Genomic DNA, 288,358 nt, shown 5'->3' on the forward strand with positions numbered 1-288,358 from the left:
CCGCTCCACGGAATGTGGGATCCTCCCGGACCAGGGCACGAACCCGTGTCCCCTGCATTGGCAGGTGGACTCTCAACCACTGTGCCACCAGGGAAGCCCCAAAATTAATTCTAAATAGACTATATGAAGAAAGTATATTGTAATCCATAGGTAACTGTTCAGGGGGAAAAAGAAGTACAGTTAAAAAGCCAATAGGGAAATTTAAATGGAATTCTAAGAAATTAAATTAGCCAAAAGAAGGCAGGAAAACAAGACCAGTGGAGTAAAATCAGATGCAACAAACAGAAAACAAATAGCAATATGGGAGGCCTAAATCGAACCATATCAATAGTTAGAATAAATATAAATGGAGTGGCTTCCCTGGTGGCGCAGTGGTTAAGAATCCACCTGCCAATGCAAGCGACATGGTTTCGAGCCCTGGTATGGGAAGATCCCATATTCTGAGGAGCAACTAAGTCTGTGTGCCACAACTACTGAGCCTGCGTGCTGCAACTACTGAAGCCCGTGCGTCTAGAGCCCATGCTCTGCAACAAGAGAAGCCACCGCAATGAGAAGCCCATGCATCGCAATGAAGAGTAGCCCCCACTCGCCACAACTAGAGAAAGGCCACACGCAGCAACAAAGACCCAACACAGCCAAAAATAAATAAATAAAATAAATTAATTTAAAAAATTATATAAATGGAGCAAACATTCTACTTGATGTCAGAGATTGTTACAGTAGATTTTAAGAAAGCAAAACTCAACTATTTGCTGTCTACAAGAGACACACCTTAAGTATCTGTCTTTTGTTTATAACATTTGAAGGTATAATTTACTTTCTTACATGGGCAGGAGAATAATAAACCCTAGAGATTCCTTGCTCTGCAGCAAAATCCTGACAACCAGCAGAACTGGCCATAGTTAAAAATTAAGACAAAAGTGTGCTTTGCTTGTAGCATCTGTCCATCCCTGTTTGAATGCTCGCCCAATCCCCACCCAACCAAAAGCCCACTTCCTGTGTTTTGCCTTCTAACTTAAAGCAGGCTGTGCTCTGTGCTTCTGCTGGGTGTAGCTTTGTTCCATTCCAGTATCTCCAAGTCCAGGTGTCTGTGAATTACTTAATTTGATCAAATAATTCAAGCTAATGTGTTATTCACTAAAAATATATTACTGTTCCATGGCATGGCTATAACAAGGGCAGCCAGTGTCTTAATCATAATAACTAATATTTATTTAGTAATTAAAGAAGGACTATGCTCAGTGCTAAGCACCTCACGGGTGCCATCCCATTTAGTCCTCCCCAAGAACTTTATGAGGCAGACGTTGTAACTGTTAACATTTCCCAATCAGGAAAAATAAGGTGTGTCCCCCCTGCCACATACGCACCGAGTTACATGTTTACAGTTAAAGTGTTAAAAACAGGATTTAAACTCATTGTATCCAATTCTAATATCCAGTCCCTTAAATCTAAGGAATAGTGCTGGCATAATGACAGGCATGAGAAAAGAGACATGGGGGCAAAGTAGCCTTTTCGTCTTTCAGAACTGCTTAAGTAGCCCCCGCCCCTATCTACATATTGACCATGTAACCAGCATCTTTGTGGGGGAAGTGAAAAGGCACTTTGAATGCCGATGATGCAGGTCTTTCAGGTAAGTTATCTCATTTATGCTTTGTCACCTGGAAAGGCGGGCTCTTCTTACCCCGGTATGGCAGATGAGAAAATATAAATGTTTTAAAAGTTATAAAATAAGGTGTACTGATCCTTGGTTTCAGTCATGAGAGTAACAGATTAAAAAAAAAACCATATATATCAGTTGTGAGTTCATTACTACAAACCTCTGTTTGCTTTGATCACTTCTTACAGAAAGCTTGTATTCAGATATCATTAGTCTAATGAAAATAATAAGAACAAATGTGATTCAAAAACACTTTCTGAGGGTAGGAAAATCTTCTTCTAACATAGTGGAGACTTGGCCTCTGACAAGCTTGATGGCTATCCTCACAAATGTTGGGACACCCAGAGGCACTACACAGTGCTCTGAATATATATTACTTGCCTTACAGCCTCTCTGTCCATGAAGAAACCATTATGACCCTGATACGACAGTGCAATAAGAGCAGTACCACAAAGTCTCGAGAAGTAGTATCTGTTTGGTTGCTTTTAAAATTTTTGTTTGTTTGTTTCTGGATAGCCACTAATCAAAAAGATAGATGAACTGCACTGTCATCCATTGTTTTCCTCTGAAGCTGTTGAAAGCCCTAATGGCCAGAGCTTAGCTAATACCTATTCTTTGAAAGTATTAAGCTATCAGCGCCTCCACTATCACTGCCACCTGCCTAAATATAACAAGGACATTAATGAGGATAGCTAGGTGTCCTGGGGAAAGAAGAGAACTTGAATAGAGAGGTAGGACATGGTGACAAAATTCCTTGTGCTGATTTGCACAGGACTCTGCCGCTTACTAGTTTTTTGACCTTTGACAAATTGGTTTACAAGCCAGAGTACTCCTCTGAGAGTGTCAGTGTCCTCCTCTTGTGCTTGCTCTGAGGATGAGAGGGGAGAGCTGGTGGCACTGTTTGAGAAGAAAAACTTGCCCCCTATCCTCTTGCTTCAGTGCCTGGGGCCCTGCAAATTAAACTGGCAAAAGACATATCAATAGGAGAAAAAAGGTTTATTTCTATGTGTGTGCATACAGGAACCAACAAAAGACGTAGCTAGCTCCCCAAATGGTTAAAGTTAGAGGCTTTAGACCTAACTTAGAAGGGGAAAGGGAGGGGACCTCTATGAGAAGAACAAAAAAGCCTCATTAAGAAAGACAAATGGGGCTTCCCTGGTGGTGCAGTTGTTGAGAGTCCGCCTGCTGATGCAGGGGACACAGGTTCATGCCCCGGTCCGGGAAGATCCCACATGCCGTGGAGCGGCTGGGCCCGTGAGCCATGGCCGCTGAGCCTGCACATCCGGAGCCTGTGCTCCGCAACGGGAGAGGCCACAACAGTGAGAGGCCCACGTACCGCAAAAAATAAATAAATAAATAAATAAAAATAAATAAATAAAAGAAAGACAAATGGGTTTTAAGGAGAACAAAAGCAAAGATAAGAACATTTTTGATAATGTTTGTTTAAGCAGGTGTGAGTGGTCTTTTCTTCTTCATGGCTGTGAAACTTCCCAAGGAAGGGATTTACAGTATGTTTATCTTGGTCTCTCTCCTGGGAGTAGACCCGCCTCCAAGAGGGGATTTATGACAGCCTCATTTCTCAGCAGCTCCTGCTTAGTCAGATAAAGGAAGTTCTTAGAAAGCTTCTTTCTGCATCTGTTGAATCTCAAATATCTTCAGCTTAAAATCCGGAGGATGGTGTGGAGCTGGGTTAAGGGGACGTAGGTCAGCAGAGCTGGTTACAGGGAACTGAGGAAGAAGAGTCTCTGTTATAGACTCTATTGTGCCTCCCCAAATTCATATGTTGAAGCCCTAACCTCTAATGAAACTGTACTTGGATATATGGCCTTTAAAGGGGTAATTAAGATTAATAACATAATAAAAGTGTGGCCCTAATTCAATAGGACTGCTGTCCTTAGGAGAAGAGGCAGAGACGCCAAGGAAACATATACACAAAGGAGAGGCTGTATGAGGACATAGCTAGAAAATGACCATCTGTAAGCCAAGGAATGAGGCCTCAGGAGAGACCAAACCTGCTGACACCTTGATCTTGGACTTCGAGCCCAGTTTGTGGTATTTGCTATGGCAGCCCACGCTGACTAATAAACCTTCTTTAGACTCGTTTACTGATGTAGAAGACAGAATAAACTCCTACCTACTTGAAAAGTGTATAAGGAACAAGGCACAAGAACCCCAAGACCTGAAGAGGATGGGCTAAATCACGGCTTTCCAGTTACACTCTGACAGAGTGGGAACCCTTTTTACCTGGCTGAGAGGTAAATGCGAGACACTATAACTTTGAGGGCTAAAAGAGGTAAAGAGCAATGGTGTTGGCCTTCAAATCTTAGAATTTTATGGCCAATTCTCATCCTAGACATACTCATAGCCAAGCAGAGATGTAGGGCTCAGTGGGGAAGGCACTATTATTCAAACGTTCCCTGGGTTTGTCTGGGGGACCTTGATGGAGGAAGGGAATTTCAAAGGATCTGAGGGGCAGGGTAAGGCAAACGGGTGGCTTAGTAGAGAAGGCTGGCTGAGAGGCATGGAGTTCTTCCAGAAGCGTCAATGACCGGTTGACCAAGGCAGGTTTCCAGCTCAGTCCAGGGCAGCACAGGCTCATTGGCTTTGAATTAGGGTCCAGGTGGACTGTGGCATCTATCTTTTATTTTGTTTTAATAATTTAAAAAAAATTCTGTAACTGTTTTAGACTTACAGAAAAATCGAGAGCGTAGGACAGAAAGTTCCCATATACCCTACTCCCAGTTTCTCCTATTACTCACATCCTACATTAGTATGGTATATTTGTTACAACCAATGAACCTGCACTGACATGTTATTGTTAATTAAAGTCTACACTTTATTTGGATTCCCTTAATTTTAACCTAATGTTCATTTTCTGTTGCAGGATCCAGCCAGGATCCCACACTACATTTAGCTGTCATGTCTCCTTAGGCTCCTCTTGGTTGTGACAGTTTCTCAGACTTATTTTTGATGATCTTGACAGTTTTAAGAAGTATTGGTTAGGTATTTACTAGAATGTCCCGCAATTGGGATTTGTCTGATATTTTTTATCATGATTAGAATGTGGTTATGGGTTTTGTGAGGAAGACCATGGAGGGAAGATGCCATTTTCATCATATCATATCAAGAATGCATACTATCAACATGGCTTATCGCTGTTGATGTTAATCTTGATCACTTGGCTGTGGTGGTGTTTGTCAGGTTTCTCCACTGTAAAATTAGTCTTTCTATTCCCCTTTCCATACTGTACTTTTTGGAAGGAAGTTACTACATGCAGCCAACACTTAAGTAGTGGAGAGTAATGTTCTCCCTCCTTGAGGGCAGAGTATGGACATAAATTATTTGAAATTCTTTTGCTTGGGTGGTATGTCTCTTCTCTCCTTATTTATTTATTTATACCAGTGAGTATTCATGGATATTGAGGTATAATCCTATACCCCTTTCTTCCTTCCTTCCTTCCTTCCTTCCTCTCTCTCTCTTTCTTTCTTTCTACCCAGATTTGGCTATTGGCAACATCCTTCAGGCTTATCTTGTATATTTCCTATGCTATCCCAGTCCTAGAATCAGCCATTTCAACAGGGACCACTTTTACTGAAGAATGGTATTAGAAACCAAGATCTGGGCACTAAGTGTGCTCATTGCTACTGGGATGTCATTGCTTCTAAGTAACTCAGCTGAGAAAGCAAGGAGATATATGTGTGTATACTAACCCATGTACATAAACTTTTCTAAATATTTCTGTATGTAACCATCTGTATCTATACTAAGCTAAATATGAGTTTATACTGATGTCTCCAACTCTATTCCCTTATCACATACATCTTTCTAGCACCTCCCCTGGCTTATCTGTATTCTACCACTCCAAGAGTGAGAAACTGGCAGCCACCATCTGCCATCCATTTACTTAGTTTTTCATTGGCTTAAAAAAAATTCAAAATGTTAGTATCGTTACTGGCATTATTCCCTTTGATGCTGTAGTTGTCCCAGATTTGGCCAGTGGGATTCCTTTCAAGCTGTGTCCTTTCACTGATGGAGATCCACCAGTCTTTGAGCAACTCATTGTTTGCTGGCACAAGAAGATATTCTGGACTCTCCTTGTATTTTCTCTGTCTCAGATATAGAACCAGCCATGTCTTTAAGGAGTCCTAATCTACCCCGGCTTTTACTGAGCTATAATTCACATACAATTCACCCATTCAAAATGTACAATTCATTGGTTTTTAGTATATTCTCAGAGTTGTGCTACCATCACCACTATTTTAGAACATATTCATCACCCCCAAAAGAAGCCACATACATATTCTTTAGCTATCATCCCCCAATGTCCCCATCCCTAGACAATGATGGCATGTATCTTCAGAGTCTGGTGTGTATGTCTGTTTGTGTGTACGAGTGCATATGCCACTGACAATTATGGGGTTGGCAGGCGGAAGAGGCAATATCTGGGAAATCATGATCACACAGGATCTAATGCAGAGCGTGAAGTTTCCAAATGAGAGGATAAGAAGGGATTGGCCAAATTCCCCACAGATGGGAGTTGGGGTAGGGATGGGTAGGGTAAAGCCCTGATGATTATTTGGGAAAAGTAGATAATACAAGGTAATAATTAAGAACTCAGTTTCTGGAGTCAAGTGTTTGAGTCTCAGCTGTGTAACATATAACTGTGTAACTCTCAGTAATTTAAACCCTCAGTTTCCATGTCTATGCAACACCTACTCTCTGTCTCATAGGTCTCAGGAACTCACAGGCACACATGGTTGTACTTGGCACCTATAAATGTGACCTACATAATCTTGGTGGGGGATAGAGTGTGGTGTCTGGTCAAGGAGACCTCTTCAGGGCAGAATGAAAGAGGGTGTCCTCTGCCATACTTTTTCTCTGGGGACAATGTCCTTGGGAGAGGTTCACCAAAAACCTCCAAGAGTCTGGGGATTAAAAAGAGATCCAAAGAAATTCAGGGGGCTGTTGTTTTAATTTTTATTTTGGGACTAAGCATGAGTAAAACTTTGTATCCTTCTTGAAATGTACCCTGTCCATTCTCTGTACCTTAAATTAAAGTTACAAGTATTTAAAACGCCTATTTAATACTTAAAAAGCTTTATAGAAAATTACACAGACAACTATCTTACCATGAATACAATTATATGTATATATTTCTTACCATGAATGCAATTATATGTATATATTTCTATCATTTTCTGATCATTGTCAATGTGCACAATTTCTCATATTTTTATATCATAGAACACGTAGATTACAATTGTTCCCATGAGTCACTGTATACGTAGATCCTCATAGATTTAACATGACTGTAACTGTATACACAATTTCATACACTTGTCTTTTATATTATCGTTCAATTCTGAAACATATAATTAGCAATTGCTCCTAGATAGCTTATGTGGAAAGACAGTGTTCAGTTTGTAGTTCCGGCTCTTTCTTGTGAAACCTATCATACTTTAGGGCTGTGAATCTTTATCTTAGGATTCATGAAAGTTTTGGTTTAAAAGTGAAAAATGAAAAGACTCTGTAGCAGGGACTTCCCTGGTGGCTCAGGGTTTGATCCCCGCCTGCCAGCGTTCGATCCCTGGTCCGGGAAGATCCCACATGCCGTGGAGCAACTAAGCCTGTGTGCCACAACTATTGAGCCTGCGCTCTAGAGCCTGCAAGCCACAATTGCTGAGCCTATGCACCGCAACTACTGAAGCCCGCGTGCCTAGAGCCCCTGCTCCGAAACAAGAGAGGCCACCGCAATGAGAAACCCGCACACCACAATGAAGAGTAGCCCTCGCTTGCCACAACTAGAGAAAGCCCACACACAGCAACGATTACCCAATGCAGCCAAAAAACAAAATTAAAGAAAAAAGACTCTGTAGAAGATTGTGCTCCAGAATATCTGTAATGCCCCTCTTTTATAGTAATAGAATTGTAGTTGGGTATATGGCTGCCTAGCACAAGGTTATATTTTTGGGCCCCCTTTGCTGTGGAGACTGTGTGGTTGCAGGAGGTGAGTAGAAGGAACAGGTGCCTTGATAGAATTGGGTGCTCCCTTCATCTTTTCTGTCTTGCTGGTGGCAGGGAGCAGCTACTCTAGACCCAGAGCCGGAAGTGAAGTCCCATGTCGAAGGTGGCAGAGCCATTTTACCATGTCTGGACGGTTAACATTCTCTCTTATTTAAGCCATCATATTCATGGGTGGTCCAGCCTATACTCTGATATACCACTTTCTCGTTGATTGTTTCAGGTAAGACAGTTTTAAAATATACCCTCATTTTGAAAAAGCCCAGAAGTTTTGCTTTGTTCCTCACATAGTGTTTGCTAAGCTATTTTTGTCTCTCCACTTGTGGTTGGTCACATGTTGGTAAGTGTTTCATTTTACTGGTGACACCTATGCCCTCCTATGTGTTCTGTGCACAGAGCTGTGTTCTAGGAGGAATGGCTCCTGCCACTGGGGGTTGGCTGTATTCCGGGAGCTCAGTGTTGGTCATCCTGTATTGCACACGTTTAATATTACATAGAAGTAAGCATTAGAAAAATGTCAGGATGTGGCAGAATAAAAAGACTGTTAGCTGAGAGCTAGCTGGAGGCAAGATCCCAAATCCTGTAAAGGAATGGTAGCAATTATAGTAGTAATAGAATTCCGCAAACACCAGCCCTACCTTCCTCTCCTAACTGATACTCATTGTTCCCAGATCACATCTTTTACTGGAAAGTAGAAGGAACCAAAGGAAATTAAATTTTATTGGACACCTTAAGATTTATTGAGAGGTTGTGCAAAACAGTGATTAAGAACATGGGGACTGAGGTCAGATATATCAGGGTTCAAATTCCAGCTTCATGACTTATTAGCTGTAGGGTTTGGTAAGTAGCTTAATCTCAGTGTACTCATCTGCAAAACTGAGAGAGCAATACCAACTTTGAAGTTTTCTGGACATTAAATAACATATCTAAAGTCTGGAATGGATTAAAAAGGAAGTTGATAAATGGTCGTTAACATTATCTATTCTGTTCCCATCTCTTGATGTCAAGTGCTTTACATACTTATGCCATCAACCCTATAAAATGGGCATAACGTATTAAAAAACAAAATTTAACTGAGTAAATTTGAAGATCTAATTGGCTTTATGAAATCTAGCAAACCAAGAGCTACTTGGAGAGGTTACACAACAAAGAAGGCTTTTATAGTAAGGAGGGTGGGACAAGGAAAAGAAGTTATTAGCAAAGAAAAAATAAAATTTCATTGCAGTAAAGTAAAAGTTCAGGTGACACTGGCTCCTCATTGGCTGAGCTATGGTGTTTTCTATTGGCTGGGCTTGTTGCTGGGCAAGAAGGAAGTTTTCCTTCCTCCCCTGTGGTAGTAAGGTAGTTGTACTTCCTGTTTGGGAGCGCAGGTTACTTCCTGGGGTAAGTAACTGACCAGCTTCCTGTTGGGGTAATTGTCCTCTTCATGCTTGGGGTAATTGACAATGAATCGTAGGATGTGAGAGTTCCCTCCATAGGCCTTCCAGACTCCTATTTTAGTTGCAGTTTCCTTTTATTAATTTTCACACATACTTATGCTGTCAACCCTATAAAATGGGCATAATCCTTCCCATTCTATAGATGAAGAAATTGAAGTTAAAGAATTTCTGAGGTGAAATAGATATCATACTAGCTATTTTGCAGATGAAGACATGGAAGCATGGAGTGTTTAAATAACTCATGGATGTCTCAAAGCAAAGCAATTGTGGAAAGACGATCCAAAGCCATGTCCGACCTGACACTTGGCAATTCTCTATTAGTTGTCACCCCCGACAGGCTGTCACAGTCATGGTGATATTTGTTATTTGCACTAACTTTCAAGAATCAATTTTCTTCACAGATGGGCATATCCACATGACTCCTTTCAATAAAGACCAGAGTCACAACACTTAGGGAAGAAGCAAGTGTCCCTAAGTGGTGTTTTCTCAACTGGCTCTGTGCTCATCAAAACCATAGGCCATCCTTCTTACTCCGATTTCTAATATAACATAAACAATCTATGATTAGCTTTCTGCAGTTGTCCTAATCAATCACAGGTATTTTCTGAGGTTATATTATTTCAAATAGTACTGTGTCAAGTGTTCTGTAACTCCTTTATTTGAATTTACAATCTCTTGATGAACCAACATAAAGATACCAAAACAATTAGCAACTAATACAAGGGAACAGTAATTAAATATTTAATTAAATAGCTATTGATTAAATAATAAAAATATTAAATTAATATTTAATAAATATTTAAACAGTAAATAAATATTGCAATTATTGCAGTAGTTGAACTGTAAATAGAATTCTGAGTTTCTTAGCAGAAAAAGTGAACATGATTATAAGAAAAGGGGAAAGATACAAGAGGAAGCAAAGTTTTTCCTTTTCTTCAACTTCAAGAGATTTCACAAGTGGCACTTTACAGAAGATAGAATAAAAGATGCCCTCAACAACGTTCTCACAGGAGACACAGAAATGGAACCCAACTGGCTTTTTCTTTTCATTTTGGATAAAGCTGAGGGTCTAACATTGGAGGAAGTTTTGCTTAATACTCAAAAATGTAATCAGTGCACAACAGCAGAAATTTGTGTGGCAGTGGGAATATTCTCGTAGCAGCATGTTTTTCAAACAATATTCCCAAACACGCCTTTTCTCCGTTGAGATTTGATAAAAGCTAGGTAGGAGAAAATTGTATACAGTGTGCTTTGATGGCCACCTACACTCTGATGGCCACCTACACTCTAAGTTGATATTCTGCGTTTCTGGTTGAGGGAAGGGCCTCTATGCTCTAAATCCCACCTCAGCATAAGGTTTGGCTGAGCCTCTTTGTTAAGATGGTGGCTCCTGATTAGGACTAGACTCCGGGACGGGCCGTGCCACCTGCTTGCGTTGGTGGGCTGAGGACCCTTGTTTTTATTGGTTGTTCTCACTACCTTCCTGAACTCTGTATGGTAAGCCTCATGTATGTTTATAGGCATGTTTAACCGATAACCCTTGGCGCTTATATATATGAGTAAACTGGAGTCCCACGCAGAGCTGCTACCCTGTCAGCCAAACCTGAGACCAAACATTTTAGTTCACCTTTGCTGCTAACTCATGACCCCAGGGCATGGCCCAGGGAGTGTAGGGAGGCGACTCTCTCTGGGGAGTTCTTATAGAATATGTTCCCCCTAAAATATTCCACAGCCTTGGAGAATTACTTTCTCCCTGCCTTTGCTGTACAAGCGATTACACCTCCTGTCAGGCAAGGGAGTCCTGAGAAAGTGGAACCTGGAACGCTCAGTCATCGGTGTTGGGCGGGGCGAGGATTCGGGGCGGAGCCTGGCGCGAGAGGGAGGCTCTAGGGGCGTGGCCGGGCCTAGCGAGCTGGGGGCGGGGCCTGGGCAGGCCCTGCGGCGTGCGGGGGCCTGGCCTGCGCGCGGCGGGGGCGGGGCAGCAGCCGCAGGCTCACGCCGTAAACAGTCAACATGGCGGCGGCGGCGGCAGCGGCGCCCGGGGCCTTGGGCACCTTGCAGGCCGGCCGCGCTCGCTTGGTGGCCGCTTGCTGTGCGCGGCTTGGCCCTGGGTGGAGGCTGTCCGGCTCCTGGACGGTCCCGCGGGTCGACCCGGCGACCTGGGCTCGGGGCTGGACACCCGCGGCCGGGGGGGCGGCCTGGCGGAGGGTCTACAGCTCTGAGGTGAAGAAGGAGGACGAGCTGCGGGTGCGGTATCTGGAGGAGGAGAACCGAGGTGAGGGGCGCGACGCGGGCGGCCGCCGGTCCTAGGAAGGGGTTGCAAGGTCGAGTGTCCGGGCTGACGTCAGTGTCCGCCGAGAGGCTTGGGGGCCCTTCCCCTCCCCCACCCAAGCATTGCAGCTATGTAGTGCTCTCCTTGCCTAAAGGTGTCCTACGGAGCAGCTTACCTGTAAAAGTGGCCCTACTCGGCGCCGAAGACAGAAATGCGGCTTACGTTCTCATCTCTAGACGAGCCAAGGTCATTAAACCGGCTGTGTGATAGTTGCTTCCAGATTTTGTTCTTGCTCTGTGATTCCTTTCTGTCAACTCAGCTGTCAGGCGGAGAGTTTTGGAAGCTGCCTTGACAATGCACCTTATTACTCTGAGTCTTCTTCAGTTTAAAGCGGTGCATCTGGAACAATTTTTCCCCTTGCCCATTTTATCTTAGAAGGTTAGTTTTGTGGACTATTTCAGTTCAGTTAGACAATTTTGAGCATTTTCTTGGTCTTCCAATTCCCTTGCTAAGCCGTGGGAGACACAATTGTGGATGATGTTGATCTTGCCCTTGAGCTACCTCCTTGGGAGGAGATAGATGCATTAGCAGTACAATACAGTGGGAGGAAGGGTTGTGATAGAGGATGTGTGCCAGTCGGTGGGATTGCTGTTAAAGCTCAATTCCTTTCACTTGCCTTGTTGGGAGAAGTTAAATGGATCATGAAAGGTGGAAATAGCAGTTTGCCAGAAGAGTAGTCATTGAATTTTGACATGCAGTTATTGAGCACCTATAATCGGTTAAGCAGAAGTGCAAAACGAGTTAAGTCATGATTGCTGTCTTTAAGCAGCACCCAGTCTAGCGAGGAAGATAGTGGTGATTAAAAGGTTATGCTAACTTTAAAGGCTTGGCGAGAGCAAAGGGCTGTAGTACCCCCAAGGTTCATAAGATAGCTATATCTGGGGAGATTGGAAGACTCCAGAAGGGGATTCTGAGGGTTAAGTTAGGGTTTTGCCAGATGAAAGGGGTCCAAGGCATTCTTTGCAATGGAATGTGACATTAGTGAGGGTTCCTAGGCAAACTTCTCTGTGCTTCAATTTTCTTCTGTGTAAAAATAATACCAACTTTGTATGCCTACTGCGGAGATCAGACGAGAGGGTAATATAAATTGCTCACTGAGTATCGATCTAGCTCATAGGGGGTCTTCTGGAGTATGATGAGTTATTTCTTTTATTTGTTTATTATTTCATACAGACAAGAGCATGGTGAAAGGCATGGCATGGGAACACGTGTGGTGTTTTGGGGAAATGGCATAAGGCAAGTGTGGTTGTAGTGGCATGACAGGCAGAATATTGAGAAATTCAGCTGGAAAGTAGATTGGCAGGGGAGTGATTAGAGCCATGAACGCTACCATCTTTTGGGTAAGCTTAGTCTTGCCAGCATTTCAGTTACATTAGGTGAACCAGCAGTACATTAGATACAAACGCATTGTAGGTACAGCTAGTAAGGTGCACCATATTCTGTATTTTTTTGACCTAAATGAAGGCACATTGAAAGTAAATTTTTAGAAAATGTCTGGAAAGTCCTTCAGTTAGGTTTCAAATGGGTCAAGGAAAAGAAATCAGAATATAAGTCAATTTGATAAATTCAGAATGTTTTGTCCCTTGAAATGTAAAAATCAGCTATTAGGGAATATGGGTTCTTAAGAAAATTGACCCACTTCCTTTCAGGATTGGCAAGGTGACAACTCAGTTTTGTTTAACATTATATATGCTTTGCTTTGCTTTGCTTTACTGTCAAACCAGCAATAAGCAGTGCAAAGAAAAACATGAGTTCAAGGCTGGTGCAGGTGAAGGAATCTCCCTGGTGCCTTTGCTTATTAGAGGCGAGTCCAAAATTTGGTGCTCTTAGCAGCCTGCAGGGAATATGACAACTCCACTGGGTCAGAGGAGCCCCAGACTGCCCTCTGCCCTGTAGGCCTCTTTAGGCTGGTGGAGGTGGGTAAATGCAGAATACATCAGTACTCATAGGTTGCTTGGGTTCCAGATTTGTAATTTGTTGTGGAAGCACAGTTAGACAACCAACTTTCTTTAGTCGTTATTTCTTGCATTGTTGTCCAGCCTACTCAGAGTTTCAGAGCAGCAGTCCCGGTCATGGTTTACAGAGGTCTCTCCTGGTTTCCTGCAGTGGCTGCCTTTATAGGTCAACTGGTCTCCAGTCATTCTCCTTCCCAGTTTGTTCTTTGCACTGGTGCTGGGGTTATTTTTTCAAGGCCAAGCGAGAATTACATCTCTGTTCAGTTAAAAACCTCTAGTGGTCTCTAATGCCTACAAGCCCTCCCAGCCGCAGGCCTTTACAGACCATCCATCTCCCTTCTGCTGCACCTAAGCTTTACCTTTTCTTGCTCTTATGTGTCTGTGCTTTTGCACCCACCTTCTGGAATGACCTCTCCCTTCTCCCTACCAACCTTCTCCCAGTCTTGCAGGCTTCTACTCATAATTGTGACCCATTTTAAAGATCATTTTTGTGAACCTTATACCAACTTCTGGTAGAAATAGAGCAAACAAGCAAATGCATAATTCAAGTTATTGTTAATGCCTGCTCCTACCTCACCATTCACATCTGGCTTATCATCAGGTCTTCCCAAGTGCCTTTGTAGTCTTTCCATTTTTATCCATGTTCTTCTTTACCAACACTGCTCTTGTCCAAGCCTCTATCATGTCTCAGGTGGCCTGTTGCAGGGGTCAGCTAGCTCATCTTCCTACTACATGCTTTTTTTTTTTTTTTTTTTTTTTAAACAGGTTGATTCCTTTCACATTTTCCTCATGTTTTAAAGAATACATTCTTTAATTCCATATATTTTATGGCATGTGAATTCTATCTCAATAAAGCTATATATTTAGATAGATGTATATATTTTAACATTTTATTGAGATTAATTCACATATAAAATTAAAAATGTACAAATCACCACAATCCAATTTTAGAACATTTTTATCAATCTAGAAAGAAACCCTGTTCTCCTTGGCAGTGTCTCCCCATTCTCAATACTCCCTCTCCCCCCAGACTAAGACCCATTTATCATCTACTCTCTGTCTCAATAGATTTTTCTACTTTGGACATTTCACATAAAGAAATCATATGTGGTTATTTATGGCTTCTTTCACTTAGCATTTGGTTTTCAAGGTTCTGTTATGTTGTGGCATGTATCAGTACTTCATTTGTTTTTTATGACTGAGTAGTATTCCATTGTTTGGATTTTTTTTGTCTGTTCATTATTGATGTACATTTGGATCATTTCCACTTTCTGGATCTTGTGAACAATGCTGCTTAGAACATTCATGTATAACTTTTTATGGACATCCTTTTTTATTTCCACTTAGGAGTGCAATTGCTGGATCATATGGTAATTGTACTTCTATGATTAACATTTTGAGGAACTGCCAAAGTTTTCCAAAGTGGCTGCAGCATTTTACATTCCCACCAGCAAAGTATAAGGGCTCTTAATTTCTTCACATCATGAACAGTACTTGTTTGGTTTTTGATTATAGCCATCGGGTGTGTTGGGAAGTGATATCTCATTGTGGCTTTGATTTGGACTTCCCTAATAGTTAAAGATGTTGAGTATCTTTTCATGTGCTTATTGGCCATGTGTATTTCTTCTTAAGAGAAATGTCTTCTCAAATGCTTTTTAATTGGGTTGTTTGTCTTTTTGTTGTTGAATTGCAAGTGTTCTTTATATATTCTGGATGCAAGTCTCTAATCAGATACATGACTTGAATATATTTTCTCCTATGGATTCTTTTTATTCTTGTTAATTTCGAAGACCCTAGGTTTTTAATTGTGATGTAGTACAATTTATTTGTTTCTTTTGTTGCTGAGCTTTTGGATCATATCTAAGAAACTGTTGCCTAACCCAGGATCACAACGATTTATAACTGTTTTCTTCCAACAGTTTTATGGTTTTAGCTCTTCACGTTTGTGTTTGTGATCGATTGTGAGTTAGTTTTTGTGTATGGTGTGAGGTAAGAGGTCACCTTCATTCTTTTGCTTTGGATATCCAGTGTACCAGTGCTATTGATGAGACTTATTGTTCACCACAGAATTGTGTTGGCACCCTTGCTGAAAATTAATTGACTGTAAACACAGAGTTTGTTTCTGTACTTTCAGTTGTATTCCATTTATCTACATGTCTATCTTTATGTCAGTACCATTTCTGAACAATTTATACCAGAATTTCTAAAGAATTCTCAGTTTTTTCAAGGAAGTCAAGTCAACTGGTATTTTGATAGGAATTGCACTGAATAGGTAGATCAATTTGGGGAATATTGCCTTTTTAACGATGTAAAATTTAACATTCTATGAACATGGAATATCTTTTCATTCAGCAGTATTTTGTAGTCTTCATTGTATAGGTCTTACACTATTTTTGTTAAATTTATTTCTAGCTAGTTCATTCTTTTTGGATACTATTGTAAATGGAATTGTTTTCTTAGTTTTGTTTTCAGATTGTTCATTGCTAGCGTACAGTAATACAATTGTTTTTGTATGTTGATCTTGTATCATGCAACTTTCCTGAACTTGATGATTTTTTCTCATAGGTTTTTAGTGGGTTTCTTAATATTTTCTATATACAGGATCCATGTCATCTGCACACAGAAGAAATTTTACTTATTCTTTTCCAATCTGGATGCCTTTTATTTCTTTCTCTTCTGTGATCTCCCCCGTTGGACCCTCTGTTACAGTGTAGACTAAAAGTATCAAGAACAGACATCCTAGTCTTTTTCCTGATCTGAGGGGAAGGCATTCAGTCTTTCACCATTAAGTGTGATGTTAGCTATGGGTTTTTTGGTAGATGTCCTTTATCAGGTTGAAGAAGCCTCTGTTTATTCATAGTTCAAGTGTTCTTATCTGGTTGAATTTTGTCAAATTCTTTTTCTTCATCTATTGAGATGATTGTATGACTTTTCATGTTGAGCCTATTGATATGATGTATTACATTAATTGATTTTCAAATATTGAACCAGTCTTTCACACCTGGAATAAATCCCACTTGATTTTGGGGTGTAATTATTTTTATACATTGCTGGATTTAATTTGCTAACGTTTTGTTGAGGATTTTTGCATTTATGTTTATGAGAAATAGTGGTCTTTAGCTTTCCGTTCCTGTGATGTCTTTGTCTGATTTTGGTATACAGGTAATGCTGACTTCATAAAATGAGCTAGGAAGTGCCCCGTCTGCTTCTGTTTTCTGGAAGAGATTGTAGAGAAATTGCATCATTTTTTTCTTGGAATGTTGTGGTAGAATTCACTGGTGAAACCTTCTGCATCTGATGCTTTCTGATTTAGAAGCTTATTAATTACTGATTCAGTTTCTTTAATATCAATAGATTTAGCCTATTCACCTTATCTATTTCTTGTCCTGTTAGCTTGTGCCTTTCAAGGAATTGGTTTATTTCATGTAAGTTAGCAAATTTGTTGGCATATAGTCGTTCATAATATTTCTTTATTATGCTTGTGGTATCAGTGGGATTCAGTAGTGATGAATTTCTGATGTTAGTAATTGATATTCTCTTTCATTTCTAATATTAGTAATTTGTTTTCTCTCTTGTTTTTCATGGCTAGACTGGCTAGAGGCTTATTAATTTACTGATCTTTTTAATAAAGAACTAACTTTTGATTTGATTGATTTTTCTTTACTGATTTTCTACTTTCAATTTCATTGATTTCTGCTGATTTTTACTTTTCTTCCCACTTATTTTAATTTAATTTGTTGTTTGTTTTCTAGTTTCTGAAGGTGGAAGCTTAGATTTCCAATTGTAGACGTTTCTTAATATGTGCATTTAATGCTGTAAGTTTTCCCCAAGCACTGCTTTTGCTGCATCACATGTATTTTGATAAGTTGTATTTTCAATTTTATATAGTTAGAAGTATTTTAAATTTATCTTGAGATTTCTTCATTTACTTATATTTTACTTAAGTACCTTATTTAATCTTTAAGTATTTTGAGGTTTTCCAGCTGTTTTTCTGTTATTGATTTCTAGGTTTATTTCCATTGTCATCTAGGAGCATACTTCAGTATGATTTCTTTTTTTTTTTTTTTTTTTAATTTATTTACTTTTGGCTGCGTGAGGTCTTCCTTGCTGCGTGCGTGCTTTCTCTAGTTGCGGATAGCGAGGGCTACTCTTCTTTGCGGTGCGTGGGCTTCTCATTGCATTGGCTTCTCTTGTTGTGGAGCACGGGCTCTAGGCACACGGGCATCCATAGTTGTGGCTCACAGGCTCTAGAGCACAGGCTCAGTAGTTGTGGCACATGGGCTTCGTTGCTCCTCGGCATGTGGGAACTTGCCGGCCCAGGGCTTGAACCCTTGTCCCCTGCATTGGCAGGTGGATTCTTAACCATTGCGCCACCAGGGAAGCCCTGATTTCTATTTTAAATTTGTTAAGGTGTGTTTTTGGCCCAGAATGTGGTCTGTCATGGTGAATATCAGTATGACCTTGAGAAGAATGAATAGTCTGCTATTGTTGGATGCAGTGTTCTATATTCAGGTAGATCTAATATTCAGTTAGATTTAGTTGATTTTTTTGCTCGTGTTCAGTTCAGCTATACCCTTAATTGATTTTCTGTCTGATGGATCTATAAGTGATAGAGGTGAGTTGAAATTTGCAACTATGCTAGTGGATTTATTTCTCCTTGTAATTCTGTCAGTTTTTAAATCATGCAATTTGATGCTCTATTGTTAGGTGGATACTCATGGGTTATTATGTTGCAGAAGTGACCCCTCCAGCATTATGTAATGCCCCTTTTTCTCCCTGAGACTATTCCTTGTTCTGAGATCTGCTGTCTCTGAAATTAATGTAGCTACTCCAGGTCTTATTAGTGTTAGCATGGTTTATCTTTCTTCATCTCTTCCTTTTTAATCAGTCTGTGTCTTTATGTTTAAAGTGGATTTTTTGTACGCAACATATAGTTGGGTCTTGTTTTTAATCCACTCTGACAGTATCTGTCTTTTAATTAGTGTATTTTAGACCATTCATACTTAAAGTGATTATTTAAATAGTTGGATTATTATGTATTTGTAACTGTTATCGGTTACCCTGTTGTTTGCAATATATATTTATAATGAATCCACGCCTGCTTTTTAATAACACTATACTGTTTCATGGTGGTAATGGTATAAATGCATATTCCTATTTCTTTCCTCCCATTCCTTATAACATTACTGTCATTTATTACCCTTTTCTGTAAGCTACAGTCACCCCATACATGGTTGGCATTATTGTTTTGAATAAGTTGTTATCATTTAGATCAATTAGTTATGAGTCAAAAAGAATCTTGAAATTTTCTTAGTAGTTTGTTGTTAGAAGTAGTTGGGCTTAATAATTCTGAATATGTTTCCTTTTAATGATAGGATAGAGTAAATGAAAAAAATGTTGTTCTTGGGAAACAGACTTTTCACTGTGATAGGAGAGAGAAAGTACAAATATGGGATGGGGGAAGGTGAGGAAGAAACCTGTTACCTTGGATTTGAATTAGAGTTATCAGGACAAACTTACAAAAACCATAAGTATATTGTATACGTACGTGTTTATATTTATTTCCTATTCTGATCATTGAAACAGTCTAAAAGGAATGATACCACAGTAGCAGTGAACATATCTAATGTCCAGATTTTGGTTTCTAAAGACTGTTCCCCCACTGAAAGAAGGCAGAGCTCTTTGGAGAAATGTCTGATTTCAGGTCTGGAGCAGGGAAAGTGAAAGGTGAGCCTGGAATATCTTTGTGAGTCAAAAAGCAAGGAAGTGTTCAAATACTAAAAGGAACATGTCAGAAGGACATAGAAACATGTTAAATACTAAAAGGAACATGTCAGGATATAAGCTTACAAGGGCTTTGAACATTAAAAAATACAGTGATAATGGATTATAGCACCTTGAATAAAGAATCCATGAAGCCATGGTGATTACTCAAGATGGTGGGGTAAGGAAGAAGATGTTTTTATAGAAGAATGGTAAGAATGATAGAAAATCACCACTTTTGAAACCATCAATGTAAAAATAAAGGAATTATCATGGTAGTGTGAGATACAGACCCTTTATCTTTTTCCAAATGGGTATCCAGTTGTCCCAACACCACTTATTCATCTTTACCCCACTGATTTGAAGGGCCATTTTTATCATGAGCTAAATTTCCATCTGGTCTTTCTGTTCTGTTTTATGGTCTCTGTAGATGTTGCACTTCTACATTATTTTATGATTAAAGCTGTGTTGTGTTTTAGTGTATGGTAGGGCTAGGTATTCCCTCCTTCACCTTTGCTCTTTCTTTCTTTCTTTTTTTTTTTTCTTGGCTCTTCCTGCATGGTTATTTTTCCACATGAGTTTTGGAATCTCCATGTATAGTTTCAGAAAAAGGCTTGTTGGTATTTTTATTGACATTGTGTTGGATTTAAAATTAGGGAAATATTTATGATACTGCTTTCTTTTCTACCTAAAAACACGGTATGTGTTTCCATTTTTGCAATTCTATTTTGTTTTTTTTTTAAGGGGAGTTTTAGAAGTGCCCACCAGTAGGGTTTGCACATTTATGTTAAGTGTACCCCAGGTCATCCTGCCTCCTGTTTGGTTGTTCATAAAAATGAGATGATTTCTTTCAATATATCTTCTGTGTGCTTGCCTTTCTTCCTCCCTCCCCCCGCCTCCTCCTCCCTCCCTCTCTCTCCTTCCTTCTATATGAAGGCTATTTTATCTGGATATTTAATTTCATGTCTTCTAAATAATGCTCTTTTGTTGCAGTAGTTTTTTATTTGATTGTTTTGGGTTTTCTAGGTTTACAGTCATCATCTGTTAATGATTTTCCACGTTGTTTCTAAAATTTGGGTATTATAAAAATTGCGTATCTCCTTTTGTTCATGTGAAAGAGTTCTGGGTTAGTTCATTATGTTTTTGTAAGTTCTTACTACTTTTGTAGTGTTTTAAGGAGACTGAATTATATATGGTTTATCAAAAGTATTCTGTCAGTGGTTTTCAGTTCTTTGTGTATTACAAGTGATTTGTTAGTAAAAATAGTTAAATTATTGAGGTCTATAAAATTCTAAAGTAACAATATATGCTCATGGTAAAATAAAAAAACAAACAAACAAAAAACACTATGGAAGGGTGTCATCTGTTCACTTTCAAACCGTTTCATCAAAAGTAAAGACTTTAAACTTATATTTTGAGTCTTTGCTGTGAATGATAATTTTATTCACTTTCTGGTTTGTGTTACCTTTATAATTATTTTTATAGACAGTATCTGGATTTTTTTGGTGTAAGTTCAGAAAATGTTTGCTGTTCTATATCCTTCATCTTCTAACCATACAATTTCTGTCATTTGTAACTTTATATCATCAAAGTTTATGATAGTTACATTTTGTTCTCTTACAGTTGTCCATTGCTGTATCTATAGATTGAATATAAACAGGGTTTATAATATTATTGGCAATAGTTATGTTGGTACTGCTTTCAGTATATCTCTAGAAGCAGTCTGCTTTCCATCTCCACTCCACAGCCTGAAGCCTGTGTGCTGTCATCTCTCATCTGGATCTCTGCAGTAGCCTCTTGTTTGGTATCCCCCAGTATACTTTTTTTTTTTTTCTTTTTTGTAACCGTAGGTGAAATTCACATAATAACAAAGTTTACCATTTTAATTTTTCAAAGTGTACATTCAGTAGTTTTTAGGTTATTCACCATGTTGTACAGCCATCATCACTGTCTTAATTCCAGAACACTTTTATTACTTTCAAAACAAACCCATGCTCTTTAGTCAGTTTCTCCATATTCCCCCTCCCCCCAGTTTCCAGAAACCACTAATTTCCTTTCTGTCTTTACAGGTTTGCCTATACTAGGTATTTCTTAGAAGTAGAATCATACGATATGTGGCTTTTTGTGTCTGGGTTCTTTCAGCCTAATGTTTTCAGAGTTCGTCTGTGTTATAGCATGTATCAGCACTTCATTCCTTTTTATGGCTGAATAATATTCCATTGACTGGATATAGCACATTTTGTATTTTTACTTTTTAGATATTATGAGTAATGCAGCTAAATACTTGTGTACGATTATTTGTTTGAACATAGGTTTTCATTCTTTTGGATAGGTATCTAGGAGTAGAATCATTGGGTCATATGGTAATTTTATGTTTAGTGTTTGGAGGAACCACCAAACTGTATGAGAATATGAGAGTATGGTTGAGAGTTCCTATGTCTCCACATCGTTGTCAATGCTTATTTGTTTCCTTTTTTAAATTACAGCCATCTTATTGGGTATGAAGTGATACCTAATTGTGGTTTTGATTTGCATTTCTCTAATAACAAATTATGTTGAGCCTCGTTTCATTTATATATCTTCTTTGGAGAAATAACTATTCAACTCCTTCGCCTGTTTTTCAGTTGAGTTGTCTTTTTGTTGCGAATAGTAAGAATTCTGTATATAATCTGAATATAAACCCCATATCAGATGTATGGTTTGCAAATATTTTCTGTGGCTTGTTTTTTCACTTCCTTGGTAATTTTGATGAAGTCTGGTTTATCTGTTTTTTCTTTTGTTGCTTGTGCTTTTGTTGTCATATTTAGGACACTGTTGCCTAATCCAGGATCATGAAGATTTATACCTTTGCTTCCTTCTAAGAGTATTATAGTTTTAGCTCTTAGATCCATTTTGAGATAATTTTTGTATGTGGTGTGAGGAAAGGGTACAACTCCATTCCTTTGTGGGTGAGTATCTAGTTGTCCCACCACTATTTGTTGAAAAGTCTTGCACCATTGAATGAATGGTCTTGGTATTCTTGTCAAAAACCAATTGATCATAAATTTTTATTTACTTAGGTCTTTTAAAATTTCTTTCAATGGTGTTTTATAGTTTTCAGTGTACAGTCTTGAACTTTCTTGATTAAGTTTATTCCTAAGTATTGTATTTTTTTGATGTTATTACAAATTGAATTGTTTTCCTAATCTCATTTTTGGAGTGTTTATTGATAGTGTATAGAAATTTAACTGATTTTTATATATTGATGTTGTGTCATGCAACTTTATTGAGTTCATTTATTAGCTCTAATAGTTTTTGGTGGATTCATTGGGATTTTCTGTGTATAAGATCATGTTATTTGTGAATGGAAATTGTTTTACTTCTTTTTTTTCCCTATCTGGATGCCTTTTATTTCTTTTTCTTGCCTAATTACCCTGGCTAGAATTTCCAGTACAACATTGAATAGAAGTGGTGAAAACAGACATCATTATCTAGTTATTTATCCTAAGGAGAAGACTTTCAGTCTTTTAACATTAAGTATGATGTTAGTTGTGGGTTTTCTATAAATGCCCTTTATTAGGTTGAGGAAGTTTCCTTCTGTTACTAGTTTGTTGAGGTTTTTAAATTATTATTTTAAAAAAATCATTTAAAGCATGTTGGATTTTGTCCAGTGTTTCTTCTGCATCAGTTGAGATGATCATGTAGCTTTCAAATGTTTTCTTTTATTCTGTTCCTGTGGTGTGTAACTTTGATTGATTTTTGTGCTGAACCACCCTTGCATTCCTGGGATAAGTCCCTCTTGGTCATGGCTGCTAGATTTGGCTTGCTAGTATTTTGTTGAGGATTTTTACATTTGTATTCATAAGGGAAATTGGTCTAGTATATTCTAGTATATTCTTGCTTCTAATCTGTTTTCTGCACTGTGGCCTGAGTGATCTTTTAAAAATGCAAGTTTGAATGTAGAAATAAATTTCCCCAACTTGAAAAAAAGCTATTAGAAGTGCATAGCAAACATTATACTAAATGGTGAAATACTTAGAAACATTTTCATTAAAGGCATTGATAAAATAAGGGAACTTATTATTTTTGCTAATATTATGTTGGACTTGAAGTCCTAGCTAAAGTAAAACAGCAAGAGAAGGAAATGAGAAATTAACATTGGAGCAGAACATGTAACTGCCAGTATTTCCAGATAATGATTGCTTGTTGTCTTAGAAAATTGAAGAGAACCACTTGTTAAGTCTATTAATATTTCATAAATTTGCCAGAAAAATTTCATATAAAATAGCACTAAGCTTTCCACATACTCTCAATATGTGATTAGAAAATATAACTGATATAGAAATAAAAACATTCACAAGGGGCAACAGATAGCCTTTGAAGATGTGCAAGATGAAGTCTCTTAAGTCTTTATTGAGGAAAAAACCAAGACCTGAAATTTGCAGCATTGCACCATGTTATAAAGGGAAAGAGTTAATACTTTAAATATGTCAGTTTCCTAAATATTAAACAACAAATATCCTAACAGTGTATTTTAAATTTCATTGAAAAGAGTTGTGTTTAAGAATATTTAAGACATTTTGAAAAATAATAGCTGGTAGACGTGGTGCTTACTGTACATTAGATAACAAAACATACAATATTGTTATAATAATTAAAGTAGCAGAACATTAGGAGTGGACCAGGAAATTGACAGTAAAACAGAGAGTCCAGAGAGTGATTTTTATAGTTATTTAGTATACAGTTGTTTGATTTTTGAAATCAGAAAGAAAATAGGGTACTATTTTATGAATGGTGCTAGCCAAAAATGTTTATGCATTTCAGAGAAAATAAGACACCTGCAGAGTTGAGAACAGCAGAAATGAAAGTAATCAATGTTAGGAGAAAGTATTAGAGAATTGTTTCAAAACATTAGGGTAGAGAGATCCTTTATTTTGTTTTAACTGGTTTAGTTTTACTTTTTCTTAATTACATATACAGTTAGTATTGTGACCAATATTAACATGGTTTGTTTTGAGAACTAGCAGTGCCTTCCTCCACCCCATTTCCTATACTCCAGAAGCAGTTATTTAAAACCCTTTGGCTGATTCTTTGGGGTATATGTTATATCATATGTTATTTCATTTGAAATAACATACATGTGTTTCTACTTCTGGAATTTTCAAATTTAGGTATTACCTATCTATTGACTTTTTGCAGTGGAGGATAAGGGTTTGGCTCCCTTTCACACTCCACCACAAATGTTTACCTTCTCTTTTGCCCTCATCCTCAGTCCATGGTTCTCTGGTAATTTCACTCTATTTCTAGGTCTAAGTGAATGTTGCCATGTTTTTTTTTTATTTAATTTTTTTAAGAAAATAGCTTTATTGAGATATAATTCATATCCTTAAAATTCTCCTATTAAAATGTAAAGTTTAATGGCTTTTACTATATTTACAGAGTTGTGCATCTATCACCACAATCAATTATTGAACATTTTCATTGCCCCAAAAAGAAACTTCACACTTTTTAGCTGTCGCTGCTCAACCCCTCCATCTCTACCAGTCCTAGGCAACCACTAATCGACCTTTTTTGTCCCTTCTGATTTGTCTCCTCTCAACATTTCATATAAATGGAATTATAAGGTATGTGCTCCCTTGTGACTGGCTTCTTTCACTCAGCATGTTTTCAGGGTTCATCCATGTTGTATGTGTATTGATACTTCGTTGTTTTTTTGAGGCCAAATATTACACTGCGTGGATATACTACATTTTGTTTATCCATTCATCAGCTGAGGGATATTTGGGTTGTAGCCACGTTTTGAATATTTTGGATAATGCTGCTGTGATCATTTTGGTGCATTTGTGTGGATGTGTGTTTCCATTGTAAACCCTTTTCAAGGAAGATACTAAGCCCGAAAGTTGCAAAGGCAATAATATGCTATATAAAAAGTTAAAACGATGGTGCAAAAAAATACCATAAACAAGTTGAATTTTAAAAAGTGAATGATAGGGAAAAGATCTGTTTTATAAATAATGAATTAATGTCTGTAATCTAAAAATTTATGAATTGAAATGCAAAAGACAACTCTGATAACATAGGCAAACAATAGAACAGTTAATTCAGAAAACAAATGACAAATGATTATTAAACTTCGTTAACTCAACTTTGGTTCATAAAATTAGGTGAAACTTGATACATAATGATGTTATATTCCCATATATTGTCAGAGATTTATAATATTCAGTGTTGAGCGTAGACCAGTGATTCTCAATAACATGTTCAATGAGGTCCCCTTACTGACCTGAGATGAAATGTATAGATAATGTAAGCAGCTCACACACATAATTAAAAAAATCTTTAATAAAACAAAAGGTAATTTATGGCAAAATCACTTATTTCAATATATAATATTCCTGCTGTGATCATTAAAATATAAATAAGTTAGGATTTAAGAGAAGTAAGAAGACTAGAAGCCATTCTACAAAGTAAGTAGCAGAAAATAAAAAACAGTTGGCATAAGGGGATATTAGAATAAAACCTAGTATTGGGTTAGTAATAACAGACCAAACTTATTTGTATATGATAAGAGACTGAGACAATAGCCTGAATTGAAGAAAGGATAACATGCCAAGGTAAATTTTCAACTGAGCGGAAGTGGTATTCTCACAAATGAGCCGTGCCTTATTTATTTATTTATTTTGGGTCAAAATAATTCTCTACTGGGATGTGGGAGAGGGTGGTGACAGAGTAAATTGTGAGATTCAGTTCTCATTGACACCAAGTCAAACGGAAGTTCTCTCTTACCAGTAATATACTTGAAAATGCAGTGAATGTAATTAGCTTAACATAACTTTTTTTTTCTTTGTTTGATGGGTACCATGTGAAACAGAATTTATTAGAATTCCTCTAATTTTAGGTCAAAAACCTTGTACTCGAAAAGAGTGTATGTATCTGTGTGTAAAGTTATGAGTTTTGTGTATTCCAGTGTAATAGATCCTATGCTAGTGTATCTTATGCATCTTGTCTAACAAAGTCTGGTGGTTCCATACAAAGTGGTACACAGAATTGCCACAGAAAGTTCTAAATGGCCTGAAGGAGCTGAGTTCCAGTGTCCTAACTTCTGTATTTCTTTATAAATAAGTTAATGTGTATAATGTAAGACTAATTTGTTGGTACAGTTGTGTCTTAGTACAATGTAGAGGTAGTTTAAAAATATATTAGAAGTGATCTTAATTTCAGATTGATTTTGTATATTTTTTGAGAATTAGTAATAATATAAATATTAAAATATGTGGGCAAGGAAGTGTCCTTGTGCAGGTAATACACATAATTGGAGCTCTATTAAGATGTGCTACTGTGAATAAATAGGTACTGGTGATTTGGCTGGACAGTATCTGTATTTTTGAGAGTTATCTGTTAAAATTTAAGAATACACATTCTGTTGGACCTAGAAATTCCCCTTCTTGATACCTGAGAGATATTTATTGTACAGAAAAGAAATCTTCAAGAATGTTGATTGCAGCATTGCAGTATTTTAGGAAAATGCTCATGAAAAGGAAACTAAATAATGGAGATTCATTTCACAGAATATTATGAATTAAAAGGAACGTCTTGATGTAGAAAGATCTTTAAGGCCAAATTAAATAAATAAAGGAAATATGTATGAACCTATTTACGTAGAACAGCACCAACAGAAAATACTCTGTGGTCCCATTTATGTAAAATAGCAACGATAAGCAAAACTATAGTCACAACTCTATTTCTGTATGTAAATATATTTTGTGGAAGGTTACAGGTCAGCAGATAGCTATGGCTACCTCTGGGGAGGAGAATGGAATGGGTCCAGGGAAGGAGGACTTTCACTTGGGGTGTATCACTTCAATTTTGTATGAGTAAAATGTATTCATATATAATATATATATATTTTAAGTCCCAGCTGAGTCATTTTGTTCAACTTTCAGTTTTGTGAGCTCTGTAGAGCAGGGTTGATGCTGTAATATGAACTTGTTGAAGATACACCAAGAATTTTATGATATTTTGTCAAAAGACAGGAAAAGTCTGAAACAGGAATTTAATAACCTTAATAACCTAGCAAACTTGTTTTGGCTAGGTTATGTGATGAGGATGCATGATAATTGAGTTATTGAGAAGCTATTAATTGTCAAATAAAGTGGGGCAGTTACAAAACGAAAACAATGGGCCCTGCAGAATAAAGTAAGGTTTTATTCCATTTTGGGGTATCAGTAGCTTACTGATACATTTGGTGGGACTGTTGTTAGGCACTGGATGATTCGTTTTAAATTACAGAGCTGATTTCCAACTGTTTGAGGTAGAAGTGCTCAAAACATCAGGCCTCAAACATGGGACCAAAACCACTGGAATTAACTATGGTAGAAGCATTTTGATGGCACTTTACAATTTAGTAATAATGTCAACAGTATCCTATCTAGCATCTATTCATTATGGTAACACTTTAATTATTGCATCAAAATGTTTGCAGAAGGGACAATAATAATTAAATGCTGATGTTGAAAGCTTTACATATGTCTTACCATATGATCCTCACAACTGTCCCACAGAGTTTGGAACTATTAGTATCTTCACTTAAAAGGGTAAGAAACTGAGGGTCAGAGAGGTTAAGTAACTGTCCAGTGTCACATAGCTAGTGGCAGACTGGGATTTCAGTCCCAGCAGTCCGACCTCAGAGCCTGCATTCTTAGTCGGTCCCCTTAGAGTTGATAACCAGCTTGGGTGTCTCAAAGGCACTTCAGATTCACTTTAATTCAAAACTGAACTCATGAACCTTATCCCCCGGCACCCTCACCTCGGTGTTTTTTATGGTTCTCTGTCTCATTGAATGTCATCTTCTTTTCATCCAATTGCTGAAGCCTAAACTTTATTAGACACTCCTAATACCTCCTTGCAATGCATTCAGTCCTCAATCCAGTCAGTCATTAACTCGTTTTACATTTACCTCTTGAATACCTCTTGAGTCCTTTCACTTCCTTCTACTTCTAACTCAACTAACCTCAGCCAAACCTATTATCTGTTGAGTGGACTGCAGCTTGTGCCTGGAAGTGTCTAGCCCTGTACACTTCGGCATGGTCTCCAAATATAGAAACGAATCTTCCCCACTGGCTGTATATGTGTGTTTACAATACTTAAAACTCTCTCAACGGTTACTACTTATTTTTTAACGGGGCCTGTAATGACAATATCTGGCTGGTGCTGACCTCTCCTCTCATTGGGTACTCTTTTCCTCCTTCTGGCGTGACTATTTTGTGATTTCTCCTATGTTGTTCCTGCCTGTAATCCAGCACCCTCCTTTCCCCCAATACTCATCTTCCCAATCTCAACTCAGATAGCACTGTCTTGGATAAGCTTTCCCTGTCTATCCCTGTTTGCCCCCAGACCATATCAGTTCTGGTTACAACTTACTGTAGCACCGTTCAGAGCATGCAAAGCATTTTGAATTGTATATTTCTATGATTTTTTTTTTATTGATGTTTGTCTTTCCTTTTTAGACTATAGTTCCTTGAGGGCTGAGCGCCATAATGTGTACTCAGTACATTTGAATGAATTAATATCTAGTCTTAACCACTTGGGTTTCTTCTGAGGAAACTAAAGCATGAACAGTGTAGCACAGTCTCATTTTTCCTTCAAGTGTGGAGTTAGATTGCTATTTATTAGCTGAAGGTAGTTATTTAACCTCCTCAACTCCCAATTACTTTATCTGTTCCACAAGGATAAAAACAGTACCTACCTCTTAGGTTGCTTTGGGGATTATGTAAGTCAATAAATGTAAAGCGCTGGGAACAGTGTTCAGCACATAATAAAGGACTCAACTAGTGGTAGCTGTTGTCAGTAGTATTGGGACCTACCCAAGGTCATTCAGCTGTTTAATGCAGAGCCTGCCCTAGCAACCAGTTCTCCTTCATGATTTTCTCCTTACTGAGATCATTGGGAATTCTTGTAAATTTATTCTGCTGTGAGCCTAAGGTCGTTGAAAAATGGGTTTGAGCAGTTTCTTGCATAGAGAAGGCATGTGCACATTTTGTTGTCTTTGGTTTAACCCAATTACAAATAAGGATTACCCCTTTCCCTCTCCCCCTCAACCCCCCTCCCTCCCCACCTCAACACCCCCCCCCCCCACCGGCCTCCCCCCCCCCCACACCTCGCCCAACCTGGTGGAAGGCATTTTTGTTATACAAGGACAATTTGAGTTTCCTTGGGGAGCAAGAAGGTCGGGTACAGGTTTTAGAGGACTTTCAATATCAAATTAAGGTCTTTGAACTCGGGTATTTTGCAAATAGGAAATAAAGGATTTTAAACAGGGGGTGAATTCTATGCATGGAATTGGTTTTAGAAAATTGATCCGACTATAGCAACTGGAATGGGAGGCTGGATTTAGATGATGCTCTCTGATAAGCTTAGGGAAGTTAGGAGGGAGAGCTGGGCTTTGTAGGAGAAAGAATGAACTTCCTATAGATTCAGGTTGAATTGCTTGTTGGAGTTCTAAGTGGAGGTGGCTTCAGGTTAAGTACATGGGACAGAGCCAGGAGAGAAACCTAGGAAGAAAATACTGAAAGCTATGTAGTATGATAAAAAGAGTATTAACACCTGGTGTACTAGCAAAAAAGCTGATCCCACAATGCTTGCCTGTGAGAAGGAATTGTTAGCTATTGTGTACTTCTGTATATATTGAAGATGAAAAACTGTATTTTAAATAGTATTCTGTAACTTAGAATTTTCACCAGTAAGCGTGGCCTTCAACTATTTAGTCTGATTTAATGATGTAAAATTTAGTAAAATGTGGCAGATTACCTTGGTGGTGTTGAAGGAGAGAGGAGTTGAAGGGAACATGCTGTTATAAAGTTCTTCTCTAAAAGGCTGTAGAAAAGTGGTGAATATTAGGCATCAGATTGATTTTATAAATATATATACCACTTCTTCAAAATTATGCTTGAAAAGGAAGGTAAACATGAAAATTAGGGTAAAGCTCTTGAAGTGAACCTCAAGGTGGTGGTAGATTCCTAAGTCCCAAGTCAACTAGCTGTGTATACGGGAGTCTGTACCCTGAATACATCACTAACTCAAATGACTTTTTCTTTTTTTCCCCTTAACTAGGAATTGTGGTGCTTGGAATAAACAGAGCTTATGCCAAAAATTCATTGAGTACAAATCTTATAAAAATGGTGAGTGTAAAGATTAAACTATTTGCTTCTAATATTAAAATACAGTGTTGAGTTGATATCAATCTAAAAATGATTTTTCCCCCTTTTCCTTCTTACCCTCCCTGTTTCTGTTTAGCTTTCAAAAGCTGTGGATGCTTTAAAATCTGATAAGAAAGTACGGACCATAATAGTCAGAAGTGAAGTCCCAGGGATATTCTGTGCTGGTATGTAAATAGATTAAAATTTTAAAATGAGTCTAATTTTTCCTTAGTAGTAGCCTATTTTCCATTATAAAGTGTTCCGTGGTTTGAATTCCATTACCAACAATTCCTTTTTGTTTTTTTTACTGTTTTACAAGAAAAAAAATGCTTTGTCAGTATTAGAAAGAAACCTTTGCTGCGTGTGGAAAAGTTGTTTTGGAAGTTGAAAAATAATTTGAGCCATTAAAATATATGTTTGTAGTACATGAATAATATTTATGAAAGATGAGCTGTGCAGGAAAAATCACGTCTCCTACTCACAAGTGTGCTCTGTATTAAAAAATGCTTTAATTGACTGGCAGTAGCTACCCCAGTATGGAATGTTAAATATAGACATATGCTTTTGTGTTTGTAGTAGTGCCCACTCAAGTATGTGTCCACGAATTGTACTTTTAAATTGGTATCTACAGCAGCGAAATGTTTTTTTTGCTTGTACTGTGTTACCAAAAGCCAAAGATTAAGTTGTCTTGCATTTTCCATATTTGTAAATATTTCTAAGTCATGAGATTGAATGAATCTGTTTCAGTTAGTCAAAAATATAGATGATTAAATGATAAAAGATAAAAAATGCTGACAATATACCGCATCATTACAATTTACTAATAAGTAAATGAAGGCAGACGTTGACTGAGGCGTAAAAAATTTTTTTTTCAGTAAAAATATAAATGGGATAATCCATTTGAGATAATCAGACATTTGAGGGAACAACATACAGTATTTTATTCATTCAACAAGTATTTTTTGAGCATTTAGAGTATACCCAGAGCAATGCTGGGACTTGGAGGAGTATTTCTAGACAGAATGTTTTTAGAGGTGTCTTAGTTGAGGCTGATGTTCTTCAGTTTCATTGTTAAAGGTCCTCAGATTTTCCAAGCTTCCAACTCCATAGCTTCCACCTTAAAATATTGAAAAATTTTATGGTATTTAGGAACATTCAGTGTAAATGAGTATATATAATGATATAATGTACCATAGTAAAAGGATTAGTTTTAACTTCTTTGGCAGTCAGAGTAGGATTATTATGCTCAGCTGCCTGGGTGATGACAATTTGCAGTACAGTCTTCTGCTTTTACATCTGTCCAACTCGAGTAACACTATCCTCCTTGTAGGATTGTTGAAGGCTTGATGTGACAATGTACATAAAACACAGTGCAGTAGTCAATAAATTATAGCGGTTAATAGTTTTTATAAGGGCTTTACATATATTTAAACATTTTTTCTTAAACAGTATGAAAAACTTACACTGAGAGAATTAGAATTCTTGTATCTGTGACCTTAGGATCAGGTGACTGGGTGACTGAGTCTAACTTCGTGACCGATGGCTCTGAGGTCACTGCACTCAGGTCCTCTGAGGGCTGGTGAGGGGCTTATTGGGAAGACATTGAGCAGTTTGGGGGCTTTTAAGGAAGGCCCAATTATGTGAATGTTTGAGGAGTGATAGTGATAGTGGCAGAACGACGCTTCAGAAAGAAGAGTTGATTATAACTAGCATTACTGTCTTTCTGTTGGTAATGGGTTTTGTAATTATAACACTATAATGACTGGTAGAATTCTTTTTGTTTTACCTATTCCTTTGCTGCCCATTGGTTTTGTGTCTCCACATTACCCATGTTCTTTGGAAAAGGCTTTAATGCTTTAGCACAGTTTACAACTATCTTTTATAGGTTGCCTTTTTGGGGACATACTAGGTAATATAGCAGATGCTTTATCAGATTAACAAGTTAGCCTTGAATACTTTTTTCCAAGGGCTTATCAGATCTATTTTCTTTGTTGTGTGCTTTTGCATGATCAGGATAATTTTTCCTATGTTTTAACATACGATTTTTTACCGTATTTTGTCCAAAATAAAAGTGTGAATTATAGAAAAATTGGGACAAATCATTTTAGTAACTTAGAGTATATAAATAAAATCATTCTTTCAAATTTCTCTGAAAGGTTTTCTTACATATATTTGAAACAGGCAGTTTAGTATGTCTGTCTTTATTAATATGTACACATTAAGTGTATTGTATGTTTAGATACACAGAATCTCTTTACACACTTAAAATGAATATTTAAACTTATTATAGCCTATAAAAATAGTAGTATAAAATTCTAATTTTTTTTCTTTTGACATTTGTTTTCTTTTATCAACATAGATGTCAGTTTCTTTTTTTATACAGCAGGTTCTTATTAGTCATCAATTTTATACACATCAGTATATACATGTCAATCCCAATCATCCAATTCGTCACCCCCCACCGCCCCCGCTGCTTTCCCCCCTTGGTGTCCGTATGTTTGTTCTCTACATCTGTGTCTCAACTTCTGACCTGCAAACTGGTTCATCTGTACCATTTTTCTAGGTTCCACATATATGCGTTAATATACGATATTTGTTTCTCTCTTTCTGACTTACTTCACTCTGTATGAGAGTCTCTAGATCGATCCACATCTCTACAGATGACCCAATTTCGTTCCTTTTTATGGCTGAGTAATATTCCATTGTATATATGTACCACATCTTCTTTATCCATTCGTCTGTTGATGGGCATTTAGGTTGCTTCCATGACCTGGCTATTGTAAATAGTGCTGCAATGAACATTGGGGTGCATGTGTCTTTTTGAACTGTGATTTTCTCTGGGTATATGCCCAATAGTGGGATTGCTGGGTTATGAATACCAGTGATTTTTAATCTTTTGGGGTATGAGGTCTCCTTTTTAAGTTCTTAAAATTCCATGCACTTACACATTGTAGTGGTCCTACATTGCTTGAGAAGATGTGTAATGTCAAAATGCCACTCTGGTTACAGTAATGTATTTAAATGAATTTTCTTTTACTAACCACAGTGATAATCTAGATACAGAAAAATTTGTATCATAGTTATCATGGCTGCAGATGAAGTTTTCTATACATAGGTGCTTTCAGATACCATGCCATACCCTAGGCATGACTCCAGGTTGGGAATCGATGTTACGTTTTCTTTCTCGTGGGTTCGAACATTGCTTCTGGGTTTATAGCTTACCTATACTTCTCTTAGAATGCTGAGAAATATCATTTTGATAGTCAAAGCTCATTGTGAAGCACTGGCTACATAGATTATATTAGAGATTGGCCTGAATGTGTGCTGTCTCCCCTGCATGCTCTAGAAATTATTTTTTTATTCATTTAAAAATTTTATCTTGTTTTTTACATACACACAAACACATACACACACAAAGAAAAGCTGAAATAATTTTGCTATTTCAAATTACTTTGGAGTCAAAATTTTAATATATTACCTATAATGAAATTATGAAAAAGACCTTTTGACTAGGCTATTGCATTGTAAGTAAACATTTAATCCTCGTCATCTGTTTATTTTTGTTCTTTCAGTGTTCTAACACTAAGTAGCAAAGTAGATATGTATTGTTTTTATCATGAAAATTTTATGAGGAATTTCTGAGATGGAGGATTTTTTTCTCTTGAAATTCCTGAAATAGAGTATAAACAATTCTTGGTAATTGATTCCTGTGTGTAGAACTCTAAATTGAGTCACTGAATTATACTAGTGTGGGTTTTTTAAAAAAGTAAAGGTACTTTTGCTTCTGCTTTTGAGTTCTAGTAAATTATGTTCTGACTAAAAACTTCTCACTAAAATTGTCAATGTGCTTTATTGAATGTTGTGTTGTTCAAATGGATGTAGATGTCATGACATGGTTAGATATATGGAGGCCTCTGAGTAACAAAGTTATCTAGTCAGTATTGTTTCAGAATCTTAGGTTAAGTTACACTTGTGTATTTGAATGTTAGTCCCTTAGAGAGTTTGCTAAGTAAACTGAAAGGATAGATAATCCACAAATTTGTATTAGTTTAGCATAGGGTTCTTTTCTTGGAAATTAAAAAAAAACTGTGTTACAGAGGTATGAATTACTTGCAGTAAAATGTACCAGTTTTAGTACATATGTAATTGATTAGTTTTGACATGTTTAAACCATGACGACAGTTGTGATATAGAACATGTTTATCCCTTAAAAAGCTTTCTTTTTTCTTTTTAAATTGAAGTATAATTGACCTATAATACTATGTTAGGTCCAGGTGCACAACATGGTGATTCATTCTATCTATATACAAAATGATCACTATGATAAGTCTAGTTACCATCTGTCACCATACAGTTATTAAATATTACTGACTGTATTCTCCATGGTATACATTTCATCCCTGTGACTCATTTATTTTGTAACTGGAAGTTTATACCTCTTAATCTCCCTCACCTATTTCATTCATCTCCCTACCCTCGGCCCCTTTGGCAACCACTTGTTTGTTCTCTATCTATGACTCTGTTTTTGTTTGGTTATGTTTATTTGTTTTATAGATTCTACATATAAGTGAAATCATGCAGTATTTGTCTTTCTTTATCTAACTTATTTCACTTAGCATAATGCCCTCTAGGTCTAGCCATGTTCTTGCAAATGGCAGGATTTCATTCTTTTTCATGGCTGAGTAATACTCTGCTGAACATATAGGTATATGTATCACATTTTCTTTATCCATTCATTTATCAGTGGACACTTAGGTTGCTTCCATATCTTGGCTGTTGTAAATAATACTGCAATGAACATATGGGTGCATATATCTTTTTGAATTAGTATTTTTGATTTCTTTGGAGGGATACCAAGGAGTGAAATTGCTGGATGGTATGATAGTTCTGTTTTTAGTTTTTTGAGGAACGTCCGTACTGTTTTTCATAGTGGTTGCATGAATTTATATTCTCACCAACAGTGCACAAGGGTTCCCTTTTCTCCACATTCTCACCAACACTTGTTATTTGTTTTCTTGTTTTTTTTAAAAATAATAGCCATTCTGACAGGTGTGAGGTAATATCTCACTGTGGTTTTGATTTATGTTTCCTTAATCATTAATGATTTCATGCATCTGTTGGCCATCTGTATATCTTTTTGGAAAAATGTCTATTCAGGTTATCTGCCCATTTTTTAATCAGGGTGTTTGTGTTCTTGATGCTGAGTTGTATGAATTCTTTGTATATTTTGGATATTAACCCATTATCAGATATATCCTTTGCAAATATATTTTCCCATTCAGTAGGTGCTCTTTTCGTTTTGTTGATTGTTTCCTTCACTGTGCAAAAGCTTTTTAGTTTGATGTAGTATCATTTGTTTATATTTGCTTTTGTTTCCTTTACCTGAGGAGACATATCCAAAAAAATATTGCTAAGACCAATGTCAAAGAGCATACCACCTATGTTTTCTTCTAGTTTTATGGTTTCAGGTCTTATATTTAAGTCTTTAATTCATTTTGTGTTTATTTTTACATGTGGTGTGAGAATGTAGTCCAGTTTGATACTTTTGCATTAGCAAAGTTATCCAGTTTTCCTAACACCATTTATTCCTACATCTTGTGTCCTTTCCTCCTTTGTTGTAGATTAATTGCTAATAAAAGTGTGGGTTCATTTCTGGGCTCTCTCTTCTGTTCCATTAACCTGTGTATGTGTTTTTGTGCAGGTACCATATTGTTTTGATTACTGTAGCTTTGTAATATAGTTTGAAATCAGAGCATATGATACCTCTAGCTCTGTTCTTCTTTCTCAAGGTTGTTTTGGCTATTTGGGGTCTTTTGTGTTTCCATACAAATTTTAGAATTATTTGTTCTAGTTCAAATGCCATGGGGATTTTGATAGGGATTGCACTGTATCTGTAGATTGCCTTCGGTAGTATGGTCATTTTAACAATATTCTTCAAATCCATTAGCACAGTATATCTTTCCATTTGTTGGTGTTGTCTTCAACTTCTTACAGTTTTCCGAGTATAGGTCTTTTACCTCCTTGTTTAGATTTATTCCTAGATATTTTTGATGCAGTTGTACATGGGATTGTTTTCTTAACTTCTCTTTCTGATAGTTTGTTGTTAGTTTATAGAAAGGTAACAGATTTCAGTATATTCATTTTGTACCCTGCAACTTTATTGAATTCACTGATGAGTTCTAATAGTTTTTTGGTGGTGTCTTTAGGACTTTCTATATATAGTATCATGTCATCTACAAACAGTGACAGTAAATTTCTTTACATCTATTCTCCTCAGTTCACTGAACAGCTTTATGATCTATCTTGAACTGTTTATCAGATAGTTTGCTTATCTCCACTTTTCTTAATTCTTCTGGCATTTTAATTTGTTTCTTTGAAACGTATTCCTTTGTTGCCTCATTTTTCTTAGTTCTCTATTTTTATTTCTGTGTATTAGGTAGGTTGGTTACATTTCCTGATCCTGGATAAGTAGCATTATGTAGGCAATGTCCTATGGGGTCCAGCAGCACACTCCCCTCTGGTCACCAGAGCTGTATGTTCTAGGGATGTTCCCTATGTGGCAGGGCTAACTACTGTGCTGGTAGGTGGTGCTGGCCTCTGGCCTGGTTGGCTGCCAGGCTCTGCCTCATGGGTGGGGTTGGGTTCTGGGGCAGCTGGTTTCAGGGCCAGGTTGTCCTAGGGCTTGTACCAGCCTGCTGGTAAGTGGTGCTGTAAAAAATCTTTCTTATGCCCATTTGTAGTCAGTCTTTTCCCTTATTCTGACCCCCTTAAAACACTGATCTCGTTGCTCTTACCATAGTTTTTCCTCTTCTAGCATGTCCCACATATGGAATCATTCTATAGATGGCCTTTTGTATCTGGCTTCCTTCACTTAGCATAATGCTTTGAGATTCACCCATGATATATATTTCAGTAGTTTCACTTTATTGCTGAGTATGATTTTTATTATATTGCTGAGTATTCATTTTATATGCTGAGTAGTCCATTGCATAGATATACCACAATTTGTTTACCTGTTCAGCAGTTAATGGTCATCTGGATTTTTCCAATATTTTGGCTTTTATAAATACCGCTTCCATGAACAGTGACATATAAGTCATTTTGTGAACATGTTTTCATTTCTCTTGGATAAATACTTAAGAGTGGAATTATTGGGTTTTATAATAACTGTACCTTTTATTTTGTAAGAAACTCCTACTGTTTCCTAGCCATTTTGCATTCCTGCCAGCAATGTATGAGCCTTCCAGGTGTTCCACATCCTTGTCAACACTTGATATTGTCAGTTTTTAATTTTAAACAACCTAATGGGTATGTAGTTATATTCAATATATAATTGTGGTTTTAGATATCATTTCTCTAATGAGTAATGATTTTGAGCATCTTTTCTGGTGCTTTTTTGTCACCTGTATATCTTTTTTGGAGAGTGTTTATTCAGATCTTTTGCCCATGTTTTAATAGAAATAAAAGTTGAATTGGTTATAGAGTTTCTAATATATTCTTAATACAAGACCTTTTGCAGATACATGTTTTTTAAGTATTTTTTTTTTTGCTCTTTGGCTTGTCTTTTTCTTAACAGTTTGTTTTGAAGAACAAAAGTTTTTCAGTTGAAGTGCAATTTACTCAATTTGTTTTCTTTTATGGTTTGTTTCTCTTTTGTGACCTAAGAAATCTTGTCCTACTCCAAAGTCACAAAGACTTTCTCACACTATGTTTTCTTTCAGAATGTTTTTAGTATTTACATTTTATATTTAAATCTATGATGCATTCTTAGTTAATTTTTGTTGCAAGGTGTGGATTTAGGTAATGCGGTATAATAAAATATGTATTTGATTTTTGCCTTGGGTGTCTGGCACAGAGCTCCTAAAATCCTGGGAATTTCTCTGGCATAATAGGAGTATCTTTTTCAAGTGAATGAGATGGTTCAAAGCAGGAGCCTTAGATAACTTTAAGATGGGGCTGGTTGACAGAAAAATCAATCATGGGATTAGAGGGTTAGAACTTTCAGCCCCAGTCCTCCAACTTTGAGAAAGTAGAGGGGCCAAAGATTGAGTTCAGTTACCACTGTCCAATGATTTAATCAATTGTGCCTATAGAGTGAAAACTCCATAGAAACCTATAAACAATGGGGTTTGGGGGAATTACCAAGTTGGTGAATGCATGGAAGTGTTGGGAGGGTGAAACCTTTGTGTCCCTCCTCCCCCGTACCTTGCGCCATATATCTCTTCCATTTGGCTGTTCCTGAGTTGTATTTTAATAATAAAGTGGTAAATGTAAGTAAAGTGATTTCTTAAATTTTGTGAGTTATTCTAATGAATTATTGAATCTGATGAGGGGTTTGTGGGGAACTCTTGAATTTATAGCTGGTTGGTCAGAAGTATGGGTGATCTCTGGGACTTATAACTGGCATCTAAAGTGAAAGAAGTCTTATGGGACTGAGCCTTTAACCTGTAGGGTCTATGCTAATTTAGGGCGTTAGCATCGGAATTGAATTGAATTGTTGGACATCCAGTTGGTGTCAGAGAATTAGTGAATTGGTGTAGGGGACTCCTCCCCCCCCGCCCCCCCAGCATTTAGTGTCAGGAATAGGATTTGCTAGACTGACTCATAGACCTCAGGGAAGTGCTTTATTTACTATTACTGGTTTATTATAAAGGCTACACCTCAGGAACAGCCAAAATGGTAGAATTCATAGGGCAAGATTGGGCTGGAGGGGGTTAAGGAGCTTCCATGCCCTCTTGGACATGACACCCTCCCAAACATGTGTTCAATAGTCTGGAAGCTTCTTGAACCCAATTGTTAATGGGTTTTATGTAGGTTTCATTACATAGCCACAGTTGATTAAATCATTGGCCATAAGTGATTGAACTCAATCTCTGGTTCCTCTACCCTCCCCAGAGACTGAGGGGTAGGGATAAAAGTTCCAACCTCTAATCATGGCTTGGTCCTTCTGGTGACCAGCCTCCATCCTAAAACTATTAAGGGGCCCTCTAGCAGTTATCTCATTAACATAAGCTCAGGTATGGTTGAGAGGGGCTCAGTATGAATAAAAATAGAAAATAGTTCTATAACTCAGGAAATTCCAAGGGTTTTAAGAGCTCTGTGCCAGGATCCCATGACAAAGACCAAATATATTTTTATTATATATTATAAAGTATATCCAATTCTTTCAGCACCATTTATTGAAGACTAACTTTTCATCCATTGAATTATCTTAGGACCTTTCTAAAAAAATCAGTTGACCATATATGTTTGAATTATACCCAGGCTCTCTATGCTCTTCACTGTCTCAATTACTGTGTACAGTCTTGAACATGCTTGGCTAAATTTATTCCTAAATATTGCATATTTTTGATGATACTGTAAAGTGACATTTCTTAATTTAGACTCCTGATTTTTATTGCTAGGCTGTGGAAATACAGTTGTTTTTTATATGTTGACTGTATCCTGCAACCATCTTAAACTCACTTTTTAGTTCTAGGAATTTTTTTTGTAGATTCCTTGGGATTTTCTATGTAGATATTCAAGTCATCTGCAAATAAAAAGACAGTTTTACTTCTTCCTTTCCATTATGTTGGCCTTTTTTTTTATTCTTACTACATCAGTTAGGACCTTTATTACAGTGTTTAATAAAAGTGGTGAGAATGTTAAGGGGAAGGCATTTAGTCTTTCACCACTAAGTATAATTTAGCTGTAGTTTTTTCACTTACGTACTTTACTAGGGTGAAAAAGTTTCTATTCCCAATTTTGTGAGGGTTTTTTTGTTTGTTTTCTAAATCATGAATGGGTGTTGAATTTTATCAAATCTTTTTTTGTTTTGCTTTTATTAAGATGATCATATAGTTTTTCAGTCTTTTAATATGGTGAATTGATTGATCTTCAAATATGAAACAACCTTGTATTCCTGGAATGCACCCTTCTTGATCATGATATATTATTGCTTTTATATATTGCCAGATTTGGTTTGCCAAAATTTTGTTGAGGAATTTTGCAACTTTGCTCATAAGGGAAATTTGTTTGTAACTTTCTTTTCTTGCAATGTTTGTGTCTGTTTTTGGTGTCAAGGTATTGCTGGTCTCATAAAATGAATTGGAAAATGTTGCAATTTTGTTTCTTCTATTTTGCTGGAAGAACTTGTGTAGAATTGATATTATTTCTTTGGTAAAAAGCACCAACAAAACCGTCTGGTCTAGGAGTTTTCTTTGTGGGAAGATTTTTAACTATGAATTTAATTTCTTTAGTAGATATAGGACTATTCAAGTGATCCATTTCTTTTTTAAGTTTTGATAAATTATGTCTTTTAAGGAAATCATCTGTTTTATCCAAGTTTCCAAATTTATTGGCATGAAGTTGTTCATAATATTCACTTATTATCCTTTTAACGTCTGTTGAATCTAAATATAGTGATGGTTCCTTTTTCATTTTTGATATTGATAATTCATGTCTTTTTTCTTAAAAGTTCTGTCAGAACATTTATTATTTTTCTTGATCCTTTCAAAGAACTGGCTTTGGTTTCATTGATTTTTTTTTCTTTTCTGTTTCCTATTTCATTAATTTCTTTATTATTTTCTTTCCTCTATTTTCTTTGGGTTAAATTTACTTCTCATTTTATAGCTTTTTAAGGTGGAATCTTAGATCATTGATTTTAGTTCTTTCCTAATACAAACTTTTAGTAGTATAATTTTAATTTCTTCATTTCAGCATGCCAGAGATGCCATTAAAAATGACTCAGAGTACTCATGGCCTTTTTGTGGAACTAATAATTATTGGTTGTTGCTAATTCATTTCTGACCTTATTTCCATTTAAAAAAATACTACCGAAATAATCTTTTATGTTCTGTAGATATTATTTTCTTTTTAAAAAACAGGAAGTATATGTTAGTAATAACCTGCTGACTCATCTCTCTGCTTCCATTCTTGCCTCACTATATGTAGTACATTCCCCACAGTGCAGCCCAAGTAATCTAAAAAATAATCACTTCATTCCCCTACTTCAAATAATTCTCAGAAATAAAGTGTGAATCACTTCATTCCCCTACTTCAAATAATTCTCAGAAATAAAGTGTGATGGGCTGAATAGTGACTCCCAAAGACGTCCATGTCCTAATCCCTGAAACCTGTGTATGTGTGATCTTACAATGCAAAAGGGACATCACAGATATGAATAAATATAAGATCTTGAAATGAAGAGGTTATCCTGGATTATGTAGTGGGGCCAATATAAAGACAAGGTTCTGTTTAAGAGAGAGGCAGGAGGATTAGAATTTGAGAAGAGAAATGAGGATGGGAAGAAGTTTGCAGGGAAGAGGCCCTGAGCCAAGGAATGTGGACAGCTTCTGGAAGCAGGGAAAGGCAAGGAAACTCATTCTCTGGAGCCTCAGGAATACAACCCTGCCAACCCATTTTAGACTTCTGACCTAGAACTGTAGGATAATTCCACTAAGGTTGTAGTTATTTGCAGGGAAACTGATAGCAAATGTATAAGGTCTTGCTGCTCTGGCTGCCTCACCTTCTCCTGCTCCATCTCTCACCTTTCTTGCCCTTGTCCATCCCACTTGGTCCTGCAGCCCTTGTTCTCTGTGAGACAACGCTCATTCTCCTCTCAGGCTACTCAGTGTTCCCTTTGCTTGGTCTCTGCTCAAATGTCATCTCCTTAGAGAGTTGTTACCTTGCCATTTTAACCAAAACAGGCCTCCTTACTTCTCACCCTCTGTTACATTTTCCTATTTTAGCCTTGTCTTTGTACTTCTTAGTTCCTGAATTTATTTTTTACTTGTTTATTATCAATCTGCTTCTTCTGCAGATAAGCTCATTCCCTGGAATTGGGGCAGGTGCCCATTATCAGAAGAGTGCCTAGTCCATTGACAGATAGTTCATGGGATGAAGAACTGAAAAATTTTGGTTGTTGAGAAAGTAACGTTGGCAAAGATTAAATAAAACAAGCTTATTTTTGGATCCAGTACATATACACGTGGCTTATAGGATGAAGAGACAGCTGGCCTTGGCTGTTCTCCCTTAGCCCTCTCTCCAGGCCTGCCCAGTTAGGTCATGCAGCCTTTGGTGGGGAGGGGGCATTGGAAGGTACTGAAGGCCACAAGAGGTCCACAGTGTAGAAGGCCCCTCTTCTACAGGGGAGGGGCCAGGGGAGTATAAAATTAGCCCATGACTCTGGGTCAGGTTAGGTAGAGCACCAGCAGCTAGAAAGGCAGAGCTGGAAATATTAGAAAGAAAACTGAATTTGTATCAGTCTGCTTCTGGCAATTGATATTTAGCACAGTTTGCTTTCTGAGAGGGTCCCTTGGGAGCCAGAGTTAGTCTAGACTAGGGTTAGGGAAACTTTTTCGTAAAAGGCCAGATATTTTAGGCTTTGTGGACCTCTTACAGTCTTTGTCATACTTTATTTAAAAAAAATCAAAAAAAATTTTTTACAGTGCTTTAGAAAAAAGTAGAGTGTTTTTAGCTTGAGAGCTAAGCAACAACTGGGTGCAGAGTGGTCTGCAGGCTGTACTATTCTTACCCCTGGTCCAGACTTGATTCCTTTTTCTCCTCTGCTTGGCTGAGTCCATTTCCTGAGACCTGGCCCCTCACCTGTAGCTGGAGAAGCTAGGCTGAGTTCCGCTGAGCTCCACAGGAAGATGTTAAGCTGCCTGACCTGTGGAAGCTGTGTTGTGTCTCTTAACATACTTTAAGAAAAAGTGCCTTTTTCTCTTGCGCAATTGATGAATGATCCTGCAGACAACTCTGCAAGTCACAGTTGTACAAATATTTTGTTCACTGATATCATCATTTGGAAGAATGCTAGATTTGAAGGCCACTACCAGTTAGGATTATTTTGAGGTTTAAGGTTCCTGGAAACCTCCTGATTAGAATTTCCATTGAATAACTTAGGACTTTGGAGGGCAAAATAAGGTTTGAGAGATGGAGGTAGTCAGTATTTTCATATTCTCTAGAATAAAAATAAAGCCAACATGATTAACACATTAAGTAACAATATAATTTATTCATTTTAGTATCTGTAATAGTATTATAGACTTGTTATCTCTTCCTAACTGTAAACCTCTGGTCATTCTCCTTTTGAATTCTATGAAATACTTCTGTAAATTGGTTTTGTTTTTCTACAGATAGGACAGCCCTTACTGGGTGTCTTTCTTAAAGTGCTGCTTTGTTCTAGCAAGCAGTTATTCTCCTGGAGGATCTGCTTGACCCTTTTGAGGCTTGTTTTAAAAGTTTCTGATGTCTTTACTAAATGCCTGGGGTGTTCTGTACATTTTCTTGCTTCTTGCTGGTCATACGTGAACATCAGGAGTTGTTCAGACCACAGCTCCCTGTTGATGTTCTTTCTTTGATAATTACCTATGAAATGATAATTGCCTCAGTTTAAAGCTTAAGGGAACCCCATGCAGATTATTAGAGCTCTCTCTGTGAGAGGCTCTCTCCTCTCTGGTTCCCTGTCCTGCAAATTCCAGCCACCCAGCCTCCCCTGCCCTCTCATGTCAGTGTATCAGCAAGACCAGTGTTGTTCTGTTTAGATCTCCCTGCCTTGCACCCCAGCCTGTAAAGTGCCTTCAGAAAGAAAGCTGGAACAGTCAGTGGGCTCCCAGATCAGTCTGTCACTACCTGTTGATCAACATCTGAAAGATATTTCATATATATTGAATGAAGAAGGGCTAGTAGTCCAGTACCACTCACTCCCCATAGTCAGAGATGGAAGTCTCCAGTTCCTTAAATGGGGAATGGTATTTAAGAACCAACATCTGGGCACTAAACATGCTCATTGTTCCTTGAGTGTCTTCTTCTTGGCCCTTTTACTGGGCAGAGCTAAGAAATATGTAGATAAATAAATTAGATTTTATATATATATATATATATATATATATACACACACACACACACATACTTATGTCAAGGTCTGTATTTATACATTGAAAGCCATGAGTTCATACTGATAACTCCATTTCCAGTTCACCACAGGATTCATTCTCATTCTCTCCTATTCTGTATATGTATTATATACAGTATATTTACTCAATTGCTCAGTCCTGTTGTAATGCAGAAAATAGTTTCAAAATTGCTGATCCATACCACTGTGATAAACACACTTTCTAACTAGAGTTTGATAGAGTATTTATGTCTTTAGACTGAGGGTATAGAGTAAAAATACTGTGTTAAAAAGTTATTTACATTATTTCCCCTTCAGTTAATTACGTTTGATTCATATGAAGTAAAATTAGATTTCCTCACTCTTGTTTGAGTATGTGAAGTATCAATACAATTTCAAAAGTCGAAACTATTCATGGAAGTGTCACTACTCACTTCCTCCCTCTAATCCCTTCCGATTCCCACCCTTGAGGGTGTTAATGAATCTCATTAGTTTCTAGTTTATCCATCATATGTTTCTTTTGCAAAATTAAGGATGTACTTGTTTACCTGTTTCCATTCTTGCACAAGTAGGATTCTGTACGTACTCTTTTGCACTTTACTTTTTTTCAGTTAACAATATATCCTAGAAATCATTCCATATTAGTTCGTAGAAGTGTCATGATAGCTAGAAGTGGGTTAATGAGGCTTTCTGAAGATGGAGATACTCTCCCAGTTTGCTTGCTGATGAAACTGATACTGATCCTGTTGAGAGGGAGAAATGACATGACTTTAGAAGAGAAGCCATCAAGGACTTCCCTGGTCATCCAGTGGTTAAGACGCCGTGCTTCCATTGTAGGGGGCGCGGGTTCCATCCCTGGTGGGGGAGCTAAGATCCCACATGCCATGCGGTGCAGCTTAAAAAAAAAAAAAAGAAAAAGAAAAAAGAAGTCTTCAAGCAAGCCAGGGGTCCTGGGATGCTGGGCATAATGGAGGTTTTGGGTTTTGGTTGGTGAAAGGACACTTCACTGTGGGGAAGAATGAAGCTCTGTTTATTAGAGCCTTGAATTCTGATAAAATCCTTTTCTTTAAATGGGGAGTTGCTATAAATTACTTTGAGGAAAATTTGCTATATAGATTTTAAAAAACTAAATTTTTTTAGAGCAGTTTTGGGTTCACAGCAAAATTGAGGGGAAAGTACAGAGATTTCCAATATACCCCCTGCCTCCACTTACGAATAGCCTCTCTCATTAGCAACATCCTCCACCTGAGTGGTACATTTGTTACAATTGATTAACCTACATGGTTACAAGTGAGTAACTTTACACAAGGGTTCACTCTTGGTGTTGTGCATTCTGTGGGCTTAGACAGATGTAAAATGAAATGTATCCACCATTATGGTATCATACTTAGTATTTTCACTGCCCTGAAAGTCCTCTGTGCTCTGCCTGTTCATCCCCTTCACCCTCACAACCGCTGATCTCTTTACTGTCTTCATGCTTTTACCTTTCCCAGAGTGTCCTATAGCTGTTATCATACAGTATGCAGCTTTTTCAGATTGTCTTCTTTCACTTAGTACTATTCATTGACATTTTCTTCATGTCGTCTCATGCCTTGATAGCTCATTTCTTTTTATTGCTGAATAATATTCCACTGTATAGATGTATCACAATTTGTTTATCCATTTACCTACTGAAGGACACCTGGGTTGCTTCCAAGTGTTGGTGATTGTGAATAAAGCTACTGTACACAACTGTGTGCAGATTTTTAAGTGGACATAGTTTTCAATTCCTTTGGGTAACTGCCAAGGAGCATGATTGCTGGATCGTATGGTAAGATTCCGTTTAGTTTTATAAGAATTTACCAAACTGTCTTCCAAAGTGGCTGTACCATTTTGCCTTCCTACTGGCAATGAAAGAGAATTTCCATTGCTCTACATCCTTGCCAACATTTGGTGTTGTCAGTGTTCCAGATTTTGGCTATTCTAACGAGTGTGTAGTGGTATCTCTGTTGTTTTAATTTGCATTTCTGTGATGACATATATGTGGAGCATCTTGTCATAGGCTTATTTACCATGTACATATCTTCTTTGGTGAGGTGTCAAGGTTTTGGGCTCAGTTTTTAAATGAATTGTTTTTTCTTATTGTTGAGTTTTAAGAGTTCTTTGTATATTTTAGGTAATATTCCTTTGTCGGATGTGTGTTTTGCAAACAGTTTGTCCCAGTCTGTTGCTTGTCTTCTCATTCTCTTGACTTTGTGTTTTGCATAGCATAAATTTTTCGTTTTAATGAAGTCCAGCTTATCCATTATTTCTTTCAAGGATTGTGCCTTTGATGTCACATCTGTACATTGAATTTATAGATCAAATTGGGGAGAACCGACATCTTAACCATACTGAGTTGTCCTATCCATGAACATGGAATATCTCTCCGCTTATTTAGTTCTTCTTTGATTTTTTTCCATAAGTTTTGTAGTTTTCCTTGTGTGGATCTTGTACATATTTTGTTAGATTTATATCTAAGTGTTTCATTTTTTGAGATGCTGATGTAAGCATTTTTAATTTCAAATTTCACCTGTTTATTGTTGATATATAGAAAAGCAGTTGATTTTTATAATTTAGCCTGAATTCTGCAACCTTGGTATAATTGCTTATTAGTTCCAGGAATTTTTTTGTTGATTATTTTGGATTTTCTATGTAGTAGACAATCATATCATCTGAACAATGACAGTTTTATGTCTTCCTTCCCAGTCTGTATTACCTTTTATTTCCTTTTCCTGCCTTATTGCATTAATAAGGACTTCCAGTATGACATTGAAAAGGAGTGCCTTTTACCTGATCGTAGTGCAGAAACTTCTAGTGTCTCATCCTTAATTATGATGTTAGCTGTAGGTGTTTAATAAATATTCTTTATCAAGTTGAGGAAGTTCCCTTATATTCCTAGTTTATTGAGATTGGGTATCATGAATGGGTATTAAATTTTGTCAGATGCTTTTCTTGCATTTATTAATATGATCATGTAATTTTTTTTTAAGCCTGCTGATGTGATGGATTCTTTTAATTGATTTTTGAGTGCTGAGCAGCCTAGTATACCTGGGATAAATCCCACTTCGTTGTGTTGTTTAATTCTTTTTATACACTGTTGGTTTCAGTTTGCTAATACTTTGTTGAGGATGTTTGCATCTGTGTTCATGAGAGATACGGGTTTGTAGTTTTCTTGTAATGTCCTTCTGGTTTTGGTATTAAGGTGTTGCTGGTCTCATAGAATGAGTTAGGAAGTATTCCTTATGCTTCTGTACTCTGAAAAAGATTGTAGAAAATTGGAATACAGTTAACCCTTGAACAACACGGTTTTGAACTGTACAGATCCACTTATACACAGATATTTTTCAGTAGTAAATAGTAAAGCCCTATGTGGTCTGTGGTTGGTTGAATCCATGGATGCATAGGAACTGTGGGTCCAGAGGGCTGACTATAAATTATACACAGATGAACCTCTGTGTTGTTCAAGGGTCAACTGTAATTTCTTCCTAAAATTTTTGGTAGAAATTTACCACTGAACCCTTGTGGACCTGGTGCTTTCTGTTTTGGAAGGTTATTTATTGATTCAATTTTTTAAATAGACATAGTTACATTCAGATTATCTGTTTCTTCTTGTGTGAGTTTGGGCAGTTTGCATCTTTAAAGGAATTGGTTCATTTCATATAGCTTATCAAATTTGTGGGCATAGAATTGTTCATAGTATTTTTTTTTGTTATTCTTTTAACATCTGTTAAATCATTTGTGTCCTCTTTCCTTTTTCCTTCATAAGTATGGCTAGAAGCTTATTTATTATATTGATCTTAAGGAACCAGCTTTTTTCTTGTTGTTGATTTTCTCTGTTGTTTTTTGTTTTCAATTTCCTAATTTCTGTTTTATTATTATTTCTTTCTTCTGCTTACTTTGGATTTGACTTGCACTTTTTCTAGTGTATTGATTTTAGATATTCTTTCATAACATATGCATTCAGTGGTGTATAAAATTTCCTCTAAGCACTGCTTTTTCTGTATACCACAGATTTCGATAAATTGTGTTTTCATTTTCATTTACTTCAAAATATTTTAAAATTTCTCTTAAGATTTCTTTTATTTATTTATTCATTTATTTTTATTGAATGAAATTTTTTAAAAATTCTATAGTGCTTGAGATTTCTTCTTTGACTCGTATTATTTAGAAGAGTGTTGTTTAATCTCTGAGTGTTTTGGGATTTTCCAGTTATTTTTCTGTTCTTGATTTGTTGTTGAATTCTCTTGTGGACTGAGAGTAGACATTGTATGATTACTTTTCTTTAAAATTTGTTAAGGTGTGCTTTATGGCCCCAAATGGGGCCTATCTTGGTGAATGTTCCATGTGAGCTTCAGAAGAATGTGTATCCTGCTGTTGTTGGATGAAGTAGGCTATAAATGTCAGTTATATCCAGTTGATTGATGGTGTTGTTGAGTTCAATTACATTTGTACTGGTTTTCTGCTTACTGGATCTGTCCATTTCTGATAGAGATATATTGAAATTTTAATTATGATAATGGATTCTTCTGTTTTTCCTTTCAGTTCTATCAGTTTTTGCCTCACGTAGTTTGATACTTGGTTGTTATATGTGTTAAGGATTGGTATGTGTTCTTGGAGATTTGACCCCTTTATCATTACATAATGTCCTTCTTTATTGCTGATAGCTTTCTTGGCTTTGAAGTATGTGTGTCTGAAATTAATATAACTATTGCTTTCTTTCGATTAGTGTTAGCATGGTATGTTTTTCTCTATCCATTTACTTTTAATTTATATGTGTGTTTATATTTAAAGTGGATTTCTTGTAGTCATATGTAGTTCAGTGTTTTTTTTTATCAGCTCTGACAACCTCTGTCTTTTTATTGCTGCATTTAGACATTGATATTGAGTGATCATTGATATAGCTGAATTAATATCTACCATATTAGTTACTGTTTTCTATTTGTTGCCCTTGTTCTTTGTTCCTTTTTATTTCTTCTCTTTTTTGCCTTTTGTGGTTTTCAGAAGGCATTGAGCATTTTATGTAACTCCATTTTCTCTCATTTCTTAGCATGTCAGTTATATTTCCTTTTTTTACTTTTTTTATTGTTGCTCTAGAGTTTGCAATATACATTTATGGTTAATCTAAGTCCACTTTCAAATAATACTGCTTTATGGGTAGTATGATACATTATAATAACAAAATAATCCTAATTCTTCCCTTCCATCCTTTGTAGTAGCTATTGTTTCTCTTGTATACGTTTATACACATATAGGCACACATACACATATATATGTAAGATATATCCATAGGCAAACATAATCAAATACTATTATTATTTTGAACACATTGTTACCTGTTAGGTCAATTAAGAATAAGAAAAGTAAAAGTTTTTATTTTACCTTCACTTATTCTTCTTTGATGCACTTTCTTTATGTAGTTACAAGTTTCTGACTATATAATTTTCCTTCCCTCTAAAGAACGTTTTTAAAAAATATTTCTTGCAAGGCAGGTCTGTTGGCAACACATTTCCTCAGTTTTTTTTTTATCTGATAAAGTTTTTTAAATAAATGTATTTATTTTATTTGTGGCTGCATTGGGTCTTTGTTGCTGTGCGTGGGCTTTCTATAGTTGCAGCAAGTGGGGGCTACTCTTCGTTGTGGTGCGTGGGCTTCTCATTGCAGTGGCTTCTTTTGTTGTGGAGCACTGGCTCTAGGCATGCGGGCTCAGTAGTTGTGGCTCACGGGCTTTAGAGAGGCACAGGCTTAGTACTTGTGGCGCACAGGCTTAGTTGCTCCACGGCATGTGGGATCTTCCTGGACCAGGGCTTGAACCTGTGTCTCCTGCATTGGCAGGCAGATTCTTAACCACTGCACCACCAGGGAAGCCCCTCCGATTAAGTTGTTATTTCTCCTTCGCTTTTGAAGGATAATTTCACAGGTACAGGATTGTAGGTTTGGTATTCTTGTTCTCTCAACACTTTAAATATTTCACTCCACTCCTTGCTTGCATGGTTTCTGAGGAGATGCCAGATGTAATTCTTATCTTTGTTCTTTTATAGGTAAGATGTATTTTTCCTCTGGCTTCTTTCAGAATTTATGTTTGACTTTTGGTAGTTTGAAAATATGCCTAGGTAGTTTTTTTTAATTTGTTGTTTGCTTGGTTTTTGCATTGGTGTTCTTGGTGTTCTCTGCCTGGTTTTCGCTGAGCTTTCTGGATCTGTGGTTTGGTGTCTGACATAAATCTGGGGAAATTCTCAGTCATTATTGTTCCAGATGTTTCTTATGTTTCTTTTTCCCTTTTTTCTCCTTTTGGTATTCCCATTATGCACATATTGTACCTTTTGTAGTTGTCCCTCAGTCCTTTGATGTTGGTGTTTTTGTTTTTGTTTTTTGTTTTTCAGTCTTTGTTCCCTTTTTCAGCTTTGGAATCTACTGTGACATCCTCAAGCTCAGAGATTGCTTCCTCAGCTCTGTCCTGTCTACTGAGAAGATCATCAAAGCCAGTGTTCATTTCTTTTGAAAAGTTTTTAATCTCTAGCATCTCTTTTTTGTTTCTTTCTTAGGGTTTCCATCTCTGCTTGCATTGCCCATCTGTTCTTGCATGCTGTCTGCTTTATTCATTATAGCCCTTAACAATTTGTTTCAAATTCCAACATGTCTGCTACGTCTGGTTCTGATGCTTGGTCTGTCTCTTTAAATTGTGTTTTTGTGGTTTGGTATGCCTTTTAATATTTTCTTGATAGCCTGACATGATATATTGGGTAAAGGCTGTGAATAGGCCTTTAGTAATGCGGTAAGGTGCTGGGGGGAGGGGAAGTGTTCTACTGTGCTATGATTAGTTCTCAGGCTTTTAGTGAGCTATGCCTCTGAACTGTGAACTTCACAAGTGTTTCTCAGGGCTTTTTTGCCCTCCTAGGTGGGACTGGATGACTAGAGTGGGCTGGAGTTTGGTATTTCCCTTCCTCCAGGTCAGTTAGGCTTTGGTTTATCAGTTTTCTCTGAAGGCAGGCCTTGTTAAGAATAGAGTGCTCTGGTATTTCAAAATGGTTCCTTTGCCCCTTCCTCTGTCAGAAGGAGGAGGGGATTTTTCTCCAGTATTTATTTTGAGAAGCTGGTTAGGCTCTTGGAGGTAAATCTCAGAAAACTGTGGGGTACCCTTAGAGTTTTTAACCCTCAGAGTTGTTCCTACTGAGCCTCCAGCAGTTCATCAGTTACAGTTCAGGTTTTCTGACCCTGGCACTGGTTTCCACTGCTCCTGAGTCTCTGCTCTGGTAGGTTGCGATTCTCTGTATCTGTCTGTTTGTTTCTTCAGTCTTGGGAGGAGTGGTTTGTCCTGTGTCCTCCTCACCTCTCTTTCAGATCCTAGAAGAGTTGTTGATTCAGTGTATTCAGCTTTTTACTTGTTGTTAGGACAGAGTGACAACTTCCAAGCTCCTTGTATGTGGAACCAGAAACTGTTAAGTCCCTGTAACTTTTTATAGATGGAAATTTTATGTTTAATTGGATAAAAGGTGGTTTCAGATCCAGGGTGAAGAAATCTAAGTTAAAAGTACTTGAGAATTGAGTGTTGCTATTAAAGTTTTAGAAGCTATGAAGGTAATAATAACAAGAAGATTATGTTCCTGAAACTTATTTGGTTCTCTCCCACACTAAACCTTGGCTAGAAATTCCCTGTAATAATTAGGGCTAACCAATGCCCTCATCAATCAATCCCATTCCTTGAGAACAGATGTAGAGTGAATCTGACCCATTGGTTATCATTTGTAATATATCATCTAGTAGATAATAAGCATCAGATGGGAATCTCTCAGCTTCAGGTTACAGAAAAATTGATTCAAGTTGACTTCAAGTACAAGGTAGTTAGGATTGCTCTAATTCAGTGATTCTGGGCTGTTATGAAATTCCTTTGGCTTCACTGTCTTCTATATGCCACCTTCATCCAGCTTGGTAGCCTGAAGCTTCAGTCGTTCAGGGCCTCCTGTCCATGTATGACCATGTTGAAATGAAGAGAAGAGAACCCTTTTGCCCAAATCCAAGCTGGAACCCTCACATTGATCTTGATGTGACTTCTCAGGGGAAGAAACTATGCCAATTTGCTATGGGAATGGATTTAACTTCTTTCAAAGTACATGGAATGTGGGAGGGGGCGGTAGAGGCAGACAACAGAACAAAAATAAGGCCACCTTTAGGAAGTGGGAGGAGGGTGGTAGATGCTAAGTAGACAGCCAGTATTCATGAGTTTTAAAATTCCTACTATAGGGCTTCCCTGGTGGCGCAGTGGTTGAGAGTCCGCCTGCCGATGCAGGGGACATGGGTTCGTGCCCTGGTCCGGGAAGATCCCACATGCTGCGGAGCGGCTAGGCCCGTGAGCCATGGCCGCTGAGCCTGTGCATCCGGAGCCTGTGCTCCGCAACGGGAGAGACCACAACAGTGAGAGGCCCCTGTACCGAAAAAAAAAAATTCCTACTATAACTGTCTTCATTAGGGTCCAACTATAAAGAAAACACATGGATTTCTTTCATTTATTCGTTTATTTATTCATCAGATTTCTTGGAGGAGAGCCTGTCATGGGCTAGGTACTATTCTAGGATCTGGGAATACAGCAGTAAGTAAGACAGAAATCACCTGCTCTTGTGGAGCCTCCATAGGCATGGGGGTAGGGGAGGCAGTGAAAAAAAAATTAACGTAAATGTGTACTGTGTCAGATGAATGCTCTGAATACAAATAAAACTGGGCAAGAAGAATGAGTTCTTGTGGCTGGCATGGGGGATTGCTGTTCCATATATGGTGAAGAGGGAAGACCTCTCTGAGAAGGAGATAAATAAGTAGAGTCCTGGAAGAAGTGAACTAGTCCTGAAGAAGTTCACTGGAAGAAGTGAACTTCCCTTGTGGATACCTGGGGAAGAGTGTTTTAGGCAGAGAGGTAAGCAAGAAAGGAGCCTGCTCTAGTAAATCTGTGTCTTTATTCCCGTCTTACCCCTAGGTTCTTCATGACTTCTTTTTTTTCCCTTAGATTCCATATATATGTGTTAGCATACGGTATTTGTTTTTCTCCTTCTGACTTACTTCACTCTGTATGACAGACTCTAGGTCTATCCACCTCACTACAATAGATAGCTAGTGGGAAGCAGCCGCATAGCACAGGGAGATCAGCTAGGTGGTTTGTGACCACCTAGAGGGGTAGGATAGGGAGGGTGGGAGGGAGGGAGACACAAGAGGGAAGAGATATGGGAACATATGTATATGTATAACTGATTCACTTTGTTATAAAGCAGAAACTAACACACCATTGTAAAGCAATTATACTCCAATAAAGATGTTAAAAAAATAAAAATAAATAAATAAATAAAATAAAATAAAAAAAGAATGGAGCCTGGAGGCATCATCACTTTGCAAGATAATGGGAGAGCAAGAAGGTTAGTATCTCTGGAGCCCAGTGGACAGATGAGTTCTAGGAGGTGATGTCACAGAAGTAGTAGTAGTCCAAGTGACATAGAATTTTCACTTCTACTTTGAGTGAAAAGAGAATCTGGGGTGTTTTAAGCTAAGGAGTGACCTGAAAAGACTTACATTTTAAAAGGCTTGCTCTGGCTGTGTGTTGAGAATAGACTGTTCCAGAACTTCTGTCTTTGATCCCCTGCAGTTAAGATCATACTTGGACCAGTGTAGTAGTGGAGGTGGTGAAAAATTGTTGGATTCTACATGTATTTTGAAGGTGGAGACATGGATTTACTGATGAAAAGGAAGGGGTATGAGGGAGAAGAATCAAGGTTGATTCTGTTTTGATCAGAACATTGGAAGGATGGGGTTAGCATTAACTGAGGAGTGGAAGAATGCAAGAGGAGCATATTCTGGGGAGGAAATTTAATAGTTGGGGCAGGGGAGGGTTTATTGTGTTTATAAGATGCATATTAGATGTTCAACTGGATATGTCTAATAGGCAGCTGAATTTAGGAGTCTGTAGTTAGTTCAGGGTAGAGGTCTGGGCTTGAGGTAAAAATTTTGACATCATTCGTATACAGGTGGTATTTAAACTTCTGAGTAAATGAAATAAGAACAAGTAAAACAGTCAATCCAGAAGATGGTTAAAAAATAGGGAGGGAGATGGAGAGAGAAAAAAAGAACTAATGGGCTAAATATCCTAAAATGCAATTGTAGAAATAAATTCAAATTTATTACCTATCATAGTGAATGTAAGTGTACTAAATTCTTGAATTAGAAGACAAGCAATGGCTGGCTTAAGAAAAGTTATCACTAAGCTGCTTATAAGAAACACCTAAAGCATAAGGACATTGAAAGTTGAAGAGTAGAAAAAGATATACCAGTCTAATACTGACTAAAACAAAGCTGGTATAACTATATTGATATCAAATGAAATAGACTTTAAAACAAATTTTTATTAGCCAGTAATTATTAGAGTTAAAGAAGGTCACTACATAATCATAAAAGATTCAATTTCCCTTGTAGATAATGATGATTCTCAGCTTTTTTTGCTGTTAGAAACAGCCTCAGAATATACAGTGCAAAAATTGATATCACCCTAAGGAAAAATGGACAAATCCACCACCATAATGGGAATTTTTAGCACTTTTCTTAGTTGATGATAGATTAAACAAGGAAAAAGTAAGTCTATAGGAGATTTGAATACGTCACTTAGTAAACTTAAACCTTATATCGTCAGAGTCCCCTAGACCCAGATTTAATTTACTAGTTTCTTTTTTGAACAATTTTGCTTGTATGGATTGATGTTTTATGACTTTCATTCTTCCTTAGAGATCTTCTGAAGAACAGAAAATTTACTTTAAAAAAGAAAATTAAAACTTCTTTTCTCTTGCAGTTACTGTATGGGTTCATTGGAACTTTTTATGAATCTAAGGTGCTGTGGGTTCTTATCTCATATCACTGTATCTTTATATTGTTAATTTCATCATCCTAGGAATAATTTTTATCATTACTTTTTAATTATTCCCAACTATGCTAAGAAAAACTAAAACAAGAAACTGGAAGAAAGATGGAATTGTCTAGAAACATGTTGTAGAGGTCAAATCATTGCTATTGCATTATCTTTTTTTTTTATTGCATTGCCTCAAGAGTTGCACATATTTTAAGAAAATATAACTGAAGTCTGGAGGTACCATGTTTGTAGTCATTCTTTTAGTTATCACAACACAGTTGAGAATTTAGAATTTTTCATTTTCCACACATAATGGTACAAGAGTAGAAAAGTTGACAGAGGAATACATTTCACAGTTATTAGATGGGTAAAATAATGGTCAAAAGAGACAGCAGACTGTAGGCCCTAATCATGATGATGAACTTGATCTTATGAGTGAAATCTTAGACTGTGAGTCATTCACATGACAATATCCTAGATGAATTTTCTTGAACTCAAGAATTGATGAGTGAGCAGTATATTTCTGTGGTTTCTATAAAGGAAGTATGGAATTTGCATCCAGTTAATCATTAGGTAGGAAGGACTTCACCATGCAATATTTTGTGTATTTTGTGACAAGAAGTTGACTATTCAGTTTTTCCAAAAAGATATGTGACATATTCTTGCATTTCATTTGATGATGTACATGAGCATTTACTTGATACAGCTTGTAATTGAAGAGTGTTGAAGGCAGGTGTGTATACAGAGGTGACAGGAAGGGACTATATGGTATAGAAAAGAAAACAAATCATTGATCATTCTGATGGATGTTTATAAATCTAAAAATGAATATTTACAATCAGGGAACAATGAATATGGCTGTCCTCAACAAGTTTATGAGCCATCCAGATTTTCAGAAGCCCAGCATTTCTACAATGCAAGTTGAAGAAGAAGAAGAAGTAATGATCATTTAGTAGAGCTATATTTGAAATCTGGAATCAGATTTTAAAAAACTATATGTCCCAGGTTCAATGTGTGTCAGTTGATGACCAGTTTCATTCAAATGATATAACCCTTTTCATATGTGTTCGTGTGTATGTGTGTGTGATAGATGTAAGTATGTGAGTGTATATATGCATACACTATGCATTTGTAGGTATGTTATATGTATAATACACATATGTGCACATACCAGGAAAATATAAAAATATATGGATTTTATGTATTTAAATTTTGACTAAAATTTCCAACTAATTTGATTTTTTATCGTCCTTTTATTTTTCTGTAAATTATTTATAAAATGACCTAAATATTAAATAAAATATTAATACAAAGAGTCTATCAGCCCAGCTGATAACGGGTTTTGATTATTTTTCCTGGCCTACTGAGGGGTAATGTCATGTACCTGTGTGGATCATTGCCCTCAGCAGTTGATGACTGTGCATCTCTTTTAAGCACACATGGAATATTCATGAAAATTAACCATCTGCTTGGCTGTAAAACCTGCACAGATTTCAAAGGCTGAATTCTGTGACTACAGGCAGTTAAGATACAAGTCATTTACAAAAGGTAATTAGAAAAAGTCCCCTACAGTGGGGAATTTAAAATAACTTCTAAATAAGTTACAGCTCAACAAAGGAATCTTAATGGAAATTAGAACATATTCAGAATTAAATTCTAACAAAATACTTTAAAAGTTGTGTAATATAGTTTAGATTGTACTTTAAGAAAGAATAAATGCTCAAGATGAATAAACTAAGACTCCAATTTTTAAAAATGACAAAAGTGACTACAGAATAAACCCAGATAGGGTAGAAGGAAAGAACTGAAGATGAACATAAACTTATGACTTGGAAAAATACACAGTAAGTAATAGGATAATAAAGTCCAAAGTTGGTCCTTCAAAAGTCAAATAGCCAAATTTCTGACAAGATTTATCAAGGGTGAGGGAATAACTAAACAATATTCAGATTGAAGAAGGATCTCATAGGTATAGACTTCACAGAGATTAATCTGGTAAGATAATATTAAGAATAACTGATGTCAGTGAATTTGAAATTTTAAGTGGAATAGGTAAATTATTAGAAAATAAAACCTAACCAAAACTGACTTAAGAAATAGAAAACCTGACTGGTCCCGTAACAGTGAAAACACTTGGTCTCCATGACTGCAGAGGAACATTCTATCCAGACATTTCATGGAACAGATAATTCCAGTCTTACATATATTCTTTGATAAATTAAAAAAAGAAAGACCCTTTCTCAGCTGCTTTTCTGAGGCTAGAATAACCCTGATACAACCACCATACAAGAGCAGTACAGTAGAGAACAGACACATCTTCTGGTTTTAGATAGACACCTCCCCAGGACACAGGGAGCATCTGTTCCATCTGGTGCTTTTTGGAGGTTAAGATGTAGATTGAGCCACCTGGAAATCCTTGCTTATCTTGACCTGAGGTTTTGGTTGGATGGAGGAGATGAAAGCCTATTTGGAGCGGGAACAAAAAAGACCAGGGTGCTTTGGATTGATAATACATGTACATAAACTGGAACAACTCTGAAATGATGACTTTGTTCACTGCACAGTAATGTTATACAAAATTGAGACATTTCATCTTTTACTACTAAGAAAAATGCAGCTTAAAGCTACCATTTCTCACCCGTTAGATGAGCAGAACTTACTAAGTGTGGCAATACCAGGCACTGGTATTGGAGCAATGCACTGCTGGTGATAATGTATGGAGGTGGAATTACTTTGGAAAAACAATTTGGTATTAACTTTTAAAGATCATTTGCAGTTCACACGACCCAGCACCTGTACTCCGAGGGAAATGACTTAAAGCAGTTATCCCCCAGACTGAGGTTGGGTTCTCCTCTAGGCATTCAGGAGATACAGATTGTTTAAAAGGGACCTTGCTGATAACTTATATGTACTTTTTTGTAGAACTTTTCAGGCTGATCTGCAGGTTAAGTTACTCTTTACCATCTTCTCTTTCATAGTTGCTCTTCTCGCACTTTACAGTAGTCAATCCTGATTTTGCCTTTTTTTGCTTCCTTGATCCAGGGAGGAAGAAAGCTCTGAATTGCTATAAAAGGGGTATTTTAAAATACTAATGTTGAGAATTTCAACTAGGATCCTATTCTTATTCTGGCAGTTTCCAATTCATTGCTTTCAGCATAATTTAAGGACAGTAAAGTTTTTATGGAATTGTTAAATGCTTCTTGATTACTATGTGATTTTTCAAGAGCTGGCTCTAAAGGAGTTGAAAGAATTGGGTGATATTGCTGAAGTATTCTAGCAATAAATGATTTTCATGCATAGATATATGAAATAATGGAAAGAGGGGAGGTCGTCTTATCTATCTCATTGAGATACATTTCCCAAAAAGTTTACTTTTAATATCTAGTTGTTATCAGATTTGTAATATATTTATGCTTCAATCAATTTTATGCTAATAATGCTTATAATTAAAAGTCAGTCCAAGGAAAACTTATAAACTTAGTGCTTCATGGTTACAGGGAATTTAATAAAAATTAATTCAGTTTATACAATATATATGTTTTGTTGCAAAGAAATGTGACAGTGGTCAAAAGAAGAATTTTAAGCATAAAAGCTGATTGCATCAGAAAAAAAATCGCAGCAAAGTGTTGTAGAAATACAACACTTTATAAAGTTGTTCATAAAGAAAATAAATGACGTAGTATTTCTTATCGTTAAGCAAGGATTTGTTTCTTGTTTTAGACATGAATGATTTTGAGAGTCAAGTCACTGTGGTATGTAGATTCCACTGGATGCATTGACAATGGTATATATCAGTTGTATTTTAAGGTGCCAGTGTTTTATAGTGCACTGCAATCCTTGCAACTATTTAAATTATGAAAAATTGTAGGCGTCAATATAAAACTGTTCAAGGGAGTGCATCATTTTTCAAAATTCTTTTCAGCTGTAATGGGAACAAAAAATGTTGAAGACCACTGACTTGGAGCATTAACTTTCAAGGGGGATGGTAACACTCATTGGGGAAGATATTAGAATTTAGGGGGGCATTTTTGCTTGTCACAATGACTGAGGGGCTTTACTGTCATTTGGTTATTGGGGGCCAAGGAAGCTAGGTATCCTGCAATGTACAACAAAGAATATTTTCATTGTTTTACATAACTTTTCTACTCACTGGACTAGTCTGCGACAAAGATAAGTAGGTAGAAATTTACTACATAGTAATCCTAAAGCATATTCAAAAGAAGGAATTTATTAAAAAAAGTCCAAGGATTTTAGGAGAGGACCATTTTAGTGGGCAATATTTAAATGAACTATATTCTCTCAGAATTGTTAAATAATATATTAACTCCATGCATTGTCTACTTAGGGTATTATGTTTCTGATGACTACATATTTAGTTGAAAAGAGTTTGCGGTAGATACTGCAAAAGCAATACAAATAATAAAAAATATGTAACTTAGAACCAAATATTACATTATCAGGAATATATGGACTACAGAGATCTTACTGAATTTTATTATACTTTCTCAGTAAGACCAGTGTGATCATACTATTTAATATTGTAACGTGGTTCACAACTTTACTTCCCTCTGCACTCTAGATTCACATTTTCCTGTTATTTTTACTCCCAAACATTTATCACTTTTTATCTTGGTTATTTATTATAATTATTTTTTAGTATCTTTTTGTCCTCCTTGTTTAGAGACATAGTGTAAGAGGAGAGGGTGGAAGACAGAAAGAGCAGCCCTTTTGAGGAGTTTGGCTTTAAAAAAAAAAGAGGAGAGAAATTGGTGGTAGCTGGAGCAGGTAATGTGTATGGAGTCAGGATTTTTTTTTTTTTTTTTCGGTACACGGGCCTCTCACTGTTGTGGCCTCTCCCGCTGTGGAGCACAGGGTCCGGACGCACAGGCCCAGCGGCCATGGCCCACGGGCCCAGCCGCTCCGCGACATGTGGGATCTCCCCGGACCGGGGCACAAACCCGTGTCCCCTGCATCTGCAAGCGGACTCTCAACCACTGCGCCACCAGGGAAGCTCGGATTTTTTTTGGTCATTTTTTTTCATTTGTTTTTTAGGCAGGAAAGTTGGATTTATTGGTGGGCGTGAGTAAGGAAGGGAAAGCACCATGGCTTTCATGAGTTCAGGGTCTGCCATTTGTCCAGGGGGCCCACGATTAGGGTTGTATTTGACCCGTAGTCATCCAGGATGATCCACTTTTCTGCCACCATGTCTTCAGATTCATCCACTTCTTGGAGATGTGGATCTTCTGGGGCCCAGAAACTTGAACTTGGCCCTGCATGGGGCCTTAATCACTTGCTCCTTGTTCTGCAGTTTGGTGCAGATGGACGTGATGACTTGGCCAGTGTGGACTCTGGCCACTGCGTGCTGGCGCTTTCCAAAGGCACCCTGTATACCTGTCTGGGGCCTAGATTGGGCACAGCATGATGTCAGACATGAATGTCCACTGGTAAGGGCTGTATCGAAGGTCCTTTAGGGCAACCCATACAAGCAACAGGCTGCATGCACTACCAAGGAAGCTGTCTTTTTTATTTTTTTAGTGCCTTAGTTATGTTTTTTTTTTTTTTAACATCTTTATTGGAGTATAATTGCTTTGTGTGTGTGTGGCTACTTTTTGCAGCCACTGTACACCAGGCCTCCACAGAGAAAAGAAAGAGGCCTGATTAGCTGCAGAAGGAATTTTTTTTAACGTAAATTTTTAAATTGAATTATAACGTACATAGGGAAAATTGCACAAACTGTAAGTAATAAATTTCTGCAAAATGAACTCACCTGTGCAATCACCACCCAAATTAAGAAATGAACACTACCATTACCAGCACACCATAATTCATCCCTTATGCTTCTTCCTATCATTAACCACATCTCTCACCCAAAAGATAGTGGAGGTTTTTCTGATTTTTATTACCAAATACTAATTTTGCCTGTTTTCAAACTTTATGTAACTGGAATTATCCAGCATATATCTTTTAAGGTTGACTTCTTCTCAACACGTTTGTGGGATTCACTATGTACTGTTCATCTAGGAATAGAATATTCGTATTTGTGGGAATATTTCACAATTTATTCATTTTGCTGTTGATGAATGTTTGGGGTGTTGCTGGTTTCAGCTATTCTGAATAATGCTTCTGTGAATATGCTTATACGTGTCCTTTAGTGTACATATCATGTGTTTCTGTTGGGTGTGTATGCTTGGGGTGGTGATTTTTTTTTACCAGTTTTACTCCCAGCAGCATTAACTCAGAGTTCTCATTGCTCTATGCCTTCACCAACACTTTAGCACTGTACTGCTTATAAAACTATCTGTGTTTGTAATCGGTGTTTCCTCTATGATTAGTCATGTTGTATTCCTTTTCATCTCTTTATTAGCCAATGTTATATACTCTTTCGTGAATTATCTGTACGAATCTTTTGCCTATATTTTATAGTTGGGTTATTTATATTTTTCTTCCTGATTTATAGTTCTTTACACGCACAGGACACATGTATTTAAGATACCATTTCCCACTCTTTTACTTGCATATTCACTTGCTTAATGATGTCCTTTGATGAACAGAAGTTTTTAATTTTAAAGAACTCTAGTGTTTTCCCTTTAAAAGTGTTGGAAAAACCTTTTAAAAATCTTTGTCTATACCAAAATCTTGAAGATATCTTTGGATATTTTCATTTAGAAGTTATTTGTTTTACCTTTCAAATTTAGGCTGTAATGCACCATTAACTGATGTGTTTGTGTATATGATATGAAGGGTCAAGAATTGTTTTCCCCCATATGAACCTTCAGTGGTCCCAGCCCCATTTATTGGAATGTTCCAGCAGTGCCATCTTTGTCATAAATCAAGCAGATCTTTTCTGGACTTGCTATTCTGTTCTATTGCTCTGTTTCTCTATCTTTGAGCCAGTGTCCCATTTTCTTACTTACTGTAGCTTTATAATACATCTTATTTTAATATAAATTCTCCAGCTTTTTCTTCTTCAAGATTATCTTGACTATTATTGGGCTTTTGCATATCCACTTTGTCAATTTCTAAAAAACACTGGGATTTTGATTGGGACCACATCGAATCTATTAATTCGTAGAGAATTTACATCTTTTAGTATGGAATCTTCTAACACATGAAATGATATATTCCTCCATTTATTTAGGACTTCTTTAATTTAGATTTTGTAGGTTTTTGTGTCAAGATTTTATACATCTTTTATTAGACTTATTCCTTGGCTCTTTGATTTTTGAATGTTAATATAAATGGTATCTTTTTAAAATTTCACAAATTTCTTTTGGTAGTACATAGAAAGTTGATTTTTTTTATATTGAACCTGTATCCAGCAACCTTACTAAATTCATTTATTTTTATGATTTGTAAATTCTTTTGGATATTCTTCATGTATAATTAAGTCATTTGCTAATGATGGCAGTTTTATTTTTTTCCTTCTTTTCCTTATAATTAAAAAATTTTTCTTATTATACAGACTAGTACATCTCTTCCCATCTGTAGAAGTGATAAAGAATACCTTGTCTCATTCTTAATCTCTGAGAGGAAGTAATTGACCATTAAAGGTGGTGTTAGCTATAAGTATTTTGTAATTACTCTTTATAAGATCAAAAAGATTCTTTTCTTTGCTATGAATTTTTAATTAATAATGAGTGTTAATTAGAGAGGACACCAAAAGTACAAGTAATAATAGAGAAAAATTGATAAATTGGACTTCATTAAAATTAAACTTCGAAAAACCATCAAGAATCATCAAAAGATAAGCCACAGATAGGGAGAAAATATTGTGAATCATATTTCTGAAAAGGACTTGTATCCAAGATATAACTCTTACAACCCAGTAAGAATAAAATAAATTATCCATCCAAAAAATGAGCAAAAGATTTGAATAGACATTTCACTCAAGAAACTGTATGAATGGCTAATAAACACCTTGAAAAGATGCTAACCTCATTAGTCATTAGGGAAATGCAAATTTAAAACCATAATAAATACCACTTCATGCCCACTAAAATGGCTATGATAAAAGTACAGACTAGTGTTGGTGACCTTGTAGGACAACAGAGACCCTTAGGCATTGCTGATAGGAATGTAAAGTGGTGCAGCCACTATGGAAAACAGTGGCAGGTTTTTTTTCTTCTTTCCTTTTTTAAGTTAAATAGAAATTTACAATATAGCCCAGCAATTCCACTCTATCCAAGACAAGTGAAAAAATTTCTCTACACAAAGACTTGTATGCAGACGTTCATGGTAGTATTTTTCATAATAGCCAAAAAAGTAGAAACAACCCAAATGTCCATCAACCAATGATGAATGGATAAACAAAATGTCTGTCCCTATAATGAAATACTATTTGGTAATAAAAAGATAAAAAGTACTGATTCATCTTTAGATCGTGGATGAACCTGAAAAGCACTACACTATGTGAAAGAAAGAAACAGAAGACCATATATTATATGAGTTTACTTATATGAAATGTTCAGAAAAGGCAAAGTTATAGGAAAATATCAGATTAGTTTGGGGCTAGAGGTGAGAACAGGGAGTGACTGCATATGGGTGTGAGGGATCTTTTTTGTGATAATGGAAATGTTCTAAAACTGGGTTGTGGTGATGGTTGTACAGCTCTGTAAATTTACTTTAAAAATATTGAATTGTGTATTTTAAATGACTGAATTTTATTTTATGTAAATTATACCTCAGTGAAGATGTTAAAGAATGAGTGTTGAATTTTATCAACTACTTTTCTGACCCTACTGAAAATTTATATCATTTTTACCTTTCTCAGTTACATAAATTAAAAAATTTAATATTAACAATTTAAGTCCAGTCGTAAATCTTGGACTGAGTATAAATTGGTCTTGATATATTTTATTTATGTTACTACTAGGTATGATACACTGATACTTTGTTTAGGATTTTTTGAGACTTTATTTATGAGAAAAATTGGCCTGCCATGTTTTTTTCTTACCATTTTCTGTTCAAGTTTTTGTTTTGCTGTTCTCCATGTCAGCATTTTTAAGATTGATGGTAAATGTTTTTCATTATATGTTTGGAAGAATTTACTATTGGAGCCATATGGGCATGCAGTTTTCTTTGTAGGAAAGTTTTTAATTACATATTCAATTTCTTTAATATGTATTTGTGTTTTCAGATTTTCTGTTTCTTTGTCAGTTTTAATAAGTTGTGTTTTCCTAGGAATTTGTTCATTTCCTGTCGTTTTTCAAATCCATTGGGCCAAAGTTTTTAATAATATTGTTTTATTGTCTGTAAAATCCTTAGTATTACCCTTCTTTTCATTCTCGATTGGGACTTGTGCCTTCTCTGATTATCTGTGATGAGTCTTGCTAGAAGGTCTATCATTTATTTTAGTGTTTTTCAAAGAACCAACTATTTTGATTTTTCTCTCACACATTTGTTTTCTATTTAAAAGGTTTTTTTGCTCCAGTTTCTACTTTGGGATTAATTTTTTATTTCTTGATAGGAATATTTGAAAGGATATTTGACTGCTTGCTTTATCAGTTACTGTGAAAGGTCTGTTAAAATCCACTGTGGTTGTAGACGTGGCAGTTTTTCATTTTAGTTCTGTTAGTTTTTGCTTTATGTATTTTGGGTCTGTCTTTTTTATGTATGCCAATTTAGAATTCTTATGGCTTTTTTAATGGATCATCATATTTATTATTATAAAATAACCCTCTAGCTTGAGTGATGTTTCTTGCCTTACTTCTCTTTTGTCAGAGATGAAGATAACTTTACAAGTTTTCTTTTGCTTAGTGTTTGCAAGTTTTTTACCCTTTTAGCCAGTCTGTGCCCTTATATTTGAAGACATATCACTTGTAAGGAGTATAAAATAAGATTTAAAACTCTGCTCTCATAATCTGCTTGAAGAATTCCCTGTAGTGTTTCTTTTCACCTGGGTCTGCTGGTGACAAATTGTTCTTTGTGGGTGTGTGTGTCTGTGAGTGGGTGTGCAAAATGTCTTTATTTCACCATCATTTTTGAAGGATAGGTTTGATTTGTTTGGAATTCTAGATTGGCAGTTATTTTCTTTTTTCACTTTAAAGATACTCCTTTTCTGTCTCATACCATTGTGTGGATAAAGCTGCATCCCATAACGAGACACATCTTCTACACTTCTCTGCTGGGACTGGTGTGCAGTTAATGGGCCACACGTGTTAAGAGCAAACCGTGATTCCCTTTAGGTCCTGGCATGGCTTCCAGCAGCCTAGTCTCTTTAACCTGAGTGTGGTTTTCAAAGCCTGCTGTGTGGTCACAGGGGCAGAATGTTGGTAAAAGCCCCCCATCGGAGCTCTAGTTAGTGTGTTAGAGGGTACCCTAATGGTGCCCTGAGGCTGGAGGACGTGGTGGATCCCATGATGCAGTTACAGGGGCTTCTTCAGGACCACCTCATCCAGAGTCCCTATCTGTCCCATCAGCTTTCACTTCCTCATTGCTTTGGCTCCTCTTTCGTCTATTCCCTTCCCCCACACCACACTACATTTAGCTACTTTTATTAACCAATATGTATTAGCTAACATGCACTAGGCAACATTTTATATTCTCAATTTAAAATTATATTCTTAATGTTAAATGACAGTGAGTTGAACCATTATGTCTTTAACAAATACATCCTACTAGTTTAGAATTCTTTTGACACTACTAACATTTTTCTTCCATGCTAAATTTTAATTCTTCATGGAAAAAATTATGAAGACATATATCGGACATCCAAAAATCATGACTACCTACCATATTGAGTACCCACCACTTAACTTAAGCAACACAGTATTACAAATAAGATTAAATTTCTCTGTGTCTATTGCCAATCACATCTCTCTCCCTCCCCCACAGAGGTCACCACCAATTGAATTTGGAATTTATCATTTCCATGTATGTTTTATATCCCTACATAGCATTCTTCTTTTAAAAACTTATTTAAATGGTTATTATCCTGTTTATCTTTCAGTAATTATATATAATGATAAATATATATTGTATTTATTTATATAATTATAAATCCTTCAACATCGTTAGATTTATCCATATTTATACTCTAATTCCTTCATTTTCATGCTGCACATATAACATTTTGTTATATAAATATGTCCCCGTTTTATTATTAATCCTTAGGATATTTAGTTTTTTTCCATTTTTTTTGCTATTTTTATACATGTGGCATTGAATGTTGTATGTATTTCCTTGGGCATATATTTGAGAGATTTTCTAGGGTATATATACCTAAGAACTGATGGGTTGTAGGATATGTATTTTGTCAACTGCAGTTCTCACTTCCACAGGAAGTCTATGGGCTCAGAATCAGCTGCTGCTTGATGTTACGTCTAGTCATGATCAATTTATAATGGGCTAATAAGAAAATAAGTAGCTGAGTATGTACTATCTATGCTGTAATTTTACTTTGTTTTTTATTTGTTTGTTTATTTTAATGGGGACATACCTTTTCTCAGTGAGTTTAATTTTATTAAAAAGAATGTCTTTGTTGAGCCACAGAGTAAACAATCCCTTAAGGAATTCCTTACGTTTATTTTTATCTGTTCCAAAGTTATGGTTCTGTGATAAACTCATAATTATGAAATTGTCAATTTGCATATACTTTAAGACCAGTGATTCTCAAATGTGATCTGGAGTCACGAAGGTGGGCATCCATGAAGTCACAGTGATTTTCATAGCAGGAAGATGTGATTTGCCCTTTTCACTGGGTTGGCATTTGCACTGATGGGACAGAAGCAGTGGTGGATAGAACTGACAGCATCTTTTCAAGAACCAAGAAAGTGGCATCCGTCTGTAATCATTTATGTTAACAGGAATGGGTTTATTTGTATTATTCAATGAATAAATAAATATTTTAAAAATTTTGTTGTTTTATTTTCTAATAGAATAACTATTGGTAGATATATATAATCTTAACAATGCCTCCTTCTCTAAGAGTATAAAGGGGTTCTGAGACCATGAAGTTTGAGAAGCATTATTAAGCACATGGTAGATACATGAACAAACAAATATTATATTCAATCTGGTGCTGGTCTTTGGGAAGGAAAACTTAGATACTGTAATTCCTTTGATAGATAAATCTAGTCTGTCTTCAAGTTATATATGAATCTTAAGTAAACGTTCAGTTTGTTGCCTTAAAATTTTGTTTATAACTAGATTACATTTGTAAATAAAATACTTCGCAGGTGCTGACCTTAAGGAAAGAGTCAAAATGAGTTCCAGTGAAGTTGGTCCTTTTGTCTCCAAAATAAGAGCAGTGATTAATGAAATCGGTAAGCACAATTAAATTTTCCTTTTAGCATGCTGAAGGTGACCTTAAGTGTCAGATTTTAAAAGTTGCACACTGTCTTTATGTATACGCTTTGGCTAAAATATTTAATCATGACCTATAGCTGGTTGTAAAACAGCATGTAATATATTTAATTTGAAAAGTTGTGAAAAATGTTTTTATAATTAAAGATGCCTCCTATTTATGATGACATGGCATATAGAGGTAATTATTAGAAAACAAAGAATAATTTGATATAAGCCTTTGACATAAGTATTTATATTTCTTAAATAATTGCATACACAGACATATTTATAGATAGGGAATTTTTTTGTTTTTTACATAAATGGGATCATACTATCTCCTTAGAATTATAAATTTCTGTGTAATGTTTCTATTTCAGTACATATCAATTTATTATTAATACTTTTTAATACATTACTACATAGTAATCCATAGCATAGTCTTATCCAAAATTTTAAACTATTTCTTCATTAATGAACACTTAGGATGTTTTTGTTGTTTTGTTTTTGTGTTTTTTTTGCTATTTTTGTTATTTATAATAAAGCAGTGATTATCTTTGTACAAAGTCTTTTAGAACATTAATATGTATATTTATAAGATAGATTCCTAAACATGGTATTGCAGTTCTAAGTATCATGTGTTCATTTTAATAAATCCTACCAGATTATTTTGCAAAAAGATGGTAATAATTTATATTCCCATCAATCACATGACAGTACCTGTTTCCTTATAGTCTTGTAGCATTTCATGTTGCTGTTTTTTAAGTTTGCCAGAGTTAAAGAAAAAAATAATCTTAGCATTTTAATTTTCACTTTCTCAGATGCTAGTATATCTTTTCAGATTAGACTTGCCTTTCCCCTCCTGTAAATTGCCTTTTCACATTTTTTATCCTCTTTTCTATAGCATTATTTAATAATTATTTACCTAAAGCCAATTTTATATTAATCTTTTGTTAACTGTATTACAGGTATTGCCTCTTAATGTTCCACCCTAATTCAATTCTAGAAGCTTTAATATCTAGAGGGTACTAAGTCCCCGTCATTACTATTTTTCTTTTTTCCTTGAAGATTTTCGTTGCTAATTCTCACACATCAATTCTTCCAAATGAGTTTAGAATTATTAATTTTAAAGTGAAGAAGAAAAATACTCTCATGAGACTGCGATTGGAATTTCTATAAATCTTGTTTATAAAGAATTGACATTTTTATGATACTGAATATTTCCATCCATGATATGCATGGCTCTCATTTTGGGGGGGTGGTCATTCATGTTTTAATGTTCGTCAAGAAAGTTTTCTTCACATTGGCTTTGTCTTGTATCTTTTTCCCCCCTCAGATTTATCCCTAGCTGTTTTATAGCATTTATTCCTTTGAATGGGATCTTTTCACCGTGCTTCTGTTGAAGTCTGGTTATTGTTGTAGGTCTGTAGGAAATTTGGTAAATTTTATGTGCTTGTACTTGTATAAGTCATTGTTTTTTCTCAATTAATTTTCTTGTGTTTTCCAGAAAGCAAAAAAAGTTCATTATATATAAAAATGCAATTTTTATCTCTTCTTTTTCCAGCATTTTAATCTTAACATATTTTTCATATATTCTCACATTGGCTAAGGTTTTTGGTACAATATTCAGCTGTTGAAGAGATCATGTTCATCCTTAGCTTTATTTGAGTTTAATGAATGCTTTTAATATTTTGCCAGTAAATATCAAGTTCAGGGAGTTTTCTTCTATTTCAACTTGTTTAGGAGTTTGCTACTCTTTTCTAATCGAGAATAAGGGTTAAAGTTTGTCAACTGCCTTTTTGTTATGTGTCAGGATGGTAGATATTAAAATTTGTCTCAGATTTTATTATACTGAATTGTATTAATAGTCTTACTGATGCTGCACTGGCCTTGTATTACTAGAATAAACACTACCTGGTCATGGGGTTCGTGGTTTTTAATATATACTGTTGGATTTAATTTTATATACTTTGATATAAACGAGATGGGAATCTTCTAGTTTTGTTTTTTGTGTTACCCTTTCTGGTTTGGTATCATGTTTATACAGCCTTCATAGAATGAAGTGAAAAGTTTTTCACCTTTTTCTGTACTATACAGGGAAATCATCTGTTATTTGGAAGATTAGAATTTGACCACGTGGCATCTTTTGGGGTCTTGTGTGGTTTTGTTATTGTTGTTTCCTTTTTTGTTTAGGGCTAAGTTTTTTAAAAATATATGTGTTTTGATTTCTAGAATGTTTCTTGTCACCTTCAAGACTTTTGTTTATCCTCTGCCAGTGTTATTGAAGGCTCTCCTCTGCTTCTCTCTCCAGCTTCAACCACATGGTGAGATAGATGTCTTCTGAGGCAGAGCATGGGTTTGGTTTCCATGTTGGTCAGAGAACTTGATCTTGGAAGTAAAAGTTGATGCTGTCTGTAACTCTATATATATGCTGGGATGAATGGCTAAGACTGGTTCAGTTATAAACATTACGTTGATGTTTGTTCCCAGCCTCTTTCTATTTTATTGAATCTGAAATTGGAATTTTTCTGACTCTTTTTAAATGAAGAACTACTTCCTTTGTAGTGGATTTTTCTTTTCACTGGTTGAAGCTGTACTATTTCTGTTCTGGATCCTGATCCAGTACTCTTTTTCCTATTCCATGAGTTCCCCAATATTAAGTAATGATACTTTTCACTACAGCATTACAATGGACATAAAAGTTTTAAGATGTCTTTGGTGGTGACTTAGTGAGATTTTGAAGGGCAGGTAAAAACTGTCTTGATCAAATCTGTTCCTTTAGTACATTAACCAGGGGCTAGGAAACTTTTTCTTAAAGGAACAGATAGCAGATATTTTAGGCTTTGCAGGGGTATTATGGTCTCTGTTGCAGTAACTCAACTTTTCTTTTTTTTAAAGACTTTATTTTTCAGGAGCAGTTTTAGGTTCACATCAAAATTGAGGGGTGGGTAAAGAGATTTCTCATATATCCCCTGCCACCACAATATGCATAGTCCCCTCCCCCATTATTAATATCTCACACCAGAGTGGCACATTGGTTACAATTGATGAACGTATGTTGACACATTATAATTACCCAAGTCCATAGTTTATGTTAGGGTTCACTCTTGGTGTTTTACATTCCATGGGTTTGAACAAATGTAAAATGACATGTACCCATCATTATAGTGTTGTGCAGAGTGTTTTCACTGCCCTAAAAATCCTCTGTGCTTGGCCTATCCATGCCTTCTGCCCTCTCTGGCAACCATGTTTTACTGTCTCCATATTTTTCCATCATATAGTTGGAATCATGTAATATGTAGCTTTTTCAGATTGGCTTCTTTCACTTAGTAACATGCATTAAAGTTTTCTCCATGTCGTTTCATGCCTTGATAGCTCATTTCTTTTTATTGCTGAATAATAGTCCACTGTGTAGATGTATCACACTTTCTCCATTTACCTACTGAAGGACACCTTGGTTGCTTCCAGGTGTTGGCGACTATGAATAAAGCTGCTATATACATCTGTGTGCAGATTTTTGAGTGGACGTGTTTTCAACTCCTTTGGGTAACTACCAAGGAGCACGCTTGCTGGATCATGTGGTAAGAGTCTGTTTAGTTTTATAGGAATTTGCCAAACTGTCTTCCTAAGTGGCTGTACCATTTTGCCTTCCTACTGGCAGTAAATGAGTTTCTGTTGCTCTACATCCTTGCCAGCATTTGGTGTTGTCAGTGTTCCAGATTTTGGCTATTCTAATAGGTGTGTAGTGGTAGATCTTAGTTGATTTAATTTGCATTTCCGTGATGACATATGATGTGGAGTGTCTTTTCATAGGCTTATTTACCATCTGTATATATTCTTTGGTGAGGTGTTTATTAAGGTCTTTGGTTCAGTTTTTAATTGGATTGTTTTCTTATTGTTGAGTTTTAAGAGTTCTTTGTATATTTTAGATAATATTCCTTATTCAGGTGTGTCTTTTGCAAATACTTTTTCCTAATCTGTTGCTTGTCTTCTCATTCTCTTGATGTTATCTTTCATAGTGCAGAAGTTTTTTATTTTATTAGGGTCAAACTTATCCATTATTTCTTTCATGGATTGTGCCTTTGGTGTTGTATTTAAAGAGTCACTGTCATACCCAAGGTTTCTAGGTTTTCTCCTATGTTATCTTATAGGGGTTTGATGGTTTTGTGCTTTACAGTTAGATCTGTGATCCATTTTAAGTTAATTGTTGTGGGGTGTAGGTCTGTGTCTAGATTCATGTTTTTGCCTCTGGATGTCCAGTTGTTTCAGCACCATTTGTTGAAAAGACTATCAGTGTTCCATTATATTACCTTTATTCCTTTGTCAAAGATCAGTTGATGGTATTTTTGCGATCTGTTTCTGGGCTCTGTGTTCTGTTCCTTTATTTATTTGTCTATTCTTTTGCCAGTAACCGTACTGTCTTCAATTACTGTAGCTTTATAGTGACTCTTGACATTGGTTGCTGTCAGTCCTCCAGTTTTGTTCTCTTTCAATATTGTGTTGGTTATTCTGGCTCTTTTGCCTCTCCATATAAATTTTAGAATCAGTTTGTGAATATCCACAAAATAACTTGCTGTGCTTTTGATTGAGAATTGCATTGCATAGATTAAATTGGGAAGAATCTACATCTTGACAATACTGAGTTTTCCTATCCATGAACACAGAATATCTTCTCTCTATTTAGTCCTTCCTTGATTTCAAGCATTAGTTTAATTTCCTCATATAGATCTTGTACATATTTTGTTAGATTTATATCTTAAGTATTTCATTATTTGGGGTCTTAGTGTAAGTGATATTGTGTCTTTAATTTCAAATTCCACTTGTTCGTTGTTGGTATATAAAAGAATGATTGACTTTTGTATATTTACCCTGTGTCCTGCAACCTTGGTATAATTGCTTATTTGTTCCAGGAATGTTTTCGTTAATTCTTTCAGGTTTCTGCACATCATGCATGAAAATATCTTTTGCAAACAAAGCCAGTTTAATGTCTTCCTTCCCAGTCTGTATTACCTTTTATTTCCTTTTCTTGTGTAATTGCATTAGTAAGGACTTCTAGTATGATGTTGTAAAGGACTAGTGACAGGAGACATCCTTGTCTTGTACCAGCTACTCAACTTTGACATACAGTGCTCAAGCAGCCACAATATGTAAACAAATGTGTGTTTTTCTGTTACAATAAAATTTCATGCACAGTGAAATTTGAATTCCATGTAATTTTTATAGGTTATGAAATAGTATTTTAAATAGATTTTTTTTTCTACCTATTTAAAGATAGAAAAACCATATTAGCTCACAGGTTGTGCTGAAGCAGACACACGGCCTGATTTCTTTCCTTTCTCCATCTCAGCTGCCCTTTCTCTCTCTCTGTCCCTCCCTCACTGCCATCCATCTATCCATCCATCTCAGATGTCTTCTATCTTTTTTATTTTTTCTAGTTTTTAGAATTAATTCTAGTCTTCCACTTTTTAAATTTATATATTTAAAAAAATCTTTCAGTTCTAATTTGGATACATTGCTTCACGCTTGGCTCAGGGCTTTTCATTGGTTTTTGCTTTTCAGAGATGAAAGGTTTTAAGGCCTATGTATCCTTTGATAGGGGTCCTAAGATATTCTTCATGGAAATGGAGCATAAAGCTTACAGAGGAGTTGGAGGGTGAGAAAAACAAAACAAAACAAAAACCAGAAGAAAGTTCATCAGATCCATAAAAAATATAAAAAGAAGCATAACCTTAGGACAAATTAAATCATAAGATGTTGAAATAAGTAAAGTAATTACCATTAATGTCAGTTGATTAAACTTGCTGTTGACAGACATAGATGTTTAGATCTGATTAAAAAATGTAAGTAGGCTGTGTATTGTTAATAATAGCCACATCTGGTATAGTTCTTTTTTTTTTTTTTTTTCTTTTTGCGGTATGCGGGCCTCTCACTGTTGTGGCCTCTCCCGTTGCGGAGCACAGGCTCTGGATGCGCAGGCCCAGCGGCCATGGCTCACGGGCCCAGCCGCTCCGCGGCATATGGGATCCTCCCAGACCGGGGCACGAACCCGTATCCCCTGCATCGGCAGGCGGACTCTTAACCACTGCGCCACCAGGGAGGCCCGGTATAGTTCTTTTTATACCAGGAGATGACTAACCAAAGGAAAGAGGTATGTAGATATATACTTTGAGATAAAAGGATTATTAGTAAGATAGTCACCGCATATGATAAAAGTTTAAATTTTTTAGGAAATGTCATACTGAACTTGTATGCACCTGAAAACAAAGATCTCAAAATGTACAAATAAAGCCATATTGGATGTATTTAGGAGAAATTGTCAAATCCTCTGTCATTGTGGATAATTGCAACCTATCTCTCCCAACTTATCAATGAGGTCAAAAGACAAAGATTAAAAATAAAGATTTGAACAACCTGAGTATCAAGTTTGGTTTAATATACTCTTAACCCCAAATTAGAGAGTATGTATACTTCTCATGAACATGTGAAACGTTTATAAAAAGGTATCATGTGCTGGATCCTAAAATCTTCATTAAATTTCATAATGCAGTCTACAGCAACATGGATGGACCTAGGTATTATCATATTAAGTGAAGTAAGTCAGAAAGAGAAAGACAAATATCATATGATATCACTTATATGTGGAATCTAAAATATGATGCAAGTGAACTTACTTACAAAACAGACTCACAGACATGGAAGAGAAACTTATGGTTACCAAAGGGGAAGGGAGTGGGAGGTATAAATTAAGAGGTTGGGATTAGCAGATACAAACTATTGTTTGTAAAATAGATAAACAACAAGGCCCTACTATATAGCACAGGGAGCTATATTCAATACCCTGTAATAAACCATAATGGATAAGAATATGAAAAAGAGTATATATATATATTTACAATGTTGTGTTAGTTTCTGGTGTACAGCCATCCTACACTGGGAAGACAAGCCCCCAGAATGTTTGGCTTTGAAGGCCAGCAGTGCTTGCTTTTGGGAGAGCCAGAGGGCTGTGGGAAATAGAGACTCCACTCTTAAAGGGTACACACACAATCTTGCATCCTCCAGGACCTAAGGCAGATGCAGTAGTTGGAGAAGAGTGTGATTCAGACGCAACTGCTGATCTTGGAGAGCCTCCTGGAGAGGCAGGAGGCAACTGCAGCTCACTCTGGGGACACAGACGCTGGTGGCAGACATTTCTGGGAACTCATTCTACCCTTAGGACACTGATGCTGGCAAGCACCATTTTGGAATTCTCCCTTTAGCTTATTAGCTCCAGGACCTGGCCCCACCCACCAGCCTTTCACAACCAGTACTGGGATGCCTCAGGCAAAGCAACTAGCTGGGCTGGACACAGCCCCGCCCACCAGCCTGCCAGCTGCCTTAAGTCTCCCTGAGCCCACAGCCATCCTGGGACCTGGCCCTGTCCACCAGAGGGCCCAGGACCAAGCCCTGCACAGTAGTAAACTGGCACTAGTTCCCCCACCTGAGGGCCCTGCAGCTAGAGACCCTAGGACTTGGCTGTACACACCAGTTGGCCAGCACTAACCCTAGACCAATATCACCAGCCAGTGGGCAGGCACCAGCCCCAGGTCACCTTGAGCCCCATCCCTGCACACCAGCAAGTTGACACACCAACTCCAGGACCCTGCAGCCAGAGACTCTGGGATCTGGCTTTGCCCACCAGTGGGCCAGCACTAGCCCCAGACCGACTTCACCAACTCGCTTGCAGGACCTGCTCTGGTGCATCCCACCCCCCATCCCACCCTAGGCCCTGGTACTGGTCCTGCCCACTAACAAGCCAACACCAGCTCCAAGACACCTTGGACCCCTCAGCAGGCCTCCCTAGGATCCAGCCCCACTCACCAACAGAACGACACCATCTTTGGGACACCCTGGGCCCTGTAGCCAGGTGTGTCGAGAGCTGGCGCCACCCACCAGCAGATCAACATTAGATCCAGGAACCCAAGCCCTGTAACCACCCACCCTGAAACCTGGCTCTGCCCACCAGTGAGCCAACACTAGCCTCGGAACCCCTTGGGGATCCACAGCCAGCTGCCTTGCGACCCAGCCCTACCCAGCAGCAGCCGACAGACTCTGCATAAGGCAGGACCTGGCAACCAACTGAACTGGGGGTCAGCCACGCCTGCCAGACCATTCATAGTGGTCAGCTTGCTATAACAGAAGGGCCCGTGCAGTCTCCATAACGGGCACCCCTGGAGCATACAGCTCTGGTGACCAGATAGGAGTGTGCTGCTGGAACAGATAAGCCATCTCCTAGTAAAGGACAGTTCTCCAAGGTCAGGAAATGTAACCAAACTACCAAATATTGATACATAGCAAAGAAATCGGGAGAAGATTGGATGAACAGAGTGGAAAGGTAGAAGTTTTTAACAAAGAGTTAAAAATATAAAATGACTAAACAGAGGTTAAGAATGCAATAACTGAAAGAAAAAATACACTAGAAGGAATCAACAGTAGATTAGATGATACAGAGGAACAAATTATCTAGAAGATGGAGTAGTGGAAATCAATGAAGCTGAAGAAAAAGAAAAAAAAAAGAAATGAGGACAGTTTAAGAGACTTGTAGGACAGCATTAAGCATACTAACATTTGCATTATAGGGGTCCCAGAAGGAGAAGAGAGAAAGTGGAAGAGAACATATTTGAAGACATAACAGCTGAAAACCTCCCTAACCTGGGAAGGGAAACAGACATCCCCAGGCCCAGGAAGCACAGAGAGCCCCAAACAGCATCAACCCAAAAAGGACCACACCAAGATACAATTCATTGTATAATTAAAATGGCAAAAACTAAAGCTAAAGAGAGAATATTAAAAGCAGCAAGGAAGAGTAACAAGTTACCTAAAAGGGAGCTTCCATAAGATTTTCAGCTGACTTCAGCAGAAACCCTGCAGGGCAGAAAGTAGTGGCATGATATACTTAAAGTGATGCAAGGGAAAAACCTACAACCTAAAATACCCACAAGGCTTTCATTCAGATTTGATGTAGAGGTCAAAACTTTTACAGACGAGAAAAGCTTTTAGCACTACCAAACCAACTTCACAAGAAACGTTAAAGGGATTTCTGTAAGCAAAAAAGAAAAGGCCATTTTTTTTTAACATCTTTATTGGAGTATAATTGATTACAAGGATGTGTTAGTTTCTGCTGTATAACAAAGTGAATCAGCTATATGTATACATATATCCCCATATCTCCTCCCTCTTGCGTCTCCCTCCCACCCTCCCTATCCCACCCCTCTAGGTGGACACAAAGCACTGAGCTGATCTCCCTGTGCTATGTGGCTGCTTCCCACTAGCTATCTAGTTTTTATCATGACAGATGATGGAATAAAAACAACCATCTAGAGAAATAGCAGTATTTTTGAGAAGGGGAAAAATTGTAACCTGGAATGCTTTTTACTGCAAGAATACACATTTCAGGCATGATAAAATTTTAATATGATAATGTCAACAGGTAAAAGAATGTTAGAGAATCAAGATAATTAAGTTATAAGAATGTCATCTGATCTGTATTTCAGAATTCCAAGACCCTTTGCTCAGCTCTCTGCAGCCACCGTCCAAAGGGCAGTTGTTCAACTATCTGTCAGGGCTCATCCTGAAAAGACACTGGGAAAAATGAAAACATGAGGAGAGGGTTTTGGGTAGTACTTTTTTTTTTGTTTTTAGATAGATTAGTAAGGGAAAGGGGTTGCTGATTTAGCATTGTTGGGGATTCTAATAAAATCCCCTCGATCCTGGAGACCACATTAGCTGGTTTTGGAATTTACCTACAAGAAAGCAAATTTACTTTTCTAAAATAGACCTGACCAGCAGGCCTGTATATTCACTGATCCATGAACATTGTCACTCCAGGGAGCCTCCTTAGCTCCTTGTTAAATTTCCATATATGACTCGCTGTCTTCCTCTAAAGCCAGCTCTGACCATCCCTCCTTGAATCTTGGTCAGTTGGACGTTCTGCTTACTTGTCCAAAGGGTAATAAACACACCTCAAAATAAATTTAAAAAAAGGAAAAGGTCACAACTAGAAATATGAAAATTATGAAAGAAAAAAATATCATTGGTAAAGGCAACTGTATAGTAAAGGTAGTAAATCAACCAAATACAAAACTAGTAGGAAAGTTAACAAATGAAAGTAGTAAAATTACGTATATCCACAATAAGTAGTAAAGGGATACATAAAACAAAAAGATGTAAAATATGATGTCAAAACAGTAAATATTGGGGTGGATGGAAATGCAGTGTTGTTAAAATGCATTTGAACTTAAGAGGGGAGCAGCTTAAAATAAATTACTTAATATATAATGGTATACATAAACCTCGTGGTAACCACAAACCAAAAATTTGTAATAGATACACACACACAAAACAAGAAAGGAATCCAAGCATAACACTAAAGATAATCATCAAATCACAAGGGAAGAGAGCAAGAAAAAGAACAAAAAACAACTACAAAAACAACCCAAACACAATTTAAAAAATGGCAGCAATTACTTACCCATCAATAATCACTTTACATGTAAGTCAAAAGATATAGATAAACAAAATTGATAAACCTTTAGCCAGACTCATCAAGAAAAAGAGAGAGGGGCCAAATCAATAAAGTCAGAAATGAAAAAGGTGAATTTATAACTGACACCACAGAGATACAAAGGATCATAATAGATTACTATGAACAATTTTTCACCAATAAAATGGACAACCTAGAAGAAATGGAAGAATTCCTATAAATGTACAATCTCCCAACATTGAACCAGGAAGAAATAGAAAATATCAACAGACTAGTTACCAGTAATGATATTGAATCCATAATAAAAAGACTCCCAACAAACTGTAGTCTAGGACTAGACAACTTCACAGGTAAATTCTACCAAACATTTAGAAAAGTGCTAGCACCTACTCTTTGTGAACTATTCCAAAATATTTGCAAAGGAAGGAATGCTTCTGAACTCATTCTACGAAGCCAGCATCACCCTGATACCAAAACCAGACAAAGATATCACATTAAAGTCATACGTTTTTCTCAATAGATTGATAAAAAGAATGAGAGATGTCAAATCTATCACAGATAAAGCTAAAGGTAAACTAGGAATAGAAGGGAGTTTTCTTAGCCTGGTATTTCTTAGTAAAATGTGAAAGTGGTCTCCTAAAATCAGGAAAAAGACAGGAGGCCCGGGCTTCCCTGGTGGCGCAGTGGTTGAGAGTCCGCCTGCCGATGCAGGGGACACGGGTTCGTGCCCCGGTCTGGGAAGATCCCACGTACTGCGGAGCGGCTGGGCCCATGAGCCATGGCTGCTGAGCCTGCGGGTCCGGAGCCTGTGCTCCGCAACGGGAGAGGCCACAACAGTGAGAGGCCCACGTACTGCAAAAAAAAAAAAAAAAAAAAAAAGACAGGAGGCCTGCAATCACCACCTCTATTCAACATTGTTCTGAAAATCCTGGCATTTGTGGAAAGGCAGGAAATAGAAATAAAATAATGACTGAAAAAGAAGAAATGTAACACTGTCTTTCTCAAGTGATTGTCTCTATTGAAAATCTAAAAGGATCCACAAATTATTAGAAATAACGAGTGTTGCAAGATGGCTGAATATAAGATCCATATTAAAAAATAATCAATTGCCTTTTTGCCAACAGCAACAGACAAAAGATATCAGTCAGAAAGAGATATTATTGACAGTAGGAACAAAAATGAATCTAGAAACATATGCAGGCTGTATGGAAAAATTATGAAACATTATTGTAAGACATTAAAAAAATTAAATAGAGACATTGTCTTCTTGAATAGGAAGATTCAGTATCTAAAAGATGATTCTCACAAATGATTCAATGTACAGATTTAACTTAAAAGTACATTAATTTTGTGAGGAACTTGATGAGCATAAAGAGGCCCCAAAATAGCCAAACTTTTCTAAAGAAGAAAATGAGGGTCCTTGCCTTATTAGTACTCAAGACTTATTTTAAAGATATGGAAGTTAAGGGCCTCCCTGGTGGCGCAGTGGTTGAGAGTCCGCCTGCCGATGCAGGGGATACGGGTTCGTGCCCCGGTCTGGGAGGATCCCATATGCCGCGGAGCGGCTGGGCCCGTGAGCCATGGCCGCTGAGCCTGCGCGTCCGGAGACTGCGCGTCCGGAGCCTGTGCTCCGCAACGGGGGAGGCCACAACAGTGAGAGGCCCGCATACCGCAAAAAAAAAAAAAAAAAAAAAAAAAAAAAAAAAAAAAGATATGGAAGTTAAGATGGTATATTACTGGCTTTGGGATAGATAAATTGACCAATGGGGTGGAATATAGAACCCAAAACAGACCCATAGAAGTAGGGGAACTGATAAGGAGAGAGAAGGCATTGAGATCACTGGGGGATGGCAAAGATTTGACTACATTTATGAGGTAAAACAAACTTATATGATCTTGATGGAGTGAAAAATTTCTTAAACACAAAATACAAAACAAAAGGAAAGGTTGATAAGTTCTATGAAATTAAGAACATCCGTTCATTAAAAGACACTGTGAAGAAAGGAGAAAGAAAAGCCACAAACTGGGAGAAAAGATTTGAAACACATAGCTGCCAAAGGATTCATATATATATATACATGCAGACATGGATCAACACATGCATACATACATGCAGCCGGGAAATCAATAAGACAGAAAAATGTTTCACACAAGAGGAAAGGGAAATAGGAAGTAAACATATGGAAAGATGATCAACCTCATATGCAATCACAGAAATGGAAATTAATACCACAGTGGGATGCTATTTTGTATTTACCAGATTAACCAAAAATTCTTACGCCTGACATTACCAAAGTTAGCGGGGAAGTGGATCACCAGGAAGTTTTATACATTTTCAATGGGAGTATAAATTGGTGTAAGTGGTTAGGAAAAGTTTGTTGGTGTTATCTTACAAAGTTGAGCATCCACATCCCAAAAGAGTCAATAGTTCACATTTTTATGGGGTATTTACCTAGAAGGGTGACTTTAAGACTGTTTTTACTAGACAGTAGCAAATATACTTACAGTTTGGTCCAGTAAACACATAGGGGTGGGTGGGTATCAAAGATTCATGGAATAATTACCTTTCTTTGTGCATTGCAGTTTGATACTATCCTATTTTATTTTTAAAACTTCCTGATTTTGGTCTTCTAATGAGTGGTTTGCTACTTAGAGTTTGAAACAGCACTATGCTATAGGCATTTTGCATGTGTCCAGGGAGACTACTTATACCAGGATATAAGAAAAATACTGTTTACAGTAGCAATATTGTTCATATTAAAAAGCTAAAAACAAACAAATATCAATGACAGGAGAATGGATAGATGTTTTAGTATATTTGTACAGTTGGACATGGGCAGCCTTGCAAATAAATAACTTACACATGTAGCAGCAAACATAGATCTTTGAAAAATGTTGAGTTAAAACAACATATAATGTTTTGTAAAACTAAAAGCAATGCAAAACAGTATATAGTTTAGAGATGTGTAAATGCAATGAAATCACATACATATACATGCACACACAGAGGAAAAATATGAGAATGATAAACACAGACTTCGGTGATTAACTTTGGGTTTGAGAAGGCAGGTGGAAGAATAGGTGAAGAACACCTGGGCAGATAAGGTATTAGTTCTGACCTGTTTCTTACTTTGGTGATTTTAAGGAAGTTTGTTATTATTATGCTTCATTATATATACATGCTACATATATTCTTTATATTTGTCAAATTAGATCCATGTTTTTAGTAGCTTCATATATCTTGAGTTCTGCAAACCTTTCTTATGTTATTTCTTGAATAATTTTCTGCATTTTTTCTTATATTCTTTTTTCTTATTTATTTTCAAGAGAAGCCAGAATTCTAGATTTTTAGAAAATATCTCCTAGTTTTAAGGTTTTTCTTGAGAAGAAACCCTTTGAATGTCAAACAAAATTGGTTTATGGACCAGATTTGCACATAGGCCTCCAGCTTTCTTCTTGGTCCTTATGCTATAGTTCTCCTAGAGAAGGGCTTCCTGGGGCTATTTTTTCCATGGGAGGAAATGGTTTGTCTGGTGGATGTTAGTGGATGCTGGTGGAGGAGGATCCTGCATTGTACTCTTGGGGCTGTTCTATATGTACATGTGCTGGCGCCTGTTCATATGGACTCAAGGATTGTTAAATTTTCAGGAATTTTATGAGCTGGTTTTCAACAACCATACGTATATTGAAATTGGTCATTGTAGCAGTATCAGTAATAGTACAAATCAGAACATATCCTACCTGTTTGATACCACTTTCCCCTTTTGTTTCATTATATTGTCATTTTCCACATTTAGAGTATCTTTCTCTGTGGTCTGAAGAGTGAATGGACTTTATTCTTGGTCATAGTGACTATTAGGCTGTGCTTGTTTTTAATAAAAGAGAGTCTGTAAGGAACTTAGAGGTACTAGACTCATTTGAAAGCTATTTTATTAAAATAGAGGTCAGAAAGAAGTTCTGTGTTTTGAGTCACTAAATTCCTTACTTTACTTTTCCTAGCTTCTTAGAAAGCATCTTCTTAAAAAGTAACTCCAAAATCCTAGAACAAAATTTAGGTCTTTTGCTCTTTTCAAAGGAAAAAAAAAAACAAACAAAACTCTTATGGCTCTGTTTTGAGATGTTTTATTCTAAAGAAATTCTCATTGTTAGATGTCCTCACTGCCCCCCTTCAGGTATGGGATGTGTAGGTTGAAAGCAGTTAACTGACTATTTTAAAGTATTAGGCATCAGCAAGTCAGCATGGTTGAACAAACATGAGATGATCCCAATCTAATAACGGCTGTTGTTCCTGAACTTACCATCCCTCCTCCAGGTGCATGATGTGGGTACCTCACTACTGGGACCTCCATTGTGCAAATTAGCAGTGTAGAATATGCTGTTCTAGAGCAGAGGTGTTTATCTACTTATGACTAGTCGTTCTGTTAATAAGATGGTGTTTCATGAAGAGCTGGAAAACATTTTTAGAATTCTTTGTGAAGTAGAAACTCTGAGGGGGCAGGCCCAGTTCTCACAAGTTGAGACCTCAAGGGGTTGCTATCTAATAAAAAAGAAATGTTTAAAATAGGTTTTCACCAGAATTTTAAATTGTAGAATCTAGTGTGATGTGGATGATATTTTTGTAAATAATCTTCCACAGTGATTCTTTAAAATGCCAGGCATTTCTGGCTTCCTTTTCCTTTTTTTTCTGATGAAATAAAATTGCAAAAGCTTTAATTTAGCCATGTAAATGCAGAGCTGAATTTGCATTGAAATACAGGTAATTATGTTAAATGGCTGGATCACAAAATTCATCTATCTAACAAACATCTTTTTTCTTAAGATTTTGTTATACTGTAATGTTTTATAAAAGGAAATAATTTAATTTTGAAAGTTTTCAAATTCTCTGATTAGCTTTTCTTCATGTGATTGAAAAATCTCCTGTTCTTATGCATTTTTCTATCAGAAAAAACTGTCTCTCTGGGTCAAATTTTTGTACAACAGAAGAGAAAAATTTTGTATGAAAAATCGTATGTAAATTTTATGGGATAAACCTCATCTCAAGTAGTGCTTCTCATTTATCTTACTTTTGTTGGCATGATTTTGAATTTTAGAATTGAAAGGCTCAAAGCAATACAAAACAAGTCACTCGTAATTAAAAAATAAAGAAGAACCCACCACGATATAGTGGAAACACACTTCTGTCAGACTTTTATCTTTGCTGCCTTTCTGCAGGGGTTTGTTATTGGAATCAAACTCTGCCTGTCCCAGCCTAGCTAGCTTTGTACAAGAGAGTATTCTTTAATGTTTTGGTAACTACATGATCTATCTTTCTTTCTGTCATCTTTATCTTAAGCTAGAGGTTACATTCTATTTCATAATATAAAGTTTTTCTTATGTAAGAATATCAGCTCAGCGTAACATTTTCTCAGAGACATTGCCATAGATGTTTATTTTGTTGTAGAAAAGTTAAATTTTGTACATTCCCAAAATCTAGTGAGTTTCTATGAATTGTTTTGATATATGTTTATTAAGGCATACCATTTGTAAATCTCTTGATGTGGAGGCAGAAAATGTGGATTCTAGTCCTCTCTCTACTGTATGGTACTTTTCCTTTTCCTATCTCCTCTCTCTTGTGAGAACATAGTGGGTTTTTTCCTCCACCTGTACCTAGTATCTAGCATAGTAACTGGCACGGTAGATCCCCAGTTGAAAGAGTAAATTGACGGGGATCCCATTGGTGTAGACAGGTGACCCAAACGGTACTGCTTTCCTCTCATCTTCAGATTGGATTCTCTGCTGGAATACCTTTCTGTCTGCCTGTACCTAAAATTCAAGGAATTATGCCTGTACTGGCCTGAGTTTGATTCTGTCTCTTCCATCCCAGTTCATGTTGTTTCTGGGATGTGACTGAGGATGATAGAAGGAACATGGATGGAGCCGTTTGATTAGTTATTGTGATTCGTAAATTAGGATAGCTGCCCCTTTGCTGGTTTGGAGTTGGAGGTGTAGCTTAGGAGTTGAAGTCTGAAATGTGAATTTAGTTGATGCTTAGTAGACATCCAAGTGCAGATGTCAAGGAGGCAACAAGATAGGAGTTTGGAGTTTAGGCAGGTAGTCCAGGCTTGAGTTGTAAATTTTGGAGTCATCAGAATGTTGGTGCTATGTGAAGACTTGATAATGGGTGATGCACCTAGAAAGTTACTGTAGAGAGGAAAGAAGTCTGCCAAACCTGAGACATTATAATGTGTCAGGTCTGGGATGAAAAAAGAAGAACCATAAAGGAGACTGAGAAGGATCAGCCAGGGTAGGGAGGTAGGAAGAAAACAGTATTCTGAAAACCCAACGGAAGAAAGTCTTTCATGAAGACTGATTGATCAAAAGCTGCTGATAGGTCAGGTAAGGTGAATGCTAAAGAATTCACTTGGATTTTGCAACATGGTCGTTACTGGTGACTTTAACCATGTACCCTTTTGGAAACAAGTGTTGAGCCTACTATGGGCAGCGGCTTATTTGGCTGGCAAACGATGAAAAAGCTCCATCGCTTAGCAAAGCTCCCAAAGCAATTTTGGGAGGCACCCTAATTTGACTTGCTGGGCTTTTTGGTTGTAAATCCGTTTAGAAAAAACTAGTTATCTGAAACTTTTCCTGGTTATGGAAAATACTTCCCATAATTTGATTTCTTGTAAGTAAACTACAAATGAGAGTATTTGGAAAAGTTTTCCTCAAAAAAACACACACAAAAAATACATATATATATATATATATAAATATATACCTTTCTGTGAAGCATAACGTCTGATTTATCATGGCTTAATATTAGTCTCTGATGCTAATTTATCATGTTTAATAATAATCTCTGGTGTAAATTCAGAGTTTTTGAATATGAATAAAGTATGAATAATTTTTTGCCAAAGTTTAAAGTGTTGTATTTGTCACTTCATGCATTTAGTCATTATATTCTTTTTAATTACATAAAATGTTAAACTAAGAAATGTGCTTGTAAAGCTATAAATCTACCTAAAACTCTTTCTAGTATCCCATTTTAGGATTTAGAGATTCTTTTTTAAAGCAGATGGATCTTTTAAAAAGAATATTTATTTATTTATTTGTGTCAGGTCTTAGTTGCAGCAGGTGGGCTCCTCAGCTGCGGCACGTGAACTCTTAGTTGCGGCATGCATGTGGGATGCAGCTCCCTGGCCAGGAATCGAACCCCGGCCCCATGCATTGGGAGTGCGGAGTCTTAGCTACTGCACCACCAGGGAATTCCCAAGATTTAGAGATTCTTGAGTAATGAATACAAAAGAGCTTTCATAAATTCTAGGTATATCCATTTTAAGCTTTCCATTTGATTTAGAGGCATCTGATACTTATTCATGAAAAATCCAGAGGGTTTCTTTTATTTTTTTTTTCCTGCAGTTTAAGTTTTCACCATTATAGAACTCAAAGCTTTTTCAGATTTCTTTTTTGTTTTACTTTATCTGAAATAAAGCTGATTCTGAAAATACTTAATTGTTACCACAGTGACTGTTATAATCCAGTTTGAGAGATTATGCACTTGTTATATTTTCTTTGCTATTGCCTAAATGATTATTTGATTTTTATTTTAGATGTAGTGTGTTAAGAATTGATTAGTCAAGAACATTTTCAAAGTTTGCAGAATTGTTTGTTGGTCAGCGGGTTGAGCTGTTTAAAAATCAGTAATTAATTTAGTTAGATTGGATGCAATCCAGTTTATATTTTACTCTTCCCCCACCATTTGATGTTATTACAAATTAGAAATTGGAAGTACTGAATTATAGTATGTGAAAGATTGATTAATGAAATACTCTAGTTAGCTACCTTTATTAGTTTTCCAAGTAGTAACTTACAGATCTCAATTTTAGTTTCCTTTATCCTCTTGCCAAGAATGATGGAAAACTGACACAGGTATCTAGGAATCAGTTGTTTTCCCTTATGAGTTGTTAACATCCCCTATTTATGGATCTGTAATCTAGAATAGAGTAGTTACACATCACAGTTTGCAACTGATGGTTTTTCTTCTCTTTTTAGAATTTTATTGCCTTTGCTGACTTTCATTGGGTGTTAATTACATTATGACTGTAATTTTGTGAAAATTATAATGTTTTCCTAACTATAGCAGGAGTAATGGGCTTATCAACCAAGCTCTAAAATATTACCCTAGAATATTCTAGAATTTGACAAGCCCCCCAAAAAAATCATTAAAAAATTTTTTTTTGTCTTTTTCATGGTTGTTAGCTTTTAATTCCACAGGCAATATCTGAGTATGTGTTTAATGTAAAAATTTAAAAGCCTTTTCAGCAGCTTTCCCTCATTCCCTTTCTCTCCACATAAGTAATTACTGCTAATATGCTAATTTAATATGTATATTTTGGGGCCTTTTCCTGGCTTTTACTTGAATATATGTTTACATACATTGATATATAGATTATGTACAAACATATATGTATATATGAAAAGAACCACATAAACAGGTTTTTAAATTTTATTTTTGGAAATTTTTAGTTTTCTAGGAATTTATCCATTTCATTTAGATTTTCAAATGCATTGGTTTAAAGTCATCCATAATATTCTTTAATCTGTTATATATCAGAAGAACCAACAATAATGTCCCCTTTTCATTCCTGATATTGGTAATTCATGTCTTCTCTTTTTCTTTGATCAGTCTCCAGACGCTTTTCAGTTTCATTATACATTAAAAAAAATCTGTATTGGGCTTTGTTCTTTATTGTTTCTGTTTTATTAATCCCAATTCTGGTTTTTATTAATTCCTTTATTTTTTATTCAGGTTTAATTTGCTGCTTTATTTTAGTTTATTTATGTTTTTAATTGAAGTATAGTTGATTTACAATGTTGTGTTAGTTTTTGGTGTACAGCTAAGTGATTCAGTCTTATATTAATATATACACATATGTGTGTGTGTTTGTGTGTGTGTGTGTGTGTGTGTGTGTGTATTCTTATTCCTATGGACATAGAAGACAAACTTATGGTTACCAAAGGGGAAAGGGGGTGGGGGAGGGATAAATAGGGAGTTTGGGATTAGTAGATATAAACCACTGCTTTATTTTAAACTCATTCAGGTGGATCTTTATTTCACTTATCTTCTGCCAGTTAGACATATATTAGACCTTCTTACTATATCCTTTATCTCTGTATTTTCCATCTGTTTGTTTTTCCTTACCTCTCTGTGAATAGTTTCTTGTCACCCATCTACCAGCTCACTAGTTTTCTTGTAAGCTGCACCTGATTTGTCATAAACATTGAGTTATTTTATTTCATTTTGTTTTCGTTCTCTAAAAAATCTGTTTTGTCACTTTTTATAGTTTACAGTTTCCTGCTTGGCTTTATGTCTTTGACAATCAGTGTTTGATGATTTTGGATCTCAATTTTACATGGATCTTTTTCTTCTTAATTGTTTTTTTCTACTGGTTCTTACTGTATCTTGTTTCCTTGGTTATTCTTTGGCTGTGTGGTAGACACTGTATGTGAAAAAGTATTTCTGGGAATAGTTTAGAATCTAGTTTTCTCCAATGTGGATTTTTATCACTGCAATTTAAAAAATGACTTCCTATTATTGTTTGCTATGGATATACCATAATGTATATAATTATTCCTTTATTGATGGGCTTATAGGTAGTTTTTAGTTTTTTACTATTATAAACAACAATGCAGAAAATATCATACGTATTACTAGGGAATCTGAGGGAGCCTTAATAAATAGAAATCATCCTTCTCTCTGAGGTTTGGAATAAATTGAAAAATAAAAAGTAGAAAAAAAGGCAAAATGTTATCTTTATTACTGATATGATCTTTATTACTTTATTACTGTTCAGTTGAAGGTTGTGGCTTTAGATATCTTGATGAGATTTGCTCATTTGGATCTCCAGCGTTAGACCAGCTTACCCCAGTCAGAGCTACACTGAAGCTCTGGCCACCTCCCACAGCAGTTGGCCCAGATGCAGCGTCGTATAACTCACAGGGCACTTTTCATGTAGGCATGGAGGAGAACCTGTGTTCTTGGAGGCCAGGTGCATTTCCAAAAGAAGGAAGAAGGAGGGAATAGTTGAGCCAGGAATATGCCCATGTATTCATTTTTGAATTAGCCATTTAGATAAAAAATAATTTGTTAGGGAAGAAGAAACTTGGGGGCAAAAGTTATAGGAGAGTAGAACCCACCTCTGTAATGCTGTATATATTTAGTATGTCAAGGAAGAAGAGAACATCTATATGACCATGTACACTGGACACTTTCCAGTTGGGAAAGTGAGTGGCTTTGTTAGAAAGTACCTCTGGAGGCAGGTGGCTGGAGCCTGCACTCCTGCTAAACTGATCCTCACACGTTGAGCCAACTCTCAGCTAGGTTACTAAAATGGGGAAGAAAATGTGCCTCCAGGCCACCCATATGTGTTTGTCTATAATTAGCTAGTAGTTTTGTTGTTATTTTCTAGTTTACTTATTGCATATTGGTCAGAGAATGGCTGTGACATTTGTACTGTTTTGAATTTATTGTGCTTTTGCTTTGTGGATGCTGTGTTAGTTGGTGTATAGGTATTTTATCACTGCTAGATCCTTATTGTGGATTTTTGCTTTATTAAGCCTTAATAAGTACCTTTTTTGTTTGTTTGTTTATTTAATGTTTACCCCAGTGTTGCCCTTATTTATTAAGGTTATGAGGTATTTTCTTTGTATTTGACTGTGTATTTGACATCTTTCATATTTTTAAAATATTATTTTCTGTTTTGTTTTAGATGTTTCTCTGTTGTTCTGCGTGTTAGCTGGGTTTCGTTTTGTGATCCAGTTGGAGTTGTTTTCTTACTTGATGGTTATAGCTTCTTAACTGTATTGATATGTTTGGTGTTAGGTCTGTCATTATGGTTTCCTATGCCTTCTGATTTTACATTTAAAAAAATAATCTTAAGTATGCTGTGTGTTTTCATGGTTCTGTTTATAGGTTTATTCTAATAATGGGAAAGGGTTCTATTTTTGTGTCACCTGGTTATCTTTATTATTAGAACTTTATGTAGTGTACTTGGTCCTCTGTTCCTTTAGAAAGTTCTCTTCTTACTATGAGCGGTGATGGAATTGGCATATTTCCAGTTTTAAATTCTTTCCTCCCACCTTTCTCTTATCCCATCATATTTTCTTACTGTTTTCTTTATAATTCTAAATTGAATCATATCTGTATTACTTGATTTATCAATTTTAAATTATATCTCTCTTGTTTATAAAAGGTCAGGGAACTAGTGTACTTTCTTTTGTTTCTCTTGTTTTTAAAAGATCAGGGAACTAGTATACTTTCTTTTGTTTATCATTTTTATATTAATCAAGTCATATACTTTTTAAAAACAGGTTTATTGAAGTATAATTGACATACAGTAAATTGCAACTTTGAAGTGTACAGTATGGTAACTGCAACCTGTGAAAACATAACCATAATCAAGATGGTAAACATATCCATCACCCCCAGAAGTTTCCTTATGGCCCTTGGTAATCCTTTTCTTCTTCCCCTCCCTGCCTTGCACCTGTCCCCAGAAAACTACTGAACTGCTTCGTAACACTAGAGACTAGTTTCCACTTTTGAGAATGTTTTATAAATGGAACACAGTATGCATTAATTTTGTATGTTGTCTTTTAGTCAGCATACTTTTTTTTGAGATTCAACCATGTTTATCATGGATCAGTAGTTGGTTCATTTTTATTGTTGAGTATTGTTTCCTTGTATGGATGTACCACATGCTGACATTTGGGTTGTGTCCAGTTTGGGGCAGTTACACATAAAGCTGCTAAAAATATTTGTATGTAAATCTTGACCATCTTTCCCTTTACTACTGTTACTCAAAGAATTAAGGCCCTTACTGCTTCTTTCTGTCAGTTTTGTGGATTGATGAGATTGTCAGGTTCTCTGGGGATTAGAGGAGGTATCCAGAGTTTTGCATGGGAATCTTCTTTTAAATGCAAATCCTGGTTTTAGTAGGTCTGGGTGAGACCTGGAATTCTACATTTTTAACAAGCTTCCATGCGATGCTAATGCTGCTGGTCCAAAACCCCACTTTGTAAAGCAAGGATATAGACCCTGAGAGTTAATGAAGCAAGGCAGTGAGGCTGTTTTTTCCTACAGGTCAAAAAGTAAACTACTTCTAGTGTTATACTTTTATTAGCAACAAAATAACTACATTTGCCCTGTCAAGCAGCATTTGAAGTGCCAGGGGCTCTATTCCATCTGAAGTAGCAGTTGACAGTGGAAGTCATTGCTCAGTTACACTTATTATAATCTCCCAGACAAGGCTGTTGAGTGGGAGCATGTGGGGATTTAACCTCAGCAGCATCCCCTCTCTGCATTTCCCCTAGGGGGGCTTTATTTGATTTGGAATTTTGGTAGGAAGGGGATGCTCAGGTGTTGGCTGTTCCTACTTTAATAACCTATATAGTCATATACTGGGGACAGTCTGGGTTGGGGGTTCCCAGGGAAAACTCGAGTCAGAGCTCTGTTATAGTCAACTGACTGGTGCCTTGCATCTATCTGGCTCCTGAGGTTTCCCCAGTTGGATCCACTGAACTGTGGTATTGCTCTAGGTTTCCAAGAGTTAGAAGAGCACAGAACCAGTGTGCTTGTCAGAGTTTCTTAGGAGTCTCAGCATTTCCCTTTCCTCAGGTACATGGTTGCACGTCCTTTGGAAAGGATGGCTAACACTGCTGAGTCCTTCCTCAGGGACTCTGGGTCTGGGCTGTAAGAACTGGTGATAGGCAATAATGGGTACAGGGGAGAGCCTGGAGCCAGACCACCTGTGCTCCAGTTGTGGCTATCCTAGGCAACTAACAGCAACTCCTCAACCCAGTAATAGTTCTGATGTCATAAGGCTGGTAGGAGGTTTAAATAATATTTCTGAGGTGCTTAGGAGAGTGGCCAGACATAGTAAGCACTTTCTACTATTTTGCTAGATCCATAGGTAGCTACGTAGAAAGATAGGAAGGCATGTGCATAAGTGGTAGGCTTAGAAAAATCAAGGAGCTTTTCTCAGATTGCACAGTGGTCACTTTTCTGAGTCCTGGGAAGGGTGGCTCCCATTTGTGGGCCTCCAGCCCCTGGTGTGATGAGGTGAGTGTGTTTGTTGGCGTCTAGTCAGGCCTGTTCCTTTCTCAGCGGCCCTGGCTGGACCTCCGGAGAGCCAACGTGCAGCCAGCATGCAGGCTTTGGGCAGGAGTGGTTTTATTTTGTTTTTTTGTGGTTCCTTTGAAACTTGATGGCAACTTAACCTGAAGATAAAGTTTTAGCTGAAATTAGGGATAATTTGGAATTTATTATAACTTTCAGTTAACCTTGATTTTATTTCTATTCTCCTTGAACGATTTCAATAAAGGCAGACTTCTGGTATTACTAGATGGGCATTTGTTTTGAAATATTTAATTCTGTGATTTCTATAAGAACACTATTCTTCAAGCAAAACCAAATTTAAAACTCATGACTGACACTAGCAGTCCCTTAATAATCGCATTGTTTATGTTTTTCTAGAAACATCTGAAAACCTACATTATGTACTGTATTTATCTCAGAGCTGAAAGGAGCCCCTCACTTGTCTTTCCCCCACGTTCGTGGCCTCTGACTCCAGTTATGCTCGCAGAGGGTGTCCTGCAGACTCTGGAGTAGACAGGGCCTGCCTTGTAGCTCATTTATTTTCTCTTAAAATAGCAACACTTTAATTGTTTGCTTTAATTATATTTTTAGGAGAATTCAAAGGATGATTATCTTCTTTGTCATACCTGGCTCATTTCCTGGTGCTAAGCTCAAAATAGTATCTAATCCTGTTGGTTGCATAATACATTGAGTCATCATTTCTTCCTATTGCTGTTGGGAATAGCCACTGCTCGTGGCGGTTCCCATTTCATTCAGTCGCACTCTGATACAACTGCCAATTTGATATTTCTTGGTTCTTTGAAACTGATAATCTGCCTTTCAGATGTTTGTTTTATTGAGTTTTCTCTAAGATTATTTAAGTGCTCCCAAGTAGAAGAAATACTATGTATAAAAACAAGCATATTAGGTAACTATGAAACTAGCATGTATTTTGAGGTCACTTATATTTTCCTGAAAAAAGTTTACAAGAAAAACATCTTTCAGGGAAAAATTAGGATTATATAGAACTTCAGGATTTATAATATTGTAAAATGATTGAAATTTAATTACTTACTGAATGCTAATTCAGTTCTATTTAAATAATTCTTTTAGTAGGAAAAATTTTATAGTCAGCTTTACAGAATGCTAATTTATGTTAATATTCAAAAGTACCAAGTAGTTTACCTATTTAATGATTTGAGAGTATTCATACCCTATTTTCCGTGTTCTTTGTAATATAAGGACCCCACATTTCTTGTCATTTTTATTATATATTTTTATATAAGTTGCAATGTTAAAAGCTTTTATCTCCTTGAGAAAATATCTTAAGTTCTTAACTGTCACATTTAAAAATAATTTTCTTTACTTCCAGAAAGTAAAGCATATAGCAGAAAAGTATTATATTTTCTAACTTCAGAATTAAGAAAAACTTGAGCACGAGATGATTCATTTTAGCCCCTTCCCACCAGTGCCCTCATCTCCCAGGTCAGCATGTTTGCATTTGTTTATTTCTTCTCCTTTCCTACCACTGCATTATATAAACCCCATCCTCATACTTCAAGTCATGTAGAACCTGAAACCTGTCTGTTGAACATGCCCCTTCCCCCATCATTTTATTTTATCAAAGTAATGTTTGTTATAGACTTCTCACAATGAAGGGAAAGGGTATATATTCATTAATCAATTTCATCTGTGTTTTAACTTTTTTTCTTTTAGTGACATTTTATACTTCTGAAAAAATGGTGCTTTTTAACTTTCTATTGGCTAAGTGTGATTTTTAAGTGTAATATTTATTTGAGAATATTAACTAATAAAAATGTAGAGCAAAGCTTTATGTCTTTTTGAGGCAATCGTTGCCTTTGTGTTGCAGTATTAAGAACATTACAGATGACCAGGAATTTTTCCTGTGTTCTTTCCATTATGCTTTAGAGATTATGAAGTGATAGAGTATTTCTTTCGTAATTTACAGTCATTTTATTGCTTTTACCCTTCTATTTAGTCTACATTTTCAATGCACAGTTTGATGTAAAGAAAAATTCCTTTCCATATATATATCACATCAATTTGTTCCTATTTTTAGGGAAAAAAAAAACCCTAAGGAATATGAAATAACTCCTATTTACCATGAGTTGAAATTTTCAGAAACTGGAACTTGGTGGTACACATATTTCAGGCTTGGGTTTGATTTTGGAAGCCCTTTAAACTCATTTTTGTTCATTTGTTTTCTGACACGTCAGCTTCCAGCAGATATTTAGTGAGTGCTGAAGACACTCACTGTTGACCAGCATTTTCACACAGCAAGGAGAGAATACCCCACTCTCTTCCTGTTGCTCTCTCCATCTTAGGAACTCTGCAGTTTTTCTTTTCTGTAGCTCCATAGGGCTGCATATATTCATGTTGTTCCGTTAAAGTATTAAATGAAAGAAGTTAATAACAAGAAGAAGAGTAGAGAGAATACCAGAATTAGTGGAGTTAGAAGAGGCAATGAAAAATCTTGCGGTTTGTTCCAGAGTGGTCAGAAGGATGTTATTGACCAGCATTGATGTGATGTTAATCTTTACTTCTAAATGGACAGTAAGGTGGTGTGAATGCTCTTCTGGAAAAGTGTGTACAGAGTGCCATGGAAGCGTAAAGCAAGGGGCTTTTGAGCATTGCCTTGAAAGATAATTAGGGACTAGCTAGGCGTTCCAGGCAGAGCGCAGCTTGTACGCAGGTTTGGATGCGAATGACTTCTGAAGGTGCTTTAAGTAATTTGGGGCTGGAACACAGAGTAGGTGTGCGAGGTTGGAGAAGGGGCTGGGCAGGTGGGCAGACTTAGTTCATCAGGTGCCTCCTGTGCCATGCTAAAATTTTCACAGTCTTTACCCTGAATGTGGAATAAATCATTGTACTGTTTTAAGTAGGGGAAGAGCATGACCCTGTTTGCACTTTAGAAAGATTATCCTGCAAGAAATATGGAAGATGCATTGGAAGGGGCACACTGCAGGTGAAGGAGGTCAATTAGAGATCTCTTGCTGGTGCGAAATGAGGGGGGCCCAGAACTTTGGCTGTATAAAAGGGAGGGAGATTTGCCAAATTGTGACCTGTTAGACGGGACTTAGAAAACAATTAGATGTGAGATCATTGGAAAAGAGGACATCTGGGATGACTTCTGGGTGTCTGTCTTGAGTAACTTGGTGAATGGAGATGCTTGGTGAATGTGAGATAGAATCTAGAAGAAGGATTGACAGGAAGTTGATTTGATCATGACAAAGTATTTAAGTAGAGATGTCCAACAGGCAGGTAACTGTAGAGATACAGTTTAGAGAGAAGTTTGGGTTTGAAGTGGTGATTTGTATATCATTGGTATACAGATGGTAAAAGTTAAGGATAGGAAAAAGACGTCACCGGTAAGCGGAGCAAGAATGGTCTCGGTGAGATGAGTGGGACTAGAGCTGTGAGGTGGAGATGAGTGGGAGTGGTGAAACGTGTTTACTCTGTTCCCTCTAGACGCTTGTCTTAGATGGAGGTGAGCCAAGGCCATAGTGAGGCCTAGGGAAAGATTTTGATGGGAGAGACTTGAGAATGGGGAGATAGCAGATTCAAGGAGTCTAGAAATATGATAATTTCTATAGCTAGCTTTGTAGAAAGGAAGGAGGATTGGGAGCTGTGTAACAGTAATTCCATTGTACTTGTAGTGGCTTGAGGTGACCTTGGAAGCCAGTCGGATTAATTTGCCATTATATTACTTTATTAATTTTTCTTTTTTGTCAGATAAAATAACTAGATTTTATTTTTTCATTAAACTCATTTCCTGACTGTAAACACTGACATAGCTGTCTATTCATTTTTTTACCAGGTGTGCTGTAAAGCACATTGTGTGGAGCACCTTTGAATTTGTCCTGTTCTTTCAAGCTTCCACCTCCCCCAAAATGCTCAGAAAGGTGCAAATAGTGAAATATGCCCTGTTCCCAAGCCCCATTCATCCCTGCTCTATCAGGTGGTCCTTTTGCCTCAAGTGGCAGCATCTATGTGTGCTCTATCCCAGCCATTTCAGCTTTGCTCTTAGAATAAATTTGATAAATTTCTTCATGTGTGAAGAAAACTCAGTGTACTTCAACAAATTTGAATAAAGCTCTCTATCTGAGGAATTTCACATATTAGAATACCTTTGGAAGAGAGACTTCTAGGGATGGTATTTTTAAATTTTATTTTTATTTATTCATTTTTATTTTATATATTTATTTAAATTGATATATAATTGGCATATAACTTGTGTAAGTTTAAGGTGAATGTGTTGATTTGATGTATTTACATATTGTAATATGATTACCACTAGCATTAGCTAACACCTCCATCATGTCACACAATTATTATTTCTTGTTTGTGGTGAGAACAAATTAGGAGATGGTACCTTTTTAATATCCACATTTTATTCATATGTTAAGGCTGTTCAGCCTAACTTCACATTCCCATAGTCAAAATAAAATTTATAGAAAGGATTCTGCTTCACAGAATAATTAACAAGTTAGTTTTTGAACTACTTATAAAAAATGAAATCTGTATATTTACAAAAGTTTCATTAAAATAATAGTGTTTCTGGACTAAAGAAAATCTGGCTTTGAGTTTTGTGATTGGCTCACCCCTTCCCAGTCATGCTTTTGGGCAGGTTCTCAGTGTCTCTTCCATCTGAAGTGTGTGGTATTTGATAGAGCCTGATCACTTTCTAGCTACTGTTCATCATACTCATTGCCAAATGGTAGAACTAGCGGGTTGGCGCCCAGCAACCACTTGGACTGCTTCTGTCTTGTTTGAGTAGATGTATTACTTCTTTGAATGAGGCTCTATCATTCTGAGCACCAAGGTAACCTATAAAAGGGTCACTAATTTTTCATTATACCTAAGTCATTTGAACTTGAGATTTGTGTGAACCAGAACATCTCATAAAAGACTTCAGGCTTGAAGATTACAGAATCAGAACTGTGATTCTTTTAATTCAACAGAAAATATTTATGAATGTATTTCAATAATATGGTAAGATTTAAAGATATTACTGCATATGTATGTGATGAAACCCCGTACGATCATTACATTTTCTAGAATAATGAAGAATGAAATGCTTATTTAGTTAAAAGTAAGAGGGATACAAAAGTCTGTAGACAATATTCCGTTTAAAATTATATTCACAGAAAAAAATGTAAAATAAATTGCATAGTAAGGTAACACTCTTACTGAAGAAGCATAAAATCTTTCTTTCTATTTCAGCTAATCTTCCAGTGCCAACCATTGCAGCAATAGATGGACTCGCTTTAGGTGGTGGGCTTGAACTGGCTTTAGCATGTGATATAAGAGTAGCAGGTGAGAATTAATCCTATATAAAAACATAACTTTTTTAAAATGAGGTTTGTGCTTACTCTTCAGATCATTCCAAATATTTTATTTTTTTCCTGTTGTTGAATAGAACATGTAGAAAAAAATCACCTGTTGGGCTTAATGAAGTATTTAAAATTCCCAGTTAAGAAAACAGTCTTTTATAGTATCTTGTTCAGTCTTAGCAGGAGGAAAGGAGAACAGGAATTGGGTCAGACAGACTGAATTTGGATCTTAGGTCCTGCCCTTTTTAGATCAGTTTCCTCCTCTGAAATGGGGGAAATGACGGTTACTGTTATGAAGGTTAAATGAGTTTGTGTACAGCGTATGCCTAGTCTAAGCACATAATTATTGTTAGCTATAGTAGTAATAGCTTAATCTCTTTGAGGCTCACTTTCTTCCTGCATGGTTTTCTGAAGACTGGATGAAGTGTTTATGAAAATAATGAAGGAAACAATTAGTGCTAACCATGTGCTGAGTATTGACTTGGTGTTCAGCTAATACTTGACACATATTAGCTCACTTAATCTGCCTAGCAACCCTGTGAGATAGGTACATATTGTGGTGCTTGAGGAACCTAGTGCAGAGACAGGTGAAGAAACAAGACCCAGATCAGTGATGAGCTGGATTTGAACCCGGGCAGTCTGGCGTCACAGCTCTCACTTCTGTTATCCTGCCAGCGTACTGCATGCTGCCAGTGCTGTCCTCAACACTATCTTCTGTATGGTCACAGTGCTGTCTGTATATCCTTGTCCCTTATAGGGGTGACATACAGGGGCTCTGGGATCAAGGACTGGGTGAGGTAGGCAGCAAATATTTGTCACGGTTCTTCCCCTGGTTCCCACTGTCTCTTCTGACGGAGCTGCCTGTTAAATGTAGAGTCAATATAATTATATTTTTACTAATTTTATGGTAACTGGCTCTTGGAATTTGCATTTGCTAATCCATGTGTACTTTTGCCCCTTTTCACTTTATTTTAGATCTTTGTTTTCTTGACTGAGATTTTCGGGTTTTAAATTGAAAAGCCAAGTTACACGCAATCCATTTCTGAAAGAATGCAAGTTCTGGGAATCAGGATATGAGAAGTAGTCCAAGTACATTTGGATATGCAAATAAGGAAATAATTAAGATGTTTTAAAGTAGCCGTGAAAACAAACATGGAAAGAGGAACCCTGTCCAGCTGTCAACAGCAAAGCCATTTGTCAAAAGTAACTAGAGATTTGGTCTTGAAAAGTTGCCATATCTGATATGATATATTAAGCTGTTTGATCTGGAGGACTGTTCAGGCAGCTAAAGAATTCATACTTGTCAGACACAGCCTCTCTCCTCATCCTGAATAATTAATGAGATCTAAGCCTTCAAACATGACTTGGCGGTATCAGGTCAAATTATGTAGTCACAACCCCGGTCTTTCTGCATCAAAAATTAATTCTCTGCCAAGCAGTTTTTAACAGAAAATGTTGTGTGAATCTCTTAATATATATCATTTAGAATGTTTACTTATTTCCATAACTAAATGCCTTCTGAAGTGATTTTTAAAAAGATTTGTAACACAAATTTAATTAGTAAACAGAATATTTGTAGCTTATTTTCCTAACTTTTTCAGGTCATCATATTTGAATTTGATGATGTGGATGTTACTTAATTTTCTTCTTTCCTTTTTAGCTTCTTCTGCAAAAATGGGCCTGGTTGAAACAAAGTTGGCAATTATTCCTGGTGGAGGTATGAATTGTTCACGCCCATCTTGATTTGTTCCTCAAAACAGAGCATAAGGCAAAAAGATGTTAGTTGAAAAGGCAACATTTTGGGTAAAGAGACTAATGCTGTGTTGTTTGCTTCTGTAGTAGAGTCCTTATTCAAAATGCATTCTTTAGCTTCCGTAGGTGTGAAGATTGCAGACGTGTTGCCTGTTGCTCTCTTTTTGTGCTGTGTCCTGTGCTTTTCTGTTAGATTTCTGAACTTCAAAATTATTGCATCAGTCACATTATTCTTGAAGGATAACACTGATATTTTGAAACTTCTATGTGAGTATGTAAACGTGTGCGCCCTCAGAGAGCTTTATACACACAGTCAGACCCCAGTGGAGGAGGGGGCAGGGTTTCCCAGGCGTCATGCCAGCTTACTTGTGTTTCTCTGCAGCTGGACAAAGGTTAGGGTTGGTGGGTAGCCTGAACTTGGAGCTGAGGAGGTGTTGTTTCTTCTGTTACTACAAAAAAGGTGAGCAGCTTCTGTTGGAAGACTCATTTAAGAAAGTACTTTTCCACCACTGATAATGAAATCTGCATCACCAGATAAATCTGAAATTTTTGTTCTTTCGTCTGATGCAGAGAATTTGGAGACATTCCCATTCTGTGAAGTCGTTCTTTCAAAAAGTTGACTTCACCTGAGGATGTGCACATTGGTAACTTATTAGTTTATGAATGAAATAACAGTAATAATGTAAAAATTAAAGGCAGTGTTCGAACACTTCCTTTGTACCTAAGTTAAAATTATATGTTTAACCTTATCATTATAAGAATATTTATCCTGGTTAAGGCGTATAGGTAGAGATTAAAGCATAATTCAGTGAAACTGAAGACTACCCAGATCAATATATAAGACTCACTGAGGTTTCTACTTTGGTAATCCGCAAAAATAATATTCTTGTAGGTAAAAGCATTTACTATCTACCTGTTTTACCATGCCAATCTTTTTCACAGTGACTCATGAAAACGCTAAAAGCATTTATAAGAAAATAGACCCAATTGAAAAGAATTATCAGATAAAAATATGTGAAATAATACAAGGTTTAGAAAAAGGATGATATGACATGTTTCTGAAATTCTTTTAAAGAAGTAAGCATTTATTCAGAATTAGGATATGACTGAGCCTAGAAAGATAGTGACTGTAGTTGAATGGTGGGCCCCCCAAGAGATATGTCAATCTGGAACCTATGAATGTGACCTTATTTGGAAAAGGGGTCTTTGCAGATGTAATTACCTTAAGGATCTTGAGATGAGATCATCCTGGATAATCTGAATGAACCTCAGATTCAATGACAAGTATCTTTATAAGAAGAGGAGAAGATTCATAAAAGAGAAAAAACAAAGAGAAGAAGGTCTTGTGAAGACAGAGACAGCAGAGATTGGAGAGATGTATTTGCAAGTCAAGGAAGAAAAAGGATTGCTGGCAGCCATCAGAAGCTAGGGGATTCTTCCTCAGAGCCTCCAGGAGGAACCAACCCTGCCATGATCTTAATTTTGGACTTCTGGCCTCCAGAACTATGAGAGAATAAATTTCTGTTGTTGTAAGCCACCAAGTTTGGTAATTTTGTTACAGCAGCCCTAGGAAACTAATACAGTGGTTTTTAATGTTTAAGTATTTTTTTTGGAAAGGGAATTAGTAGGTGGCAGAGATAGGGGATGGAAGGAAAATGAACTTGATAATTTGAATATTTACCAAGTCCCGGATATGAAATGTTTTGTATTAAAACCACCAGAAGATAATACTGTTGTGTGAGAGTATAGCTGGGTTTGATTAGATGCAAAAAGCTTAATTGATTATACTAAGAAATGAGGGTGGTAGCTTTAGCTCCTTCCATCTTTCCTTGGGAGCTGCCTGTGTCATATTAGGTCTAGAAATTAGCATTTTCTTCCCAGTGTACTTAAGTTCTCTGGGGTCCTTAACAAATTTATTTGTAATAAAACTCAGAATGCTTTAACATTTTCCATTTGTTTATAAAGGATAGTTTTCTGTCTTTTTGTTTTCTTCCCTTTTTTTCTAAGTGAGTCTGAAGGAATATTAGTTGCTCCTTTAATATAATGAAGCTTTCAAGTTTATAGCTCATAGTGCATGTAATTATGTAGTACTGAATTTTTTATTGAAAATGAATCTAATTTTGTGTAAAGCCACATACTCACATTTAGATAATAAGGGGTGCATGCACAATTTTTGCTTCAGTCTTATATTAGCATTACGGCTATTAAAGTACCCCAAGTAAAGCCTGTTATTTTTTTTGTTTGTTTTTTGTTTTTTTTAATAATAGCAGAAAAGTTTGTTTTAAGTAAGGATTTTTTTTTAAGTATATCTAAAGGAGCTATTTCTGAAAATTTTATGGAGAAAATCCTCTTCTGTCCTATGCATAGAAGAATTTTTTTAATCCACAGATATTTTCTCCAATTTCAATTCTCTCCTCCCCTTTTTCTTAGATCAGGGGTCCCCAGCCCCTGGGCCATGAACTGTCACTGGTCCATGGCCTGTTAGGAACCAGGCCATACAGCAGAAGGTGAACGGTGGGCAACCGAGCAAAGCTTCATCTGTATTTACAGCCACTCCCCATTGCTCGCATACCGCCTCAGCGACGGCATTAGATTCTCATAGGAGCGCAAACCCTTCTGTGAACTGTGCACGTGAGGAATCTAGGTTGTGCGCTCCTTATGAGAATCTAATGCCTGATGATCTGAGGTGGAGCTGAGGTGGTGATGCTAGCGCTGGGGAGCGGCTGGAAATACAGATTATCATTAGCGGAGAGGTTTGACTGCACAGAGACTATAATAAATCAGTTGCTTGCAGACTCATATCAAAACCCTATCAATGAGTGGCAAGTGACAATTAAGCTGCATCTGGTAGCAGGCTTTATAGTGGCAAGTGAGTTGATGTACTTCAGCTGTATCTGGTGGCAGGCTTGAAGTCGAATCCGATACTTATTTTAGTCTGTGTGTGGCCCGCCCATTATTTTATTTACCACTTTCGTCTGCACCTCTTTCCCACACTGCACACTTGTCTCAGTCACACGTAAGCCCACAAGCTAACCCTAGCCAAAATGAGTAAAAAAACAAATGTCACTGGAGAGCTTCTTTGAAAAGGGGGAGATACCTAATGAGACAGCAGAAGACTCTAAGACCGCCAACAAGAAGAAAGCTGCGTTTAAAAGAAAATACCGAGAGTCCTACTTAAATTACGGGTTCACTGCAACAGGTGACTCACATTCTCCAAGCCCGCTTTGTATAATATGTGGTGACTGCCTAGCCAGCAAAGCCATGAAACCTTCAAAACTGCTTCGCCACATGGAGACCAAGCACCCTGCATCACAAGACAAGCCTTTGGAATTTTTCAAAAGAAAAAAAAATGTGAACACGAAGGACAGAAGCAATTATTGAAGGCCACCACTTCATCAAATGTGTCTGCTCTGAGAGCACCATTCTTAGTGGCTAACCACATTGCTAAAGCTAAGAAGCCCTTTACTATTGGTGAAGAGTAGACCCTGCCTGCTGCTAAGGACATTTGTCGTGAACTTTTAGGAGAGGCTGCATTTCAAAAGGTGGCACATGTTCCTCCTCTTTTGGCTAGCACCGTAACTAGACGAATTGATGAAATAGCAGAGGATATTGAGGCACAATAGTTAGGGGGGATTAATGAGTCACCGTGGTATGCAATCCGGGTTGTCAAGTCTACTGATGTTGACAACAAGGCAACAATGCTTGTTTTCTTTCTTTTTTTTTTTTCTTGCGGTACGCGGGCCTCTCACTGTTGTGGCCTCTCCTGTTGTGGAGCACAGGCTCCGGACGCGCAGGCTCAGCGGCCACGACTCATGGGCCCAGCCGCTCCGCGGCATGTGGGATCTTCCTGGACCGGGGCATGAACCCATGTCCCCTGCATCGGCAGGCGGACTCTCAACCACTGCGCCACCAGGGAAGCCCAACAGTGCTTGTTTTTATGTGACATATTTTTCAGGAGGATGTGCATGAGGATATGTTATGTGCACTCTGAATTGGTCATTTTGTGTTGGCATATGCACGGACGGAGTGGCTGCCATGACTGGACGGCTTTCTGGTTTTACTGCTCGGGTCAAAGAGGTCACTTCTGAATGTAAGTCTACGCACGGTGTCATCCATAGAGAAATGCTGGCTAGCCAAAAAATGTCACCTGAAGTTAACAATGTTTTGCAGGATGAGATTAAAATTATCAGCCACATTAAAGTACGTGCCCTTAACTCACGTCTGTTCATGCAGCTCTGTGAGGAGATGGACGCAGAGCACACACGTCCTCTCTTATACACAGAAGTGAGATGGCTTTCTGAAGGTATATCACTGGCCAGAGTTTCTGAGTTACGAGAGCCGCTCCAGAGATTTCTTTTAGAAAAACAGTCACCACTGGCAGCACATTTCAGTGACACAGAATGGGTCGCAAAACTTGCTTACTTGTGTGACATATTCAGCCTGCTCAACAAACTCAATCTGTCACTTCAGGGGAGAATGACAACTGTGTTCAAGTCGGCAGATAAAGTGGCTGCACTCAAAGCCAAACTGGAATTTTGGGGGCAATGAGTGCACATTGGGATTTTTGACATGTTTCATACATTAGCAGAGATTTTGAAAGAGACTGAGCCAGGGCCTTCTTTCTCCCAGCTGGTGCGTGATCACCTATCTCACCTTTCAGAAGAGTTTGAGCATTACTTCCCAACCACAGAAGACCCCCGAACTGGGAAGGAATAGATCCGCGAACTATTTGTGAATAAGCCAGGTGAATTGACTTTGTGTGTGCTAGAAGAGGATCAACTGCTTGAGGTCACAAATGAGGGTGGCCTCAAAAGTATTTTTGAGGGCTTCCCTGGTGGTGCAGTGGTTGAGAGTCCGCCTGCTGATGCAGGGGACACGGGTTCGTGCCCCGGTCCGGGAAGATCCCACATGCCACGGAGCGGCTGGGCCCGTGAGCCATGGCCGCTGAGCCTGCACGTCTGGAGCCTGTGCTCCGCAATGGGAGAGGCCACAGCAGTAAGAGGCCCGCGTACCACAAAAAAAAAAAAAAAAAAAAAAAAAAAAGTATTTTTGAGACAACTTCAAATCTCCGTACTTTCTGGATTAAAGTCAAGGTGGAATACCCTGAGATTGCCACAGAAACACTGAAAACCCTGCTTCCATTTCCAACAACCTATCTTTGTGAAGCAGGGTTTTCTGCAGTGACAGCAACCAAAAAGAGATTACGGAGTAGATTGGGCATAAGCAACACACTTTGGGTGTCCCTGTCTCCCATCACCCCCAGATGGGACCATCCAGTGGCAGGAAAACAGGCTCAGGGCTCCCACTGATTCTGCATTATGGTGAGTTGTATAATTACTTCATTATATATTACAATGTAATAATAATAAAAATAAAGTGCACAATAGATGTAATGTGCTTGGATCATCCTGAAATCATCCCCCCCACTCCCGGTCCATGGAAAAATTGTCTTCCATGAAACCAGTCCCTGGCGCCAGAAAGATTGGGGGCTGCTGTCTTAGATGATCCTCATATGAAAATACTGCTTATTTTTTTCTTAAAACTGTTTTTAAATTGGTGAATTTTCTGTCTAAAATGATCTCTGAGGTGTCCTCTTTTTTTTTTTTTGACTGTAAACATTGCTGTTAAGTGTTATAAAGAGCTTACTATAATAGACGTAGTAGAATACACTGAATTTTTTTCTCCCTTCTTGGTGGTGCCTAACTTGCTTCCTGTTGTAGATGCTCATTGAGCAGCCAGGTGCTCATGACCCTCATCAGTGAGCCTTTCCTCACTGTCAGTGGTCCCAGCCTTTCATCTGTTTCAGACAAGGGTGGTTGCGAATAGAAGATGGGTAGAATGTAAGTGGGGAGAATTCAAATACAGGGAGAGTATTGTGGGAAAAAATAATGCTTTGCTTTCCTTTTTAATACTAGGTATGAAATAAATATTTTCGGGGAAAGTGTGTGAACTCCATCCAGTCTAGAAGACATATGTCTATAAGACTAACAAAGAATGCTCTTCTAAGTTATTACAGGCTCATGGTTCCGTATGTTAATCCAAGTGAAACTGTCTCCCCATTTGGATTTACTGTATGTTTGATCAGCCACAAGAGTTAACCTGATGCTCTTAGTTGTCATATTATCACTTCTGCACTTTTGTGATAACAGTTTACTGGGAAACTGTAATCAAAACCTGGCATTTAGTTTTCTTTCTTTCTTTTTCTTTTTTTTTTTTACTTGAACTTGAGTCTGAATAACAATGTGATTATTTTTAAGGTATATTTTGTAAATTTTCTTAAAATAAAACAAGTTAAATTATAAAGCGATTGTTTTGCAGATGTAGTAATAGTCCTAATGAGCGTATTAATGGACAATTACTATAATGCAAGTTTTAGATTAGTGTTCTAAATTTCAGTTTTTTACTTGATCATTAAAATTACATTGTTAATGAATAGTAAGATGGGAAGGAAGGTGGAAACATACTAAAGCCAAATTGAACTTCTTTAAGTTGTATTATATCAGATATAATAAAAATGGGATGTAATTGACTGTCATATACTTAAACCAGTACTTTTATTTGTAATATATATATATTTAAGTATAGACAGATACTATAAAATATAAAATACCATGATTTAATGATTTAAAGCCAGTTTAAAAATCCTTAATATTGTTACCCTAGGATCTTCCTGTAATACTCTTAAATTATATTAAGGATATTTATACACTAAATAGCCCTACTCTGTTCTTTATTATTTTCACCTTTAAGAAAGCAGCTAAACTTCCTATCTTCTTCCCAACTGAGAGAATGCTCCAGTACTAGAAAATACAATTCTCTTTTGGAAATAGCTCCCCAAACAATACCACCCTTTAACACATTTATAAGAACACAATAAAACAAGTTCAGAGGATTAGAATTCTGTTATTTGACAGTTTAGGAAATTTCTGTAAGTTTGCACAGAAAATGGTGGCAGATTCTTTTATTCCTAGCCTCTGTTTCTTACATCTTCTACTAGAGGATTTGGGGTATATGTCAAGAAACCTTATTATATTTAAGAAAACTGTTAAGGCTTCTTGCTTGGGTATACATCACTGTGGACAAGATGTCTAGTATTTCCATTGCTCTGTGGTTCTCTTTCATTCTCTCTAGCTTTTTATTTCGGAAATATTCAAACTTTAGGAAATGTGAAAGGCAGTAAAAGGAAACTCTTTATAACCTTTGCCAAGATCTGTCCCCGCCCATTCCCCTCTCCTTCCACTCTCCACCTCCCTCTCTCATATGTACATCCATTGTGTTCTTGCTGAACCATTTCAAAATAGCAAGGTGAACCTTTAAATATTTCAGTATGCTTTTCCTAAGAATAAGAAAGGACTCATATAACCACAACACTGTTATAACACCTAACATATTAACATTATTATTAATATTCAGATTACCTCAGGTTCAAAATGTTGTTTGTAGTGGTCTGTTTTGCTTTTCCAATTCAGGATTCATTTAAATGTCACACATTGCAATTTTGTTTGTTCTTTTAATCTCAGTAAGTTTTCCATCTCTTTTTTTTTTTAACACTGATCTTTTTTAAAAGAAGTCAAGCAAATTATTGAAGTTTGCGCATTCTGGATTTGACTGAGTTATTCCCTCACATTTAGGTTTATGATAAAAAAATTTTGCTAAGAATACTAAATGGGCCATGCTCTATATTTTCTTTTCTTTTCATTTGATGGCACTTAAAGTTAGGTTGTCCCATTTTGGGTGACAATAACTTTGATCAGTTGGTTAAGGTGGTGACTAACTGTGGGTATACTTCTAGTATTTTCTTCTTGGAAAGTTTTCAGGAAAAGAATCTTTAATAATTATCATTGGTATTGACTGTTTCCCAAATTAAAAAAGAAAGGAAGAAAGAAAAATGAGTTTTTTATGGAAAAAAAAAAGGAAGGAAGGAAACGAGAGCACTCAGTTTTCACAGGACCAGAATGAGAGTCCTCAGTCTTGTCTTTTTCTCCTCCCCAGGGTGAGGGGTTTGGGACATCACTGCATGTCTCACTGTAGTCTGTGTTTAGCAATAAGGCAGTCTCTTGGCATGGTATCCAGGAACTCTATTTTAAGGTGCGTCTATGAAGTAATGACAGATTTTTAAATCCAGCGTGTGCGTTGTCCTGAACACAGTAGTCATTTTGGAAAGTTTTGTTTATAACTTTTGTTGAAATCTTCTTAGAACATACATCAGAATCTGAGCTTATTCTTTTTTTTTTTTTTTTTGCGGTATGCGGACCTCTCAGTGTCTGTCCGGAGCACAGGCTCCAGATGCTCAGGCTCAGCGACCATGTCTTACGGGCCCAGCCGCTCCGTGGCATGTGGGATCCTCCCAGACCAGGGCACAAACCCGTGTCCCCTGCATTGGCAGGCAGACTCTCAAACACTGTGCCACCAGGGAAGCCCCTGAGCTTATTCTTTTGACTGTCTTCAGCAGTGACTCATCTTGATCCTGTGAGGGTGAACTTGATTTTCATAAATAGCAAGAGACCTTCGGTGCCAAATCTGATTAATAAGGTCATACTATTTCCGGAAGAAGAAAAGTATAACAATAAAAATAAGACTGCTTTTCTTAAGAGGCTTATGTAATGTCAAACATTTACCAGTGTTGTGAGCAATGGATAGCACTGCTGGATTTAATGGACTGATTCCTAAGTGACCTCTAAAGACCAGCACTCGTTTTGCTCTGTGAAATCTAGTACATTTACGAACACACCTCATACAGTCTCATGCAGTCTCATTTCTTTGTACTTTTAAAATGTATTCAGTGACCACTTTACTTTTTTCTAATTAGGGGGTTTGGGAAGTTATTTGTCGACAGGACATATTGTTAGTTGTTGTAGAGGAAACAGATAGATATATCAATAGATGTAGATACAGGTATAGATATAGATGACTCAGCAGTGTTCCTTTAAAATGCCCATCTAAAATCTGGTAGGAGAGATTAAACGTGTACAAGTATCATAACTGCTCTATTATAAAGTTGTTGGACTCAAACACGAATAAAGCAGTTGAAACTGGGAATTGTGAGTTTGAGAAAATAATGTGGATTCTGTCAGCTATAAGCCTCAGTTTATAAGACATGCAACGTGGGTCCCCAGCACTTCTCTAACCTTCTCTCCTATTGCTGCCCCCTTTGCTCACACGCTGGGTTCCAGGTATATTTATTCGCTTAATTTGAAAATACTTGTTGACCCATGCACTCGTGTAGACACTGGGTATATAGTCATAAACAAACATGGAAAGATCACTGGGGACTCTGGGAATGGCCAAACACATGACATGATGTCTGACACTAGACAGATGTGATTGATAGCAGTTTCTTAGTCACATGTACTCACAGCTCAGGAGAAGCCACCACATGGCACACAGGACCACATGGAGGTTGTGCTCGGGAACAGTGAAAAAACAGTGTGTGGGAGGCAGGCTTTGTAGTGATGAGAGGGTGGTGTGCCCCCTCGTTCCTTAGGGAGGATGTGATTGGTTTTGTTTGAGTAATTTCACAATCTGGCAGGAACCTGGAACCCTGTCCCCAGGAATAAGTAGGAACCATGCCTAGTCTTCCTGATGAGAGGTAGGTTGTTTGTCTAGGGGACTTAATTCATTGGAGCAGAGTTGGGAGGAGAACTTGTAGTCAGGCCATTTGTAGTTCACCTGATATCCCTAGGTGTCAGGCAGCACATGATATTGGGACTTCAAAATTTTAGGCCTTACCCACATGAACAAATGGAAATATAGAAAGTTTCAGAATAGAGACGACAGAAGAAAGAGTGAATGAACTTTGTGATTAATGAATAGGAGTTACTCAATCTAAGTAACAGAGAAACAAACAAACAAAAAACCTGAATAAATGAACCTCAGGGACCTATAGGACAATACTGAAATGTTTAACATTTGTGTCACAAGAGTCTCAGAAGGAAAGGAGAAAGAGTGTGGTTCAGAAAAAAAATATTTGAAGAAATAATGGCTGAAGATTTCACAAATTTGGTGAAAGACATAAACTAAGGATTTAAGAAACTGAGTGAACCCAAACAAGATAAGCCCAGAGAAATCCAGGACCAGACACGTCATAATCAAAATGCTTAAAACTAAAGACCAAATACTACTACTAATAATAATGATATTTAAAGTCAAAGGAAAATAACATTATTTATAGGAAAACAATGATTTGAGTGATTAGATTCCTTATCAGAAACAGTGGATTCCAGAAATAAGTGGAATGGTATTTCTATATTGCTAAAAGGAAAGAACTGTCAACCCATAATTCTGTATCAAGATGAAGTGTCTTTTAGGAATGAAGGTGAAATAAGGATATTCTCAGATTAAGGAAAACTAAGAGAATTTATGGCCTGCAGACCCAGTGTGGTATTGGGGAAAAGATAGACACTTTGGTCTGTGGAACACAACAGAATCCAGAAATAGACCGGTGCAAATATGGCTGGTTGATAATTGATAATTCACACAAGCAATTCAGTGGAGAAAGTGTGGTGGTGGAAAAGTTGGATATCCATATGCAAAAGAAAAGAGAAAAAAAACCCACTTCAACCTAAATCTCACGATTTGTACAAAATGAACTCAAAATCATAAATTTAAATGTAAAATATAAAACGGTACAAATCTTTGAAGCTTCATGAAGCCACAGACTGTCTCTCTCATTCCCACAGTTTGAGACCACAGGTCCGGTAGTCATCCATCGAGTATTACTAAATGTGTAAATTATAGTTGCCCCTTGGTATCAAGGGGGATTGGTTCCAGAACCCCCTGTGGATACCAAAATCCATGGATGCTCAAAATGGCATAGTACACCTTATAAAATGGTGTAGTATTTGCATATAACCTATGCACATCCTTCCATATATTTTAAATTGTCTCTAGGTTACTTATAATACCTAATACAATGTAAATGCTGAGTAGATAGTTATAAATACAATGTAAGGGCTATGTAAAGACAGTTGGCCCTTGAATAACATGGATTTGAACTGCACGGGTCCACTTATATGCAGATATTTTTCAATAAATATACAGTTGGCCCTCTGTATTCGTGGGTTTTGCATCCATGGATTCAACAACTATGTATGGAAATTTCTTCCCGAAGTAGGTTGAATCCGAGGATGTGAAACCCACAGATACAGAGGGCCAACTGTATTCATTGTACTATGCCATTTTATATAAGGAACTTGAACATCTGCAGATTTTGGTGTATGTGAGAGCTCCTGGAACCAATACCTGCTGCATACCAAGGGATGACTGTAGTTGGCAGCATGAGGCAAATTCAAGTCTTGCTCTTTGGAACTTTCTGGAATTTGTTTTTTCTGAATACTTTTGGTTGGAGAAGGTTGGATGAATCCGTGGATTTGGAGGGCCCGTTGTACTGCTCCTGGAGGAGATAGAATGAAATTAACTTCAAAGATGGGTTACACAAAGTAATTAGAGATTAACTATTACAGGAATATTTTGTTTACTTGTACTGCATGCTTTTCTTCATTAAAATTCACCTTATTGCTTTATATATCCAAATTGTATAAGTAATGGGATTGAATTAATCAGCGATTTTGACTGACCTCAGATTGATGTCTATTGTTCTCATTTTTGTTTTCTTTTTTCTTTTTTTTTTAATAACTAGTAACTTGGTATTTTAAGAAACCGGATTATTCATTTTGTGAGCAGCATGTTACTTTCCTGTTGTCTAGCTGTACTCAAGATAGCCTTATTTGCATGCTACAGAATCTGCTCAGGGTCTTAATGGGGGTTCCCTTGTATGTAGCAAGTTGTTTTTCTTTTGCTGCTTTTGAGATTCTCTGAAGAGACTCCTAAAAAGGTCTTCGTAACTTTTGCCACTTTAATTATAATGTGTCTTAGTGTGAGTCTTTCTTGGTTTATCTTTATCAGAATTCTCTGGGCTTCCTGGATCTTGATGTCTTTTTTATCCTCTAGGTTAGGGACATTTTTAGCCATTATTTTTTCAAACAAGTTTTCTGCCCTTTCTTCATTCTCTTCTTCTTCTGGGACCCCTATAATGGTAATATCGGTACACTTAATGTTGTCCCCTAAGTCTCTTAAGCTTCACTCTTTTCCATTCTTTTTTTTTGTTGTTGCTTTGATTGGTTGAGTTCCATCCACTGTCTTGTCTCTGAGTTCCCTGATTCTTTTTTCTACTTCATCTAGCCTGTTGTTGAACCCGTCTATTGTATTTTTCAGTCCAGTTATTGTATTCTTTAATTTTGTCACTTTTGTTTGCACTGTCTTAAATGTTCTGTCTCTTTGTGGGGATTCCTTTTTGTTCATGCATTCTTTTCCTGTCCTCAGTGAGCATTCTTAGGACTGTTATTATGAACTTTTTTTCATATAAATCCCTTGTCTTTGTTTTGTTAAGGTCTTTTTCTGAGGTTTTATCTTGGCCTTTTTTGGGGAATATATTCCTATGTTTCTTTATTTTCCCTGATTCTCCGTGTTAGTTTGTATGTATTAGATAAAACAGCTAACTCTCCCAGTCTTGGAGACGAACCTTACTGTTCAGCCCTGCCCTAGCTCTTTATTGTCTGTCAAAGCTTTGGTTTTGTGCAAGTACCCTGCTTTATTCTAAGTGGCTGTCAGTAGTTGAGGGTGTGCCAGGACCTGTCTGTGTCTCAGAGGGGAGGACCTCAGCATCTGGATTCAGGCTGATTGGAAGCCAGACCCTTAGACAGCAGCTTTTAAGGTATGCAAACATATTTCTTTCAGGGGAAGACTGGGAGATGGGCATTTCTGTGTTTGTTCCCTCTACACTGACCCTTCGGTGATAGCCAGTTAAGAAATGTTTCTTTGTTTGCTGTTGTACTTTTCAACCATTAACACAAGATCAGCTGGTCAGCACACCCAGGCTATCAAGGGGTGTGTCCTCTAGGCAGCAGCTACAAAAGCTGGGGTGATGGATCTGTGCACAAGGTTCTTTCTCAGAGACCACAGCTACCTGGGGCAGGGCAGATGGAGTGTGGGAAGGTATGCAGCTTCCTTGTCTCTAGAGAAGATTGTAGTAGGCCCTTTGATGTGTGTTTAATTAGAAGCTGCCCCTTGGGGCCCAGCTATGAAGGTAAGCTAATTGGCTTCTTTCGCAAAAATACTAGGCCTTTTATTCAGCTACCTCTCCATTGTGCCATGGGGTGTATAGCTGGTTAAAAACTCTTTCTCCATTTGTTATAGTCTCGTGGGACCCATGAATATAAGCTTCATTGGCCTTCAGAGCCTAGTGATCAAGGGGTGTCTCCTGGGCAGCAAAAATCAGGGTGCCAGATTTGTGTATACAAACTCATTTTTAGGAGATTCTGGTGACTTGGAGTGAGACAGAGGGAGAGTGCAAAGATGGCGCCCAGTGGTCTCAGCTGTCTTTGGATAGTATTTCAGTAGGCTTCTAGATGTGTATTGAATTAGATGCTTTTTCCTTAAATCGTCCTCCTTCACAGAAAGACTGGGCACTTTTCAGGCAGCTGCTTCTCTGCTGGCTTTGGCAGGGGGTAGCTGGGTGACTCTGTGTGAGCTCAGAACTGTTTCTCAGTTTTCTGTAGCTGTCACTCTCGTTGATATGAGCCTGTTGACGTTCAAAGCTAGATATTTTGGTGTTTAATTTCTCAGGTGCAGGGCGGGCTTAAAAGTTGGTGTGCCTGATGTGGGATTCTAACACTTTGCTCCTCAGGGAGAAGCTTGGATTTTTGAGTTCCTTCCGGATTGTGTGTCACCGCACTGGGGGTGGGGTTAATGGTGAGATTGTGCCTCAGCCTCTTCTACCTGTTTCAATGTGGGTTTTTTCCTAATTTGCCCAATGTGGAGGAATTAATTGCTCAGGTAGTTTTGGGGTTTCTGAGGGCATTGTTCCTTATTTAGCTGTAGATTTGGTGTGTCTATGGGAAGGGGTGGTTTCAGTATCCTCCTATGTGGTCATCTTGAGCTAGAACTCAGTTGCATTATTTTGGTCGAACGACTGAAAGCATAATCAGGAAAGTTCTATACACCCAGAATGATTGTTGTTATTTTTCCATTCACTGAAATCTCCCCAAACTACTTCCAGGATCTATTACCCACAAAGATGAAATCAAACTTAAGAGTACCAGTCCTAAAAGGCATTTTGGCATGGGTATTTGAAAGGACCACCTTTCCTTTGAAACAGATTCACCAATGTTTATAGTTATTTGTTACTCGGAGATGTGCACCATCTGTCATGATTGTGGTTGAACTGAAAAACCTCCTGTTAACATTCAGATGTCTTATCTTTGTAAAATTGACTGTTACTAAATAAGCTTTTTGCATGTAGGCTTACACTGCCAAACTAGGATGTGTTTTTACAATCACGTCTCACTTTGCGCTTTTTTTTCATTTTACCGTGGCACTTTGTGAATATACCCTTTTGACCCTTTTGATCACTATTTTTGGCAACCTTTAGTGGTATCCCTTTTGTTGATCCTATTACGTGTAGCCAATTGCCAGCAGCCAGGTTTGTTCTTTTTCTACTCTTTCTTCCCCTTCTACCTTCTTCTGTCTCTTTCCTGATATCTCACCATTAGAAAATCACCTACTCCTTCCACCATGCCTCCTCCAGTGGAGAAATCTTGAACTACCCCATCCCCAGAGCCCATGTCCCTTTGGGGAAGTCTTCTGTGAGAGGTGGTATAACCTCAGTCAATAAGAAAGTAATGGTATTACTTTAAAATTTAACTCCTAGAGCATTTGAACACAAAAGTAATATTGCTATTTTTTTAAAAGGAAAACATATAATCACTAATAATGTATGATTAGAAATAAAAGTAATAATGGGAAGCAGTTTGGGGCAGTTTCAAAGTTGAATTAATCTTTTAGCAGTTGACAGATTTCTTAAAAGCAATTGCTTATGTTGTCTCATGTCACATAATTTTGATGAAAACAATAGGGAAATATTAGTCCCAGTAAGTAATTATTATTAATGGTTTGTTGCCTGTCATTTCAGACTTTTAAATGTGCATCTACCAATGTATTAATACAGATCTGCATAGATTTTTTCCCCTAAAAGTATGATCATATTATACATTTTGTTCTGTGACTTGCTATTTTTGATTTAATGATATATTTTAGATAATTGCTCCTTCCTGTCTTATTTATAACTAGTACAGAGAAACTTCTGGTGTTTCACTATAAAGCATTCTCCTGGCTTTAACTGAGATATATGTATCCATAATCCTATGAAGGAAATATCTTGACATATTGATAGTATTGAATTTTTTGATACTTGAATTATTTAGATAGATTTTCTATTATAGAGAGATTCTAGTTTTCTTAGAATGAACTACTCTTGTAATGGTATATTATTCTTTCATGCTTAATGATTCTTCTGGATTCTATATACCTATATTGAAATGGTACTGTTTGCATCCATTTTTATAGAAGAGATTAGTTTGAAGTTTTGTTTCATATGTTATCTTGTGAGATATTGGTAGCAGTTAAATATTAGCATCTTAAAAATGATTTGGAAGCCTTATTAATTTTCTGCTTTCTGGGATACTTGAAATAATACTGGAATTAAATAATACCCTTGAAATTTTGTATTAATTTTACTTTTGTGTCCTGATATATTTTGAGATTTTAAAATTCCCTTTTAATAATTGACAATTCTTGGGAAATATAGTTACCTAGATTTTCAGATATACTGACAGACTTGTATATCATGTGTTCCTATAATTCTTTTAATTTTCTTTCATATTTGGGTATTTGCCCTTATTAATTCCTTAATTTGTATTTTTGTTCTCTTTTTCATGATTTGTTTTTCCACAGAAAGAACCAGCTTTTAGGTTTATGGGTTTTTTTCCCCCCCCTTTTACTGTTTTTTTCTTTTCTGATTTATGACTTCCTGCTTTTGTGATAATTCTACCTTTTCCTTGTCTCAGTGCTTTCATTGCTCTTTTTAACTTAAAAATTTAGTTGATTTATCTTCATTTTTAGTGATGAAAAAGTTTGTATTTTAAAGTTAATTTTAGCTGTTTAACATTCATTTTCATATAGCACTTATATTATTTTCTAGATTTGTATTTTATTCTTATTAAATATTAACCTAAGAGTAGGGTTTTTGTTTGCTTGTGTGTTTTTTATTTTAGTTTCCAATTTATTTTTGGTGTTTTCTATTAACAATTTCTAGTTTCATTATAACATATTCAGATAATGTTTTCTGTAGTACTACTTTTAGGAAGTGCTTGCAGTTTCATTTTGTATATAACAATTGCATTGGCCAGTATTTGTAAATATATTCCATGGCCTTTGAAAAGAAAGTCTCCTTTTTGATTGTAGGGTTAGACATAGTTTTATGTAATATCTTTATTAATTACATTTTTTTCTAGTTTTTCTGTATTTTGTCTGTCAGATTGGAGAGAGGTATGTTAATGTATCCACTGCTATTGTATTTCTGTCAGTTTCTTGTTTTTTTCTCAGATTTTCTTGAACACTTGACCCTTGAACTCCTCAGGGGTTAGGGGTGCCAACCCCCCATGCAGTGAGAAATCTGCGTATAACTTTATAGTTGGCCCTCCATATCCACAGTTCTGTATCCAGAGATTCAACCAACCACGGATCGTGTAATACTGTATTACACATTTATTGAAAAAAAATCCTCATGTAAGTGGACCCATACAATTCAAACCTGTGTTATTCAAGGGTCAACTGTATTATATATATTTCAGTTCCATGTTTTTTGGTGCCTAAAGAGGTCATGTGTATCTTCATTATGGTCTATACCACTTCTTCAGTATGACATACCCCTATTGTCCCATTAAATGTTTTTATATTGAATTCTGCTTTACCTGGTTGTGATACTGTGAACCCCTAACTCATTCTTTATTTCAGGAAGAAAATCCCATAGTAAATAGGTTTCATAGGCCCAGTGTCTTTCAGACTTGTTTCATGCCCAGCTCTTCTTAAAGTAATTGTTCTTCATTTTTGCCAGTGTATATTGTGCCAAATTTTGTTTCTATGGTACTGTGCATAAGTTCAGTATTTCTTTATATTTTTAAATACATATAATACAAAGATACTTCTTTTAAAAAAAGTTCTGTGTTTTATTACTTGCATTTTCCTTTGGGTGTGGCATTAGCAAAGTCCGCCAATTATCTTTATGGAGTTTCTCAAAAATAATCTTAGCCTACTGGTGTGGTATGATTGCCTATATTAGGCAATTATTAGATGTTGAAACAATTTCTTACTTAATTTTTCTGATCCTTAACTTTTTCTAAGCTTTGAAAATAGTGATAACATTATGAGAGCTAACATTAACTTATGGGGGTACGTAAAGGAAATTCATATTTGATATTGTCTCTGGCTATTATTTTTGCCCTTGCATGAAAAGATTATTTAAAACTTTTAAAAAGCATGAAGCTGTGCTTTAAGGAAGCTATTTTGGTTCTAGTCTCAAAGGACAGATTGCTATTCCTTTCCCACCCTAATGAAACTAGGTCACTGGCTTTTGGCACATCTCCATGATGTGATACTTATTTGATGTTGAAGTGCACTGTCTAGAAATAGTGATGCAATGTCAGCAAGGGCACTTTTCATTTCATGAACATAATTTCCAGTGCCCTGGAATTAATTTATTTCTTGACCTGTTTATAGTTACACTTGGTCATGAGCATTTCAGAGGCAGAGGAAGTATCTGGAAATGGTCATAGTCACCCTGTTAGGTGATAAATTATGGGGTTTCTGTTCAGCTTGAAGGTTTGGCTTGTTGAAGTAGTTGATATCTTATGAAAAACAAGGAGCTATTTATTAAACAAACTTTTCCCTGATGCCATGGTAGGATTTACTGGCTCCAGGGGTTGAGAAAACTCATCTAATATATGTATTTTTGAAGTCTGTTTTACTTTGACCAACTTTAAACACAATTGGGGAAGTTCCCTGTTCCATTCACTGGACAGGAGCAAGTACTTGAAAAATAAGGGGTAACCATAGGACTCCTCTAAAATTACTTATCTGTAGGTTCTAAAATTTAAAATGAGCTACTTTGAAGTCAGTTATGTATCAGTTCAGTGTTTGAGAAAGAGATTGAGGAAAACCTCACTGAGTGTGGACTCCGGAGTGGGTTTATGGCTTGCTTCTCTGTGCTTTCACCTCCTAATGCATAAAGTGTGATAATAGTCATGAGTATTTTATAACGGCATTGTGGGGATGAAAGCAGTAAATGGACATGCATTAAAAGTGTTCTGGTAGATAATGAGCATGCAATACATTCATTTTCATCAGTATCCTTTTAATGTGTTTGTGTTTATAAATGTCCTTTTTTCTCTTGCTACCCCTGCCCCTTCCTTGCCGGATATATTGTCACTCTGTTCCGTGTGGTTAGGGAGGGGTACCTGCTTCACTTTAATTCTGCCAAGAGGGCAAGTCTTGGGAACAGCATCATTTGACCTGCTCAGGAAATGTATTCCAGTAGGATTTTCTATATAGCCTAGCTTAATTGAGCAGGAGCTTTTCCAAACTGTAGAGTTAAAGGGTAAAGCTTGGTAAGGAAGTTTGCAGATTTAGGGTATTTTCTGCGCTTCAGTTTCATTATTTGTTTAGTAGATGTTTTTCTTCTCTGCATTATTTAAAGTCCACTTTCATCTTATTGTTAATTTACATAGATTTATTTAATATGAGTTTAAGTTCTTTATTTTTCAGAAACATGAAGAGTTGCCAATCTGATATTTACTTCAGTCTCCCTTCGTTTTCATACACTTTGCAATTATAAAAGTTTTGTTAATTTTTTATTCATAAATTTCACAACTTTGAGAATTCAGTGAAAAATAAGTTATAAAATCTGAAAGGATTTGAATGTTTTTATATAACCTGTATACAATCACATCATTAGGTATTGAAATAAGAACTTTATAATATCCTGTCCTCTTCCAGTTTGTAATTTTTAAAAGATAAACTGAGGCATATTAAAATTTTAAGAGTCTATTTGAGCAGAAATCTATTTGAATTGGGCAGCACCAAGCCAGAAGTGGTTAGGAGTGGTCCACCAACAGGAGGTTAGGGAGAGACTTTTATAGAGAAAAAGTGGAAGCAAAGGAAGGAAATTATTGATTGGCTATATAGCTGAAAGCCTAGTTGGCTTTTTGTGATTAGTTGTTCTTAGTCTTTTGATTTTGTAACTTTGAGGCACTTACAGGCTTAGATTTTGGTTTGCTTACATAGGCTACCAAGGCATTTACAGCCACCTAGTCTAATGGACTCCTTGTTTACTTAATTTAACAAATTATATCTCTTTGCTGGTTTGATTATGTACTCCATGCATCTTCAGCACCGACTGCTACCAGGGAGGGAACTGGTCGATTTTGTTGACTTGTGTCAGCAACAGCTATCTAGCTCAGTGTTTGTGGAATGATAGGTGCTTAGTAAATATTCCTTGAATGAAATAAATTGGTTTTCTTTGAATGTTTTATTTCTAGGCAGTATACCCAGAAATTATGTTTATATGTTTTTTGGATGCGTTTCTGCTGGTTAACAGTGTGTTTAGTACATTTGTTTTTGGCTTCTGTTGCTTTCCTTATTGTAGTTTGTTTTTAACTAGGCGTGTTTCAGTGCACTTTGGGGACAAATTCTTCAGATTCCAGGGAGCTTGTAAAAACTGTTTCCCTGCTCTGAATAGCAGACCATGAGAGGGGCTTCAAATGCCTATCATTTGAGCCTAAGGAGGCTGAAGAAGAAAGGAACGGATTGTCTTTCTAAAACTCAAGCATACCTGGCCAGCCCTTTCACACCTTTGAGAAGAGAGAAAAGAAAGTAGATTAAGATTCAGGAGTTTTTTAAAATGTTGTGGCTGCACAAAATAAAGCTGCAGAAAAAAACCAGAGTGTTAGTCAAAGAGCTAAGACCCTTTTAAAATGCAAACAACTGAATTTTCATGAGTCAGTGGTTGCTCTGTAACTAGAGCAGTCAGCCCCTCCCAATCCCTGTTATTTGGGTCACTGTGCAATTATTTTTTGCTGATTTGCCTCATGAACGTACACACATGCATGTTATTTTTGATGCCTTGAAAAACATTTCAGTTGAGTTATAGGGATGTAGAGGATTTAAAATACTTGAGTTTGGTGCCTTTATTTTGTGCACTTTTAAGTAAGTGTAACATTTCTAATGCCAGTTGATATTGCAGAAATCTAAATTGTTCAAATACGTGAAGCTTAGCATATTTGTTTTAAACTATTGCCACACACAGTGTTAATGAACAGCCACCTCACTCAAATGTTCCCACCAGTATAGTAGAGTCCTTTTTAACGCAGATACTAGGAGATACATGCATTCCAGAGAAGAACTTTCTCCTTTGGTATTTATACCAAATGAAGTTTGTTTTACACCACTATTTTAATGTACCTTTTTATCTGTTTTTTTTTGGCCTTCCCAGCGTACGAACCCTTCTTTCGAAGTCTGTGGGTCCCTGCTAGCAGAGGTTTCTGCCGAGGAGTTTGAAGTTGAAACTTGACCTTCAGAGGTAGGGGCAGTGAGGTTTCCTTTTGGCAGTGGTGGGGGCTTTGTCCAAGTCCTGGGAGACAGTGTCCTTACTAGTTGCAAGCCACTCTGGTGTGGGCTGGGGCTGCCATCCTGGCTAACGGTGACTCTTGGTTCTGTTTATTAAACATAGTTCTTTAGCATTCTTAGTAATTCTTGGAGTGGTCCAGAAAGCTTTCAGTAAATTTCTATTGTGTGCAAATCAGCCAAAGTTCATTTACATTGCCACCAGCTAAGAAGTCTGACTGATACAGTTTACCCTTATTCTGTCCATCTACCTCCACATCAGTGAGGTATAGTTGATGGTCAAATGCAAGTGTTAATGTACTCAGAATTTTGTTCTCTTTTTTCTTCTTCAGAATATATTCTATGCCTAGTATGTCTGACTTGATTTTTCCAGTAAGTATTCTTTTTGGTTTATAGGTCTGTGAGATGTATTCATTTATTTATCTTTTTAGTATTTTATTGAGTGCTTATTATGTCCCAGGTGTTTGTAGTGGCTGAAAAAATATAGCAGTAAGTAAAAGAGACCAAACCCCTGCCTTCGTGGAGTTTACATTTGAGGAGACTGTTGAATAAATAAAATATGTAGTTATGTAGATGGTGATAAATGTGATGACAAAATTAAGCAAGAGAGGAGAGAAGGAGCTCTGAACCAAAAGGCCATTACAATGAGATGTCCTGGTTGGTCTTACCAACAGAGGTAGGGAGAGTGCTGGCACCCCAGCTCCATTTCTGGTGGAACAATTTGGAGGCCCAGGAAAGAGCAAGGCTCACTCAGAGCACTCATAGCTTCTGGACCACTTTGATTCTTCAGATGTGCTGGTTGGTCCAGGACAGTTATGGCAGATGCACAGATAGCAGATAGGCAGAATTTTTAAAAGAGCAGCCTAAATTCATTTCAGCAAGTGTATGCGTAATGAGATTAAATATATATATGCAGTTTTTTGTAGAATATTGTTTTAAAAGTACATTCAGATATGAGTTAGCATTTGAAATACTTTACTATAAAAATTTAAGCACCTGTTCTATTAAATCTAGACCATATGCTCATCATCCTAGTGTCTTTTTAGCTGTCCTACCACACACAAAGAATGTGTAGGAGCACGGGGTTTTAGAATAGCATAACCTCCAGAGGAGCTCCTATAGTTTTTCCTTGGTGAACATACAAAAATATTTCACACTGATGCTTATATGCTAGTACAATATATGTTGAAAAGTCTGGGCATTGTAGGAAATGAGAAGCATGGTGAAGATGTATTTCATTATGAAAGGACTAATATATTTTATTATGCAGAAAAGCTATAAATATATAATTTGTTGAAGTGATTATCATAGGAAAAATTCTACTGAATGTCAGGTCTTTTTCCCCACCTATACTTTCACTAAATGCCTTACGATTGAATATTTATTTTTGTCAGTGTGAAGATTAAAGAAAAGCTAAGCAGAAGCAATCTTAATATCTTGTTGATTACATTCCGGAAAGAAGAAGAAATGGCAGAACATTAAGCCTAAATGCCATTTGCTATAATTACCCTGTGTGAAATATAACTGGTAGCTGTCAAGCTTTGATTGAAACTTACTGAAGGTTAGCACCAGCTGCATGCATTAATTGTCTCTGAGCAAATGCACATAACACAGCCACCATTTGGAAGCATCCTTTTCGGTATTTAATTTGTTGTAAAGTATTTCATGATTGAGTTTGGATGAATGCTGCTGTAACTTCCGATTTATTTTTTGCATCATTTCCAACAAACAAACAAACAGAAGTCCTTTCAGTTAAATTCTTAGTACTCTATGAAGTGGTGTTTCCAAATTTCATAATACTGGGTATTTAGAGAAGGGGAACTTATAAATATTATTATTTTAAAGAAGTGTTTTGAAACATTTTTCTAATAAAGATTTATGTATCTACCCTTTTTGAACTATTAATATTTAACTTTTTCTAGGTATATGAAATCCAATTTATACATTAATTTTTTTTTTTTTTTTTTTTTTTTGCGGTACGCGGGCCTCTCACTGTCGTGGCCTCTCCCGTTGCGGAGCACAGGCTCCGGACACGCAGGCTCAGCGGCCATGGCTCATGGGCCTAGCCGCTCCGCGGCATGTGGAATTTTCCCGGACCGGGGCACAAACCCGTGTCCCCTGCATCGGCAGGCGGACTCTCAACCACTGCGCCACCACGGAAGCCCAATACATTAATATTTTTTTACTAAGGTAGTTTGATCATCATGTTAGAATGTTTACTTTTACTTTCTTTTTTAGCCTTTTTAGTTGGAAGGTAGCAACCTTCAATTGAGTTTTCTATAAATACTAACATTTAATCTTCATAAAGTTTAGATTTTTTGAAAAGTGTTGAGGCACCCCTATTTTCTATATCAAAGTGATGAATAGTTTGTGCATTTATTTGGCAATTGCAAGTATATTTTCCTGGTGAATAGCTACAGTGTTTGATTTGCCAGGTACCATATATGGCACCAGATAGGCCTCACTAGGGTCTGTCACAGGTTGATTCTTTATTTACATTGATCATAATCTGAATTGAACAAAAATTCTATGTAGAGCCCAAACAGAAAGTGTTTATTCCTTTATTGCCCTATAGGGAACATTTAGTGTGAGTCCTCCAAGAGCCATAACCATGTGAATATGGCTTAAATTCATCAAATATCACTGAAAAATATTTCAGTATTGCTAGACTGTTGATGATCTGAAGTAGACTGTTGTTGCTTTTTGGCTGCCTAGCATCCATTCTCCTTTGTGAAAACACTCCAGTTTCCATGAGGAGATCACTGGGCCTGTTCCACTAGGGAGGGAGCCAGAGACCCCCCCTCCTCTCCCTTGGGCAGGGAACCTTGAGCTCCTGCAGCGTGGGTTCTCTCCCACAGGACCCTCCAGGGGGAGGTGGAGCTCCCGCAGCATGACTCTGACTGTGGCATTGCCAGTTGGTCTTGACTGGTGTCTACCTGTTATCTTTCAGAGCCTCCCTTGAGAGCCTTCCGGAAATCCCCTTTTCCTTATGCTAATCAGAGTCAATTTTAGTTCCTATCACCTTCACCAGAATTTTAATCGGCTAAAGAAGCATATCCTTTTCAACTCTAAAGTGATATTTTAATTTTAGTAAACGTGTCCTGTTCTCTCATATTATTCAGTTGGTGGCAGTTTCAGACTCCATTGCTCAGAGACAGTCCTAACACTTGCCCTGTAGACCCTGCCAGGTGGTCACTTTTTGTCTCTTTTTAGTTAGTGTGTGAAGACATGGTTTGCACAGGTCTGGATAGCAGGCTATAAAGGTATTTGGCAGTATTTTTCTGTTTGCTGAATTGTATTTAAAATTGTAGGAATGTTACCCAGTGCCCTAGTGTTCAAAGCCAGTTAGTTACTGGATGGTGTATGTCATAAAAGGGCAGCCGGAATAAAATGTTTCCTCAACTGATTTTTATATAATGTAGGTTTTTAAAAAAGATAAGCGAAAAAAGTACTTCATTTTCTCTCTTGTAATTTTAAAGCTACAGTTTCAGGGTTAGAAGATGGCTAAACTTGAAGCATTACATTTTCAAATTCACTCATATAGAATAAAATATACTTTTATCATTGAAGACATTTGTTTTCTACAAAAATTAAAATATTGCTGGATGAATTATGTATTGAAACGAAATTGAACTTTTTTCAGTCACTGTGAACTAGTGAAACGGAAGATTTGAGCATTTATATTTAGATCTGTCACTACATGGTTTTTGTATTAGATCACTCTCTGACTCTGTCACATCCTTTCTCATTCGGCCTTCTGGGCAGTCAGGCATTTCTGTAGCTAATCCATCTCTTAGGAGGGAAGTTTCTCAGCATTTGGAAAGCGTTAATTATCTGAATCATATCACCTTAATAGGATAAACCTGGTGAAAGGGTAGTCAGACCAGCATCTTGTTTTGTACTCTTGTTTATTAAATATATGCTTCTCTTCTCTTCTCTATGCTTAGATGTGTTATGCACAATAGCTTTGAATATAGACTCATCACAACTGAGTATGTATGGATTTACCTCAAAAGACCTAGATTTAGCAATGCATATGCTAGAAAGGTATCCCAGCTTTCAAAAGAAAACCGAAATAGTTGCAACTGGTATATTAGCATAAAAATAGAAGCTTGGGGTTTTAAAAAATATGTATAGTCATTTTTTTCTCAGTGTAAGTGTACAGTTCTTTGCATATTCATAGGTTTTGCACACACTTTACATTTTGTCCCCTTCCTGACACAAGAGTGAATTATGTTGGAATGACTTTAACGCAGAGGATGTTCTTTTTGTAGAAATGTTACATGGGATGAGGAGGCCCATGGTGTAGTGTTAAAGCCTAATTTAATCCAAAGTTTGGATGAAGTACTTTGTGCTTTCAAGTATAAAAGAAAACAGTGTTTCGTGAGTAAACTTTCAATGGTAATGTTGTCAAGAGGAGGTTGACTCCATAGACTTTTAGTTTTCATTTTACCTTCCTGGAGGGCATCCTCAGAGTCATCTGGAGTTGATGTTTGGTGACCAGAGCTTTCGTAGCTAAAGCTGACAGTTAGTGGGACAGACTTGTGAGTCCAGGAATAGGGGTTTGGGCAGGAATGTGATATTTGTGGGTGGAGGGCCAGAACCAGCCAAACCACACTATTGTCTGTCTTCTGAGAACTAGTATGGAAAAGGTGGTAGTAGCCTTAGGGGAGGAAAGCATTTATAGAGCAGGGAAAGGAGACTAGGAAGGGGGATGTGATTTCTTTTATCACTCCTGTATCTTGCCTGCCTGGAGTACCCACTGCACCAGAGAAGGGGTGACCAAATATCACCCATGTGAGACTCGGGCCCCCTTGAACCACTGAGAGCAGGAATGGGACATGGCAGTTGAAGGTGCTGATCATTTCAGTTGAAGCCACAACCAAGGGAGGAGGGTGTGTGCTCCTAGCATTAGCTTCACATACGCTTTCCACTTGAGGACTGTGTGGGGCAAGTAGATGAGGGCCAGAGGAATAAAAAATGCAGGCAACTGAAAATATACATCTGAAAACCTCGGATTATTCTACTTGGCTATTACAGCCATTAAACAAGAACCAGACACGACGAAAAGGGAGCAGGTGAACAGTCAAGGGAAAGAGAGGCTATGTTATACATTATGAAGGTTTGGAGTTAAAGGAGACTGGGTTAAGTCATTTACTAATTGTGTGGCAGGTTATTAATTATGGCAAGTTACTTAGATCTCTGAACTTTTCTTTCTTTGTGAATGAGACTGATGATAAATCTCTATTACAAAAGTGCTGTAAGGTTTATTATATTTGTTACCTTTTTACCTTTGCTTTGTACACTGCGAAGTGCCATGCAAATGCTAGTTGTTCCATGGAGTTTTACATTTGGAAGCTGGGGTACCTTTCTAGCACATGCATTGCTAAATCTGGGTCTTAGTGATACAGCAGTGGGTTGGGGGGGCACTTCCTTTTCTGCTATCTGGACTGATACTAAAGAGACCTGCGTCGTGATGCTGGAGAGCTGGTTTTACTCCTGACTAGCTTTGTGCTTCTAAAACTTCCCACCAAAGTGGACCTAAAAGGGAACACATGCACTCAGGGCTCCTAAACAGTCTGTCACATGCTCATAGTTTCTCTAAAATCTCATTTTATTTTACAGTTTTATGTAAAGTTTGCAGTTTAGCCTATACAATATATGAAACTAGATATACCTTTTAAGTTACCTATGAATAAGATGTTAAGAAGAGGGAGGGGGTCCTTCCTGTTCTATTAATTGGTGGGCAAGATGGGGTTGCCCCAGCCTGTGACTTGCGTGTCCCCAGACATAGCACACATACCCAGCTCTTGGGTTCCTCTTACTTGTTAAAGAAGAGGATTGGGACTTCCCTGGTGGTGCAATGGTTAAGAATACTCCTGCCAGTGCAGGGGACACGGGTTCAAGCCCTGGTCCGGGAAGATCCCACATGCTGCGGAGCAACTAAGCCCGTGCGCCACAACTACTGAGCCTGCGCTCTAGAGCCCACATGCCACAACTACTGAAGCCCGCGTGCCTAGAGCCCATGCTCCGCAACAAGAGAAGCCACCGCAATGAGAAGCCCGCGCACCGCAACAAAGAGTAGCCCCCACTTGCCGCAACTAGAGAAAGTCCGCGTGCATCAACGAAGACCCAACACAGCCAAAAATAAATAAGTAAATAAATTTATTTAAAAAAAGAAGAAAAAGAAGAGGATTGACTCTGTGGGGCCTATGTCCCCTTCTAGGCAATTGTTCTGTGAAATCCCATGTAGCAGATATTGTAAGGAACTCTTGCCCTGATTACAAGATCAAATTATATGACAAACTCATTCTTCAAAATGGTTTTTAGATATTGTGTAATTCTTATCCATATAGGCCAGTCACAGAGAACTTTGCTCAACAGAACTTATTATTATAGAAGCTGCAAATGATCAAATTTTGCTTGCTTAAAATATCCTTGAAAGTTAGTCATCAGTGCATGGCATTTCATTATGCTGGTCTCTCTACTTTTGTATGTGAGTGTAACTTTCCACATAAGCTTAAAAATGTTTAAGCCTTCTGGTCAAGAAGGTAGACTAGGCACTGAGCACTATCATTTGCCATCTGCCCGTTTTAAGGCATCATCAAAATGAAAGCACAGACTGTAAAAGAGAAAAAAACGTTTAATCATTAACCAATAAATAGCAAAGCAAAGAGAGAGGGGTCATCAACAAGCAAGAGATTTTAACAACTTTTTTTTAATGTAGGAGATGAGACAGATTGAAAAACTCTAACCTAGATGTACTATAGGGGTGCCTCCAAAGAAGTGGAAGGCAGTCTTTCTAAGGGAATCCCAGAGGGGCTGAGAGTCAGCAGCTGTTTCAGAGGTTGTAACTTAGATATGAGATTTCCAGAAACAGCATACAATTGAAGGGCTGTTTGTTAAATTGTAGTACAGATCAGTCCCCTGCCCCACTCTCCCAATGCACAGTGCACACGCTCACATTCACACGCACGTGCACACACACACTTAAAACAGCTGGCATGTACTATTAGGCAAAAGAGGCAAAAACTGATTCTGCTTCAGATATGAAACTAAATTCAGAAAACTAAGACTTCTGATAAGGATCTTACCACAGTAAAGCTCTTCGTATTTGGGGGCGTTTTCTGCTCAGCAGTCAGGTTCTTTTCTGTTCACATCAAGTAAAGCCTGCCTATCCTGGTTAAGCATAGAGTTAGAATTTCCAATTAGCGAAGAAGCCTTTCTAAAGGAAAAAATAGACCAACTGACAGAGAAGAGGAGAGCAGTTCCCATCTTCCTGTATTTCTATCTTAAGTGAACAGACAACCAAGGGGTCATTGGGTTTATGAGGAAAACTTGAAAGGAAAAAAAATGGAGCCTTAAGGAAGCAGCTAATACAGAAGCAATGATATTACAAGAAAGGGCTATTAGGTTTATGTATTTATTTTTTAAAAGGATTGCTAAAATGAAAATCTAAGAAAATAAAGTTGAAGTAATCTTCCAAAATGTAGAGCAAAGACCAAAAAAATGTAAGAAGAGATGCATGGGAAATTAATCTTTGAAGTTTGACATTTGGCTTAATAGAAGTAAGAAAAAAGGAAAAAGAGGGGAGGAAATTATCAAAAAAGGAAGGGAAGATAATCCCAGAGGCAGAAAAGACACGTCTTTAAATTAAAAGGACCCATTGAGAGCCAGCACAATTAATGAAAACAAGTCACCCATGGGTATATGTTTGTGAAGTTTCAGTGCTTCAAGGATTAAGAGAGGATTGTAAAAATTTTCAGAGAGGAAGAAAAACAGATTGTCCAAGTATGAAGAAGTGTCAAAATCACATCAACAATGTTTTATCAGTTTCAACACTGGATGCTGTAAGTATTGCCAACAAAATCCAAAGGCAAACACACTTTTAACCCCAAATTCTGTACCTGACAAACTACCATTCAGTTGTAACAGCAGAATAAAGACATTTTCAGATGTACAAGGACTAGAAAAATTAGCTTCCCAAGTACCCTTATTAAGAAATAACTTGACCTTCAGGAAATAGAGGAATCAACCTAATTGGGCAACAAAGCAAATCCACAAATAATGGCAATAAAATAGGTCCAGACAACAACCATTACAAATTAGAGGAGTATAAGACCCATGAGGGAAAGCAAGGCTTGATAGCTTGGGGATAACCTCTGTCACTGCCCCCCTCCTCCTGCCCCCACCAAATCAACCCTCCCAGAAAGAAAACAATTAGAAACCCCAGGTAAAGCTCCTCTTGTGGCCTAAATATGGGAGGAAAGGCCATGCTTTTAAGCAATCAGTGAGAAAAATGGGTCTATTTAATTTTAAAACTAGAATTTTTTAAATTTCTTGGCGTGGTCAGGAGATCATGACATTGGATTTATAAAGAATGAAGTGTAATTTTAGCTGACCTCTTGGCCTGACATTAAATAATATTTATACATCATAATGTAGATGCTGGTTGTTGATTTTCAACTTTTAGAACCAGTCTATGGTAAAGAAGGTTTGGTTACTGTTTACTTCAAGATATGAATGTACAGTCTTGATTTTGTTAAAGAAAAAGTATAGCTGACCCAAGGTGAGTTGTGGAAGGGCAGAGAAAAGTGTATTGTACATAATGAATTAACCTCTATCCTCTGCATTTAAGAGCAGTGTACTGTCATTGGGACATTTAAAAACACTCATTCATGTCACTTCCTGTGAGCTTTGTTCTCTCACAAAACCCTACTTGAGAAAGGCTACCACCCACTTAAAAATTTTTTTTAATGTTAATAAACTAGTACTGAAGATAGAATGGAATACTAAAATGCTCAATCTTGAAGATAAAAGAACAGGTAATAAAGGTCAGATGAGAAAAATAGAAAGCAAATATCAAGGTGGTAAATTTAAACCTAACCATATTGATACTTACATTAAATGTAAAATTGTCTTTATATTTTCATTAAAAACAGCTTGATTAAAAAAGTAAGATTCAATTATATGCTGTTTATAAGAACCATGCTTTAACTATAAAGATACAGATAGGTTAAAACTAAAAGAATGGAAGAAGATATATGCTAACAATAGATAAGAAAGCTGGAATAGCTATATTAATAGTTTGCAGAGTAAAAAATCTTACTAGTGACAAAGAGGGACATTTTATAATAACAGAACTTCAAAATAATTGAAGCGGAAATCCTCAAAACAGAAAGGAGAGTAAAGAAACCCACTATTTTTTTGCTGGAGATTCCATAATTAATGAAGCAAATGGAAAGAAAATCAGTGAGTATATAGAAAACTTGGACTGTGCTATGAAACAGCTTGGCCTAATTGATCTTTTCAGAGTATTCCACCCAACAATTATAAAATTCACATCCTTTTTTAAAGTTGTACATGGAATATTCATCAAAACAGACAAAAAGGTGGACCATAAAATAAATTTTAAAGGATTGAAATAATACAGGCTATGTTTTCTGACCTCAACAGAGTTAAATTAGAAATCAGTAACTGAAAAATATGAGAAAAGCCTCTAGATGCTTGGAAATTAAAAGAATATGAAGTAAATCCATGGGTCAAAGAAGAAATCACAAGAGAAAATCAGAAAATATTTTGAACTTAAAGAAAATGAAAACAACATTAAATTTTGTGAGATGTAACTAAAGCAATGCTTAGAGAGAAAATACAGTTTTAAAAGCTTATATTAGCATAGGGGTAAGACAGGAATAAAGACACAGACCTACTAGAGAATGGACTTGAGGATATGGGGAGGGGGAAGGGTAAGCTGTGACAAAGTGAAAGAACGGCATGGACATATATACACTACTAAATATAAAATAGATAGCTAGTGGGAAGCAGCCGCATAGCACAGGGAGATCTGCTTGGTGCTTTGTGACCGCCTGGAGGGGTGGGATAGGGAGGGTGGGAGGGAGACGCAAAAGGGAGGGGATATGGGAACATATGTATATGTATAACTGATTAAATTTGTTATAAAGCAAAAAAAAAAAATAAATAAAAGCTTATATTAGAAAGCAAAAAGAAAGATCTAGAATCAGTGAACTGAACTTCTACTTCTAATAAAGATAGGAAATTAGTGAAAAAGACTTTGTACAAACAACAGAGAAAAATCAGTAAAACCAAAAGCCAGTAACACTGCTAGCTAATCTGATAATCAAGAAACAAAGAAACAACAAAAGGAAGACACAAATTACCAATATCAGGATTAAAAGATAGGTCATCCCTACAAATCCTACAGATATTAAAGGATTATAAGAGAAAGTTATAAACAACTTTATACCAGGAAACACACCAAAACTAACACTAGAAGAAATAGAAAATCTGAATACCTCTACTTTTTTTTTTTTTTTTAAGAAATTGAATTTGTAATGAAAATTTTTTCCAGAAAGAAAACTCTGGGCACGATGGCTTCACTGGTGAAATCTATTGACCATTTGTGCAAGAATGATTACCAATCCTACCTAAGTTCTTTCAGAAAATAGAGAAGGAGAGAACAGGTCCCAACTCATTTTATGAGGCCCTCATTACTTTCCTGCCAGACCAACAAATGTATTGAAAGGAATCTATAGACAAGTATCCCTCATGAAAACAGACATAAAATTCTTTTTTTTTCTTAATTAATTTCTATTGGAGTATAGTTGCTTTACAATGTTGTGTTAGTTTCTGCTGTACGGCAAAATGAAACAGCTATACGTATATATGTATCCCCTCTTTTTTAGATTTCCTTCCCACTTAGGTCACCACAGAGCACTGAGTAGAGTTCCCTGTGCTATACAGTAGGTTCTCATTAGTTATCTATTTTATACAGAGTAGTGTATATATGTCAATCCCAATCTCCCAATTCATTCTACTCCCCCCTTCCCCTTGGTATCCCTACGTTTGTTCTCTATGTGTCTCTATTTCTATTTTGCAAATACGTTCATCTGTATCATTTTTCTAGATTGCACATATAAACGATATTACACGATACTTGTTTTTCTGACTTACTTCACTCTGTGTGACAGTCTCTAGATCCATCCACGTCTCTACAAATGACCCAGTTTCGTTCCTTTTTATGGCTGAATAATATTCCATTGTATATATGTACCGTATCTTCTTCATCCGTTCCTCTGTTGATGGACATTTAGGTTGCTTCCATGTCCTGGCTGTGATAAATAGTGCGGCAGTGAATGTTGGGGTGCATGTATCTTTAGGAATTATGGTTTTCTCTAGGTATATGCCCAGGAGTGGGATTGCTGGGTCATATGGTAGTTCTATTTTTAGTTTTTTAAGGAACCTCCATACTGTTCTCCATAGTGGCTGTATCAATTTACATTCCCACCAACAGCGTAGGAGGGTTCCCTTTTCTCCACTCCCTTTCCAGCATTTATTTTTTGTAGATTTTTTGATGATGGCCATTCTGACCGGTGTGAGGTGACACCTCATTGTAGTTTTGATTTGTATTTCTCTAATAATTAGTGATATTGAGCAGCTTTTCATGTGTTTGTTGTCCATCTGTATGTCTTCTTTGGAGAAATGTCTATTTAGGTCTTCTGCCCATTTTTTGATTGGGTTGTTTTTTTGATATTGAGCTGCATGAGCTGTTTGTATATTTTGGAGATTAATCCTTTGTCAGTTGCTTCATTTGCAAATATTTTCTCCTATTCTTAGGGTTTTCTTTTCGTTTTGTTTATGGTTTCCTTTGCTGTGCAAAAGCTTTTAAGTTTCATTAGGTCCCATTTCTTTATTTTTGTTTTTATTTCCATTTCTCTAGGAGGTGGGTCAAAAAGGATCTTGCTGTGATTTATGTCATAGAGTGTCCTGTCTATGTTTTCCTCTAAGAGTTTTGTAGTGTCTGGCCTTACATTTAGGTCTTTAATCCATTCTGAGTTTATATTTGTGTATGGTGTTAGGGAATGTTCTAATTTCATTCTTCTACATGTAGCTGTCCGGTTTTCCCAGCACCACTTATTTAAGAGACTGTCATTTCTCCATTGTATATTCATGCCTTCTTTGTCATAGATTAACTGACCTTAGATGCATGGGTTTATCTCTGGGCTTTCTGTACTGTTGCATTGATCTATATTTCTGTTTTTGTTCCAGTAACATACTATCTTGGTTACTGTAGCTTTGTAGTGTAGTCTGAAGTCAGGGAGCCTGATTCCTCCAGCTCCGTTTTTCTTTCTTAAGATTGCTTTGGTTATTTGGGGTCTTTTGTTTTTCCATACAAATAGTAAAATTTTTTGTTCTAATTCTGTGAAAAATGCCATTGGTAATTTCATAGGGATTGCATTGAATTTGTAGATTGCTTTAGGTAGTATAGTCATTTTCACAATATTGATTCTTCCAATCCAAGAACATGGTATATCTCTCCATGTGTTTGTGTCGTCTTTGATTTCTTTCATCAGTGTCTTATATTTTTATGCATACAGGTCTTTTGCCTCCTTAGGTAGGTTTATTCTATTCTTTTTGTTGCAGTGGTGAATGGGATTGTTTCCTTAATTTCTCTTTCTGATCTTTCATTGTTAGTGTATAGGAATGCAAGAGATTTCTGTGTATTAATTTTGTATCCTGCAACTTTACCAAATTCATTGACTAGCTCTAGTAGTTTTCTGGTGGCATCTTTTTCTATGTATAGTAACACAGACTTAAAAATTCTTAACAAAATTTTAGCATATTAAACCCAATAATATATAAAAAGGTAAGTTGGGTATAGGAGGTAAACTGCCTGTTACATGCGAATGCTGGGAAGAAGGACTTCTTCTATGAGTCAGGAATCTATGATTGTGTTTGTTCTATCTTTTGCTTTCTTGTGTCTGAAATGCCAAGAGGCTGGGAGAAAGGTGCGGGAGTAGGGGGATATGACTCTGACTTGAGCAACTCTGATGTAATGCTACAGGAGCTTGAAGACCTCCTATCCACCCTGCTCTGCCACTTTTTTGTTGTATGAGCTGTAGCTCCATCACTTACCCACCCTGATTAAATTGCATAACATTATATTGAACTAAGTGACATGGACTGTTGTACATGGATCCAGTCCTCAGTTAGTAGTCAATAAACATTAATTAAAAATTTTTTTAATTTAGAAAAGATAATGTAACTAAGTGGAATTTAATCCGATTTATAAAACAATACAATTCCTCATATTAACAGAATAAAAGAAAAATTCTGTGATCATCTCAGTATTTGCAGAAAAAGCATTTGCTAGAATTCAATATTGATTCATTATTTAAAAAAAAAACTCTTAGTAAATTAGAATAGCAGGGTACTTCCTCATTCTGAAAAAAGGCCTTTGTAAAATACCTATAGCTAACATATTCAATGATGAGAAGCTGAACCCCTTCCCACAAATAATGAAAACAAGGCAAGAATGTCCAGTCTCATCACTTCTATTCAACATTGTACTTATAGGTTCTAGCCAGTACAGTAAGAAAAGAAGAAGAAATAAAAGACATACAGATTGGAAAGAAGAACTCTCTATTCAGAGGTGCCGTGTGATCGTGTTCAGAGAGAATCCTAGGAAGTTTACCAAAAACATTATTAGAACTAGTAATCGAATTGAGCAGAGTTGCTGAATATAAGATCAACATATAAACATCAATTGTGCTGTATACTAGCAATGAACAATTGCGAAATGAAATTTAAGAATCACTCCCATTTATAGTAGCATCAAAAAACATGAAGGGGCTTCCCTGGTGGCGCAGTGGTTGGGAGTCCGCCTGCCGATGCAGGGGACATGGGTTTGTGCCCCGGTCCGGGAAGATCCCACATGCCACGGAGCAGCTGGGCCCGTGAGCCATGGCCACTGAGCCTGCGCGTCCAGAGCCTGTGCTTCGCGACGGGGAGAGGCCACAACAGTGAGAGGCCCGTGTACCGCAAAAACAAACAAACAAAAAACATGAAGTATTTAGGAATAAATTTAACAAAGTATATGTAAGATCTGTACACTCAAAACTATCAAACATGGTAGAGAGAAATGAAAGAAGACTGGCGTAAATAGACATAACATGTTCATGTATCAGAAGATGCAGTATTGTTATGATGTCGCTTCTCCCCAAATTGATCTATAGACTTAGGTCAATCTTAGCTAAAATCCTAGCAGCTTTTTTTTTTTTTTTAATAAAATGACAAGGTGATTCTAAAATTTATATGGAAAGGCAAAGAACAAAGTTGGCTGTATTACACTGCCTGATTTCAAGACTTACTATAAAGAAATCAAGACAGCATGATACTGGTATGAGAACAGACATACAGAATAGAAATTCCAGAAATAGACACACATACATGGTCAGGGAACAGAAGTGGGGAGGGGCAGCGATAGAAGTTCCACTTGTCATCTCATTATAAGAAGTGTAGAATTTCAGAATAATCTTGGTCCTAGTTTTATTAGCAAATGTTATTTTAGGATGGATTTTATGAAGTGTTATTTTATGCCACTAAATAAATCATAAGCTTAATTGCTGCAATCTGGGTAGATGTATATTTGTTTTACAGTTTAAGCCTCACTAACTGACTTAATAGACTAGCCAAAAGCAATTTCAAATACTTCCATATATTACAAATGATCAATCCTTATTGTTTCTAAAATAAGATGAAAGTGAAATAAAATGTTTGTATGACATTACTTAAATTTAATTATATTTAGTTTCTGTAAAACCGCAGATAAAATGCCAGATCTTAGAACTTGTCTTTCATTTATTTTTTAAATAGAGCTGCATAATTTATAGTGTTTTGATTCATGAGCAGTTAGCTTGTTTTTGGAAATTAAAAAGGGACATTTTCTAAGTGGTCACATTATACTTTTGATTTTAATTAATAAAGGTTATTTCTAAATGATAACTTTACCATGTATCAGGTTAGCATTTGGTAGTTTAAAATAAGAAATTCTACTTTATGATTCTGTAAGGGAGCATTATAAATAGCTTTTAGATACAAAACATGTACATATACATGCATAGGCATATTTAATCATTAAAAACTGCTTGTCAGGATAGTCATGGAAATGTCCTCTGTAACAGTTTTTCTCAGATCTATTTCGGACTTATGCATGTGTTACTGTATTTATCTTTATCTAATCAGCCCTTGCTGGAGGTTTTGTTACTTTATTACAAGCAGCTGTGTAAAGCTTTTTCTTTTAAAAACTACATTCTTTTGTAGTGCTGCCATCACTCATATGACACATTTGGGCAGCAAATTAAAGGCAAGTAAACTGTAGAACTAGATGAAATACATGATGTCAGTATAATTCATACCTTCTTGGAAAAACTACTCTTTCGGGCCAATTAACTTGAAGATATTAATTTTTTTAAAATCATAACAAAAGATATACTCAGGATTTTTTGTATTATCACGCTTAGGTGTTTTCCACCATGAAACTTCTTATGCTGGGTTTAACTATGACCGTATTTACTATTCTGAGGGTTAATAGCATGCCAACATTTAATTAGTTTGCTCTGATACTGAGAAATGGATACATATTAGTTTATACATCTAGTGAATTTATAAGACTGTCAGAAGTCTAAACTTCCAAACCTTTGGCCCAAATGGGAACTTTTGGAATATATAAACTCTTTAGAAGCCTAAACTTAAAATCTCGCTGCAACTTTTGTGTGACAGTTTGAAACATTACTGTTTGCAGGCTATAGACATCAGATTTAGTTGACCTTTGAGTTTGTGCTAGATTCCAGGTCCATTTGTGGCATCTACAAATGGGATAGGCATTATCCCATTGTCTCGTATTTCTCCGTCAAGCCTAAGAGGTAAATTACTCCTATATCATAGATGTGGAAACTGAATCTTAGAACCTTCTCCAGGGTCACATAGCTAATTAAGGATATTTGATCCTAGTAAATGTATTGATTACCTCACTCCACCATTTAGGATTGTTGTTAGTTAAGAGAAGTTCTCTGATATGCAGGAAATAATCTTCACAGTGGAAACATACTGCATTGACAGCCCATAAATGGTCATCAATATAGACAGGTCTTTACTTTTTGTATTCACTGAAGAGATACTGGAACAATTTGCTATTTTAGATTAACCATCTTTTAATTCATTTTTGTTTCTGCTGCTGCTCTGTTAATTCAGATTTCCATTACCTGCCACCTGAGCTAATCCAGCATTTTGTAATTAGTCTCTGGGATTCTAGCCTCTCTTCGGTATGTTTATGTCCATATGATGTTTGGCAGATTAATTTTACTCCAAAACCTTCAGTACCTCACATTGCTTAACCAAAGGAAGCAGAAACTCATCCTGGCACTGAAGACTTGAATTTTGCTTCTCAGTTTTGCCCTTCCCATCCCATATCTGTGCCCCATGTGAGACCTCACCTGTTGTTGGGAGGGCCTTGAGTTGAGCTACAGGTGGATGACCTCCCTCCTTGCTCCCCATCTCAGTGCAGCCGCTTTGCCCCCTCCTCCCGGAAGATTTTCCCTGCTCCCTGACATAGCGCTTGGCTTATACCTCTTAGAGTACCTAATAATTTTAGCTCCAAATCACAAAATCTAGGAGATTAAGGTAAACAGAATAAGTGTGTGCACACCATCCAGAGATTACCTTCTTCACACTTCTGCACTTTTTTCTTGTCTGGTTTCTAGTATAGGCCTGTGCACTTAAGGCAAACCACATTTCTTTTGTTAACTCCTTTCCACTAATTTATTTGTATATGGACCTTTAAGAATACCAAAAAGGACATTAGTTTTACTTCCATTTTAATTAGTTTGAAATGTAATTCTTTTCACCCTTTAGCTTCTTGACTTTCTTATGCTAATTTTTTTTTACATCTTTATAGTTTGTTTCTTTGAATTATGCTTTATTTAATACCATTAAAATGTGATGTATATGCAGGAGAATTGTCTTACTTAACTTTAAGGAATACAAAGATTATCCAGTGTATAGTGATGTATTTAGACAACCTTGATGGGCTGGTCAGAAAAGAGGTTCTGAGTGTTAATTCACACACAGCCGCATGGGGATAAGGAAACCGCTTTAGTAAGCAAGCTTACAAAGCTACCTGCTGCCTGCAGTCCTCCTTGGCTCTCCAGCACCAAGATTTAGGATCACAGAAGAGCCACAAAGTCCCGAAAGCCAACTCCTCACCATACTTGACAAGAATCTGGTTCAACTGAAGCAGAGAGATGCCTGGTCTGGGTGAGGAGGCACTGTGATAAGGCATACAGGGCCATCTCCATCCCGTTAGTAATAATCGCACAGATTTCTTTCTTACTGCATCTTTGATCATACCCCAAAATTTATTTCTGCTTTGACAGATGTTCTGTGAAATGTGTTTATAAACTTAACATAATACAGAGGAAGATATTATTTACAGACTTAGTTTTTAGGAGATACAAGTCATGATTTATTGATAAGTATGAATATCTGAAATCAAAATATCTGATAAATTCTGAGAGTTGAGGTTTGCTCACTTCACATGATACCATGTGGAGAGCCCTAACGTGTGCATTCTGTGGAACATGAGAATGGTGCCTGCCAAATTCATTTTTCCAAATTTCTCTTGGAGAAGAAATCACTTACGTGTAATCTGAGGTTGAAATGTTCATTCAGTACAGGCTTGCTTTTCATTCTGTATTTCTGAAGGTTTGTTGTAGTCTTTGTAAACTTAATAATTTCAAGCAATGAAAAGGACCTTGTTTAAGGAATTGTATGATGAATTATTTTCTGAAGAGTAATAGACCCTGGTGTACTTTTAAAAATTATAAATCGCACAGTGGATTTAAAGGAAAAAATAAATAAATAACAAAAAACCACTAGTAATAAAAACTGGTATAGAAACAACAAGTTTGACTGTTCTCATTAAATATGCATCTGTACCATATGTGATTAAAGTATAGTCCTGTAGTAAAAATGTGAAAACTAAAAGATTGTTTTGCTACCTCCATATTAAAAGGTCAATATTAATGGCTTTATTTCTTTGCCTTTAGGGTTTTATGATACCTTTGTTCCAGTTTAGTCAAAACATGTATTATATCCATAGCCAGTGGTATCTTATTCCTGATAATGTTGACTTCAAGTATTCTTTTGCTTTTTATTTCCAGTATGTGACCTCCTTGGTAACCCAGGTGTCCTCTATCCTTTGTGCTCCTGCAGGGACAGCTGCCCAGTCTTTGTGGCCATCAGAGACACAGAAGAGATAGGGAAATAGCCCCTAGCCATCAGAGAACCATTTAAGAGCACAGAGGACTTTGAAGGAACTGGAATAGTGACAGTATTTATATAACCCCTTACCAATTACAGTTGCATAATCATGGCACTTAGCGGGGCAGTGTGAAATATTCTTTGCTTGAGCAGTATAAGAATTTATCAAAAGATTTACTGAATGGAATGTATGTGGGGGCTGTGGGATTATCAGGGAAGAAGTCGAACGTTGAGGAGGAGCAGAAACACAGGGAAAGTTGACTCTATCCTGGCCTGCAGTCGACATTTGGCTCCCTTTTCCTTTTTCTTTTACAGGCTCATTGGGAGCTTATATCAGTGGAAACCACAGCTTCTGGCTTTTATAGTGAATACACGATCAGCCAGTGACTGACTTGTATTTCCCATTCTCCAGTGACTCCTCTCAGAAACCCAGCTACTTTGTAAGTAGTAAAGATCCAACATGAGTAAATCTATGAGTATTCACACTCCAAAAAGCACGACACCTTGGCAGCCTCTGCATTATAGAAGGACCTATGAGAGGAGGAGAAAGTTCTGTACTGGAGATGGAATTAGAAGAGAAGCACTCATTTTCATGTTTTGGCTGAGAGCCCAGCACTTACACGTGTGTTGGTGCACCCCAAACTTTGCGAGACCTTTCCTGTTGCTGTGGGGCCTTGGAACACCACTGCTACACTTAGGGCGACTGGCCAGGAGCCAATGTGTTTGATCTTGCAAAATATTTACAGCAGCAGGGTCATCCATCTTCTTCCCCTAAAAGATGATGAAACTGAGGTTCACTACAGTAAAATGCCATCCCTTCGGGGACCCTGCAACCCCCTGTCCCCAGACCCCAGGACAGTGCCCTTTCACTTAGGTCATTGCAGACACGTTGATGGGCTCACAGCCTCTCCATATACTGAGGAAAATCATCATTTTGTTTACTAGTGACTTCCTCTTTTTATGAGACACAGCTTGGCCTTCACCCAGAGGAGCATGTTGGTGTGTCATATTAGGAGTCCTCTAGAACTGAAATCTGTATCCCTTTCTGAGTTGACGGAAACAAAGAGCTCTTGGGTGGCATGTTAGCACATCTCAGTCCACAGTCCAGTCTGATAGGCTTGTCTTAGGGGGTGACTGTCAGTCTGCCATCGAGGAGAAAATGAGTGATTCATTAGATATTGGAAACTTGAAATTGTATCCTGTTTAATGCGATTAAAGTTACAGATACTGTTTTCCAGAGAGAAAAAAAGCATAATGAATATGCTATCAACATTTTCTTTTAGATTTTTAGTGATTTAAAATCACATACTCCTTAAGCATGGGTCAGGCATCTGGCAGCTCGGGGGGAAGAGAGGGGAGTGGGGGAGAGCGGGGGGGTGGTTATCAGGAGATTCGACTGCATCTGTGTGTGGGAACAGTGAGGAGAAAGTTCTCCTGTTGTTTCTGATCCTTACACCAGACCTGGCAGAGAAAGAACTTTAAAAACTTAATAAATGTTCGCTAAGTGATAACAGTAACCTTTATGCCCCTTTGTAGAATGCTTTGATATGATTGTGGTATTAAAACAATTTTGCAGAGGAGTGAGAAAACCTGTACACGATGACAGGCTGAGATAGGCCACTCCTGAGGAGGGGGTGGGGCACATTGGGGAGGTTGAATTTTGAAGGGTGCCCTGGGTCACCGCGTGGTGGGGTGGCCATGTATTGCCTACCTTCTCAGGGAGACAATATTTTTATTTCCCCACTTTTTGAAAGAAGAGGTTAGTGGGGACTGCAACTCCCAAGGAACCCCTGATTTTTTTTTTAATTTAAATAACTTTCTTGTTTAAAATTAAGAAAAAGAGTGGTTGATAAACATGTTTTGAACATGGTCATTAAGTATACTTTTATCTGTCACATTCATAATCATGAGCAAAGATATAAAAGATATTTGAGCGTTAAGTATATATTAATATATTTGTTACATTGCTGATTTTATGTTACTGCTAGGGAAAAAAATCTACTGAACAAACAGCTTTTGTGTAATCAGCTGAAAGAATAGGCTCAGGGGTAAGGTAACAGGAAGAGGGGGATTGACATGATGGTTTGTGAGATATTGTTTCCTTAGTTGTGTCACAGAGCCACTGTGGCTTTAGTCTTCCCAGAGCCACCAGAGCTCTTACAGAACTCTAGGCCTGTGTTCAGAAGTATTGCGTTCTTTACTTATTTCTATTTTTCTCTCTTTCATCAGTTACATGGAGCTCTCCACTACAGACATAGAGTTTGTTACACTACTGACCATGAGCAAAAAAAAATGCCATGCTAGCCTGCTAATTATAACATGTGTACAAGTGTCTAGCTACATTTTAATGTGAAGCAATGAAGACAATAACTAGTATTGTGTAAGTGAGAGGCGGTCAGAATGTAATGCTTACCTGGCAGCTCTTGAAATTCCTGTGTCCTAACGCATAGTCCTAACAGTGTCCTAGGCTACATATCTACTACCTCTGGAGCAGTTCCCAACTCCCACAGGTGTCCTTTGTATTATAGCTTTTAGGCTAGGGTGTCCTTTGTCAAAAATCCAACATTGTTAAGAATTTATGCTTTTAGTTTTTCTTTCTTATATTACTGTATTTCTGTACATTTTTAGGAAGGAGATATGTATTTGAGATTTCTCAGTAGGCCCCTTAAAGACAAAAATAATAAATAATACAAATTTAAACCTTTAAAAATAAGGCTTGGTATAAAGGCAGTTCATTGAGGGAAAGAATGGTCTTTCAACTATTGGTTGTCCATATGCAAAAAATGAACTACAATCCATATCTCTTGCCATATATAAAAATGAACTCAAAATGGATCATAGACCAAAATATGAAAACTAAACATATAAAACTTCAACAACAAATTTAGGAAAAGCAGGTTTATGCTCTTGGTTAGATATCTAAGATTTCTTAGGGAAGTTACCAAAAGCACAATCCATATGAGAAAAAAAAAAGAAATATTAGACTTGATCAAAATTAAGAGTATCGGTTGTCAAAAGACACTGTTAATAGCATAGATAGTCCAGTCCCAGACTGGGAGAAAATATGTGCAAATCATATATCTGATAAAGGACCTGTATCTAAAATATGTAAAAAACTCTCAGAACTCAATAGTGAGAAAACAAAACACCCTAATTAAAAAATAGTCAAGTTATTTGAGAAGGCTCTACACCAAAGATGTATGAATGGCAAATAAGCACATGAAGAGATGTTCAAAGTCATAAGGGAAACGCAAATTAAAACCATACTGGGACACCATTAAATACCTAGTAGAATGGCTAAAATTAAAAAGACTCACTATACCAAGTGTTGACAAGGTTGAGGAGCATCTGGAACTCTCATACACCACACATAGGAATGTAAAAAAATGGTACAGTCAGTTTAGAAAACAGTTTGGCATTTTCTTAAAAGGTTAAGTATACACCTACCATATGACCCATATGGTAAGACATGATAGCAGTTTATATATATATATATATATATATATATATATATATATATGTATATCTAACAGTTATTTTTACAGCTGCATTGATGTCTTCCTGTTTCCCCCCATTGTGTATGTGTACTGTAATCCATTCAGCCTATGCCTTATTGATAAACGTTTAGCTTGTTTTTGTTCTTTTATAATTACAAATAATGTCACAATGAAAAACCTCATGCATATGTCATGCCATTTCACATTTTTATTAGACTGTCTTTGAGTAAAATCCTAGAAGTGAGATAGTAGCTGGGCTAAAGGTAGCTACTCATAGATATTGCCAAACCTTCCTGTCATAGGGGTTATAACAGTTTGCAGGAGAGCAACCCCCCTCACTAACGGAGTTGTTGGTCTTTGGGATATTTGCCAGTCAGACAGGTGAGGTAGGGCATTTTGAGGCTGTGTAACTTGCATTTCTCTTTATAAGCAGGGTTGGTAGTTTTCACATGTTTAAGGGCCTGTGGGCGAGGAGAAACACTTTTCCTCTACCCTCTAGGTTCTCTGGCTAGGGTCCTGGAAATTAACAAAAGATTAATAATAAACAACAGTTCTAATAATTAATAATAAACCGTTTATTAACATGTGCAGCACACATACATGTAGGAGAAACTCAGTGATGAGTAACTCAGGGAGGCAGTTAGAATTTGGGGACATAGGTACCATCTTAGCCTAAAGATGGTACTTTTTTTTTTTTTTTTTGCCTAGTTGTTTTAACAATTTTTTTCTTCATGTCTGGCTTCCTGGAGTTTCATTTTATTTCTTAAGGTGTGGATTTTCATTTTATTTCCTAGAAAAAGGAAAAGGGGAGTGGGGTTTCTGGTGGGGGCTGGGGGTAGGTTATGGAAAGTGACCAGGAAATGCATGGTAAGCAGGGGTTGTTTGGTCAGGTTCATAATGCATATATAAGTCTGTGCCTTCTCCACTGGTAAGCGTTGTTAAAGGTTGTCCTCCTTTTCCTGGTACTGGAGAGGGAGACATCTTTACAAATGGAAATTTCCTTTATAACTGTACATTTCCTTTGCAAAAGAAAAACGTGTGCTTTATTTTTAGATCTTACGTCTGCTGTTCCTCAGTTGCCTTCAGCTCAGAATAATCCTTATGTCAAAGAGACATATTTTGGAGTAGTATATTCTGGTTTCCTTCAGGCCATTTGAATTTTCAATTGTCTAACTTTTGCCTTTTTCCTTTATTAAATTATCAGTCTCAATTTTTATTAAGAATTAGCTCTTTAGCTGTGATTTTTTTTCCAGTTGCTAATATTATTTTTCCCTTTTTGCCATTTGTCTCTTAACTTTCCTTAGGATTTTTCTCTTTTCTGTTTTTCCTTATGAAGTTCTTTTTTTTTTTAACAGTAATGTTTTTTATTACCTATAGATATTGAGATATAGCCTCAGGTTATTACTAATTCATCCTATTTTTTTAGCCCTTAGTTGGCTTCATTTTTTACTTCTAGATCTCAATCTGTTTGGAATTTAACCTGGTATGTGTTGAGAGAAATAAATGCAGTTTTATCTTTTCTTCTCATGTTTTTGCCTTCATTCTTGACGAATATGTTCATGGAGTATAGGCTTCTAGTTTGGCATTTATTTTCTCTCAGCACAGTGAAGATATCCCACTCTCTTTTGGCTCCTACCATACCAGAGAAGTTGGCTCTGGTCTAGCTTTTGTTCCTTTGAAGATAATCTACCTTTTTTTTTTTTTTTTTTGCCTAGCTGTTTTAACAATTTTTTTCTTCATGTCTGGCTTCCTGGAGTTCTATTTTATTTATTAAGGTGTGGATTTTCATTTTATTTATCTTGCTTCTAATTCACTGGCACTCTTGCTGTGAATTGGTATCCTTCAGTGTTTTGGAAATACCCAGCCATTATCTCTTGAAATACTGTCTCTGCCTATTACTTCTTTCCTTTCTTCCTATACTCTGATCAAATTTATGTCAGACCTAATCACTGTTTTTCTTTCTTCTCTTTATGCTGCATTTTGGATAATTCTTCAGATCCATTTTCCAGTTTATTTATGCTTTGTTTTGCTGTGTTCTGTCTGCTGCCAAATACATCTGTCAAGCTTTTCATTTTGGTTCCTAAGTTTTCACTTTCTAGAAATTCTGTTTGGTTCATTTTTAAATCTGCCATGTCACTTTTTCTAGTTTTCTGTTCCCTAAGAACATGTTCAAGTTTGTCATTTATTTACGTATGATAAATGTAGTTGCTTTAACGTATGTATCTGATCATTCAGTTTCTGAAGTGTGTGTGAGTCTTTTTACTCCGTTTATTGTTTCTATTGGTTTTTATTCATATCTTTTTCTTTCTGTGTCTGAATATTTTAGACTGCTTGCTGACCATTCCCCTTGAAAAATTACTCATAGGCTCTCTGATGGAGAATGAATGTGTGTCTCCCTGTCCCCGCCTCCTCCCAGAGGTTTGCATCTGTTCTGCCATTTGCCCTAGGACAATGCCAGTTAGATCCCTCAGATCACATTCAGTTCTTCAGGGTACAGAAGTATCCAAGTTCTGTGGCATTGGTATACAGAACTACACAGTGGCAGGGAGTTTTTCTCTCTTTCTTTTTCCCCTCCCTCTCTTGCTCTGTTCAGCACCAAGGCAGCCTTTTATGCAGTCCTTGGTGGTTATAAGGATAGAGATCTGGTTTACCTTCCCCTTGGAACAGCGCCCTCTGAAGTCCCACCTCTGTAGTGGGTGGGTCTCCTCTAGCCTCCTTGTTCAGGCTCTGAGCCCTGACTTCTCTTCTTCCCCATCCCTGTGGCCCTGGAACCTTGGAACCAGAGCCTGAATTTTAATAGCTGTAAGTTACCTGAGACATACATGACTTGGGGGCTCCTGTATTCTGCTCACTTCTGTGCTTCCTGGTTTTCATCCCTAAAATGGCCTGAAAGTTCATTGCTATTCTTTTGGCTCTCCAGTGCTTTTAACTTGATAATCTTTTTTTTTTTTTTTTTTTTTTTAAACCGGAAACCTAACATTTTTGTGTGTTTTTTTGGGAAAATTGTCTGATCCAAATAACCTAGTTCCTATCTCAGAGCTATAGTCAACCTGTTATACTTTTTAAATTTGTTTTTTATTAAATTTATAGATAAATTTTAGAAGGATTGAGATATCACCATATTAGGTAATTTCTCATACGTAAGTCAGTTGTTTGGAAGTTTTATATGGCTTTTAACTGCCTTATTTATTATACTTACCTGCCATTTAATGTATCTGTATGCTTTGTAGATGACTTTGGAGGCTATTTTTGTTTGATATCTGATCTCTGAAAGAATACAGACTGTCTAGTATGAATGACTTTGTATTTTTTAAGATTTTCTCTGTGACATAGCATACAGTTAGTTTTCATACATATTGCCTATACATTGGAAAGTAATAAATGGGGTGCAGTGTTCTTTGGATCAAACTTGTTATTTGTATTTTTTCCCATAATGTATATCACGGGTGGAGAGACTTTTTCTGTGAAGGACCAGGTGGTATATTTGTCAAGCCTTGCAGGCCATGCAGTCTCTGTCTCAGCTGCTAATGGTGACTGTGTCCCAGTAAGACTAAAGTGTTCAAAGCAGGTGGCAGTAAAGATCAGGACTCTGTCTATGTCCTTACCAGTGTTTTGTCTTCTTCATCTATTGGCTTCTGATAGGATGGATCAAACCTTCCCTTGCTTACTGTGGATTTACTCTCTATATTCTCAGTACGTTTCAGAAAAATTAAATACAGTTGTGCCTCTCTTTATATCTAGCGATTGTTCCTCCAAGAGATTTGTCTGTGTTCCAGCTGTCTTTTGCCACAATAATGCTGTGTAACAATCCACTCGGAAAGTAAGTGGCTCAGAACAATAACCATTTATTTAGCTCATGTGCCCATGCACGTGAGTGATTTAGGTTGGGAGACTTGGGCACGTCTGGTCCTGCAGGCCCCCCCACATGCCTGGTAGCTAGCCCACTTATTTGGTCCAGGATGCCCCCCCTGGGATGACTAGGGTGACTCAGTCTTTCCCCTCCATCCTTCATCTTCCATCCTCCGCAGGCTGGCTGGTTCCAGCGTGTTCTGAGTGTAGGCGGAGACCTGCAGGTGCTCGTGAATCCCCTGCTTTCTGCACCACTGGCCAACGTAGGTCACAGGACTGGCCCTGCCTGGGGTGGAGGGCAGAGGGGGTAGGTGGGGAAGGTGTGGCGCTTGGACTCAGACCCTCAGGATAGCAGATGAAGTTCTTTTACTTTACTTCTTTTACTTGGACACCCCTTATTAAACATTTCTTTTACACCATTCTTGCTTTTAATCCAGAGTTAATTGTTGGTATACTTCTTTGTTTTGAGGGAAAACTTTTCAGAATTATTTGAGAAATCTAATTAAAAAAACAAACAAACAGGGGCTTCCCTGGTGGAGCAGTGTTTGAGAGTCCGCCTGCCGATTCAGGGGATGAGGGTTCATGCCCCAGTCCGGGAAGATCCCACATGCCGCAGAGTGGCTGGGCCCATGAGCCGTGGCCGCTGGGCCAGTGCATCTGGAGCCTGTGCTCTGCAACGGGAGAGGCCACAACAGTGAGAGGCCCGCGTACCGCAAAAAAAAAAAAAAAAAAAAAAAAAAAAATTTTTTTTTTTTTTAGCCAACATTTTCCTGTCCCTGAAACAGGTGCTTTTTTTCAACCTGAGATATTTCATGTGTCTTGTTATCATGACAGATCATATATTAAAATCAACATTTAAAACACGTGAATTTAGTTTTTAGTAAATTAGCTTACTTAAAGGAAAATATGTGATATTGCTGTCAGGTAGACAAGCAAAAATCATTCTTGAAATGTTGATTTGTGCCATTATGTTTTAAGTGTCAGGTTTCCTGTAACTGAAGGACAGTGTTTTAGGGAATCTTTTATCTGTGGAAATGAAAGGACCGTGCTTACTGTCAGAGAAAGAAGACACAGTAAGGAGGAGGGGTCGATAATACAGAGAGAATAATTACAGTATGGTGACCCTAGGTCTTCGATCCTGGAGGAAACAGAGGGATTCCTTTTAGACTGGAGAAGGAGTACTTCCTCCTTCTGAGACCAGTGGTGTCGGTGGATGAGGAAAGGGGCAGGAGATGGAGAAGCCGGGAATTGAGGTATTGCCTGCATGTGTGTGTGTGTGACCAAGAGGGAGGGAGGAGATCCTTCGGGGTGTGTGTGTGACCAGAGAGAAGAGATGAGAGATACTTGCCTGCGCTAAGGCGGGGTAAGGGAGTGGTGCCATGTGGGTCCATCTGTACAGGAACAAGAGAGTTAGCTGCTCACCAGGACTTCCCTTGACCAGGGTTGTTCCCTGGCACTGGGGACTGAACTCTGAGTACCATTCCATAGATCTTATCATTCCGTGCAGGGTGTTGTACTGTTCAGATGCGGAATCAGAGAAGGTAAAAGGGTGGCTTAGAGCACAGTTGAGAGTTGCCAGTTGGATACAATGAAAGATTAAGGGAATGGCAAGATTAAGGAGAAGATTTACAATAAGATTAAGGATCCTGGCAAGAATGTGCCTGAAGGGTTCTGGCAGTGGGAAGAGTAGACGCATGGAAAGGAAGAGCAGTGTGAGGAGGCTGAAGGAGTGGGAGGGCTGAGAGGAGGAGTCAGGTGTAGAGAACCTGGTTTAAACGAGGGCTTAGTGTTTTCATGTAAGAACTTTGGGGGAGGCGGTTGGTGGCATCGTTCGGCTGCTTATGGATGACTTTGAGGTTCCCACACTTGTTTCAGCTTTCTATTTTGCCACCATCATGTGGCTTTTCATCCATAGCCTCGTTGTCTTATGTTGTGTTAGGAACAACATTTTTCTTTGTTAAATACTGTCTATTTGTTTAGACACCATTTTATTTGTCTACGTTTATTTGTTTAGCTTCTAACTTCTTCTTGTGCATATACTACCTTTTTTGCAAGTATTTTGCCTTTAGCTGTATGTCTTTAGCCTTAATTCTTTTATGATGCTATTTTTAATGCATTTGTTAGTTCTGTAATAATGTTAATTTTGTTCCTCAGTATTTTTCTTAGCTCTGCAATCTCACTTTTCATTTCCAGTCTCTTGATTTAGCATCGCTCTTTGAGTCTCATCTGTTGATTTCATGTCTTCTCTAAATTGTCTAAACTTTCCTTTAGTTCTTGCATCGGGCTTCCTTAAAGACTGTGTCTTTAAGCATGCTGTGTGCTTTTGCTGTCTTCCACAGGTGGCTTGTTTGGTTTCCTTTGGGCAGTGAGGATGCTGGTATATTTTTGTATTGTTAGAATGCCATGTCTTTTTCATCTCCACTTGTTTTTTTTTTTTATCATGAGTCTCTATCAGGATTGTTGTTCGGTTACACAGTGAGTGAACTGTGGGTTGAGGGCTGAGTATTGCTTGTTTTTTCCTTTCATCTCAGAGAATGAAAGGAGAAGATGAGGGGAAGCAGGAATCACCCACCAGGGGCTGGAGGCAGTCCATTATGCAGCTTTATAAAAGTCCTTTCCCAGGGCTCCCTCCACCTACTCAGGGCCATACTGTTTCCCATGAGATACACCCTTTGTTCCCCAGCTAGAGACAGGGGCCTTGGAATCTTAGGACAGCAGGTCCCTGGTGTACACCAGCTCCGCTCCTGTCCCCATTCTCCACCCCCAGACACTGTGTGTACTCTCTTTCCAGCTTGAGATAGAGAGGATGGGTAAAAACCACACATGTGCACATGTGTGTGTTTGGCGGACAGGGCTGGAGATCCAGGGTGACTCCTGAGATAACATGGAGTGAGAGGGTTGTAGGTGGAACAGCTTCCCAGGTTTACTTTCTGACTCCTGCCTTACTAGCCCTGACTTGGGGCCTCTGTTATCCTGCCTACATGGAGGATAACGATAGTCCTACTTCATAGGGAGGTTGGAAGGATTAAATGAGGTAATACCTGTAAGCCACTTAACACCAGAGTTTGCTGCTCTGAGCAGGTGTCAACTCCAAGTACAGGTATACCCCACTTTTTGAAAGTTCCGTTTACGCCACTTCACTTTTATGAAAGACCTACATTAGTACCTGTTTTCGCTCACCAAAAGAAATCTGAAGAGGGTTTTCACTTTTATGAAAAAAGGTGAAAAATGAAAATAGCATTCAGGGTTTGTTTTGCAGCAGCCCTGACAGAGGTGGCGTGTACCCTGAGCAGCGACAGTGGCCCCGCCAAGTTCCTTCCTCAGGAACCTCACTCAGCATCAAGCTGCCATAGCTTTCGAAAGCTGTGTTTGTGAGCTTCTGTGCTTTATCTTGATTGATTTTGTGCATCGGTTAGCATAACGTTTCCTAAGGTAACTGCTGCTTTGCTTTATGAAGCCATTTTGGCTTATGAGAGGTCTCATGGGAACACTGTACTTGTGGATAGCCCGTAAACCTGAAATTGATGTCTCATAGATTTCTCACTTCGGCACTTTCCGTACTCAGTTATCTTGATCTCTCTGATCTTATTCTCACTTTCTCCTTCCTTTTTACTAAATCCTTGCTAATTGTTGAAGGTGATTAATGGTTAGATGAGCATGATAATTCCTGCCTTCTTTCTCCAGCTTTCCTCTTATCAGATAAAAACCAAAATGACCATCTCCCTTTTCTGTAGGACAGCCTGATGAGAAGAGGGACCCTGTCCGTCAAAAAGTGCCTCTTAGATTTTTAAACTTTTCTTGGGGTGCTTTTTCTTCAAATGGGAAAGGGGTTTATGGTAGTATTGACACAAGGTTTTGTCCATTCGCCGTCATTGCCCCATGTGGCTTCTATGTTGAGATTTGTTCAGAGTCCCACCATGCTGCGGCCATACTTGAAATCTGTAGTGTGCATTGCCTGGCCTCTGCTTTTCGGTGACTGTGCCACTTCCTCTCTCTCATTGGTTTTTCCGTTCCCACTTCTCATTCCCTCCCTCACTGGTTTTCAACCATTTTTGTTGCTTTTTAAAGACAGTTGAGGAATTAGCTCTGAGCTAGCCAAATATCTACCCTAGAAAAATCTGCAATGTACATTAATTTGTAATCAGTGCATATTATGCCTCCAGTGTGTATAGAGTTTTTCATTTAAAATACTGACCGTATGGCTTAATTTTAATATTTGTATCTCAAACTTAGTTTTTCAGAACAACACCTTTGTCAATCCATTGTTGACATAAGCCACGTATTGTAGGGTGGTTGTGACAGAACTTTTATTGTTCTTGCTGGGATGGCAACAGTTACACCTGTTTTGTCTGAAATTTCCCTTCAAATGTTCTCCTGGAACAGGGAGAGGACAGAGGTTACCTCTGGAGCCTCCCATGTGTGGGCGTGTATTCAGGACATGCCAGAGGGAGTAAAGGGCAGTGGCCAACCTGTCTCATCCAGGTCATTTGCCCACATACTCAACAGTGCACATAAGAAGCTAGTTGTGAGATGCAGGTAAGAAGGAAAGGAGTGTCAGCCTTTAGACAAGTTAATTTCACATATATTTTACACCCAGCGGTGCCTTAGTGTAGTTTGAAATATGAAACTTAATGTTTTTAATATGTAAAGAACATGTTTATTAAAACCGCAGCTGAGGTTTTTGTTCATTTATGAAAAAGCTGAGTAACTACGAGCAAGATGGGTAACCAAGAAGTCTACAGGTGGCCAATGTTTGGGGGTTTCCCCAGTATTTTATTATAACAGATTTGTTACTTTAATTGATGTTCTATTGATCCTATATAGTGACCATTTAAAAAGTACATATCAGATAATTGTAAATTAGCCTACTGGGCATGAAAAAGCAATAGATGTGAGTGAATACATATCTGTTATTACAATATGTTGTGGGTAGTTTCTGTCCCTCATTTAGGGAGGGATTTTAGTTGTTTTATAGCATATGTTTGTTTTGTTTTGTTTCGGGTGTGGGGAGAAGGTTATTTATTTTCTTACAGGTTTTCTGTTTTTCTTGCGACATGGCTTAGAATTATGAAAAACTGACTAGACGTTGGAATATTTTGTAAAAGTAATTTGTCTCCAGTAAGTTAGAGTTGCTTCATCTTGCTTGGATATGCTCTGAAGAATGGTTCATCCCACTTTCTTAATATGAAACAGTTGACTAGTTCTCTAAATAATAAAATCTTACACTGTCATTTCACAAAATGTTTCGTGGTTCTCCCAGTGAGGAATAATGCTAGTTAGTTCATCTTTATAGTTTTAGCCACTGTGAAATATCTTTTTTTTTTAAATTTATTTTGCTCATTATGCTGTTTTTCTGTTCAGTTTAACAACAACAACAACAAAAAAGTGGGCTGTTCCCTACAGGAGACCTCAGAAAGGGCCAGGGTGGAGGCACGGCCACACTGGCTGAGGCACCTTCATCTCAGGGTTTGTGCCTTGTGGTCAGTTCCACATCTTTTATGCCTCTGGCCTTTTCCTATGTAACACTAGCCCTAAAAAACATAGGATAAAGTAGAGAGAGACCAGTATCAGAGAGCAGAGAGTGAGGGGGAGGAAGATCTGCCACCCAAATGGAAGGATGGCAGAAGTGTGTGTGCCTTCCCTCCTGTGGGCCTTGTGTTGTAATTGGTTTCTCTTCAGCAACATTTTTCCACTGGGAATTGACCACTGTGCGGTGCTTTTGATTTGAAGCTTTCTGCCATTGTACATTGCCTCTGATACCAGACCCAGTGGGTTCATTTTTCCTTTTGTTCCAGTTATCCAGTTATATTGTTATGCTGACTAACTCCCACCAAGGCCTTGCATTACCAAAGGATGACTATTTGAGGAGCTGTGTATCTGGTCTCTTCTAGGGGGAGGTAGCTTGCCATTAGGAAAAGCAGGTGGGCTGCAGAATCAGACATACCTAGTTCACTCACACCCACTGGTTTACTAGTGGGCATGAGCTGGTTACTTTACCTCTCTGATCCTCTGATTTCCTGATTTATCAAATAAGAATAGTAATAGTAGTGGCCTCATAGGATTCTTGCAAAAATTATAAGAAATAATTTGTTAAATTACATAGTACATAGTAAATTCTCAGTAAATAATGGTGCTGCTATACCAGAATCTTCAAATTTTTATCATGTGACCTGCTTTTTTTTTTTTTTGCGGTACGCAGACTTCTCACTGCTGTGGCCTCTCCTGCTGCGGAGCACAGGCTCCAGACGCGCAGGCCCAGCGGCCATGGCTCACGGGCCCAGCCGCTCTGCAGCACGTGGGATCCTCCCGGACCGGGGCACAAACCCACGTCCCCTGCATCGGCAGGCGGACTCCCAACCACTGCACCACTAGGGAAGCCCCATGTGACCTGCTTTTGATAAGAAAAATCAAAAGTATTCAGATCTTCATGTTCACTCCATTGTTTAGTCATTTAATCAAATATTTATACATATTGTTTCTTTTATCAATAAGTTTCTACTTTTCTTTACTTGTCCAGAAGTTTTCTGTTATCCAGAGAGAAAACATCTGGATATTGAAGATCTTAAGCCATTTATTAGATTCCCCCCCATTTAATGAAAATGTCAGGGTCCAATTTTTATGAAGGACAGAGTGTCCACTCTTTTTGCTGATCAGTTAAATCAGTTCATTTTAGAAAGTCTAGAAATACCTTTGATATGTAGGTGTCACTTTCTTTGCTGATCGTTGTTGGCAGAGACTGTATTTTTAATGGAGTGAGCTTTACAGAAGGAACATTTTCCATTTTATACTCTCCTTATTCCCCCCCCCGCCCATTATTTTTTCAAGATAATGGTTAACATGTTCTGTTCATCTCCTTGATTTTGAAATAATGAAAGATGATTTTAAAGTTTTGGGAAATAGTCTGAATGTGCTTTGGGAAAAAAAAACTGCTTTTTGGTAAAGGAAAGATGGGCAGAAGAAAAGATGACCCTTTGACAGTGTGTGTTGCTTAATCAATCTTAGACCCTGTGGTAAGCAGCCTCTAAATGTTCACGCCGTGTGTGAGTCCTCTCCTCGCGAAGGCTGGGCATTTCGACTCACTTCTGTCTAATAGAATATGGCAGAAGAGGTGGAAATCACCTCTCAGGTAGGTTATTAGAAGTCTGTGGCTTCTATCTTGTACATTCTCTCGAATTACTCACTTTGGGCGGAGCCACCTGCTGTGTCAAAAGGTAGCCCTGTGGAGTAGCTCATGTAGAGGGAACCAAGGGAATCTGCCAACAACCACATGAATGAGCCTGGAAACAGAGGACTGCGGCCTCACGAGGGACCCAGAGCCAGTCCTGGCCCATAGAGAGAGTAAATGTTTGTTTTGAGCCACTGAGTTTTGAGGTGACTTGAAATGCACATGAAATAACTAATACAGTCCATATTTAATCATTAGAGATGATGAAACTCTTTCTTAAACGCAGACTACCTGGTTTATGCTTTACCATAGTCACCATCCATTTGGGTTAGGGAACGTTACTGCGTAATTGGTTTGTTTTCAGTTTTTGAGAGATATCAAGCTGTTAAATTTGATTTTGTTTATACTTGATTTAATTTATATTACATGATTCATCCACTGAGGTAAACGTGAAACGTATTTTTAGTAAATATCACTGTATTAAAGAAAGTTAATCAAGAATTTTCTTTAAGGCTGTCACATATATACATATACATATATGTATATGTATTTATATTCATTTGACACCACGATTATATACATATATTTATAAGTAATCTCAAGAGGGAGGAGATAGCCAGCCTAGTCATAATCCTTGTGATATACTTGTAAATAACTATTAGGGTTAAACCAAATATAATATATGTATCATATATAATATATAAAGCATACTTATATAAATAACTAGGGATAAAATAGAAAATATATTACATATAGAACAGTCATGCATAAGTGGCATATTATGGCACAAAATTTTTACTACAGTTAGGAAATTTCTGTTACTGTGGCAACAGTAAGTTGTCTAATAAATGTATGCCACGAGATGGAAATCAAAATACGGAAGAGTCCATTGGATCCCTTCTTTCTTTTAGTCTTATTTTCTCTGAGCAATTACTATATTTAACTTTAATCAAGCCTAGGATAGGTTTATGTTGAAAGCTGTTAGCAGTATCTCTGTTTCAATCTCATTTGTGATACCCACTTTTCTTGCATATGGCTCAGCAGTATTGTAAGAACAGATGAATCATTTGGTTTCTGGCTCATTTGGGCATGACAGAGGTTACCTAGACTGTAGAATACACGTCTTTCACTAGCCATATGCTGTCTCTTCTCTTCCTGCGGGAAAGGTGAGCTGTGGGGAAGTCTGCAGACCTTGCACCTCAGCTGCCTCACAAAGACTCTGTACATGTTGCAATGAACCGTAGATTGTATCAAAGTTTCTTTGGTTTTGCAACAGAAACAAATATTGCAACCAAAAATGAGCTCAGGAGAAGCTGAAGGGCAGGAAACTCTATACTTGGGCTATCCAGTACTATGGCTGCTGACCACACGTGCTATTTAAATTTCAATTGATTAAAATGAACTAAAATTAAAACTTAAAATGGAAGCTAGTCACGTTTCAGGTGCTCAGTAGCCACCTGTGGCTAGTGACTCCCATGTTGGACAGCCCAGAATCATCACAGAAAGTTATATCTGGCAGCACAACTTTAGATAAGCTTGCCTGGAAGCCTTTGCTTGAGTTGATGTACCCAACCATTTCCTCCATTCTTCCATTGCTCCATTTGTGATCCAAATTGCAAGAGATAGTTTGATTGGCCTGACTTAAGTCATTTGCCTACCCCTTGTCTATGCCGGGGTGGGAGAGAGGTTCCTGTAAAGGAAGCCTCCAGCAACCCCCTTGGAGCCACCAGGGGACCTGAGTTCAGAACCTCCGCAGCTGCAGAGAGTGGCAGAGGAGCATGCAGCACTGTTGGTGGACATTGGGTGGCCCAAAATGGACAAGTCATTTAAAAAAGTAAGGTACTTTGTTTCATGCAGTATATAATATATTCTTTGGAAGTTAAAAAATATATAATAATCCTTCAGATACTTGATGTAAAAAGTATATGTAGGGCTTCCCTGGTGGCACAGTGGTTGAGAGTCCACCTGCCGATGCAGGGGACACGGGTTTGTGCCCCGGCCCGGGAAGATCCCACATGCCGCGGAGCGGCTGAGCCCGTGAGCCATGGCCGCTGAGCCTGAGCGTCCGGAGCCTGTGCTCTGCGACGGGAGAGGCCACAACAGTGAGAGGCCCACGTACCGCCAAAAAAAAAAAAAAAACCCACAAAAAAAACAGTGTATGTAAACATTTAAAAATAAAGTTTTGTTCTTAATCTGTCTCTCTAACAGTGAATGGGATAATAGTCAAGAAAACTTTCTAGAATAAATATTAATGAAAGCTATATCACAAAGGCTTTAATTTGTTGCTAGTCAGCTTAATTTGCTCTGGAAAAAAATGTTTGATGTACAATATTTCTTTCTGTGCCCCAGTTCTTAAAAAGTTTTTAAGATTTTGCTAAGTGCTCCTTTAGCATAAGCCAAGCAGAGCTCAAACCGATGTATTTTAGGTAGGTTCTGCTGGGGTTTAGCCAGTCAGGTTTTCCTTCTCATTTATTCCTGTCTTGTTTGTTTCTGTGTGTGAGTGTGTGTGTGTGTGTGTGTGTGTGTGTGTGTGTGTGTGTGTTCTCTCATTGTTTTGCAACATGGTAAAAAGTAAAAAGCCTCAGGAAACAGAAAGTATTACAACACTTTAAGCATTGGTCACAAATTGAAGAACAGATATTTTTATGCTTTTTTATGATTGTGACATGATCTATTATGAGACCAGTAATCGTGCCATGTTTGTTCACATAGCACACTTCTCTTTCTTTGTAAAAGTGAGAGGAAGTCAGTTTTGTAAGCATCTAGCCCAGATCTGTCAAGAAAGCTCTTGCCTAAAGCCCTCTGACAGAGTTCCACAGTAATCAGTTGAAACAGGCATTTTAATCCAAAGTTAACATTTTACTGTAATGTTTCCTCCACAATTCAAGGAAAATATAACCTTAAGTGGAACTTACGAGAGGGGATTTAGAAATAATCAAAAGCGATATTTACTTAAGAAGTAAGAGTCAGAGATCACTTCTAGTTGTATCAACAAAATGCCCTGAATGCAGTATCTATATAACTTTTCAACTTAAAGTATTTGTTGTAAGCATCCCCCTTTATTAGCATGGCTTCTTTCTCCATGGAGTCATAAGAGGAGGGAAATAAAAGGCTAAAAGGAAACACAGAAACAAAACCAAAAAAACTTGGAATTTTCTACCTTGTACATGTTACTAAAACATAATTTATAATCCAAAACTGTAAATTATGTTCAGTTATTTACATACTGTATTATAATTGATTGTGAAACGTCAAAGCTTGCTTTAAATTATTTAAATACATGTAAATATGCAGAAGGAAAGTAGCATCTGTACTTGGCTTAATCAGGTTAGAACTTTGGTCTGGGAGGAGAAGGGTGGCAGATTGTTGCCAGCAGGGAATACAGAGGGGTGGGAGGAGACCAGATAGTTTTCCTTTCTTGTCTTCTCTGCAAAGACAGGCTTTCTGTGTTTAAGCCACTGCTGATATAGAGGTTGCTACTTTAAGCTTATTTTAATAAAAGTGCTATCATCCCAGGAGAGGATTACCTTGCCTGGGGCGGGGTGGGGTGGGGGGAGCGATGGTTCTTGATGCCTTCTCAAAATGATAGATTAAAATGATGGAAATTTTTTTAAAGGAATATTTCAAATATATTTTCATTCTGTCTAAATAATACCTAGAGCTGAAAACACTTTGTTACATGATTAAAACAATTTTACCACTTGAGTTAGCACCCATTTTCATTTTTCCATTATAATAGAGCCCCAGTTTTATTCCCTGTGCGATGGCAAACACTCCGCAAGAAGTGCAGCCTTGAGAAAACTGGCCTCCAGGTTTTGTGGTTGACTTCTAATGGTATCAAGGAAGTGGTTAGGTCAAAGTAATAAAATTAAAGCTCTTTTTAAAGAGGCTGGCTTTAGTAAAGTGGACAGTGAAAATGTTAAAGATCTGTTAGCATTACATAGCGAATTCCTGACTACCAAAGAACTCACTCCCGTGTTCGTTAATGCTCATCCTTTATGCTCATTTGTTTGAAGAAGCAGAATCTCGAAACTCAATGCAAAATCATTAAAAGAATATACAGAACATGCATATGAAATCATGGCTATTTTAGGTAAGCTTGGTCACGATACGAGTAGAAGTGTTAAATTTTTAAATGCAGCTCCACCGAAAGGAATCAGGGCTCTGGGAAAGTGACTGATTCAAGGTCTGGGGAGGAGATGTTCAAGTTGAGCTTAGAACATTTTTGTGATACCAGGTAACAAGTTATCAAAGACTATTAAGGTCATGTCAGTAGGACCCTAGAGCCAATCTAAGTAAGTTCCCACTGACCAAAGATGGGGTAGTTTGAGCATCAATAAAGATAAAAACTGCAGTGGAGTCTAATACTTCAACTATGTTAAGAGTTGTCAGTTTTGTGGTGGTTTCAAAGATTAAAAATTTCTTGGTCACCTTTGGAGGATGCTGGGGAACCGCCTTTTGATCTTGAAAATTAATAAATAAAGGGAAAGAATCAACGATTTAAAAACTGTAGTTACAAACTCATTTTTGTATTATTGATAGATCACATGCAAAAGATATGACAGACACCATTTTGAGTGTTTTCATCCTGTTAGTTTGTCTGTGGCTTCAGACAGTGGTTCAGAGCTACCTGCTTCCCAAATCTGAGTGCCAAAAAGAGAATTAGATTTGCATGTGAACAAACCCCAGGCATTTGCAGGTCTGCTTGCTCGTCATCAGCACGCTGTTGTTGACTTCCACGCTCATCAGGTGGCAGCAGTGACTCTCGCTATTCCTCCGGTCACGACCCAACTTATCCCTTAACTCACCTCCTACCATCTGTCTTATTAGCCCAGTACCCTCACGGTTGTACCCTAGATGTCAGCGTCATCAGTAATGGCCCCATTCTGAATCTAGCTCCCTGCAGGTCACTCTGCAACATCTTAACTTTCCAGTTCTTTTTGGATCTCATCGAATCATCACGTCCATGGACGTTTTCACTCTCAGCCAAGTCCTTCCTCTCTTCATCCAGTTTAGATTTCATGGTCTTTTGTGGCATGACTTACTTACAAATGACCTTAACTACCTTTGCACCCACCTCATAGGGGAATTATAAGGACTAAATGAGCTAATTAGATACCTATGAAGTGCTTAGGACAGTTGACCTGGTATTATTACATAGTGTCTGCACAGTACATGTCAACTATTGCTATTGCCTAGCTCCTCGTCTTTTCTTGTACTTGTCTCGTGAAGCTCCAGCTTACGTACCTGCTCTGTGCCTGCCCCCAGATGGCTAGGGGTTTCTAGAAAAGACCATGCTAATCATCTCATGGCCACAGATCTCCAATGTGTAATTGGTTTTGCCCAGCAGTCTTGCCATTACTTCCCTAGTGTGTTTGCTTTCTACTCTCCAAAATGTGTGTTCAGATCTCTTTCCTTAATCCATCTACACTTGCAGACATTTTTGGTACAGATAACAGGAAACCGTATTTCAGGAGGCCTAAACAATATGAAAATACAGCGTAATATCACAAGAAGTCACAGCATAGGGCAGTCTCCGGATTGGTAAGTTCAGCAGCTTAGTGACGTCTTTCTGCTGTGCCATCTTTAGTTTGACGATTCTGCCCTTGCTGGCTTCCATTATGGTCACAAGGTGGCTGTCATTGCTCCAAGTGTCACATGTAGACATGGAAGCATCCTGGGAGAAGGCCTGTTTATTCCTGGGAGTCTTTATTTCAGTGAGGAAAGTCTTTCCTAGAAGAGCCCTACAGACTTGACTTCACTGGAAGAAGGCTGGGGGAGTAGTGGTGGGGGTAGGTGTCCAGCTGAGCACCACCTTCCTCCTGCATTTCTGCCACCTCACTCACTTCAGTGGGCACTTCTCAGCATCTTGCTGACTCCTTCTCTGCTCCTTTCTATCTAAATAGTCTCCCTAGGTGACCACATCCAGGCCCCTGGCTTTGAATGCCGTCTGTGTGATAGTGATTATTAATGAACATTAGACTGCCTATCCAGTCACATGCTCGACTGCTCCATTTAGGTATGTAAAAGACACCCCACACTGAACATGGCCAGAGTGCACCCCTGCCGCCTCCTTTTTCCCAGCGTCAGTAAACAGCACTGCTTACTAATTACACTCTAACCAGAAATGTAGGCATTAGATTGATTTCCTTTTCTCCCGAAATCCATTTTACTGGCGGTTTTGGACACTCACCCCAAATCCCTCCCCCTCTCCCTGCCTGTGCTGTCCTAGTTCAGGCCAAGCTGCTATCATACCTCACTCGGAGGACAGCAGTAGTCTCCAGCTGGGCACCCCACTTTGATCTCGCCCCTACAATCTGTTCCCTGCCAGCCTTACAAAGGATCTTTTAAAACACAAATCGAATTATGTCACTTTCCACTCAGAACCCTCCGGTGTCTTTACATAACACATAGAGTAAGATGTAAACCTACACTGCGTCTGTGTGATCTGAACCCTGCCTGTCCAACTTCACTTCTGCCACTTCCCACACAGCCTTCTCCCCAGAGCAGCAGTGGCCTCCTTCCCTTCCTCAGTGCTAAGCTTGGCTTCCCCTTAGGGCCCTTGCATGGCTGATCTCATCACTGGGCATTCTGTCTGACCTTCATGTCTCTGCCCTGTTAGCATTCAGACGTGGGCCTCCCCAACCACCCAACCTAAATTAGTCATCTTATGTTTATCTCAGAACCTTTTTCCCTGCCTTAGATTCTCTTCGTAACACTCACCACAACCTCAGTTCTCTCTTGTCCGTGTGCTTGTTTATTGCTCTTGTTCTTCCCTTTCTTTATGTAAGATGTAAGCTTTGTAAGATCGAGGACGGCCTATCTGGTTCACTGCTGTTTGTTCAGCACCTGAGACAGCGTCTGGCACATACTAGGTCACTTGACCAATAAATTAAGAGATTGAATAAATTAAGGATTTTCTCTGAGAAAAGTAGAACAAATAAACTCCCATCCAGCTTCATCTAACTATTTTTGAAAGAGAGAGAAAAACAAAACTCCTAGTATGTCACTGTATCTTTCATGATATGGGAAAGCACACAGTAGAAATTGACTTTGGCTACCCTACATGAAGAGGAAATTTATTACAAGGGTCCCAGAATCAATAGCTGGCTAGAGAATAAGGCTTAGAGCCCAAACTAGACCTTAGGAGCCCTGGAAACACACAGTCTGCACCATTGCAAGAACACAATACAAGAATCATCAGGTTGGCACATCACTGCCCCTGCATTGCCTGTAAGCTCCATGTTACAAGATCACCCATTCAGGACTCCTAGTCCTGAGAAGTAACATCCAGTGGACCAAACGTGACTTGGGTGCCTGCCCTGCTGTTCCAGGGCAGAGAGAAGGAGGATCTTGGTCTCCACTGGAGGGATTCTTTACTGTCCCAGGTTGAGTACAGCAGGGTGTATGTGGGGGAGTGTTCTCCAAAAGCGAGACCAGGATTTTAATGGGGGCAGTGGGTGTTGGGCAGCCGAAACGTGACAGATATCGAAAGCATGTGGGTAGTTCTTCTGAAATTTCTCTTTGACCCTGTTGGAGCCCTGCCACAAGTAGAATGAACATCTACCTACCTCCTCCATCTTCTTGGCTCATAATGACCATAGCTTGTCCTCAAACCCAAATCTTCACTAGTGATGGATGTTCCTACACCACTGTTTTCAGAAGATGCTCTCAGATGCCCCGTGACTTTCTGTCATCCTCACAGTCGTCCGTAGGTCCTTCCAGGCCCAGGGGACCGATGGGATCTGGGCCTGCTCCAGCCATTCTCGTCTCCCAGTGCTGCTCTGTGAGTCAGACGTGGTCCCCACAAGACCTGTGCAGTATCCACTCCTTGGTTCCTTTTGTTCTTGGCTCTAGTGTCACCTCCTCCGAGCCCCTCCTTGGCCATCCTGTCTAAACTGTGTACACCCCACACCCTGATACACTCTGCTCTCCAACTAACAGTGTGTATTTATTTGCTTATTGTGGGCTTCCCCACAGGAATGTCAGTTCCTGGGAGCCGGGGTTTGTTTAGTTCACAGCTGTATCCATCTGCCCAGAACAGGAAGCTGCAATACCTACTTGAATGAGTGAATAAATGTGTCATTTTGGAAATGAGTTCCAAAAGAGGAATTCCAAAATGGTCCTGAATAACAAGTACACAGCATTTGGGGTGACTGTTCTGAAATGGTGCATATTCACTTGGTTATGTAAATTCTGTTGCCTCATTAAAAATGAATCATCTCCTACCTCACGTTTTATAGCAGTGGGTCAGCAGAGCCCACGGAATCAGAATCTCCTTGATGACAGAGCCAAAGCAAAAAGCCTTAGAAAACAACTGGCATTTTCTGAGCATTCCCACATTAGAAAGGGAAGGGTCAGTGTCCAAGATGCTTCCTCTTCATAACATAGTAATGTGGCTTTGGCACGCCGTTTTTGCTTACTACTCTGATGGATCTTCATGAGGATTCATGGGACACCACAGAATGCCTTCTTCTGGTAGATGATGAAGTGACTCAACAGTAGTTGTTTTTTGTGGAAGCAAAACATGCTCTGAATTTACTGCCTCTGGAAAGGGTTAAATTACTTGTATTTTAGCAGGAGCCTTGTGAGTTATTGTGGAAACTGACAGAAATACAGCTGATTCAGCTTCCGTTCATACTTCTTGTATTTGGTAGTACCGTGGGGTACTTGCAGGAGTGTCATGGGAGTGTATGACCTCCTGATACCATGGTCCCTTAGTGTTAACATTGCAACCTAGGAGAGCTGAGGCTTCCCAGATCCTGGAGAACTTCCTGGGAACACAGGCAGGAAGTGGCTTGAGAGGCTTTTACCCAGTGGTTGGCTCTTTGTCTCCTTGTACTGTGCTCTTCAAAAACAGTGTAGCACTTTTATTCCTATTACAGTGTCATATTACTGTTGCAGAACAGTTTTGAAATACAACCAGGCAAAATGAATAACAAATGATCATTATCTATCAGCTGATCCCACAGAGACAGCTTTCTAGATACATTTGATATATGTATATGCCTACTTATATTATGCACCTACTTATATATACCATACCTTTTATCAAGCAGCTTACAAACTTATTTCATAAGTTGCTCTTTACTGTCTTACCACATAGTAGATAAGGATCAGGCAGAGGTAGGTTTGGATCCTATTTCTATAACCTAACTTCGTGACTTTGGGCAAGTTACTAAAACTCTGTGAGTCTCAGAGCAGGGCCCACCTAGGAGTCAGGGCTCCATGCTGGAAGCTCTTGGGATGGACAGTAGTGTAAGTTTGAATAGAGTCTCAGACCTGTGTGATTTTGAATACATTAGGGTGGCTCTCAGAGTGGAATGATTTTAATTCCACTGGGGACAACCCTGTTTTTAGTTCTACTGTTTAATTTCTCCAGTCATCAAGACTGTATCTAGAGATGGCACTTTAGTGATCCTGAACTCAAATCCCTGTTGGAACCAAGCAGGTTGCGTGATCTATAGAAGCAAGCCTGGTGTAAGAAAATCAACCAAAAGAAATACAACACACTGTCTTCACTTCTACCTAACTCTAAGCTAATATTGGAATTTAGTATTCAGAATTAATAAAAGATGAATTGAAATAGATTCTCTCTAGTACTTCTTTTTGTATTTGGAACTTAAAATATCTGATGCCTTTTCTTCCACACCAGGTCTCAGTGGCACATCTTGTCTCTCGGGTTGCAAGATGCAATGCTATAGTGAACCTTGCTTCCCTAATGAGCTAATTGCTTTATTTCATAATAGAAAATAGCTGTTTATAAACAGAAGTACTTCCAAACTGGACTAGAATGTTGGCATAAAAAGATTTTCTGTTTAGAGTAACTACTCCTGAGATGGTCGTAGAAGTCTGAGATTCCACGTCAATCATATTTAGTGTTTTGTGTCACATTGCACTGCAGTTCAGTAACTTGCGCTTGTACGGCTCGCTGCTCACACTATCAGTATTAATTGACAAAGGCAAACTGAACAGGTCATATCATTCTTATAAAGGTTGAAATTATATACCTGGAGCTAGTGAAGGGTCAGTTTCCTTTAATTCCATAAAGTAAAAATATAGTTCAAACTATCAGTCTTTGATTTCTGCAAACTGAATGCAGCATATGAAAGTGGGCCAGATAATTTCTTACCAAACAGGTTTCCTAAAGATAAAGTTTTGGTAAGAATGAGCAAATTAAATCACACATTTGTGTAACTATTTAAGGATGTCTCTTTTGACAAGTAGTGTTAGGGAAACTGGATTTCTGCCCTCAAAAGAGTGAAGTTGGACCCTTACCTTATACTATATACAAAAATTACCTCAAAATGGATCAACTACCTTAATGTAAGAGTTGAAAGTACAAAACTTAGAAGAAGACAGTGGAAAAACTTATGACGTTGGATTTGGCAATTATTTCTTGGCCATGACACCAAAAGCAAAGGCAGCAAAAGAAAAAATAGATAAATTGGATTTCATCAAAATTAAAAACTTGCATGCCTCAAAGGATACTGTCAACAGTGAAAAAGCAACCCATGAATTGGGGGAAAATATTTGCAAGTCACGTATCTGATAAAGAATTGATATCCAGAATATATAAAGAACTCCTTCAGCTCAACCACAGCAGAACAACCCAATTAAAAAGAAGATATACAAATGGCCAATAAGCACATGAAAAGAAGCTCAGCATCACTAGTTGTTAGGGAAATGCAAATCAAAAACCACAATGAGATTCCACTTCACACCCATTAGGATGGCTACCATCAAAAAACAAACACAAAGTAACAAGTGTTGGTAAGAATATGGAGAAGTTAGAACACTTGTGCCCTATTGGTGGGAATATAAAATGGTGAAGCTGCTGTGGAAAACAGTGTGGCTCTTTCTCAAAAAAATTAAACATGCATTTACTGTATGTTCCAGCAATTCCACTTCTGGGTATCTACTCAAAAGAATTGAAAGCAGGGTCTTGAAGAGATATTTGTGTACACGTATTCATAGCAGTATTATTCCTCATAGCCAAAGATGGAAGCAGCCCAAGTGTTCCTCAATAAATGAAAGAATAAACAAAACATATTCATATAACGGAGTATTATTCAGCCTTACAAAGGAATGAAGTTCTGACACATACCTTCTGTCCATCATACAGAAGGACAAATACTGTATGATTGCACTTACATGAGGTTCCTAGAGTAGATAGCTTGTGATGTCAACCAAAAAAGCCAAATTGTGGATGCAGTGTTAGTTGGTGAGCCAAGTTGAGGATTTTTCCTTGGATCCTATGATGCAGTGTTTTCAACAGAACAGAAAGGTCTCTTCAGCACCAGGCCTCTCACACTCACATCATGCCCTGCAGCAACCAGTTAGGTTTGCATCCGTTTCATCCATCAAAGCTTAGAGTTCAGTGCCATTCAGCTATGTTTCATGGTGTTAGTTTCATGACTGTTCCTTTGTTAAATATTTATAAAATCTTTATTCCTGGAGAATCATGCCATACACAGAATAATATGATGAATGGGCTTACGTGGACTTGCAAAATATTGAGTTTCCCTTGAATAAAAAGTGCAGCACTAACAATGACTGTTGAGGGTCACATTTGTTAATTTTGACCAAAATCTACATTAAACTTTCCACAGAACACAACAGAGAGTCATTTCCTAACGTGTGCTTATCATGAATACTATATCCGTAAGTACTTTAGTCTCCTGAAAATCCTCATCAGCTCCATGAGTAAATATAGCTATCTGGGTTGTATTATTTATATCTCTGTTCTAATCAGCTGCCATTGGAAACACTGTAAATAACTTGTCTGTTCCATATAGCTTGTTCCGTAAGTTTTCAGACCTATCTTTACTACACTGAGCAACATCATTGTTTACAGTTAGATTTAAATTTGTCAGTGCTTCATTTTTTCACACACGTTTGTTGCCACGTTGTGTAAAATACCTTTAACCATCTATAACTGCTTGGGCTGTGTGAGCAGTAAGTAACTGCAGTTTACAGAAGCAGTACTCATTTAATGTTCAAAAACAATGCCTACTGAAAATGTCAATCCTTTTGAGGTTTATTTTTGTTTCTTTTTTCTTTTAATCACCTATATTTTCAAAACATGGTCATCGTTCTCAACATGGTTGCTTAATAATAGCATCATAAGCTACGTTCTTCCGATGCTGGCGTGCTTTGTTTGTTAAACATGTAGGAATGTACTTAATTATTGAAGGGAAACATGCTTTCTTGAAACTTGTCTCCCCCCCACTTTTGGTTGAGATGCGAATAAGAGTATATTTTGCCTGCCTTTTAATGTTGCTTAAAGAAAATCAAAACTTCTCAGTCTGTAGTACTGGAGTAGCAGGAAGTGGTGGAGGCCGTGGCAGACTCGAGTGCATTGCATCTAAAAGGTGCAGCTGCAGTTAACTTCCAGGTACAAGTTAGCTTTTATATGCAATTACCCACCCAGTTTATAAATGTTGGTAACTAGTGCAGAAAAAAAAGTTTAAACTTTATGGGCCAGAGAAACACAGTGAGCTTGTTCAGATGTTTGGCCATCAGTTTGCTTTTTGTCCTCTGAACCTTCACAGTCAGCCTTTCCTTGGCCTCATGGGCAGTCCAGCCGCCACTTTAAGGATAAGACTTATAAGATAAGATTTAGGATTTGCAGCTGTTTTCATATTCTTATTGGTAGAAATTGAAGCTCCGAGTCAGAATATTACCTGCTTTTGTCCAGCTTTCTATTTAATGAGATCTCAGTCTCTTCACTCAAAGATATTGGGGTGAGCAGATAGATGGATCTAATGGATTAATGCATCAGGGGATGATTAGTACTTACACTGAAAAATAAAACCCCGGGACGAAGCCTATTTTCATGAATAATTATCTGTTTTTATTTTCGTTAAATTAAAATTAGTTTACGGTTCATTTACTGTAAATGAGTCTTCAAAAGCACATGAGTTGAATTGCTCAGAATTTGATGTTTTATCTAAACTGAAAGGGAAATGCCAAGCTTGATGGACCTGTCATTCCTCTGGTGAACCGGCTGAGGGAGAGAAAACTCCTTCCCCAACCAGCCCCTGACCCCCGCAACTGCGGTGCACCCTATGGTTCCTGACTTGGTAATGATTGTGGATTGGATTCAGGAACACACCAGCCATGGTGCAAGTAATGGTCAGTGTCAGGATCACTTAATAATGATATAAGGTTCTTAAGTGCTTTGGGGGTATTAATAATTTTATAAACTAATTAAGAAATAAGGTTCTGTCTTGAAGTAGTTTTCCAGTTACTAATTTTGACATATAAACTTCTGGCCCTTGTTTATTTTTATAAAAGAAGAAATGAAACATTGAAATGTTAAAAGGAAAGGGTGTCAAATCATTGCCTGCATTTTCTGTCTCATCCCCTGTGCAGGGGGCACGCAGCGACTGCCACGTGCCATTGGGATGTCCCTGGCCAAAGAGCTCATCTTCTCTGCACGTGTGCTCGATGGCCAAGAAGCCAAAGCAGTGGGCTTGATCAGCCATGTTCTGGAACAGAACCAGGAGGGGGACGCTGCCTATAGAAAGGCCTTGGACCTAGCAAGAGAGTTTTTACCTCAGGTATTTTAATTGCATTTCCTTCTTTTACTCTTTTTAGATAACTTTATAACAAATTGACTAGATTAATATTAAGAGCCTTCAGGATTAAAATTAAGATTTGAAGATAATCTGAGGCCCCTATTGTAGCCATACGTTGATAATGTATCACATGCATGTTTATCACGTGGGACAGAACTTCCCAGCAACTTAAGTTGTTCGCCAGCTAGCCCTTCTGACCTGAACTGTACTCATGAAGAGAAACGGTGACGGATGGGCTGTCACACTGGATCGCCCCCAAACTGAAACACAAGTAAGGAGCCCAGAGTGGATTATGCCAAGTGAGCTTTCATTGAGGTCCTATAGCCTGAGATAACCTGCTTGAACAGCACCAGTTATGTGTCTTACTGTGTTTGTTTTTATGGTGATGTAGGCATTGTTTTAACTCCTTTGTACACAGCATGCTTCCTCACAATTACACTTCAAATCCGGAACTCACTGCACGTTTCCTCACAGACCGTAATCCTCATGAGTGATATTAATAACAGCACATCAAGGGACCTGTATTGAAGGTTTCTTGGTTCTCTCACTCCTTTAGGAGTATTTTTCAAATATTCCTTTCTTCTGAAATCATGGATTAAAGGATTTTTGCTATGTAAACCATTAGTGACTTGTCTTTATTCCTAATGGCGTGTAAAGTTTTATAACTTCTGGAGTCAAAATTACTTCCTCTCTAACTCAAACAGTATTTGTTACCTCTCAGTATTTGTAACCAAAGGCCATGGGTGCTTTTGGGAAATCTCATGAAATCTCTCTCTAGAAAAATGCACGCACCCTCCACATTTATCTGGAGTTTCGCATCCAGTTTCGGGAGGCATCCTTGGAGTTCTTTGTTGTAAGACAGGGCCCAGGTCTGCTGTGATGTACCTGTCCCCTGAGAGCTGTCAGACGGGTCCTCTCATTTGAGTTGGTTTCTGAAACCACACTGCCTGCTGTTGACGCTACTTCAGTCCTTCTCAGTTAAGTTACGAGCTATAAGCTCTTTCAGGGCAGGGCCCTTATATAGTTTATTCCCCATATGAGATAATACAGAGTCTTATACTCTGAATTGATGGAGAGAGAGCAAGTAGAAAAGATTTTTACTAGTTTAAGGAAAAAAAACAGCTCCCGAGTTCTGAGATTCACAGCCTCTCCTGATCCTTGGATGGGAGCGTTCAGCTCCCTGTTCCAGAGCTCTGCCCAGGTGGCTCATTAGCCCCTTGGCACCTCTGTGGTTCAGGTTCCTTATCTCACTCCTGGGAACTGGCTCTTCCTCCTGTGACTGCAGTGCTGTTAATGCCATCACTGCCCACAGCTCACCCCGCCCGAGAGCCCCCTTCTCCCCACCTCCAACCTGACATCTGGCTGCCCCCTACCACGTGGTAAACCAGGCAGAACTCGTCTCTTTCATCTGAAGGACATGCCTCTGAGAACATTAATTGCTGAAATTAATTTTTCCCCAGGTGAAGGGAGATGTCAAATGACTTTGGAAAATATGTAACTATGAAACTGTATACAAAAGTTACAAAACAGAATTTGAGGTGGAATAATCTTCATTTTTACAGACCTTGTTACTAAACGATTAGTCTTCTAAATAATTAGAAAGCTTCTATAAAATTAGTATTTCTAGGTGATTTCTGTATTATATGTTACTTCCATTTTTCTATCTTAGAAGAAAAGTTTGTATATAAAAAAGAGGCACTCGTTTTTTTATTTTAAAAGAGAAACGAATTAAGCGTTATACCTAATAGCATTTTCATTTTCCTGTTTCTCCAGTTTTATAAACCTTGCTGCCCAAAGTGTGGTCTGTGGACTAGCAGTCCAGGCGTCCGCTGGGAACATGTTAGACTTGCAGAATCCCCGGCCCATGCCAGACCCCTGAATCTGCATCTCCATTTTAACCAGGGGCTTGGGGAGTTGTATGCATATAGAAGTTTGACTAGCACTTGTCTGGGTCAACTGGTGATAAAAGTGAATGGATAAGTTTCTTGTTGAGAGGAGCACCCTGTTAAAAAAAAAAAAAATGAATTGATGATCTTGAAAGAAAAAAAAAAGTAGTATGTGTAACATACATACAAATCACATCTGGAAGGATTCTAAGATACTCGCCTAAGCCTCGGAAAATTGCAGTCTCTGAAAAGGATTTTTCAGCATGTGATTTAGGAAGAAAATTTAGATAGGTTAAAGTAGATAACCAAAAAAATGGCATTTTTCATGCCATCATACATTTATCCATTCACTTATTGGAGTCCATTGTTGTGCCTGTTATTTAGAGCCTCTTGCATTTTAATTCAAAAGATGCTTTAAAACATGCCATTGAATTCTAATTCATCACCCAGTAAACAGTTTTCAGGAATTTAAAATGTGATCAAATAATCAAATCCCATCTGGAGGATTATGGTTTCTAAGACAAAGTTATGTGTCCCTTCTCGCAGAGGACTCCCAATTCTTTCCTCTGTGACCCTCACACATCCTGAAGGACTTATTTGGACTTGGAGCTTTTGTGTGATGTGGGAGCACTGCCTGGAGGACGCATCTTTACTAATACATCATCATCGTGGTTAGTTCCTGATGCTCAGGGAAGAAAGATTACAGCTCCACTGCCTGAAACAGATGATATCTGAATCCCATGTTAATCAATAGTGTCAGCCTCATTTCAAGCCCAGGGTTCTGTTGAACCACTAATGGGTGTGTTTTTGTGCCAAACACTTTATCTCCTTTTCTCTTTCCTACTTAACTTGTAGGGAAATTTGCTGAACAATGAAAAGCCCTCTACTGGACACATACCACCTGCTGACCTCCAAGCATATAGTTTGCTGTGCCACAGCATGCTGTGAAATCTGCATAACATGCTGGTGCAATAGATTATTACAACTGCTGTTTAATTAAGGCCTTGCAAGGCTCCTAAAATAAATGTTCCATCAACTATCTTACAGCCATTGTTGCCTCTATGCCGTGGATCCAGCAAAGGAAATTTCTGAATTTGACTGAGATGTACAACATGATTTGCATAAATAATTAAAATATGTTTCTTTAATTTGAATTTTAGGGACCTGTTGCAATGAGAGTGGCAAAATTAGCAATTAATCAAGGGATGGAGGTGAGTGCCTTAAGTTTGAGTTTCTTGTTGGAATAGGTAGTGGAGATTTATTCAATGAACCATTATTTTTTAATATTCTAAAATACAGCTGTTTCACTGCTATGATTACTGAAAGCTACTGAGGTTCTTTTTAGCTACATCAGTGATTGCATTCTGCTTATATCTGTTGTTGCTTCAGTATCATAATCACAGAATTCAGTAATTTCACTGATGCCCTGCAGCATATGACATGCTTATTATTTATGCCATTGAGTTAATAGATTTATTGGCTAGTAGTTCATAGAAAACCAAAAGAAAAGGGCATTCTGTGTATTCTCAGCACCAGTGTCATATTATAAAAAAATGTTCTAAGGAGAACTTCCTGGCTCCAAGCTCCTCCTAAAGACAGAGACCATCTTGAACTTCTTAATGTGCTTTCTGCAGTGAGACACACATAAACCCTGCAGGGGGCCCTGGGGTTACTCTGGAGAGATAGCTCCAAAGGAGTGGAGGCCCCAGGACAGGGGAGAAGTAAGCACGGCAAGGGAGCAATGCAGGTACCCATTTACATTGGGCTTTTCATTACAGCAGTTGTATTTTGGAGAAATTAATTACAGGAATTTTGAAGAAAGATATTTCTTCCTTGCAGACCCAGAGGCCACTATATTTTCCTGGCCTTCACAGCAGTAAAAAGAGGTTAAATATATTAGTAATAAATACATTTTTAAAAATTTACAAAGTAGTTGGTTTTTTAAAATTCTTACATAATAATAACAATGCTGGGACTTCCCTGGTGGTGCAGAGGTTAGGAATCCGCCTGCCAATGCAGGGAACACGGGTTCGAGCCCTGGTCCGGGAAGATCCCACATGCCGTGGAGCAACTAAGCCTGTGTGCCACAACTACTGAGCCTGCACTCTAGAGCCCGCGAGCCACAACAACTAAGCCTGCGTGCCACAACTACTGAAGCCTATGCGCCTAGAGCCCATGCTCCGCAACAAGAGAAGCCATCGCAATGAGAAGCCCGTGCACCACAACGAAGAGTAGCCCCTGCTCACCGCAGCTAGAGAAAGCCCACGTGCAGCAACAAAGACTCAACACAGCCAAAAATAAAATAAATAAAATGAATTAATTTTAAAAAATTCTCTAAAAAAAAAATAGTAACAATGCTAATAGCAAAAACCTTATATGACCCTAACTACGTGCCAACCCAATATATAACTTATGTACTTTATAAAGACTTCACCTAGATTAGCTCATTTGATCCTCACAATAACCCCATTTGGTAGATACTGTAATTAACTCCTTGTTCAGATACATCTCTCTGAGGCAAGAGAGGTTAAATAACCTGGGTAACCAAGGTTACACAGCTCCCACATGGTAGAGTCAGAATTTGAACCCAGGCAACCTGGTTCCAGAGTTTCTCAGGCTGGTCATACTTCTGATTTACTGTATTGCATCAAAGAATTCTGTTCTTTTGGAATAAGGTTATTAAATTTGAATTTATATTTATATTGAGTATACCATATTTTAAAAAGTAATTCTTGATGAAATGAATTATATTTTTATCCTCAGGTTGATTTAGTAACAGGATTAGCCATAGAAGAAGCTTGTTACGCTCAGGTATGTAATACAACCACAAATTCAATGCAGATACCCCTTACCTTCTGTATAAGTCAACTAAATTATATATCACTGAACCATGATATATATACACTATTACAAAATCATACAGATGGGTTGAAATTATTTGTTTCTGCTGTTTGACTGTTACCAGCTCTTACGACTGATTCTGTTCCACATACTAATGACTCCTGTCTATGTAATTTAGAAAATGCTTAGAATAGTTAAGTTAGTACCATTTGTGCTGTAGCTGTGGTCTCTCTGGCTCATGTTGTGTTTTCTGGGTGTGGTCTTGAACCCTCACTCCAGGGTAGAGAGGTGTGAGGAAGGCAGCTGTGAGCACATGCCTCCAGGAAACATCAGTATTTGAGACTCATTGGCTTTTCCTGATGTTCTGAGCCTTTCCTCCTACCCACTGAAAGTTCACTAGTTGGATTACATATACAGTTTTCTTTTTTGTACACAAATTAATAGGGCTTTTTATAGAGGAACAAATCTTCCTTCCTCCCTTTCTTCCATCCTTTTTTAAATGAAAGATACTTTAGGTGCTTGTTTTAAGGCATCTAAAGTAGCAAAAGAGTTTTGTTCTACCTTTTCTGAGAATTGGAAACTGTGTCAGCTCCCGGTTAAGCATGGAAGTACCATGAACTAGGAGCAATAGCTAGAGTGTTACTCTGCACCTGGTCTGTATATATAAATTACCACCTGTCATTGATGAGCACATACCATGAATGAACTAAATTACAAACCTCTTTCAAATGGACAACCTCAGAGTCTGAAGAAAAATTTTAAAACCATATTTGGCCACATCTTATCAAATGTAACAGGAATCATACAAAGTATTCCATCAGACCACAATGGAATTAAACGAGAAGTCAATAACAGAAAGATAGATGGAACCCCACCTATTAATGGTGAGATGTAATCTTTTTAATAAGGTTAATCAGTGTACTTCTAAATAACATTTGTCAAAGAGAAAGTCTCAGGAGGAATTAAAATATATTTTGAACTAAATCAAAATGAAAATACAACTTATCAAAATTTGTGGGAATATATGAAAAACAATGTTTAGAGAGAAATTTATAGCATTAAATATGTATATTAGAAAAGAAGAAAGATCTAAAATCAGTAACTTTCCACTTTTCAAAAGTGGAAAAAGAAGATAAAATTAAATCCCAAATCAGAATAATACAAATAATACTTTAGAGCAGAAATCAGTGAAATTGAAAAAGGGGAAACAAAACCAAAAACAAAACAAAAAAAAAACCAAACCAAAACAAAACAAAACCAAAAACCAAACAAAACCAAACACAAAACCAAAAGTTGGTTCTTTGTAAAGATCTATAAAATTGTCAGACTTCTAGTCAGGATAATCAATGAAAAAGGAAGATAAAAATTATATCAGAAATGCAAGAAAGGTTATTACTACTGATTCTGTGGACATTGAAAGGATAAAGGAATACTGTGAACTATATATGCCCACAAATCTGATAACCTAGATGAAATGGACCAATTCCTTGAAAGACAAAATACAACAAAATTCATCCAAGGAGAAACAGATAATGTGAATAGTCCTATGTTTGTTGTAGAGATTAAATCAATAATTAACAAACTTCAGAAATAGGAAGCACCAGGCGCAGATGGTTTCACTGGTGTATTCTACCAAACATTTAAGGAAGAAATTACACCAATTATCTACAATCTTTTCCAGAAAATAGAAGTAGAAGGAATACTTCTTAACTCATTCCATGAGGATGGTATTAGCCTGATAACAAAACTAAAGACATTACAAGAAAGGAAAACTATAAACCATTATCCCTCATGAACATAGATATAGAAATCCTCAACAAAATATTAGCAAGCTGACTCCAACAATATATAAAAGGAATTATATGCCACAACCAAGTGAGATTTTTTCCCAGATATGCAAGGCTTGTTCAACACTCAAAAATCAGTTAATATAATTCATCACATAAACAGGCTAAAGAGGGAACTCTGGTGAAAGAAATCAAAATTTAAACAAATAGATATCCCATATTCATGGATAGTAAGACTCAATATTATTAAGATGTCACTTCTTCCCAACTTGATCATAGATTCAATGCAATCCCAATAAAAATTCCAGAAAGTTATTTTCTTAATATTGGCAAACCAGTTCTAAAGTTTATATGGAAAGTCCAAAGACCCAGATTAGCCAACACACTATTAAAGAACAAGGTTGGAGGAATGACACTACTTGACTTCAAGACTTACAGTAAAGCTACAATAATCAAAATAGTGTGGTACTAGCAAAAGAAAAGACACATAGATCAATAGAACAGAATAGGGAGCCCAGAAGTAGATTCATACAAATATAATCAACTGATCTTTGACAAAAGAGGAAAGGCAATTCAATGAAGAAAAAATAGTCCTAAAAAAGAATAGTACTGAAGCATCTGGACATTCAACTACAAGAAAAAAAAAAAAAGAATCTAGACACTTCACAAAAATTAACTCAAAATGGGCCATAGACCTACATATAAAATGAAAAACTATAAAACTTCTTGAAGATAATATAGTAGAAATTCTAGGTGACCTTGAGTTTGGCAATGGCTTTTTAGATATAACACCAAAAGTGTAATTCATGAAAGAAAAAATTGATGTTTGACTTTATTAAGATTAACTTCTACTCTGCAAGAGACACTGTGAAGAGAAAGAAAAGACAAGCCACAGACTGGGAAAAATATGTTTGCAAAACATATATCTGATAAAGGACATGTATCCAAGACATACAAAGAGTTTTTAAAACTCAACAGTAAGAAAATAATCCATTAAAAACTGGGTATAAGGTCTGAAGAGATACCTCACCAAAGTAGATGTACAGATGGCAAATAAGCATAGAAAAATATGCTCCACATCATCTGTCATTAAGAAATGCAAATAAAAACAAGATACCGCAGTTTGGCCATTTCTTACATAGTCTTACTACATGATCTAGCGATCATTTTGTTACATATTTACCCAAATGAGTTGAAAACTTACGTCCACGCAAAAGCCTACACACCAGTGTTTATAACAGCTTTATTCCTAATTGCAAAACTTGGAAACAACCAAGATGTCCTTCAGTAGGTGAATGGATAAACTGTAGTACATGTATAAGTGGGGTGTTATTCAGCAATGAAAGGAAATGAGCTATCCTACCAGGAAGAGACAGGAAGGAACCTTAAATACATATTACTAAATGAAGGATTTCAGTCTTAAAAGCCTGCATACTATATGATTCCAACTATATACCATTCTGGAAAAGACACTGGGGTGGGGGATAAGGGATGACTAGGCGGCACATTAGGGACGTTGAGGGTAGTGAAACTACTCTCTGTGATACTGTAATTGTGGATACATGACCTCATGCATTTGTCAAAACCCATGGAATATCCCTAATGTAAACTATGGACTAGTTCATAATATTGTGTTAATATTGGCTCATTAGTTGTAACAAATGTATCACATTAATGCAGGATGTTAATAATAGGGGAAACAGTGGGGGGGCTTGAGGGAGTATATGGGAACTCTGAACTTTCTGCTCAGTTTTTTGGTAGACCTAAAATTGTCTAAAGCAAGTAAAGTCAATTTTATTGAAGTATATTTGAAATGGGAAAAAAAGCATCTTAGAATTAGAATGATAAATTTGGTCACATAATTTAAATAGTTCAAATGATTTCAAAATTTTAGATTGTCTTCTAATTAGTTTCCTTAGTTAAAGCTTATTAAACTTTTACAATTGTCTTTATTTTTTGGCATAGATAACAATGTTTTGCTTCTCTTAGACTATTCCAACGAAAGACAGACTTGAAGGTCTTCTTGCTTTTAAAGAGAAAAGGACCCCTCGTTATAAAGGAGAGTAGAAGAAAGAGAAATCTTTAAAATGCCAGTGTAATAAATATACTTCTGGAAGTATCTTTCAGATTCACGTATGCCTCAGCATCTGGAATCCCAGCGACCAAAGTGAAGAGCGAGTTATCCATATACTGAATTAAGTATCTGGAGTGGACCCCTATGTGTACTTGTTCAAATGTGCATCATCATTTTCATTCAGATTTATAAAGCTAATAGTGTATACTGTCAAAAACGCCAATTCAAAATTAGGTATACATTTTTAAATACCTCCTGCATATGAGGCTTTCTGTTCTTAATTTTTTTAATGTGAATAATTTATATATTGCACATGCTAGGAAAAAATATTGATTGTATGTCTCCTGTGCTACAGTATGAAAATAAAATTATTTCCATGTACCAAAAATGTGAAGTTATACCAAATAAAGTTTCCAAGGGATTGTACACATGCACCCACACATGTACATCTCATACTGAAAAAGGAGCTGATAGAATCCTGAGTGAAAATTATCAAATATAAGTAAAATTAGTGAAAAGAAAACATGGAAATTTTGCTCTTACCCCATTCTTTTTGTATTGAATAAATCATTGCATGTTGGATTTTAGAAGAAACCACCTTTCCATTGCTGATTCTGTCAGGTGACCTCTTTACGTAGTCAGTCTTAGAATACAGTATGGATGGTGGAGAATTAATCCAATCAGAGACTGGGACCAAAGGCCTTGTGGAGGCCAGCTGGAGGCCCGGAACTGTTGTACCTCTAAGCCCTCCTAGCAAGTGGCTTGGCCCCCTGGCCTAACCCAGAAATAAAATGGTGCAGCTGGGCTTCCCTGGTGGCACAGTGGTTGGGAGTCCGCCTGCCAATGCAGGGGGCACGGGTTCGTGCCCCGGTCTAGGAGGATCCCACATGCCGCGGAGCGGCTGGGCCCGTGAGCCATGGCCGCTGAGCCTGCGCGTCCGGAGCCTGTGCTCCGCAACGGGAGAGGCCCGCGTACCGCTAAAACAAAACAAACAAAAAAAAAGGGTGCAGCCAAGGTTGGCCCTTAGAAGTGGCTTCGTCCTGGATTAAGGGTGAAGTGAAGCCTGTTTTCTGCTTCCTTCTCCCCAGCTATTTGCAGCTGATTTCAGTAAGGAAAGGAGGTGAACACATCACCCCTCTCTCCCCGTTCTAACAAACATCATGCCTTTCTACCCCTGGCCAGGTAAGCAACTAGAAATGGAGGAGCTCCAGGGGTGTGTGAGTTTATATAGCCTTGCCTGCGGGACAGATAGGAAGTGTGTGGGAAATAGCTATAGAATTCAGTGTGCAAAAGGGAGCCGAACAGTACAGCTCCCTGAACGAATTTGGGCTAGCTTTATTTTGTGTTCATTTGATCAAACCACACTGCCTTTTGAGGCTGCATCCAGGGCTGAGTCCAGCAGTGCTGGAGAAGCCCCCCTTTTCCAGGACGCGCGCCTGTTATTTGCCGGCTCCAGGGGTCCCCCACTGTCCCCGAACACTGCAGCTGCGCTTCATTGCAGTGAAGTCAAGTTCGACACATGGGTGACTGCCTGTTTCATGCATTCCCATGCTCCACACCACAGCCTCCTTGCTCTTTTAAAGCATATAGAGAAAAAAATAAAAATAAAGCATATAGACTTGGAATTTTTAAATCACCGAAACTTTTGTTTTTTAATTTGAGAAATTGAACTCTGAATCTCAATTCTAAAATCCTTGAAAGAGGTAAGCGTGGACTTAACCTCAGCTGATGGGCACCCTGCCAGGGGGCAGGCCTGCTTACTGTGCGCGTCCTTGTACTACAGCAAGTGCTGTGCTCTTTGTCACCTTTGCTGCTGACACTGTGCAGACTATGATGTTTGCTCAGCTGATCGCCATCATATGAAAGGAGCTTATTAAAATTTACATTCAGCTCTGTGGTGATTGTATCTGGTGGTGTGTACACTTTGCTGATAAACTTGTACCATTCATTTCCTGCAGGATGATTTGCAAATACAGTGCTGGTCCTTGTTTTCATGATCCTTCAGACGTTTCAGGACCCCTTGGCTCTGTCCGTGACATGTGCAAATGCCACTTCCATTCTGAGTAGGAAATAATTATGTTCATGGGGAAAAATATTGAGTGTGCTGAGTGACTTGTCTCTCCTAACTTGGATTCATAGTCTGCTGCTGATTGAACGCCATTTAATTTCCTAACAAGTTCTGATTAAGTCCCTGGAGTGATTAAGTCAATGGAGTGTATCTGAAAGCAAAGACCTCATCCTGTAGTCACTTCAACGTGTCTGCCCAGCTGTCTGTATAGATGTTTGCCTTTCCCTTGGTTTTCTCTTCAGCAGGGCAGTCTTGCTGGGGGTGGACCTAACACTCCCCATGGGGCGAAGCCCAGTGGCTGGGTGCTGGCGGCGGGGGGGGGGGGGGGGCGGTGCTCATCCCTGAGGGAGTGCCTGCACCAGCACGTGGGCCAGCAGCTCCTTTTGTTTTCCTCTAGGGCTTGGAGTGTTTTCGAGTCCTTACACTGAAACCACATGCTGCAAGCTGGTAACACAGTGGATGTATCCATATGTTCAGATGAGTTAAAGGCGACCAAGAGGGAGGATGATTAACCGGACACACAGTTCAGGGGAAAAACAGTTCATGTTATCTCAGAGCAGGAGACCTACTAGCCTTGAGGTAATGTAGTGCTCGTTAATTTATAACTTACCTCTGAAAGAAAAAGAGATCTCCAAGTGACAGAGATTCTGAGTCGAGAGGACTTGTAATCAGCCAAAAGAAGACTCAGATTTCCTGTGGTTCATTTTCTGTGATTTAAAGGATCATTTCAAGTTTGTGTTGTTTTCAATAAAAAATAGACATGGTTTTCCTATTTTTTCCCCCACTCTGGCTGTCAAGAAATTTGGCTTGTCACACAGTGTTACTTTTCTGAAAATACTTAGCACTCTGGACATGGACTAGAGTAGTGGGGTGTCATTTCGTGTATACCATACTTACAGAAAATGCTTAATTTTCCTATGGACTCATAGCTGGCTACCCATTGACCCTTTTCCTCACTTAATCTTAACTCCCTCTTCTGGTTAAGTGAGGCCCTACATTTGCTCTGATTTGGGGTCCAAAAATCCTGGCAGGCAGGCAGACTTCTTAAATGTTTAATCCTGTCATCATTATTTGTCTACTTACCTAGTTAAATAGTGTATGTCAGCATTTATTGGGCTTTATCAAAAGACAGTAGAAATTTTCTTACATTTAAAAAGAATGTGTACATGTGTCACAAAAGAAAAAATAGAGCAGTTTAAAGTTACTTGGTAATATTTTGGTAAAATGAGAGCCACTCTTCTGCATAGATGAGACACTACAGATTGTGGTTGGGGGTATTTTGGCAGATAGGGGGATCAAACACTGCTCAAAATATTTGTGGGTCTCAAGCCCTAAAAACTCACGGTTTCAAATGACTTTGGGAACCTCCCAAAATTCAGTTACCCCTCAGAGGGATAACTCCTAATCCTCAAACAATTTGGTGTGCCATATTTCTCAAACCAATCCTCAGGGCAGTGTGAGCCAGCTGGGCACCTGACAGGGAGAATAAAGGACCCCAAGGACAGACCAAGACATGCACCTCTCGAGTGGTCAGGGCCAGCCCTCATGACAGTCGTCCACACACCAGCTTAAAGGAGGCAAGGTAGGAATATAGCCCTTCCTCAGTGAGCTGACAATTCCCTGGGACCAGCAAAGTGAGCTCATAGCCACCAGCATGTCAATCCCATCTTAAAAGTATAGAAAACACAGTATTACATGTTTTGATCACGGGAACATTTTGACAATATCATCGAAGATACTAATGTGAATACGATGAGAGAATTAGGGTCGGGTATTGTTATGATGATAATGACTACCATTTATGAAGTCCTGAATACTTCCAGGTGTTTCCATGCGCCATTGTATTTACTCTTCATAGCATCCAGGAAAGAAGAGGCACTGGTTATTCCTGGAATCTAGAGCAGGATTACAGGTGGGTGGTGGAGTCAGGAATTGAACCTGGAGCTGTTGACCTGTCATTACTCTTAAGCCTGGAAACAGCTGAACAACACAGCCAAAGGCTACCGATACATGTGTATGTCAGCCTTTGCCCAGATTGGTTCTAGTTTTCTCATGACTTGGCAAGAGATAGTGTGCGTATCGAATGATCTGATGATGGGCAGGCAGTGTGACAGTTACAGCGGTGCCTGCTTAGCGTCTCCTTTAAACCGAGCCCTTTGCCTGCATGTTCACATCCAGTACTCAGAAAACTTAGGAAATGGGTTTGTCATTTTCTAGCTTAGGAAGCTGAGGCCAGAGTTGGATTTGTGTCAGGCATTCTGAATTCAGAGCCCCGACGTTCATCACGACACCTGGAGAATACAGAGCCAATCTTGGCAGCTATGAGCAGAGAGTCTGAGGACTCATGTTTGATAGGGATCAGAAAGGAAGCATGTGTGGGTGAAGAGCACCCCACGCTTCTTTTGGGGAAACATAATGTGCATCTTGCTCTATTCTACACTGGTCAGGCTCACCGAGAGTCTTGTATTCACTTCTCAATGTCACAGGTTCAGGTGGCTGTAGATTCCCTCTGTGCTTTTCTGGAAAGCACACAGGAGTTCTTTTTTTTTTTTCGTTATATTTTTTGGCTGCGTTGGGTCTTCATTGCGGCACACAGGATCTTTGTTGAAGCATGCGGGATCCTTTTTTGTTAGAGTGCGAGGTCAGCTGGGGGTCTGTTCGGGTTTCTCTCTAGTTGCAGCGCTCAGGCTTCTCTCCAGTCACACAGGCATTCTTTGCCCAAGTTTCAACTCTTCCGAAACCAGTGATGAAACCAGGTAAAGCATCTCCTCCCTCTGAGCCTGTTTCTTCATCTGTAAAGGGATCGTAGTCCTTTGTGATAACTGCAAAGACAGACTGGATGTGTCCAGGCAAAAGGGCTTTGGAATCAGTAAGGTCACCTTCTACAGAAGTGGTGGTGATGTTTTACTTGTTTCATGTTTCAGAAGAGAACTGTTGGGACAGGGAGGTGGGTCTCAAAACCACGTCCAGTTCGGGGCCATGTTCAGGAACCTGGGCGTTCACTCAGGAGACGAGGTCAGGGGAAACCTGGTGGCTGTCTTTTTTAGAACCATAGTGTGAAACTGGAACCTTCAAGGCTGCCAGGGGCCAGAAGAAGCCACACAGGCCCCCCACCCCCAAAACCCCTCTTCTGCTCTGCGTCTGTCCACAAACAGAGATGAGGGCTATGGTCAGTAGGGGAAGCTGCTTCCACTCTCCCAGGACCAGGAGCAGCTCCCTGACACTGAGGTTGAAGCAGAAAGTGGGCAAGGGGGTGGGACAGAGGACAGCTCTTCTAACTCATCTCTGTCCCTGAAGTCATCCAGATGGCACCCCTTCAGCTCCCACACGGGCTGAATAGATGGGAAATACATGGCTGCAGAGGCAGCTCACTTGTTGGGCTGGGTCATAAAGAAGCACAGAAAGCAGTAATCTGCTTAAGTGGGGCTGTGGTTAATAACAACTCTGGTCCTTGGGATAATCCATAGTTTAAGCAGTAGTTGTTTTAATATTTTAAGAAAAGTTATCCTTAGGCCTGAACGCCATGTTTATAGTACCAATTTTGAGGGCTGGGAAGGAAGGATTGCCCATTTTCTCATCACCCTGCTGGCTTTCACATGGCTGCCTGGTGGCCTCCCTGTCACAGAGGAGATGCTGGAGGATGCAGCCCCTGTGGCGGGTGAGCCGTGACCAGGCCAGGAACAAGGTGGGCTTCCTGCACCATCCGCTCCCCACATCTCACTGCCAAGTTTCGGTCCTAATACATTTCCAAAGACTGCCTGTCCAATGTTTTCCAAACACAGTCTCTCGTGAACCCATTTCACAGAGTGGGGCCTGAACTGTTCTGAGAGAAATAATAAAATCACCGTGGCACTGAGTGACAGCTCAGGAGGGAACTGTGTTCTTTTATTTGTGATGTTCACAGACCAAGGTTTCGGAGGAATTGGAAGATGGGCAAGTGTACTTCTTGACCTTTCTGAAAATAGTCTGAGTCACTTTCACTTTCAGCCTCCGAAGCGTGTTAAATGAATCCTTTGTGCAGTTTACAGAAAGTGAAGAGCGGTTTGGCAACCGAGAAAAGTTCCAACTCCTCAGCCTCTCCTACACTGAGTAACATTTCTTTTGAGTTGTCTATTAACACTATTCTGAAACAGACAGACGTTTTACGAAGCCTAGAACTTGCTCATGAGTGGCCCTAATTTGAGTGCTTTAAAAATACAAGAAATGTGTGATGTGCCACAAAACACAGGAAATGACAGCCCACATCTGACTTGGTGGAAAGAAATTGTAATTATTGGAAAGGTGTGATTGGTATATTTATTCGTATTACCTGTCAGTGACTATGAGATGTTTGCAGAACACGAACAGAGGTCTGCACGTAACAAGAAGGGTACTTTCTTTTGCTCTGGTCTTTGTGGGAATGTGTATGTGACTTGTGATTGTCCAACCACTCTTCTAAAAAGGCTGACCATCCGCAGGCCTGGTACTCCTGAGTTCAGGTAGAATGCGTGAGCTCTCATTCGCTATGTGCGTATTAAAACAAAAAAGTTCACCTGTGTAGATCTGAAACTATATGTTGAATTTCCTGAAAAACTCGACAGACCTGACATTTTTAATCTACCCCAGGATAAGCTAGTCTTAGAAAGTGAATGTGAGGAGGAGTGTGGTGTTTAAGAGAACCAGGGAAAGGAGTCAGCCAAGTCCTGGCCTGGATCAGTCCTACCTGGCTGTGACCGTCAGCAGATGCAGAATGGAGGGAGGCCACATCTATAAGAAAAAAAAAGACCTCATCTTGTCTATTCATTAACCTGAGGGCAGGGATTCTCAAAGCTGCTGGCACCTGGAAAAAGTACTCAAGATATATTTTGGGACTCCATTCCATAACTTCTGAATTGATTCTGTGTTTGGAGCCCTAAACTTGCTATTGAGATAAAAGCCACCTTGGTAAATGTTTTTTTGAGCTATAATTCACATACAATAAAAGTCGCCCTTTCTAGTGTACAAGTCAGTGGTTTTAGTATATTCACAGAGTTATACAACCATGACAACTATCTAATTGTAGATATTTTCATCACGCCAAAAAGAAGCTCTGTACCCATTACCAGTCAACCCTGATGGCCCCTCCCCCCAGCCCCTAGCAATCACTAATCTACTTTGTCTCTGGATTTGCCTACTTTAAATACTTCATATAAATAGAATTATACGAGATATAGCCTTTTATGTCTTGCTTTCTTCACTCAGCATAATATTTTCAAGGCATATCCATGGTGTAACATGTATTAGTACTTCATTTCTCCTTATGGCTGAAAATATTCCACTCTATGTATATACCACATTTTTTTTATCCATTCATCAATTGGTGAACATTTGGGTTGCTTCCACTTTTGGGCTATTATAAATAATGCTGTTATGAGCCTATCTGTACAACTATTTGTAGGGATATATATTATCACTTCTCTTGGCTATATACCTAGAAGTGGAATAAAACAACTTTATGTTTAACTTTTTTTTTTTTTTTTTTGCGGTACGCGGGCCTCTCACCGCTGTGGCCTCTCCCGCCGTGGAGCACAGGCTCCAGACGCACAGGCCCAGCGGCCATGGCTCACGGGCCCAGCCGCTCCGTGGCACGTGGGATCCTCCAGGACCGGGGCACGAACCCCCATCCCCTGCATCGGCAGGCGGACTCCCAACCACTGCACCACCAGGGAAGCCCCTATGCTTAACTTTTTGTTTACAACTTTATGTTTAACTAGGGCATAAAACAACTTTATGGGGCTTCCCTGGTGGCGCAGTGGTTGAGAGTCCGCCTGCCGATACAGGGGACACGGGTTCGTGCCCCGGTCCGGGGGATCCCACGTGCCACGGAGGGGCTGGGCACGTGAGCCATGGCCGCTGGGCCTGCGCGTCCGGAGCCTGTGCTCCGCAACGGGAGAGGCCACAGTGGTGAGAGGCCCGCGTACCGCAAAAAAAAAAAAAAAAAAAAAAAAACAACTTTATGTTTAACTTTTTGAGGAACTACAAAACTGGTTTCCAGAGTGGCTGCACGATTTTACAATCCTACCAACATATATGAGGGTTCTAATTTCTCTACATTCCACCAACACTTGTTATCAGCCATTTTGTTTATAGCCATCCTAGTGGGTGTGAAGTAGTATCTCATTGTGCTTTTGATTTGCATTTCCCTAGGGACTAATGATATTGAACATCTTTTCATGTGTTTGTTGGCCATTTATATATCTTTGGAGAAAAGTCCATTCAAACCCTTTACCCATATTTAATTGGGTTATGTGTCATTTTATTATTGAGTTGTAAGTGTTCTTTATATATTCTGGATATAAGTCCCTTATTGGATATGTGATTTGTAAGTAAGTCTTTCTTCTGTGGGTTGCCTTTTCACTTTCTTGATGGTGTCCTTTGACCATTTCAAAGTTTTAAATTTTGATGAAGTTTGGTTTATCAATTTTTCCTTTTGTCTGTGCTTGTGGATCCATATCTAAGAAACCATTGCCAATACAAGGTGGTGAAGATCTGAGTTTTTGTCTAAGAGATTTTTAGTTTTAGCTTTTACATTTAGGTTTTTGATCCACGTTGGTTAATTTTTGTATACCATGTAAGACCCAACTTCCTTTTTTGTATATTGATATCCAGTTGTCCCAACACTCTTGTTGAAAAGACTGTTCTTTCCTCCATTGTACTATCTTGGTAACCTTGCCAAAAATAAGTTAAACATAATGTAAGGGTTTATTTCTAAACTTTCAATTCTATTTCATTGTCTCTCCTTATGCCATCATCTATTCATTTGATCATGTGGTTGCTGTTTTTTATTCTATTGATATGGTTATTACATTGACTTATTTTCAGATGTTAAACCAACCGTACATTTCTGGGATAAATTGCTTGGTCATGGTGTATACTCTTTTTTTTTTTTTTTTTTTTTAAATGTTGCTGGATGTGGCTTGCTAGTATTTTGTTCAGGATTTTGGGGTCTATGTTAATAAGGGATATTATTGTGTAGTTTTCTTTTCTTGTGATGTCTTTGACTTTGACTGCTTTGGATGTCAGCATAATACTGGCTTCATAGAATGATTTAGAAAGTGTGGAAGTGTTTCCTTCTTCCTCCTCTCTTCCTCCCCCTCCTCGCCCTCCTGTCAGATGTCAATAGCTCCCCTGAGGTATTCACAGCTGCAACTATTATTGTTGAATTGTGTATTTCTCCCTTCAATTCTGTTAGTTTTGCTTCATTTATTTTGGACTCTGCTGTTATACGTATATATTTATAATTATTATGTCTTCTTGATGGATTAACACTTTTATCATAATAAGATGTGCTTCTTTATCTATAGTAACTGTTTTTATCTTAAAATCTGGTTTGTCTGATACTAATGTAGACACTCCAACTTTCTTTTGGTTGTTCTTTGCATGTCATATTTTTCCTATCATTTTGCTTTCAACCTACTTATATCTTTGAATCTAAAGCATGTCTCTTGTGGAGAGCACGAAGTTGGATTATATGATTTTAATTCATTCTGCTCCTTCTGCCTTTTGATGGAGTTTAACCATTTACATTTAATGTAATTATTGATAAGGTAGTATTTACATCTGCCATTTTGCTATTTGTTTTCTACATGTCACGTCTTTTTTTTCTCTCTTACTTCTTTGTGTTTAACAGATATTTTCTAGTGTACCATTTTAATTCCCTGGTCATTTCATTTGCTGTATATATCTTTGGACTTGTTTTCTTAATGGTTTTCTGGGGAAGTACAATTACCATCTTAACTTATAAATCTATTTTGGATTGATACCAGCTTAATTCCAATAGTACATAAAAACTTTGCTCTAATGTAGCTTTGTACCCTTCCCTCCCTCTGTGCTATTATTATCTTAGAAATTAAATCTTTATGCATTATAACTCTGTGAGAATAGCTTTATAATGATTAATTTATGCAGTTGTCTTTGAATTCCAATTGGAGGGGAAAAGTTACAAATGAAAAATACATTTCTACTGTCTTTTATGTATGTAATTAACTTTATCAATATACCTCATTTTTTTTCATGTGGATTTGAATTACTCTCTAGTGTCCTTTCATTTCAACCTGAAGGCCTCCCTTTATAATATTTATTATAAGAAAGTTCTGCTAGTGACAAATTCTCTATGTTTTTGTTTGTCTTGGAATATCTTGATTTTTCCTTCATTTTTGAAGTGTAATTTTGTTAGATATAGGGTTATTGGTTGACAGTCTGTTTTTTTTCAGCACTTTGAATATGTCATGCCACTGCCTTTTGGCCTTTATGATTTCTGATGAGAAATTAGCTGTTAATCTTATTGAGAACCCCTTGTAAATGACAAGTTCCTTGTCTCTTGCTACTTTCAGGATACTCTGGCTTTGGCACACATTATAATGTGTTTTCGTGTGGATCTCTTTGAGTTGATCCTGACTGGATTTCATTGAGATTTTTGGATGTGTAGTTCATGTCTTTTGTCAAATTTGAGAAGTTTTTGGTCATTATCTCTTTAAATATTCTTTCTATCCCTTTCTGTCCTCTCCTTCTGGAACTCCCATTATATATATATTAGTACATTTGATGATATCCCACAGGTCTTTGAGAGTCTGTTCATTTTTCTTTGATCTTTTTCTCTCTACTTTTCAAATTTGATGATTTCTATTGATATGTTTTCAAGCTTACTGATTCCTCTTCTGTGTCAAAACTGCTCTTGAGACCGTGTAGGGAATTTTTTGTTTCAGTTTATATTTTTGACTTTAGAATGGCTCTTTAGTTCCCTTTTTACAATATCTCTTTATTAAGTGTCCTTGTTTGGTGAGACATTGTTCTCATACTTTCGTTCTTTGAACATATTTAAAAGAGCTGATTTAAAATCTTTTCTAGTAAGTTCAGAGCCTTAGCCTTTTCAGGGACAGTTCCTATTTGTTGCTTGTATTTTCCTTGTATTGGACACACTTCCTTATTTCTTTGCATGTCATAATATCTTGTTGAATTATGGACATTTAAAATAATATAATGTCCAACGCTGAAAATCAGATCCTTGCATCCCCTTCCCACATTTATAGTTGCTGTCCATTATTGTTGTTATTTGTTTATTTATAGATTTGCCTGAAATAATAATGTATTCTTTGTTATGTGTGGTCACTGAAATCTCTGCTTGGTTAGTTCAGTGGTCAGCTATTAGCTGGACTGATATTCCTTTAAATTCCTTGAACCAATAAGTCTCCAGCTCTTGCAGAAGGGCTCTGTGTGCATGTTGGGGCATGTCATCAATGCTTTGTCAGGGAATTGGCAACCCTGGTTTAGTCTTGACTTCCTATTTGTTCAGAGCCTCAAGGTCAACCAGAGGTAAGAGCTACGGCCTTCTCAGGTCTCTCCTGAGTGTACATACAGCCCTGCACATGCATATTGCCTTCTAGATTCCTAGGAATATGTTAGAGCTTTTCATAGCCCCTGTGGGCATCTCATTCCCCATTTTCTCCTTTTCAGTGTTTTGGTCAGCTTCTTGGTTATGCCAATTGTAATCACTGCCTCAGACAATTTGGATGCTAAGCAATTGTCAATTGTTGTTTTCCACAAATACTCTACAGACAAGTCTGTTCACAGTGAGGGAGCTCTGAGTCAGGTCAGATAAAGGCAAGACCTTTGATTTGAATGGGGTTTTCCCACTAGTTGATTCTCCAAGGAGCTGCCAGACAGGTCAGATAATGACAAATTCCTAGGAATAGAGCTGTGGGGAGCTCTGTCATGGTGGTAGTCTGGTCATGGCTACACTGACTTTGAGGCTGTTGGATTTCAAGCTGTACAAGGAGTTTGGAAAGGAGGCTGGATATACAGCAATTTAAAAAACCACAGAGCTTGATGTTCTTATTGAGATTCAGTCATTTTTCTTGAATAAATGCTCCTTAGATTGTTGCAGGCTTTTGGCTGAATTCCAGTGTTCTGTAAAAGTTGATTTTGATAATTATTGCTTACATAGAGAAGCAGATTTTTGGAGATTCTCCTTCCACCATTCCCACTGATGACACACACCCAGCTGATTCTAATGCAACCATGTGTATCATGGGATGTTATTGATAAATAAGGTATTCAGAGTAGCTTTCTGACTTCTGGTACATCAGAATTGATGTCTATTGAATAAACTGATCTTTGTTGAATAACAGTAATAATAGAACAATGATAATATATTGATCATTAATTATTAATATTAATAATATATTAATCATTATTATTAATATAATATTTATTATTATTATTCCACCAGGGAGTTCCCTGGTGGTCTAGTGATTAGGATTCTGAGCTTTCACTGCTGTGGCCTGGGTTCAGTCCCTGGTTGGGGAACTGAGATCCCACAAGCTTCACAGTGTAGCCAAAAATATATATATAGATCATTAATTGTTAATATAAATAATATATTAATAATTATTATTAATATAACATTTATTATTATTACAGCCCCAAATATTTTCAGTCAAAATGTAAAGTTTATTTTTAGTCCAAAAAGAATAGGCTTTACTGCTGTGTTGTCTTTTAAATGTGTTCTCTGAGGATGGACCCAGGAAACAGAAATTTGCTGCTCCAGCTGAGGCCTAGTCATAAGGTTGGCTTGGTCTGTGGAGGATTTGTGTTCATTCAACCACCAGTGGCTAAACTGAAAGCCATAGATCAAAGCAAATCAATCCATAAATGCAGACTTGAAGGAGTGAAAATCAGAAGTTAATTATTATAGTCCTAGCATTTATAAGTGTTTTATATTTTAGGAGAAGTATAAACTTTTCTTCCATGCTGTTAAGTTCATGTTCCATTGCTGGACATGAAGACTATGATGACAAAACAGTTTATTAATTTGAACTTGTCAGTGATCTTGGGCAGGATTTCAAATACAGTAAGAGTTTGCTAGTGATGGAATCCAAGAGTTCTTTTCTTAAAAAGAAAAATGAAAATAATCAAGATTAAATTTGATGATTGACTATTTCTAATATAGGCTAGGGAGCCAAATATATTCTAGTTGGTTCCTAGAATGCATAATTGGCCCTCGGTTAAGTTTCAGAAGAATTTTTCAGTTATGGTGTTTTTGAGAACAACAGGTCGTTTTGCGGAGTCCTCACACCTCCACTGGCACTGTTAACTCTCAGAGCTCCTCAAACACAGTGGCCAATTTTGTTAATGTGGCTAATTACTGGTGTGCTCCACTAGAGTCTGCGTTGATGTTACAAAAACAGTTTAGGCTACACAGACTCTTTATTCATGTAGTAATTACAGCTTATTTGTCTTGAGTATTTCGCAAGTGTTCTCTTCGGATAATACTGGCAAGATTAAGTAATAGTTTCTCGCTAACAGTATTTCTCAAGAACATCAGGCATGTTGGATTGAGATTTGATGTATTACGGGTATGTCTTTGGCTCCTGGCATCTTCGACCTTTTACTTTTCTTATGTATAAAATAATTTTATGGTGGGGCTATGTCTATTGTGTCTAACACAAATGCCAGGAACTATTTGAGCAAAATATTTGATTTTCATTTTATGGGGTAGTTTTTACAATGATCAAGTGTAACACATCCCAGCCAGCCACAACACTGTGCTAGAAACCAGGGGCTTCAAAGAGTCTTCTTTTTAGAACTCTGAAGGAACTGAAGCGCTATTTCTCCATATCATCCAACTTAATTATTGGCAATAAGTGACGGTTGGCAGGAAGCCTGCATCACGTGGTTCCAGTTCTGCTTCAGGAAATGTCAATAAGAGGCACAAACCCTGGCCTGCGTTGTGCAGCCGTGGGCTCGGATCCCCTGACACATGATTCAGAGCCCATTATGCAATGTGATGCTCACTGATTCATGGTCTCTTGCACAAGAAGTTTTTCATTACCCCGAATGCAAGCATCCTGGGAATGATTAACTTTGTGACATAACTCTCATCATACAACTATGGAAGATTCTAACAGAGCTTCAAGATCATGTGCTTCAGAAATAACCAAATGTGTTTTGGCTCCTTAATGGGTCCGTGATTAACAACTGCTTTAAAGCCACTGAGTAAAACAGAGAAACCTATTTGGGATTTTTGTTTGGATTGGGGGTTTCATGAGATTGGTTCATGTGTGAATACTCTTCTACCATATTTTAATTTTAACTTTATGTATTCTAGTTTGCTGTGGAAAAAGATCTATTTTATAGTACTCCATCTTGTGAGCTCAATATTGAACATAAGGTTACTTTTATTTTTCTTTATTTTTTATATTGGAGTGTATTTGATTTACAATGTTGTGTTAGTTTCAGGTGTACAGCAAAGTGATTCAGTTATACATATACACATATTTATTCTTTTTCAGATTATTTTCCCATATAGGTTATTACAGAGTACTGAGTAGAGTTCCCTGTGCTATACAGTAGGTCCTTGTTGATTACCTATTTTACATATAGTAGTATGAATATACAGTTGCTTTTATTCAACATTTTTGGGCCACAAAGCTATGCCTCTTATATCCCCATGCATGATGGAGTGTTACTGTGATGGTTGTTATTGATTTCATATGACTAAAATGGTAAATTAAAATTTTGCATTTTGTTAAAGATTTTCGAATCTCGGTTGAGTACAGTATGACATGCTTGGTGTATTACGACTCTTTGATGTGAGTGGCAGGAAATCAACCGAAGTTGCTTAGGCACAAGGGAGCTTCATGGCTCTCAGCGTGGACAGGACAGGGGAGCCAGGGTCTCAGAGCTGCAGGGACACTCTCCATTTCTCATCAAGTGTCCTCGGGCATGTAGCTTCATCCTCTGGGCCTGACTTCAGCTCCAGGCTGCTGATCTTACCACCAGGGAGGAAGGGAAACCCTCTTTGCTCAGTTCCAACTCAAAATCTCCCAGGAGTGGCCTCTGCTGGGCCTCACAGATCACATGTCCTCTCTATGGCCACAGAAGTGGGCATTATGAGTGGGGGAGGGGGACCTCTCCAACAGAAGGGAGGGCTGCTTTCTGGCCCCAAAAATCACAGCAGCCACCGAGGGCCAACCTTGATCCAACTGGTCATCCGTTCACCATGATGCCCCCAAATCACCTTAAAGCATTTCCTCCTTGTCAATCCACAACTTGCCTTAAAGCATTTTCTCCTTTAATTCTACAACTTATATTAAAGCATTCCTCCTTGTATGTCCACAAATGCAGGTGTCTTGCTAAGAGCAACCCCAGGTTCTGCCCAGCAGCTGCGCCCAGCTCTAACCTCATACCACTAGGTCACGTCCATTGCTCTCGAGGTCAGGTTTGGCTCCACAGAACCAGGTAGCCTGTGGCCTCCATACTGTTCAGCCACCTCAGCACACTGTACCCAGTGAGGGAGGGAACCCTTTTACAAATGAGTACAAAGCACACTGAGCTCTCTATCCCCACAATATCTAGGTCACAGGGGGGACATAACAGGGCTGGCAGGTCTCAGACATCCATTTTCTGACCCCCTTCCCTGATAGTAGATTAAGCCCCTTAGGCAATCTTCCCACCAGGTTCCTGCTGATAGGCTTTTCTCCTGAAGGATGATTGGAGAGAACTTCGTGGGGGTCTTTATCCCTCACTGATTCACTTTTGTCAGTGCTGTTGTAGAGGGTCCTGGAGGTTGTCATAGGCTGGGGATAGACCCCTGAAGACTGCATCTAGCTTTTCATAGATTGAATGCAGGGGAGGCAGTCCATTATCCAATAACTGATAACATGATCCTGGTTAAATGACTAGTTTGGGACCTGGACTGGGTGGAATCTAAGGACTTTGCCTCCTAAGCTGTGTGCTTGGGGATTCTGCTCTCTCTAGACCTCAGCTTAATGACATCTGCTTTAGACCAACAGCATATCAAAGGCTTGGGAGAGGGTGATGGTTACTAACGAGCTCCAGCGTGTGGCCCTGTCAGCAAGGACCTAAATTAGCCAGGTAGGTAAAGAACACAATCCACTGGCAGGGAAAAGGGTCAGGTAACAGAGGGGGCTCAGTCGGGATAGGACACCCAGGTCTGTGTCAGAACTCTTTTGGTGGCAAGAAGCACAAACACAACTTGAACTAAACTAGACAGGAAAAGAGAATCTGCTGACCAGACAGCTTCTGCGACAACTAGATCTGTAGTCTCAGTCTTTTCTGGTCTCTCCCTCTCCCATACCAACTGGTTCTCCATGCAGGAGAGGCCGTGTTCCTGGTGGTCCCCAGCTTGCATCTTCCCAGCCTTTCTACCAAAGTGGAGGGTGATCTTACCTCCATATTTTGGGAAGATATTTTGGTAAGGACTTGGGCCCTGGGGCGGGGGTGAGGTGCTATAATTGACAGCCCTCATTAGGACTCCATGCTTGGAGTCGGGGAGACAATGCAGGAGACCCCCACCACACTTGGTTTTAATGACAGCAGACGGCCGTGTGGAGTATCATTGGGCAGGTCCCTGTGACTATGTCTCCAATTATTAATGCATTTTTTTTTGTTCACCTCTGCACTTGCACTGTGGTCAAACACCCAGGAAACCACTTGGTTATTACAAGGGTCTACAAATCCATGTTGCCACCAACTGGGTAAATATGCTTGGCACAGATATGCCGATGCTTCCCCAGTGTTTCAAGAGTTGTGTTTAACAAAGTGCTGGTTCATCTTAAGTTGGTTCATCTTCAGTCACCACTTAATCCACATTTGTTATTCGTCATTTTATTTGCTTTCTAAGAGGATGATCAATGTCCAGTTACTTTCATGTAGGGCTCCTCAAAATATGGTGTCCACACTCAGAAACACAGGAGCCCCGGTTTTTTATTGCACTTAGAGCAATTCTACAATTTTCTGCTGCAAGATGACTAGGCAACACCAGTGGACTTTTTCTAAATAACACGTCCTAACATACACATACTACTATATATAAAATAGATAACCAACAAGGACCTAATGTACAGCACAGGGAATTATACTCAATATCTTGTAATAATCTATAAGGGAAAAGAATCTGAAAAAGAACAGATATATATAAATGTATAACTGAATCACTTTGCTGTTCACCTGAAACTAATACAACATTGTAAATCAACTATACTTCAATTTAAAGAGAGAGAGAGAGAGAGAGAAAGAGAGAGAGAGAGAGAGAGAGAGAGAGAGGGAGAGGGAGAGAAATAAATAAATCACACGTCCTGTTCTGTAAATAAAACTTCTAAAGAAGAGAATGCTTGGTTTTCTTTCTCCTGAACAATTTACACAGTGCCTGCATGTTTGATGAGACACTTAGAAGGGATGTAAGATTCGTTAGCCTACAGTGCAGCCACTTGTTCCTATGAGAAAAATGAGACAAGGGAAAAGGAGGTGAAGCAGGAATCTAGCAGCCTCCCCACTGTCCATACACTCTCCTCCAAAGCCCTGATTCCCTTCTCTGTGAAGAGCAGATGGTACAATAACCTTGTTCTCTTGGCTTCACGGGACGGCGGTGGCAGGCAAGTGTCCTTATGCAGACGGAACCCGAGCTGTGTGAAATTCAGGCTACAGCCCTACTCTCATGGCCCTTTCTTTCCACTTCAGCTGGGGAGCCTGGCATGTTCTAGTTTTAGCTTCATTGCTAAGGGGACGCATTTGTCCACCCATCGAGCTTCGGAGAGGTTCCAGTCCATGCGACTTCCCACACTGTGGCTTCATCGAAAGCCAAGAGGGTGGGTAAACATTGACTTAGGAGTCATCCCGGAGCCAGTGCAAAGGTGCAAGAAGCAGGTCCCCGGGCTGCCTGATGCTGCCTACGTGCCCGGCGGCTCTGGAGAGGTCGCTGAGAAGGACAGAGCTGCTTCCTGGAACAAGGTGCTGATAAGAGACAACTTGTCCTTAAGTGTCAGTTGAACTCCACTGTAGGTCAGGAAATCCTATGTCATAACTGCTGCACTTAGGATTTTGAGTACTGGTTTCCCCAAGAAGGACTCTGTATCTGGAGAGAGAGAGAGAGAGAGAAAGGGAGTGTATGTGAGCAAGCACGGCTTCCTTTCAGTATTTATTTTGGAAAACGTTCAGAGAGACCAAAAATAATGACCAGCAAGGGGGCTTCCTCGCTGTGCTCTGTGCAGGTGACAGACAGCACCCTCAGTGCTGGGCACATGGGCAGTCCTGCTGAGGAACCACAAGAGCCACTGCATGGTGACCACGGGGTCCCCGAACCCATGGGGTGGGCTCGCTGGGATGGGTTTATCATCTTCGTTGTCACGCCTTGCACGCCTGTACTGACCACCTACATCTACAGCCTTTCTTGCAGATGTCTTCTGGCTTGTAGGAGAAAAATGGCATTTAGATCTAGGTTATTCCAGAGGGTGGAGTGAGCTAAGTCCAGTGGAGGCTAAAAATAGCCAGAGACCAGCCGGCCTGGTCAGGCCTGTGGGCCTGGGGACTGCCTGCTATCACCCTGGCCCTCCCTGGATGCGCCACATGCCAATACTGGTTCCAGAGCCCGTTACTCATATGTCAGATTCCCACTGTCGTGATGTTATTGCATGCACCAACTGCATTTTCACAGAAAAGCATGAGTCACTCCCAAGTGGGACTTCGAGAAAGAACTCGGCTAGAGAGGCAGGGAACAGCTCTCATAAACCGGAAAATTAGGCGGGGAAGGGGCCTTTTATAGCATCAAGCGTTGGCTCTTTTTCCATAGGTTAATTTTTATCTTAACAACCAAGATAAGGTTGGCTGGTCTTTTCATAAGAAATCTATTTAAATACAAAGGATTATTTGAACTTCTTTTTAAAAGCCGAGGGCATTTTTTGTGGCGCTCAATTTATAAATAAAATAGATTAGGGGTTGTTTGATGGACATTTACGATGCCGACTGCCAGTGACTCTTGACAGGGCACTCTCTCCGCACCGCTCTCGGGACAAAAAATACCCTTTGTTCTTGTCTGCGGGGACGGCCCTGATCAGCCAGGCATGCCCACCCCAGACCCCACGAGACGGGGCTTACTGCTCGGAACAGATGGTGATTTTTCAAACTGAATGCTATTCTGGTGCACTTACTTAGGAAAAAGATCTAAAAATAGACTTGAATGAGTATAACCTGCAAAAATAAGTTGTCAGCTTCTTTTTACTCCTGCTGGGTTGAAAACAAAGCTGTCAGCAATTTCTGTGCATTGAGGAATCTGTGTGCTTTCTTATTTTAGAGAAAGCTTTTTCAGTAGGACTGCAATTGAGTCCCCTTAAATCTCTCAGTGTCAACAAATTACCATCTGTTGTTCTGGAGACTTTCAAGCTGATGAGACCTGCTCCTCACTTGAAGCTGGGGGCAGGGGTTTGCCCCTCTGAGAAATGGGGCCTGAGGATGGGGACCAGTGCTGCGACCCTGGAGGGGCTGGTTGCAGGATCTCGAGGTCAGCCAGAACCCTTGAAGCCTGATGCTGGGAGCAGTCGCCCCCTTGGTGAAGGCACTGGGCTTGGAGATGAGGTGGTGATGACGTCCCGGCTGGGGAGGCCTGATGCCTGTTGTGACTTAGGGAGAAATAGCCAGAGCCCTGGACTTTGAGGGGATGGGCCAAGCACTCAGCCTCCCTCACAAAGTACCTGGTGCCGTCTTGCCTGGTGGGCGATGTGCGCCAGGCTTGTAGAGGCTCTCCATGCCCCTGTACAGCATTGCTGTCTGTAAAATGACTCCCATGCTAACAGGGTGATGTAAAACCTAGAGAAGTCAGGGGGTGGATGGAGCCCTTGCTCGTCCTGGGAGGGACTGGCTTGAATCTGAGAAAGAAAATGAAGCTGGAAATGGCACTTCTTCTGGTGGAGAATTGTGCTGGTGGTCCCCAGACTCGGTCTAGGCCCGAGCAAGTGCAGGCTCTTGGGGCTGTGCATCCCTGCTGAGCACTCGCCATGGTCCCCAGGGAGTGGTACCCAGCCGGGGAGCAGGCTCTGCCAGCGCAGGGAGGGAATGGACACCTCCTCCAGGAAGCCCTCTCGGCCTCTGCTCACTGAGCACACACTTCCCAATGCCAAGCAGTTTTTTAAACGGTTTCTCCCCAGATCCAGATGACCCACCCATAGGATTTGGGATTCTGCTGTTTGAAACATTCTCTGCTCAGTCTTCTCTGTATTTTAACCTGCACATGCTTTCTCAAAATAAGGGAAACATCTCCCAGTTCTCACCTCACACGTGCCCGACACACAGGTACACACATGGGTACACAATCCCCCCCCACGCACACCACAAACACACACATACCCCCCATACACGAACACCACACATACACAAACCAAACACTCATGCACCACAAACACACGCTCTACATATACACACACATGCACGCACACACACACTGTGCTGAGGAGAAGACTGCTTTCTCTTGGGATGGGGATGGTGACGTATCAGAGGAGCAAAAGGAAGACGAGCGAGATTCCCCAGGGGCGGGAGGGCAGAGAGAGAGAGAGAGAGAGAGAGAGAGAGAGAGAGAGAGGCTGGGCAGACCAGTGTCAGAGGACTGCCGGGGCTCTAAGAACCTCCAGCCCGGCTCCATCAGGCTGTCAGAGAGGGTGCAGGGGATGGTCAGGCCAGGACACTGTTGGAGGCTCTGGGAAACTTCCCCGCCTGTTTCTGTTTGATGAAACGATCTCAATAGCCCATGAATTAATGTAGCCTGTGTGTGCTAAGCAGGGAGGCTAGACTCCCACTAGCACTTTCCCCGAAGGCTGAGCTGGGATGGAAGCCGTCTCGCCTGCCCCGCCTCTCCACTGTGTGCACACTTTTTCAAAGGGAGCATCAGTCCATTTGCCAACCAGAGGCTCCAGATTCCCGAGGACACTAAAGGGTGCACTCCCCGGCTTTTAGCAGGGGACTCTAAGAAAGACCATGGTGAACTTGTGTGTGTGTTTCTGACCCTGCATGACAATTCTTACAGCACTTTCTTCTGGCCAAAAGCACATTGGAGAATCAAGGTTTTGACTATTTCAAAATAATTTGAAAGGGTGCTAGTGACAAGTCTAGGGCCCAGATGCATTGTCTGGAAAGGGAATGACGTTTCAAAGGGAATAGAAAGGATGCAGTACTTCAAAAATTAAGTGGAACAGACGGATGAAACTTAATGGCCTTTAAACCTTGGAAGAATGACTGTCTTACCCTTGGGCTGCTTCCTGGGGTCCAGAGAGCTCTGCACCCCAGCTCACCCAGCTGTGCCCCCAGCAATGGGATCCCCAAGAGAAAGTATCTGGCCATGAAGCGAGGAGGCATGGGAGGAGGACCTCTCAGAAGAAAGCATCTCGCTGAGCCCCCTAAGATGTCATGTAAGTATATGGTCATGTCAGTGAGGATTCAGAGCTGAGGGAGTGGTTGCATAGCAATGATGTGAGATATCTAAAGCCACACGTTTAGAAAAGAAGTTCCTGTGCTCTGGCAAAGCATCACGAACTTGGTGGCTTCAGACAGCACACATTTGTTATCTTACAGTTCGGTGGTTCCAAAGGCTGACATGGGTCTCCCGGAGCTGAGATCATGGTGTCCGTATGGCTGTTCTGTCTGGAGGCTCCAGGGGAGGATGTCTTCGTTGCCTTTCGAGCTGCTGGCGGCTGCCTGCCCTCTTGGGCTCGGATCCTCACCCGCCTCTGCAGAGTAGCAACAGCAGGTCAAGTTCTTTTCCTGCACCTGTGGTCTCTCCTGTCCTCCTCACCCACAGCTGGGACCTGGGACCAAGTTGGACACACTCAGGCTGTCCAGGAAAATCTCCCTATTTTAAGGTCAGCTGATTAGCATCCTTCATCTTAATTTCCTTCATTTCATCTGCTACCCTACCCCCTTTACCATGTAACCTAATGTATTTACAGGTTCCATAGATTAGGGCACAGACATCTTCCCGAGATTAGAACAGATACCGGGTGAGCCGGTATTCTGCTCACCACAACACGTGTACTTTACTGTAATTAGCCAAGAAGAGCCCAGAAAAGCAGGAGGCTCTGGGCACTTTGTATTAGTTTTCCTCCCAGTTTTAAAGATTCATTTCTGGAGGAAGATTCCACTTCCTCCAGAATTAGCTGATGTTCAGGCATAAAGTTGTTTACAGGTGAATTCATGACACCTTTGACTCTTCTCCTGTCTCAGACCTTAGGTAACAGACCTGCAGCTGCTTTTCTAACAAACTGTTGATCAGCAAAAATAAAGGGGCTACAGAAACATTCATTTTTATGCTGTTCCCTTTTGGGCTTCATGCAAAGACAATTCTGTGTAAATGTACAGTTGACTCTGATTTGGAAATCTAAAAATCAGTCCATCCTTGTTATAAAAAATTTTTTTACAATTGTAATTATATTGATGTTCATATTGTATAAAGTAACTCATTTAATAAAGTACTACTTTGATTTTACAACATCAAAAAAATAGAAATAAAAAAATAAAAAGTATCAAAAAAAAAGAAGTACACAGTAAAGTGTATTTTACTGTAATTAGCCAAGAAGAGCCCAGAAAAGCAGGAGGCTCTGGGCACTTTGTATTAGTTTTCCTCCCAGTTTTAAAGATTCATTTTAAAGATTCATTTCATTTCTATAACTATAAATCCTATGGTTCCCAGCTCCTAGCCCGAGGAGGAAAAGGCAGAGGATGCTGAGGGTTTAGCAGAGCTGTGACTCTTCTGTGGTCAAAGGGTCCCTTAGAATGCCGTGTTTGGCCCTCCAATCTCCTGCACATGCCACTTACTGATGCACCCTGCCAGGGGGCACAAAAGCACAAGACTCCCATGGGACAGCCTCTGGGGACACAAAGCAGGACAGAAAATGGGTCTGGGGTCCAGGTAATCAGAGAACAGGTGCACATCCAGACCAGGGCATACCTGCCTGGTCCCTAATGGCTCTTCACCTTGGTGGGGGGAGGACACATCACCTCAGGCTGCTGGAGATCATTCCGTGAATAAAATCCCAGCATCTGGCTCAACCTAGCACTTCCGAGATGGGACACTGACCATGACCCCGGGTCATCTTCTCGACCAGAGAAGCTGTGTTTGCTCATTTCTCACTTCATCGATGGAACTCTAGTCCTTAAAGTATGATTTCTCTGTTGGAGGGGGTACAAGGCTGCTCCTAAATTCATTTCAAACTCTTACTAACAGAAAGCCCTGCCTCTGAAGGGAAGAAATGGCTTTTCTTTGGAGACACTCAGGCTTTGCGGACATTCAATACATGTATATAAAGTTGCTGGGCCAGGGCTTCCCTGGTGGCGCAGTGGTTGAGAATCTGCCTGCTAATGCAGGGGACACGGGTTTGAGCCCTGGTCTGGGAGGATCCCACATGCCGCAGAGCAACTAGGCCCGTGAGCCACAACTACTGAGCCTGCGCGTCTGGAGCCTGTGCTCCACAACAAGAGAGGCCGCAATAGTGAGAGGCCCGCGCACTGCGATGAAGAGTGTCCCCCGCTTACCACAATGAGAGAAAGCTCTCGCACAGAAACGAAGACCCAACACAGCCAAAATAAATAAATTAATTAATAAACTCCTACCCCCAACATCTTCTTTAAAAAAAAAAAAAGTTTGCTGTTTAAAAAAAAAAAAAAAAAAAAAGTTGCTGGACCAGACAGAGGCTTGAAGCAAAGGGGCAGGGAACCCCTCCACCTGGCTTGCTGAGCGCAAGGCCACTTCCTTCTGTCAGTGGAGAAGCCCACCTGTGATGTGGCCCAAGGTAGCCTCCTGCCCAAAGCCACTGACAGCCTCGGTGCCTAAACCTTCAGCCCTTCCAGGTGACTGTGCTGAGACAGCGGCTTTGAGAATGTCCAGGATGCCTGGAAGACAGAAACGTGAGCTCTGTGTCCTGGCAGGTGGTGAACAACCCCGAGGTCACAGGACGAGGCCCTTTGCTGTGGCCCAGGCTGGCTTCCTAGAAACCAGGCTGCTGTGTACATTTAGGAGAGCAGCTAATTCCATATTTTAAGTGGTTTTATGAATCCCTTTTGGGGGCTTGCTTTTTGCTGTGGGATTTTAAAAAGAGTATATCTGAAATAAAGCACTTGGGATTTTTCTCTTTCCACCCCAGAGTTTAAGGACTTTAGCAGTATTTTTATTTTTTTTCAAGCTTCAACCAGTCCTATTAAGAGTCAAAATCTGTTTTCTGTCATTTAATCTTGAAGGTGGGACAGACATTCCCTCTGAAGGTCACCCCTGTGCTGCCATCTCTCTCACCTGCCGGGCTCTCGAGAATGTCACCCAGGACACCTCCACACTGCAAGCCTCTTCAAGGGACATGTGTGTCTGTGTTCTGGGCACTCGGGGTCAGCAGAGCCCCTGTAGTACAGAGGTGCCTGAGTGTGGTTAAATTATTGCCAGGAAACAAGCCATCCCCAAATCTGGTGCTCAGCACAGCACAAACTTTTATTTCTTGCAATTCTGTGGATCAGGGTTTGGACAGGGCTCAGCGGGGCAGCTCTTCTCCGGTGGCATCGGCTGGGGTGGTGCCTGTGGGGCTACGTTCAGCTGGGAACTCCACCGGCTGGAATGTCCTGGAAGGTGTCCCGTCTCCAGAGCCTCTCCTCGGGGGCCTCTGGTCAATCATGTGTCCAGTCTGCACCTCCTGGCAACACAGTGCCCCGTCTCTACTTGGGAGAAAGTAGATGCTCAAACCCTCTCAAGGACTGGATGCAAAATCTCAGAAGGTCACTTGTACTGTAGCCTGTGATCAAAGCAATAGCCAGGCTGGTCCAGTTTCAAGGGGAGAGGAAGTGGCTCTAGGCCTGTGGGCCAGAGCAGGGATGCAATGAGGTCACGTTTGGACAAAGAGCAGCACGTGCCAGTATTGGTCAGTATTCCCTACACAGCAGCCATTTTCATTGCTGTGACCCGCTTTGGTCCTCAGCTGGTATTCAAGGTGGTCCCCTGTGTCCACCCTGTCCTAGGGAGCTTGCGTGTGGGGTGCGTGCAGTGTGTGCTTGGTGGGCACGGCCACACATCCGTGGTACCTCTCGTTCCCTTGAAATTGAGAAACAACGCAGCCCACGCCCCACACTGTGACGAAGGCCAGATCCTGGCCCCCCAGGTTATGCAAATCCCTGAAATCGTTCTGGACCCCGATTCCCCTGAAATGTTTCAGTCTGTACGGACACACATCCTAGCAGGACACCTGCCCACCCCCAGCCCCACAGATGTGCACAGTGACCTTGCTCAGGTGTGTGCCTTGAAGCTGTAGCAGGGCCGCCTCTCTGCACAGCTGCGGGGGGGCACCACCCACACTGTATCCCTCATCCTCCTGGACTCGAGGGTGCCACCCAGAGAGCACAACAGCCCCAGAGCATCTGGAGTGGCGGTTGATGTCATAGAACCAGGGACCTATGGACATCCTGGTCCTTAAAAGTTGTGAGACCACACAGCCACCAGGGCTCTCTGTCTCTGTGGAACTGAGTCTTTGTCCTTTTTACTCTCCCTCCCACGGGCTCCTCATTTTCTGGGCAGGGTAGTTTGGCCTGTTTATTGTCTAAAGGTGCATTATCCGTCACCCCTTCCCCAGCAGTGCCCTCTTTTTCTCTGGGTGCATCTAGGGGCTTCCCTGAATAGAGGCAGGTCCTCCCTGAGGGTCTTGGGTGGCTGCTGGTAACACGAGAAGCTGTTCCCCTGGACCAAATGCTATGGGAGGGCATCCCAGGGCTCCCACCCAGTCCAGAGAGGCCGGTGGCTACCTGGAGGAAAGGCCAGAGCTCAGGGCAGAGGAAACAGCCTTGCAGAGGCCAGGTTCTGAGGACAGGGTTTGTTCACGGAGCCCTTTGTGTGGAAGCTCTCAACCCTTACTGCATACAGCAGTCTCCTGGGAGGTTTTTAAAATCCACATGCCTGAGCCCACCCAAGCTGCTTAGACAAGGGTCTCTGGTGGTAGGATGCGAGTTGTTGTCCTGGTCCAGCCACAAATAACAGTCATTGATTTAGTGAATGAACATGTGCTGGGATTTCAATCAATGAGTATTTTTTAAAAACCTAACTGCAGACAAAAAGGTACTGATACTGAGAATGGGAAGGGGTACAGGATACGGGTACCAGCGTAGTGAGAGAATTCCTGTGTTTTCCACCAGCAAAGGAGCCAGGCTCCCTAGAAAAGTGTTTCACAATTTTTCAGCACATGAGATGAACAGCTTAGCCTTCTCTAGCTAATTAAGTAAACGTCGGATTTGAGACCAGAATTGCAGACAAACGTTCTGGGTTTAACTCCAGGCACTATTGGCTGGCTTGGGAACGAGAGACAGACCAGCTGTCTGGACGCACTTGTGCTTACGTTTGTGGCTGTGACATAAGTAGTAGCAGTTGAACATTCATAGTATAGCTTATGAATTATGCAGAATATATTTGCATTCTCATTTTGGTAGCAGCACTGAAAATAGAGAGCAAAAAGTTAGAGAGAGTGAGAAGAAAAGGCAGCAAGGAGCAAAGTCAAATGATATTCTTAGAACTTTATATTTGAGATGGAAAGTTGAAGTCACGAAACCAGACAGATCTCTCTTTCTTTCCCTAATTAATTATAGGTTGTGAAGTCAGGGTGTGGGCTGGTGTATTCCTTTTTTTAAAAAAAAAAAAACGCATTTGACAGCTCTAGGCATCCTGGATTTCATCAGTGTCTCCAGGTGCGTTGTAATTCATGTGAAATGTACACCTGATTGCATAACTGCATGATATTACCTGTGTTTCTTCATCAAGCTCACTTACATCATCTCAGGCGGAGGAGGAGAAATCCCACAGCACTGTTTTACCCTGAAGGCAAATTTGTCACTCCTTTCCTTTTTTAAAGGAATAACTTTATATCTAAAATACTTTAAAAATACCAAAAAGACAAGTGAAAAACATCCCACTACTTAAAATGTTCGATAATCTGCCCTGCCTTTCATATTTTGGGCTTGGAAGCAGAACAAAGGGATTCTGGTCTGGGTTTTGGAACCGGGTCACCTGGGTTCAGATTTGCCACCTTTGAGCCGTGGGACCTTAGGTAGGTCATGTGGCTATTCCCTTGCCTCAGTTTCCTGATCTGTAAAGTGGAGGTAACAGTTGTAACCCCCTTGTAGGATTGTTTAGAGGATTAAATGCATGAATATGTGTAAAGTGTTCAGAACAGTGCCTGGCACAGGGTGGAATTCAGCTAACTATGATCATCATCATGATTATTCCTGACTGCACCCTATGGTTAAAAAGCAGACACATGCACACACATGTGTGACAAACACACGTGCACAATTACACACACACATGCACACTCATACATACATACATGGACACACACATACATACCTGTGGACACACACACACACACACACACACACACACACACTTTTTCCCACAAATAATAGCAGCATAATCTCTGTGCCGGCCTGCAGCTTGCTCTGTTTTTCACCTCACAATAATCATGAACATTTTTCCCAGTCGGCAACATCTGCTTTCCTCTGGGGCTGCCACTCCTCTCCTGGTGGACATGCGGTTGTTCGGAGGTTTTGTTGCCACACACGTACTGCTGCAAGGCTTGGCCTGGGTTGGGGATATACAATTTTTTTTATTTTTATTTTTTGAGGTACGCAGGCCTCTCACTGTTGTGGCCTCTCCCGTTACGGAGCACAGGCTCCGGACACGCAGGCCCAGCGGCCATGGCTCACGGGCCCAGCCGCTCTGTGGCATGTGGGATCTTCCCGGACCGGGGCACGAACCTGTGTCCTCTGCATCGGCAGGTGGACTCTCAACCACTGCGCCACCAGGGAAGCCCAGGGATATACAATTTTAACTGCTGCTCACCAAGATTTGTGTCAGTTTGCATTCCCACTGACAGCTGGGGGCTCTGGGCCTCTCTCTCCACCTCCCGATGGGAGTGGACACGGCCCTGCACTCTGCCAGCCCAGTCGTTGAGAAATGCACTGTCCTTGTTTGAATTTGCATTTCTGTGATTATTATTTGTGTGATGGCCTCTCATTTGTCTTGTGCAACGTGAAAACACCATTCTGAACAATGTCAATAGATTCTTTGGCCTTCACAGTTTGTTTTATAGCTGATCCCTTTTTCTACAAAGAAACAAAAAGAAACACGTACAGACAATCCACAACTTACTCAAGCCTGTTATTTGCCAAATTAGCACATTTTGGTAAAGAAGAGTTCTAAATTTGGAACCTTAACATTGTTTCCAATTGTACTACTTTTAAAGTGCTCATCCTACAGACCAAATCATTATGCATTAAGTCATTCATTCAAAAACTGATTACTGAGCCCCTAACTGTGTGAAGGTCATGATGTATTGGGGCTTTTAGATTACATCAGTAAACAACTTTTTTAAAAACCCTGCTGTGTGGAATTTATGGTAGATCCTAGACCAAGTGGGAACTGAGATCAGGGCCCCAAGGCAGGAGGTGGCTGCTCTAGGCTGCAGCCCATGATGCCTTGGGTTGGGGTCCCCAACTTGCTTCATGCCCCCGACCTCCACCCCTGGGCTGTGAGGGAGGGCAGGTGGGCTGGTGGGCAGATAGGCCTCCCCTCCGGATGCCCTGGAGGCCATAAGACATGATGGGCCAATGGCTCCTCAAGGCACCAGAGCCCTTCTCTATCCGGGTGAGAGAACGAAGCCCAGCCCCTGGGTGCAGGCCCGCCTCTCCTGCCTTTCTCTGAGAGAAGCTCCAAGGAGGAAGTGTGTGATCTGCACCTACTCATCAGGCGTGCTGCTTTGAATCTGTACACACAAAGCCAGCGTCTTGGGACTTGCTGAGTCTGGCGAGGGCAAGCCAGGCTGCAGGGGCACCTGGAGGCCTGCAGGGACCAGCCCTGGGTCTGGGCCGGGCCCCTGGCCCGTCTCCTGCACGTATCTGTGAGGGCTTGCTCTGCGCCCACAGCTCCCAGTTGAAATACCCCAGGAAGGGACTTCAGTGGCTTGTCCTTGGCTGAGGCCTTTCCCTCTGACCAGAGCAGCCATGGCCAAACGGGTGGCAATTGTCACCAAGCCAGCCGGTGGGTCGCTGGTGGGTCCGTGCTTCCAGGTGGCAGCTGTCGCTGAACCGTGTGGTTGAGGTTTAATCCTCCACATCTTCAGGGCCTCCCCCTGAACAGGGAACCAGGTCACAGGGGTCTGCAAAGCCCAGTACTGCAATGGTCACGGTGGCCTGTGGGGAGCCATGGGGCTGCTGACATGTGGGTAACAGAAGGCCTCACCCTCCTCTCACGGAGCCTGTGCTGGAAGGGGGTTCACACACGTGCTCCGCACAGGTGCCAAGGAGGTCCTGGGGGAAATGCCCAGCTTGTAGGAGCCGGCAGGCCTTCTGAGGATGGGGATGGGCAGTGTATAGTTTCCGGGGCCACTGTTACTGATAGTTACTAATTTGGTGCTTAAAACACCAGAGTTTTATCGTCTTACTGCTCTAGAGGCCAGAAGTCTGATATCAGTTTCACTGGGCTGAAGCCAAGGTATCTGTAAGGCTGGTTCCTTCTGGTGGCTCTGGGGAAGAATGATTTCCTTGTTTTTTTCAGCTTCTAGAAGCTGCCTGTGTTCCTTGGCTCTTGGCTTCTTCCTCCATTTTCAAAACACATCACTCCAGTCTCTGGTCCCATCATCACACCATCTTCTTTTCTGCCATCAGTATCCCCCAGGTAAGAACTCCTGTGATTATACTGGGTCCACCCCATCATCCCTAACACATCAGCAAAGTCCCTTTTGCCATATGAGGTGACATTCACAGGTCCCAGGCTTAGGACATGGATATCTTTGGGGCTATTCAGCTGACCATAGGTGGGAACCCCTTGGAAGGACATGTATTGATTCTCTGGGCAGGGACGGTGGGAGGGGGCTTCCAGGCCAAGAGGGCAGCACACACCACCCACGGCCCACTCCTTGCTGAGAGTCAAGCTGACCCACTGCTGACCTGGCCAGATCTGCACCGGTTAGTTCTGCACTGTTGGCCACTCTGCAGAGGGTGTGGGTCCTTGTGGGGAGCTATATACCAGCCAGGGTGGCCGGAGTGAGGGACACAGGGCTGGCTGCAGCGCAGAGTGGTGGGACGTGTAGACCTTGACTGTGCCCACCTGATTGTGCAGAGTGGGCAAGCATGGCGGGGGGGCCGTGGGGAGTCCAGGGCCAGAGAGACTGGAGGAGGAACGCCTAACAGGTGACAGTGAACTTGGGGGCGGCGGTATGACTGGAAGAGGGACCAAATGGGATAAACATTGGGAGGGTAAAACTCACCAGCCTGACCCTGGATCCTTGGGAATCTGGCCCACGTGGTCCTCGGCAGGCCATCGGGGCACAGCCCATGAGGCCCACCCGCTAGTTTGAGGCTTCTTACTCCACCCCCCATCCTGTGACCACCGGTAGTGATGGATTTCCCCTTCTAAGCTCCTTGAGGACCACGTCTAAACAAACCCATGTCTCTGTCACTCCCGCAGTGCCCCCTCCTGACCTGCACCCGCACTGCTGAAGTCTTACCAGGTGCGTGGTGAGCGGGCCAGCTGCCAGGGGTCACGACGAGGGACAGAGTCACCCCTGTGCAGGGGAATGCATAGTTGGTCTCAGATGGCATAGTGGTGAGGGGGTCCAAGACCCCCCAGAGACTGCAAGTGACAGCCCATCCTCCACGTGGCAGCTCACTTTGTCTGCAGAACTTTACACAAATAATGTTGATTTTGAGCAGCTCTGGTCCAATCCCTGATTGCTGTTAGACAACGGTAAGCCTTGGGCCACGCCCAGTAGCTCCCAGTTTGTCACAAACAAGGTCGCCTATGGACTGACCTGACCTCTGGCCTTCTGCCAAGGGAAGCAGGAGGAACTTGCTGCCTCTGCCGAAACGGCCCCATGGTGTGGCCGTGCACCACCCTGAGAACCCTGACAGGCCCGAGACGCCCAGCGGGGTGAGGGAGGGGTAACCGGCAAATCCCAAGTGTCAGGTGGGGCATGAGGCAGGTGTGCGTCCCCAGGGACACAGGCCAGTGTTAGCTGGCCGCCTCTACCCCTCTGCCCACTTCACACCCTGAAGAGCTCAGCTTTCCCTTCCTCTGGGCGTGTTTAGCCCAGGGCTGATGGGAATGGGGCCCAGAGCCATGCTGCCAGGGCCTTCCTGAGGAGCATGTGTGTAGTGTCCAGAGTCTCTGGCCAGGGCTCAGCAGCTACCCACACCTCTGCTGGCTGCTGCATTGCCTCTCTGAGCCCCAGACCTCTGCTCAGCACCCTTTCTTATGCAGCTGGACCCACTCATGGCCTGAACTCTGTTCCCCCGTTTCCCAAATTCACCCAGCTCAGAAATTTCCCCTGCCAAACCACAGAAACAATACTTGGCTTGTTTCCTGGCAAACACACCTTCTGCAGGCAAACTTGACGAGCCCGAAGATGGGTTTATCATGAAATCAAGTATTACACTGAAGTTCACTGGGGTTTTTCATTGTCCTTGAAAATGTGAAGGCAAGTGGGGCCGGCATGTTTCAGAGCAGTGTAAGCAGGTTGCAGACTGTTAACTTTGTAACATAAAACCTCTGGGACATGGAAAATTAAATGAATCACCAGTGGGGATAGGATTCTAGGACACGGGGCTCATACACATTCACCATGGAGGTTGCAAAAGAAGAAAGGGCCACGTTATTTCCAGTTTGCTTCTGGAAGTGAAGCTTGGGACTGACTCAGAAAAACAGGAGTTTCAAGCACTCTTGTAAGATTTGAGGCCAGCCAAGCCTCTGTGCTCTCAGCATCCCACTGAGGACACTGCTGCCAGCCCAGCAAACGCTCAGGAACGGTTAGCAGGGCTTCTGCTCTGAAACAAACAATTCCCCAGCCCTGGAATTGTGGGAGTGCCCCTGTTCCTCATCTTGGGCCAGAATCCTTCTCCCACTTTGTCATCACTCCAGGAATGATCTCACACTCAGGTCAAGCTGCCAGGCACGTCCCAGACCTGGCATTTCTGGGCACAGAGACTGAGACGCCAGCCCCACTTTTCTCTCAGGAGACACAGGGGAAGGTGAAGGGTGTGAACAGATCAGCAGAGAGACAATCTTGCATTCATTCGTGTCTAGTTTATTTTTAAATTTATTTATTTATCTTGGCTGCACCGTGTGGCCCCCTGGATCTTAGCTCCCTGATCAGGGATTGAACCCACGCCCTCAGCAGTGAATGCACGCCAGTCCTAACCACTGGACTACCAGGGAATTCCCCATTCATGCCTATTTGAAACATCAGCTGGGAAGTACGGCACTTGGAGTGTCAGCAGAGCTACCTTCATCGGTAGCTAATTACCTGCAACTCCCTCCAGAACTGATGGCGCTAAAATCACACATCCTGGCTGCTCTTCTAGGACAGTGCATCACACGCCATCTTGGGTGAAGGATCGTATCTTTTTGGTTGTTCCCCAATCTCTCTTGGACTGGTACTTTTGTAAGAGGCAATGAGCATGAATTACTAAAACATGGGCACACATTGGATGATGCCGCAGTGTCAAATTGCTGTAAAGGTTCTAAACCCTCACTCTCTGCTTTCAGGGATCTAGTCATCGAGCAGGATGGGCAGTTTGCAAATGGACCTCGGGCCACAGACCACACTGGGGTGGCGCTGGCAGCCCCACACCCCAGATTCTCTGTGCGTGTTCGTGAGCAAGCTTTCTATTGTTCTTATAAACCACTGGTGCTGTCAAGCTGCCAGCCACAAAGTCTTTTGTCAGACCCTAGACCCTGAATTTTCAATCGGGAAATGTGGTTATACCATTGATTTCCCATAGCTGTTGTGTGTCTCCCTCTCTGGGGACTCTTAATGAAATTATTCTGTGGAGGGACGCTTGGCCATGTTGACTCCTGGGTATCTTGTGGTCCCTGAGGATATTCAGTTGGTCAGTCACTTGTTGAACTGAGTTTTATCCTCTAGGTAGCACGCTGGCTCTTAATAACTAGTTAAAGAAGTTCTCATTCTCATGATCACAGATCTTCTGAGCAGGAAGGTCACTTAGCTACATAGTGGAAACCACAAGAACATCTGTCAAAATAGAAACTACAATGCTTTCTTCAAAGAATTCACGTTTACACGTTTATAAAGTTCTCCAGCACACGCCAGTAACAAGGAGCATAAGCCCATTTTCCTCCTGGATGTTTCTATATCATTCTTCTACAAATCCCTTCCCAACACACATAGTTTTTCCAGCGTTCTAGTTACTATACTGGGGTTTCTGCTAAACCAGTAATTTGCTTTTCTGTGTTTCTTTGACCAGAGTTCATTTTTCTTTTCTTTTAAAACAATGTTTTATTACCAAATAGGGCAAGCTCTTGAAAGACATCATGGAATGTAGCTTAATGTATGATGGGAGTTGAAGTTGGTTCTCATTGGCTTGAATTAGTCATTTCTATTGCAGTGGCGCTGATTCGACTTTGAGATCTCATGAGAGTGTTAGCTTATTAACTTTAGTGCTTTAAAAAGTGGTCTTTTTGGGGGGATAATATTTTATGTTTTGGTGCTGATGTCAGGCTTGTCTCAGAAAACATGTCAGGATGTGTTCCCTCCCCCTCTATTTCCTGAAAGAGTTTGTGCACAATTGATGTTGTTAATTCTTTGAATATTTGACCGGCTTCACTTATGAAACTGTGGGTCTGGAGTTTCCTTGGTGGGAAGGTTTATGATGAAACTCAATTTCATGAGTAAATATAGGGCTATTCCCATTTTCTCCTTTATCTTGTGTAAATTTTGGTAAGTGGTACTTTTCAAGGAATTTGCCCATTTCATTCAGTTGCCAAAGTGATTAGCACAGAGTTGTTCACAAAATTGACTTCTTATCTTTAGAATATCTATTATAATATCTAAAGTGATAACCAGTCTTTCATTCTTGATATTAATGATTCGTGTCCTGTTATGATTTTTTAATTGGTCTAGTTAAGGGTTTATCTATTTTGTTGTTTTTAAAATACCAGGATTTAGCTTTACAATTTCTTGGCATTGTTTGTTTTCTATTTTGTTGATTTCTGCTCTTTATTACTTCTTTCCTTCCACTTACTTTGGGTTTACTTTGCTCTTCTTTTATTAACCTCTTGAGGTGGACATTTCCTCTTCTCTAAGGTAAGTATTTAAAGCTGTAAATTTTCCTCTAACCACTGCTTGAACTGTATGCCAGACATTTTGATATGTTGTATTTTCACTCTCACTCAGTTTGAAACATTTTCTAAATTATTTCTGATTTCTTTTTCTGAAACATGCATGATTAAGAAGTGGGTAGTTTACTTTCTAAATATTGTGGTTTTCCTTGTTTATCTTATAGTTATTGATTTCTAATTTAATTTCTTTGCAGTCAGAGAAACTGTGCCATAAATTTTCAGGTCTTTTAAATTTTTTGAGATTTGCATTATGTGTAATTTTCTGTGTCACTTGAAAAGACTATCTAATGATATATAAATAGAAATTAAGTTAAGGCAAATGATGATGTTCAGCTCCTCTCTGTATCTACTGATATTTTTTTCTAATTGATTAATAAATTGCTGAGAAAGGAAGGGTAAAATCTCTTACTATGATTGTTTCTTTCTCCAGCAAACTAAGCAGAGAAAGGGACTTCTTTCATCTGATAAAGGGAATCTCTGAAAAGCCTAGAGTTAACCTAGAGTTAATACTGTCTATACGGTCGAAATACTGAATAATTTCTAAGATCAGGACCAAGATAAGGAAGTACGTTCTCTCTCATCACCTGTGGTCAATGTTGCACTGAGAACCTAGCTATGGCAGTAAAACAAGAAGATGTGAAAGACATAAATTGGTGGGGAAGAAATAAAGCTCTCTATTTGAACATGGCATGACTGTTTACATAGAAAGTCTCAAGGAATCTACAAAACCACTCACATCAGTTGCAGGATACAGGTTAATGTAAAAAATTAATTGCCTATGTATATATTAGCAGCGAGCAACTGGAAATTATATTTGTTTAAAAATTCCATTTATAATACCAAATAGAATACTTAAAATGCATTTAACAAAAGATGCACAGGTCCTGTTCACAGAAAGCTACAGAACATTGCTGAGAGGGACTTTTAAAAAGACCTGAATTCATGGAGAGATGTACCATGTTCATGGATTGGAAGTCTCAGTAGTGCCAAGACATCAGTTCTTCTCAAGTTGATCTATAGCTTCAATGTGATTCCAATCAACATTGCAACAGGGTTTTGTGTAGAAATTGAGAAGTTAATTCTAAAATTTGCTTGAAAATACAGAGGACCTAGAATGGTCAAAGCAATTTTTTAAAAGTTGGAAGATAGGTAGTACCTGAGTTTCAACTTCCTACAAAGCTGCTATAAGCAAGTGGTGCAGTGTTGCAGCCAGGATGGACTGGTCCATAAACTGGACATAACAGGGACCCACACACAGAGGGTCAGTTGATTTTTAACAAAGATGCCCACTCAATTAAATAGGGAAAAGACAGTTTTTTTAACAACTGGATATCTTTGGGGGAAGAACCCCACATCTACCCTTGTTCCATACATGAAATGAACTTGAAATGATCATAGACATAAAACTCCTGGGAGAAAATCTTTGAGACCTTGTGTAAGCAAATAATTTTACACAGAACACAAAAAAATCATAAACCATTAAAAAAATCATAAACAGGATTTATCAAAATTTAAAACTTTTGGTATTTGAAAGACACCAGTAAGAAAACGAAGATGCTAGTCCCAGAATAGGAGAAAATATTAGCAAGGTCTATAACTGATACATGACTTGTAAACATATTTTACAAATAGAATATAAACCTCAATACTAAAAGGGAAAACAATACAATTATAAGTAGGAAAAGGATTTGAGCAGACACTTCTTCAAAGATGACATATAAAAGGCTGATAAACACACGAAAAGATGTTCAACATCAAGTGTCTGGGAAATGCAAACAAAACTACAGTGAGATACCACTACACTCCCACTAAGATGGCTAAAATTAAGACAGTCTTAGTAGGAATGTAAAGTGGTGCCAACATTGCTAACAGTTTCTTAATATACCTGTCAGATGACCCAGTTTTTCCACTTCTAGATATTTGCCCAATGTAAATGAAAACATATGTCCTCACAAAGACCTGTATGTGAATGTTCCTAGCAGCTTCATTCACAATAGCCTATCCACAGCTGAACAGATCTTCACTCTGTATTACAGACCCACCTCAGAGATACTGTGGGTTTGATTCCAGATTGATAAAGCAATTATCACCATAAAGGGAGTCATGTGAATTTTTTGGTTTCCCAGTGCATATAAAAGTTATGTTTACACTATAGTGAAGTCTATTAAGCATGCAATAGAATTATGTCTCAAAAAACAATGTACATACCTTAATTAAAAAATATAAAACAAAAAAGTTATAATAGTAACATCAAAGGTCACTGATCACAGTTACCATAACAAATACAGTAATAATGAAAAAGTTTGAAATATTATGAGAATTATCAAAATGTGATGCAGAGACACACGAAGAGAGCAAATACTTCAGGGTAAATGGTGCAGATCGATTTGCTGGATGCAGGGTTGCCACAAATCTTCAATTTGTAAGAAACACGTCTGAGAAGTGCAATCAAGTGAAGAGTTGTACAACAAGGTACATGTGTATATGCATCTAATGGGAAACTACTCAGCAATAGAAAGGAAGAGTCATGTACCAAAATGTTCATTGCAGCTCTATTTACAATTGCCAGGACATGGAAGCAACCTCATTGTCCATCAACAGATGAATGGATAAAGAAGATGTGGCACAGATATACAATGGAATATTACTCAGCCATAAAAAGGAACGAAACTAAGTTATTTGTAGTGAGGTGGATGGACCTAGAGACTGTCATACAGAGTGAAGTAAGTCAGAAAGAGGAAAACAAATACCGTATGCTAACACATATATATGGAATCTAAAACAAAAAAAAAAGAAAATGGTCAGAAGAACCTAGGGGCAAGACGGGAATAAAGATGCAGACCTACTAGAGAATGGACTCGAGGATATGAGGAGGGGGAAGGGTAAGTTGGGAAAAAGTGAGAGAGAGGCATGGACATATATACACTACCAAACGTAAAATAGATAGCTAGTGGGAAGCAGCCGCATAGCACAGGGAGATCAGCTCGGTGCTTTGTGACCACCTAGAGGGGTGGGATAGGGAGGGTAGGAGGGAGGGAGATGCAAGAGGGAAGAGATATGGGGACATATGCATATGTATAACTGATTCACTTTGTTATAAAGCAGAAACTGTCACACCATTGTAAAGCAATTATACTCTAATAAAGATGTTAAAAAAAAAAAAGAAAGGAATGAACTATTGATGCAACATGGGTGAATCTCAAACTCATTACTGCTGAGTGGGAAAAGCCAGATCGTACATACTTTATGATTCCTTTGATATACAGATTTTAATCTGCAAATTAATCTGTAGTGACACAACTCAGATCAGTGGTGGCCTGAAGCCAAGTGTGAAGGGAGGGGCTTCAGAGAAGCCTGAGGACTCTTTGGGGATGCTGAGAATGTCCTGTAGCCGAAGGCAGCTATGGTTCTGAGACGGTATGTGTCAAAATTCCTCAGACTGTAAGCTTGAAATGGGTGCAGTTTATTGGATATAAATCATACCCTCAATCAAGTTTTGCAAAAGCAGCCCCGCCTCAGGTTGGGGGGTGACCGAGTACTGGAACGTAGAACAAGAACCCTGGAAAAGCTGGGTGGTGGCGGCATGGTTATGTATACACGGATCCACAGGGGTGGAACCTGAGACCAGTGTATTTCACTCACTTTAATATGTAAATTTCATATCTTGATAAAAAAAAGAAAAAGTCCTTGTTAACTGTCAGAAATGAACTACACTGAGTAGTGTTTTAGGTCAAGGATAATTCCTACAAGTTTTCAACAGAGATTTATTTTTTTCTGTAAAGAAAACTTATTTTCTTTTGAATTAGGTTTCCTCCTTTGGATTTGCTCAGAATGGTGCAAACCAATTAATCAGGAAAGGATATGAAAGCTGCATCTGTGTTCAGTTGGCATCTCAGGGAAAGTTGCCAGTGCATTCTAAGGATCATGCAAATTGACCTTGGGCTTTTGGTTTGCATTGCTAAAGTAAGAGGACCTACCTTTTGTTGGCTTCTCTTTGTTGAGTGGGAAATTAGTATCTGGGTCTTTTCTGATCAGGTGATGAAACATTGCCCACTTTCCTTTGTTTTTGCATTACTGTCGGGTAGTTTTTGCTGGAGCCACCATTTCCAGTTTGTGCTGCAGAATTCTAGGACGGTTCTAGGACTTGAGCCTCCTGATGTCATTCCTGGGGTTATGGTCCTTTACATAGAAAAAGGGAATTTGCAGGTATAGTTAAGGTTACTCATCTGTTTACCTGAGAATGGATTATCTGGGTGGGACTCAACTAACCTGAGAGCCTTTAAGAGCAGAGAGTTTTCTCTGGCTGGTCACTGGGGAGGGGGAGCAGTTGAAGACATTTGACGCGAGGGAGTTTCCCTGTTGGGGGCTTTGAGATGACACAACAGGAGACAAGGACCTGGGCATGGGTTCTAGCTGCTGAGAGCAGTTCTGCTGACACCCGGCAAGAAAGCAGGGTGTTCAGTCCTGCCGCTGCAAGGAATGAATGAGCCTGGCAGTGATTCCTCCCAGCACCCCCAGGTAAGAGCCTTGACTGCACCCTTGCCCTCAAGAGGCAATAAGCAGAGATGCTCACCAGCCCGCCTGGACTTCTGACCCACAGAGCTGAGAGATAATAAATGGGTGCGGTCTGAAGCTGCTAAGTTCATGGTTAGTTGTTATGCAGTAATAGAACCCGAATGCACAGCAATGATAACCCAATCACAGTAATAAACCATTTGATAAATACATTTGTTCCCAGTTTTACTGCTGTTTCATGGAATAATGAAAGTGATTCTATTTTTTTTTTGGGGGGGGGGTTGTGGATAAGGTCCACTTTCTAAGCTGTTGCTAGCGTGCTGGTAAATTATGGTCTATCTTCTTGGGAGAGTGCTTCTAAATTCTTGCTGCTCAAAGTGTGGCTCCTGGACCAGCAGCAGGACAGACATCACCTGAGAACTTGTTAGGAGCTCAGAATCCAGGGCTGCATCTCAGGCCTCCGGATGCAGGATCTACACTGCAGTTGGATCCCTAGGTGAGGTGGTGCTTATTAAAATTTGAGAAGCAGTTGCCCTGAAGTTGCAGAGTGTAGCTCTTATGGATTCTTTTTTTTTTTTTTTTTTTTTTTTGCAGTACGCGGGTCTCTCACTGTTGTGGCCTCTCCCTTTGCGGAGCACAGGCTCCAGACGTGCAGGCTCAGCGGCCATGGCTCACGGGCCCAGCTGCTCCGCAGCATGTGGGATCTTCCTGGACCGGGGCACGAACCCGTGTCCCCTGCATTGGCAGGTGGACTCTCAACCACTGCGCCCCCCAGGGAAGCCCTCTTATGGATTCTAAACCCCCAAGTATCACCTTTGTTGGCCAAGTCTGGAACCTAGACACCCCACCAATGGTGGTGCTACTCTGGCACCTGGGTCTGAATCCCTGGGCTCTTATACAAGAGACTTTTCATTCTAGTTAGTTTTCCTCTTGGCTTCTGAACCTTCTTTAGGATCTAAGTCTCAGTCATGACACCCGAGCAGCACCTGTACCTTGTGTGCTGTGTCCTGTCCACTGGAGTGGGACCTGTGTGTTCCAGCTCCTGTGAGAATTCCTTCTCAGGGGAATTCAATGTCCCCCAGCCCCAGTTGTGTGTATCTGAGGAGCACCTCAGAAAAGCATGTGGGACATGTCACCAGCTGCTGCTGCTGATAGCTGTGGTCTCTGCTAGCCAGAGACAAGCAGTCCCACTGTGACAGCTCCCAGGCCTTCACATATTTTTTTCAGTGGTCCTCATAGAGGGCATGGGGATGGCATGGGTGGCTCTTTCACATGTGTGCTGTGGTCAGCCCAGTGGGGAATTCCAAGGGCTGTGAGTCAGAGCATCTCTGGTATAAGCTCATCTCTGCTAATATCTTCAACTTCTCTCCTCTCTCCTCGCGTAGACTACACATCCCTAGGGAAATGGAACCCCCTTTCACATCTGACCCTTCACTGGTGCTGTTTTCTCTTCCTGAGAAACCCCACCCATCTCACCACCTGAGATACTACTTCTTCCAGGAAGCCCTCCTGGAATTTCCCCTCCCAGCCTCCCAGTGAGGTGCCCCTGATATTTGCTTCCATGGTACTTTGGTCATCTGTTGCAGCACAAAAGCACTCTTAATTGGGTGGCTTAAAACAACCATTTTATTTTGCTCCCAATTCCTTGGGTCAGGACTTTGGGAAGGGCTGGCCTGGGTGCTTTCACTTGGCTTCTCCCATGGAGATGTAGCAGATGTCATCTGGGACTACAACCACCTAAAGAATCAACCGAGCCAGCCACCCACGAGGGTCCCCTCACATTAATGGCTGGCGGCTGGAAATTCAGGCCAAGCTTTGACTGGAGAACCCACAGCTGGCCTCTCTCCATGGCTGGAGCTTCCTCACACATGGTGCTTGGATTCTAGGAGCGGGTGTCTTGAGACAAGTATTCTGAGAGACACAGGCAGAAGCCTCAAAGCTTTGTCTTGCCTCGTCTAGAATGTCCATAGGTTACATGTATCTCATTTCTATTAGTCAAACAAGTCATACAAGGCCGTCCAGATTCAAAGGGAGGGTACTTGGACCCCACCTCTCAGTGGTGAGAGCAGCAAAGAACGTGCAGCCACATTTCCTCTCGCACATGGGACCACATGCCCTGGTCATCACAATCGTCTCTCCACTGAGGATCCCCTCTGGCTTGTGGGCCATCTCTCTCAGGGCTGTCTCCAAACACAGTGCCCGGCACCTGCTCACACATATTTGTTGGCTGATGGGATGAGTCAGAATACAGTTTAGCAAAATCGGGGGAAAGGCACGGTGGGAGACACACAGAAGAACCTTACATGTGATGTGAATTTATTGTGTATGGAACAAGGCTTGAAGGAAATGCAGAGTCATTCACTGGTCAGCTCCAAAGCATGGGGTCAGCCATCTATAGGAGCTCTTGATTCCAAGGACCTGTGAACTCCATTAATGGCGGTGCTGGAGTGGCAGCCTGTCACAAAAAGACTTCATCCAGGATACTGGAGTCCAGGTGGGCCAGTGGGGGCACCCCACACGGACGCGAGGAGGAACCCTGTTGGCCTGCTGGTCTACCCAGGGAGAAGCTTCTCCAAGGTCTCCAAGCTCTGGTTCAAGCCCCTGACAGTACCCAAAATTCACCCAAGCCCTCAGCGTGAAGGACATCTCTGAAACAAGGGTCACATTGAGCTCGTTTTAGGAGAATGTGGTAAAATACGTTTCTGCCATCCTCAGCTTAAACTCCCTAGTTTGCAGAATTTTATTTACAGCAAAATGTTGATTTACCCACAAACATCCTGCTTTGCTAAATATACCGCTGGCTCCTAGAACAGGGCTGTGGTTTGAGAGCGTGGGTTCTGCCTTCCCTTCCGAATGCTGGCAGGCTGTGTCCGGTTCTCTCTTCTGTGGTGCCCACACATGATGGGAGGTGAGTGGGAACTCAGCCTGGACTGTCCTCCAGCACAGGCCTCTCACAACGCGAGGGCTGCTGGAGATGGGCCTTTGTGTGACGGACCTCTCTTGGGGGACCTGGCTGCGGGGAGGAGGACTTGCGGGAAGTCTGGTGCCCACTGCCAGGCATGGCCCTTTTGCTGAGTCTCTTCCCCTTTTTATAGGCTGAGATGGTTTTGGGGGTCACCCAAGATATCTGCACTGCCAGATGTCTGCGACGGAAGGGAGGACTTGGAGGTGATTCAGTCAGAAGGGAAAATCCCACCCTGGAAACACCACAGCTTCCAGAAACAGAGGTCCGAGGCCACAGGCTGCTCTGGACGGCGAGCCTGAGCTCCAGGAAGCGGCCGGTGAGGCCCCTGTCATCACTGTTGTAAAGAAAAACACAGGGCCGGGCAGAAGACTAAGAGGGGCATGAGAGAAAGGGAAACAGATCACACATTTATTTCTCCTTAAGCAGTAGGAAGGCGGGAGGGGAGGAAAGGCTGAAGAAACAAGAGTCAGCTCCTGGTCGATGGACACTTAGGTCCATTGACAGATGAATGGATAAAGAAGATGTGGCACATATATACAATGGAATATTATTCAGCCATAAAAAGAAATGAAATTGAGTTATTTGTAGTGAGGTGGATGGACCTGGAGTCTGTCATACAGAGTGAAGTAAGTCAGAAAGAGAAAAACAAATACCATATGCTAACACACACATATATGGAATCTAAAAAAAAAAAAAAAAAAAAGGTCGTGAAGAACCTAGGGGCAAGACGGGAATAAAGACACAGACCTACTAGAGAATGGACTTGAGGATATGGGGAGGGGGAAGGGTAATCTGGGACAAAGTGAGAGAGTGGCATGGACATATATACACTACCAAACATAAAATAGATAGCTAGTGGGAAGCAGCCGCATAGCACAGGGAGATCAACTCGGTGCTTTGTGACCACCTAGAGGGGTGGGAGGGAGACGCAAGAGGGAAGAGATATGGGAACATATGTATATGTATAGCTGATTCACTTTGTTAGACAGCAGGAACTAACACACCATTGTAAAGCAATTATACTCCAATAAAGATGTTTAAAAAAAAAAAATCAGCTCCCGGGTCTGCTGGTGAGCTGGGGCAGCCCCAGGGATAACCTCCAGGAATCCCGAAGGAAAGGGGATTTGGAGTGGGGGAGGGGAGAAGGTGGGATAGACACTAGAGCAGACGGAATACTGGACTCAAATGAGAAGAACGCTCTCCTGGCCCCTCTGCTCTGTCAACGAGGGCTGTGGGACCTCACAGGCAAAAGCCAAGCTAATACATGTCACCTCACAGAGCCTCTGTGGTCACGTCTGTAAATGGGGGTCTGCAGGGGTTTATGCAGGTTAAAAGTGTAATGTTATATATAAAGCCCATAGCATGGTGCCCGACATAGGGCAACCGCTCAATTAATAGCAGTTTGTATTTTTTTTTTTTTTTTCTTTTTGCGGTATGTGGGCCTCTCACTGTTGTGGCCTCTCCCGTTGCGGAGCACAGGCTCCGGATGCGCATGCCCAGCGGCCATGGCTCACGGGCCCAGCCGCTCCGCGGCATATGGGATCCTCCCAGACCGGGGCACGAACCCGCATCCCCTGCATCGGCAGGCGGACTCTTAACCACTGCGCCACCAGGGAGGCCCATTAGCAGTTTGTATTTTTTATTCTTTGATTTTTGTCACCAACAGCATCAACATATAGCTCTGAATTTCCCTCTATTTCCACCTGACAGTAGAAAATCAGTAGGTACGAGGTGTAGAGGCTCGTGGCTAACACGTTAACTTTCTCTCAGGTTAGGGACAGGGACTCTAGCAGGTAGAGGTGGCACATGTGCTATCCTTCTGATGGAACAAAGAGACAAGAAACCCAGGGCAATCTCTGTTCTCAGCCAAGAGTCAGTAAGCACTACGCCAGTGTCCTTCCCAGAGCCATACTGTTTCGAAGACACGGAGTTGCCTTTGATCCGAATCCTCCACAGCTTGGATGCCAAGTGACCGTCTATGGAGAATTAGGAACTGGGAGAGAGAGTAAAGGAAACCTTCTTTTTGCCTGAGTAGAGAATAAGCCGCCGGCTGTGCAGAGTGATGGGTGACATTAACTTCTCATTTGCCAAGATGATTTCCCTGGCAGGTTGGTGAGTGAAGTTCGCTGCTGAGAAAAGTCAGCTTCCTGTATTTGAGGAAATCAACCACAAAGCATTCTTTTTTTTTTTTTTTTTTTTTTTTTTACATCTTTATTGGAGTATGATTGCTTTACAATGGTGTGTTAGTTTCTGCTTTATAACAGAGTGACATCCAGTAAATGTTTGTGAAACTTGAGTTGTCCTGAGTGAGGTGAGGATGAATCAGCAATGCCCACGATAGAGATCTTTCCTAATGCACAGAGCTGTGGTTCTCATGCTCCGGAGACCGGGGAGCTCCAGATGAGCCAAGGTGTCAATATTTACCCCCAAGGAAATCAGCAAACACCAGGAATCAAATCGTTTCTTCCCCCCTTCCTTTCTCAGAGAGCCATTTACCAGCACAATTAAGGATGGCAAGAAACCCAACTTTTAAACAAGGGTTTTTGGTGGGGTGTGTCTTCCCAATTCCTGCTGACAGAGGAGGTGTGTGGAGTAGGCCTTGCTCTCAGGCAGCCACCCGAGCTTGAGGAGTCTGTCCAGGCAGGACATTGCAGCCCCCGATGACCAGCCCAGTGCTTGGTGACATTCTCCATGGGTCCCACGAATCCTGGGTTGGTGGGGGACAGGCAAAGGCTTCCAGATCATCGAGTCACGTTCAGAGGGAGCCATCCTTTTGTCCCCTTTCCTCCACTTTTCTCACTTATAAACTTGTTCATTCCCTCAGTCAACCCTCAAGGGTTACGGTGTCCCCAGCACGCACCCCTCGTCAGGCTCCTTAGGCTGCAGGGAGCCCACTGGGTGCCTCTGCAGGGTGGGAACCTGGCCCCACGTGCCTGCCATCACCTCCTCCCCTGAAACCACAGTGTGACATCCATCCCAGGGCTTGGAGCGTCTCCTTCGTTTTTTTCAAATACCAACTAATTGCAGGCCCCTGAGAACCGGGGCCCCCAGATGTCTGGGCCCGAAACTCTGGGGTTCACAGATTGCAGAGTTGTTGGTGTGCTGTTGTTGGGAGGCGGGTGGGAGGCCCATGCCTGTCCCCCTGCCGGCTACTCCTGCAGTCCTCCTGCCCTGGGCTCCCCTCAGCAACCTGAGACCCACAGTCCAGCTGCAGATAGGGAAGGAAGAGGCCCCAAGGGCAGAGAAGAAAATGAACAACGTTAAACAGTGACGGGAGGGACAGAGAGGCTGCCTGGCAGAGCGGAGGGCATGGGGAGGTTCAGCCCAGTGCAGCACCCTCCAGTTTTGGGGGGCATCTGGGTCCCCCAAACCCTGGGAGAGGGTGGCTTTCCTTTCCACCCCTGTCCAGAAGGACAGCCAGGCAGGGGCAGCCCAGCCACGAGCACTGACCACATCTCACGTGGTCATCTCCCTGGGTGACATCAGTATAAGACTCTGATATTTTCTATGGAGCGTTTTGCCAGGAGGAGAGGTTTTGATTCCTCTGCTGAGATAAAGATATTTGATGATGAGAAACTGAGTTCTCTGGAGCGTGACATCGACATCAGAGGGGGTGATGCAATGAGGGGCATGGTGCAGGCTTAGATGTTGGTCCTCACAGAGAGATATTCATGGAGGTGGATGAGCCTCCAGCTCCTGGGATCTGAGTGTGGGTCAGAGTGCAGAGGCCATGACCAGACTCCTCTGGTCCCCAAATGATGGAGTTACTGCTGTGCTGGGAGTCCTGGGAAATTCTTGACCGTGGATGCTCCAGTCAGGGTCCCTTGGGCTGCATTACTGTTTCTGCTCCTTGCTCTGGGCTTCTGTGTGCTTTTGCTTTCCTGGCTAGCACTTCCTGGGGGAGGTTGTCCTTGAGATGTTCTTGAATTGCCCTTGGGCTGCTGGAGATGTTTTGTTGGAAGGGCCCAGGAGTTGTGGTCTCCATTTCTACCCCTCCCTGGCCCATGCCCTTGGCTTGTGGGCTGCCACTTCTACTCTGGGTCTCCGAGGGCCAGGCTGAAAACTCCCCCATTCCCTGGGGACTGGCCCAATTTCCCCCAGCTTGGTTCTTTGTCTATGCTATGCTCTGCCTTCCCGTCATAGTCTCTCCTGGGAGCCCTGCTTCATCAATCTCTTACATGCACCCTCATCTCAGGACCTGCTGAGGAACCTGGGGAACCTGGGGCAGCCCTGCTCCTGACCTTGTAGGGAGACCTAGCAGAGCCCTGAACAGTGGCTTTAAGCGGGCAGAGAGGGCATGTCCGGGGAGGGCAGGATGCAAAAGGCTCATGTGTGAGGATGTGCCCTGGGGTCCTGCAGACACAGTGTAGTGTAAGGCCTCGGCTGAGTTTGGGAGGAATCCGGTGAGAGGAGAATGGGCCGAGCATGGCCAGGCGCTGGGGGACAGGCCTCCTCAGGAAGGTGTGTGCTGGGGACAGGCGTGTTCTAGATCCGAGGCACAGGGAACCTGGGATGTCACAGGTTATTCTCTGGGTGGGCAGGATAGAAATACTCACTATTTCTCAGGCCTCTTGCCTCGAGCAGAACTCTGGCTACTGCCAGAGACTGTCAGATATTTTTCTTTGTGTCAAAATCCCTATGGATAAAACCTTGCCAAATGGTTTTCTAGCTTTTCAAAGCAGGATAACTGCCTTTATGAGTGGGTTGGGATGCGCTGGATCCACCCTTCACTGTTGCTTCAGGCTTCGGATCTCTGTTTGTTCACTCCTACTCTGGATGCCTGAATTTGTCCCCAAATATTCGTTGAGCACTCGCCCCTCTCCAGGCTGGGCTGGGCCTACACTGAGATGCAGTGTGGTCTGCACCCCTGACACTAACATTCTGGTGGGAGACGCAAAGAGAGGACATACGTTCGTTAATAATTAAGTCTGTAATTAGGGTGATTACAGACTCTGAGAGGGGTTAAAGGGCAGCAGGAAAACAATGATGGGGGGAAGGGGTGGTGCCGAGCTCAGCAGGGGGTGGGGGAGCCTCCCTGAGGGAGGCAAGACAGCACATTAATTGGGGTTCACTGGCAAACACACAGGTGACCAATGTGCAAGGGCGATGCCAGGGAGTGACCTGGAAGTCAGGTGTCCCCAGTGGGGGTGGGACTGGGTGCCATCAGGGAGGGAGGCAGGACGCAGGACACACCCTGACCCGCCGGTGTGATGGGCAGGCAGTATATGACTTAGCTCCTCCCCTAAGGGATTCTCTGAGAACCTGGATGAGGACAGGAGTGGCAGGGTGGCTGGGGTGAGGAGGGCCCGTGGAGGGGGCTCCTTTCGGGGGCAGCAGGTAGACACTTGGAGGCGGGGGTGCAGGGAGGAAGGTGAGGTCCAGGAAGGCCACTGGCTTCTGGTTTGAGAAACTGGGTTAGGGTTAGGGTGTGGGCGATCGTTCCTCGAGACGGGAGAACAGAGGCTCCTAGCATTTCCTCTGGGATGGGCAAAATTTGAAATGCCAGGGTGAAAATCAGGGAGGGTTCTGGGCAGACAGTGACATGAGAATCTGGGGGGACTGACTACGGTCTTTAAATTTATTTTATTTATTTATTTTTGGCTGTGTTGGGTCTTCGTTGCTGCACGCGGGCTTTCTCTAGTTGCGGAGAGCAGGGGCTACTCTTCGTTGCAGTGTGCAGGCTTCTCACTGCAGTGGCTTCTCTTGTTGCGGAGCACGGGCTCTAGGTGTGCAGGCTTCAGTAGTTGTGACACGGGTTCTAGACTGCAGGCTCAGTAGTTGCGGTGCGTGGATCTAGTTGCTCTGCAGCATGTGGCATCTTCCCGGACCAGGGCTTGAACCTATGCCCCCTGCATTCGCAAGCAGATTCTTAACCACTGCGCCACCAGGGAAGCCCTGACTACGGTCTTTAGAGCAAGGCTCTAAAAGGCTGAAATGACCAAGGAACATTCACTGGTTGTTTGGAGACACCAGCCTCTATCGGCTCTTCCTGTCTTTTTTCTGAGTGTCATTTTTACACACTTTGCCACAAGGTTACATCACTTAACCTTTTTTTTTGAAAAATAACTTTTAAACAAACTCTTGAAATAAACCTCAGCTTTTCCTATGCTATCTATGAGATATCTGAAGTTTGATATGATGGAGATAGCCAAGCTGGAGATATATTATTAAAATTGTTGAAATAACAACCTCTGTGTGTTCACACATAAAAATTGCGTGTGAACCCCACCCCTTGGGTATGACCCCGGAACGGAAACAGATCCCAGGCATAGCTTTGCCTGTTGTGAGCTGCAGCTTCTTAAACTTGAACATCAGTTTTCTCCTCCATGATATGCATAGCGTTCCCTCACGGAGCTGTGAACCTCACTGAGATAACCATGAGTGGTGGCTAATTTTATGTGTCAACTTCACTGGGTCACCAGGTGCCCAGATATTTGGTAAATATGATTCTGTGTATGTCTGTGGGGTGGTTTCCGGATGCGATTAGCATTTGAATTGGTAGACGGAGTAAAGCCGATTGCCTTCCCCAGTGTGGTGGGCCTCATCTAATCGGTTGAAGGCCTGGCTAGAACAAAAAGTGGAGGAAGGGAGAATTTGTCCCTCTCTCTGCCTGCCTGCTTGAGCTGTGACATCAATCTCCTGCCTTCACCCTGGAGCTTACAACACTGGCCCTCGGGTTCTCAGAAGAACACCACCGGCTTTCCTGGGTCTCCAGCATGCAGACAGCAGAATGGGGGGACTTCTCAGCCTTCATAGTCTACCTCTATCTATCTATCTATCGATCGATCTATCGATCTATCATCTATCTATCTATCTATCTACCTACCTGTCTCCTGTGGGTTCTGTTTCTCTGGAGAATCCTGACAAATACATGATGTAAAGGTCCTGGTATAGGGTCTGCCACACAGATGATCATAATCTTTGTCTTCTGCATTCTCTATCAACGCAGAGCTTCTCCTCTGTAGGATGCGGAGGAGCCAGGGCCTCTGTTTAACTGGCCTTTATGTAAAACCAACAGGTGAGAGCACTTGAGAAACACTACTTGATAATAACATACAATGATAGTATCAATAAACTTGGAGCTGGATATTCCTTAAGATATGACTTCAAGCATTTTAGAATAGGTACACAGTTTGCCAAATCTTCTGCAGAAACTTGTGTCAAGGCTGCCCAGGTAGAAGATGGTGCTCTTAGGAAGCAACAAAAGCATTACCTGGGAGCTTGTCGTAAATGCAGATTCTCAGGCCTTGCACTGAACTCTGCCATGCATGACCCCAGCCGCCAGCCACACTTGGCTAGTGGGCACTTGAAATGTGGCTCATGCCACACACGGGAAAAATAATACTTGGGGCATGTTAGGGTAAATAAAATATCCTGTTAATATGAATTTCACCTTTTTCTTTTGACTTAAAAAAATATTGTCACCAGGAAAACTTAAATTACACATGTGACTCACATGGTATTTCTACTGGACAGCACTACACGCATACCTGCTAGCTCAGAATCTTCATTTTAGCAAGCTCCCTGGGTGATCTGTAGCCATGAAAGTTTGAGAAGCACTGCTCTGGGCCAGGGGTTGGCAAACTACAGCTTGGGGGCCAAATCCTGCCCACTGCTAGTTTTTTGAATAAAGCTTTATTAGGACAAGGCCAGACCCATTTGTTACACATTGTCTATGGCTCTTCCTGGGCTTCTTTCTTTCTTTTTTCTTAAAAAATAAATTTACCTATTTTTGGCTGCATTGGGTCTTCGTTTCTGCGTGTGAGCTTTTCTCTAGTTGTGGCGAGCCTGGGAGCCTGGGCTACTCTTTGTTGCGGTGGCTTCTCTTGTTGCGGAGCACAGGCTCTAGGCGCACGGGCTTCAGTAGTTGTGGCACCTGGGCTCAGTAGCTGTGGCTCTTGGGCTCTAGAGCACAGGCTCAGTAGTTGTGGCCCACGGGCTTAGTTGCCCCGCGGCATGTGGGATTTTCCCGGACCAGGGCTCAAACCCGCGCCTCCTGCATTGGCAGGCAGATTCTTCACCACTGCGCCACCAGGGAAGCCCCCCTTGCCTCTTTCACGAAAAGCTTAAGGCTGGCAAAGCCTGAAATATTTACCATCTGGCGTTTAACAGTAGAGTTTCCGACCCTGGTCTGGGCCATTGATACTTCTGGTCTTTATGGCATGGTCCCCGACGCCGCTGTACCTGATCCTGTTCTTGTCAGGAAAGTCCCCTGACATGGTGCCCCTGGTACAAAGTACCCCTGGAGGCCTGCCTCTTTCCTGGAAGTCACAGAGGAGGCCAAAGATCCTTTGACCATCGATGGAAAATATTAAAAGATGATTTAAGATCAAAAGTCCCAGTCACATTGGAAAGGCCCTTCAAGGTCACCTGGCTGCTCTCTTGTTTGGTGAGGGTGGACCAAGGCCCCACAAGGTTACGTGGGCTTTGGGCCACCCAGCTGCTGGAGCTTCCGTGTTGTTTTTGCACCAGGCTGTTTCCCCAGATCCTGGGTGTGGGGGGACCTCCCCTGGCGGGCCACAGAGGTGTGATGTGCAAACATAGCAGGGCTTTATCTTCACGTACTGAGACTTGGTTTGGGTGTAACACTTATATCCTGTGCCAGTTTTAAATCTTATTAAAGGAAGACATGAGATTTTTATGTTAATCAGTGGGAGGCATGGAGTGAAAAAAAAAAAAAAAAAGACTAGGGCTTCCCTGGTGGCACAGTGGTTGAGAGTCTGCCTGCCGATGCAGGGGACACGGGTTCGGGCCCCGGTCCGGGAAGATCCCACATGCCATGGAGCGGCTGGGCCCGTGAGCCATGGCCACTGAGCCTGCACGTCCGGAGCCTGTGCTCCGCAACGGGAGAGGCCACAGCAGTGAGAGGCCCGCGTACCGCAAAAAAAAAAAAAAAAAAAAAAAAAGACAAGACGAGACTGAGAATTATGGTTCTGTTTTCCTGCTACTTAAAGTCTGGTCCACAGACCAGCAGCAGCAGCTATGCCTGGGGTGCTGATTAGAAATGCAGAAGCTCAGTGGCCCCTAGGCCCCGGGTTCAGAATCTGCATTTAACAAGATCCTGAGGGAGGCATAGGCATGTAGCATTTGAAACTCATCACTCTTAAGTTGTTCTTCAGCTTCAGTGCATCTTAAAATCACCAGGGGACGTTTTAAAATTATGAAACTGGTCCCTGCTGCAGAGCTTCTGACATCATGGTCTGGGGCCAGGGCTGGGCATGGAGAATTTTAGGGTCCCCGTGTGGGGTGAATGTGCAATGGAGGATGAAGACGTCAGCCTACACTGACCCTTCTCACTCTGAATTTCACAGCTAAGAACTCATGCTATACGGCCTAGGTGGAGTCATCAAGGAATTTGCTCTTGACTCAAGACTCGCGCTGCTTGAAGCCCACTGTTGGTTTCCTCACCCAACCAACAAGGTTCCCCTCCCACCAGAGGCATGAGGTCCACTCCTCTCTGGGTTCTCCACACTTTTGGTGAAACTTCTGGAAGGTGCACTGTGGAATGTGGCTGACCTGCCCGACGTGGGGCGGGGGAGGCCCCGGCTCCAGCTGTCAGGGCTGGTCACGACATCTCTGCTCTCTTCCCTCGGCTTCAGACTGTGGGGCTTGTGCCAGGAGGACCTCTCTGTCCCCTTTAGTCTGTGGATAACCATGAGGGGCAAGTCCCAGGGCTGGGGCCACTTGTGCCCTTGCAAACTTGATGACTGCAGCCTGAAGACGGGCCTTGCTGGGCGTGCAGCGATGCTGCAGCCAGACATGGGCGCCTCCACATAACTGGCATCTTTCAAGGCTTGTCTAGCTGAGACCCCCCCAAGACAGGGCAGACCCCAGGCTGTCTTCTCTCCCAGCTCTCATACAGACAACACTTGCCACCCAGGGAGGTTGGAGGCCCTTCTGATGTCCAGGCTTCCCTCCTCCCCTGGTTCCTACGGGGCCCCTCCCTGCCGGGACCCTGGGCTGCTGCAGCATCAGGTGGTCCTTGCCCGGCTCTCCTGCGGGGGAAAGAGCGGCGCATCTGGGAGGATCGGAGCCAGGTCTGCCAGGTGCCCTGGCATCAGGGGTGGTACAGAGCCAAAGTTCACTGGCTGGCACACAGCCCTGCAGGGCTCTGCCCAAGAGACCTTCTTGGACTGGATGCATTTTGAGGTACTACAATTTTAGGTGGTGAATTGTTCTTTCTCATCAGTACTTTAGTACAGGAATTAACTTTTGTTTTAATGAGCACATACTTTTAAGTAAAAGAATAACATTTTTTACCACAGTAAAACCCAGTGTTAACTGCATCCATCAGCTGTGTGGCTCCAGCAAATAACGGACTCTGTTTCCTCCATCCCTCTCGTCCCCTCCTGCCTCAGTTTCCTACTAGGGGACTCAGGAATCCCTTACTTGGCCACTGTAAAGATTAGAAATAATGCACCTATAACTTGGAGCTCAGTGCAGGACTGGGCGAGGCCTGGGTAAATGTTTGCAGACACAAGACTGGGGAACAGCTGTTAGGGAAGCTTTGTGCCTGCTGGTTAGTGGGGAGAGCGCTCAGCATCGGAGAGGAGACTCCCCTGTGATAGGTGAAACACCGAGCCTGCCTCCCTGGGCCACTTTCTGCCTTCACTCCAAATCCTGTCTGCTCTGCCTGGTTCCTGGGGCTACGGTGGGGAGGAGGGAGGGATGGAGAGGCATCGTAAGGATAGAGGCCCTGGCGCAGGGCTGGAAGGGGCCGGTAGGGACAGCTGGATGTGCGGGCAGCCAGAGAGTGGAAGAGGACAAAGGCAACAGGTTGAGAAGTGTAGAGGGATCTGGATGCCCCCCATGTGATTGGAGAAGCACAGGTGGGACCTGAGTCATTCTGGAGTCCTTCTTGGTTGTCCTGGCAACGGCACCCCTGGGCCACAGAAAAGGGCTGATTCCCTCAAATGATGGCGTGGCCACCACCTGCTGACTGAAAGCTGAGACATGTATACACAGTGTAGAATGGAAACTTCTAGAAGAGGGAACACCTTGGTGAGCAGGTGAACCTGGGCAGCAAAGGCTTCAGTGGGAGGGTGTGCAGCAGCAAGAGGGAAGTTTGGCACTTTTTTTTTTTTTTTTCTTAAAAGAACTAACTCATTCCTTCGAGGCCAGTTCATGAGAACCAGAGGCAATGGTGCTTGCAGTCACAGGAATAGGTTGGATTTCCTTGGAAGGAGAGGAGAATGTTCCAACAGTGAAGGTTTTCTTCAGCCTGATGAAGAGGTAGTGAGACTTCACTTCCCCAAAGTAAAGCTGACTGAGCCTTGCTTGGGGGAAAGTACTCCTGGGAGCCCCCAGCCCAGCCCAGGTCTTCCTTGTCCACTGCAGGCTGGAACCTATCTCAGTGCCTGAAGGCCTGTCGCCTGCTTCTTCATGTTGTCACCTGCATCTTCAAACCAAGTCCTTCCATGCTTCCCATCTCTCTGAAGCCACCTTCAGCCACGTCTCTTCTTGCCTCCAGCCAGAGAGAATTCTCTGCTTTTAAGGGTGCATGTGATTAGACTGGGCCTGCTTGGTTAACCCAGGGCAATCTCTTATCTGATCTAATCCTTCTTAAAGCCTATAACCATACTCACCTCTACAGGGTCCTTTTCACTCATTTGCAGACAGCTTTGGGGGTCTTCTGCCTCTCTCTCCTCCATCTGCTTGTCTGGGAGGCAGCCACACTGACTATGGCCTCTACAGGGGAGCTTCCTGCACCATCCACCACGACCCTGCAGTTAATCCAGTAGAAGGGGGAAGAGGGCACTGAGCCTTTTCTCAAGATGCAGTTGAGGAAATGGGACCAACAGAATGAGTTTTGATGTTCACTTTCCCTGAAAAACAAATATAACGGATGGATTTTTGATGAGCAAATCATGAAAATCATGGCTGGATTCAGAGCGTGCCTCATCTCTTTAAAGCTCGAGCTATTTTGAAATGACAGGCTTCCCTCTTTAAAAAGACACTAGAAGTCAGCACAAGGAGCCTCTATGTCTAAAAGAACACATGTGTGGACAGGGTGCATTAGAGGGATGAGAAGTTCCTGTCCTGGGGGACCATTCCAGCGCTCATTGCCTTCGTAAGGATAAGATTCATTTAAAAGGCAAAACCCCACAAACTCAAATGTGGTCAAACTGTTGCCGAAAGTAGAGGTGACGTCCGAGGTGAAGGAAACAGAAGTCTGTGGTTTGGTAGCTGTTTTCATGATGAGTGATGTTATTTCTCCAGAAAAGCTCTGCAGTCAGTTCCATTTTGCTATTGGGCAGCTTCAGGAACTAATTCAGCTGTGGTTTCGTGTCTGATCTTGGTGGTACTCTTGTTTTTTTGTTCCATCGTCATGGTCACAGCCCAACAATTTTTGGAGAAAGGGGGAGAGCAGATCTCAGTTATCTATTGCTGTGTAACAAATCACCCCAAACTCGATGTCTTAACTCCACCATTCTATTAAACTAGCCCTGAGAGTTGGCCGGGGCCAGCCACAAGGTCCTCCTGCCACCTCCCTTGGGACCTCTGTGCTGGCAGGTCATGGCCAGATCACCTGGCAAATCACATGACAGGGACATGTGACAGCTGGGCCTCTCTTTCTCCTTGTGGCCTCAGGGCCCCTCTGTGGGGTCTCTCCAGTGGGTAAGTGGACTTTTTATTTTAAATTTATTTTTGGCTGTATAGGGTCTTCATTGCTGCACATGGGCTTTCTCTAGTTGCAGCGAGCGGGGGCTATTCTTCGTCGCGGCGTGTGGGCTTCTTATTGCGGTGGCTTCTCTTGTTGCGGAACATGGGCCCTAGGCGTGTGGACTTCAGTAGTTGTGGTCCACGGGCTTAGTTGCTCCATGGAATGTGGGATCTTCCTGGACCAGGGATTGAACCTGTGTCCCCTGCACTGGCAGGCAGATTCTTAACCACTGCGCCACCAGGGAAGTCCCAGGTGGACTTCTTAAATCAACGTTTGGCAAATTTTCTGTAGAGGGCCAGATAGTAAATAGTTTAGGCCTTGTGGCCACGTGGCCTCTGTCATCATTACTCTGTAGCAGAAGCAGCTACAGACAATGCATAAATGCATGGGCATGACTTTGTTACAATAAAACTTTATTTACAAAAACAGGTGGGGGGGCAGTTTTAGCGGGGGCTGTAGTTTGCTGCCTCCTCTCTTACATGGTCACCCAGGACTCCTGAGAACATGAAAGAAGACACTGATGAGCCTTCTTTGGCCTGGGCTGGGCTCTGGCACAGCCCGCCTTCATGGGGGGGGTACTTCCGGGGGCAGGGTCCCTGGGCATCCCTGGGGGCACACTTCCCCAGGGGCAGGGAGATGCAAGGGTACCCCTTGGTGACTGATTGTAAAGAAACATTGGTATGTGCAGTCCTCATATTTAAACCAAGGAACAGAATTCACCTGTTGAATGAGCATTCTCTAAGCCTGTGGTGTGTATTGCTTACTGTGAGTTACTGGAATGACAACTCCAGGGCTTGATGACTGCTAAGCGCTGCACTATCAAGTGAAAGAACCTTAGATCACCCAGTTTCATGGTGAGAATGCTGTCATCTCTGCCCCTTCCTCTAGCTGATTACTTCTGTACTTGGATACGGGAAATAGAAACCCTAGGTGACAGTTACGCTCAGAGATTGCAGCCGTCTGGGCCGCCCTGACAATTGCATTTTGTTGGGGTCCAGATGGACCTCGCCTGTGTTCTGCCTCCTCCTGCTCCACCTCTGTTACTCAGTGCCCCAGGCTAGCGTGTGGATAATCCGGTGTCCAAGGAGCAGCTGTTAGAGGGCTAAGCGTCTCTAGTCTCGTGGGGAAGTCCCCTGACTCTTGCCTGCACTGTTTCACAAGCCTCACCTGACTAGCCTCCAGCTGTCCCCCCCACCACTGCAGTGCCATCTATGTGCTTGGTTTTATAACATACTGGATCATGCCGCTCCCTATTGGATAAATCCCTAACTGTTCCTCACCACCTGAACATAGGCTCCGTCTGAGGTCGGTGCTCCAGGCCCTCTGTATCCCCACTTTACTTGCCTTCCCACCCTTCCAGTGCATGCTGATGCTGCCCTGGACTCTTCAGTATTCCCCAAGGGGACTGGACCCTTCTGCTTTCTCAAATTTAGTCCAAGCCTCCAGTCACTTCCCATATTTGCAGGTGATTCTCCAAATCCCAACCTAAATGCCCCTTCCTCCAGGAAGTCCTCCCTAGTTCTCCTAGTTGGATCAAATGCTCCTTCCTGAAAGAACACTAGCACAAAGGAGAAAGAGAGAGAGAGAGAGAAAGAGAAGGGAAAAAAAGGAAAAGCAGATCCTAGGTATTTTACTGAAACATATCCTGGATGCCCCATGAGTACATTCACACGTGAACTTAGTAGAACACATTTACCTTCACGGAACGCAAGAAAGTATAAATGAAAATCCTAAGTGATCATTTCTGATGCTTAATGATTCATCTCTTGCCTGGTGAGCACTTTGTGCCTCACAGAAGTGTTTCTGAAGTGGTTCCCAAGTTGCTGGCTGTCATTTCCATGTAGTGTGTGTGTGTGTGTGTGTGTGTGTGTGTGTGTGTGATGCATTAAAGATCAGGCCAGCATCTAAATTCCATGTTGCTCTTAATTTCCCCAAAACTTTCTTACAGATCAACAGCAAGCCTTTTTAAAAACCAACCAACCAACCAACCAGAAAGGCAGAAGGATCACCTTTGTCCTGCAAAGGAGCCATTATACCTTCCTTGTAGCTAAAAAGTATGGTAAGAAGGCCCATTTGCCCAGGGTTAGGGAGTACATGAACTCCTGTTTTGCTTTTTATATAAGGAGGTTTGGGCAGATGGCTGAGCCAGGTGGAGGTAGAGAAGGGAGTCGAGCTCTAGTGGACGGGAGGGTCCCTGCTGTCCAGGACTTGGAGGGAGAACAGGCTCTCAGGGTGACTGGGAGAAGGGGCTTGCCATACTTGGGGAACGCCGGTGAATGTGACATAGGATGACTGGTGATTTCAGGTGAAACAACAGCACGAAGGAGTCCCGAGACCTAGGGGTCAGCCTGGACACATCCCCTTTCCTGGATCGCACTCCCACCCCTGTGCGCACACCCTCTTACTGTCTCTCATTTTCTGCATCTTTCCTCCCTGTGCCCACCTGACCCAGCCAGAGGACTCACCTGTTTCTTCAGATTTACCCAAGTGGGAGGGTGGTGTTCATGGGAGAGCTTCAGGAGGGAGACAAAGTTTCCTGATGGTCTGGGGACTTATCACAGTGGTGCTTTTCAAAATGTGGAACAGGATCCACGAATGGGTCATGAAATTAACTTGTGGACTGTGATTGACTTTAAAAAAATGGGCAATGAACTGAATAGACATTTTCACTAGTCATTACAGAAATGCAAATCAAAACCACAATGAGATAACACCTCTTGTTTGTTAGAATGGCCATGATTAGCAAGACAAGGTATAATAGATGCTGGTGAGGATGTGGAGAAAAGGGAACCTTTGTGCACTCTTGGTGGGATTGTAAATCGGTGCAGCCACTGTGGAAAAGAGTATGGAGGCACCTCAGAACATTAAAAATAGAACTACTATATGATCCAGCAATTCCACTTCTGGGAATATATCCAAAGGAAACAAAAACACGAACTTAAGAAGATATCTGCACCCCCATGTTCACAGCAGCAGTATTTACAATAGCCAAGACACGGAAACAACCTAAATGTCCATCGGTGGATGAATGGATAGAGAAGTTGTGGTGTATATATATATATATATACAATGGAATATTAATCAGCCATAAAAAAGAAACCTTGCCATATGCAACAACATGGATGGACCTTGAAAGCATTTTGCTAAGTGAAATAAGTCAGACAGAGAAAGACAAATATTGTATGATCTCACTTATATGTGAAATCTAAAAGTAAAAAGCCCTAAAACACCAAACTCAGAAAAAGAAATCAGATCTGTGGTTACCAGAAGCAGAGGGTAGGGGGAGAGAGAACTGAAGAAAGGTGGTGAAAAGGTACAAACTTCTACTTATAAGATAAGCACTATGACCGCCTGGAGGGGTGGGATAGGGAGGGTGGGAGGGAGACGCAAAAGGGAGGGGATATGGGAACACATGTATATGTATAACTGATTAAATTTGTTATAAAGCAAAAAAAAAAAAAAAGATAAGCACTAGGGATGTAATGCACAACATAACGAATAGAGCTGACACTGCTATGTGATATGTAGGAAAGTAGTTAAGACAGTAGATCCTGAGAGTTTTTATCACAAGGAAAAGATATTTTTTTCTGTTTCTTTTTTCTTTTTCTTGTACCTTTATGAGGTGATGGATATTAAATAAACTTATTATACTAATCATTTCACAATATATATAAACCAAAATGTTATGTTGTACATCTTAAACTTCTACAGTGATGTATGTCAATTATATCTCAATAAAACTGGGGACAAATGAAGTAAATTAAAAACAATAGACTGCCTAACGATAAGTTTTTTGTCTTAACATTTTCTGCTTTCTCCATCATCATCTCTACCATATTGTGTCAAAATATCTGTTTCTAGGGCTTCCCTGGTGGCGCAGTGGTTGAGAGTCTGCCTGCCGATGCAGGGGACACGGGTTCGTGCCCCGGTCCGGGAGGATCCCACATGCCGCAGAGCGGCTGGGCCCGTGAGCCATGGCCGCTGAGCCTGCGCGTCCGGAGCCTGTGCTCCGCAACGGGAGAGGCCACAGCAGTGAGAGGCCCGCGTACAGCAAAAAATAAATAAATAAATAAATAAGATATCTGTTTCTAAAGGAGATAGTCTTACAGCTTTGTGTACCTTGAGATGCTCTCTTCTCTCATTTTCTCTGATATCTTCTCTCTCTCGGGTGCTCGCCCCTAGTTCCTAGAACGGGCGAGCTTGGACTTCTTACTCTCTCCTTCCATGTTGCGCTCAGGGCTTCTTCCTGGGCTGTCTTCCCCTTTCTAGTTCTGCTCTTGGCCTGCTGATCCTGGCCAGTGAGCTGAGTCCCCGGAGTCCCCCAGTCCCGCCTTTCTCGGGAGGCCAGACCCATGCGTCCAGCAGCCTCATGCATGTCCCTTGGATGCCCCAAAGGGGTCTGCATCTGAGCGCCACCTCTTTCTGGCCATCCTGTTTCCCCCCTGCCTTCTCCCGCTTGGCAAGAAGTGCACAGTATCCATCAAGTTGCTCGCACCCAAGCCTAGATCTCTCATCTCCACTGAACCCTCACCAGATCTCATTCTTTCACCTCTTTGGTGTCCCTCATGGAATGCATCCTCTTGTCTCTGCCCAGCCCCACCCCAGCCTGGACCCACATCATATCTCTGGTGGAGGATGCCGGGCTGCCACACTGGCTTCCTTTCCTCCCATCTCATCCTCCAGCCATGCCGCAGAATTCTCGTCCTCAAGGCAAATCTGGGTTGTCAGTGGGTGCTTGTACCATTTGTGAAAGTGACGCTGTGGATCAGATGGTCACTCAGTGCCAAAGAATCACAGCCATGACTGTTGTAACTTACAAGGGCATGCTCCTCTACTGCACAGGGGTCTTGGGGCCTCTCTTTGTCCATCTGATCAAGTTAGCAACACTGAGTGGCACCAGCATTGTGTGCCTCTGGAATGAATTGACACAAAGGCTCCAGTGTCGTCTATGAAGTGGTCTGGACAAAAATCTTTAACTTGAATCTCATGAAGTCTCCAGATTAACTTTCAGTTTATAAGAAATACAAGGAATAAAGAAACAAACCGAATGGCACCACGGGAAAACGATGAGAAATATCCAGAATGTGGGACGGAATGTGGTGCCTCCTTCAATGTTCCAGTGACCCGGACTCTTCAGTAAGTCAATGTATTAGGACAAGAGTGTGGTTCTAGATTGTGAGGGAGTCCCGACCTCCAAAGGTAGCGGGTGAACTTAGATGGCTTCCTGGAGACACATCTCCTTAACTCTAAAGCACGTTCTGAGGACAGCTGGGGAAGTTTGAACATGGACTGGGTAGCATAATGTCAGCGGGGAGTGCTAAGGTGGGAGAATCTCCTTATTCTTCTGTGACATGTGTTGGGTGTTTAAAGTAAATGGTGATGCATAAAGAAGAGACTTATGGCTGCCAAGGTTGGGGGGTGGGGGTGAGGAAGGGATGGGCTGGGAGTTTGGGATTAGCAGATGCAAACTATTACATATAGAATGCATAAACAGCAAGGTCCTACTGTATAGCACAGGGAACTATATTCAACATCCTGTGATAAACCATAATGGAAAAGAATATGAAAAAGAATGCATATATATGTATAACTGAATCACTTTGCGGTAGAGCAGAAATTAACACAACATTGTACATCAACTATACTTTAATAAACTAGATTTAAAAAAAGAGGTAAATGGCCATGATGTCTGCTGCTTACTTGCAAATGACTCAGTAAACAAACAGATACCTCCCCCACGCACTCTCAATGCCCACAAAAATAGATGCAGGAAAATGTAAGCAGGTATTGAATCTACACTCACATAATCTTTGGGTACTATTTTTCAACTTTTCTGTGTATTTGAAATTATATAACAATAAAATGTTGGGGGAAAAATAAAATGCAAAAGAAAGCCTGCTGGTCCTAGGACTGGAAACCTTCAGAGGCCTCAGGGTCCTAATGTGTTAGGCTGGCCTGGCCTGGCCTGACCTGCTGAGAGCCTCGCCTTTCCGTCCCTCACACCGGGCCTGCCATGCTTGGCCTCTCCCACCGGCCTGAAATCATGCTGTTGCTATTTCTGCCAGGTCTTTGCCTGCACCGTTCTCTCTGCTGGGAGTGCCCGTCTTCAGTCACGCTCCTAACTGGGCGCTGTCACGTTGACCCCCAAAGCGTTTACTCTCAGAACATACTAGACATTTGGTTCCATACACTGGAAACTGTCGGAGGGCCTATACTGTGTGCCCAGTACCCAGCACATGCATGGTCTACAGCAGCAGAACTTGCAGCAGAAGTGAAACACTACTTTGCACTTGGCTGTGGTCTGGGGAGATACGTGACTCAAGAACCTGCCTTTCTGTATATTTTGAAAAGCAGGACTGGCTCTGTGACAGCAACAAGGTGCTGCCAAAGCCTCTGGAGTGGGGAGAGATGAGCAGCTGGCGTCTTCTGGAGGTGATTTAGGGCCCCAGTCTTCCTCTGAGTTGGGCCAAACAAGTCTGGACCGGGAAGAGTGACAGAAAGGCCTTCAGATACCTCTAACAATTCTGAGTTTGAGGGGTGGGGACTGCCTCAAGCCTTGGGGCAAGTGTGGGGTTTTATTTGTATTGCTGAGTAGAAGATAATTTTTATGTGTTGTGTCAACAAGGTAAAATATGAAGACCTTATTTTTATTGGCAAGCAAGTAAGACAGCACTGGAGCCAAAGGACAAGTTTGTGCATAGATGGATGGATGGATGGAAGATGGGTGGATGGATGACTGGATATAAGTAGATCTAGATCCAGCTGTATACAGCTGTGTATATTAATGCTGGATATTTTGGCTCCTATAAAATGAGAGAATAACTTACCTACTGATTTGTGTCCCAGCTCTCCAAATGTGCAAGGGCCTGAAAAATCAACTCTAAATTTTTTGCCGAAAATATTTATCCTGTGGTGGATTCAGGGTTTAGCCTGGTGAGTCTCACCCCAGAGGCAACTACCCAAACTAAGTTCTCCAAAGATAATTATTTTGTTAGGATTCCATTTCATAATAGTATAAGCTCAGGCATATCCCAAGAGTTCCCCTTTTGGGGTTTAGGTGGTTCAGGGGTGTAGTCATTGTATTGGGACTGTGTTTATTGTTGGTTTGGCTTCTGAAATGTGAGCAGTTAGGCTTTTGAGGCTGATCAAGTTAGAGATCCTAGGATATCAGCTCACCAGCTGTAGCTTGTATATGTGCACTGATAAATAGCTGATGGGAAGCGTCCAGGAACAAAAAGTTTAGTCTGATTCTATGGTCTCCTCTGTGGTGGGGGAAGGAGCCTGGAAACAGGTGACTATGGACTGGACAGCTGACTCAACCAGCACCTGGGTGACTCAACCAGCACCACTGTGGCCCATCTGAGGATAATGGCAAGAGCAGGCATGGAGAGGAGGGTAGAGAGCCAGGAGCAGAAGTCTTGCTATGAACAGCCGAGGAGGCATTAGTCACGTGTGGGCAGCAAGGGAAGGGGTGGCGTGGTTGTCCAAGGAGCTGGGGTTTTAGGGAGGAAGCAGAAGAAATGGTCTGGAGGGTGTGTGGGTAGTTTCCTGTGTCAAGTTGGCTAAAGTACCATCTGTTCAATCAAATACCAATCTAGGTTCTGCTGTGGAGGTATTGGGGAGATGTAGTTAGCATCAACCGTCAGTTGACTTTAAGGAGATTGCCCTTGATATGTGGGTGTGCCTCATCCAATTCACTGAAGGCTGTGAAAACTGAGGTTTCCCAAAGAAGAAGAAATTCTGTTTCAAGACTGCAGTATCAGCTCCTGCCTGAGTTCCCAGCCTCTGGCCTGCCCTACAGAATGAAGACTTGCCAGCCATCAGGAGCCTGTGAACTCATTCCTTGAAATAAATCTCTTTACATACATATACATATATCTACATATATATATGTATGTCTCTATATGGCTCTATATATCTATATATAGATATAGATGATATAGAAAGAGATGCAGATATAGATCTCCTATTAGCTCTGTTTCTCTGGAGTGCCCGCACTGATCAGAGGGAGGGCAAGGATCAAGGAGGAAATAACCTCACGTCCTGACTCCTGGGTGGTGCCCAGAACACACTAAAGAATGGTCTGAGTTTGAGAGGTCTGTAGGTGAAGCTCGCTCTTTCCCTGAACAGCCACACCCATTCTTGGCCCCAACTCTTCACACACATCTCTCTTCTCTCTGAAATTTGCCTATGCTCCATCCATGCGTTCAGCCAGCAAAACTTTAGTGAGCACTTTCTCTGTTACGTGCACCATGCTAGACAGTGGAGAGATTTCAGTTAAAAGGCGCAGTGCAGTGTCCTTTCCCTTTTGCCTCAACTTCGTGGCTTGCTTGTTGAGACCCAGTTCCAATGCTGGTCCCCAGGAGACTTTTCCTTGCCCCTGGGACAGCGTCACGCTCCACCTGTGGCAGTACAGCCCTCTGCCTGTCCTTCTGTCCTGGCACCCGTCACCTTGTGTTGCAGTTGGTGGTTCAAGTGTCTGCCTCTTCCTCAGCTCCACTGAGTGGGACCTTCCTCTAGAAGTTTCCTGACGGATCCTGCAATGCTATCCCATTCTCTCCAGCAGACTTCTATGCCAATGACTGCAATGTCTACTGACTCCCGTTGAATAAAGGAGTACATTTTCCTTCACAGACCGTAAGCATCTAGAAAGCAGATACTGATCTCACTTGTTGGGCCAAATACGCTGGTTATGTTATGGTGACGAGTAGCCCCAAAGTCTTAGCCACTTCAGATGGCTCATGCTGCCTGTCTACCATAGGTTAAAGGGGAACTTTTTTCATTGTGACCAGTCACTTGGTCACCTAGGCTGATGGGACAGCTACTGTTTCAATGCTGCCGTCGCCCAGGAGTGGTCAGGAGGGATCAAGAAATGCTTGATGCTACCCTAGCATGTGCTCCAGGGGAAGAGCTGGGGATATACTTGATGACCAGCATGGATCCCTACCTGCTTGGTTTGATCCTAGGGGCTAGCACAGTACCTGCAATTACTAACTAAATTCATCCATGAGCATCTCAAAAGCAGAAACTGAAATGATTCATCTGTATGGCCCAAGCACCTAGCAAAATGTCTGTCACTTCATAAAGGCGCCATCAATTGTTGACTGACTAAGGGGTAACAAGCATGTACTAACCTTTTAGCTACTCCAAGGGTTTCTGAGATGTGAGTGACTGTTGGAGGTCTACATTGTGGGCGAGACTACATTTGCATCCGGTGTTTTCAGAGGCAGCATGGCAAGGTGGTGAGAGTGTGGACTTTGCATCACACTTCTGCTCTACCTACCTGGGGGCTCTTGCTGACTTGCTTAGCTGTTTGACTTCAGTTATCACCTGTAAGGAAGGGTGTTCCCAAGACGCCCATGCTGCACTGGTCGCTGATGAGCTACAGGCTGTCCTAAACATCTACTGCTATTGCTCAGGTGCCCAGAAGCCCACAGTCCAGAAGCTGCTGTTGAAACCTCCCCAGCGCTGTTGAATGTAGCCACCTGTAGTTACAGCTGGAGTCCTGCTTTGAGCCATGCTGCTGTGAGAGGCTGAGTTTCCTGAAGCTGCCAGAACAAACTACCACAAACAGGGTGACTTAAAACCTCAGACACTTCTTCTCCCGCGGTTCTGGAGGCCAGAAGTCAGAGATCAAGCTGTCGGCAGGGCCATGCACCCTCTGAAGCCTCTAGGAAAGGATCCTTCCTTACCTCTTCCAGCTTGTGGTTGTTGCCGGACATCCTTGGCATCACTCCAATCTGTGTCTCCATAGTCACATGGTGTCTTTCTGTGGTTCTATGTCCAAATTTCCCTCTTCATATAAGGACGCCAGTCATAGTGGATTTACGACCCACCCTAGTTGAGCATGACCTCATCTTAACTTGATTACATCTGAAGACCCTATTTCCAAATAAGGTCATATTCACAGGTTCTGGGTGGACATTAATTTTGCGGGGGACACTATTCAACCCATATAAAGGTTTTGCCAGGAGCAGAACAAAAGGGCCTTTTGTTTCCCTTTTCCTTTTGATCTCCCACCAATGGTTCATCAGGAAGCCAGCTGGCAGGTGTCCAGGGCAGGTGGTCTGCAGACTTCCATCCCTTTAGCTACAGAGGCCAGCACAAGAGGATGGAAAGGATTGAGAGTCAACAGGTAAATAATTGGCCTGTGTAATGCCAGGAATGGAGACCATGATCATTAGCTCAGCTCCAGACCAAGGGTATTAGAAGAAAGCCAGTTCCCAGTGTGAGAGCATTTTCTCAGCATCTTTTAAGACAGCTTCCAGGTGTACCTAATCAGAGGCTCAGTGTGTTACCTTAATAATGGTACTGAATTCTTCCATAAACACGTTTCACGTATCTTCTCCTTTGCCCTTCACACATGTCAGCATGTACATATCTTCTCAAAACTATTGGTGCACAGTTTCTGTCTGTGTTTCAATGGACACAGAGCAGAGCGGGACTCAACTCAGTACTTGCTTGCTTCCTGCTCTGAGTGGCAACCCTGCTGAGTAACTTGTCCTACTGTCAACTAAACTGTGCTCCATTTCTTAAAGCTCCCTAGAGTCTGGAATAAACGAAGATCTGAACATTTTAGAGGAGTGATATACGAGCAAACGCCAAATCTTTACACTATACAGGAATCAAAATTAAAGCTGACCCTGGGAGTCATGACCACAGCACTGTTTCTATTACTTTTTATCATATAAACAATCAATGCTCATTAAAAAAATTAAAATCCAGAAAAATTCAGAAAAGAAAATTGAAATTCGTGGTTAACATAATGATGCTTCCCTCCTATCCCCACGTGATTTTCCAGCGCTCGGTAATTTTTTTTTTTTATTATTATTATTATTTTTTATTATTATTATTTTTATTTTACAAATTTAATCAGTTATACATATACATATGTTCCCATATCCCCTCCCTTTTGCGTCTCCCTCCCACCCTCCCTATCCCACCCCTCCAGGCGGTCACAAAGAACCGAGCTGATCTCCCTGTGCTATGCGGCTGCTTCCCACTAGCTATCTACCTTACGTTTGGTAGTGTATATATGTCCATGCCGCTCTTTCACTTTGTCACAGCTTACCCTTCCCCCTCCCCATATCCTCAAGTCCATGCTCTAGTAGGTCTGTGTCTTTATTCCTGTCTTACCCCTATGTTCTAGATGACATTTTTTTCTTAAATTCCATATATATGTGTCAGCATACAGTATTTGTCTTCCTCTTTCTGACTTACTTCACTCTGTATGACAGACTCTAGGTCCATCCACCTCATTACAAATAGCTCAATTTCATTTCTTTTTATGGCTGAGTAATATTCCATTGTATATATGTGCCACATCTTCTTTATCCATTCATCCGATGATGGACACTTAGGTTGTTTCCATCTCCGGGCTATTGTAAATAGGGCTGCTATGAACATTTTGGTACATGTCTCTTTTTGAATTATGGTTTTCTCAGGGTATATGCCCAGTAGTGGGATTGCTGGGTCATATGGTAGTTCTATTTGTAGTTTTTTAAGGAACCTCCATACCGTTCTCCATAGTGGCTGTACCAATTCACATTCCCACCAGCAGTGCAAGAGTGTTCCCTTTTTTCCACACCCTCTCCGGCATTTATTGTTTCTAGATTTTTTGATGATGGCCATTCTGACTGGTGTGAGATGATATCTCATTGTAGTTTTGATTTGCATTTCTCTAATGAGTAAAGATGTTGAGCATCCTTTCATGTGTTTGAATAAAAAAATAAGTAGACATATAGAAAAAAAACCTAGCCCTTGAAAAAAATAGCTGGGGTCTGCTGACAGTTAATGGAGGGCAAGAAAGAGATGCAACTGGAAAAGTGTTAGAGGGGTCCAGGAAAAGGTCTTCTGAAAAAAGGAATAAATATGAACTTTACAAGTAATTTTAGAACTTCAAAGATATGGCAATGAACCAGTACTCTTTAAGCAAATAGTAAATGATTTACTCACCCGGGATTCACTTAAGAATAAAATTAATTATCCAAAAGTAAGTAGGAGTCCAAAAAGGTCGTCTGAGCCACCAAATCAATGTCACTAAAATCCATGTCCTGAAGTCTATGCTTTTTGTTTTTCTTTCTTTTTTATTTGCTTTTTGTTTTCATATCAATATTTTAAAATTGAAGTATAGTTAATTTACAAAGTTTTGTTAGTTTCAAGTGTACAGCAGTGATTCAGATATATATGTGTGTGTGTGTGTGTGTGTGTATATATATATATATATATATATATATATATATATATATATAATTTATATATTCTTTTTCAGATTCTTTTCCATTATAGGCTATTACAAGATATTAAGTATAATTATCTGTGCTGTACAGTAGATTCTTCTTATTTACCCATTTTATATATAGTAGTGTGTATATGTTAATCCCAAATTCCTAATTTATCTCTCCTCACCCACCTCCCTGCCATCTCCTTTGGTAACCATAAGTTTGTTTTCTAGGCCTGTGAGTTTATTTCTGTTTTGTAAATAAGTTCATTTGTATTTTTTTTCAGATTCCACTTATAAGTGATATCATATGGTATTTGTCTTTCTGTGTCTGACTTCACTTAGTATGATCATCTCTAGGTCCATCCATGTTGCTGCAAACAGCATTATTTCATTCTTTTTTAATGGCTGAGTAATATTCCACTATATATATACCACATCTTTTTTATCCGTTCTTTGTGCATTTTATTTTTCAATCAGAGTAGATACCCTTCTGATACTCATTCTCAGGGTTGGTTTTAGTTCATTTTCTGTGTGTTTCTAACAAGGTTTCTGTTAGAATCCTATAGTCACAAACTGGAGCACAAACACCACTCTTAGCTCCAGATTCCTTGGCCGTACTCAGAACAAGGCAGTGAGAGAAACCAAATAAAGACAAGATACAATCCCTATCAAAATGTCAAAGACATTTTTCAGAAAAATAGAACAAAAAATTCTAAAATTTATACAGAATCAAAAAGGCCCAGGATAGTCAAAGCAATCCTGAGAAAAAAAACCCAACAAACCTGGAGGTATCACACTCCTTGATTTCAAACTATATTACAAAGCCATAGTACTCAAAACAACATGGTATTGGCAGAAAAACAGATACATAGATCAATGGAACAGAATTGAGAACCCAGAAATAAACCCATGCATATATGGACAAAAAAGCAAAGAATATACAATGGTGAAAGGATAGTCTCAATAAATGTTGGGAAAACCAGACAGCTACATGTAAAAAAATATACCACTATCTCACACCGTACACAAAAATCAACTCAAATCTTACATTAAGGGCTTGAACGTAAGGCCTGAAATCATAAAGCTTCTAGAAGAAAACATAGGCAGTATGCTCTTTGACATTGATCTTAGCAATATCTTTTAGAATATGTGTCCTCAAGCAAGGGAAAAAAAAGCAAAAATAAACAAATGGGACTACATCAAATTAAAAAGATTCTTCACAGCAAAGGAAACCATCAACAGAAGAAAAAGTCAACCTATCAAATGGGAGAGTATATTTGCAAATGATATATCCAATAAGAGGTTAATATCTAAAATATATAAAAACTCATACAACTCAACAATAAATAAACAAACAAGCTGACTAAAAAGTAGGTAGAGGAGCTGAGTAGACATTTTCCCAAAGAAGATGTACAGATGAACAACAAACCCATGAAAAAGATGTTCAACATCACTAATTATTAGGAAAATGAAAATGAAAACCACACTGAGATATCACCTCACACCTGTTAGACTGGCTATTATCAAAAAGTCAAGAAATAACAAGTGTTGGTGAGGATGGGGAGAAAAGGGAACCCTCATACACTGTTGGTAGGAATGTAAATTGGTGCAATGTCTGTGGAAAAGAGTATGAAGTTTCCTCAAAAAATTAAGAATAGAACTACATATGATTCCACTATCCCACTTTTGGGTGTTTATCCAAAAAATATGAAAACACTAATCTGAAAAGGTATATGCACTCCATGTACATCACGGCATTATTTACAACACCCAAGATATGAAAACATCCTAAGTGCTCATCAATGAATGAATGGATAAAAAAGGTGTGAGAAAAATAGACAGATATTGATAGATACTATATATATATATAGTGGGATACTATTAAGCCATAAAAAGATGAAATCTTGGCATTTGCAACAACTTGGATGGACCTTGAGGGTATTATGCTAAGTGAAATAAGTCAGACAGAGAAAGATGTACACTGTATGATTTCACTCATTTGTAGAATATAGAAAACAAACAAACCGACAAACAAAATAGATGACAAGCATGTAGATAGGAGAACAGAGAAGTGGTTACCAGAGGGGAAGGGGTGGGGTGGTAGGTGAAATGGGTAAAGGGGATCAACTGTGTGGTGATAGATGGAAAATAAATTTTTTGTGGTGTGTACGGTGTAGAGTTTACAAAAGTAGAAATATAATGTGGTACACATGAAACTTATATAATGTTATAAACAAATGTTACCTCAATAAAAGATAAATTTTAAAGAAAAAATGTTTATGTCCTTTGTCTTAGCCATCCCTTTCTTTCAGAGACTATTCTTCAAAAAGAAGACTACCAATAGATAAGGCTATAGTTACTGTTTATGTGGCAAAAAAATTGGAAATGATATGAATCCATCAATAGGAAAATGGCTGACAAAACTATAGTACAATCATAATATGGAATGTTGGAATATTATGTAGCTCTTTAAATATTAGGTCCAATTATATATCTCTATATCTAAGAAATACCCATGATGAATTGTTAAGTAAAAAAAGCAAGTTTCAGAGTAACACTTATGAGATAATTTTATCCCTTTGTAAAGGTAGGAAAGAAAACCACAGAAATGTGTGTACCCTTGTTTGATGAGCGTGGAGACAGGCAGAGATGCTGCCAGCCAGTTGCTACCTGGTTGCCTCTGGGGTGGGAATGAAGTGTTGGGAGAAATGAGTTATTTGTTGCCATTTCCCTTATTCATGCTCTTTCTTTGACTTGTTACAATAAACACACAGTACTTTCATCACTGAACATAATCCAGTAACAACCTCTCTATGCACCTCTCAAACAAACAAAAAGTCTCAGTTCAATGCCTTGGGCTGGAGCCCCCAGGAAGCCTGGGGTGTGAAGAGGGGATGGAGAGAATGATTCAGTCTTTGTTCAGGTAAGGAGAAAGCATACCTGAGTGCATCTGACATGGGTGACTTTATTTGTATTAACTTAAAATTTGATATAATTTTAGACTTACAGAAATGTAGCAAAAATAGTTCAGGGTAACTGTATATTCTTTACCCAGTTTCTTCTAATGTCAACATCTTACATAACCATGATCAAGATTAAGAAAGAACATGGCACAGCGCTGTGGACTAAACTACAGACTATTCAGATCTTCTCGTTCCCTACACTGCATTTAGCTCTTTCTTCTTCATTCCCTCCAATCTGTGACAGTTCCTCAGTGTTTCCTTGTCTTTCATGCCCTGACACTTTTGAAGAGCACTGGCCAGTTATTTTGTCGGATGTCCTTCAGTTTCGATTTGTGTGATGTTTTCTTATGATTTGACAGAAAGGTGATATCTTGTCCTCTGGGCAGCATGTCAGGGGTACGTGATGTCACCATGTGTTATTATTGGTGATGTTAACCTTGGTCATTTGGTTAAGGAAACGAGTGCTGGATGTCTTAGCCTGGATGGCCCAGGCTGTCCAGTGGAAATAAGCAAGCTACATAGATAATTTTAAATGTTCTAGTAGAATATTTATAAAACTTTAATATATATGTAAATAATATATAAAATTTAATTTAAATATATACATATGCTAGTAAAAAATATACAAGTAAAAAAAGAAACAGGTGAAATTGATTATTTTTGTTGTGGTAAAAAATCCCACAAAATTTACCATTTTAGTCATTTTTAAGTGTATAGCTCTGTGCTGTTAAATATTCACACTGTTATGCAACCAACACCACCATCCATCTGAAGAATATTTTTTCATCTTTCCCAACTGAAACTCTGTACCTCATTCATCTTCCCCTCTTTAACTACTAACCTTTATTCTACTTTCTGTCTCTATGAATTTGACTACTCCAGGTGCCTCATGTAAGTGGAATCATACAGTGTTTGTCCTTTTGTTTCTGGCTTCTTTCATTAACATATTGTCCTCAAGGTACATCCAAGTTGGAACATGTGCCAGAACTCCCATCCTTTTAAAGGCAATGGGATATTCCCTTTAATTCTCTTTAATATTCCATTGTCTAGATATACTATATTTTCTTCATCCACTCATCCACAGATGTAAAATTGATTTTAAGAATATATTTTATTTAACCTCAGTTACCATGTAAATATGATCATTTCAACATGTAATCAATGTAAATGTTATTAACTAGATGTTTTACATTCTTTGCTTTGTACCAAGTCTTTGGGGTCCAGCGTGTATTGTAACACCTGGAGCACATCCCCATTTAGGTGCACATGGTCACATATTGCCAGTGGCTAGTGCATGGGCACCGTGATTCTAGATTCTCTCGACTGAGCACTCCCTCCTGGAAGTTACAGTGGCATCCACGTAGGAGTGAGTGGTCTCCTGGAGGGCAGCACTTCTGTGTGGCTTCCAGAATTCAGCTAAGGTGAGTAGGATGGATCCACATCGACCTCCACTCCATCCTCCCATGGAGGACAGAGGCTGGGAGGCTAACACCTGCATTCCCTAGGTGCCCATGCACCTGGGGGTCCAGAGGTTCTCTCACAGCATTGGAAGCAGAAGAGAAGTGGGCTGCCATTTTTGCTGGCCAGCAGGGAAGAGTTTGGTTTTCTGTGGCAATCTTGGTGAAGGTCACCTTATCTGGTGCTGGCTCCCTGGGGTCATGGCCAGGGTGTTGTCCGTCTTGTAGCTGCAGACAACGGCAAGTGCAGCATGTCCGGAGCTGGCAGCCTTAGTCGGGGCTTCCAGATGGGGCAGTGTGCTCTGGTTCTTACTGTAGAGGGGTCAGCAGCTCCCTTGCCAGGATAGGTTAGGCAACTTGCTTCTGGAAGCTATCCCACTAACCTTGTCATACATCCAAACCTACTTGAGGTGGCTTGAGTGAATTCTGCTCTTTGCAACATAGACACCACAACACACCTAGAACCTGTTGTGGGCTGAATGGTTGTGTCCCCCAAATTCACATATTGAAACTGTACCCCCCAATGTAATGACGGTTGGGAGGTGGGGCCTTTGGGAGAAAATTAGGATTAGCCGAGGTCATTCGGGAGGGTGGGGCTCCCCCCACCCCATGGGATTACTGCCCTTATAAGAGTCATGAGAGAGCTTGCTTCTCTCTGCCTGATCTCAGATTTCCAGCCTCCAGAACTGTGAGAAATAAATTTCTGTTGTCGATAAGCACCCAGTCTTTGGGGCTTTGTTACAACAGCCCAAACAGAGTAAGACAGTACCTTCTACTGGCATTAAGTTATATATATGCACAGGAGGTGGAGAGCGACATTAAAATAATGACAAGTCTATGGCATCTCACATACACCTGCCTGCTTTGTATGATGATCTGGGTTGCACTTACAATTAAAATATGCATGCTTTGCTGAGAAAGCTTGTGTCACTATATAGATGATAAAGCTAATACTCAAATTTCTGTCTGACTTTCTATGTTCAGTTTCTTCAATTACAAAGAGCACTGAATATTAGATCATAACTGTAATAATTTGGGGAGAGAGAAGAGCTTAGGGGAGAGTATCTAACTCATGCCAACTTAGAAAATTGATGAAATTGATGGAAAGTTGATTATGGCTTTAGGAGGACATTAATATTATGGAAGACGTTTAAAGGACAACTTCCTTTATAAATTATAAAGCAATTTAGGAAACGGATCCATAAATATTTTAGGAATAAATGTTTTTCTTTTAGAAGAAATGATAATCTGTGTCTTCCATTCTCCTGCTGTCATTCACATAATGGAGTTGTCTCTGTATTCTATTTAAGTATGATACACATATGTCAGACTTAAGTGTTTCAAGATTGTGTTGCAGAGTCTCTTGAGAGATAAGCACGTTCTAAACAGTCCCACAGATGTAATATTTATTCTCGTGCAAACCCTGTAAAGACAGCGGGAACATCCCTTTGGACACTGAGAGTGAGCATCAGCATAGCTACACTTGACAAAGAGTTATAGTGATTACTGTAAAGCAAGAAACTTCATGAGACATAGATTGGGCTGTAGGAAGGAGACGCTCCCCCCAAATGTACATAAACATGCACAGACATATATGCCCTTATACACATTTACATACATATGCATACATGTACACATATCTATGCACACATACAAACACACATATAAGCACATATACATGTATGACATGAACATACACATGTACAAGCACAAACGCCTGTATGTAAGCATAGGTACACCTAAGACATGGGCACACACATACCGTTATGTAGTTTGAGGAGTGTGTATGTGTGTTTTGTGTACCTGTAAACAGCTGCATTTTAAGACTTAAATTTACATAAGGGCTCATGTTGATCCTGGCACATGCTGAAGGTAGAAGCTTCTAGGCTTTAGCTTGAAATTTGAGGCTGGTCACAAGGACAGGCAGTGATTGCAGTCGCAGCTCTGAGTGCTGTGTGTGCAATTTAGTCCTCACAGTGGCTCCATGAAGTAGACGACTACTTCATCGTCTCACTGTTATGGCCACGAGGTCTGGAGAGGCTCCACAGTGTGCTCTGAGTCACACAGGGAGGGGGGACGAGGGCTCTGAGGCACTAGCCTGCTTAGTGAGGCTGCTTCTAAGTCCTGACCTTAAAGTCTGAGGCTTTCTGCTTAGAGCAAGGAAACAGGTTTCACTCCCCTGAGTTACATGGTGGCTCTATCATTTACTTTCAAAATAGTCTCTTCTTTGAACAAGAGCTGCCTGGAATGTACTTGTGAGATCAAATTTTTCCTTGAAGATAATATTGCCTTGGAATTGGGACAGGTTGTCCAGTGGACTGCCGTGCAAATCTGTATTGAAGAGCTTCTGGGCACCAAGCCTGGCCCATTCTCAGGTGTGATGTGTGTTTGTGTATTTCTCCTTTGTTTAGGCTGAGGATCTGCTTAGAAGAAAGCATACATTTTCGATGTTACCAGAAGAGAGTCCACAGAACAAGGAATGTAAAACACAGATGAGGGGGAGAAAAAAACCCCAAAACAACACAGAACTGCCATCAGTATATCCCTGAGCCCAGATGGTGGTAGCATTTGGAGACCATTATTTCCCTACAAATTTCTAAAGAATGAATTATTGATTTTTCAGTGACAAAATTTTGATACTGAATTATGATGAGTGACTGAGTTCACACATCTACCTTCATTTCAGCCTCAGTTCCCACAAAATGATAAAAAAGAAATTTTTAAAAGAACAGATTCTTAATAATACAGGAAAACAAAAGAGTGCCATGAGTGCAGGAGAGCTTTGGAATAATTCTGAAAGACATATATGGGCAGACAGTATCAGATCCTAGGGAAAAACAAAACTGAAGCAAAAGAAATACAGAAGATGCTGTGAGGGCAGGAGGGTTTAGGGAGCTCATGCCCAAGGTTAATATAATGTGAAACAGAAGGCAAACAATAGACATTGTTAGGCACCAAGGACTCAGGAAATAGACTATCCATAAACCATCTATGAGGGATTCTTTAAAAAAGAAACATACACCAGAACAAATAAAAATAAACACAAGAGAAACATGAACACTATACAAGGAATGGTGAGCAAAGGAACTTGTATAATGTGTAAAGTTGCCTGATGGCCACAAAATGTCTGCCACTGCCTTAGATCTTATGTTCTTACACTAGCATCCAAAGCAGGAGCAAAGATGTCAGCAAAGCCTCTGTTGAGAAATGCTAGCTTAGACTTACTCATGACTCATCTCCTAGGCTGGGCATATTATTATCCACCCCCTCCAAAGAAAAATCAGGGTGTGTGGGCAAATAGAAGTGGAGTGGCATGGCTGGGTGAGCAGTTAACTGTGTTTGCTATGGTAGAGAAAAATAGAAGGTTGGAATAGCCTAATTAACAAGCTTGATTAGGTCTGTATATAAATCTATGCACTCAGACACATTGTTTTTATGCCAATAGAGATCATACCTTCTTTTCAAACACAAATGGAACATTCACAAAAATTGTTGCTAAAGTAGAACACAAAGAACATCTCAATAAATTCCAGAATACAGAAATTACATAGGCCACATTATCTGAACAAGCTGCAAAAGATAAAAAGAAAAAATAAAAACAAATCAGGCATTGAAATCAGAAGACTGGCAAAATGGTTCTCTTTTTAGATTTAAAAATACCCCTTAAATAAAGAGAAAATAAAAACTAAATCTATAAGCTATGGATTTAGAAGTGAATGTCCGTGAAAATACCACATCTTGAAGGATATGGATAAAACAATTGTCAGAGGAAAATTTCTAGGTTTCAATCCTGGCATTAGAAAATAGGAGAGACAGAAAAAGAATTATAAAGTCAAACAAAAAACAATGAAAGATAGTGTTTTGAAAATAAAAGATAATTTAAATATATCTCTGGCCACTCCAAACAAGTAAAAACAAAAACAAAACAAACAAACAAAAAAACCCAAAACAGCAAAAACAAGATACATATAAATAGAAGTGGAAAAGTATCCATAAGAAAAAGATTATAATTGAATAAAACTCTATGCCAACATTTTTGAGACTCAAGATCAAAGTCATGATAATCTAAGAAAACATAAATTATAGTAGAATACCTTTTATCCATCACAGTCCAGACCTGTAGTCAGTTGGCTAAGTGAGAAAATGTGCTAATGGGAGGAATCATTAAAAATTGTCATACCACAAATATTTTACTTTAATTGAAAACTTAAAAACATATATTCATTTACCAATCTTTTAATGTAGGGTCACAGCCTTTTCTTTGAAAATGGGTCTGCTGAGTGTAAATAAACATCATCTTTCTTACATAAACCACACCTGTAATTCACTGTCAACAATTTCCAGTTTCAATTTTTAAAATACAGAGGAAGAATGTTAAGACAGTAAATGTAATCTGATTGTGGAATCCTTTGACATTAGAGCTTCTTTACTGTATCTGTGCATCTCTTCAGGATCTTGTTCAAATGCCAAGTATGACAGTATGTCTGGAATGGGCCTGAGAGTCAGCATTTTTAATGGGCTTCCAGGTGATGTTGCTGCTACTAGTCCATGGACCACACTTTGAGGAGCAAGGATGTGATGTTTGGTATTTCTTCCTCCCCCCATCATTTCTAGTTGTATTAGCACATTTAAATCTGAACCATTTATCTTAGTGATTCATCTCTATCTAGTCCTCCTAAAGCTTTAATTTATTCTTCATAAAAATGAAAATTCTTTTTTTTAAGCTTTTTCCATTGGTTTAGATAATACTAAATTAAATTAGATTATTGCAACAGGTACACTTGTCATAAGCAAATTTGGGGAAAAACACTACTGACATGTAGTAGGTATTCACTTTAAATCATGGAAGCAGGAGAAAGTGGCCTACTAGACTACTTGGATTATTATGCGAACCTCCTTTCAAAGGCACCACATACTAAGGTCTGAATGTTTGTGCCCTCCCAATATTCACGTTGGAATCCTAATTCCCAAAATGATGGTATTAGCAGGCAGGTCTTTGGGAGGTGATTAGGTCATTAGGTGGAACCTCATAAATGGGGTTAGTGTCTTTATAAAAGAGATCCACAGAGCTCTTTCACCCCTTCTGCCACGTGAGGATACACTGAGAAGACTGTGACCTGGAAGAGAGCCCTCACCTGACCACGCTGTCACCCTGATCTCAGACTTTCAGCCTCTAGAGCTGTGAGAAATAAATTTCTGTTGTCTTTAAGCCACCCAGTCTGTGGTATTTTGTTACAGCAGTCTGAATGGACTAAGACACCCTCTTGCCAAACAAACAAAAAAAGCCCCAGACTCAGATGGTACATGTGGGTTTTACCAAACTTGCAAAGAATAATCTCCATCTTATGTATATTTTTCCAGTAAATGGAGAATGAGACATGCATCCCAACTCATTGTAGGAAGCTAGCATAATCTTTATCTAAAACTGTAGAGACAATACAAAAAAACCCTCACAGATACACTTCACTTATGAATCTATATGTGAAAATCCTAAATAAAATACTTGTTCACAGGTTCTAATTGAGTATTAAAGAAGTTAAATATCATGAAAAATTAGGGTGTATACCTGGAATGTAAGGATGGTTCAATATCAGAAAATCTATTGATATAATTTATCCCCTTAGTGGACATGGAGAAAACCGTATATTCTCTCAATGGATGTAAAACATATTTTAAAATATTTAACACTTTTTCTTAATTAAGTAAACAATCCTCATTAACTTGATAGAAAATATTTGCTTAACCTTTAGAGGCCATCTATCAGAAATCTACAGTTGAACCTTAAAGAAGAACATAAAAAATTTTGAATACCTGGTGAGGCATACCATTCTTCTGAAAAGACTTATTAATATTATAAAGATTTTAGTTCTTCCCATCCCAGTAAGTTTCTTTTTTTTCTTCTTTTGGTTGAAATTGACAAGCTGAATCTCAACTTTATGTTTAAAAGAAAGTGCAGAAGAACTGTTCTGAAACATTTGGAGAAGACAAGTGACAGATAAGAAGAAAATATTTAGTAAACAAAGAATTAGTATCCAGAATATATAAAGAGTGCCTATGAAACTGTAATATAATAATGCAAACAATGAAATAGAAACATATGCAGGATAAATAGGTGATTCACAGACAGTGAAATACAGGTGGCTAATAAACATATATAAAAATACCTAGTCTCAGAGAATTGCAAATTCAAATGAGAATTTGCTTGGGTTCTTTTTTTTTTGGCCATTGGATTGAAAAGAGTCTAAATGTTCATCAACGGGAGAAATGTTAAGTAAATTGTATTCCACACACTTAAGGAAAAAGATATGTACATACATGTAGTGAACACCAAGACATATGGCAAAGTGAAGAAAGCATGAAGAGGAACATTACGTTTAAAGCCAATACATCTATATATGCCAATGCCCAGCCCAACGCCATCAGGAGAGGGATGGGCCAGGCACAGTGCCTTTTAAATTTGTTCAGGACACTAATATGTTTTTAAATCTTGGGCGTGAGAATCTATTAATAGTTGTTTTTAAAAAGTCCCCTAGCTAAAATTCTACGCCTTCTAGAAAATGAAAACTATCCTACTTTTGTTGTTCCTTTAGAGAGCTGCTGGGCATCGAATATGGATGCTTCTTTCTGGAACATATCCAAGAACTATTCAGTGATCAAATTTAGCATTCTGGCTCCATAGAAAAATAACAATGCTATATTAAGTTCCTAGTGCCAAGTAGGTGGCCAAACCCTATATGTGACATTCTTAGTTTTTCAACAAACTAAATAGGCCTGAGGCACATTTCCTGAATGCTTCTTCCACAAGCAAAAGAATGAAACTATCAGCCACGCAACTGACATTCACAGAATGGCAGTTTGCATTCCAATCCGGAAGAGACCTAGAGGACCAGACCCTTCCCCACTATCCCTTGTGGTGAGAGGAATTCTGGGAAAGTCATCCCACCTCCAGGATGACTTTATCACCTGGTGGGGGGAAAAATATGAGTCACCTCCACTTAGGACATATCAAGAATCAATAAAATGAATTTGAAACAAACAAACAAAGACTTGATCCAACCTGAATACTCATTTTAACAACTTGTATCGATTCTCTTGACTTTCTCCACTTCTAATTTTGGAATGGAATGAAATTATTTTTGATTGAGCATTTATGAGTTTCCTGATCACTTTCGCCTTTAAATATTTAGCACTTTCTCTCTAAAGAAAAAAGAATAGTGACACGGAAATTCATAGCTCTGAACAGATACAAATCAGTAACTTTTAATATGTAGAAGGTGCCAGACTACAATTTGAAACTCTTCAGGAACTTTATCTTTAAGCAAGTTAAATCCAATCACGGCGTCCTGAGTCATTGTCTCATCAACATGCAAAGCTTTGGAAGAGAAACCGGCTTTCTACTAGCCCGAGGGAGTTCTGGCGAGCCTTGTGGATGTGGAAGTTTTCCCATCATCTCCATCCTGTCAAGAGTTGTGGAGCAAACAGCGAGATGAAATAGCGCAGACGCGGGAGACCAGGCTGATAACGCGGGTCACCTCACAGCAGCGGGAAAGCGGATGTGACTTCAGTTCACGCCTCTCTTTGGTTTGGTTTTTGACCAGGTAAACCTGGAACCTTGTCAACATATCAAATCAGCCTTTATTGCTTGTCTTTAAACCAAGAAAACACAAGATGGTATTTTCTTTGTTTCTCCATCCAGTTTTCATTTGATGATTCTTGTCCCCCCACTTCCCCCACCCCCAAATCAAACTAAGAAACACCTGTCAGGGTCCCTAGAGTTTGAAATGCTCTTTGCACAAGCTAAGAGGCTACAAACAATGCAGAAACATACTACAGAGCCTGGGGGGTGGAGGGGGGGGCGGTTAGAAAAAAAATATGCAAAACATCTTTAAATGTGTGAAAAATCCTTAGCAGTAAGTTCAGAGTGTGTTCCTATTGACGTCTGCAGCGCTGAGCTGCAAGAGGTCGTGCTGGGGGCGGACGTTAAATGCTGTAAAATCTCAGGGTGACATTGGGCTCCCTCGGCTCAGCCGTACTCCATCACTCAGTCTCCCCACCGCCCCCTCTCCTTCTCCCTTCCTCTCCTGCTTCCCTTGTTTCCTGGTTAAAGGAGCCCTCTTAAGCTGCCCTTGAGCCTGCATACAAATTTGCTCTTTTCCAAATGGAATCTACTTCTCCTAGCTAAGCTTCATTTTGTAGCTTTGTGGCAACACCCAGACCACTTTATTTCCACTTAAGGGGCTGCCAGTTCTGTTTACCATCACTCCCCGGGAACTTAACCTCATTTAAAGGCTGACTTTCCTCCGCATTATAGAGTTACAAGGGAGCCTCAAAGCCTCTTTCTCTCCACAGCCTGCATCCAGGCCATCTCTTCGACCAGCGGGTCCCTCCCAGACCCGCTGAGCCTGAAGGCTGCTCTTGACAAGTGATTTGTTTCCATTTGCGAGCGCCTGCCCCCAGCCAGCGTGACCGTTCTGTACTCAGAGCTTTACAACTGGCACGTCTCAACATTCCTAAAATCCCAGAGAGGATCTCAAAATAGAATAAGAAATGAGAATTTAAATTAGAAGCAACAGCCTTTGCAGGGTCGCCAGCTTTGGGTAGAGAGGGTTTTGCATTCCCCTCCCCAACCAAGGTCCTGGTTTCCCCACAGGGCTTTGCAGTTCGGGAGCCACCCTCCTTCACGTGTAACTTGGACTGGCCATTTTAAAAGGAAGCTGAGGCTGGCGTGGGCATCCCCATGCCTTTTGAGGAGTGCAAAGGACAGTTGGGTCCTTTGGAGATCTTCAGTGCAGTGGCTAAACGACCCTCATTCCAACCACGGAATAGGAGGAAGGTGGGTGCGGAAACAGGAAAGTGAGATTGGTTGAAGATTTGTCTTCTTGTCTTGGGTCTGGGGTGTTTTGATGTGAACTGAGCCCTTTAGATGGATTTCAGATGGGTAGCACCACAGTCACATTTCCTCCCGGGAGGGGAACATAAACCTCTGTGTCCATGTGTGGCCAGTGTCACAGAATGGCAAGTCACAAAGCAGGGCCCCAACAAGGGTTGTCTTTGGGAAGGTGGAGTGCCCTCCATCCTCTGGAAGGTGACACGTCTCCATCCCTGCCTTTCTCACACATGCCGGGAGCAAGGCCCTTCTCTGGACCCATGAATCCCAGGAGAGGCCATCGGCAGCCTGCAATTGGCTTCAAGTGGACCCGTGTCCTGGCCTCAGCCCTCAGGGAGCTGGAAACCACTTCTCGCTGTGGGTTTCTGTGTGCTGCACCAGGCTCGACGCTCCATCACGCTCTTAGTAAAAGTCTCCCCAGTACATTTCACATTCCTCCCTTCCTCTCGAATTCTCACAGCAAACCACACTCTCACTTCTTTACACCCTTTGGGAAGGGCTGGCCAACTCACAGTAAACATGGCTGGGCTCTTTGGGTGTCACCCCCTCTCCTCACCTCCTGTTTTCTGAGAAGAAATCCCTAACTGGTGTGAAGTAGAGAATGAAAAGTCAGGATGCACGGAACAGACTTACCAGAAAACTCAGACTTCAGTTCTCTCCTGTGGTTTCAGTTGTAGTCCTGAATCCCCTGCAGGTGAAGAAAGCTGTCCTTCTACGCCTTGGTTCCCCCGAAGACACCTTCCAAAGGTGTCCTAAAGGATCCCCAAAGGCACAAGAGGTTCAGTGCTGGGCAGCCCGGGACTGGGCAGAGATGCCTGGGTCCATTCTATGCTGAGTGAATCCATGCCCCACGGTGAATCCCTGAGCAAAGTTCCCAGTGGAGCAGGGTCTCCAGGAAGCGATGTGCACCCGGCAGGTCCACCAAGCCCCTCTGGACCTGAGTCCCAGGGCCTGGTCCACTGGGCAAGTCAGTAAATGCTCACTTCCTGCCCAGATGAGGGATGGAAGGATGCTGTAATAGCCACAGCTAATGCCCGCTACACATTTCCCTCTTGCCTGTCTCTGTCCTCAAAGCTTTGCAGACAGTCTTATTACATGGGTAGGAGTTCCTCTTGATTCATACATGTAGATACTGCCCAAGTGGTAAGATGTCCCGCCCCCATTAGGGACATCGTCTGCAGATGATGTTTTGAAACGGTCTCTCTTGGTACCACTTTAGGACTTAACCCCTCCCCATCCTCTTCTTTCAAAATCGGGACCAGTGGGAAGTGACCCCTCAGTTTCCTGGAAGGGGGCAGGTACTGAGGTGTCAGTACTCCCACTCTCTCCAGGCAAAGCCCTGTGCTAGGACTCCTGGGAAGGCAGTGGCTGCAGGCAGGAGAAAACACATAATACTCACATGCAAACAACATAAATGAGTTTTGATTGTAGTATTCTAGGATTCCCCTTGTTAAGATTAATCTTAACAGGCTGATGATTTTGCCCTTCTTTTTGATTGTAAAATTTCAGGCATTGAATATGCATTGAAATAAGTGGGTCATTGCCTGCGGGAGAAGTAATGGGGCCATTCCAAGACTCAAGTTGTACGGGGGCATCAGCATCTTTTGACCTCTTCGCTGAGGCACCTGGACCAGCTGCCTGGTACAGAATCGTGTACAGCGCTGATGCTGAGCGTGGACCCCGATCTGAAAGACCTTCTTTGTTAACTCTCAAAGCCTTAATTTCCTCAGCATAACACAGGGAAAAGATGATAGTCCCTATGATGTAGAGTTCAGAAAATGAACCGTGCTCAGCCCGGAGCTTGACAAAGTGAATCTTCAGCCAATGTCATTTCTTCTTCTTCTTGTTTTTACCGCTGGTACTTAACTTTCCTGCTCAATGATTTGGCACTTTGGTGTTATTCTCGGCAGGAAAAGTTGGCGTTGTGCTTTGTGGAAACCTGTCTTGGTGACCTCAATGTCCTGCTGCTGTCCATATAGTGAATAATCTTTCCCTGGGCCAGGCAGCTCCTCAATTCTAGAGAGAGGGAAAGGAGATGGGAGGGTTCTCAGTGTCTGCAGGGAAGTGGGGTGTTGACTGCATGTCAGGAACCTTCCTCTACACACTTTGTCTTCCAAGGAAGCCACAACTTGGGTCCACAGGGACCAATAAGGAATTTTTCCAGCATGTGGTCAGTGAATATTTGCAAAGAAAACAAATGAATACATGAATGAATGAAGGATTTCCTTTGTTTTTCTTTGAGAGGAGGTCTGCTCAATGGTGAGAGCGCGTGCTCAGAGCTGGATGACGCAGGTCTAGATCCCAGCCCTGCCACTGCTGCTAATCTAGCTGTCATAACTCTCACCTCCCAGAAATGGCAGGAACTGAATGAGGTAATGTGAGTCCCTTAGCACGGGCCTGGGGGATTCTTTGTCAGCAACACCGGCAGCTTCTGAGTCACAGCCAGCGGTCTTCCCTGGCTCCCGTACCTCCACCTGAACTGCTTGTTAGATGTAGTCCCATTATGAGTTTCAAAATAGTGGTGGCTGGGATCCCACATATATTTATTAGCTAGCTGTATTTGGACAGAGTATCTATTTTTGCTTAAGTCTATATTGGAGTGTCTGTATGCACATGTCATACAGCCCCCTCGGGCCCTCTGTGGACATGTTTTGTGTATTTAGATCTTTTCTTCCTTATCATGCTCCACATCAATGAGCACTTTCCACGCCTGGTGGAGATGTTTTAAATTCTTAAAGTTTTTGAGTGAGCCAAGGGCATCCAATTGTCTTTCCCCTCTATTGCATTCCTTACTAGGGGGAAAAAAAAGGCTGAATGAATATCTTTTTGAGCTTTCCAAAAATAAATCATTTCTAGGCTGAGAGCTAGCAGGAGAAATGTCTGCATAAATATTAATTAGGGGGAAAATAACACTGTGGACCACGAAAAGGATCAGAAAACTAGTCCTTTCTACCAGTGCTAGAAACGTACATTCCCCGGTTGAAAATCAATCCAGGAAAAGACATATGGTTCCAGATGATGGATGTATTTTGAAAAGAAATCATGGGGCAAGTCCTTATACATTTGATGATGGAATTGTAGGTTGCAGGTATGAGAGACGACAATTTGTATTCTTTCTGGTAATCGGGCAAGTTGTGGTCTCTCTACTGAGAGGTTGATGGTATTCTCTCTCTGAACTGTTTTCCTCTTATTTCCCAAGGCTTTGGAATAAGAAATGTACTGCGTGCAGCTGCTTTACCACTACCCGGGGCCTGAATTACCAGTGTTTATGAGTGCAAGAGGCTCTGCTGAAGCCCTGTATTTATCTGTTGCAATGTTGATCCTTGCCACGGAATTTGAGTTCTCCTGAGAAAGAGGCCAGTGGAAACCAGAGTTCTTATTAACTTCATTTTAGCCCATTAAACAATGTTCTTATTGTATATAAACCTGAGGCAGGAGTCAATTTAGGGAGATCCATCAGGCCCCAAACAGGAGTAAGGCGGTCTGAAGACAAAGCTTGGCAAGACTCAATTTTGGCACTGGAGAGAAACCTGGCAGGACTTCTGGAAGGCAGCGTGGAAGGAAGCAGGATTTGCAGTGACTGGGAGTGGGGAGGGGGATGCCTGGGCAGGGGAACCACCATGAGCAAATGCACAGGGAGGTGACAGCTTGGTGTTCTGATGACTGAGCAGCTCTGCCGAACAGAAATATAATGGGAGCCAGGTTTTTAGTAGCCATGCTAAAAAAAGAAACAAATGAAATTAATTTTAATAAATATTATTTTTAACCCGATATATACAAACTATTATCATTTTATCATGCCATCGATATAAAAGATCATTCATGAAATATTTAGCATGCCTTTTTGTACTAAGTGTTCCAAATCCGGGATGCATTTTACCCTCAGAACACATCTCAGGTCCGAGTGGCCACTTTTCAAGGCTCAAAGCCCCATGTGGCTCGTGGCTGCATATGGGCTGGGCTGGAGTGTTGGGGTCCTTTCCTGGCGATGTCCCCAGGGAGATGGACATGCAGACATGACATGTGTTCCAGTGCAACGAGCCTTGACTGCCTACATTTGCAAAGTGTCCATGGCCACCTGTGTCTCCTCTCTTCCCCTCCCAGCCCTTTGGGCTCTGTCAGCTTCCTCAACACACCTCCTGACCAGGCTGGTGTGGCTTCTTCTCCACGGAGACACCTACTCATCCATTGCTGACCAGGGTCATCTTCAGGGGACACCTGCCCTGCCACCTTCCCTGGGGGAGGTTGTGTTTTCCAAGAATGGCAGTCACACCGCCCCCCCCATCCCAGTGCTCTTTTTGTTATATGGTGTGGACACTCCTTCTCTGGAGTGGTGGGCTCTGTCTGTCCCCTTGAATCTGGGCTGGCCTTAATGACTGGCCAAAAAGGAGAGACCCTGGAAATGACCTATGTTGCTGCTGAGGTGAGGGCATGAAACGTCATGTAGCATCTCCTTCTTGTCTCTTGGGATGCTTGCTCTTGGATTCCAGCCACCACGCTCTGAGGGAGCCCAGGGCACACGGTGAGGCCAGGTGCAGTGCTCCAGGCAATCGCCCCAGAGGAAGACCTCTGGCTGACAGCCCACATTCACCACAGATGGGTGCCTGAGGGATCCTTGGGTGAGCCCAGACTCAGCCACCAAGTGGCTGCATCTGCCCAAGAACGGCTGAGCTGACTGCAATCAAACTCCAGGACAGTGAGAGAGAATAAGAAAACAATCATTGGTATCACAAATAAATAACCCATAGATTAAGCCACTAAGTGTTGCGGTGCTTTGTTGTAGATATAGATAACCGAAAGAATCCCTTTCCTAATGCCCCCATCTTCAGGAGGGTCATTTGGATCCTTCTGATCTTGGGACCACCCTGGGTGGCCCTTGGCCACTGGCCCTCATTGGACCACAGGTTGTGAGTGCATGTCTGTTCCCCTCTAAACCACACTCTTCATGGCAGGGACCAGGCTGTCTAGGTTTATGGGGTGGGTGGCTCCATGCCAGACGCTCGGCACAGCGCTCGAGGCCCTCAGTTCTTATTTGTGGAAGTGAAATGGATGAATCAATATTTGTTGAAGTGAAAGCACACAGGCTTGTGTCCTCTGGTTGGTTCTTCCTGTTAACCCTATCAGGTGAGGAAACTGAGGCCCAGAGAAGTTGAGGTGACCGACCCCAAGTCACACAGCTGCCACATGGCAGGATTGCATGTCAAGTCCAATGGTCCATCTATGAGTCCCACAGATATGCCTTTGGGGCTGGCAGGGTCAGACCCGGGCTGCCCCTGGTCAGTGCTGCATGATGGTGCCCAAATCCTTAACCCCCTCGGCCCCCTAGGCTTCTAAACACGGGCTGAATCCTGCCTTCCTCACAACATCAGTAGAATCATGAGGCCAGAACATGTGTCCCATGGGATCTGAGTGGACGGATCATGAATGTAGGGCTACGTTCACGTACGTGGGAAGCTCCTCGTGTCAACTTCCCAGACCTGCTGTCTGCACCATGGTCCCCACGTTGTCTAATCTCTGGACCCCACATCTCCCACCTTCTCCACTGCTGATGATTCTCTCTCTTGGGGATTCACCTCACCCCACCCCAGTTGCCATTCCACTTGTGTCTTTGCAACTTGAACTTGAAGTGTCCCCCTGACCCCACACATCCCTGCAGCTGCCGCCTTTTCCTCCCTTGGTCATCGGTTGGACTTCTCTCAGGAGCTGTCTGTGTTTCCGTGGGCCTTCTCCAACAGGACCGCTGTCCCGTCATTGATGAGGCCTGCAAGGACTCCATGTCCTCCTCTTCTAGCCTCACTGAAGGCCCCCCATGGCCTGTCACCCCGTCCTTCTGTGGCTTGCGGGCACCACCCCCTTCATTTTCCCTCTGGTGTTCTTGGCCCCTCCTCAGCCTCCTTCCCATTTCCTTTGCAGGGAATGCTGTTGGAACCGTGTCTGATTCCGGCTTTCCTGATTCCTGAGATGAAGGTGTGAGAGCAAGTCATTTATGTGAGACGTGACTCCAGAAATACCCCCAGGAGTTAAGACAGTATGAGAGTTGTTCTACTGCTCTGGAGCCTGGTGATCTGGATTCCAGCCCTGCGGTCAGAGTGTCAGACCTGCAGCCACTGTTCGATGCAGTTGCTATAGGCTCATGTGGCGAGATGTAGAGCTGTGCCTGGTTACGTGGTGATGAACTTTCCCCGAGGTGACTCCTCTATGGTGTTTTAAAACCCCAGGTTGACAAGAACGCCCAGGAGAGCTTTGGAAATGCGGTCTCCTAGGCCTCATTCCCAGAAACTCAGATGTGGGCCTGGTGAGGTTCAGGAGTTTTACTTTTTCACGAGCTCCTTGGGTCTGTCAAGAAACGAACCCATGAGGGACACTCAGGCACAGGTTTTCTCTTTGACATTTTATTATAAAAATTTTCAAACATATAGAAAAGTTAAAAGAATTGTATAGGGACCACTAATATTCTTACAACTCAGATTGTGCAGTTAACATTTTGCTATATCTGCTTTAACACAAAACAATCCTTCCATCCATCTACCCATCTGTCTCCCCATCCACCCACCCACTCATCCTGTCTATCAGTCCATCCATCTATCCATATCCATCCATCCTGATGTAGATTTCAGTATACTCCATCCCCTAAATAGTTGCCTGCTCAGATCTCTGATTTTCTATGAACAGGCAAAATGTGTCCAGGCAGCAGATTTTTTGTGAAATCATAAGAAGATTTCACAGGCTAACCCTGCTCTTTCTCTACCTCTTTGCATCCTAATGGGGAGTGACTTGTTTATTTGCCTCTCTGAGCTGTTCCCTTCAATCTCTGATATAGGTTTCTTTTTTTTTTTTTTTTTTTTTTTTTTTTTGCGGTACGCGGGTCTCTCACTGTTGTGGCCTCTCCCGTTGCGGAGCATAGGCTCCGGACGCGCAGGCTCAGTGGCCATGGCTCACGGGCCCAGCTGCTCCGTGGCATGTGGGATCTTCCTGGACCGGGGCACAAACCCGTGTCCCCTGCATCGGCAGGCGGACTCTCAACCACTGCGCCACCAGGGAAGCCCTACTGCGTCACCAGGGAAGCCCTAGGTTTCTTTTTATATTCATGCACCACAAATATTTTACTGTAAAATATCTCATTGTTTTTGAGAGTGCTTTACCTCATTCTCTGTATTGTTCTTACTCCTGTGTTTCTAAGTGGAGCTTTTCTGAGATGTGGATGTCCTTGGCTTAGCTTGTGCTCTGGTACAGTGGACAGACCCCTCGACCAGCTCTTGATGTAATTTTAGAGCTGTCACATTTGCAAAGGCTTCTACCAGGTGACAAATGGAGCTCTGAGCTCTTTGCCCAATAATGTTTCAGAAATGTAGGAAGAATGTAGGTTACCTGAGAATTTGAGGGTGATGTGAGGCTTGACAATCCTATGCTCAGAGCCAATCCATCTGTACTCAGAAAGCTCTTGTGGGAATGTGGCATAATGTAACTGAGTTAGCAAAGCTCATCACCAGAATGGTTGGTAGAAGGACTGCCCAAGGGGAGGTAAGATGCAGTGTCACCAGGAAAGAGAAGCAAGGAAATCTTAACAAAACAAAACACTAAATACAAGATGAGCATTAGTTCTTGCATTTTCTAGGTGATCTCGTGGTCCTAGCAGCAGAGGCAGGGAACTGCTTGCTCCTTCCCTGAGCCCTAGTCTGTGCTCACCCTGTGTTAGTCTATGACTTAGGACCAAGTGTGTGATGCCTCTCGTTCAACACAAACACCCCTTTACAAACAGGGGATGTGATCTGCCTGCTAGCACGGTCAAAGGAAGAAAGAACTCGTGACATAAATTAATATTTGATAAATAACAGCCTTAAAACTCAACCCTCAAACCCTGCATTTGAGCTACAGACACATACCTACATTTATTCAAGTCATTGGAGACTGAGTAGTTGCATATAGATTAAAGTTCTGGGTAGCATTAAATTGCATTTAAAAATTGAGCGTTTTAGGAACATAAGCCATATTATACTTTCCTTCTCTTCTTAAAACAGTTTTCTGAAAACAACTTGACCTTTTTGTAATGACTTAAATCATTTCCCAGGAGAGGCGCCAGGTGAAATCCAAACCCCTGTGGCTCAGGGGTGGTAGGAAACTCAGAGAGGTGATTCATCAAACAATTCTTAGAGGCTGGCTCCGCTCTCTTCAGGACTCTTCTCCAGCCCCCACCAACACACACTCAAAAGAGAACAACCAGATAGCAAACCCCAGATTCCATGGACAACACGGGCAACAAAACCAGCTGACGAGGTATCCTCACGAGTCCCCCAAACAAGCGGGCAGTGATGAACCACCAACAACCAGAGACCACGGCATTGACATCTGTGTGGGTGGAATAAGGAGGAAAGAGAGGGGAAGGATCTAAGGATCCAAAACAGGAGAATCCAAATAGTCTAGCAAGTGGTCCCTGGAGAGCGTGGTCAGGCATTGAGAACAGCAGATACTATCACATGAGTGAGTGCATGGGCCTACCTGAGATCACCCCAGGTGAGTGCACAGGCCCCACCTGAGGTCACCCCAGGTGAGTGTTGTGTATAAGCTCTACCAGCAGCACCGAAGAGGCTGCTTGCTGGGTAGAGGATTTCCTTTTGGGGTGATGAAAAGATTCTGAAATTAGATAGTGGTAATTGTTGCCCAACATTTTAAATAGACTAAAAACCACTGAATTGTACACTTTAAAATGGTTAAAATGGTGAATTTTATGTTGTGCATATTTAATCTCAATGGAAAAACAAAGAAGATCCAAAGGGCTTGGGCAGCCTAGCTCCCCTGAGCTCTCCAACTGACCTTGCAGGACAGGTCCCTATTGAAGAGAGGTGCTGGCACAGGTTTCCAAGTGGATCAGGTACAAACCCAAATGAGAGGAGACAGGGCCAGGTTACCCCAGAAAGTGAGCTCAGCACAGTGGGTCACTACACCAGAGGATGTTGGAGATATAGCTCTGTGAAGTAAGGGAAGCTGTCTTCGAGGAATTGCAACTACAAGGCAAAAAAGCCTCTCAGGGGTGTTGGATGGGAATCGGAGATGTGGGCACTAACTCTTGGCTTTTAATATGTATACAGATAGATAAATAAAAATAGATATTTATGTTCGAGTATTTATATTTACTTTCTAGCTCTGACTATTGAGAGGGCTTAGGAGCTGTGCCACCCCAGGAGCAATGAGCATGCCCAACACTCTGCTTCACTCATAACTTGTCTTATCATTTTCAATTCTTTTGCTTATGGGAATACAGGGAGCCCTATAATATAGTCATATAGAAGAGAAGAGAAGAGAATAAGGACTGGGGGGCAGGGAACTTGTCTTTGTTGCCCACAGCTCTGCCCCAACTAGCGTACGGTACAGGGCATGTAGTAAGACCTCAGTGAATTTGAATGAATGGATACATTTGAAGTTTGAACAGTCCTTGTGTGCACTTTGTTCTGACCATCCTAAATAGCCCAAGGAACCATGGGGCTATTAGAACCAACGTGGAACCTGGAGGCGCCCCTGCACACCTGGGTCAAGAGGAAGTTGGGGGATGGGGAGTAGGAGTCCCTGGGGAAGATCCAGACCACATCTGAACCTTTTAAATCGGGACCTCAGGGGAAAGGTCCTGGGCATGCATAATTCTTAATGCCCTGAGAGAAAGTCCAGAAGAAGCTGAGGTTGAGGACCACTGAGGCTGCAGAGAAAACGGAAGCTTTTAAGGACTCTTCCCAAATAAGATTCTTTTCTCCTCTGATTTGTTACTATTTACTAACACCTGTGATTGGAAGGGGACAAGTGTGTTTGACTTTAACTGAATTTGCTTCTAAATTCACTTCAGGAAAAAGTGCAAACAAAGGCTACATACTCTGGTCCAATTCAGGGTTTCTCAACCTCATTCACTCGCTGGAATACCCCTGGGGAGCTGTTGAAAATTCCAGCAGTGGCCCCACCCCATGAGGTCTTGCTGTGATCCATTTGGGGCTCCAGATGCCCCAGGGGGTGGTCACATGAAATCAGCCAGAACACTGCCCTGGACCTGGACATTAGCTAGCCTTGGTCCCAGTAGAATAGCTCTGGAGGTTGCTTTCAAGAGCTGTCAGCCTTCCACAGACCAGAAGTCCCTTAGGCTCTCCTTTATCCCTCCATGCATGTCACTGTTTCATATAATTTGCATAAATTCAGGCTATGTTTCCACCCAAGGTTAATCTTTTTAATTAGTTAAGCTGCTATATCATAGGAAGCAAACAGTGACCCTTAAGTAGATAATTGGCAAAATTGAAACAATTAAGTGATTTTCCCCAGGAGAGCCTTCAGCAAAGCCATTCTAGCAACAGGCGAAGGAATGACACAAAATCATGGAAAGCATTTTGTGGCACGTATGAAAGAAAATATAGTGCGTGTTTGCAGTCTACTCAGATCGCCCCACTGGAAGAAGGGTTTCCACTTGCTTCTTGGTCAACTCTTTGAGTCAAGTGGTCAACTCCAGGCTTCCTTTGTTATCAGACTCTAGAATGACTGACAGAAAGAGGCAAATGTTGTCTGCACGATAGGTTGCTCAGCCAGAGGCAGAGGCAGAACCTGCCATGGGTAGGCCAAGGGTGCAGGGCTTTGCATCTTTGAATTGGCAACCCCAGCTCTTCCTGAGTAAAGACAGCCCCCAGGGTGTGGTGTTTGGCACAAAGACCCAAATCCAAGCTTCACTCCACTGGTCTCTTCCCCAACACCATTCCTCAGCTACAACTGATACAATGGTCTACCATGAATGACACCACAAACAAGAATTGTTAATGATCAAAAAAGAACCAGCAAAGAACCTGAGCAAGGGTGGAAAAGGGAAGGAGATGATAAAGACGGGTGAGGAACACACACAAAATTGTGCTAAAAGCCAAAGAACATAGCCAACCCATGTTTCTCCATGAAATTCAAAGACTAGAAAATATATGGCCACTGTGAAACAAGCTCTCAAAGAAAAAAAAAAAACCTGAAGGGAAGAGGTGATGATATGAAGAGTGTCAACTAGATAGAAGTAAGAAAAGAGCAAGCAAACAAGGAATCAGGAAATGTCTCACCAGGAGCCCTGCTGACAAGGAGCTTGAGGTGGACCCCGAGCAAGCCACCAAATTTAGAAGCTGGCAGCAAAGAAGTGGTCATGAGCATGGAATTCAGGCAAGCTGGATGTGTGTGGGAGCAGAATGCAAATGCTCTAGCATGACCATTTAGAGATAATTATATAATTAGCAAGAATCTGGAGATGATGAGAGAGAGAGAGAAAGAAAAGGAAACTGGTATAATTATGCTGCTTTCCTTGTCTTTCACAACGTGAGGACAAATGATAAGGCTTTAAAGTTATAATTCAACCCATACTCATTTAAGTATATTGTATAATGTTTTAAAGGTATTTATAACAGAACTAAAATCTTCTCCAATCAGCAGAAACCCAATAATTTTGCCAAGACTGAACCGGCACAGGAGTCAGATACTGTTAGTGGTGTGTTGATTCTTGTCATCTCTTTGCAGGGAGATGTGGCATGATCTAACAGTTTTAAATAAATATGCCACTTTAGGAATATATGCAACAGATTTACTTACACAGCCTTTGGGGGAAAATGCTCATGGCAGGTGGACATCCTAGGGGCACATGCAGGGAGGGGTGTCCCCAAGGCCATCTCTGTGCCCCAATAGCTTAACATGTTTCCTTCCCTGAAATGCACACTTGATGACTCTACATTTACAGCAAAATTACTCACCCAAGTTGCTTTGCCATTTTCTAGCTATGTGAATCTGAGTTTCTCTTCATCTCATTTTTCTCTTTGGCAAAATGAGAATTGCAGTATCTCCTGTTTTTGCCAACTTCAGTTACCTTGAGTATGTAACAAGTGAGCCCATAATATAGTGGTGTGAAACAACTTTTACTATGTTCATGGATTTGGTGGGGTGGGAATTCCGACAAGGCACAGAGGGTGTGGCTTGTGTCTGTTCCACTCTGTCTGGGACCTCATCTGAATGACTCTGAGCTTGGGGTCTGGGATCACCTGAAGCCTCATTCACACATGTGTCTGATGGTTGGTGACAGCTGCCGTCTGGATCCTCAGTTCTTTCCCATGTGGTCTACTCATGTAGGCTAGCTGGGGCCCCTCACTGCATGGTGGCTGAGTTCTGAGAGCAAGCATCCAGGAGAGACAGAAAGCCTGATGAAAGCCCTACTGCTTTTTTCTGATCTAGTTTCGGAAGTCACACAGTGCCACTTCCACTGCATTCTGTTGGTCAGGCAGTTACAAAGTCTGCCCAGGCTCAAGGGGACACATAGTAATTGGCTTAGGCTACCATAACAAATACCACAGACTGGGTGGCTTAACCAACAGACATTAATTGTCTCACAATTCTGAAGCCTGGAAGTCTAAAATCAAGGGGTGAGCAGGGTTGGTTTCTCCTGAGACCTCTTCTTGGCTTGAAGATGGCTGTCTTCTCCCTGTGTCCTTACATGGTCTTCCCTCTTTGTATGTCTGTGCCCTAATCCCCTCTTCTTATAAGGACACCAGTGACCACATTGGATTAGGACCCAACCGAATGGCCTCATTTTACCTTACTCATCTCTTTAAAGGCCCTACCTCCAAAAAAGTTTACATTCTGAGGTTCTGGGGATTAGGACCTCAACATATGAATTTTGGAGGAACACAATTCAACCCATAATAGGAGGGAATATAGACCACACCACTTGAGAGGAGGCTATTGTCACATTGTAAGAAGAGCTGGTGTGATGGTTGTACCTACAGGTATGGCCTTCTTCAGAAAATATAGTCGGCTAATAGTCTAAATTACATAGATAAAGGTGATTAATAATGACACCTGGTATAATTGGTAGGGTGTAATTTACTGGTCTCAGGAAATAGGTCCTCTGGTTGAAGGGCCTGTACCCACCCAGGGCACATCATCACCCACAGGGTGATCTTAGCACCTACCATGTGTAAAGGTACATATGGTTGGGATTGTGACCATGAATAGAAGTGTCCCTTTGAATTAACCCCTGAAAACAGCTCCTGACTCTAATCAGGTTTTTGGCTCCCATCTCTTCTGACACAGGGTTCAAATCTAAGCCTTAAAAATAGCACTCCTGGGGGATATCTCCGGTGGTCCAGTGGTTAGACTATGTGCTTCCAATGCAGGGAGACTGGGTTCGATCCCTTGTCAGGGAACTAAGATCCCACATGCCACATGGCATGGCCAAAATATATATATATATATATATATATATATATATATATATATATATATATATATATATATATATATATATATATATATATCTCATTCCTGAAAATGAAGTCTTGGATGTTGTAACCACGGCTGCCAGCATGCCCCACTCATACCCCCACTCCCACCAGGATGTGCATGCCCCTTAACTCCCATCCTCCATCCCTGCATCTCCCAGCGGGGCTGTTTCTGGCCTTTGGGCCGCTTTGCCTGACTGTTCAGCAGGGCAGGATGCCTGCAGGTTAATGGTCCTCCTGCACCCAGCAGCCTCTACCAGCGGCCCAGGGGAGCAGCTTACACACACTCCAGGGACCTCACTTCGAGCTCCACACTGGCATCCCAGGGTCCTGAGTGGGACTGGGCTCAGTTATCATGGTGACGACAGCATTCTTGCTGCCTTCTCCGTCCCATCTCACTTCCTGTTCCCCTCATACCCCACAGTGCTCTGGGAATAACCCCCACCCTCAAAGACACTGCCTTCCCTGGAATGTGACCTGGAAGAACCCAAACTAAGACAGATACACTGGGTGGCTCTGTAAGGAGAGAGCGGAAACAGACAAGAACAACCACTTGGAGGTTGAAATCAAGTCTTTTATGTTGCTTCTCTCATTTGAACTTGAGGAAGCCCTCCCCACTCCAACTCCACGACCTCCCTACCCCTACCCCTACCCCTTGTCAGCCCAGCCTCCTAAGAGTGCTCCCCCAGTCTGGGCCCTACAGCTCCACCCCATCCCCGCCACATCACAGGAAACCACAAACTGGGGGTGATGGCACACCCTGCTCCTGCTGCCTCCAGTGGGCTCTCTGATGAATGCCTGTAGGATTACAGAAGCCACTCCATTTAGAGCACCCCATTAATACAATGGGAACAGCCTTCCAGTGATCGAGTTTATCTTCCCAACAAAGCCAGCACAAGAGTTTGGCTAGAATGGGAAGCACAAGGTGTAGAATTAGCCTATGAAAAGTCATTGCCAGGCATGGTGACGTTTCTGTGATGACAAAATAATCACTGCCTTGGTGATTGGTCATCACACAGGAGAGGCAGGCTTGAGAATCCTGGGTGTCCCTCTTGGGAGGAACCGCAGAAGTGGTGACTGGGGTGGGTCCAGGAAGGACCCTGCTTGACCACTGCTTTCTGATGACTCCCAGCCCTGCCAGCTCCCCCAGGACTGTCCTCCAGCCCAGGGATCCCAGGGGCAGCACCTCTCTGGGTGTGCCAAGGAATTCTGGCTGTATGGGCCACTGCAGGGCCATCACAGATGTGTGTTCCCTTCCCAAGCCTTCCCCATACCCTGCCTCTCCTGGGGCCCGGGCAGCCGCCAGAGCCCTGCCAAGCCTGGCTGGAGCCTGTCTCCTATGGCAAGGGCGGCCTGTCCTCCAGGCCTTTCCAAAGGAGCCCAGTCTACCCCCCTGCACTTGCCTTTGTCCACAGAAGCCTCCTCTCCTTTCACAAACATGTTTGCAACTGCTGCCCTGCTCTTTGAGTCCAGTACTTGGGGAGGCTCAACAGCCCCTTGGTGCCATTGGTGGTACCGGGTGTGTCTGGCTGAGTCACAGCCCCCTTGGACCTGGGGGATGGTAGGGGCTAGATGGGCAGTCAGCCCCCTGACCCAGTGCCTCCTGGACAGGACACACTGACCCGAGGCCCTTCTGGCTACAGGTGTGGCCTTGGGGTTGTAGAACTAAAACCACTGACTGCCAAACAAGCTGGGGCCTCAGCCACAGCTAACTGAGATCTGACTAAACAGGATCCCCAATCCTATGCATCCAGAAATAGAAACAAACCAAAGAGGAGAGGGAAATGAGCCATTTTGGAAGGGTTTATGTTTCTAAAATGGAAGGAAAAAGAAAAACAAAGAAATGAGGAAACTGGGACAAGTTGGAAAATACATTTGGCAATCAAGAGTTGTGTTTGTTTTAAGTAGATGAAGAATTTTGAAACACTGAGCTGGGTCAGGATTTGGAGTGTTGGATGGAATGCTTTTAAAAGTGATGTTAAAGAAAAATTCAACTGAAGAAATTTAAAGATCTTAGTGACTTTATTCAATGATTCATGAATCAGGCAGCATCCCATCCAGTGAACAGAAAGGAGCTCTCAGGACCTGAACAAAATGAGGCTTTTATAGGCAGAAGGGGGCAGGAAGAGGAAGCTTCTAGCAAAGAGTAGATTGTTTCAGGCAAAGTCACCTTTCTATGGGGGACAGAAGGGATCTGTTGGGCAGGTCACCTCACTAGTGCTGACCAGGTAATCCCAGATTGACTGGTTAAAGGTTGCATTCCTAGGAGAAGCTGAAACTGCATTTAGTCATAAGTATTAAATCTCAGTTTGTTGATATGGGGCTTAGCACAGGTGACTCCATTTTGGGCCTGTGGTTTCTTCCTTCTTTTTAAACAGTGATTAAAATAACTTTACAGAATTTACCCCAAGAAGGAAGAAATAGCCTCTGTTAAGCTCTGGATGTGGGAATTAAAATGCATTCGTTTATGTGGCCCAGGCTAAGAGCTGACTATACTCTTAAGGAACGTGTAAATCTCTGCCACAGACAGTGGAGCAAACAGTGATGATTAAATGTTTCATCAGAGGCCTGATACTTTGCTGTACGTTCATTGTGGTTACAGGAAAGGATGCTGTAACAGATCTTTAAATAGCAAACCTGCGGCTAAATTTCACTTCATCCATCAAAAGCCGCTGCTATGCAATGACCTAATTTTAGCTGCTTATCAATTCCCCAGTGCTTGTTAGTTGATGTAACTTTGATCCTCTGATGTTAGATGACTTTTGTGCTGAATATAGCTAGAATTTAATATGAATCATTTGGATGGCTGCCCAGCTGAGCTCAAGTGTGTGTGTGTGTGTGAGAGGGAGAGAGACAGAGAGACAGAGAGACAGAGAGAAAGAGAGAGAAATGTGATGTGGGCTGGGAGGTGGATGACAACACAGATACCAGCTTCCTTAATCCTGGGGCGGTCAACTTCCCATCACCAGCATTTCAAGCATTGTGTCCTTGGACTTTCATTTTATTTTCCCTCCGAACTAATGAGATTCTTCTCATGGCAGGCACACATGGGACACAACGATATTGTGCTCCTGCCAAGATCTAATGAGAGTGTCAATAATTGCAAGACATTTTAAATGAATGTTTTCTAAGCAAATCATTGCCTTTTCAAAGAGCTTTTCTTTCTGCTTATGGAAAGAGCAGGTGAGATGCTCCAAGGGAGCAGAGAGCATTTTAATGGCCCTCCTTCTCTCCCATATTCTGGATTATTAGAGAATGCCTTTTAAACTTGTCCACTGTCAGGTTTTTCATTTGAATTGTGCTATTTCTTTCTGTCATCCTAAGGGCATCTGGGTCACACATGTCATTCCTGGGGGTGTGTGGGTGCCTCGGCTCTTCTATTTATTTGGCCTAGTTGGTGTAATTTCTTGCCACAAAACAGAGTCGCGTGGTTTGATCTCTATTTTCTGAATGCTGCAGGTGAAGTTGAAAGCCAGTGGGACTGGAGAGATTTTCTGGGATGTACCAGCCTCCCTGGATGGACCTGGCCTGGGGCTGCCAGCCTGGGTCTGCCCTCTCACTCAGGCTGGGGTGGGAGTGGAGGCTGTTTAATTTCTCTAATTTGCTCATAGAAATGGGGAGATGTAATGAAACTTAAATCTGACTTGGCTGCCAGATAACAGTTTGGTGGAGGAAGAAATCAAGACTCCCCATCCCAGGGATGTATGGGCATTTTAATCTTCCCTGCTATTTCTGTCTGCCATCGTCAAGGGTGCACACGAAAACAGGTACGTGCAAATACCATACTGGGGTGTAGTGCAGGAGGAGTTTTTCATGGATATAAGGTGTCTTAAAATCCTCAGAGGAAAGCTTCCTTTAAAAAGAGATAATCAGCTGCCGTAATGAAGTGTCTAGAATGAAATCAACTTAAATACACACACTGACTGTTCAAACCAGCTTGCAGGTAGCTTGACAAATGTTAGAGATGTGCTTCCAAAACAGTCTATGGGGCACCCGCAACTAGGTAAGATCAGAACATTCTATTTCCTACCCTAGCCTCTCAGTGACACTTCAAATACTGTTCCTGCAGTTGGTTTGAGTACCGTGCCCCCTTCCCCAGGAAAGTGGGGAGACCTGGGCTGGTCAGCATGTCTATGAGTATCTGCAGAGGTCCAGTTGTGTGTGTCAGACTCCATCCTGAGCAAAGCACGCAGTGGGGAGAGTTGGTGGGGATGGGGGTCACGTCAGAGTTAGAGAAGAGAATCACTGGATGTCAGGGCCTCCACCAGGAGTGGTTCAGCTAAAACAGCAGCAGTGGCAGCCCACATCGGCCACAATGCAACGTAAGGCTGGGCATGGTTTAGAGGCAAGTGATCAACTCCACAAGGTGTGTATTAAATAGTGGTAAAAGCACCATGATAATAATTTCAGGAAACACTTGTAGAACACTTACTACATACTAGACACTCTTTAAATGCTTTTTAAAGATAGCTACATTTAATCCTCCCAATTACCTTAGAGGGTAAGTATTATTATTGTTCCTACTTCACAAAAGAGTAAACTGAGGCCCAGAGAGGTCAAGTAGCCAAGGTCACACAGCCAGTACCCGGGAGAGTCAGCATTCAAAGCTAGGCAAAGTCCAGACTGTGTGTTTTTGATACCAGCCTATACTGCCTCTAAAGAACTAGAAAGCTCCAGCAAGTGCTCTCTGGTTCCTCCAAAAACGGTCTGCCAACCTCAGTGAAAGTGGCCAGTGGTGCTGGCTGGGGATGGAGGCCCTGGTCTGTAGTTACTCTTGTTGGTCATGAAGGCACCTTTGCAATGGGTGTCTGATGAAGTGGCGCCAGGTGCAGTAACATCCATGTTGAATCCCAGTGCTGATCCAAAGCTGGAGTTTTCAGCCTGAAAGTGGTTTAGTCCATGGGTCTGCCTGAGAGTCTCATGTCTGAATGTAGCCAGCACGAATATTGATAATACCGCAGCTCATATCTGGCTTGAGTTGGGGATTTCCTTGTGATGTTCCCCGTGGTCAGCGTAGATTTGTGGGGGAAACAGGCACTCAGGGTGGGTGGTCTGCCCTGAGGTTCCTGCGTGTCAGAGGGTCTACCGTCTGGAATCACATGGGAAGCACAAGATTAATCAGTCTCTGCAACAGTGGAGACAGATACCAGCCCCAGATGGTCCTTCAATCACAGAGTGACCCAAGGCTGGGGAAGGCTCTCCAGGTTACAGGTGTAACTGTTTGGTGGTAGCAAAGGATATAGGATGGTAGAACATCCTGAAACATAGACCAGAGAGGATGGGTCCATGAATGGAAAACAATCAAGTGCCTGGAGTGAGACATAAAGGAAGGAGGATTTTAGAAGGTCTTTCCAGAACCCAAGGGAGTGGAGAGCAGAGGAAGGCAACCACCTGTTATGGGCTGAGCTGTATACTCCAAAATTCATATTCCTAACCCTCAATATCTCAGAATATTGACTATATTTGAGATAAAGCTTTCAAAGTGTGAATTAAGTTAAAATGAAGTCATTAAGGTGGGCCCCAATCCAAGCTACCTGGTGTCCTTATAAAAAGAGGTTATTAGGACCCAGACACACACACGGCGAAGACCATGTGAAGACATAGGGAGAAGACAGCTTTCTACAAGCCAAGGAGAGAGACCTCAGAGGAAACCAGCCCTGCTGACACTGAGATCTCAGATTTCAGCCTGCAGAACTATGAGGAATAAATGTCTGTTGTTTTTGTCACAGCAGCCTGTGCTGACCAATACACTGCCCTTCTCAACTCTCCAAGGCCAGTTGGGATCTCTGGAGTTGCTTCTGAGATGGCCCTGACTCAGGTGTAAGCTGCACCTTCTGTCTCATGCACGCTCCTGGAAAATACACCAGCACCTTATAAAAAGAGAGACAGTGGTCCATTTCCTCTCAAATAAATAAATACTGTGATCCCAAAGTGCTTGTTTATTGGTCCACTCCTTCACCAAGTTCCTACAGCTGCAACCCCAGTCCATACACTAAACTCACCCCTCACTGCTACAGCCCTGAACTGTGATCCAAAGATGTGCTAGCAGGTGTGTTGGAACAGGAGCAGAGGTGGCCTGCAAGGCAATCTGGGCCAGGAGGACAGAGGTGTCAGCAGGAACTGGGTCTCACTTCCTATGCAGTCTGAGGAGCCAGGGAGAGCCAGGGGGCCCTCTGAGAGGGAGGTTGTATGTGTGAGGTCCTTCAAGGGGATACTGGAATAGGTTGGCCCTGAATTTGGCAAAGGGGCTTAATTGTGAGCTGAAATGTGCTGCTGGGAGAGGGGTCTCCCTGCACTTGAAAAGCCCTCTCTCCAATCCCAGTTTGGAGCATAACCCCTTCTGGTTGTTAAAACAGCAAGGCCACCTCTGATCTGGGGCTCCCTACCACCTAACCTGAAGGCATGTGACAACTTTGAGTGGGCAAAGGGAATTGCAATCCACTTAGGGGGGTTCAGGACTACAGAGCGAAGTCAGGGAAGTCAATCAAGATGAATGGTTTGTCTTGAGGTGGAACTGATGGAATAACTTGAGAACTTTAGTGAGAATAGGAGGAGACCTTTCAAAGAGATGAGGTCACATCATCTCTTTGAAAAGAGGACTTTATGAAAATAAAATGCATGAATTCTGATTTAAGACTTCAGTAGATGAATCAAAAAAGGATCACCTTTACTGAGTCCTGAATGTACCTCTGGTTTGAAAGATGGAGTGGAATGAACCTCTCACAAAACAGAGTCAGACAGAGAGCCAGTGAGAAATTATGAGTGAGGAGATAAGAGGCACCAGAACCAGGATGACTAACATAAATAGTAGGAATCCGGAATGAAGAAAGAGGACAGATGGACAAGTAGTAACTAAGGAGCTAGAGCAAGGAGACCACCCATTGCTGAAGAAACATGTGACTTTGCACAGTCAATGGTCTCTCTGAGTCTCAAGCACAATGAACAAAACAAGACACGTCTTTGAACATATTCCAGAGAATTTCCTGATAAAGTGAATAAAACCTATAAGCATTCAGAAAAAAAATTAAAAAGCATGTTATATATAAGAAAAAATAAGGAATTTAGCATTAGATGTTTCATCAAAAACATTGGAAGATAGAAGATAATAATTAAGGAAAAAGCCTCTATTATCCAAGTGAATTATACTGAGAAAAATGGAATTCGTATTCCATAGCAAAGTATTGTCATTTTGGCTATATAGTGCCTCGGAAATATAACCATGTACATTATCTGAGGATAATATAAAGAAAACTCTTGAATCAAGCTAGAGAAGATGAAGAGTTCTGGGCCCTTGTGAACAATGTCTTGTGCTAGCGATATGACATCAAAGTGAATACCGTGAATCACTGGAAAATGAGCATGTGAATGTTAACCAAGGATTCTTGAGACAGAACATTCATTCCAGAAGAGAAAGCATAATGATAATCTGCTATTTAAAATATTTACAATATTAAATATTTCACCAAAACCAAGGAGTTAGGGCTGGATGTTTGGGTGTGTGGTGGTGGGAAGGAAACTTGAGGTGTGGAGACAGGGGAAGGAAAAGCATCGGAGGTGATCACGAGCAGGGTGGTGATGCCTTTGAGAACTCATACATTACCATGGATAGGTGGGTAGGGGGTGGACAAGTAAGATACTTAAGAGGGAATAGTATTGTCAAAATTAATGTCAATATATTAATAGAGAAACAGTGGTGTGATGGTTAATTTTATTTGTTAACTTAACTGTGCCATAGGGTTCCCAGATACTTGGTCAAACATGATTCTGGATGTTTTCTGTGAGGGTGTTTTTGGACAAGATTTACACTTGAATCCATAGACTGAGTAAAGCAGATTGTCTTCCCTAATGTGGGTGAGCCTCATCCAATCAGTTGAAGGCCTGAGTATCAGAAAAATCACTGAGCTCCCCTGAGTAAGAGGGAATTCCTTCTGCCTGACTGCCTTTGTGCATTGGCTTTGGTCCACATCAAGGACCCTGAATGAGTACCTGCTAGGTAAGACATTCCTGAATTCCTGATCCACAAAAACTGTGAGGTAATACATGTTTATTGTTGCTTTCAGTCACTAAGTTGTGGGGTAATCTATGATAGTAACTAATATATATGGATATATGAATATTACTAGGGGCCTAAGTCCCTCTGATGCTCAATGTGTCATCAAACCCAACTGCAAAAGTGAAAAATTCGTTTAATTGTCCACTATTAAAACTTCTGGACATGAGAAATTATATCTTACAGTTGTATTAGCATGCTTTGTTAATGGCATGAAATTTGCCACTTCTTCTAATTTTTTGAAGAACACTATATCCAGATCAGAAGAAGGAATCCCTGGTTCATCCCAGGTTGGATGAACAAGGAAGAATTTAAGTTGTAGACTGCCGACATGTGGTTTAGTGTGTCCTAGAGGGTTACTAAAGTAACTGGCCATGTTAGTCTGGGATGAGCTTCGATTGATTACATTGGCCAGCTGTGACTTAACCAGGAGACTTATCCAGCCAGTCACAGCCTTGAGATACAGTATGGAAAACCCATTTAAAGGACTCACAAGGAAACAGGGGACAAGCAGACACAGGCTTTGAAGTGATATCAAAAGGAGGAAGGAAGAGGCTTGCAAACTCTCAAGTGTGCGAATGGGTCAAAACTTTATGGGATGCTATAAAACAAGAGCTATTGGTAAAATGGTTTAAATAGTGTGAATTAGTAATGTTCTTGGCAACCAGAGCACCGTTTATTGCTTGAGATGGTTTTGGCTCAGTTCCTCATGTGGTGGCGAATGAAGAGATCCATGTAGAACTCAATAGTAGAAACAGTTCCAGGCTTTGAAAATATTTCTTTACGTTTTGAGGATGAATATTAAAACCTTTCTAATACTTAAAAACGATGTTTGTGACTATTAAGTAGCCATTATTCACTGAATCCCTGCCTTCTAAAATCATCAGAAATGTTTTTCTCCTGTTACTTAATGTGTATTAACATTCAGTAAAATATTGCCTTTATGTTTGAACATGATGTTGGAATTCTTTCAATTCATGACATTTTCTGTGTGTTTTGTTCTGCTCTTTGAAATTGTTTTCACTTTGTAAATTCACATGCAGCTGTTAGAAATAATACAGAGAGATCCCATATACCTTTCACCCAGTTTCCCCAATGGTAACATCTTGCAAACCTATAGTACAATATCACTGCCAGGATGTTGATGTTGATGCAGTAAAGATACAGGACACTTCCATCACCACCTGGATCCCTCATGTTGCCCTTTCATAGCCACACCCACTTCCCTTCCTCCCCACCCCACCCCTTTAACTCCTGGCATTCACTAGTCTGTTCTCTACCTCTATGATTTTGTCATTTCAATAATATTATGTAAATGGAATCATACAGTATGTAACCTTTTGGGATTGGCTTTTTTCATTCGGCATAATTTCCTGGAGATTCATCCAAGTTCTTGCATGGATCAATAGTTCCTTCCTGTTTACTGCTGAGTGGTAAACTGTATGGATGGACCACAGTTCAACTATTCACCCTTGATGGACGTTTGGGTCATTTCCAGTTTTTGATTATTACAAACAAATCTGCTGTGAATATTTGCATACAGGTTTTTTTGTGGACCTGTTTCCGTTTCTCTGGGATAAATGCCCATGTATACAAATGCTGGGTTGTATGCTAATTTCATGTTTAGTTTTGTATGTAACTGCCAAACTGTTTTCCAGGGCAGCTGTGCCATTTTCCATTCATTCTCACCAACAAGGTATGAGGGATACAGTTTCTCTGATCCTATCGAACATTTGGTGTCATCACTATTTTCTATTTTAGCCATTCTGATAGGTATGAAGCAATCATGATTCAGTTTGCACTTCCGTAATGGCTAATAATGTTGAACATCATTTTTTGTGTTTATTTGTAATCAGCATATTCTCTGGTGAAATGTCTCATATCTTTTACCCATTTTCTAACTGGATTGTTTTTCTTTATTGTGGAGTTTTGAGAGCTCTTCATATATTCTAGATACAAGTCCTTAATTGGATAGATGGATGGGTGGATGGTTTGCAACTATTTTTTCTCAAATCTCTAGCTTGTCTTTTCATCCTCTCTGCAAGATATTGTGTAGAGTAAAAGTTTTTAATTTTGATGAAGCCCAGCTCATCAACTTTTTCCTTTCACAGATGATACTTTTGGTGTCATGGCTAAGACCTATTTGCTTAGTCCAAGACCCTGAAGATTTCCTCCTACCTTTTTTTCTAAGTTTCATAGTTTTAAGTTTTCCATCTGAGTTCATGATCCATCTTGAGCTAATATCTGTAGGAGGTGTAAAGTTTAAGTAACGTGTGATTTTCAGTGTGTAACTATGACTGTCTCGATCACATTTTTAATACCTAGAATATAATTCCTAATAACAAAAGTTATGCTTCGCTCCTATGGCCATGAGCACATCATTGGTTACCCCATATTATCTGCACCGGCATCAAGTGTATTTCTTTTTGCTTCTTTGATTTCAGACATCATCTTCTTGTTCTGAATTGTGCTGGATCTGTCACTTTTGCAGACTAAAAATTGGAATTTTAGCTGCACAGTCAATAGGGTCAGAACATCATCACCCCTCTGAATCTGCTTTCTTATTATTGGTATGTTTTTCTGCTAGTCTATATTTGGAATACTTTAAAATTTATCTGTTCACATGGATTTAGCCCATTCTCATGTGATAACTTTTACTTGCTTGTCTCTCCTTAATTCTTAAAATCAAAACACAACCAAACAATTCATAGGAAGCAGAGGATGAAGAATCTTCCTTAACTAGAAGCTTAAATTCGGCTTTCTGCACAAGCCGAATCTGAGATAAGAACTTGGGTACAAGTTTGAACCCAACTTGGTTGTGCTTGTCGCACCCAGTAAAACCAGTCGGGTTGTGGTGGAGGAAAGCTCAGTGTTTATTGCAGGGCACCAAGCAAGGAGTCCAGGGCAGCTAGCGCTCAAAACACCTGAACTTCTTAATGCATTTCAGCAAAGCATTTTTAAAGGCCAGTTGAGGGAGGGGCATCCCAGGGTATGTAGTCAGCTCCTGCAAAATTCTCTGATTGGTTGATGGTGAGGTGTCACAGGGGTTAACATTATCAGTCCTTAGGCACCAGTAGGTCTGGGGGCTATGCGCTCATGATCATCAAGTAGTTGTTTTTTTCTATTTGGTGGTAAAACAACTCAGGAAATATGCATCACATACTATTATCTAGAGAGGAGAGGAGCTAAAGAAGATGATATAGAGGAGGGATCTGTCCCAGGAAGGCCCCATAGGGTCCTGCTCAGTTACAAGTTCTTTGGGTGGTGACCCCCTGGAAGCACAAGTGAAGGAAAGGGAAAAGGGAGGAGGAAAAGCCTTTCTTATTGGGATTAATGATTAGGTGACTGCTGCGGTGATGGGGACCCTCTGATGAGCCCTGATGAACGTGCCTCAAGATTGTCCCAGCGAGGGACAGGAAAGCTGGGGCGCTCGTCTACCACCCCCAACCCTCTTTGGCTGAGGGTTGTTCCTGGACCATTCCCGGCATGCGGACTGAGCAGCTCCTGCATGTGGGAGGCAGCCGTGCAGAGAGCCAGAGAGTCATGGTGACTGGAGGTGGCTGCAGAAGTGGCCCTGCTGGTACTGTCACAACTGGGAAGTTCCAGTGTGTGATCGCCACATGTTAACTCATCAGAGAGGGTGAAGGACATGCTGCCTCTCAAAATCCTTTCCCATTTCTAGTCTAAGTAATTATTGTGAATGGAACAAATTCTGTATGGTCCTATATTCTGACTCTTTTGATGTTTTCTTTGTCAGACTGTCATAGATGGCCATATAGATTCCAGAGCCTTTGGTGGAACAGAAATGCAGAAGCCCTTGATTTCCAGCTCTTAGCCCAGGTGACCCACCACTCCTTTGATACAGGCTGCAGGGTGGAATAATTACAGTTCTCTGCCGGGCTTGTGGTTCTCTAACTGTAGTTGGTGGCTGACCTGCCTGGAATCATGGCATATGCCTGGTTCCCACCCGCAGATCATCTGATGCCACAGATCTAGGAGGGCACCTTCCATGTAATAAACAGCCCAGGTGATTCTCATGCACACCAGGGCTTTAGGCTGTCGTGTGAGACGTGTACACCTCACTGGGTCTGTCTTCATTCCCCAAACCCCAACGCCAGTGGGACCATAGAAGCATCTCACTGAACACTGTGACTAACTTTAGCATCTCTGGCTCAGGCTGCAGTAAATTCAGTTCCACTAGGAAAACCGGAAGCCAAATGAATATACCCCTTGTACTAAATGGAGAGAAACAGAGAGGCACCCTAAGAAAGAGAGACACCGTGACACTCAGAAAGAACTCGAGACAGAGCTGGAAGCACGACAAGGTGAAAGAGTATTTGCCCGGCTGCATCCCTCACTTGGGAGTGAAATAAGTCCTCAAAGCTTGAAACGTTACTTTTGTGCCACTTCCATAAAGTCACAAGAGCACTTGACATTTCAAGGAGGCTTTGAGAAGAGGACATTTAGCTGTTCCTGATGGACCTGAGGCTCTTTGCCAGGAATTTAGAATATTATTAGAGTCTTTGTTATATTTCAGTCTGATGAGGAAAGAAACAGCTAATGAATCCACAAGGTGACATGTTTTATAACATTTAAAGGAACTGCTAAAGAGCAAAACTGGTAGCTTTGGCTTCTTGTTGCCATAAAATAAAATGCTCCATGCACGGATATATAGGATATTTTTCCTTGTAAAAACAAAATGATAATGACAACAACAGCACAATAATCAGTCCTTGACTCTCCTGGCTTCCACCCCAAACCCTGGGCTGTTAACCTGCATTCTTTGTTAATAGTTTTCTTTTGTCTTTTATCTTTCAGGTGTGTTTAGAAATCCCTGGGTTGGGTTAAGCCTTGGGAGCAGCACAGGGGCTTTACCTCTGTTGGTATCACTCCTGTTGGGTCACCATCCAGCATGGCGGGAGGTCTTCCCCAACCAGAATGGGCAGGTTCCATGACAAGGGAAGAGCTGGTTGACCAACAGAACCAGCCACCTCCAGGGGCTGGACATGTGCATGCTTACAGAGGCCCAAAAGTTTCTGTAGGTGAGAGAAGAGACTCAGTACAAGACAATGGGGAGATGGGTGGCAAACTGGACCCCATTTCTACACCTAAAGGGGCAGCCACTCTGTGGCTCCAGCCACTGTTCCTGTATGACCCAGTTGTTACAATATGACCACTGTATTGTTGCTCAGAGGTTGGATATCTACACTTTCATCTGGAATCTACCAATATTGGGACAAAAATAAAAACAGAATCCAAGCAGACACCTCTAAAGGTTGGGTCCATGGCTTACCTATCTCTTCAGTTAGTTTCATCTGCTTCTGCTTCTCTGTCTTCCCAGCACGTTTCTTCTACTTAAGTAATAGGACAGTTTTATTTTAGCTCCTTTATTTAAAAAAATTTTTTTTAAATCGTATTTCTTACTGAAGAGGTAATGCATGCACTTGGTACACAATTCAAAAGGAATGAAAAGATAGATAATTAAGTCTCTTTCCCAATTCTGCTCCCAGCCACCCAGAAACTTTCTGGAAATATTCTGTTTACACATGGGCTCTGTGTATGCATATGTATTCTTCCTCCCTCCTTGTTTTTGCAATCAGCAGATTCTTTAATTAATTCATTCTTTTAAGCAGAATTTTAGATTTACAGAATAATTGCTCAGATAGCATATAGGATTCCACATACCCAGTTTCCCTTATTATTAATACCTTGCATTAGCGTGGTCCATTTGTTATCATCAATAAGCCAATGATGATACCTTACTATTAATTCAAGTCCATAGTCTACATTAGGACTCACTCTTTCTGTTGATCAGATCTGCACATAATGTCAGGTACACAATATCATAGGGTTTCATTTGTAGGGCAGCTACCTTGTCTCAGAGCACTGCCATCCAACACAGTGCATCTCTATGGGGGGCATTTAATGAGTGGCTACTGAAATGACCTCAAAATGATCCGGCTCTGACAGTAATGCCAGTCCTCGGTAGAGCAGGGTCTTCCCAGACATCACCTGTGGTCAGTGATGAGTGGTTGTCTGCAAGGCAGTGATCTCTCTCCAACCCAGTGGATCCTCCTGAAAGTCATGTATGACCTCAAAGCCTCTGCAGCATATTTGCAATAGACCTGAACATCTGCATCTGCCCAATTCAAAGGGCATTTCTACCAGGAGTGGGGGCAGAGTTTAAATCTTCCTTAGGAGCAGTCCCCTTATGCAAAAGTGCTGGCTCTACCTTTTTTTTTTTTTTTTACCTGCTCTGCAAATTCCTGCTTATACTCCTCCTAAAAGTTTCAAAATCCAAAGGGTATCTACTCTCTGGCTTTAGGATTAAACTTACTGGAAATAAGAGGGAATTTTAAGAACTATGTCAGGAATCTCAGTGTAGATTTTGGGTCTGGAAATCAAGTTCCAGGACACTGTGGGTAACTGCGTGGAGCATGGATGCCTGAATCCATGTTGCAATGCTCTGCGCTCACCTGTGCTTCTGTTCCATTGCCCTCATCAGTTTGGAGGTTTACCTCTGTCCTGAAATCATGTTAGGTTCACTCTTCTTCTTGAGCATACAGTTCGCTTCCTTACTGCACTTGCCCCCTGCTTTGGCAGGTGGCAGGTGATGTGGCCTTGGAGGGTCTCCTCCAGTGGTACCTCTGCACTGTTTGACCCTCACGGGCAGGCTGCACTTGTGTTTCTTTCCCATTAACAGGATCACTGGGATCTGTGATCACCGAGTGTCTAATTTTCTGTTCCCTGTTCTTTCCTTTGGAAAGCTGTCCTGGAAATGGAATAGCTTTTCCAAAAAAGCCTGTCTTGTATGTTTATAGACTTTTAATTTTGTTCAATTTCCTGCCACCAGTGATAGATGTGGGATTGTCAAAGCAGGCTGCTGGGAATTCCCCAGGGTCAGAGCCAGAGCCACTTCTTAAATCTCTTTCTAGAAGAACACACAACAGAACCCTATTTTTATTCCACATGTTCTTACATCCCCAGAACTTCTTGCTCAAAACAAATAACAAGATGCTCTACTTACATGCATGTGGACTCTCCCATGTAGAATGAAAACCAGTGCATTTTCACCAGGCAATTCTTGCAGGCCAGTGTTAAACTTCCTCCCACTTTCCCAGAATCTTTTGTGGGACACCACAGGGGAAAAAGAGGGAAAAGGGTTATGATGGTTAGTTTTACATGCTAACTTGGTCAATGTACCCATATATTCTGGATGTTCTATGAGGGTGTTTTTTGGATGAGATTAACACTTAAGTTGGTGGACTGCTGGTAAAGCAGATTGTCCTCCATAATGTGGGTGAGCCTCATCTAATCAGCTGAAGGACTGACTAGAACAAAAGACTGAACTCCCCAAAGGAAGAAGGGAGTCTGCCAGCAGATGGCCTTTGGACTTGAACTGCAACATTGGTTCTTCCTTGGATCTCCTGTCTGCTGACCACCATGCAGATTTTGGACTCTCTAGTCTCCATAGTTGCATGAGCCAATTCCTTATGATAAATCTCTCTCTTTCTATGTACACACATCCAGGTGGCTCTGTTTCTCTGGAGAATCCTGACTAGTGCAGGGGTAGATGAGAGACAAGTGATAGATGTGTTGCTTACCCCTCTGCAGCAGAGGGGTACGCAACACACCATTTCTCACAACTCCTGGAGGGTCTGGTAAAGGAATGTGTAGGTAGAACTCCATAAATCATATTTGTTTTCAGATATTTAAAGAATTCCTATTTTACTTCCCTGTCTTGTTTTTACTGCATGACAGGTTTACCAGATCCTTGTTAAAATTAAAGATAGAGCCAGTCATTTGATGCTTTGTAATTAAAAATTTAAAAATTAGGAAGAGATGATTGTAAATGCAAAGTGGTATCCTCGACTGCATCCTGGAACAGAGAAAGAACATTAGTCGAAATAACTAATGAACTCAGAATGAAGTTTAGAGTTTAGTTAATAATAGAGTTTAGTTTAATTTAATTTAGTTTAGTAATAGAGTTTAGTTAATATGTTTCTCTCTTAGTTTTGACAAGTGCATTATGGTTATGTGAGATTTTCCCAATAGGGGAAGCTGGGTGAAGGGTGCATGGGAACTCTCTGTACCATCTTTGCAACTCTTCTGCAAACATAAAATCACTCCAGAACAAATAGGGGTCCGTAAAAGATGATGGTCAAAGTTTTCAGGAGTGACGTTATTGCAGGTGAAACTGTTGTCTTTCAGTTTATGAGAAGTATTAGTATTAGATTGCTAAATTACATAGTTCATGTATCTTGGCCAGTTAATAGAAATGAAATGTGATTGTATATTATAATGATATGGAATCATCATGTTTTAGAAATTAACCATGAAGAGCTAACTAACCGGATATAAATGATTAGGTCCAGTGTTAATGAGCAGAGATGTGATTAGATATTATCTATGGGTCGACTACTTTGAAAAGTGACGATTAAGCTCCTAACAGATTGACAAAATAATTCTGACAACATCAATCATGTATTTTGACATGACTGTAATTATGTAAATTATTGTTCACAGGATTTTTGGCACCTCTTAGGGACTGGGTGGGCATTTGGAAATGGTTGGCATGACCACTTTGGGTAAATATAGCCCATCATTTTCTACTTTGACCACTAGAACTGCTCAGAGCCCCACAGGCTGGCCTGGCTTCTCAGATTCCATAGGAGAGCCCTGGAGACCTGGAGTGTCACCACTCTCTGTTTGAGAGTTATGTTTCTGAACTGACGAGATGAAATGCTTTTGGAAGATAACAAATATATAACAAATACATATGGTCCACATGCAATTTCCCTATGCCGTACCATCTACCAATTCATTTTGCTTGTCTCCTTCCTTCAGAACTCCATGCAGGGGGCTTACCTGCTATAATGCCCTGACTCATTTTTCAATTGTTAATTTAATTGTGTTTAAAAATTTCCCCAGTTTCAAAAGCAGTTTCCTGTCCACATATCCATCCCTGAGCCTCACTCCCCGGAGTTAACCTTTTTCTTTTTACTGCTTCAGTTGGCATTTGCCCTTATATATCTCCATATTTCTGATACTACTATTTCTTGACTTTTGGGTTTTAGGTGTTATCTATGGGTCGACTACTTTGAAAAGTGACGATTAAGCTCCTAACAGATTGACAAAATAATTCTGACAACATCAATCATGTATTTTGACATGACTGTAATTACATAAATCATTGTTCACAGGTGGCATGCGATGACTACATTCCCTTCCTTGTATAACTTTTGAATTGCCCAGGAAAAAATAATTGCCTCATTCTATTTTAAAAATTGTTTAATTTCTATGTGTTTATTGTTCATTCACTTTTGAATTTTCCACTAGACTAGTAATTTTTTTAACTATGTTCAAACCCTCCCATCTATTTCTTGAAAACCCTCTTCTTCCTGTGGCTCCATCTGGCCTGGTCAGTGTCCAGACCTGCTGCCCCGTGTCGTCCTATGGCCTTGTTTTGTTATCGGTTTAGGGGTTGTGTTTGCATCTCTCCTGTGGTAAATCCCCACTTTCCTAGATGTCATGTTCTCCTCTTTTGTTGGTTTCCTCTCGTTTTTGTGGTGCTCCTGCTCCAATAGGCTCTTGAGAAAAGTCCCTTTGAAGTAAAACACTGTATCTGTATATATATTCTTTTTCAGATTCTTCTCCCACATAGGTTATTACAAAATATTGAGTATAGTTCCCTGTACTACGCAGTAGGTTCTTATTGTTTATTTTATATTTATATTTAAATATAAATATATTTATATTTATTTTCTATTTTATATATAGTAGTATGTATATGTTACTCTCAAAATCCTATTTTATCCCTCCCCCCACCTCACCTTTCCCCTTTGGTAACCATATATTTGGCAAATCACTGTATCTGAAAATGTCTTCATTCAAAACGAGAATTTGGCTACATGTAATATTCTGGGTTGAAAGCAATTTCCCCCTAGAGCCTCAAAAGCATTGCTGCTTTGTCACCAAGCTTCCGCTGTGGTATCAAGAAGCCCCTGGTAGCGTTTAGGACCTGCTCCTGTGCTGTAATCTCCCCATGACCTGCTCCAGTTATGAGTGTCTTCTATCTCATGTGCTGAGATTTCAGTGGGTGCTGCCTGCCTGGGAACTCATTTTCTTGAATTGGTTCATTGACAATTTCTTCCCCTGGGTTTTCTCTGTTTTCTTTCTAGACTTCCTGTCATTTGGATGTTGGGTCTGACCCGCTCACTGTCTCAGTTCTTCTCTGCTGTTTCCCACACCTGCTCTTCTGGTTTGCTTTCCGGGAGGCCTGCTCCACATATCCTTTCAATCCTCTCTTGACTTTTTCATTTCTGTATATATTTTTAATTTCCTGATTTTATTACCTGAATATCCCCCCCCCCCTTTTTTTTTGCGGTACGCGGGCCTCTCACTGTTGTGGCCTCTCCCATTGTGGAGCACAGGCTCTGGACGCGCAGGCTCAGCGGCCATGGCTCACGGGCCCAGCCGCTCCGCGGCATGTGGGATCTTCCCGGACCGGGGCACGAACCCATGTCCCCTGCATTGGCAGGTGGACTCTCAACCACTGCGCCACCAGGGAATCCCCTGAATATCCCCTTTTTGATCGCTTCCTGCTTCTATGGATGTGATGCAGTGTTCCAATTTTTAATGCTCCCTAAGGAACCACCTCAGAATGAGTGGTGCCAATGACTTCCCGGCAGGAAGTTGACTGGCTGAGTGGGACGGTGGACCAGAACTTCATCATGAGGACCCCCATGTGGCTTGGGCTGTTCTCAGTGTGGTGGCTGTGTTTTGAGAGAGAGGGTCCTGACCGAGTGAGGGAGCATCCAGAAGAGCCAGATGGAAGCTGCAGAGACCTCAGCAGCCCAGGAAGACCTGTGGGGTCACCTTGGCAACACGTGCTGCAGGGAGATGGGACTAGAGATGGAAGAGGAAGAGCAGTAGATACTGGGAAGGCTGCCACAGGCCTGGCTGGAGACGATGGAGGCCTGGGCAGGGTGGAGGGTGGATATGAGGGGTATTTTGAAATAAAAAGGTAGAACCAACAGAACAATGTGAGATTTGAGTCTATGTGGAGGGAGAGGGAAGGAGCTGGGTTGAGGATGAATGAAGATTGAGCCACTGACCAAGATGGAACAATTAAGAGGGAGCATTTGGAAGCTTGGGGGGAATTAAGACTCCTTTTGGCCACACAAAGTATGGGATTCTGGTTGGATCTTCAAGGAAATCAAGAAGGCAGTTGAGTTTGTGTATGGTGTTCAGTGGAGAGGCTGGTGTCTGGAGTTGTTGAGCCTTAGATGATGTTTAGGACAAGGACCTGGATGGCATCCACAGGGAGCCACACAAAGCCTGGAAGGATGGGCAGGGAGGAGGAGAAGGGCACAAGACTGACGCGGGAGGACAGGAGAGCATGTTATCCTGGGGTCAAGACAGGCTCTAACGCTCCTGAGAGATGAGGCAACTCAGAGAGCAGCCTCCGTCTTTGTCTACCTGAAAGTCACGGGAGGTTCTCAGTGAACTTGACCAGCAATTCCAGGAGGTGGAGTGGGACACATAAGGTGGGAGGGGGCCCCGCAGCAACTAGAAGGCAGGAAAAGTGCAGATGGCATCTATAGACAGCATTCTGGGATTTGTGATGGGAAACAGGGAAATGAGACTATTGATGGCGGAAGATGTGGAATCAAGAAAAAAATTTAAGACTGATGTATTAGAACATGTTTTCTTGCTCTTGGAAGTACCTGGTAGAGAGGGAAAAGTAATGTTTCTGGGAAAAAAGCTAAAATCCTGAGAAGGTGGGGGGGTGTGTCCAGCACCTGCGGAGGTGTGCTCTGGGCAAGGAGCAGGGCTTTAACCCACGGATCCAAAAACAAGCAGGTCAGAGACTGGAGAGATGGCAAGGGAGTCACTGGCTGCTTGCTTTTTTTTCTCCCCGAAGAAGTTATGGGGGAGGGTGTGTGTGTGTGTGTGTGTGTCAAAGGAAAGGTCAGCTTTGGTGAGTGGAAGAGCTAACCCTGCAGGAAAGGGGAGGTAAGTGTGCTGGGCCGGTTGAATGTCCTTGTTGGATCTTGTGGTCTCATGTGAGGCCCTCACCACAGTGTAATGGTCACCTCCAAAGCTCACCCATCATGCTACAGCAGCCCTGTGGTCTCAGCAGGGGATTGGAAGGCACAGAGGGCAGGTAGCACCAGGCTGGGCTGAGACAGTCCCTGGGCAGCAAAGTGCAGGCAGAAGGCAGAGAGGGATCTGGGCAGTGAGGCAGCCCCCAGAGGAGAGGGGTGGAGAGGGGACGCTGAGATGGAGGGGGAAAGGGAGTGGATGTTCCAGGAGAAGAGAATGTACCTCGGCTTCTATTTATTTTTATTTTGGACACGCTCCATGGTGAGAACTACTAAAGAACTCTGTGTTCTGGTTCTAGCTGTGCTGCCTTTCTTTTCTCCTTTTGATGCATTTTCTCATGAGTCGAGGGAGCCGGATGAACCGTGGTGCTTCGCAGATGGAGAGGCGGACACACAAAGTAGACGGTGTGCCTCCTGCTGAGAGCCGGACACCAGGATCTCCAATCCCCGAGGGCTGGACGTGAGGACACATGCTTTATTTGTTTACTATGATTTTCCACTTGAAGCTGCCCTGCCCTATCCTAGGGAGAGATCTGGGGCTTGTCTTGGAGGGTGGATCTTGCCCTTGTCCTGGAGAGTTGAGGAAATGACCCAAACACACATTTTCAACTGGACCTGAAAGATGCTACTTCCCTGTGCACACTGGTTTTGTGTGCTCAGGATGAGAAGCATGTTTCTGTCCTTTGGGAGAAGTGTTTTGTCTTTCTGGTCCAAGAATTCAAGGGCTTTGCTAGAGGAGAGTTCTGCCCGGCTTCTCTTTTCTCCTTCTCCTCGAGGTTTGGGGCCGAGGGCCCTGGTGGGCACGGAACCCTGAAAGCTCAGGCTCCAGGTCCTCAGACAGGATCAGCTGGACCTGCAGAGTGGTGCTGGGAATCCCACAGTGCCTCGGCCCCGCTCCCGGAGGAGTTTCCCTGACTGTGTTGTCACCAGAAAGGAGGCCTCAGGAGGGAAGGGAGGCCTGGACACTGGATACTGGACCAGTAAAAAGGGAGTTCTATGGGAGATGGCTGGACTGGGACACTGCTGGCTGGTGGCCCCAAGCACAGCCTCCAGACTAGAGGAGAAGGGGGTCTGCAGAGCAGGGGTAGCTTCCCTCCTGGGGTCGGGATTCTGTCTGCCACCTAGGCACCCTGGCTGAGGTTGCACAGAACCCTGTAGCCCCGTATTCACTGTGCTTTGGGGAATAAGTAGGGGCTTCATCCATGCCTTGGGAGATCCTGGGGGGAGCTCAGAGAGTTCTGTGACACTGAGTGGTAGATGGAGAAGCCCAGGGCAAGAGGTGATAGGTGGTAGATGGGACAGATGTGGCCCGACAGCTCTCTGTGGACAGGCTCAGAAATCAAGGGTGGCCCCTGGACACAGCTCCAAACTTCCTGCAAGGACTTAGGTGTGCCTGGGAGACTTGAACCCTTGGGGGTCAGGTTGCATACATGTGGGGCGCACTTGGACTCATCTGTGAAGACCTTCCGTGGCGGGGGGTGCACTCTGCCCACCACTGCCCCAGGGAAGACACTGTACTTTTCCGGAGTAGCCACCATGTTTTGTGGCTCCAGGGGTCAAGATTGGAGCCAGATTAAGGAAAAAAATCAAATCCCCAAACGCTGTTAATTTCAAGCTTTGTTGGCAATTCAGGTAAAAAGTAAGCTGCGGGGGGTACAGCGAGTTTGCTGTGAGGGTTAGGAGGTAACACAAGGCTGGCACTTCAATCAGGGCACAAACACCGCAGAGAAAAATAAACACTTTAGAACGCACTTGACCTTTTAAATGCTGAGCTCTAAAAATAGAGATGGAGCGCAGTGATGCTTTT

At 40.5% G+C, this 288,358-nt stretch overlaps 1 protein-coding gene and 1 pseudogene across 4 annotated transcripts; one reads left to right on the forward strand and one right to left on the reverse strand.

Annotated features, from left to right (window-relative positions):
- The first annotated feature begins 11,115 nt into the window (after nt 1-11,115).
- Nucleotides 11,116-173,977, forward strand: AUH (AU RNA binding methylglutaconyl-CoA hydratase). Of its 4 annotated transcripts, XM_060101267.1 has the most exons (10): nt 11,116-11,392; nt 30,256-30,323; nt 30,439-30,526; nt 67,288-67,374; nt 96,265-96,357; nt 98,035-98,091; nt 164,646-164,833; nt 167,898-167,948; nt 169,501-169,548; nt 173,355-173,977. In XM_060101267.1, exons 1-10 carry the CDS (start codon nt 11,131-11,133, stop codon nt 173,430-173,432), a joined length of 1,020 nt encoding a protein of 339 aa, XP_059957250.1. In that variant the 5' UTR covers nt 11,116-11,130; the 3' UTR covers nt 173,433-173,977. The 4 variants fall into 4 exon arrangements, with proteins under 4 accessions (XP_059957250.1, XP_059957251.1, XP_059957252.1 ...); XM_060101268.1 differs by lacking the exon at nt 169,501-169,548; XM_060101269.1 differs by lacking the exon at nt 67,288-67,374.
- LOC132492824 (small nucleolar RNA SNORA70) lies at nt 60,561-60,654 on the reverse strand (annotated as a pseudogene).
- Nucleotides 173,978-288,358: the final 114,381 nt, after the last annotated feature.

This window comes from Mesoplodon densirostris, chromosome 6 (assembly GCF_025265405.1).
Source record: "Mesoplodon densirostris isolate mMesDen1 chromosome 6, mMesDen1 primary haplotype, whole genome shotgun sequence".
Classification (NCBI taxonomy): Eukaryota; Metazoa; Chordata; class Mammalia; order Artiodactyla; family Ziphiidae; genus Mesoplodon; species Mesoplodon densirostris.

Coding starts and splice junctions, on each gene's coding strand:
- AUH (XM_060101267.1), top strand. CDS start 11,131: ATGGCGGCGGCGGCGGCAGCGGCGCCCGGGGCCTTGGGCACCTTGCAG. Junction 98,092..164,645: donor GGCAATTATTCCTGGTGGAG/GTATGAATTGTT, acceptor TCCCCTGTGCAG/GGGGCACGCAGCGACTGCCA. Junction 164,834..167,897: donor CAAGAGAGTTTTTACCTCAG/GTATTTTAATTG, acceptor TTTGAATTTTAG/GGACCTGTTGCAATGAGAGT.